The following is a 235,254-nucleotide window of genomic DNA, read 5'->3' as shown; positions in this document are numbered from 1 at the left end:
CATCAGCAAATGTGTTTTGAATTTACTGTGAGAGTTTGTGTGTGTGTGAGTGTTTGAGTGTGTGAAGGTCACCACTAAAACATCCTCAAACATTATTTCATTAAGCATTGATTCATTTGTTATTATGATTACTCAAAGCATAATAATCATTCATTTGATTAAAACACATTTATAATAAGCAAAGTGATAATAATGATTCTTTTAACAACTTAAAATAAAGGAAAGGAAGTTTAAGACTTGTTATGTTATGACTAGCTTTTCCATGGGAACACATCTTCTGGCACTGCAGGTGTTCAGATGTTATGGTTTCTCCCAGACTCGCTGGCGTTCAGGTCTTAATCTGTGGGTGAAAGTTCTCAGCGACCCAGCTTTGACCCAGCCGGGCAAAGTATAACCTTTGCACAGAAAACCCATATTTCCTCACGTTACAGAAACAATGATCCGACATGAAACACAGAACAGAAGGGGTTTAAATACACGAGGAGCGGGAGCTAGGGTGATTGGAAAACAATAGGCAGGTGGGAGCAATTAACAGAGACACAGACTAAAACATAAGGGAAGACAGGACAGGGTGTTACAGTACCCCCCCCCCCCATCCCCCCTCAAAGGGCGCATCCCAGACGCCCACAGGAACAAGGAGCAGGGCGGAAAGAGGGGGACCCGGAGGGAGGGCCCAGAGGAACCGAGGGACCGATGGAGAGGCGGCAGGGACCAGCAGAGTCCGGGGGCCTGCGCCTGGGACAGAGGAGGAGGCGACGGGCCCATGGAGGCCGGCGCCTGCGGCAGATGAGGAGGCGACGGGCCCTTGGAGGCCAGCGCCTGTGGCAGAGGGTCTCTGCAGAAGCGGCCGGGGACATAGTCTCTGCAGGCTGGGCCGGGGACATAGTCTCTTGGACGGACTGGACCGGAGCGACCTTCAGAACCACCATTGGAACCGGAGACGGTGGAGACGTCGGACCAGAGGGAGCGTCGACCTCTAGAGTGGATAAGGCGACTTCAGACGAGACAACTTCAGACGAGGCGACTTCAGACGAGACGTCTTCAGACGAGACGTCTTCAGATGAGACGACTTCAGACGAGACGTCTTCAGACACGTTGACTTCAGACGAGACGTCTTCAGATGAGACGACTTCAGACACGTCGACTTCAGAAGAGACGTCTTCAGAGGCGACTTCAGACGAGACGTCTTCAGAGGCGACTTCAGACGGGACAACTTCAGAGACGTCTTCAGAGGAGACGTCTTCAGAGGAGACGACTTCAGAGGAGACGTCTTCAGAGGAGACGGCTTCAGAGGAGACGACTTCAGAGGAGACGACTTCAGACACGTCGACTTCAGACACGACGACTTCAGACACGTCGACTTCAGACTCGTTGACTTCAGACACGTCGACTTCAGACACGTCGACTTCAGAGGAGACGACTTCAGACACGTCGACTTCAGAGGAGACGACTTCAGACACGTCGACTTCAGAGGAGACGACTTCAGACGAGACAACTTCAGACGTGTCGACTTCAGACGAGACAACTTCAGACAGGTCGACTTCAGACGAGACAACTTCAGAACACGAGGAGGTGTCGACTTCAGAACACGAGGAGGCGTTGACTTCAGAACAGGAAGGGGCATCGACTTCAGAACAGGAAGGGGCATCCACTTCAGAACAGGAAGGGGCGTCGACTTCAGAACCGGAAGGCGTGTCGACCACAGGACAGGACTGGGCGTCGACCACCATCGACTTCTGGTCTGGGGGCGTCAGCTTCTGATCCGGGGGAGTCGACTCCTGGTCCTTCGATTTCTGGACCGTCGACCTCTGGACCGCCGGCCTCTGGACCTGAACCGGAACCATCTGCTTCTGGTCTGGGGACGTCTTCTCATGGCCCTGGGGAGTTGGCCTCTGGTCCGGGGGCGTCGGCTTCTGATCCGGGGGCGTCGACTTCTGGTCCTTTGATTTCTGGACCGTCGACCTCTGGACCACCGGCCTCTGGACCGGGACCAGAACCGTCTGCTTCTGCTCCGGGGCGTCTGCTTCTGGTCCGGGGGCGTTGGCTTCTGGTCCGTCGACCTCTGGACCGCCGGCCTCAGGACCGGAACCGGAACCGTCGGCTTCTGGTCTGGGGGAGTCAGTTTCTGGTCGTTCGACTTCTGGATTGCCGACTTTTGGACCGGATCCGGTACCGTCTGCTTCCGGGCCGGTCCCCTCTGCTTCTGGGCAGGTGCCGTCTGCTTCTGGGCCGGTTCCGTCAGCTTCAGGGCCCGATCCGTTGGCTTCTGGGCCCGATCCGTCAGCTTCTGGGCAGGTGCCGTCTGCTTCTGGGCTGGTTGGGGTGCGACCTCCGGGACCACCGCTGGAACTGGCTGGGAGAGAACTGGTGGTGCCGGAAACGAAGAAAGCAGGGAGGACAACCCGTCCATCTGAAGCTCCCGGAGGCTGAGGGCCCGATGGAGCTGGGCCAGCTCAGCCCGGAGACTGGCGAGCTCCGATGGGTGTGACGAGGATGACAGAGTGTCCAGGCGGGATTCCTGGGAGTAGACAAGCTGGCGGAACCGGTCAAGCTCCGCTGGGAGACTGACAAGCTTGGTCAGCTGGGCTGCGGGCACTGCTCCTCCGCCTGGAGAGGACGGAACTGCTGGTCTGACCAGGGGCGTGTCCGAACTGGCGCACCGAGCATGGCCAGCAGCGGGCTCGCAGTTCCGTCATGAAGAGCAGGGCTGCGGTGGATTCCGACGTCTTTCCCCACGCCGTGGACCGACTCCGGGGGAGCAGATCGCCAGCCTCGTGTCCTCATAGCTGGAGCGATCCAGGAGCTTCTCCCGGTCCAAACTCCCCTACGGTTCCGGGAGGACAGGGAGGAACGCAGCGGCTGAAGGTCGGCGATGGCGTCTTCGGCGAGGCGAAGCAGGAGGGGGGGAGGCCGGCCGGTGATCAGATGAAAGGAACCGGAGCAGGCACTCCCAAGGCAGAATCTCCCGGCTGGATTTATCAACGGATTCGGGTCGGATCACTCTGTCATGCGCGTCGGCTGGGTGAAGTGGAGAAGAGATGAGGATCCAGGCCGGGGAGGAAGCAGGCAGACAGGTAGGATTCTTTACACACAGATTTATTAGGATGCACACTGGACAATGAAACAATGATCCGACATGAAACACAGAACAGAAGGGGTTTAAATACACGAAGAGCGGGAGCTAGGGTGATTGGGAAACAAGAGGCAGGTGGGAGCAATTAACGGAGACACAGACTAAAACATAAGGGAAGACAGGACAGGGTGTGACAGCAGCCAGTGAAGCTGGAGGAGAAGCGGGGTGATGTGGGTGTGTTTGGCGGACTTGGTCAGAAGCTGAGCACAGGCATTCTGAACTACCTGTAGACGGTTCAGGGAGGTTCTGCTCAGACACGTGAAAAGAGAGTTACAGTAGTCTAAGCGTGAGGAGATGAAGGTGTGGAGAACAGTCTCAAGTTCAGAGTGGGACAGAATGGGACTCAGCTTTGCAATGTTCCTGAGATGGAAGAAGAAAGAGCGAACAAGAGAACTGACATGAGAATCCAGGGTGAGAGCTGGGTCAAAGGTCATGCCAAGATTCCTGACAGAAGGTTTGGTGTGAGAAGCAAGCTGATCAAGAGAGTCTCTTACTTTGGGAACCAGCTTGTCTGGGGCACAGATGAGGATCTCGGTCTTATCTTCATTCAGCTGTAGAAAGCTCCCAGCCATCCAGGTTTTGATAGAGTCTAAGCAGGTGTGTAACAGCTGCAGCTTAGACATCTCATGGGGCTTAAAGGAGATGTACAGTTGGATGTCATCTGCATAAAGATGGTAAGAGATTCCTTTGAAGGTGCTCAGGATGTGCTGAAAAGGAAGCAGATAGAGGAGGAAGAGTAGAGGCCCCAGCACAGAACGTTGTGGGACACCATGGGTAAGAGAGGTGGTGGAGGACCTAAACTTGGAGACGGCCATAGAAAAGGAGCGCTTAGAGAGATAAGAGGAGAACGACTCCAGAGCAGATTCTGATATGCCTACCCAGCCTCTTAAGTAGCAGGTGATGGTCAACAGTGTCAAAGGCTGCAGTCAGGTCCAGCAGGACCAGAACAGAACAGTCCCCTGCATCACTGTGAGTCAATAGGTCATTAGAGACCCTAAGAAGAGCTGTTTCAGCAGAATGAGCGCTACGAAAACCTGACTGGAAGCTATCATAGATGTTATGTTCATCAAGAGCAGCTATGAGTTGTTTAGCCACAACCTTTTCCAAGATCTTGGAGATGAATAGAAGTTTAGAGATGGGTCTGAAGCTGCTATGGAGAGAGGCGTCAAGACTCAGTTTTTTAAGAAGTGGGTGGATTACAGCGTTCTTAAAGTAAGCAGGGACCTGACCAGAAACCAGAGAAGCATTAATTATAGAGAGCACGCTGGGACCGATGGACTGAAAATCACTTTTAAACAAAGATAAGGGTAAGATGCCGAGGGGGCATGCAGAGGTCTTCATAGAGTTAACTAGTATGGTTAACTCAGGCAAAGAAACAGGAGCAAAGCTATCTAGGATGATGGGCCTGGTTGGAGTCGGGAGAGGCAGCGATAAGGCTGAAGGAGAGATGCTAGATCTAACCTTATTGACTTTGTCCACAAAGAAAGACAGAAAGTTCTCACTGTCTGTAACAGAGTGGATGGAGGCTGTAGGAGTGGCAGGAGAGACAATGATGCTGATGGTGTTAAACAGCACCTTGGGGTTCCCTTTGCTCTGGGACACCAGGTTGGAAAAATAGGAAACCCTCGCGTCTCTGACTGCAGAGTTAAAGGATGTCAGAAGATCCTTTAGGTGCAGCAGATGGATGTGGAGATGGCTTTTCTTCCACAAACGCTCAATTTTTCTGCATTTGTGCTTCAGGCTGCGAAGGCTGTCATTAAACCAGGGAGTAGGGCTCACTGCAGGAACTGATCTGGTTCTGACAGGACAGATGTTGTCCAGAATGGAGAGGCAGTGCTCGTTAAACTGAGAAGTTAAGGAATCTCGGTCGTTATCAGAAGAACAGGGTGGATCAAAAGCAGCAGAAAAATTACAAGCTGTGCTCTCACTAAGAAAACGAGAACTAACCATACGGTGAGCAGGAGGTGGGGACGCAAAAACTGACAAGTTAAAGAAAATAGAAAGGTGATCTGAAATATAAACGTCCTCAGGACAAACACTGTCAGCATTTAGACCCAGGGTAAAAACAATGTCCAGAGTGTGCCCCCTGGTGTGTGTGGGACCAGAAACATGCTGGGTAAAGCTGAAGGAGTCCATAAGGCTGGATAAATTCATGGCAAAGTAATCAGAGGGATCATCAATGTGGATGTTAAAGTCACCAACAATCACTGAATGTCCAAGCTCCTCACCCTATCTCTAAGACTAAGCCCGGCCACCCCACGGAGGAAACTCATTTCGGCTGCTTGTATTCGCGATCTTGTTCTTTCGGTCATTACCCAAAGCTCATGACCATAGGAGACGACTGGGACCTAGATCGACCATTAAATCAAAAGCCTGGCTTTCTGGCTCAGCTCCCTCTTCACCACGACAGATCGGTTCAGCGTCCGCATCACTGCAGACGCTGAACCAATCCGCCTGTCGATCTCCCGATCCCTCCTACCCTCACTCGTGAACAAAACCTCGAGATACTTAAACTCCTCCACTTGAGGTAGGACCTCTCTCCCGACTCGGAGTTGGCAAGCCACCCTTTCCCGGTCGAGAACCATGGTCTCAGATTTGGAGGTGTTATCCTCATCCCAGCCTCTTCACACTCGGCCGCTAACCTACCCAGCAAGAGCTGAAGGTCAGAGCTGGATGAAGCTAGGAGGACCACATCATCCGCAAAAAGCAGAGATGAGATTCTCCAGCCAAAAAACTCTACACACTCCACACTATGGCTGCGCCCAGAAATTCTGTCCATAAAGGTTAATGAACAGAACTGGTGACAAAGGACAGCCCTGGTGGAGTCCAACCCTCAACGGGAACAGGCCCAACTTACTACCGGCTATGCGGACCAAACTCACGCTCCTATGGTAAAGGGACTGAATGGCCCTTAACAAAAGGCCACCCACCTCATACTCCTGGAGCGTCCCCCACAGGGTGCCCCTGGGGACAAGGCCATAAGCCTTCTCCAAATCCACAAAACACATGTGGATTGGTTGGGCAAACTCCCATGCCCCCTCCATCACCCTTGCAAGAGTATAGAGCTGGTCCACAGCTCCACGGCCAGGACGAAAACCACATTGCTCCTCCTCAATCTGAGATTCAACTATCGATCGGACCCGCCTCTCCAGTACCTTGGAGTAGACCTTTCCAGGGAGGTTGAGGAGTGTGATCCCCCTATAGTTGGAACACACCCTCAGGTCACCCTTCTTAACTCATTCACTGCCATCCGTTTCCTGATGGCTAACGGCCTTCGCTGCCAGTGTTTCTCACCATTTTTACTGTTTCTTTAAGAGTCACAGAACGTTGCGCGCTAGGATGACATCAATGCCAAAACAACCAAAACAAAGAGGAGACTCACCTCTTACATCAGGAAGAATCCGTGTGTTTCGAGCGTTATCCGTTCTTTCATAATCTGTTGTCGAATAGTGATCGGCAGACGCTTTTCCGGTTAACGCCTCACTTTTTTTTACAGGAACGGCCCAAAACGATCTCCTAACACATGGATGGTCTGCTTCCTGATCACGTGACATGTGGCGTATACGGATGAAGATCGGCTTCAGGGCCGAGATGTATGTTCGCTCAGTGCAGGGGCTCGTTCTGGTGCTCAAGCAGTAAAAAAAATGCAAATGACGCTTTTAGTCGTCATTGGCAGTGAACGGTTGGATTTGAAATGATGACATTAGTTGTCAATGGCAGTGAATGAGTTAAAGATGGGGACCACCACCCCGGTCTGCCACTCCACAGGAACTGCCTCCGATGACCATGCAATGTTGCAGAGACGTGTCAACCACGACAGCCCTACCACATCCATAGCCTTGAGATACCCAGGACGAATCTCATCCACCCACGGGGCTCCGCTGCTGTGTAGTTGTTTTGACTACCTCACTAACTTCTGCCCCAGAGATTGGACAGTCCATCCCCAGGTCTCCCGGCTCTGGCTCCTCCTCGGAATGCGCATAGGTGAGATTGAGGAGCTCCTCAAATTATTCCTTCCACCGCCCGACTATAGCCCCAGTTGACGTCAGCAGTTCCCCATCCCCACTGTAAACAGTGTGAGCGAGTTGCTGCCTCCCTCTCCTGAGGCGCCGGACAGTTTGCCAGAACCTCTTTGGCGCTGCTCGATAGTCTTCCTTCATGGCCTCACCAAACTCCTCCCACGCTCAAGATTTTGCCTCGGCAACTGCCACTGCTGCACCCCGCTTGGCTATCCGGTACCCGTCTGCTGCCTCCAGAGACCCACAGACCACCCATGCCTTGTAGGCCTCCATCTTCAGCCTGACGGCTCCCCGAACCTCTGGTGTCCACCAGCGGGTACGGGGGTTGCCACCACGACTGGCACTGGCCACCTTGCGACCACAGCTAGCAACAGCCCCCTCAACAATCGCAGAGTGGAGCAAGGCCCACTCGGAGTCGATGTCCCCCACTGCTCTCGGGACGCAGTCAAAGCTCTGCCGGTGGTGAGAGTTGAAGATCGTCTTGACAGGTTCTTCTGCCAGGCATTCCCAGCAGACCCTCACTATGTGTTTGGGTCTGCCAGGTCTACGCGGCATCTTCCCCTGCCATCTGATCCAACTCACCACCAGGTGGTGATCAGTTGACAGCTCCGCTCCTCTCTTCACTCGGGTATCCAAAACATACAGCTGCAGGTCAGATGATACGACTACAAAGTCTATCATCGACCTGCGACCTAGGCTGCCCTGGTACCAAGTGTACCGATGAGCATCCTTATGTTCAAACATGGTGTTCGTTATGGCCAAACTGCGACTTGCACAGAAGTCCAATAACAAAACACTACTCGAATTCAGATCAGGCAGGTCGTTCCTCCCAGTCACACCCCTCCAGGTCATGCTGTCATTGCCCACGTGACCGTTGAAGTCCCCCAGCAGGACAATGGAGTCCCCTGATGGAGCACTATCTAGCACTCCTCCCAGGGACTCAAAAAAGGGTGGGTAATCTGAACTGATATTTGGCGCATAAGCACAAACAACAGTTAGGACCCATTCCCCGAACCGAAGGCGCAGGGAAGCTACCCTCTCGTCCCCCGGGGTAAACCCCAACACACAGGCAGAGAGTCTTGGGGCTAACAAAATGCCAACCCCAGCCTTCCGCCTCTCACCCGGAGCAACTCCAGGAAAGGAGAGTGTCCAACCCCTCTTAAGGACTTGGGTTCCAGAGCCAATGCTATGTGTCAAGGTGAGTCCAACTATATCTAGCCGGTACCGCTCAACCTCTGCCACCAGCTCCTGCTCCTTCCCCGCCAGCGAGGTGACGTTTCATGTCCCAATAACCAGTTTCCTTGTCTGGGGATCGGACCGCCAAGGCTCCCGCCTCGGTCTGCCACCCGATCCACACTGCACCGGACCCTTCATGTTCCTCCTGCGGTTGGTGGGTCCACAGTTGGAAGAGCCCATGTATCCGGTTTGGGCTGGGCCCGGCCGGGCCCCATGGGCGAAAGGCCGGCCACCAGGCGCGCGCTCACAGGCCCCAATCCCAGGCCTGGCTCCAGGGTGGGACCCCGGTATCCCTCCGGGCTGGGTACTCCAACTCTTTGTTTTTACGTCCATGAAAGATCTTCTGAACCGTTCTTTGTCTCACCCTTCACCTAAGACCCATTTGTCATGGGAGACCCTACTAGGGGCACAAAGTGCCCCAGACAACATAGCTCCTAGGATCATTAGGGCACTCAAACTCCACCACCACGAGAAAGTGATGGTTCAAGGAGGAGTCTACTGGATTATCTTAAGAATAACTCAAATTAATTTATGCTGCGCCTTTTCCGTTACGCTTATCCATACATTCATCTCTTTTTGCTTTTCTCTCTTATTTTCTATTATGTCTTTGTGATTAATCCATCGCCCTGTATTCCTCAAATCAGGTCAAGAAATGTGTGAAATTGTTTCACTGGAAGTTTTTACGGCACAAATTATTGATAAACAAAATCTCAAACCTGAAACCAGCTGAGATGAGAGCCTGATGCTCAGTTACCCAGCGTCAAATCTAAAAACACAAACCAGTTTTCAGATTGTCGCTCAGGGAGAGATACTTCAGAAAAGACAATCAACATTTATTTCTATTTTACAAATGCAGCTGCTGTTTTCTTCTGCTTTTAACATGTCCGTATCTCTTAAATGTGACCCCTACAAACACAGTTTTACCAGAGTTTACATGAGCAGTACAACATCTAAAAAGTCTTTCTGGTTGCTTGAGTTTTTTGTTTCAATACTGTTTTGTGCTTTGACATCAAAAGAGCAGTTAGAAGAGGTATGACAGATATGTGCACCAACCAGACCACGGTTGCACGATCATCGTGATCATCCCTCAACATGTCCCATTCGCTGCAGTCTGTTTGATCAGGTGTCACAACATTCCTTCATTAATGTTTGACATAAATCCTACAAAGATTTCAGGATGTTTTGGGACTTAGGCTGATTTTGCACTGACATTTACCACAATGCTATTCATCCATCCATCCCCCACAAATCTGAGGTCATAGAACTAATTTAGAAGAGAAACCCAGACATCCTGCAGTGATGGGATATCACGATGTTCCCAGACCAGACAAGACATTGGGTCCTTCCAGTAAGTTCTGGGTCTTCTCCAAGTTTTCCTGCCTGGTGAAATGTGCCCAAAAACACCTCCACACCACAAAGAATCCTTGCCAGAAATCCTAACAACCTCAGTTGACTCCTTTAGACGAGGAGGAGCAAAAGCTCTCCTCTGACCTTGGTCAAGATTAACAGATACTAAAGCTCCTGGTTTTAACTTGAAATTAAATAAAATCGACAACTCACAAATAATTCATCAGAAGTAGATTCCTTTGACAAAATCTTTATTGGTTCTGTATGATCACGCAGGGTTTTAAACATCGTTCAGTAAATACTCTAAAACTTGCTTTTAGCACATGGAACATCACCTAATTACATGTTTTAATATCACTAAAATCACCTAAAACAAAGGATATATTTGGTCTTGATACCAATATTCCCTAAGGTGTGTAAGTCAGCAGCAGTCATGCCAATCCATCAAAGCTAAGACCCCTTATCCATTTGTAGTTACAGGCCAATCAGTAGCCTGCTAACAAGTTCTGAAGTTGCAGTGAAATTCATCCCTAGACAAATAGTCCCCCATTTGAACATCATTTCATTTCACAATTCTGAAATTTGGTTTTAGATCTAAAACTACAAAGATCAACAACTGCTTCCTCATTGAAAATGTTAAATGCCTATTAGGTAAAGGTGGTGTGGTCAGTGCTGTGTTTCTTGGTCTGAAGAAAGCTTAACCACCTGTAATAATAAAAAAATTGTTGACCAAACTAAAGGAATTAAATTTCTCATTGAGTGCCTCAAAAGTGATTCAATTATATTTATCTGACCAATCTCTGTAAATCTGAATCCTCTCACCTTTCCTTCATTCTTGAGGTGTCTCACTTGGATCTATTAGCGACGGTGGCACAGAAGTTAAGTGCTCGCCCCGTAATCGGAAGGTTGCAGGTTTGAGCCCCGCTCAGTCTGTCGCTGTCGTTGTGTCCTTGGGCAAGACACTTAACCCACATTGCCTGCTGGTGGTGGTCGGAGGGACTGGTGGCGCCAGTGCTCGGCAGCCTCACCTCTGTCAGTGCAGCTGACGGCTACATTGTAGTTCATCCCCACCAGTGTGTGAATGTGTGAATGACTGATTGTGTTGTAAAGCACCTTGGGGGGTTCCAAGACTCTAGAAGGCGCTATATAAAATACAGGCCATTTACCATTTATCCTAAGACCAATGTTTTTTTTTAACAAATTTCCATTACAAAGTAACAACACCAAAATTCAAATGTATGCAGATTTCTAAGTACAGTCAAGTCAAAGTCAAAGTCAAAGTCAGTTTAATTGTCACTTCTGCCACATGTACAGGACATACAGAGAAATGAAATTACGTTACTCTCAAACTCTCGCTAGATAGAAAATAAACATTTAGTATAAAAACAGTAACCAAGTTCAGAGAGACTGTGGGGGAAAACAGAGGAGAGTTGGGAGAGCTGGGAGGGAGTTTAGTCCTAGTGCTTAAAATGCAATGTAACTAAAATAGTTACTGTGTTTTTCTCAAGATCCAAAGGACCCAGTGGCCTGATGTCTATGTGTCAGGGGAGATAATTCAGGTTGTCGCTGAATAATTATACCTAGGAATCTTATAGGATTATAAATTAACCTTTAAATCCAAGGTGAACAGGGTCTGTACTTGAGATAAATTCAGCATTTTGAACTTCTGTTTCATAAGGTCACACTTATCCATGAAAGCAAGTAAAATATAAATGGATGCTATGGTCATGTCACATATTTTCTAATGTTTGACAACTTGGTCACAGACAAATTCAACTGCACTAAAACCTGTATAGTCTGTATAAACAGACAAATAAAAAATAGACAAGAAACATCACAGTTTCCCTGCAAAATACTACTAAAGCACAACTTAAGTTGGGAGAGCATCACAAATATTGTAAATTGATATCTGTTATACAAAACCATTCATAGTATGTCCTCTCTACCAGTTAGCCTGCTTGTAAACATTGGCACTGATTCATCATTCGTCTACACATTCAACTACGGTCACAAGCGTTCGGTAGTTTGAATGATATTGCGGATTCAAGCATCCGAAATGTGTTTTCTCTGCAGAGTGGCTGACTCTTCCTTAGAGAAAGGGTGAGAAGCTTGGTCATCTGGGAGGGGATTGGACTAAACCGGCTGCTCCTCCACATCGAGAGGAGCCAGTTGTGGTCGTTCAGGCACCTAGTAGGATGCCTCCTGGAGGGACTATGTCTCTCGGCTGGCCTGGGAATGCCTTGACACCCCCAAAGGAGCTGGCACAAGAGGCTGGAGAGAGGGAAATCTGGACCTCTCTGCTTAGGCTGCTGCTGCTCCCGCTACCATGGATAAGCAGATAAAAGTGGATGGATGAATTGCAGATGAAAGTGGATCGATGGATCAGAATCAGAATCAACTTTATTGTCAATGTACCAGTGTCCTGGGGCATAGAATTTTGTCTCCACAGCTCAACCTGACCAAGGTTGAACACACAACATGTAGAACCAAACAGGTTACAGGCAGACCACAAGAGCAGTCATACAAAGCAGATGGATGGATGGTTGGATAGATGGCTGGATGAAATTCATAAGTGATGATAATTCTAAAGCTCTTAACTGCTGATCTCATGTTTGACGCACACACAATCTTCCTAATCTTGATTGTCCAATATTTGATTGAATTGTTTTAAATATTAAAAATCCTTTCAGAGACCAGATTATGGTTACAACAAATGTATGTCATGCTTTGTACAGCAAACCACTTTTTTCTATACATCACGATGTTTTAGCTATAGTGTTGCTCAGATTACAGCTTTTCTCAACAACAAAAACTCAACCAGTGACTCGGTCAATAGTTTAAACTTGTTCCTTGTGAAACCAAATTTTGTTTTAAGCTTAATCTATTTGAACAAAGTCGGTGATTTAAATAAATATAAATAGATAAATTGGCAACCGAGCCAAATCTGATGAGATAAAACGTGTACGTTTTGAAGTTGCTTGGATAATTCTTGTGACCAATTTAAAAGCCATATTTTAGCTCTACCACTAGATGTCAGTATATTCCCAAATATCTTTTTGCTTTTCTTTGAAGAAGGCAGATATTTTGCTTAATATTTTAGTGTTCTTGCATGCTTTACGAAGTTATTTCTTTAAAATGTGTTTATTTTGTTACTTTTTTATTCATTTTCTGGTCAATCATCAGAATAGACCATCACAGTCAGTGTAGGCAAATTTCCAATGTGTGTTTAAAATAAATAAAGTGGATCACTGAAGGTCAGAAGAATACATTTCAGGCATATATTAATCCAGAGCAGGATAACAAATTCTGAAGGTCACATATAGACAGGGAAAAAACCCCGAAAAGACCTGAGATATGTCATCAAACAGCTGATCATCTGCATACGTTTTCAGCCTATAGCTCCAATCTTTTATTTTTCTAAAAGTAGTATTTTTAAATAATAAAATTATAAAATACAATTGTACCTTTTTGTCAAGGTGAAGTAGCAACATGTCTGCAGGATGTCTCAGCTTTAAATGTGTGGGTCACTGAAAAACTTTTTTAATGATTATTTCTGATTTTAATTGGTCAATCTGACCTTTTCATGCAGGCTTAAAATGAAAATAATTTTCTACACATATCTCCTGCATTAGCTTCTGAAAAAAAATAGATGGTGAAACACTAGGATTTGAAAATCCTGACAGATCTACGTCACACTTAACATTCACAGACTCACCTATCTTGACTTAGAACAGGGAAGGCTGTTGTTGGTTTAGCATCAAGGAAACAGCAGAGAACGTCTTGACTAGTAGAAGCTACTGTTAGCATTAGCAACTCCACCACACAGCAGAACCTCTTCAGGCTTGTGTTTGGTGGAGATAAAACATCAATGTTGCAAGGCAAACAGAGTCAGTGGTAGAGGTGCGTTACTATTATCCAATCAGAGGTGAGATGTCCAAATATCAGGACATAAGACTCCAAATCCTGCCGTCTTCAGCTCAGCTCTGATGTGGCTCAAGCTCCTGGAACAGGTGCATCTGACCCCTTTTCCCTGAGTTCGACTTACAATGCATTTATTCTTACTAGAGACTACTTCAAGCTCTTAGCTCATCAATCTGGTCAGAAATAAATTTCATGTCTCGAACTGATGGCATGATGGAATGAGTATGAAATTAAAATAAAACAAAAACAAACACCAAACAAACAATGCAAAAGCCCTTTTAGAAAGGCCTGAATATATACTGTACATCACCATTTAATTCTTTATTCAATAAAGAAAAAATATATAATGATAAATTGAATCAGGGACAAACTCAAAACTTTCAAGTTGTACAAATAAACAAGTGAACTAAATGAATACATTTTTATAATGTTATTAATCCAGTATCTGTTTTTATCTTGTCAAACAAGGTGGAGTGCACCTTGTTCTTTGCAAAATGTGTCAGGGACATTAAATATTATAAGTAAATAAAGAGCCTAAGGTCGAGTCATAATTTGTCAAACTATAACAAACAAGACATCACATGTCTAAAGCTTAACACGGTATTCAAATGGTCACATTTATAACAACAACAACAACAACAACAACAACAACAACAACAATAATAATAATAATAATAATAATAATAATAATAATAACAACAACATGCAGTAAAATTTAAAAGTACACAAATGGAAATAATTACTATAGTATTTTCTCATCACTATTAAAACTTCAATAATTTGTTGTGTGTGAGATCCATCGAGATCCCATTAAGCCCGAGCGGAAATGTGGTTTTCCTAACAGGAAGCTGTCAGCAGCGTTGTTGTTGCTAGTGGGGACTGTTGTGTTGTGAAAATGGCGACGCCTCGTCGCTCCTCTCAGCAGCAGCAGAGTTCCCTTCTCTCCTCCCCTCCCCGCGGTCCCTCTCTCCCCGACACCCCGCCTGGCTCTCCGCCGGGGCCAGCCGAAGATGCTGCCTTGCTTCCCCATGGAGCAGTGATGGACAACCGCGCAGACGGTGAGGCAGCGCCGACCTCTCCCAGCACCACCTCCCCGGTACCCCAGGCCCTCTCATCCAGCAGCAGCGGCGGTGGTACTAGCAGCAGCGCTAGCTCCCCGACCACCACCGAGGGGAGCGAGGCTAGTCCTGGCTCTACGCCCGATTCCAGTAGTGGTGACCCGGGTAGCAGCGGCGGCGCTAACGGGACCTTTAGGGAGCTGTTTGAAGCTTGTCGGAACGGGGATGTTTCCAGAGTGAAAAAGCTGGTGGATGCGGTGAATGTGAACGCCAAAGACATGGCTGGACGCAAATCAACTCCGCTTCATTTTGCTGCAGGTAAACGCAAGAAAAGTGGCATTTTTAACACATCTGGCATTTTTCCAGACTGTTTTGATGAGGCGCAGAGTTCTCAGACAGAAGATCAGCACAGGTTGCAACAGATTAGTTAAGTCTGAAAAGTGCTTCGATAAAGTATAGCAGATTTTAAAATGACAACTAGGACTAAACCTTTCTGGTATTCATTGGCTTTTTGTCTTTATTTTCAAAGCTTCATTATTGAAATCTGACATGTTTATTTTGTATGTCAGAATCGATTCCTAAAAATGTTTGCGTTTTAAGTCCTACAAAAGCGAATCAGCCATTGGTTTGCTCTGATAGATTTGCAGCAGGTAAGAGTTATGTAAACAGATGAAATGTTATGTTAACATGAGACCAACACCTGATCATATTATGTCCACCAGGTGGGCATATCCTATCTAGTCAGTGTAGAAAAACATAAGCCAGTGATTCATTTATCAGGCTGATTGAGACAAAGCAACAATAAAAGTTGTTTTTGTGCAACAAGCTAAGCATGATAACATGATTATTAATCATGGTTCCAGGTTTTGGTCGGAGAGATGTGGTGGACCACCTGCTTCAGATGGGCGCTAATGTGCACGTGCGAGATGACGGTGGGCTGATTCCTCTCCACAATGCCTGCTCCTTTGGTCATTCCGAGGTGAGATGCCAAACCGCTCTGATTATTCAGCAACTTCCGTCTCTCCGTTCGTTCGTTCGTTCTTTCATTTTCATCCGCTTATCCGGAGTCGGGTCGCGGGGGCAGTAGCCTAAGGCGAGAGGCCCAGACTTCCCTCTCCCCAGCCACTTGGGCCAGCTCCTCCAGGGGAATCCCAAGGCGTTCCCTGGCCAGGTGAGAGACATAGTCCCTCCACCGTGTCCTGGGTCTACCTTTAGGTCTCCTCCTGGTTGGACGTGCTCGGAAAACTTTACCAGGGAGGCGTCCAGGAGGCATCCTGACCAGATGCCCGAGCCACATCAACTGGCTCCACTTGATGTGGAGGAGCAGCGGGTCTACTCCAAGCCCCTCCCGAATGACCGTGCTTCTCACCCTATCTCTAAGGGAGAGCCCAGCCACTCTTCAGAGAAAACTCATTTCGGCCGCTTGTATCCGTGATCTCGTTCTTTCGGTCACTACCTCATGACCATAGGTGAGGGTAGGAATGTAGATCTACCGGTAAATCGAGAGCTTTGCCTTCTGACTCAGCTCTCTCTTCACCACGACAGACCGGTACAACGCCTGCATCACTGCAGATGCAGCACCAATCCGCCTATCGATCTCACGCTCCATCTTTCCCTCACTCGTGAACAAGACCCCAAGATACTTAAACTCCTCCACTTGGGGCAGGACCTCATCCCTGACCCGGAGAAGGCATTCCAGGCTTTTGTCCTCTTGGCTCCTGGCCACAGAAATCAAACTGACATACACTTTCTTATCTTTTAAAGGGTTTCAGAACTTTATTGGAGAGCACCAGCTCTTACAGTCATTTACAGGAATTACCAGCTGCAGACTAAATAGGATGCTCAGATGCTGCAGGACATAGCAATTGATTAATCTCCATGTTTATGTTTTTATGGTTGGGTATGGTAACAGAATTTGATAATAATTGCAGGTGAAGGGTTAAAAAATGTCTCCCTTTTCAGCGTTATAGCTTATCAGTGTTGGGCAAGTTACTTCAAAACTGTAATGCATTATTACTTGTTACCCTCATTTTAAAGTAATTCATTACATTACAATATTACTGATTTTAAAATGTAAGGCATTACACTACTTTTGCATTACTTTAAGTTACTTTCACCAAAACAACTTCAATATGAATCTGGTAATGTGACTCTCAGTTAGCTCATGACATATATGTGGAAGGTGATGTGGTGTCTGAGCTAGGACTGCTGCTAAAAACAGTCAGATATAATAACAGTGCTTTAACATTATTGTTTATTAAATAAAAGCAACAACAATCTGTACTCTCACCATGCTGCCATCTTATATTAACTGAGCAGGGAGTGAGGTGGTAGGGGCTCCAAGCCTATATTTGCCTTGGTCCCCAAATGCCTTGATACAGCCCTGGATGTGGGACTGACTTCTGGGATGATCTGATTCTATCACATGTATAAATATTAAATGCTTATATATTATTGCTTTTCACTGGTAAAAATGTGTATTGGGGATAAATCTACCTACTTTTTTCTTTTTTTCTTGATTTTATTTGAATAATTTCCTGCCCTTTCTCTCTCTAACCTTCCTGCATGCTGCATGTTTTCTCCGTCTTCCAGAAAAACTGTTTCCTAGACTTCCTACTTTCTAACGATCAGCCAGAGGGATCTTCACATGCGCGGCGCTCCAGCAGTAATGAGTTGAAATCACCGGGGCACAGATTATGAACTCAGCTGAGGCAAAGCACGTCAGAAAAGCACAAAATACCAGAGAATATGCGCTGATATGAACGATCGCAAGTGAATTATTTTGTTTTAGTGGAGCGATTTTGTGAACGTTACAACGGCCGCATGCAGGACGCAGCTGGAGTAGTTGAGCCATTACCGCGGCGTCCTCTCTGCCCGCAAAGCTGAGTCCATAAATGACGTAATATATGCAGATACTGGATCTTTCATCGGGTTTCCCGCAATTTGAATTTTTAAGGAACACATCTTGATTCTGGGTTTAAAAATGCATTGTAATTCCCGCGTTACTGACAATTGTACCGAGTAAATATTACCATTTTCTTTCCCTGCAATGCCTTACATTACCACATTACAGCAAAAAGCAATGCATTACAGTAATTAATTACTTTTGTACCGCATTACTCCCAACACTGTAGCTTATATTAAGGGCTTTGGAGACTCTGCTAGGTTAGGATTTGCAGTTAAAATGAAGTCACATCTTCTAGTTGGAGACAAAAACAATCCAATCGTTTTGTATACTTTTTTTTCTAAACTTCTCAAAAGTTTTTTTTTGTGTTTCTGAAATGCAAAGTGTTTGTATTTTGCTGAACATTACTATCATCAGTGAGAAGCTTTACTTAAATTCAGTTATGATTCAGTACGCGTGTGCCAAACTCCATTTAGCTGAGTTTTGTCAGTATGTAAAGGATGAAAAGGAATGATTCATTTCTTATTTAGATGTTTTAAATCAAAGGACTCATGTAAATATCTGAACATTTTTAATATAATCTGAAGAGCTATGATTTGTACAGCTTAAAATAACAGCAATAACAAAAACTTAAACATAAATAAAGGTTATTTCGAAATTCAAGCAAGTTGTCGGATCTGAACATAGAGATCGTTTGTGAAAAAGAGGCTAAACATCTGCAGCTCATACTCTTATTTTAGAGTTTTTAGATATTTATATTTAGAGCCACCATCAAAGTAATTTATTGAGGATTTTCAACTTTTTCTTTGCTTCAACATCAACAAACTTCATAGTGAAGTTGGCTCTAAGCTCATCGATAGACTCTGCCTCTCATCTGACGACACCAGACTGCAGCTGGGAGGAAGAGCGTCTGGGCTTGTGACGGCGCAGCCTGCCCCAGTGCATTCTGGGATTTGCTCTGCAAACCCACAGACTGCTTAAAGTACATACAGAGAAAGATCTTGCAGGCATGATAAAACAGTTAGGGCTTGGAGGGACAGACATGGTTTCTATTGTGTTTTATTTATTTTTTTTCACTTTAACTCTTCAGATTATAATTTTCTAATTTTGACTAAATGCACTTTTGCATAATCTGAAGTAAACTATTGTCAGAATTCAAAATGAGGTAATAAATAAATAGTTTATAATACTTGATGATAAAATAATAAAAAAAAAATCAATGTCATGATTTCAAAATGCGACAATCAAAATGGTTTCATATGATCCTTGTGTTTGATGCTGAGAGCATTGATTCTAAAAGTTGTTTAGCTAATCTCTCTAATTACTAAAGAAATAATGTTAAAAAAAATCCCTAAAATCAGCCGGAATAAAAATATCCAAAAGAGGCCAAATAAGAGGACATTCTTACTGTAATCCTCATGTATGCCATTAAAGCCGCAATGGCAAATCTGCAAAACAAGTCAGCTTAAAACATTGTTTTCAGTCCGGATAGTGTTAGAGATGCTCCGTCACCTGACCTCCACTCTCTCTCCTCTCATGTGAACATGACTGTTTCCAACCTAATGGACACGGCCTTAAAGATGGATGCTCAGGTTAGAGATGGACGCTCAGGTTAGAGATGGACGCTCAGGTTAAAGATGGACGCTCAGGTTAAAGATGGATGCTCAGGTTAAAGATGGATGCTCAGGTTAGAGATGGATGCTCTGGTTAAAGATGGACGCTCAGGTTAAAGATGGACGCTCAGGTTAAAGATGGACGCTCAGGTTAGAGATGGACGCTCAGGTTAAAGATGGACGCTCAGGTTAAAGATGGATGCTCAGGTTAAAGATGGATGCTCAGGTTAGAGATGGACGCTCAGGTTAAAGATGGACGCTCAGGTTAAAGATGGATGCTCAGGTTAAAGATGGATGCTCTGGTTAAAGATGGACGCTCAGGTTAAAGATGGACGCTCAGGTTAAAGATGGACGCTCAGGTTAAAGATGGACGCTCATGTTAGAGATGGACGCTCATGTTAGAGATGGACGCTCAGGTTAAAGATGGACGCTCAGGTTAAAGATGGACGCTCAGGTTAAAGATGGACGCTCAGGTTAAAGATGGACGCTCAGGTTAAAGATGGATGCTCAGGTTAAAGATGGACGCTCTGGTTAAAGATGGACGCTCAGGTTAAAGATGGACGCTCAGGTTAAAGATGGACGCTCAGGTTAGAGATGGACGCTCAGGTTAAAGATGGACGCTCAAGTTAAAGATGGATGCTCAGGTTAAAGATGGATGCTCAGGTTAGAGATGGACGCTCAGGTTAAAGATGGACGCTCAGGTTAAAGATGGATGCTCAGGTTAAAGATGGATGCTCTGGTTAAAGATGGACGCTCAGGTTAAAGATGGACGCTCAGGTTAAAGATGGACGCTCAGGTTAAAGATGGACGCTCAGGTTAGAGATGGACGCTCAGGTTAAAGATGGACGCTCAGGTTAAAGATGGACGCTCAGGTTAAAGATGGACGCTCAGGTTAAAGATGGACGCTCAGGTTAAAGATGGACGCTCAGGTTAAAGATGGATGCTCAGGTTAAAGATGGACTCTCAGGTTAACAGCACAGAGTGAAATCCTGTTTTTTCCACCTCAGGCGCATTTCCAAACTCAAGCTTATTCTGAGTAAACGCCCTCTAGAATCCATGGTCTACACCTTTATTACATCCCGGCTCGGCGATTCTAACTCCTGCCTTTATGGCATTAGCAAAGCAGCGCTGTCCACACTCCAGCTGGTTCAGAATGCAGCAGCAAGGTTCTTGACTGGAACTAACAGAAGGCATCACATTACACCAATTCTCCGATCCCTTTGCTGGTTGCCGGTCCAGTTTAGGATTCGTTTTAAAATTCTTCTTTTCGTTTTTAAGTCTCTGAATGGTCAAGCCCCTTCTCACCTGAGTGTGCTGCTCCACCGCTACCACCGTCCTCGTGCCCTGAGGTCTGAGGATCAGCTCCTCCTCACGGTTCCTAAGGCACACTTGAAGTCCAGCGGTGAAAGGGCCTTCTCTGTATGCAGACCAAAATCTCTCCACGTTAGGCTGCCGCCTTCAATCCCAGCTTTTAAATCCAGACTGAAAACACACTTTTTCTCCTTGGCTTGGAGCTTTTAAATCTGGTTTTAATATCATGTCTATAGGCTTACCTCCATCCCATTGATTGCTTATTTTTACTTCTGTATATTTTAAGGTTTTTAATTGTCTGTTTTTTTTAGTCATTTCTTCTTTTAAACCTGACTTTATTATTAAGCCTGAAGAGTTTTTCTCCTTTTCATTATATTGCCTACATTTGTGTATTTTATGATTTAATTGCCAGCTTAGTTTTAGTTCTTCTTTTTAACTGCACTTTCAAATGTTATAATTTAGCTGATTGTTTTTAATTGTACAGCACTTTGGTCAGCTGCATGGCTGTGTTGAAAGCGCGTAACAAATGATGGTATGGTATTTTTTCATGCTTCTTAACATTCTAACATAGTTTAGATATCCATATGAAGTGGTTCTCTTGCATTTGTCTAAAAACCTCCGCCAATAACACGGCTCGTATCGAAAACAATGATTGAACAATCCGGTTGTAGGTCTCACCGAACCACCACACTTCCAAATTTCCTAGGGTTCTCCACTCATTACACACTTGCGTATTTAGCAACAGAACACCATTGGTGTGAGAGGTTCTCTGCTCCAAAATATCAGAGAAGAAACAGCTGCTACCACTTTGACTTTAGGACAAACTAGCAGAGTTCCAGAAAAACCCACCGAACAAGACGTTTGAACCTAGAAAACATTCTTCGATTCTTAAGACTGAATTTAACTGGAAAACTCAGTCCAGAAGATTCCTTGACAAGTACAATTTTATCATCAGTTATCACAAGATCTAGTTGTTCTGTCAGAATAAAGGCAGGAAAAACTGCTGCCACCCAAGCCACGATGGTGGCACAGGAGTTAAATGCTCGCCTCGCAATCAGAAGGTTGCAGGTTCGAGCCCCGCTCAGTCTGTCGCTGTCGTTGTGTCCTTGGGCAAGACACTTAACCCACGTTGCCTGCTGGTGGTGGTCAGAGGGACCGGTGGCGCCAGTGCTCGGCAGCCTCGCCTCTGTCAGTGCGCCCCAGGGCAGCTGTGGCTACATTGTAGCTCATCCCCACCAGTGTGTGAATGTGTGTGTGAATGGGTGAATGACTGATTGTGTTGTAAAGCGCCTTGGGGGGTTCCAGGACTCTAGAAGGCGCTTTATCAAATACAGGTCATTTACCCAAGGGTTGGAGTTTGAATTGCAACCACGCAGATGACATACACACTAAATGTTTGCATCTAAATTCTCAATAAAAATATGATTCACTGCTTTAAAATGTTTATTAACACAATGTATCATCATAGTTCTGTGCAATGATATTTTCTTCCGTCCCCACCCTTAAAACAACATTAAACATATGCATTTCCATACAAATCATTCCAAGAGTGCTTTAGGCGCTTATTTTTGAGCTCTGTAGGCTTTAATGGAACTGCTGTGTTTGCTGTTCCAGGTGGTGTCCTTGCTCCTCTGCCAGGGCGCTGACCCTAATGCTCGAGACAACTGGAACTACACACCGCTACATGAGGCCGCTATCAAGGGCAAGATTGACGTCTGTATAGGTGAGTGCACAGAAATAGCTCCCTGCAGTAGTGCAAAACAGATGGCTGTGTTTGTGTTATGGCCTCATACTGTCACCTAAACTGTGCTGAAATTGCTGATTACATAGTGATTGTACATATGTTTTATAAAAAAAAAAAAAACAAAGATGTATTTCCTTTTACCTTTTGCACAGTAAAACAGTAGCAGCCGTTTGAGGAGAGCACACTCGTTGGCAAGTTAGCGCTCTGGTTTAGTGTCATCCCTTTGGGCACAGTTAAAGCCTTTGGCTCCACCCTTATGTCAATACGTTGTCTCATTTCCATTGTTGTGGCTATTTTTTTAGATGTTGGTATTTGCATCTTGTGTCTAATCACATATAGATTTTTGAAGCCGTAATGAGCCAGGTAAAGGGTGGGGGAGCCTTTATGCCCCATAAACAAAGCAGCAAATATCCTGTAAGCTGCTGCGATCACCCAAAAAAGGCCATTGATTTCTAAGTCTTACAGGGATTTCACTTTAGGATTACAGAGAGGAGGCTCAGAAGCTGCTCTCGGGTGTCCGGTCCTTCATCCTGCACTGGCTTCAGCTTTTGTTTGGACACATCTGACATCCCATCAGCCTGTTTGTCAGTTTGCAGCAGCGTGAAAGTGGCTGACCAGAGCAGGCCGACTGACAGCAGAACATTTCCTGAACAAAAATAGTCTTTAAGTAGGCAGGTGGAGGATTACACAGATGGGAAAAAAGCTTTGCAGCTATTGATTCATTCTTTTCTTTTCTAATTTACCTGCCAGCTTTGCTAAAGGTAAATTCCTGCTTCGGTAAAACTGGGATGCAGCTTTGATCAGCCAGTGCAGATTTATTGTTGTGACTTTTTATTTTCCGAGCTACAGTTCTGTGAAGATGACAGGGCTAAACCTGGCTGTGTTTGTGAACGATAGATGGTGTAACTCTGGGCATTTATCTGTCAAAGAGAGGCTATGCTGTAGGGACATTGAGCTGCTAACGGTTAGCATGAGACCGTACTATCTACCGCGAGAGTTTACACATGTTATTGTGATAGCTGTGTATGTCCCGCCCTCTGCTAGCACTGAAGCAGCTTGTGAGGTCCTGCACACTGTAACCAGCAGACTCCAAACACAGCACCCTCAGGCCCTCTTCCTGATCTCTGGGGACTTTAATCACATTTCCCTGTCCTCCACTCTCCCCACTTTCACCCAGTATGTTACCTGCCACACCAGAGACAATAAAACATTGGACTTATTGTATGCCAACACCAAGGAGGCATACAGCTCATCACCTCTCCCTCCCCTGGGGGGCTCAGATCATAATCTGGTTCATCTCCAGCCTGTGTATAAACCTCTAGTACGCAGAGAACCAGTAGTGAAACGCACAGTAAGGAGGTGGTCGGCAGGGACTGAAGGGGCCCTGAGGGACTGTTTCCGTTCGACTGTGTGGGACAACCTCTGCAGCCCCCTGGAGGATGACCTCAACAGCATCACAGACTGCATTACGGATTACATGAACTTCTGCGTGGACAACACCGTACCCATCAAAAAGATACGGTGTTTTTCTAACAACAAGCCATGGATAAATCCTGAAATTAAGGCTCTCCTCAAGGAGAAGAAGAGAGTCTTTAGATCGGGGGACAAACAGGAGCTGAGAGTTGTTCAGAAGAAGCTGAAATGGAAGATAAGGCAAGGAAAGGAAAACTACAGGAGGAAGATGGAAGAGCAGCTACAACAGGACAACATCAGAGGGGTTTGGAACAGCCTGAAGACAATCTCAGGACAAAAACCAAACCCCCAGGCTGTGGGAGACTTGGGGTGGGTGAATGACCTAAATAAATATTTTAATAGGTTTGATCAACCACCAACCCCTCCCACAGCATCGTCCCCCCTGCTGCAATCTCCTTTGTCTTCAGGGACTGCCTGTCCTTCACCTCAGGAATTCACACCTCTCAGCTTCACACCTCCCAGCTCCCAGTCGTTACTCCCACCCCCGGCTTCTGTGGATTCCACTATACACACCCCTCCCCCAAAACCCACTCTCTCCATCTCAGCATTTCAAGTGAGGAACGAGCTTCGCAAGATCAAGGTGCATAAGGCTGCAGGCCCAGATGGCGTCAGCTCCAGGCTCCTGAGGTGCTGCGCAGATGAACTGTGTGGCATACTAGGTTACCTGTTCAACCTGAGCCTATCGCTTGGGAAAGTACCACAGTTGTGGAAGACATCCTGTGTGGTACCGGTACCAAAGACCTCCCATCCCAAGGACCTCAGCAGCTACAGGCCGGTAGCCCTCACATCGCATCTGATGAAGACACTCGAGAGGTTGGTTCTTAACCATCTGCGTCCCCTGGTGAGGTCTTCATTAGATCCACTACAGTTTGCTTACCAGCCTGGCATTGGGGTGGAGGACGCCATCATCTACCTTCTGCACCGAGCTCTGACTCACCTGGAGAAGCCTGGAAGCACTGTGAGGATCATGTTTTTTGATTTCTCCAGTGCTTTCAACACCATCCAACCACGACTTCTGAAAGATAAGTTGGAGCTATCGGGAGTGGACCACCACATGTCTCAGTGGATACTGGACTACCTCACAGAACGACCACAGTATGTGAGGTCACAGGGCTGTGTCTCTGACACGCTGGTCTGCAGTACGGGGGCCCCACAGGGAACTGTGCTGGCACCGTTCCTCTTCACCCTCTACACTGCAGACTTCTCCATCAGCTCCCCACGCTGCCACCTACAGAAGTTCTCTGACGACTCTGCCATAGTTGGCCTCATCACAGATGAGGATGACTCAGAGTACAGACAGGGAACTCTGGACTTTGTGGACTGGTGTCAGCAGAACCACCTGCTGATCAACGCCGGGAAAACCAAGGAGTTGGTGGTGGATTTCAGGAGACGCAGACCCACCCCAGTGACACCGGTGAACATTCAGGGAGTGGGCATTGAGATAGTGGACTCTTATAGGTACCTGGGTGTTCACCTGAATAATAAACTGGACTGGAGCCACAACACGGATGCTCTTTACAGGAAGGGTCAGAGCAGACTCTACCTGCTGAGGCGGCTGAGGTCATTTGGGGTACAGGGAGCGCTTTTAAAGAGCTTCTATGACTCTGTGGTAGCATCTGTCATTTTTTACAGTGTGGTATGTTGGAGCAGCAGTTTATTGGCAGCTGAGAGGAAGAGGTTGGATAAACTCATCAGGAAGGCCAGCTCTGTTCTAGGATGCACCCTAGACCCATTGCAGGTGGTGGGAGACAGAAGGTCTCTGGCCAAAATAACATCTTTGATGGACAGAGTCTCTCACCCCATGCATGTAAATGTTGCTGAACTGCAGAGCTCCTTTAGTGACAGACTGCTGCATCCTAGATGCATGAAGGAGCGTTTCCGAAGGTCCTTCCTCCCTGCAGCTGTTAGACTGTACAATCAGAACTGCTCCCAAAAAAAACAGTTGTCGGCATCAGTGCTGTAATAACTTCTACAATTATAACTTACACATTACTTTTTCTCTGCTTATACATACAATAATTTATTGAAGGTTACATGTCTACTTTTTAATGAACGGGTAAAAATAAACAATCTGCACTCTTTTAATCATCTTAAACTTTTAAAACTATTTTAACATCTTCAGTATCCTGTTATGCTTACACATTATGTGTACGCTTATATAAACAACTGTATTGTACTCTGCTCTGGTAACTATTGTCCATGATGTAAATATGTAATAATTGTGCTTCTGTTTTGTGTCCTGCATTGTTTGTATATGTGTGATGTTGCTGCTGACACAACCAAATTTCCCCTTGTGGGACTATTAAAGGATTATTCTATTCTATTCTATTCTATTCTATTCTAAACGTGAAGGACGAAAGACTTGTTGGAATATTAAAAGGGAAAACAACAGCATGGCGCTCCTGCTGGACACTCTGTTCTTGCATCTCTGTGTCGCTGCAGACAGTAAAACTAATATTAACTAATGTCACCTTGCTGGAAATGTAGAAAACTACAACAGAGTTTGCTTTCTGTCCTTTTGCCTCCTGATGAACATGGTAGCAGAACCCTAAAGGATTCTGGAGGCCGCCTAGCAACAAAAGGATCCTGTTATCACAGCTCTTAGTCAGCCATTGATTTATCAATAGTTACAAATTAGACCGAAGTTTAGTCAAAAGGGCTTTAATTTGTTGTTGACTTTGACTTTACTCATCATTGTTGTTGATTTTTTTGTCCCCATTAAAGCTTATAAAGAAAACACATGCATGCAAAAATCTGGCTTTTATTTTTACATTTGCTCATCGAAGCCAAAACTCTTCAGCTTGCAATTTTTATCAGCCACCAAGGCTTGTTTACAACAAGGTATCAGGCTTGTTTACTTTAGCTCATCGATTTAGGACTTCTGGCAGTTCATTTTGTTGAAACAGGAAATACCTCCTTCCCTTTGTGTAAGAGTTGCTGCAGAGAGCTACCACTTCTCCAGAGTCTGCTTAATCTTCCGAACGGTCTTCTGCAGTTAGCAGATTTACCTCTTTAACGACCCTCCTGTATAAGCAGGTTCTTTTAAAAGTTTCCACTGACTGAGAGACCTGACATGACCTTTAGTGATCCCAAAAGAGATCTGAGAAAAGACTTTATAAAAACTACACATACATTTGATTGAAAGGCAAACAGATGATTTCAAGTGACAGTGTGTAGTTTTTAGCCGTCAATCTCTGGAAATATCCAGCGAAATGTTCAAAATGAATTAAATGACGTCCAGTTGTTAAAAATGTTGGCGCAAAGTGAATTTCTCACAAAATTCGTGCGCCGTCTGCTCCTCCTGTGTTCACATCAGGCAAGAATTTTCAACAAGCACTTCTGCCCCGCCTACTGTTTTCCAACCCCCCCCCCCCCCCCGTGCCCTTGCTGTATGTGTGTGTGTATGTGTACATACGTGCGTTTGTAACCAGTTTGCCCCGCTTGTTGATACCATAAACTGCACTGATCCTGTTGCTGTGTATTTGTTAGTATTCACATTTATTAAATCCATCTTTTGCTGTAAAAACAGCATTTACAATTATGGAAACGGTATGTTTCTCCGCAGGAGTGTGTGTGTGTTAGGGTTGTCACGGTAACCGGTGTAGCAGTAAACCCCGGTAAAAAAGTTGACAATAATAATAACCGTCTTGTTTTAAAAAAAAACTATATTATCTCGGTGGGTTTACCGTGGCTGCGGTGTAGGCGCGGTGACCCTTTCCAGCCACCGTATCATCTGCTGAAGTTCAATCAATCAATCAATCAAAGCTTTATTTATAAAGCGCCTTCCGCAACCCTGTCAGGAAGCCCAAAGCGCTGAACATGGTACAGTTGTAAGTAATTATACTGAATAAATCAACAATAAAAGAAATTCAAATTACAAAATACAAATTACAAAATACAAAATGGAAATTACAAGATAGATGAAACATTCCGGTAAAATACAAATGTGTGAGACACAATTGGATTGAGTGGATGGATTGAGTGTACCAATGAAAACTGTGGAATGGATTCAACATAATAGAGGGCCATAATCAAACATGTTCTGGAAACGCCAAGCGGAGGAGGTGTGTTTTTAGGTGACTCTTAAAGACTGGCAGAGAAGGGGACAGCCTAACTGAGGGTGGCAACTGGTTCCAGAGTAACGGTGCTAGGACTGAGAAAGCCCGGTCCCCACGGGTACGACACCTAGACCGAGGGACAGCGAGCAGGCCTTGGTCAGAGGAGCGCAGAGCGCGTGATGGGGAATGTCTGTTTAGGAGTGTGGCCAGATAGGGGGGAGCACCACCCTGGAAGAAATGATAAACAAAGACGAGTATTTTGAATTGTGAGCGATAGGAAATCGGAAGCCAGTGCAGGGAGGCCAGAACCGGACTGATGTGGTCCCGTTTCCTGGTCCCAGTCAGGAACCTGGCAGCGCTGTTCTGCACAACCTGTAGGCGACGCAGTGTTGACTGACACAACCCTGCATAGAGAGAGTTGCAGTAGTCAAGCCGAGAAATTACAAAGGCATGCAGTACCCGCTCCAGGTGGGCTCTCGACAGCATATGCTTGATTTTAGCAAGGCGTCTCAGGTGAAAGAAACTGGACCGGATCACAGAATTGATGTGAGCATCAAATTTAAGTCCTACATCAAGTTTCACCCCCAAACTGGTAACAACTGGTTTTGAGTACGGAGAAAGAGGGCCAAGATCAGCATAACGATCCACATTCCTGCTGTTGGGGTGAAAAACAATGAGCTCTGTCTTTCCCTCATTCAGATGTAGATAGTTGGACATTAGCCAAGACTTCACCTTATTAACACAGGAGACAAAGGACTGAATAGAGTGACCTTTCTCCTGACACAATGGAGAGTAAATCTGGCAATCGTCAGCATACAGATGGAATGATAGGCCATGTTTACGAAAGATTGACCCCAGAGGTAGCAGATAAATGGCAAACAAAAGTGGACCAAGGATCGACCCCTGCGGGACCCCCCACCGGAGCCCCTCCCAAGAAGAAAAAACATCACCCAGTTTAACACAGAATGTCCCGTCGTGGAGATATGATCTAAACCAATCCAGAGCTGACCCTTTGATCCCAACCCATCGTTCCAAGAGATCAAGTAGAATCGCGTGGTCAACTGTGTCGAAGGCTGCTGTCAGGTCTAATAACAGAAGCAGCACAGATGTTCCGTGATCTAGTGATAGATAGATGTCATTTAGGACCCTCAGTAGAGCAGACTCTGTGCTATGGCCAGACCTGAACCCTGATTGGAAAACCTCAAACAGATCAGAGTCGGCTAAATGTGAGACCAGCTGCTGATAAACGACTTTCTAAAGCAGTTTTGATGTAAAGGGCAGGGTAGAGATAGGCCTGTAATTTTCTATCACAGAGACATCAGCACCAGGTTTCTTCAGGGTCGGCCGAATAACTGCTGCTTTCAAAGCAGCTGGGACCACACCTGTGCTGAGGCTCCCATTGATAATCTGACCAAGTGAAGGGCCAAGGCACGGAAAGACAGCCTTCCAGAGACGAGGCGGCAGAACGTCAAGTGGAGAGCCAGATGGCTTCTGCCTCGCAACAAGCTTATTCAACTCAGAGTATGAAACAGTATTGAGGGAGCTCAGGGTGGGTGGTGATGGATGAACTGGAACAGGGTCAACAGAGTTACCAGAAATAGCTGCTCTAATGCCTGATACTTTATCAACAAAGAATTTGTGAAAAGCTTCAGAGTTTCCAGCAGCTGTAGGAGACATGGTGCTAGGCTCCTGATACACCAGAACTGAGTTTAGCGTTTTGAAGAGAATCTTAGGATTATTGGAGTTTGTCTCAATGATGTCTGCAAAATAGGCCATTCTGGCAGCCCTCACTGCATCCTGATAAGCAACCAGAGATGCTCTGAACAACTCACGCGAGACCTGTAGGCCATCCTTTTTCCACTTTCTCTCAGAGGATCTACACGCCCGCCTACAAGCCCGTGTGACATCAGAGAGCCAAGGCTCCCTCCTAGGCCGAGACTTGCAAAGTTTGAGAGGGGCAACCACGTCCAGGACCTGATTACAAAGTACATCAAAGTGATGTGAATAGTGATCAACGTTAGATGGATCTGGGTTAAAGGTCTCTAACCTTACGGACATACAGTCCACAAACTTTGAAATAGTTTCTGCATCCAGGGCTCTGAACCTAGTAGCTGGAGCTTCACACACAGGGACAGGACATGGCAACGTAACATCACAGAGTATTGGAGAGTGGTCAGAGAACACAGGAGGCAAAGTCACAAGGTTCATGATGGGTAGACCATAAGAGATAACCAGGTCCAGGGTGTGACCCCTGGCATGAGTTGGGGATGATACCCATTGAGTTAGATTGAATGACTCTAGCAAATTAAAAAAACCTTTAGCAAGCACATTATCAGGACAGCAGATATGGATGTTAAAATCACCAAAAATAGGACATAATCATATTTTAGGATGCAGTCTGCCACAAGATCACAGAAATCATTAAGGAAGTTAGAGTCAGTCTTTGGAGGCCGATAAATCAGCACAACGAGCAGGCGGGGGGAGATGCACAGTTCAAATAAGCACAGTTCAAAGGAAGAAAATGACATGGTGGGTGTAAGCTGTTTACAAGGAAAGCTGGATTTAAAAACAACAACCAGCCCTCCACCTCTGCCCCGTGATCTGGGGATATTAAAACACGAGCAGCCAGGTGGTATGAGTTCGAGTAGGGAACTTGTGTCGCCAAACGGGATCCAGGACTCACAGATGCAGAGAAAACCCAGGTCATGTTGAATAAAAAAGTCACGAAGAATAAAAGTTTTGTTCAGCACAGACCTGGCATTGACCAAACCAAACTGGGTCTGCAGCGGGGCTGCAGCATAGAGATCGCGCATGGGCCCAGTCTCCTCTAACTCTGTGCCCGTAACCGAGCGCAGATTCTCCCAGCAAACCCCAGTCTGGCGTGATCTTCGAGCCGATCGGCCGTGGCGCGGTGCCGATACACCATCAGAGCCGGCCGAGTTCCCTGGGCAGGGCGCCGAGTAATCCAGGAGACATCTCGGAACCATCGGGTCAGAAGCTGGGCCGGATCGGGCCAGCCGCTTGTTCAGGGATCCAGGCCGACGTCTCACGCGCCGGTAAAAACCGATAAAATGCAAGGCATCAGTGCGTAAAGAGGACGAGCAGCTCGCAGCGTGACCGTGCGCAAGCGCCATCTCTCCAAGCTGCCGGTGTTCTGACATGCGCGCTTTGATGTTTACAACCAAAACTTTCTTGAAGCTAAAGCTGAAATAATGGCCAAAGGAGGAGACGGCAGCACTCAGGAGGACATTTTTTATCCCTCAAAGAAGACAAAGTCGGAAGTACGGGCATCTTTTGGATATTTGAAGAATGCCGTAGGACAGTTGATAAGAGGACGGCTATCCTGTTTGCAGCACGTGCAGAAAAAGTGTCTGTGAAAGGCAGCAACGCTTCAAATCTCATGACACATCTGCGTGACCATCACCCACAACTCTACAGTCAACGCAAGGCAAGCTAACGTTAGCGTTTTAGCTAAAATGCGTGATCCAAGGATTTGGGTTGAGGGAGAATGCACGAGTCGCTATACAAAGCAGCCGCAGCGCCGCTACCTGCATATAAACCGTGTCGGGTATACCCCCATGTTGAAATGACGCTATGCATTACGGGGCTCCCAGGGGCAGGTAAGAGTTGGTCTCTCTCCGAGAATGATTATGAATTTAACAATGATTACTGCCTGATGACATTTTCCCACATCTGCAAAGCTCACTGGAAGGACACAAACCGAGGACAATATTTTCCTGATATAGTGTTTATTACTCAAGTAAGGGTAAAAAGGTATCTGATTAGAAGGCGACTTGAGTACTGAGTATCATCTGATCTAATATTTTTAAAATGATGACATCAAACAGACAAAAAATAAGAAGTTATGGGCAAATATTGGTATTTTAAAGACTAAAGGGAAAAAATGTAAACAAATACACAACATAATTACAAAATAACACATTTTAGGCAAAATTTAGACAAACTGAGGACAATATTTCCTGACATACAGGGTTTATTTAATCGTGTGAAAATGTAGCACGTTTAAAAAAATACCGCGATAATACCGAAAACCGTGGTAATTTTGGTCACAATAACCGTGAGCATCTTAACGTTTCTCCAATCTGAAAGTGTCGCTTTTACAAGAGGAGAACTTTTTCTCTTTTTTTAAATCTCATTAGTCTCCGACTATGAAAGCCTAATCTGAGACCAGAATAGAAAAGCAATCTGAATATTTGAGTTGATTATGTTTGTCAGCTACCTTCTGCCTTGTCACACATCACAGACAGCCATAAGACTGCAAATCTGACATTGTCCTGAAAAGTAATCCTGCACAAAAAACGAGGGGATTTGGGTTGTTTGGCGAAGGCTTTAGCAGCTATTACGGGAATCACTGGAGACAAACCCAAGCCAGAATCAGATGTAGACAGTTGTGAGTGAAACTGAGGAAACAGGGTGAGGACTTTTGTTATTCCTGAACCTTGTCTGATGTTTTCAGTTCCTTTGTGCGTTCTAAAGTAATGCACCAGGATGGGCTTTAACCTCTCACAGCTGGTGTCTGTTGCGGGAGCTGGGCGGAGGGGGAATGGTGCAGAGCTAAATCATATTTTTGTTGTGAGGTGACGGAGGTCTGCGTCAGCCCTTGGGCAGAAGTAATTTATGCACACTAGCATGTGTGCATATTATATCTGCCCGGTTGTCTCCATTCCTCCTCTGGTGGGTTTAAGCAGCGAAACATGAAGTGCAAGTGAGTCAAAGGGCATGAGCCGTGGGAGCCGCTTGACAGTCACTATGGAGGAGAGGAGGGCAGTGAGAGAGCTGACATCGGTGGCCTCAAAAGAGCTAATTTACAACAAAACTGAGTGCAGGGAGAGTTTGTTATTCAGCTCATACCTGTTAGCAAGAAACAGAACTCTCCTCTCCTCTCCTCTCCTCTCCTCTCCTCTCCTCTCCTCTCCTCTCGCTTCTCTATTTCACATGATCAAATCCAGCTGTTTTTGCTTTTCCTCCCCTCTTTTTTTGTCCTCTATCCTCTTTGTCCTCATCTCCTCCCTTCCTCCCTCTCTCTCCTTTCCTCTTCTCTCTCAACTTCCTCTCCGCTGCATCGCTCAGTCAGTCGGAGAGGCGAGATTCTCTCCACTCGCGCTGCCTCACTGCTGTTTACCGCTGCCGATGCCTCGATTTACGGAAGCTGCCAGCCTCTTCCTCCTGCACTCGTCTTTTCACTCATCTTCTTAGCTCGGTCCGAGGCTCCCCCTCCCTCCTCCATGGAAGAGTGATGGCTTTTGTGGCTTGTCACGTTGCCGTTTAATCAGTTCCACAATTTTTTTTTCTTGTGGCAGTGTGCTCCTCTGTAGGCTCTCTGCTTTCTGTTTTGGCATGTCTGTTTACATCAGTGGCATGGCTCGCAGGGCAGGGGCATCTGGGAGCAGCACTAGCAACAGAGGAGGAGCAGCTGGAGGAGGAGGAGGAGAAGAGAAGCATGAAGCAGGACATGCAGAAACGCTGCCTGGAGGTCCTGCAGACTCAGCCAGTGGAGGAAGAGGACCGGTGGAAGATGAAGAAGGGGAAAAAGGAGGAAGTTCAGGCAGAGCGGTTTATGGGAGAGGAGGAGGTGGAGGAGCAGGAGGGAGAGGACTGGGAGGAGGTGTGTGTCGAGGAGTTTGCATGTCAGTTCAGGAACTCAGCTACTGTCTGTGTCTACCCTGTTGTACAGTGTTACTGCAGCACGGAGCTGACCCCAACATCCGCAACACCGACGGCAAGTCTGCCCTGGACCTGGCTGAACCATCCGCTAAGGCCGTGCTCACAGGTCAGACACACACACACACACACACACACACACACACACACACACACACACACACACACACACACACACACACACACACACTCACACTCACACTCACACTCACACTCACACTCACACACTCACACTCACACTCACACTCTCTCTCTCTCTCTCTCTCTCTCTCTGCTGTCTCACTCTGCTTGTCCTTTTAGTTTCTACACACTTCCATTGTTGACATTTTCCCCACAACTTTCAATCTGTTTCCTATTTTCCTCCACAGCTGCAGGCTGTATCACCTTTTCCTGTTTGATCTATCACACACTCATTCTGCAAGACTGCACTTCTTTCATTCTCAGAGTGCACCCATGCACACACTGGACACTGCATTTCTGTTATTTGTCACTTCTCATGGTTATTAGGTGTGTGTTGTCACTCTTTCTGGCTGAGGCTGCACTCACTGATCTGTTAGTTAATGAAGCTGAAGCTTTAGTTTGGTGGAATATGGAAATTATAACAGCTTCTGTCTGTCTGTAGAAAAAAGATTTGCTTATATTCAGAACCAAGGTGTAACTTAGTTGTATGATAATGAAAGTAACTCAATAAATGATTATTAAATGATCATTACATTGAATGAAAGCAGGTGACCAAGGTTTTTTCTGAGACTAAAACACACGTCAAAAATGTAGCTGAGAGCATTGCTCTGAGGATGAGGGAAGATGATTGACACCCATCACACTCTGAGCCGATGTAGCTACAAGCTAACTGAACTAAAAAACAGCTAATGGAGGTTGTCATGTGCTTTAAGCAAAAAAATCCAACAGCTGAGTGACTTGGCTACCCTCTGCCTCCTTGGCTGCATCACGTTTAACTAGGGATGCACCGAAAGAAGAATTCTTGGCCGAATGAAACACTGAAAAAAAGTATTTCATCAATAATCAGAACCATAGCATTTATGGCTACGATGTGTACTAACCTCACTAAAATCTGCTGACAGTAAAATTAACACTTTAAACACCAAAGTCGCAATGTAGCGTTTAACGAGCCACTGCTGCAAATATAATCCCTCATGAAGTTATTACTTTACACCTGAAGATAGTGGAGATGTGTAACTTCAAGCTGACCAACACCACTGGGTGTGTTTCTTTTTAAATTTTCTGAGTTTACTGAGTTTGAAAACTGCTCCCGACTGAGGAGAGGAGACCAGCGGAGCACACAGAGGGTGAATATTATTATATATCAGGGAGGAGAAACTCACTGACTGACAGGTCTGTTCATTGTTGAAAAAGCTCTTTGGTAATGGCTGACTCTGATTCTAAAGAGTAATATTCACCCTCTGTCCCTGATGAAGATATTCACTCATCCAATGAGAAAGAAAGTGACACTGCAGCTGCAGCAACAGAGGGTCTGTGTGCTTCATGAGAGTAAACACCTTTCACACACATGAGCCAAAGCTTATTTCACTGTGTTCAGGACATGGTGGGTGTAGAAAGGATGGTGAAAACACCACTAATAGTGACAAACGTAGCAGGAATGTGAAAGGAGAAGAAAAAAAAGTCGGGCAGACGAGGTAGAAACTGGAAGTAAACAGCGGTTCTCATAATTGATGTGCATATTCCAGCGATTGTAATAAAACAGTATTATTAAAAGGGGGAAAACTTTTGTACTTTTGAAATCAGAACAAATGTACTGATTTTGTTAGGCAAAGAACAAGTTGCCACATGATGGTGGAGCGAGATGAGGCGAAAACGAAGTTCACCCGACGGCCTGTTTCTGTGATTTTGGTGTTTCAGCCAAGCCCCCACAATGCGGCTCTAAAATTGAGGCAAACCCGGAAATGAAAAAAATTGCAGTTCCACCCTCATCCGCTGGGGGCTGGGGTCAGAAGCGAACAAATCCTCATTGACTCCCATGTTAAAAATACCAATTTCACAGCAGAAATAAACATGTTTACAGCCTGGTTCCAATACATGTTTTTGGTTTAAATTATCTAGTTTACACTCATGACAACTCTGAGGGGGGTGAATTTTTTTCTCACTCTTCTGTTTAACTGTATTAAAAGCCTAAAATTCTGTATAATTAATGAGCATCCGACCCACGTGACCACAGAGCTAGCTCAGTGGAAAGGCCTCAGTAGAGCCTTGGCCTGGCTTGGAAACTGCTCCAGGATTTTGAGTCTCTGTGTTTGTGTATTCTTGTTTGGATATTATTTGTGCAATTGTTGGACAAAATTACTTGCTGTGGCATTAATTGCACTAATAGAGCGTCCAAGGAGTCTCCACTTCATTTTTTTCGGTAAGTAAAATTGTATTATGTATTTTAGGTCACTGCCGAGCTGAGCTTAGATTTTAACATGTACTGTTTAACCATGAAATTTAAATGTAATAGGGTAAAACCAGTGCATTTAACATAATGCTGCACTTCAGAAAATGGGTTGAAATATAACATGTTGGTGGAGCTGGGTTCCCACTTTCGGCTTGTGGAGCTCTCGGGAGACCGATGTTTTCCACCCGGCTCTCCCCTCCCATCTCTGTCTGATCGCGGCTCCTGTTTGCTGCGCGGGCTGACGGCTTGTGGAGCTCTGGGATGGAAACCTTTCCACCCGGTTCTCCCCAGCGGCAGCTCTGCGCATCTCAGATCGCAGCGGTGCTTGTCTGCTATGGGGCTGCCGGCTTGTGGAGGTCTTGGAGACCTCTGTGTTCCACCCAGTTTTACCCAGCGGTCAGCCCGGCGTATCTCTGACTCAGAAGCTCTGGTGCTGTGCACAGTTTACTCTGGTTGTAGCTAGGTTGCTACCTCCATTAGCTTAGCTCCCACCTCCGCGTTAGCTTTGGGTTAGCCAGGGTTAGCTTCAGGTTAGCTTGTAGCTAGTTCGACCGGGTGTCGTCAGTTGATCCCAGCCTTACAGCCCCACCCTCAGCTCCTCCTCTCTTCCCTTTTGTGGAATTGTCTGGACTTGACGGAACCTGTGACACGGTCAAAATGGCGGTGGTAGCCACCTCCCATTTGGCCTCAAAAACGTGATATTGGAGCCTATGGAAAGGAGATGTCCAGTATATTTATGTCGATGGTTTCAGCCGAAAACCAAAAATACACTTTTGGGTCATTTTTGGCAGAAAAATGTATGCAGCCGAATTTTTGGTCCATCCCTACGTTTAACGTGAGGCCGAGGCTCAGGCTTTCCCTGAAGCAAGCAACCAGGCAAACTGCTAGCACTAGCACTGATGGCTCATCTGTTACCTGTCAATCAACTGGACACGCCCATAAGTCTTCCACGTTTTAATTCCATCTAAACAGATGAGTTACAAAAAAAATCCAACCCCTTCACAGTTGTTATAACAGTAAACTTCACTCATTAAACCTAAAATAGTGTTATCACCCAGGCTGTAAATATGTTTATTTCTGCTGTGAAGTTTGCTTTTCTTAACATGGTAGTCAGTGGAATATGCTCCTTTCTGGAGCTGTCCCCTAGCCGATGAGAGGGGAACTGCAATTTTTGTCACTTCCACATTGACTTGATATTTGAAATCCGTAGTTTTCCCCTTGGGGGGATGCAAACCAGAGCCAGGAAACAACCCACTGGTTCAAGGCCCTTTATACTTATATTTTTATTCCTGAATAAGCACTGTTGTTCACAAGAAGATTTAGTCTGCGAGCAAATTTTGCATGAAAGCTGTGAATTTAGTGTTGCAAACAGATTTATTTATTTTTTTAAATAAAAGTTTATTTTCTTGCTTTATTAAGTAAGTTATTGTTGTGTAATCAATTTTAGGTGTTTGCTTTTAAAGTACAGAGTATTCACACAGATGGGCCCTCTGAATCACCATTAAATCACACTGAGGAGCCTGATTCCCACCATGTAGGGTTAGATTCTTCCCAAAAAATAAAAGCCACTAGAGAGCTCAAGTGACCAGCAGGAGTTGCTCAAACATCCCAGTAAAACTCAAAGCTCATTACTTGATCATTCATTGTAATGACCTCTTAAATGCAGTAGGGATGATTATCTTCTCCCAGCCCATAAAGTCGCCATTAAGCAGCCAGAACAGTTCTGTTTGTCTCTGCATATTCACAGATTATCTCGAAAAGCTTAGATAAATGGGTCTGCTGCTCCATAAGAGCTCTGATTGGTCAGCTTCGACACCCTGGTCAGAAATGTGCAGTTAGCTTCAGCTCTCTAAAATCTAAATCCCACGAGGTTCGAAGACCGGCTTATTAATGATTTGAATCAGGCTTGTTTTTGATTGTCGTTGTGCACGAGTAAAGATAATTCAAAATTGAGTTCATTGTGTCTCTGTGAGTTTTGACACTGACTCTATTGGTTTTTTGTTGTGAGGTCATTTTTGTTTTTACACTGAATTACATCAATGGTCCCTTTCGCTCTGCCTCTGTGGTTAATGGGTAGAGGTACTTCAGTGAAGAGCTGGGCAGCCTCAAAGACAATCATTCATCACGGCCATTCTGTGAAGAATGATTGTCTTTCATGGCTTGAATCAAAATGAACATCAACACGTATTTCATGCAGTAGTTTATCTATTTAATCGACAATGAGAGCTGATTCATAGTTTGAAAATAGAAATTTAGGTTTAGAGTCATCAATAACTATAAATGCTATTATTGATTTTGAAGTCCTTTTGAAGAAAACGACCATAAATATGCTTGGTATGGAAGTTAAGACTGTGCAGACAACAATTACTAAAAAGCATATAGTGTTAATTTTTTAATGAATTGCTGTTCATGTGTTATTATTTTAATTTTTTAGAACTTTTACTTTGATTGTAAAGTGTCTGGAGGCCGTTTGAGAGAAGGGTTTTTAAAAATAAATGTCTAACTTATTAACAAGCCTCCTCCTTGTATTTGCATAGGTTAAAATATGGTAAAAACAAACAAAACACCCTTACATTTAATTCCTTTTTTTTAGTCATCAAACTGCTTATCATTATTGTCATAAGCGTCTAATGAAGATTGTGTTTTGGGCTGTTAACCACGGCTCTAATTAACAAGGTAGTGCTTATAGATGCTTACTTAAAAAGCGATCCAGGAACTATCTTTGGTGTCAGTTTTTACTGTTTGTTATCTAAAAGTACAACCTGTTTATTTCTCATGGGATCAATATGTAATTCAAAGTTCATTTTTTAAGTTTACATAATAAAGACAATTCTAACCAGTTTTATCACAAAATAAACATACAACTTTACTAGCACCAACAATTCACTCTAAATGTGGACAAATTAAATGATCATACATAAAAAGACATGTATTTTGTCATAACCCTCAATTTTCTTTATGCTCACTTTTTCTGCATTAAAACCAGTCGTGTAGTTTCGATGCCCACTTTCTTTTAAGAACAGAATCTGAAAATTGTGACCAAGAAATAATCTTTGCTTCAAATATCAGACAGTTGAGTCATGCTTCAGGCTGAAAGTCCCCCCAAACAGGTACTTCTTTCAGATCCACGTAGACCTTTATCACCTGGTTTTGTTGTCAAACAGCATAATTGGAAGGTAAAGGTGTGTATACAGCTGCTGCCTCACTTCATTCAGACAGTCCTTTAGGTTTCAGACTTTCTATATATTTTTCAATGACAAGCACTAATTACCTAAACGATCATCCTGCCACACGTTGTGCCATTCTGGAGAAACTCTATAATTGTAATTACTGTAGGAAGTGATGCGTTTCATCCACCACTCTTAGAGAATTTTTTCGTTATAGGATAATGAGTGAGGATTGCTCAAAGGTTATAGAAGGTTTTAGCTTGGCCATTAAAATAAAAAAAAATATTTATGAGACTGCATCCGATTGTTCTTAGGACCCATCTAGTGTTTTACGATGAACCTTTTCATGTGTCGTCTAGAGGCTTTACACTGTTCTCATCTTGCTGCAACAAGCCAGCACAGCTCTCAGCTTCACTGTTGGGGTGATGAAAGCTTATATTGAGCCATAAATTAGCTATACAGCTGTGCCAAATCCAACAAGCTGCACTCAGAAATGATAAACTCTGTTCCCTGTTAAATTGACACGTGGAATAGAGTTACTGAGAGAAAGGGGGGGGGGGGAAAGAAAAGCGACAACCACTGCCGTTCGTGCAGCTGGTTTCCAGTATTTTGGGAAACCCACCAGGCATTTTGTTTTCCCAATCAGGATGAAGATAGAAGCTGTGCTGACTTTGTTCAGGCTCCCTTGAAACTCTTTCCTTACACAACCAGGGACTTGTTCAGCTTGCCGCTTCAGTCTGCAACGAGCATCAAGCACAACTACTACTCATGTCACACCAGAGGAGTAGACTCCCAAACAAAGCTCCAGTTCTCAAGTCAAGTATTTGATGACAAGAAATACCTCAGAGATGTGCTTCGTAGCATAGTTTGCTGAAGCACTGCGCTACGTCGTTGATTTGGTGTGCTAGGTTTTTATGGTACACCAAATGTCATCAGTGATGCAATTCTTGCAGTAATATTTATGCAGAAAAACAAAGAGTAGACTTTAGTATTGCAATTCAGCAAGAAGTGGGTAATGTTTTCCCTTTTTCTTTGTGTGTACTTGTGTATATTTGCCTGTCTGTTAGCTAAATATCCCATAAAGCACTGGACATATTTAAATGACACACTGCAGCATTTCTTAAATGATGAATTTTTTCTCATATGGGCTGGTGAACATTGTTTTGGTTAGAAGTTTTACCTAATGGACCTAATTTGGTTGAGTACTGATAAAAAATGTCAGCAGAAAATAATTTAGCATTTTTTTCTATTAAAAATTGTTGGGTAACAGCAACTCAACTCTTCTGCAACCTCTGTTCACTCTCCCTTCATGAATGAGAAATGTATTGTTGATTTTACTCCAAAAGTTACACAAGCCCAAACGTGTTCTGCCATGTTGTGAAGTTAGTTAGCTTCTATTAGCCGAGATGTGCTCTGCTCTCTCCTGGTTGCACAGTCAGTGCAGCCTTCTAGTGGTCTCAAGCCATGTTGGGCAAGGCCATGAAAACAAATGTTCCCTGTAGCATAGAAGAGACTGGGGTTTTCTTACGTATAATCATCTCTTTTGCTGGCTAATGCAGGCAATGGTGTTTGAAGGCAATTTCAATGTTTAGCATGCAAATCCAGCTCAGAATGACTGATTTCAAAAAGAGCTAATATTACACAGTTTCTCAGGTCAGGTCTACAACTCAATCAGTTTTACAGATATTGAGCTACAATTTGGTGAGTCAGTTGCCAAACAGTCATCTCTATTAATTACATTATTGATTTTGCTTTTCTGCCATTTAAATGTAGAACATAGGATTAATTGATGTTGCCTGTAACTAATACAGTGGTGTGAACAACTATTTGCCCCCTTCCTGATTTCTTATTCTTTTGCATGTTTGTCACACAAAATGTTTCTGATCATCAAACACATTTAACCATTAGTCAAAGATAACACAAGTAAACACAAAATGCAGTTTTGAAATGATGGATTTTATTATTTAGGGAGAGAACAAAATCCAAACCTACATTGCCCTGTGTGAAAAAGTAATTGCCCCCCTTGTTAAAAAATAACCCAACTGTGGTGTTTCACACCTGAGTTCAATTTCTGTAGCCACCCACAAGCCTGATTACTGCCACACCTGTTTCAATCAAGAAATCACTTAAATATGAGCTGCCTGACACAGAGAAGTAGACCAAAAGCACCTCAAAAGCTAGACATCATGCCAAGATCCAAAGAAATTCAAGAACAAATGAGAACAAAAGTAATTGAGATCTATCAGTCTGGTAAAGTTATAAAGCCATTTCTAAAGCTTTGGGACTCCAGCGAACCACAGTGAGAGCCATTATCCACAAATGGCAACAACATGGAACAGTGGTGAACCTTCCCAGGAGTGGGCGGCCGACCAAAATTACCCCAAGAGCGCAGAGACAACTCATCCGAGAGGTCACAAAAGACCCCAGGACAACTTCTAAAGAACTGCAGGCCTCACTTGTCTCAATTAAGGTCAGTGTTCATGACTCCACCATAAGAAAGAGACTGGGCAAAAATGGCCTGCATGGCAGATTTCCAAGACGCAAACCACTGTTAAGCAAAAAGAACATTAGGGTTCGTCTCAGTTTTGCTAAGAAACATCTCAGTGATTGCCAAGACTTTTGGGAAAAAACCTTGTGGACTGATGAGACAAAAGTTGAACTTTTTGGAAGGCAAACATCCCGTTACATCTGGCGTAGAAGTAACACAGCATTTCAGACTAAGAACATCATACCAACAGTAAAATATGGTGGTGGTGGTGTGATGGTCTGGGGTTGTTTTGCTGCTTCAGGAACTGGAAGGCTTGCTGTGATAAATGGAACCATGAATTCTACTGTCTACCAAAACATCCTGAAGGAGAGTGTCCGGCCATCTGTTCGTCAACTAAAGCTGAAGCGATCTTGGGTGCTGCAGCAGGACAATGACCCAAAACACACCAGCAAATCCACCTCTGAATGGCTGAAGAACAACAAAATGAAGACTTTGGAGTGGCCTAGTCAAAGTCCTGACCTGAATCCTATTGAGATGCTATGGCATGACCTTAAAAAGGCGGTTCATGCTAGAAAACCCTCAAATAAAGCTGAATTACAACAATTCTGCAAAGATGAGTGGGCTAAAATTCCTCCAGAGCGCTGTAAAAGACTCGTAGCAAGTTATTGCAAACACTTGATTGCAGTTATTGCTGCTAAGGGAGGCCCAACCAGTTATTAGGTTCAGGGGGCAATTACTTTTTCACACAGGGTAATGTAGGTTTGGATTTTGTTCTCTCCCTAAATAATAAAAACCATCATTTCAAAACTGCATTTTGTGTTTACTTGTGTTATCTTTGACTAATGGTTAAATGTGTTTGATCAGAAACATTTTGTGTGACAAACATGCAAAAGAATAAGAAATCAGGAAGGGGGCAAATAGTTTTTCACACCACTGTATTATGATTCTAATTACAACAACTGACTTTGGTCATGTTTGTTAGTCTAAAGCTTTGAATTTTTTTTTTCATCTCATCAAAACCTAATCTATGTTTAATCTCAGTTACTTTAGATCTCTTTAACACTCTGGCAGACGTGACATTTCCAGCTCAATTAACTTGGGTATCGCCGCACTACTTATAGCCAGTTGTAAAACCTCATAATGTTATTTCAGAAATACAACAGCCTTAAGCCAGGATGCTGTGTTTATTCATTACTCTCCACATGCCAGAATTGCAGTGTGTTTTATTATCATCATAGGAAGACAGAAAATGAGCCTATAATGAATTCAGAGAACATTCTGATGTGGCTTTTTGTAGAGCTTGCTAAAAAGAGTGATGCCACTGTTGTAGCTCATCTCGCATTGAATAAAGTAGGAATCAAACAAAGCAGCCTCATTTTTTTTAACTTTATTAAACTTCCTCTCACCATTCCAGAAGGAACCATGGATGGTGTAAAATAGGACAGATGTTGTACTGGCTGGGTTATTTTGGTAGTTAGTTGATGCAGTTTTGCACAGGCCATGGTAATTTGGCAAAAAAAACAACCAGTTAATGTTTTTTAAGTCCTTTTTAATCGTTGAAATATGTTCTCTTCAGAAAGACTTCAGGTTTGTGATTGAGAAAAATCAAATCTGACAACTTGACATCCAACTTGAAATGGAGAAATTTGACTGTTTTATACATTAAGTAAGAAGTCTGTGTTGGAGCCAACTTTACCTTCAACAGCTTGTGCACCAACAGTCTGAAACATCTCATTAGAGGACCTTGGACAAGTAATTGGATAAAAATGAAAAACATTAATGATGTGAGGAGTCTTAGTGAGCCAGTGTTTGAATCAGAGGGATCTGTCTTTACATCCATCTTCTCTGTTGGGGACGATTGATCTTTTTTCTGGACCAAACGCAGTGATTAAGACACTTTCATTATGCTGCTTCTTACCTTGAAGACTTGTTCTTGGACCTCACTATCTCTCCCTTTATGCTTTATAATTTTCACTTAATTTTAGGGCCAGAACATACTTGCTTTTAATTACATGTACGTGTGTTTATCATGGCTGCCTCACATAATTAGCATTTGTTTCAAGCGTCGTTTCTGTGCATCCTCTGAAATTAATGCAACGCGTTCACAAGCTGCAGAATGCGAGTAACCATTTGGGGGAGTTGACAAAATGAGCGAGACATTCTTACTTTTGTCATGCCGTCTCTGGCTTAGCTGTCACAGCTGTATTTTTTCTGTCGCAATCTCAGAATTAACCAGCTCCAGATCACTTCTATTGTTGCCATGTTTGTTTTAGTTGTTCCCCATAAATATGGCATCTTATCCAATTTGTGTTCTGTACTGTGGTCCCTAGCAGTATCCTTCAGTTCTACGTGCAGTGCAGCAGCACCAAGTGTTGAACAAGATGCAGCCTTCTGTGTCAAAGCTAAAAAGCAAGTATATTCCTAGCCTTACCGTTTAATGAGCGTCTATGTAGTCATGTGCGTCACCCATAGGGTCCTCTGTCTCCCTCTTTAGAAGTTTACCTTTTTGGTTGTGCTATTTATTTTCTATTCAACATTTGACATTTCTCACTTTGTTTTCACCTCTTTAAAGTTTTAGACAGGATCACATGGTTCAGATAATAATTTTGGATATTTTTCTCAGTTTAAACCAATGCAGTTCATTGAGGTCCTTGAGGACCACCGTCCATTATGTTTTATTTGTTTTTCTTCTCCAGCACACCTGATTTAAATAGTGGGTGATTAACGGGGTTCAGCAGAGCTTGGTGACCTACTGAATAGAGCCCTGCACTGAAGCCCCAGGCCCTCGGGTCGGCCCGGCCCGTGGGCCCTTGGGCTGAGCTTCGGACCAACGACTGTGTAATTACCTCGGACACGGGCCTTTATTTTTAATCAAATTAATAAAAAAAAAAAAAAACCTGAAACACTTGAATGCAGCAGCACCTGCCTGCTTCTCACGCCCCGTTAGCTTAGTTAAGGTCTGTGTGGTTTATAAATGCGCCTATATAAACAAATTCTCAAACTGCTGATTGAAACATGTGCCCCTATTCTAATATGCCATTTTATATCCACTTTGATATGTCAGAAACCATTCGTTTATTCTCATGAAAACGGCAGCATTCTATTTTTCTGTGAATAAATTCGCTCTGCAGTAAAAAAAATACAGCATTCATTGCTGTTTTTTTTCCTAACTGGAGAGCGCATTTTCAGAGCGGCAGATTAAATTTACAAATGCTAATTGGGGGCGTTTATTTAATCTGCCGCTCTGAAAATGCGCTCTGCAGTTTGAAAATTAGAATGCTGCTTTTTTTCCTAATTGCACAAGAGCACATTTTCAAAGCAGATTAAATTTACAAACTCATCCAATTAATATAGTGTTCGTAAATTTCATCTGCCGCTCGAAAAATGCGCTCTGTTAGAAAAAAAAGCTGCATTGATGCTGTTTTTCTTTTCATTCTTTTTTTTTTTTTTTTTTTTACTGCAGAACGCTTCTCACAGATAATTAGAATGCTGAGCATTCTATCACGCTAAAACATTATGAAAGGTTAAAAAAAAGGTCGGGCTCGGGTCGGGCCAGAGAATCCTGAAAACCTTCTTGGACCGGGTCGGGCTGGGGCTCCACCTCCTCGGGACGGGCTGGACACGGGCTCAGAGTTTAGGCCCGTGCAGGGCTCTATTACTGAATAAGTAATTTTACCACTGAATCAGATATTTAGGAGGAGAGCTTCTTCTCAAACAGGGGTCTCAGACTCCGGCCCTCTAATATGATTTAGTCGTTTACCTGCTGCAACAGGTTTGATTCAATGGTTGAATCAACATTTGAAACCACTGCTCTAAAATCTGCTGGATTTGCAGCCCTCAAAGACGAGGGTGGGACACAAAACAGAAGCAAAGCTTATTCTCATAAATATCACCATCAAAACAAATACAAAAGCTGTTTTTCAGCTAAATTTCAACCAAGTGGTTTTCAAAGCAGCAATTTATGCTATAAGCTACTGGGACAGCAGTAGCTCAGGTGGAGTGGATTGTCCAGTAATCGGAAGGTTGCATGTTTGATCCCGGCTCTGACCACAGAAAGCTGCTGTTGTGCCTTTGGGTAAGACACTTAACCCACCTTACCAACTGGTGGTGGTAGGAGGGACCGGTGGCGCCAGAGTTCGACAGACATCGCCTCTGTCATTGCGCCGCAGGCCAGCTGTGGCTACATCATACCTCATCCCCACCAGCATGTGAATGTGTGTGTGAATGGGTGAATGACTGATTGTGTTGTGAAGCGCCTTGAGGGGTTGTAGAACCCTAAAAATGCAATATACAAATAGGCTATTTGCAAGAGTTTTGCTCCTAATACATTTTGTCTCCCCTCTTTTTATTTTCAAAGTCCACTGAGCTGCAAGAGACTTTCAAGTTTCTTATGACCTACACTGCATCGGCTTTTAGACCATGATCTGAATGTAAATATGGACCTATTCTCAATGTCTGAATTGTGTCATAAGTCCTGAACAGTCTACAGCCTGTGCCATGGGTGTCAGTGATCCACATTTTACACTCATTTTTGGAATGTATGGTCACAAGACCTCATTAACATAAGGTTCTATCTCTTTCTGTAAAAATGAGTAGAAATCATGACTGGATCCAAACTACACTGCTCACTAGAATTAATGGAACACTTTTTATTTGGCCTGGCATGAAATCAATTAAACCTGTCTGATAATTAAGCAGCTGAGGGCATTGTTAATCACTTTCAGCTGCACTGGCGTTCATGGACTTCACGACAGGTGCACTAAAGTGGCAACAATTACAAAACCCTCAAAACAGGACTGGTTTAACATGTAGAGGTCATTTCAAGTTTCTCCGTCTTGATCTTTTTCGGCTGGTTTTCCACTCGTGCTAGTTTTGGCTCTCTACTGGCAGTATGAGGCGATTCCTTAACCCTACAGAAGTTGCACAGGTTGTCCAACTTCTCCAGGATGGCACATCCACACGTGCTGCAGCAAGAAGGTTTAATGTGTCTCCCAGCACAATCTCCAGAACATGGAGGAGATTTCAGGAGACTGGCGGTTATTCTCAGAGAGCTGGACTGGGTCGTAGAAGGCCCACAACCCATCAGCAGGACCGATACCTGCTCCTTTGTGCAAGGCAGAAAAGTCTGAGCACTGCTCGTGTCCTACAGAATGACGTCCGGAGGGCCACTGATGTGAATGTCACTACCCAAACAATCAGGAACAGACTTCATGAAGATGGCCTGAGGGCCCGACGTCCTGTAGTGGGCCCTGTGCTCACTGCCCAGCACCGTAGAGCTCGACTGGCATTTGCTCAAGAACACCAGAATTGGCAAGTCCGCCACTGGCACCCTGTACTTTTTACAGACGAGAGCAGGTTCACCCTGAGCACCTGTGATAAACGTGAGAGTCTGGAGAAGGCAAGGAGAATGTTATGCTGCCTGCAACGTCGTTCAACATGACAGGTTTGGTGGTGGGTCAGTGATGGTCTGGGGAGGCATATCCATGGAGGGACGCATAGACCTCTGCTGCCTAGGAAATGGTGCTCTGACTGCCATAAGGTATCAAGATGAAATCCTTGAACCCGTTTTCAGACCCTACACTGATGCAGTAGGTCCTGGTTTTCTCCTAATGCAAGACAATGCCCGGCCTCATGTGGCAAGAGTATGCAGGCAGTACCTGGAGGATGAAGGATTTGAAACAATTGAATGGCCTTCACGATCCCCTGACTTAAACCCAATAGAACATCTGTGGGACATTATGTTTCGGTCCATTAGGCGGCGCCAGGTTGCTCCTCAGACTGTACAAGAGCTCAGGGATGCCCTCACTCAGATTTGGGAAGAAATGCCACAAGACACCATCCGTTGTCTCATTAGGAGCATGCCCCGACATTGTCAAGCATGTACACAAGCTTGTGGGGGCCACACAAGATACTGAAAAGATATTTGAGTTGCAGAAATTAAGTTTTTGAAATGATGGACTAGCCTGCCACATCTTCATTTCACTCCGATTTTAGGGTGTCTACACAGTTGAGCCCTCTGTAGGCTGATAACTTTTATTTCCATTAAAATACTTGGCATCCTTTTGTTCCTAAGACATTGCCCTGTCGTTATTTGTATAGATATCCAACTTTATATTGAGATCTGATGTATCTAATGTGTTTCTTTAAAGTGTTCCTTTAATTTTTGTGAGCAGTGTACCTTATGAATAAGTGCCAAAATGGAAGTGGAAAATTAGTATAAACAAGAGTTAGGCTGACTAAAATTATGCATGTTTTTCAGTATGTTTGTTTTTATGGGAGTGGATGCTTTCAAAAGAGTGATCAGTGAGGAGTGATAGCAGACATGAGTACTGGTTTTGACCAGTTAAAGGAAAGTACCTCTAAAAGTTTGTTTTTCTTCCCATGCTGGCAGAGCTCTAAAACCTGTGCTGAATATAGCCAAAAAGGACTTAATATACTTTAGTGTCCTGAAACTCAGTGCAAGTTCCTGCATCTTCACCAAGAGCCGCTATTTGTGACAGTCATCACACCTTAAACCCACTCATACTCTCCTCGGCCACAGACATAACAAAAAAATAAAAAACATGGTGGCAAGATTGATTTTCTCTGTGAGCACCTTATATTCTACTGGACTGGTGAGATGAGGACTGCAAATAATTCACATCTCATTTCTCACCGTCTTTATTTTGCTAACAAGGGTTCATTTCATAGATATTTTTTAATCATCTGGTATCATTTTGCACAGTTCATTAGATGAACACTATTTTAGAGCTGTAAACATTTTCAGAACTCTGAGAAATCTTTCTTGAAATATATTCAAAAGAATAAAAAATAAATGTTGGGAATGAATTAAGAGTAGAGTCGAGAAACTCAAGCAGAGAGAGTGAGTGGCAGTCCATTAGCTGATGTTAATTACCTCTGATTGGTATTCAAAGACTGGCTGCTTCTTGGCCTCAGTACGATCAATTCTCCAATCTGGACCAAAGTCAACACCAACATACATCTGTGTGCGAACCCACAATTCCTCTTTCCTTGGTCTGCTAAGGTCTGGTTTTCTGCATTGCTTCCCAGACTATGCCATTCCTAATGACACAAACCGTAACAACAGTTTCATGAAGAAAAATGTTGCCTCATTTACAAAAATAATAATGTAAAGCTTTTGGTTATTATCTCACCAAATATCAAGTTACACCTTCGATTACCTCTTCTGTTCCCCCGATTCAGTCTACGATGCATTATGTAACAGTCTGAGGTTTTATCAGCCAATACTGATAAATAATTAGATTGCTGATTGACCTGAAATAATTTTTTTATTAGTTTAGCTAGATATTTCTGTAAATGCATGGTTAAATGATTAAACGGTATTATTTGCTTTTCATTTTGTTGTCAGTTTTCATAATGCAGATTCTCTTGAGTACAGTAGAACTGAAGTGTTCATTGACTGAAAATACTGCCGGCAGTATAACAACAAAGAGAGACGCTGTCTTTGCTACTAAAGCTGCTCATTCAAGTGAGAAGAATCTCGGCGGCTGTCTCACTTGTCACATCAGAGCCGACTTGTCTCAAGATGTATGCTCTAAATTGGTATCGACAAAGCAGGACTTCAGCTTTTTACTCCAGAAATTGATTTGATCTGAGGGAATCGTCTTCAAACCAGACTTTCTCTTTTTGCTCTCTTTGTTGCAAACCTGTAGACTGACAATACAGGCGTTGCTTGGCGTGGGTCAGGAAGTTTGAGGCAACTTCAGTGTGACACTTTACTGAACTGCTACCTAAAGTCTTATGAATGTCCAGGATTCCCTTGGCTATAATGGGGGGTGTGATGTACAGCTGTGGGCTTTGTGGCACTTTCTGAATATAGAAATCTGATTATATTTTAGAGGTGAGGAATGGAATGGCATTGGTAACCACATGAATAAATAAATAGATGCTCATTATTGTTGTGCATAAAAAAGTCAATACAATATACAATGCTGAACTATATTTACCATTATTGAATACACTGCCTGGCTCAAAAAAAGTTTCTCCCCCCCCAAAAAAAAACGCAGTGGCGTTGTTTCCATAAGCTTCTGCGATGTCACAAGATTTATTTCCATCCAGTGTTGCATTAATGTGTCATCAAGATCTTGCACTGATGACGGTAGAGTCATCGATGTGCTGGAGAAGGCACAACGCCTTCTCCAGCACATCCCAAAGATTCTCGTCTGGTCTCTGTGGTGGCCAATCATGTGTGAAAATGATATCTCATGCTCGCCGAACCACTCTTTCACTATTTGAGCCTGATGGATCCTGGCATTGTCATCTTAGAATATGCTCGAACTATCAGGTAGGTTTGGGCGGTATTACCGTATACAGCCGGTGTTAAAAAATTGCAATGTGTCAGTTCCAGTACCATCATGAAAGAAAAAAAAAACAGCGCATGCGCGAGACGAGGATTAATAAAATAAAAAAAATAACATTAAAAATATATAGGACATTTAATGTATAAAACGAACGTGTGGTTGAATTTTCAGGTTTACTTAAATAGTTTAAAATGTTTTGGGGTGAGCCATAGCTGAAATAACAGCCTTCTGTCCGGAGTCTGTTATTAAAAGACACACCAACACACTTTTTCAGCTGTCGGTCCACAAAGTGTTAAAGCTGGAAAAGGTAATCATGCTGGTTTTTCAGGTGACAAGTCTTTTTATAAGCTGCTTTAAAAAAAAAAAGTTCTTAATATGATGTGGGTTATGCTGCCAAAGTTTTAGTAACAGTGTTTGTTATTCATTTTCTGAACAGTGAAGGTCCAAATGAACAGTTTAGTAATTCCACTTGAAGCTTAAACTTACATTTTTAAATTAGTCTTGGTAATACTGTACACTTTGGTAAAATGTGGAGGAAGCTAGACGGCATTAACATTTGGACCACCCAAGCCTACCATCAGGGAAGAACAATACATTGATGGAATAACCTCGTCATTCAGGTATTCAGGTAGTCAGCTGACCTCATTCTTGGAGCACATCATGTTGCTGAACCAGGACCTGACCAACTGCAGCGACCCCAGATCATAACACTGCCCCCACAGGCTTGTACAAAAGGCACTAGGCATGATGGGCACATCACTTGATTTGCCTCTCTTTTTACCCTGATGCACCCACCACTCTGGAATAGGGTTCATCTGGACTCATTGGACCAGGTTTTAATAATGTGTTGGACAGTTCTGAACCCAATTGTTGTTTTTATTATCTTAGATGTTTTCTCTGCTTCATGCATGGCAATGAACAGACCCTTTTCAAACAGACTAACATCTTTCATTTGTTATTTCACTTGATCAGGACGAAACCAGGTTAAATTTGTTTGTACTTGATCTGAAGCAGTTTTTACCAGAAGAAGGGTTGTACACTAAACAATATCTTTGAGCAGATATTTTTTTCATAAAGAACAAACCTACTATTTTCAACATATCTGCTAGTTCTTATTTATAAAATGGATCTTTGGATTTTTGTTCCCAGTATTAACAGTGATTTATTTTGTTTTTCCCCTGAATACTCTTGTTAACTGTTTCAGCTAAGTTCTATTAAAGTAAGCCAAATAGCTGCATCAAACATGGAAGTAAAATTTAACAAGTACAGAGTAAAAAAATAAAAAAATTCTCCAAACAAAATGATTTTTTTTAAATTCTGCCCATTATCCTGTCACATTTGTGTATTTTTTCCCCAGTAAAACAAGTTACAGATGGCGGTATTGGTCTTCTCTGATGACAACATTAAATCTAAAAAAGGGCTGCCAGGAAATGCTGATATGTGAGGGATGGGAAAAATGAGTACTGAGTATAAAATGGCTTTCAGTCATTTTTGTGTGGTATCTCTGTCATTTTGTCACAGCCGGAACTGTTCCTAATCTAATTTTTTCTGCAGCAGGTTTTTATCCCTTAGAATCAATTAAAGCTTGTGTCATCCTTTTACGCTGCTCCTTAGATGAGCAGTGCTCAATAGAAGCTTGTGCTGTCACTGAGTGACTCGAGCTAACAATACAAAAAAAAAAGTGTAATAGAAGCTGTGTTCTTGTCCCTGGATTTAGTTTCGCCCCTGCTGTGCTGAGATGTGAAGACATGCACCCAGATAATCCATCATCACTGCAAATAATGTGAAAAGGAAAAATTTGCTCTGAGAAGACATTTGGCGTGGGCTGGCGGATTTAACATGGCAGAAAATTAGCCTTCACACGCAGGAGCTGGCGAAAAATGATCAGATGTTTTTTAAAATTGAATAAGGGTGTCTGAGAGAAAGAGATTGTGTTGATAAAGAGGGGAAACAAGCAAAAAAAAAAAGATGAAGATACTAGCTGGCTTGGGTGACGGAAGAAAGATGAATCGTTAAGACTTACAGTGAATGCAAAGGGGACTGAAGAGTGTGGAGCAGCATGAATGGTAACAGCCTAATCATGCAGACAAAGAGCCGCTGTAGCTGGTCTGACGGATCGGCCCTGCAAATGCACACATTAACAAAGTCGGTCTCACACCTTATGTGCACCTGTGTGTGTGTGTGTGTGTGTGGGGGGGGATTTCTGTGGCTGCAAAGCCAAGTGTAGCTCTTAGAGCCTTATCTGAGACATACTCATTGATTACCACAATGACTGTTGTTCGATTGTTCCCCTGTGATGAATGGGCCGCATCCCTATTTCCTTAGACCCTCCATCTCTTTCTCTCTCTCTCACACACACACACACACACACACACACACACACACACACACACACACACACACACACACACACACACACACACACACACACACACACACACACTTTTCATTTTGCTATCTTCAAACTTGTAAGTAAAAAGAAAGAAGCAAACAAAAAATATTAGATTCTTTTTTTATTTTCGATATTGTATGTGATGCTCTTCCAGGGTTCACTCACCCCATTTGGGCTCTTTTCCTGCAGCTGAAATTGCCTCGTTTTCCACTCAGACTGAATGACAGTAGGCCACTATGCAAAAGCAGACTGACAGAATCTGGTTAATGAACTCAAGCTCCTCCAACCCAATGTTTGGAGGACTCTGATACTCAAAGGAAACCAAAACTAACAATTTAAACAAGTTTGCATTAGCAACATGTGACTGAATACTAAGAATAGCTCTTTGACATGATTCGTCCTCATATAGGAACCTGCAGAGAAATCCTCATTTTAAATGGGATATTGAAAAGTCTCTTGTTTGGTAAAAACATAACAAATTGAAATGACAACTTACTGTATCTGGGTCAACAATGAAGAAGCTGACTGATGGCTGAGTCAATAAAACAAAAGTTTTTTTTTTTTTAATTGCCTTGCTCAGTGTAGCCACACTAAGATCTAATTTTATACATAAACAACAAACTCTGCCACTTGTGTTGTCCTTGAGATGTCATGGAAAAGTCATCTTTATTCGTATTTGTTTAGCCAGAAGAGAGTAAAATTAGACCTCTTATGTTCTGCTTTTTAGGGCATTTAAAGCTACAATCCAGAGTTTTCCCCCTTTCAGGAATTATGTATGATTTTTCTTAGAAATCCGTAAGTTATCCTGTACTGGGATATAGTGTGAGCAATATGTCATTTTATTTTTGCTAAGCCCATCCTATAGAGCCCTATGCACTTTGAGTTGAACGCTGTTCAGCATTAGCCAATGGCGTTAGAGAACCGCTTACATACTGGCATCAACCACAGAGCTTGTGCGAGCATTGGAGGACATACCTAGACAGGTGCAGACTTGGCTGCTTTTCTCGTGGACTAGTAAGTCTTTAGTGGATTAGAAAAACAGCTTGTCTTGTGAATAATAATTGTAAAACAAGGTTTTTTTTTTTGTTCTGTTGGACAGCTAGAAGTGCTCGTTCATTTACGAGACAATCAAAATCACTTTGTCATTGAACCAGCATCCCGGTACAATGGAATTTAGTTTCAGTACAACCTTTCCAAGAGTAGACATACAGCACTTAAAGCATGTTAACAGGAACAGGCTGACTGTGGACATGCAGCTATGGCTCTCCCTTACGTATGCTGTGGAATCCCAGCTGCCTTAGACAACTGCCCCAGGAAAAGCAAAAAATATTAAAAACTCTATCAATTTTACATATATGCAACTGAAACTTGGCGTGATAGCGACTGAAACACAGTCAGGCATTACACATTGTACTGTATTGTTCAACCTGAATGGATCTACAACTATTTTGACTTGTTGAGTTAACTCAATTCAAGATGACTGCAGCATATCTTAGATAACACAAAATCAGACAGAACCTTTACAGATATGGTGTAGCACTAGCTCAGAGTCATCTACAACAAGGACTCTGAACAGATAAAGCAATCTTCTTTTTTCTTCTTCTTGTGCTTTTTACTGACAGTCAACAAACTTAAAATGCTAACCGCTAGCATTACAGCTAACAGCCGTAAAGCAGGTAAAGAGCACCTAGGACACATACCAGCTCCACAAAACTGTGGTTTCTGGTTAGCAGAGAGCTGCACGGTGGTGTCAACTATGAAACTCATTGTTTCCCCTACATGGACTCAGGCATGAAGCTGCGCTACACCTTGAAACTCCAGCGCCTTGGCTCTGGAACCAGTTTTCTTGAGAGGGGTTGGACTTTCTACCACTCTGGAGTTGCTCCCACTGAGAGGCGCCGAGCAGGGGTGGGCATACTAGTTGCCCCCCATCTTGGTGCCTGCATGTTGGGGTTTACCCCAGTGAATGAGAGGGTAGCCTCCCTCCACCTACATGTGGGGGGACGGGTTCTGACTGTGGTCTGTGCTTATGCACCAAACTACAGTTCAGACTACCCACCCTTTTTGGAGACTTTGGAGGGGGTGCTGGAAAGCGCTCCTTCCGGTGACTCCCTCGTTCTGCGGGGGGACTCTAACGCTCACGTGGGCAACGACAGTGAGACCTGGGGAGGTGTGGTTGGGAGGAACGCCCCCCTGATCTGAATTCGAGTGGTGTTTTGTTATTGGACTTATGTGCCAGTCATGGATTGTCAATAATGAACACCATGTTCAGACATAAAGGTGTTCATATGTGCTCTTGGCACCAGGATACCTTAGGCCGCAGCTCGATGATCGGCTTCGTTGTTGTTTCATCTGACCTGCGGCCGCATGTCTTGGACACTCGGGTGAAGAGAGCGGCGGAGCTGCCAACTGACCACTACCTGGTGGTGAGTTGGCTCAGATGGTGGGGGAGGATGCCCGTCAGACCAGGCAGGCCCAAACGTATTGCGAGGGTCTGCTGGGAACGTCTGGTAGAGTCTCCTGTCAGAAGGAGCTTCAATTCCCACCTCCGACAGAACTTCCAAAATGTTCGGGGGGAGGTGGGGGACATTGAGTCTGAGTGGACCCTGTTCCTTGCCTCCATTGTTGAGGCGGCTGACCGGAGCTGTGGTTGCAGGATCGTCAGTGCCTGTCGTGGTGGCAACCCCCGAACCCGCTGGTGGACACCGGCGGTTTGGGATGCTGTTAAGCTGAAGAAAGAGTCCTATCAGGTCTTTTTGGCCTGTGGGACTCCAGAGGCAGCTGACTGGTACCGGCAGTCCAAGCGGAACGCGGCTCGGGTGGTTGCCAAGGCAAAAACCTGGGCATGGGAGGAGTTTGGTGAGACCATGGAGCAAGACTTTCGTATGGCTTCGAGGAGATTCTGGTCCACCATCCGACACCTCAGGGGGAGAAAGCAGTGCGCTACCAACACTATCTATAGTGGGGACGGTGTGCTGCTGACCTCTACTCCGGATGTTGTGGATCGGTGGGCAGAATAGTTTCAAGACCTCCTCAATCCCACCGACACGTCTTCCAGTAAAGAAGCAGAGTCTAGGGACTTTGGGTTGGCCTCTCAAATCTCTGGTGCTGAGGTCACTGAGGTGGTTAAAAAGCTCCTCTGTGGCAAGACTCCAGGGTTGGATGAGATCCTCCCGGAGTTCTTTAAGGCTCTGGATGTTGTGGGGCTGTGTTCACTGACGTGGCTCTGCAATATCGCGTGGACATCGGGGCCAGTCCCACTGGACTGGCAGACCCAGGTGGTGGTCCCTTATTTAAAAAGGGGGACCGCAGGGTGTGTTCCAACTACAGGAGGATCACACTCCTGAGCCTTCCTGGTAAGGTCTATTCAGGGTTTCTGGAGAGGAGGCTCCGTCGGATTGTTTAACCTCAGATTCAGGAGGAGCAATGTGGTTTTCGTCCTGGCCGTGGAACACTGGGCCAGCTCTATACCCTTAGGGGGATCCTGGAGGGTGCGTGGGAATTTGCCCAACCAATCTACATGTGTTTTGTGGATTTGGAGAAGGCATTTGACCGCGTCCCTCGGGGGGCCCTGTGGGGGGTACTCCGGGAGTATGGGGTACCAGGCCCTCTGATACGGGCTATTAGGTCCCTGTATGACCGGTGTCAGAGCTTGGTCTGCATTGCCGGTTGTAAGTCGGGCTCATTCCCAGTGACAGTTGGACTCTGCCAAGGCTGCCCTTTATTACCGATTCTGTTCATAACCTTTATGGACAGGATTTCTAGGCGCAGCCAAGGTGTGGAGGGCATCCGTTTTGGTGGCCTGAGGATCAGGTCTTTGCTTTTTGCAGATGATGTGGTCCTGTTGGCTTCATCAGAACGCGATCTTCAGCTTTTGCTGGAGCGGTTCGCAGCTGAGTGTGAAGCAGCTGGGATAAGAATCAGGTCCTCTAAATCTGAGACCATGGTCTTGATTCGGAAAAGGGTAGAATGCCTTCTCCGGGTCAGGGATGAGGTCCTTTCCCAAGGTGGAGGAGTTTAAGTATCTCGGGGTCTTGTTCACGAGTGAGGGAAAACTGGAGCGTGAGATCGATAGGAGGATTGGTGCTGCATCTGCAGTGATGCGGGCGTTGTACCGGTCTGTCGTGGTGAAGAGAGAGCTGAGTCAGAAGGTGAAGCTCTCGATTTACCGGTCGATCTACGTTCCTACCCTCACCTATGTTCATGAGCTTTGGGTTGTGACCGAAAGAACGAGATTGCTGATACAAGCGTCTGAAATGAGTTTTCTCCGAAGAGTGGCTGGGCTCTCCCTTTGAGATAGGGTGAGAAGCTCGGTCATTCGGGAGGGGCTCAGAGTAGACCCGCTGCTCGTCCACATTGAGAGGAGCCAGTTGAGGTGGCTCGGGCATCTGGTCAGGATGCCTCCCTGGTGAGGTTTTCCGGGCACGTCCAACCGGGAGGAGACCTAAAGGTAGACCCAGGACACGGTGGAGGGACTATGTCTCTCACCTGGCCAGGGAACACCTTGTGATTCCCCTGTAGGAGCTGGCCCAAGTGGCTGGGGAGAGGGAAGTCTGGGCCTCTCTTCTTAGGCTACTGCCCCCGCGCCCCGACTCTGGATAAATGGATGAAAATGAACGAATGAACGAATGAACGAACGAATGAACGGACGGACGGACGGACGGGCGGGTGGGTGGGTGGTACTAACCTTTAGTCGACACAAGGAAGACGGAGCTAGTTATCGGGTTGATGACAGCATTTTACCAAAACTTGAAAAATTAACAATCCAGTCAAGAAAATGTCTGCAGAATCTTTAAAGCTAAGAAACAAAATCAGATTCACTTCTGTTAGAATGACCATAAAAATGTGTTTTGAAGGTGATTTGGTGGAAGTACCATTATAAATGTAATCCCCTGGTTTATATTGGCTCCCAACATTTACATCAAATGAGAGGGCGGTGGAGTGGGAGGCCAAACACATTATTAATCCTGTGCAGCTCTTATTGGTGCACTTTGTGAAGCAATTAATCACACAGTGTAAGGGGTGAGTGTTTGTGAAATACGCCACACAAACCAGCCATGTGCTCAAACAACAGTCCTTTATAAATTTCACTTTAACACGCCCCTGATGGGTTTCATTGTACACGGATCGACTTACAACCTCAGCACTTTTGACCTCGCTGTGCCTATAAGTGGATCTGACAAGTCCTGACTCAAAGCCGGTTGTTTTGTAAAATGTAGATAAACTGCTTTTAGAATATTTGATTTAAACACACACCAACACACGCAAGAAGACAGCTGGGCACTGCTGCGACTCATCATTAGTCAGCATCTTCTGTTCCACCTCTGCCACTTAGTAGACACAATATACTGAATCCTGGTCGCACACTAAATATGTATATGACTTACTGTTCGACTTCAACTCACCCTCACCTTTGTATATAACTGGAGACACACACACACACACACACACACACACACACACACACACACACACACACACACACACACACACACACACACACACACACACACTCATAATCATGCTTTGTCTAATGCAATAGGCAAAGTATGATGTGCTTAGAGACAGCACAATGAACATGCTGTGTCTAATGCAATAGTTTTATTTAATAACTTTCATTAGATAATTTAAATAAATGTCTTACCTATGCATAATCTAAAAACTGATTGGTTTATATTTTACACCAAAGTAAAATCACTTGATACTGTATTTTTATCATTTTTTTAGTAAACACCATTACCTGAGCTTCTTTATCAAAGTTGAAAAGATGTTGATTTTTCCTATAAAATGTACTAAATGCAAGCTATAGGAAGTGCTCCTTTTATGGTATCAATCACAAAAAGAGCAGCAACGCTTTAAATTTCTTTTCGACTCTGCATATTAGTTCTCTGCATGTATAACACATTTTGCTATTTCACAACATAACACATCTCAATCCCAGATGACTACGGAAAACCGTACATCCAGTGGTGGCTGCTGAAATAATTTTTTGGTGGGGCACATTTTTGCACGTCGGTTTTCAGATGCGCTCTAACTGCACCACTATCACCACTAGGATGTTCCAAAATACTATTCTTTTTCCTCACATTATTTTAAAAGAATAAATGAAAGCAAAAACACAATGTGTTTTCAGTTACAGATTAAATCTATAATACCTTTCCGATTCCAGGCTTGATCTGTGCCGGGCAGCTCAAAGAGGAGGCAGGAGAAACCCAACAAAGCACCGGTGTTAGCACAGCCAGCTAACCAGGCATCTTCTGTCTGGGAAAAAAATGGACAGTGGAGAGCTTTATGTTGAACGTCCTAATCTGAGCTGAGGCTCCCGTCTTCTGCACATGCTTCAAGCACAACGTTCCACGCCCTAAGGTTCTCCTGTGTTTTTTATTGGAGGGGGATCCAGCGCACATTAGCCATTTATAGTGTAAGTTTATGGTACAGATTTTTGCCCCCCAAAGAAATAGGAAATCCATCCCATGACTTTTCGGTCAAGGTAAAAGAGTGAGAGAACATTTTAAAACTACACTTGAATGCAGATTTATACACAACATTGATAGACTCTATATTGTTTAGCTTAATTTTCAAGGTGTTTTATAAATATTTTGTGATTCCTATCTTCTTCTGAACATCTTTAAGTTCACTCTGTGTTGGTTATCTAAGTCCATTATTTACTTCTTTTCTGAACACAGAGTAATAGAGATTTGTTATTTACTTTTTTTGCAGCTCAGGTAGCGTGTCCGCCCTGGGACTGGGAGATCAGAGTTAAAATTCTGGTTGATTCATACCAAAGACTTTATAAAAATGGGACCCAATGCCTCCCTGCTTGACACTCAGCTTTAAGGGGTTGGATTGGGGGTTAAACCACCAAATAGTTCCCGAGCATGGCCGTGTCTGCAGCTCACCGCTTCCCACAGGGATGGGTCAAATCACGGGGGCAATTTTCACCACACTAGTGTGTGTGACATCTATGGGACTTTAATCTTTAACTTTGCTGACAAGATTTGGCTACATCTGTTGTTCTTCCTCTTCCTGTGAGACAGGTGGGGTGGTGCCCCTGTGGACGACCAGGCTGGTCAGGCTGGTGGCCATAACAGCGGGCCGCCACTGCTCACATTTTCCAACAATTTCCTCCACTGTATTAGTTTGGGGCAGTTTTGGATTTCTTCATGTGTCTATCAATGCAAACAATTTAAAATACACTTTTAACTTTTGCTACTGAAATTTTAACGACTAAATGCTGTTCTTTTTTAAGTAGAGCTTACTACTTTAATCTGGTGTTGAAATATATATATATATATGCAGTTATGTAAATTATTACTTTTGTGATACGTCTCTCTGAACATTGGATAAAGGACTGTCGCCTCATGCTTTTGCTTAAAGAGGTGGTAATGCCCCCCTCAGAGTCTTACTCCACCCACGTATCAATTTTAAAAACTGCAACATTAGTAGGCGTTGCCTGGAGGACCGAGAGGGCGGAGCCGCGGCAGTGACGAAGACGATGGCTAACTAGACAATGCTAGCTCCCTTCACTCTGAGCAGTTATTGGAAGTGGAGGACGTTTCTCCCCCTCCTTACCCAGACACCCGAGAAGAAAGGGACCAAGTCTATTCGGAGGAGACAAGCGGACCTGAGCCTTATTGTTTTGAGCTTGTGAGTTGCCTGAAACTACCGGAACCGACCCAACAGAACCAGCTCTGAATGGTAAGTAGCCGTTAGCCATAGCATTGGATTAGCTGCAGGGTTTGGCTCCACGGCCCTAGAGAGATAGTATTCAACATGTTGAGGTTTATCTGCTTCCACACACCTGGTTTTAATCAGCAACAAATAGCTGAGCTGCTTAACAGCTAATCTAACCTGTTAAAGCAGGAAAACCACTGAAATGTGCTGGATAGCAGCTCTCCAGGAGCCCTGGGCTCAAGTTACAATCTGCTGCATAGAAAGTTATGAAAATACCCCAAGAGAAAATTATTCTGTAATGTGTTCAGCCCACTAAAGCTGCCCTGATTTCATTATTTATTTACTGATACTAGCTGCTCTTGGTCGTAGGTGATCTTCTGGTGTCTGCAGGTGGTCTCCTGCTGGTGTCGTCAGGATCAGGAGCTTCCAGAAGAATGTGCCTTTCAATGACTCTTCCCCCCTTATTTGTTATATTAATTAAATAAATCTCAATTTATATATTTCCTGTTTTTGTTCATGTCCATAAATACTTAAACATGCTTGAAATTAAAACGAGCTTTTAACAGTGAGGTGCTAGTTTAATTCATCACAATAGAGCTAGTTAAACATGCAACAATGTGATAATTCAATTAATGTAATTTATAAATATCCATTAAAATATCAAAACTGGAATCAAAATGAGACATTTGGCAGCACAAAAAAACGTGTCAAACACATTATTATAATAATTGTAGGCAGACAGGAGACAAAGCTGATGGAGGTTCTCAGTCATCGAAGGATGGCTGAAGGCTTTCCAGGAACAGGAGATGTGGTGTTGTCTCTTCTCTCTCTATTCTGCCAGATGAGCTGATAGGTTACAGGTGTGTGAGGACATCCTCATGCTGTCACAACCAGATGACAGGAGTTATCAGGTGATCAGCCAGGCTAATGATGAGATGCAGAAAGAAAACAAATCATGCAGAAAGAAAGCAAATCCAGGACAGTGTACAATAATACTATGTGGTGTTGCTCACCTTATGTGCTCTTATAGAGTATTAACGTGTGCCTGCCTCATGGTGTAGAGCCCATATTTTGATGAGTGTCCTGCAATAATGCAGGTTATTAGTTAATTTACTTTAGATAGCAAAAACAAAATATTTAATGTAAAAGTTATTTACCAGGTGAATCAGCTCACACGTCACCACCAAGTGTCACGGGCAGAATCAGTAGCCTCCATGATGTCATGATGTAATCACATACTTATTTAATTGGTAATATCTTAAAAATTTTGAAATGTTTTATTATTATTTTTTTTTTACCTTGAACAGTTCACTGAGCATGCACTGTCACTGAGGTGGAAGCTGGAATCAACAGCAGACACCTCACATCTTGGTTTTTTCAGGGGTGTGGACGCTGCTCTGGGACTTTCTGGAAGATTAATTTCTGTCATGGTCCCTGTGTCACAAGACACACTGCGGCTGTGAGCTCTATTCTGGCTGGCTATGTAAAAAACAAAGCAGCAGCACATTTATAAATGTTTAAAAGAGCATAAAATCACGTGTAACAATAATCTGTAAAACATATTAAAACTAGAAGGTAATAATAAAATGTTTACATAGAAGATTATTAAAAATAATTCACCTTTGCTACGCCGGTAAGGCTTCACGTCAGCCTGGACAAGTGCATTCTGACAGCCAATGTCTTGGGTAGATTTAGCCTGAAAAAACAAATAGAAGCACTTTGTTGTTGGAGTTTATAAAGTCAGATAATATACAAAAGAAACATATAGGCGCTTTATAACATTCCTAGTGTGTGATCGTTATTCTAACGTAAAAGTCAGTCACATATGATGTGGAGAGCCTGAAATGCGACCTCCTGAACAGAATTCCTCACGGAACCGGGTCACAAGCTGGATCTCACGCTGTAATGCTGTCTGTCAACTAGTGCTGCGTTAGTTAGTCACTGTTGCAGAATTACCGACTGACACAAAAGCAACCCGAATTTTCTCCAAACCATGTGGGCCGTTTTGTCGGCCAGGGCTTCGAGATATGTTCCGATTCACCGCTGATTCTAACCTTACATCCCGGTCCACATTTTGTGAACTTGACAAATCAGCCCGAAGGCAGCGCAGGCTGATATTAGTTAAATGGAGTGAACCACGTCTCTCAAACTTTGCATTTAGGTAGGGAATTGTCTTTAGAAGATGTTAAAACTTTTATTTAGCTTACTCACCTCAGACTGTAGCCCGTCATGGTGGGGGAGCAGAGTCGGTGGGCTGCATCTAAATCGCGGAAGAGCCACGGTGGACACAGCCTCCCTCTTCAAACGGAGACGTGCAGAATCGCGGGTAAAATGCTGGTTGCAAACTACAGCACCAGGCGGGAGCTGAATGTTTTCCAGACACCGATTGCGCGCAACCACTGGCGCCTAATTTCAAAGTCCAGCGGAAAGGAGTGCAACCCCACAGAGCCACCGCAACCACACTACACTACACCTTCTCACCTTACTAACACGATATGGAGCACTAAACCTGAACTACTTTCCTAATAACACTAACAGCCAAACACTAACTAAACTACAATATCCAACAGCCAAACTAACACTAAATAAGTATGCATAACACTAAAAGTTATGCTAAAGACTAGGATATGCTAATGCTATATGCTAATGCTGAACTACGGCTAACCTCCCTACACTCGCTTGCAAATCCAACTCCCAACTTGCCACAAGGCGTGGCCGAGACTCTCGTTGCTTTTATAAATTTGACACAGCTGCTACGTAGTACTCTACTGGTTTACATAGTATCTTACTCTTTAGCCATTGGCTAAAATTTATTCAAAATGACTCAAATTCTATGTTTTAAGCTGAAGGTGGCGCTATACTGTGGTATTTAGGCAGAATTTTAAATTTTTAAAGAAAATGCACCAAAATGCTAAAATGATGAATACACACATTTAAAACACTATTAGACACTCTTTTATACAGTTCATCAGCAAAAAAAAGTTAATTTAGACACTACTTGCTCTTTAAGAACGACTGTGAACACCATAGTTGGAATGAAAACTTGCAGTGGTTTCGTTTTAGTTCCCATAAAACTTCCCAGGTAAAAATAATAGATTTCCCTAACTCACAGGTTGAGCAGAGACAGACATGGATGTGTCAGCCACCTCTGTTCCACTTGGGGGGCTTTTACTTTATATGAACTTAGTTTTCACATGGCAATCCCATCAAAATAAAACTACAATATCACATACACTGGATTTCCTTATGTTTTTCTCTTTATGTTTCACCCTCTTAGCGGGTGTTGTGCATCATTAACAATAATGATGACGCTTTGGAATATTGACCTAATGCACCTGCTGTGAAACTGATTTCCAGGGTTATAATGGACAACTGAATTGGCCATTGTTGACATATGGTCCTAGTTTACTTGACCTTGTTTAACATTTGTCTCGTTTTTCTTTCTGATTCTGGGTTTTCCTCTAGCTCGGCCTGTTTCTACCCCTCTGTCTGCCCTTCTCTGTTCAGTCCAAGCTTCTGTAATTCCAATTATACTGTGTCAAATCCATGCATGTCACTTTCCAGATCCCTAATCATCCCTTCTCTCTTTCATCTACAAATCCTTTGTTCCTTTCTCCTCCTCCCTTTTCCTTTCCTGTATCCTCTTTTCTTTGGGGCTCGCCCGACTCCACCCCCTCATCTGCTCCATGTAGTCCCAGCTCATCCTCTTCATCATCTTCCCATTTAATCGTGTCATAGTCTGTTCATTCTTCTTCTCTAGCAGCTCTGTTGTGCCAGGTCCATGGTTTTAACAGTTTTAGTTTTATGTTACAACTTACAAAGTTGTTCTTGTTTTCATCAGATCACTGAATGCATCACTGAATGCAGTCTTTAAAGAGATAATGTGTCATTTTTACCATTAACCTCTGGAATTATCCATCTAAATGTTGTTGAAAAGGAATAAATGATACCCAGTTGTTGACTATTATTGGCAGCGTTGTTACATATAACCACAAAAATAGGGTCTAAAATGCATGGGAGTGGATCTAAGTTTCTGGGCGACACCATATTAGATGCTATGTTTCCTTCTACGGGAACCTGCAAGGACTAAATTCACTTACTGAACTTTTGCTGTTCAAAAAAAATGTTCTTTTAAACATTTACCTCTTCACTCATTGCCAGTGATGAAAGGGAGTCGGATGTGTTTGTCATTTTGCTGGAGGCTGTACTCCCAGGGCTTTGTAACCCTAATGGCCATCCTTTGGTAAGGTCTTACTCGAACACACAAATATGGCTTGCTTACACTGATTTAGATATGTACTGTCCCCTATCCCCAGGATAAACACACACTGTCACTTTAAAACTATGACTATTTTGTTAAAAAAACACATTCAGATAAGACAGTTGAGAGCTAGTAATCCAGAGCTAAAACCAGGGTATCCGCTGGTCCTTAAAAAGTCTTTAAAAGTCTTACATTTGCTTTTCCAAATTTAAGGCCTTAAAAATCCTTAAAAATGACAAATAATCCTTGAATACCATTTCCAAAGGTCTTAAGTTACCAAAGACCCAATAAACAAGATTATTTTATTTCTATAAAATTTTCGTGAATTTCTAGTTTGTGTTCAGCATTTTTTGTGCATGATATTGGCATAAGCGGAACCGTACACATTCAGTTTGTTGTGAAAGGGGGCTATTTTTAGATGAGCACATTAGCTGGTTAAGCTAGTGGGAGCTTATGTTTATGTATTTAGCAGACGCTTTTGTCCAAAGCGACTTACAAGTGATAATCGACATGTGGCCCTTGAGGCTAACAATAGCAATAACAACAACAACTTGACATCAGTCATGGAGAGGAGGGAACAAGGAGTGGACAGTAGAGAGGGGGAAGAGGTGCAGGCAGGGTGCTAGTTAAGAAGATGCTCTCTGAAGTGCAGGGTCTTCAGGAGTTTCTTGAAAATTGAATAGGAAGCCCCTGTTCTGGTAGTGCTTGGAAGGTCATTACCCTTATGTGGAAAGATGCATGAGAAGAGTCTGGATTGTCCTGAGCGTGATGTAGGCACTGCTAGCCGACGATCTTGTGATGACCGGAGCGGCTGGGCCGAGACTTAAGCCTTTGCAAGAGGATTCAGGTAGAGGGGAGCCGTACCATCTTGGACTTTGTATGCTAGTGTTAGCAATTTGAATTTGATGCGTGCTGCTAGCGGTAGCCAGTGGAACTCAATGAACAGAGGGGTGATGTGTGCTCTTTTTGGCTGATTGAAGACCAGACGTGCCGCTGCGTTCTGGACCATTTGAAGGGGTCTCACAGTACAGCCTGGAAGACCAGTTAGAAGGGCATTGCAGTAATTGAGGCGGGAGATGATAGTAGATTGCACCAGGAGCTGGGTGGCATTTTGTGTTAGGTATGGTCTGATCTTTCGTATATTATACAGCGCAAATTAGCATGAACGAGCAACAGAGGCAACATGATCTTTAAAGGTCAGGTGTTCATCAATCACAACACCCAGATTTCAAACTGCCTTTGAAGGAGCCAGAGATAGGAAGTCATTTTGGAATGAGATATTGTGCTGTATGGATGGTTTTGCTGGGATGACAAGTAGTTCAGTTTTAGAGAGGTTGAGTTGGAGATGGTGGGATTTCATCCATTTTGATATGTCAGAGAGACAGTTTGATATTCGTGCAGAGACGGTGTGGTCGTCCGGTGGAAATGACAGATAGAGCTGGGTGTCGTCTGCATAGCAGTGGTAGGAGAAGCCATGTGATCGAATGATCTCACCCAGTGAGGTGATGTATATGGCAAAGAGAAGAAGTCCTAGTACAGAGCCCTGGGGGACTCCTGTGGCAAGATGGTGCACGGTAGAGGATTGTCCAAGCCAAGATACACTGAATGATCGTCCTGTGGGGTACGATTCAAACCAGGCATGTGCTTTCTCTGTGATGGCCATGCTAGAGAGTAAGGACAAAAGCTTGCCATGGTTGACAGTGTCAAATGCAGCCGATAAGTCGAGCAGGATAAGCACAGAGGATTTGGCAGTCGCTCTAGCTTCTTTTAAGGATTCCGTCACTGCTAACAGAGCAGTTCAGTGGAGTGGCCCTTTTTGAACCCAGATTGGTATGGGTCAAGCAGACAGTTTTGTGAGAGGTATTCTGTGATCTGCTTGAAAGCCACCATTTCAATGATTTTGGACAGAAAAGGGACAGGCTTGCGCCATGGGGAAGTGCAAGTTTAATGGTAACTGGATGGCTAATCCCACGGTCGCTACGTGGTTAGCACCAGTTCCAGGAAATAGCTGGAAATTATAGCTTAAATTTAATTCTAAAAAATTGCTTAAATTTGGTCAAAGTAGCCTTAAAAAGGTCTTAAAAAGTCTTAAATTTGGCTCCTTTGAACCTGCAGATACCCTGAAACGCTGTCGTAAGCTGACAGTTCAGTTTGGTATTTTTATTTTATTTTATTTTTTACAAATGTCTCAAGCAGAGTTGCCAGTTTGACACCAGTGAAGAAATAAAACAAGATCTGTTTTCTTAAATGTGAGGTTTTTGGCCTGTATTGTTGTGAATTATTTTCTTTTGATGCAGCTTTCCAAAAAGTGTTTTTTGTGTTGTGTCAAGAGCCTTTTGGGACTGAAAATATAAAACCCTGAGCATGGTTTGTACTGTGTCGTTGCACTTGGCTCTCTTCTGAACTATACACCCAATGGGTGTGGCAGAGGCATCTCATAAAACAAACATATCAATTTTGACCTTTTGAGCTTCAGTGTGAAACCATAGAGCAGGGGTAGTCAATTCCAGTCCTGGTGGGCCAGTGTCCAGCACGTTTTAGTGGTTTCTATGTTCCAACACACTTGATTCAGTGGTTGAATCATTTGTGCAGCAGCTCTACAGACGCCTGTTAATCACCTGCTGACTGGAATCCGGTGTGCTGAAACAGGGTTATAACAAATATGTGCTGGATACTTGCCTTCCACGCCCGGAATTGACTACCACTGCTCTATGGTTTCACACTGAAGCTCAAAAGGTCAAAATTGATATGTTTGTTTTATGTTTTACACTTGAATGCAAGCTTCTTGTCCCACGGAATTGCCATATTTGAAAATATTTAAAAAGTCAGGCCACTAACAAGCTAAACAGTTTGAAGTCCAATTTTAAAGTATACAACTTAAGTGAGTTTTATTTTTTAATTCACTCAAATTTGTTAAAAAATTCAAACAAGTTGAGGAATCTTGCGAATAAAGTTAAAATAAACAATAGTTGTTTGATTTATAGCAAATTTATAAAGTATGTGTAATGTGATAAATCTCTTATTGATATTAGTTACAATCCATGTCACCTTAATATTTCAGTTCTCAAATATCTAATTCATCTAATTAATTTAATAATTTCTATTTGTTTATTTCTGATTTTCAAGTCATAAATGCTTTTTAAAACAGTATTTTTGATTGAAGTGCTGAACAATGCCCCATTGTTATCTTTGTTACATTTTTACCAAAAATTGATACTGTCTGATTAAATTTGTTTTATGTCCATTGTCACCTCTTTTACAACAAATATTGAGAAACAATGAATACTTGCGTTTTATTGTTTTAGATTATTTTTTAACTATTATTAATATTTTATCAGTTGATCAAAGCAAAAAAATAACAGATTATTTGGGAAATACATACTTCATTTGGTGATTTGGTGGTGAACACCAGCAGTTTTACTGCCAACCGGCATTTTCCTTAGCAGACAAAGTAATGCAAAGGACCCCCCCCCCCCCCCCCCACACACACACACACACACATGTCTGTGTCCCAGGCAGGAGGGATGCATATGGGTAGATGTGTTTGTTATGCCTGTAGCCGTGGGGAGGCAGGACCGAGCGATGGAGAGGGAGCTGGGGAGACTGAGATAGGGGGAGGGGATTGTTTATTTATGTGGCATTTTCCTTATTTAATGCTAACTGCACCCCCTGAATCCCGAGACGAAAAACAAAGGTAAACGGATACAGAGGGACGGGGGAGAGGGGGAGAGGAAGAGATGGATGACTAAGACCAGCGGGCGATGGAGCGCAGCATGAGCGACGGCCGAGACGCCTGAGACCAGCGCTTTAAAGGAGGAAGGGATGGATGGACCCACGGACACATAGAGGGAGAGCACGTGTCAGTCCGCCGCTCGTCGCCCAGACAATGAACGCGCTGTGGTCGCTGCCGGCAACACATCGTCACGGCAACCGTAGTCAGTGGGGTGCGCGCTGAGTGAGAATGGGAGAGAAAGAGAAGGAGGGAGCGCTTAGATAGAAAGAAATATGGTGTACTCCCTCAGTAGATAGTGTGTGTGTGTCTTTCCATGGCTGTTTGGTCTGTATGATCATGTGTGTGTCTGTGTGGTTGATGTGTGTTAGTGGCCCGCTGTCTGACACCATGATCTTCTGTAACCATCTAGGTGAATACAAGAAGGATGAGCTGCTGGAGGCAGCAAGGTGAGTACCAGACTCAGGATGCTCTTTGTTTTCATTTGGTTTCTGTCTTTTCTGCTTTTCATGTCTTGTTATCCTTCCTCCTACTTTTTCTCCTCCAATCCATCTGGTCCCCCCCCCCCCCCCCCTTTTTTTTTTTTAATTATTTTACTTTTTGTGTTTTTGCCTTTTGGCCCCCCTCCCTCTACAGCTCCTTTTGTTCAATTGGGCCTTTATTTATCTCCATCCACTCCTTTTGAATTTATTTAAAAAAAAAATCCAACTTAATTTTTTATTTGTTTGAATTAATTGTCCTCCCCTCCCCCCTGGTATAAACACACACACAGCTCCCACACAAGTTACGCGTTTCAGATTTCAGAAAGCCTGGTCCTTTTGGGCTAGTGACACTTGTGCATTTATTATTATTATTTTTTTTTTTTTTTGCATGCTGCTGATGTGGGCTGTGTGTTTGTGTTTTTTCGGCTTTTGCATGTGGAAAGTGGAACAGCTCTCTTTTTGGAATTGTGTGTGGGTGGCTGAGCGCTTGATGCCTCAACAGACCCCCTCTTTTCCCTCATCCAGCATCACACACACATACACACAACCACACACATAGACATAGAAGGAAGCAGATGGTTTAGCATAGATTCACCCTAGTGTATTACCGGGTCAGAGGGTTGTTTATACGTAGTCCATTAAGCCCGTGGGGCTGACTCACAGCTGAGCTTGTGACTGACTTTTCACCTCAGTCGTTTTGGGGAAATAATTATTTATTTCTAACTCCAGTGAAATGGATAATTGATAGAGCTGTCACTCTGTTTTATTTAAAGTCCATTTAGGATTTGTAAAGGCAGATATTGGAGTGTAGGAAGTGCAGCAAGGATGGATTGAGAGGATTGTAGTGACTCTGAGCTCTGGACATGTGTCCATGCCTGTGACGGCTAATGGCTGAAATCGAAAACACACAAGGATGCCTGCAAGAGATGAGGCAAATTTCACCCTTAAAAACAGACTCTTAATAGATCCAGAAAATGGTGTTCAGTTGTACTTGAAGCATTTTGATCCAAAAAGTGTGTTTAAAAAGACCCATTTTATCAGTGTGTAATAATAAAAAGGCTTTTTTTCTGCCGTTTTGAAAAGTGCTCTTGTGGAAAAGTTATAAATAATAACCTAATGTTCGTCCTGAATAGCCTATGTTCAAAGAAATAGCTTTTATGTCCTTAAGGATTCACAAGCTCAAGTCGCTGTCATTCTGAAAACAATTTAGATCTTTAAATATTCATAAATGTTCATGTAAATGTTTTACCTTTAAACTGCTGTCAGGTTAACCTGGACTTATACTGTGTGGCATTTTCACTCGTAGTGTCCAGCTCCAGAGCAAAGCCCACAAGTTCTGGTCTCACACTAATGCTTGAATGCAACCTGACGGCTCAAGTACAAAAACCTGAAAAACCAGAGACTGTTGTGTAGTTATTGATGTCTGTTGTCCTTCAGGTTTGCTGTAGTTGTAGAAGGACACACAAGGGTTTACGGGGATAAAATAAAAATAAATGATGTGTGTGGACACAGAAATGGCTGGACAGCCATGTTGGTGCATGCGTTGAGTTGTTCAGGTACGCTGGGGTCGTGGTTTGTTCAGTAGTGCCCTATCCTCATGCAAAATATCAAACATGTTTGATATCACACAACCGCACTATTGCTGATTGGAAACTGGTTGGGAGGTGTTAATTGCTTCTCGTTACCCCCAGTATACTTCACAATGAGAAACTCACCCCGATCTTCAAGGTTCTCACACCAAACATCTCAGTAACAATAATTTAGACCAATTTATACACTGCTGGAATCCCTCTTAAGTTTCTTTAACTCTTACAATGTTTTCAAACCATTTTACTGAAAAGATTGATTATCTACAAACATTATTTTTATTTAATCTGAGCATTACTGCAGCACCTTTTCTCTAATGATTAATAAAGTTGTGGCAGAAAATAAAGATGGTGAGATTGCCAAAAAAAACTGGTGACAAAGGAAAAGGAGAGGTGCTAAACAGGTCCTTTCAAAGTACAGTAAAGAAAAATAGTCTGGATGTAGACCAAAATGATGACTGATCATATTTTCTAAAGGCTAATGAGCACTTAAAATTCCCCTGTGTATCTTTTACTTCCTCAAATCATTAACACGCATCTAAAGAGATTTGATGGGCTCTAATTAGATGAAATTCAGAGGTACAAAAATGAAGAGCTGGAAGATCGTGGAAGGGTGTCTGGATTTGCCAACATTACCCAGAGATTTATTATAAAGCGTTTACTTTATATCTTTGTCGGACATCACTTAAAGCTGCAATGGCAAATCTGCAAAACAAGCTAGCTTTGTCAGCTTTCATCCCTAGGCCATGTCCCCCTCATATGGAAATGCAAGTTGCCAGAGGAAACAACATATCGTTAAACACCAGCCACCGTTTTCTAGATCCAAATATCTTTTGTTGTCCTTGACTCTTTCCGGGACTCTGGTAGTTTGTCCTAAAGTTGAAGTGGTAGCAGCTGACTATTTCTCTTTCTCTGATATTACTGAGCGGAAAACCTCTTACACCAGTGGTGCTCTGTCACAGATCACACAAGTGTGAATTGAGTGGAGGACCAAGGTAAATGTGGAAGTGTGGTGGTTCGGTAAGAAAGACAACTGGATGGTCCAATAGTTGGTTAGATCGGTCGCTGCCTTGGCAACACTTCCTGGTGTCGGTCCAATGCCAGAACAGGGAGCCTAAACCAGGAAGAACAGATCAACACCAAAAATCTTAATCCCAACCTTTCTGTAGGTGAACTTCGAAGAAAGCAAATGACACACGCACACACACGCACACACACACACACACACGCACACGCACACACACACACACACACACACACCCCTCCAATTCATCTCTGTGTGTTTGTTATTGATGGAAATTTCTCGGGCTCTTTCCCTTCATTCTCAGGCTTCTTATCCCATCTCCCCCCCCCCCCCCCAGTTACTTGACTAATCCACCATAGCAGTGGTTAAATTCTGGATTATGTCTTATGTGTGTTGGTGTGTGTACATTTTCAGGGGTGGAAACGAGGAGAAGCTAATGGCCTTGCTTACGCCACTCAACGTCAACTGCCATGCGAGCGATGGCCGCAAGGTAGGAGCAAAGTGCATGCACAAAAAGACATAAACACAGTAACAAGCTCATTGCTGGTGTTCTCTCTGTGATTTTCACCTTTAGAGAGTTGTTAGGGTCGCAAAACCAACCAACTAGCGGATTTATTTTCTTTCATTCTTGTCAGCCAGAGAGGTGAAACAAACGCCGGTACTGACAGCTGTGGGCTTCAGCAGTTTCAAATAATCTGAGCACTCACCAGCAGGCACCAGTGTCCTTTCTCAGCTGTCAGTCATTGAAATGAATAGATGGGAGACACAGAGCCTTTGCTGAATAAATTAGCACTTGTGCTGAACAATAATGGTGCATCTCAACACAAAATCCTGGCAGAAACATGGCCAAATGCATGACGAATGTGTTTTCAGTGCTTGTTCTTTTCTGCAGTGATTGTCTTTGGTTTTTTTAATTTGAGTCACCCAAAGGCTGTATGTGTGTGCGTGTGTGCATGCATGTATATGTTTTGTCAGTAAAGTATCTTATGAACCACTGGATGGATTTCAGTCCAGCCTTCAGAAAACAACTTTTGTAGTCAAAGCAACTCAGGATTTCCACCTTAGCTAATCAATTCAGCCAATAAACCAGCGAAGATCTGGTGCTACATTAGCTGAGAGTCATTCCTAACACATGTTTTAAAAGCTGCACATTACACACTGTTGCAATAACTGAATAGATGGACTTTAATCAAATTTTTATAACATACTATCCATCCGTCCGTCCGTCCATCCATCCATCCATCCATGTTCTGTTTAGTTTCTTTGATTTATTCAGGGAACACACACTTCAAAAATAATCCAGACAGAGTCAAGAATGTAGTTTATAAAAATTATTTTAATTCTCTTTTCTAAACTAAATGATTGTACATGACAAAGTTAGAATGAAATGATGATAATGCAGATAACAGATGATGAATGAAGTGATGGAGTGGAAGCAAGATGTTTTAGCAAAACCTCTCTTAAGTATCTGAGAGAGCTTGTGGTGTGTGGGTTATAAAATCAATTTGGCTGTATGGTTTGATAAGCTAAATTTATTTATAAAACCATTCGACGCAATCGTGCAGATTCTACACACCCTTTGTGTGATGGTTGCCCATCGGCGGTCCGTACGAAAGCGGCCCGAGTGGTGAGGTTCACCGGACGTCGAGACCACAGGAACCCAAAGAGGCGCAGTTCCTTTTGAATTCAGATTTCTAGTCCAGCCATGAGGTGTAACCAGGGTCTTCAGGTTAGAATGTCTGTTTGATGTGTTGAGCGGCTCTTAAAAGAGCCGTTGTGTCTGCTATCACTCACAAGCGTTGCAGAGAGGCTTTGACCTTGGAGTCAAAAGAATGGATGGTCTCAAAGTGCTTGTTCACCCAATTGGCTTTATCGAGTGAACGGTGAAGACCGGCTAGACCAGGAAGTGTTCTAGCTTTTATTAACTTTTGTTTATAAACTTAGACAAATCAGAATTTGATACTTTTAAGAGGGCGTTAACAAAGACCTCGGAAATTGCGCCTTCCCTCAGATACTCAGAGATGTAAAGTCTCAGTGTGATGTGGAAATGTTTTTTATGTGAAGTGAATGTTAAAACCTTAATATTAATCTTATGATGTATGAGTATAGAGCTCCGGGAGTTGACGTCACTTCTCCCGGCATGCAACAGTTCAAATCGAATGGCGCAGTCTTGGCAGGCAGAAGCCCGCAGCTAGGCTATTTGTTATTGCCAGAAAACTCAATCAAACGGGAAATATGGTAGATTCCTGTTGTGCCCCAGGATGCCAGAACAGACGTGGACGTGATTAGAGAAGAGCCTTCTACAGGATTCCCCAAGATCCGGAACGCCGCAAACGTTGGATCATCGCAATGAAACGCGCTAGCCTCCAGGCTAAAATGAAGCTGTGGGATCCCGAGAGTAAAGGTTTTAGCTTATGCAGCGACCACTTCATATCAGGTACCTAAACCAATGTTTCCTCAACTGTGTATGGTATTTATTTTAAATGCTTTTATTACGATTCTTAGTGGGCTTCCTAAATTTATTTAGGCTTGGCATTTTCTGTCTTATTACTCATAGCAACAGGTAAACATCAAGTAAAACGTTGCCTCGTGAGTTCTGCGTGCTGCCGTTTACGTGTCTTATGATCACAGCAATTAACTGGCTAAGCTGTATTTAATTTTTAAGCAATGGTTGATCAATTGTCAGATCACACATAAAAAGCACATGACGTTTCACACAGACATAACCTTGCAACGGGCTGTTGCTAATGGTAACAAAAATCTCCACTTACCCTCCCGGTCACAACAGTGCTGTCCTTTGCAGGAAGAATCCAGATCTGGATACCGACAACAAACCCTGATTGTATCCCTCCAGGCTTTTATATGCACTTAGCGATGCTCCGGAGTAGGACGCGGTAAAATTAACAAGGAAATTATGAATGTCAGGTAGGGCTGCAACAACGAATCGATAAATTCGATGAAAATCGATTACTAAAAGCGTTGGCAACGAATTGCGTCATCGATTCGTTGTGTCGCACAACTCTTCCAAAAGCGCCCCCCCTTCCCGCCCGCCGTTGCGCGCAGACCAGAGCAAGTCAGATCAGCGCGAGGGAGAGCCGCAGATCAGCGCGAGGGAGAGCCGCAGATCAGCGCGAGGGAGAGCCGCAGATCAGCGCAAGGGAGAGCCGGCAGATCAGCGCAAGGGAGAGCCGGCAGATCAGCGCGAGGGAGAGCCGCAGGTCAGCGCGAGGGAGAGCCGGCAGATCAGCGCAAGGGAGAGCCGGCAGATCAGCGTGAGGGAGAGCCGGTACCGGCAGATCAGCGCGAGGGAGAGCCTGCAGACTTGCGCTGCTGCGAACCGGTTCCGCATTGTTGCACAGCGATCCAGGCAGCTGCTTCCAGCGCACGGTCCATTCTCAAAGTGGCGCAACCAAAAAACTATAATTAGCACACGATTGTTCATGTCCGCACATGTTCTCTATTTTCTGTTTTATTTGTGCCTGAAGCTCGCTACTGCGGATCTCATCACCTGTGCTGTGGTGATGTCACCTCACGCAGCATAGAAAACGCGCTCTGCGCTTTTCGGTCAGGAGATCCCTTTGACCTGCTCAAAAGTAACTGATGAGGTGAAAAGGTAAGAATCCAGGCAACAGATTTTCTGGAGAATTAAGAGGAGATGCAGGAAGATGAGAGACAGACAGGACAGGAAAATAGTTCAATAAAAACAAGAAAACAAAACAAAGTGTTGAAAAGTAAAATGTAGGTAGAGTTATCTCCACTACACATTTTTACCAGTAAAAAACAATAAGTTATACACATGTCATATTTATACATCTGATACAATTCAGATCACCTTCAAAACTCAGTCACACACCCAGGGCCGTTTCAAGACATTTTGGGGGCCAAGGCAAAATGCCCCCCCCCCAAATAACTGGGCTCCCCAGAAGCCTCTGTGTAATTCATGCCCTCTCCAGTAGTGTTAGTTATATGGTGTTTATAAAAGCCCCTCAGACATTACTGACATGTTCTAATATTATCAGATGAAAAACTAAATTATCAGACATGCTGTCTCATCTGCTTCTTTTTTAAACTTGCAAAAAGTAACAAAACCATTTGAAAGCCACTATTTGTGGATTCTCTGAAAGTTTCCATGGAGTGTGTGACAACTTATTTTTTCATTGATCCTATCGTCTAATCTCACAGCTGAAACAAGCATCCTTAATCATCTGTGCACAGGAAGCGTACCGATGCTGTAGTAAAACAAAAGGTATAATAATTTATTATTAATAAAACCTTGTTGCAGCACTAAAGCAGAAAAATTAGATTTTGCATTAAATATGCAAAATATTTACATATGAATTGTTTTAGAGCCCTTTAATTGGCAGAATCTGATATTAATTTAGTTCTTACAAAAAATGGGTCCCAACATGGTTTGTGTGGCGTTGCCATAGTGTGACGTCATAGGCACAGATCCCCTGTCCTCTTGTTTGGAAATGGAAATATGGTCACCCTACATTAAACAAACTGTCCACCCGGGCTTTTGCACTGCACAGAGACGCTTCGCTGCCTACGACTGAACGTCAGTTGAGAGTCAGTCTCATGCAGACTGACCAATGAAGAGAGGGCCTCAAGTTAAGACCCTCTCCTCATTGGTCAGTCCACACGAGGTGGGTCAAAGGTTACTCTGGGCGGGTTACGTGTTGTCAGGCATTCAAGTATTGAGTATATTTACTGCATATTACAGTAAAATATTCTGTATGTGACCACATTATGGTGATCCTTGGGTCGTGATGATGGAGCCCTTGAATATTGTTGCCCAGGGTACAACAAAGTGTTAATCTGGCCCTGGTTCCGCCGTCACATTCCCGCAGAAACTGGTTGATCACACCGGGGCCAGACTACTAGCATGTGGTTTTACAACCACAATGTCCTCAGAAGCAAAAACGCTTTTAAAAGGGAGGGAGGAGTCCTAACTGTTGCTGCAGGCGTGTTGTGTGAGAGTGCAGTTATATACTGGTTAATATATTTTTGGGTTCAGTTGCTTTCATGTGGCCTAATGTGAGTCTATTTGGGATCATTGGAATGATCAGCAGCATTTCTTGATGTGACTTTATGGCAGTTGCCCAGGGCATCATCGCAAGGAGGATGGCATTCATTTACTTTTGTTTTATTTGGTATTTTTTCAGTCATTTTTGGAAATAGTGATCAATTTTGATTAATTCACAGCCTATGTTTAATTACATTTAAAATAAATGTCAACAGATGAGATCAAACAAAACAGATGAGAATTGCCCTTAAGCTGTTTAACTTGGACCAAGCATTTTAGGTCACAGATAGATGTAGCTTAGGGTCTCTGTCTGTACACCTTATAAGACAATTTAGGTGATGGCATGTTGTTTTTCTGCTATTGAACTGTTTTCTAATAATGTTGTGTTAAATAAAGTGAAGGGAGAGAAATAACGTTTCCCTAGCTGTTTTTAAAAATTTCCCCATGTAATCCGATTAATCGTGTCGAGACCCCATCCGATTAATCGATTATCCAAATAATCGTTTGTTGCAGCCCTAATGTCAGGGTATCTCAAATCCGGTAAGAGGTCTGCTCCGACAGCTTCTGGCGTTTTAAAAAAGTTTCCCAGGGGCATGGGAAGGGTCGGAGATGATTAGTCTATTTAATTTCTGACTATATAAAACGATTTCTTCAGTTTTAAAGTGTGAAGTAAACTCCGACGGCGTAAAATCCAAGCCGATCCCGTTCATTTTGTTTACCTTTGTTGCCTGCCAACATGGCGTCTACTCTCTGAGAGTCACGTGACGTCCGGAGCGCTATACTGATAGATTAACTTGTTAACTCAACAAATACTAATCTGGTGTAGTTTAAGATCTAACATGGATCATTGCAGGAAAAATATTCATTTTAACACATCATTGATTAATGCACACATTATTCAAACATTTTGGGATTTAACAAGAGATGATTATATGATACTTATGGAGTTATCATGTTTTAAAAATGTCCTTTATGATTCAAGGTAGATGAACTTTCTTCAGAGTGAGAGTGCAGAAAAGTCTATCTTCCGAATGACTTTTGTTCCAGCCAAGATAGGGTAGTTAGTTTTATTATGTCTCCTTTATCCAGTGACAAGGCCTTGTGCAGTGCTTCTTGTTTGGAGACCAGACAGATTGGATGTTTTTGTCTGCAAATTAAAAGTTAATTTCTGGTCATTTGTAATGTAAATACTGGCCTTTGGGTACATTACAAACGTGCCCAAAAACCTCACCAGGGAGGTGTCCAGGAGGCATCCTAACCAGATTTTCGAGCCACCTCAACTGGCTCCTCTTGATTTGGAGGAGTAGCGGGTCTACTTCAAGCCCCTCCCAGATGGCCGAGCTTCTCACCCTATCTCTAAGGGAGAGCCCAGCCTCCCTGCAGAGGAAACCCGTTTGTATCTGTGATCTCATTCTTTCGGTCACTACCCAAAGCTTGTGACCATATGCGAGGAAAGGAACATAAATTGACCAATCTGCCTGTCAATCCCGCTACATATTTTCCTCACTCGTGAACAATTCAGTTTTCAATTCAGTTTATTTATATAGCGTCAAAATCACGACAAGAGTCGTCTGAAGGCACTTCACAAAGTAAACATTCCAATACAGGTTTCCTATATAAGGAACCCAGCAAATTGCATCAAGTCACTGACTAGTGTCAGTGTCTTTACAGCAATCCTCATACTAAGCAAGCACTTAGCGACAGTGGAGAGGAAAACTCCCTTTTAACAGGAAGAAACCTCCAGAGAATCCTGGCTCAGTATAAGCAGCCATCCTCCACGACTCACTGGGGATCGAGAAGACAGAGCAGACACACACGCACACCAGCACCAACCAACCATCCAACCAACCACACACACACACACACACACACACACACACACACACACACACACACACACACACCATATTTACCAAGTAGTATTTCTATAGCTACCTTGTGATTTCTTAGTAAATATTATATTTAGCAAAATATAAACTTTATTGTCTTTATCTGAGTGAATCTATAATCACTTCAGCAGGTGAACTAGTAGTAGCACATTCCATGTCAAAGAGAGTAAAAGCAGCAGTGTACCAGCCGATGGCCCCCTCCATGTGGCCACCACAGCTCAGAAGAACACCACTGAGGCTACTTCTGAGGAGAAAAACACTTGGAGAGAAAATAAAGTTAATGGCTGAAATAAAGTTAACAGCTAAAGACAAGACCTTGAGATACATAAACTCCTCCACTTGGGGCAGGACCTCAGATTTGGAGGAGCTGATTCTCATCCCAGCTGCTTCACACTGAGCTGTGAACACTTCAGCGATAGTTGGAGGTCAAGGTCTGCCATAATTGTAATTTTTACTTATAAATCTGCAACGGATTAAGTTTTTGAATCGAGCTAATTCAAGATGGCCTTCTTTGTCTGATGCAATCTATGTCTTCTACAGCTCATTTATTTGCTGATAATTTGACAGCTAGTTAGCTAAAATTTGATTTCTACTAGCTGAGTGTCAATTCCCCAAACATACATTGAGTTTTAACAATTGTTGCTAGGCCTAACAAGACTATGTCCAGTTGCACATATCTTTCTTCTCAGGATTCTCAATTAAGAAAAATCAATTGAATTTGTATTTCTTAAAGGAATAGTATGTCGTGTATTATTAATTGTTAATATTTTAGAATTTCATCATTGATTTTTTTATTATTATTTTGCAGAGCGAATAGCCATTCTATAAAACCATAACATATTTTCTATCTCCAAAAAGCTCTTGTACCACTGTAGCAAAATCAGACAGAAGTAGAACAAAAAAAGTGAGTTGTGAGGTTAAAAGTAAAGATGCAATTACCCACATAGACCTCTTTACTATGATAGAAGAACAGAACTCAAGGAAGTCAAATCAACAAGAAGAGTTAATCTGGCAGATGAGACAGTCTGTCTCAGAATTGATCCTGATGAGCTTTGAAGCCATGTGCAGGAAGGAGTAAAATCACATTGCATGCTTGCACTCTGAGAGACCCATGCTGGAGAAATACAAGGGAAGGACTGCAGGGCTTGAAGTAATGCTGGGTATTTTAAATGAAATGGCAGGTACGGTGCAAAGTGCACAGGCCTGCAGAGAAAAACTGGGTATTATCGTCCTGTGACTCCAGCATCCCCACGCACATCTGTAGAGAGCTCTGAGCCTTAGGTTTGGCTCTGCTGCTCTGCAACAGCATGTCTGGTTTAAGACTGATTAGTCCATTGGATGAAGGAGTGAAAGGAAAACCAGATGTCCTTCTAGTTCAGTGGCTTGTTTTTGAAGCTCTAGTCTCTGAAGTCTTACACTTCTCTGCTTTCCCAACTTAACTGAAAGATAAATCAATGGAAGTTGGTTCTAATTATTATTATATTATATTAATATAATTATTATAATTGTAAGTCATTCTCGGGTTGCCCACATCACAGCTGAGCTTCAGATGGCAGGTTTTGGAGTCTTATTTCCTGATATGTGGACATCTCGCCTCAGACTGGGTAACAACAATGCAACTCTACTGCTGACATACAACGTGGATGTTTTATCTCCACAAATAGCACAAGCCTGGGGGACCTTCTGCTGTGTGGTGGAGTTGCTAATGCTAATGGTTAGCTTCTCCCAGTTGGGAGTCAAGGTGGGTGAGTTCTATCCACCCATCCATCCATTTTCATCCGCTTATCCGGAGTCGGGTCGCGGGGGCAGTACAGACTTCCCTCTCCCCAGCCACTTAGGCCAGCTCCTCCGGGGAAATCCCAAGGGGTTCCCTGGCCAGGTGAGAGACATAGTCCCTCCACCGTCTCCTGGGTCTACCTTTAGGTCTCCTCCCGGGTGGACGTGCCCGGAAAACCTCACCAGGCATCCAGAAGGCATCCTGACCAGATGCCCGAGCCACCTCAACTGGCTCCTCTCGATGTGGAGGAGCAGCGGGTCTACTCCGAGCCCCTCCCAAATGACCAAGCTTCTCACCCTATCTCTAAGGGAGAGCCCAGCCACTCTTCGGAGAAAACTCATTTTGGCCGCTTGTATCCGTGATCTCGTTCTTTCATGACCATAGGCGAGGGTAGGAATGTAGATCAACCGGTAAATCGAGAGCTTCACCTTCTGACTCAGCTCTCTCTTCACCACGACACCACGCTCCAGTTTTCCCTCACTCATGAACAAGACCCCGAGATACTTAAACTCCTCCACTTGGGGCAGGACCTCATCCCTGACCCGGAGAAGGAATTCTACCCTTTTCCGAATCAAGACCATGGTCTCAGATTTAGAGGAGCTGATTCTCATCCCAGCTGCTTCACACTCGGCTGCGAACCGCTCCAGCAAAAGCAGAAAATCACGTTCTGATGAAGCCAACAGGACCACATCATCTGCAAAAAAGCAGAGACCTGATCCTCAGGCCACCAAAACGGATGCCCTCAACACCTTGGCTGCTCCTAGAAATCCTGTCCATAAAGGTTATGAACAGAATCGGTGAAAAAGGGCAGCCTTGGCGGAGTTCAACTCTCACTGGGAACGAGTGGGTGAGTTCATGAACGTTAAGTGACAGTGTGACGTAGATCTGTCAGGCTTTTCAAATCCCAGAGTTTCACAGTCATCAGAAGCTAATGCAGGAAACTATTGTGTAAAAGGCTATTTTCCTGTTCAGCCTACACGAAAGGCTGACTATTTATAATCAAAAATAATCTTTAAAAAATGACTTTTCAGAGTCAAACACATTTAATGAACTCTAAAACACGGTTCTCTGTAATTTATTGGTTGCTGTGACAACTGTAGGGACAATCTGCAAGATTTTCACCCTTTTACTTCATATAAATGCTAGAAAAGGTTCAAGGAGAATTTTTTTTTTACTTTTTTTTAATAACTGGTACTTGATTGTTGTGCATGGTGCTCAGCTGCTCCTTCTCATTTTGATTCCATTTCCGTGTGACAGGAAGGATCATCTGTTATCCATGCAGGTGGTCTGTCGGGAATGTGTCACCTCCAAGGAAAAGCCATTCAATTTCCATTTCTTTAGTGCAATGCGAGGCACACAACAGATCATTTCAAAACGCTGAGATTTAATGGACCACGGGTAGATTAATGCAGCACTTTCCCAAACGTAAACATCGTGCACCGACTGAAACTCAAATGACCTCCTCAGCACAACCATCATTTACGTTGCTAGTTAATTGCACCGACCGAGATCAGTCATGAAGAGAGCAAGTAATGCGCTCCCTTGATGGTTTGCGCTCATTATGCTTTAGGAAGTTACAACATGTATATAAAGAGAAATATTTCTGTGACTGCTGCTTGTTTATTTGAAGGAAAAAAATCTTCATTTTAACATTTATTCTGATCACAGCCTTTTAGAAATACGCTGCTTTCTATAGTATGGGTGACAACAGAAAGTGTCTGTGTCAAGCTTGAGTCACCTTCTTGATGCTTGAGCTTTCTTGATGGTGCGTTTGTGGTTCAACAAACAATTGATACACAGTTTCCAATGCGTCAAAAGCTTGAAGTGTTTCATTCTAGCTGCATATCAATTTGAAATAAGATAATCTGTTCAAAAGATTAAAAAAAACTATTTATTATATAAAGTGCTGCACAAACTCTTCTCCTTTGTGAGTTTTTTCTGCATTAATTATCTGCAGCATATAGCTGGATATTTTTCTTTGTGCCTGAATAAAATAAATCGGAGAAAAGTTTGATTAATGGAGTTTCAGCTTCTTTTGAGTTACGGTGTATAAATATCGTTATTTTACTTTCTCCCATCCACCTCCTCTTTGTTCTACACATTTCAATGCTTTGTATAATGACGTGTCAAACACAAAATAATAAATTACACATTTTAAAATGTGTTGTTGAGTAAAAGGCAAACCAGAAAATAATGACCTAAACCGCAACAGTTTGGAGATTGGGTTTAGACTGATGAGCGAGTCATATCGCCGCCCTCCTAGGTTTGTACAATTCATTGAAATTTCACAGCAGTCCAATCAAAACACTATTTTAAACACCTTTTTTACATGGATTTTGTGTTTATTTTCATTATTTGCCACTGTAGGAATCACAAGCAGCAGCAACATTTATCAAGTCCAGAAGGATTATTTTTTCACACATATTTACACCAAAATAACCACATGCTGCTAAATTTGCTGTTACTAATTAACATTTGTATTAACTGCTGAGAACTTTAGACAATCAGAGCTATTCTTTTTCCCATGTCCTGTCTGGTTGTGAAGCAAACAGAATTAATGTCTGAATGCTGGTGACAAGCCTCATCAACATTGTTTTGCTGAACAATCACACGATAATAAATCACAGTGCATTAAGTGCCAACCACAGCCTTAAGACATGTGTTGAACGTGCCCAAGTCCATACTTATGAGAACACCATGTGAGCACCTGTGTGCGCTCACGGACTTGTATATGTAAGGTTTCTCTATAGGAGCGTCCAATAGAGAGTGTGAGGGGCCACAGATCTGCCCACAAAGATGTGTAGGAGATGGAAGGAGCTCCAAGTCTCAGAGATCCAGGAGCTGCCCCAGAGCGCAGGGACCCCAGGGAGACTGCGACCAGAAAAGCCCCTGCCCCCCTCAAGAGGCGCAGAGCTATTTTAAGATGGTACACAAAAGGTCTCAGTTGCCCTTCTGCCAAAGCAGAACCTTAAAAACGCTCCAACCTCGAATGTTTGTTTTACATATGTTTAGCTCTCAATCATTTCCTTGGTTATGTTGGCAGAAAGATTAGGGAGTTCCTGATGGACCTGAACCCTGGATCAGGAATGTGCTGCTGCTCCTGGTGACGTTTACACTCGTAAATAACTGTAATGCAACATCAATGGCAGTGTTAGAGATTTGTGAGATTGGGGCTTTTTTAAGATGGCGTCAATACACTTTAATTTTGATTGCACTCTGACTGTTAGCTCATTAATCATAATTTAGGAATCTTCATCAGAGAAAATAACTTTTTTTGTAGTTATTGTAACTTATTTACAGAAAGACACATCTAAATGTACAAAATACAATTTTTAATTATCTGCCTCACTTGATGTGCAGCCTCATCTCATTGAAATGTTATACACTGAGTCTTATTTGTGCTTGTGGCCCCTTTTATCATCAAGTTTGTATGAAACTGTGAGAAAGTTGAATTAGGACATTCTCCAAACATTTCGAGACTGATTCATTCACAGTGAGGACATTAATGTTCATCATAAACACAAAAGAGCTTTGCAGAATCCTGATTATTGATTTCAGTTGCACCAACCTCCCACACTTTCTATCTCTCGCTCTCACTCTCCTTGTGTTACCTTTGCATCATCTCCTTGTCCTCAGTTACATTCACTCACAACGAAACAAACATAGATTCAGAGTATCAGCACTGTCTACTGAAGCTTGTGCACGTTTTTAAAAGCTGTGCCTTTGCAAAGCCACAAGGACAGAAATGGAAAGAATAAAACAAAGACTGAGCAAGAAAAACTCCAAGAGCAGTTCCCACTCAAGTAGGAATGACTAATTATTTGTTTAACTGGCAAGTTTTATGTGTACCTGCTCAAGCACACCTTATTCTAATAAATGGGTCATTATCAAGCCTCTGCAGAGCCTGATAACAAGCTGTTAATGTATTTGAGTCCAGTGTGTTGGAACAAATAGTCATCTAGAATTAACAAGGTCCAATAGTCCTCTGGACCAGGGTTAGAAAAGAGTCTAATCATGTTCCTTTAGTCTCTAAAGTCTACAAAACATTCATTTAAATGTGTGGTTGGCTGAAAAACCATTTAAAATGTTATTTCTAATTATAATCAGTCACTGAGTTTTTCATGCAGGCTGAACATGAAAATAGCCTCTTACACCTATCTGCTGCCATCACTTCTGATAGAAAATAGACAGAATCTCTAGGACTGGAAAATCCTCACATATCTACGTCACACTGTGAATTATCATCCGTAGACTCACCGATGTTGACTCATCAGAAGCTGTTATTTAATGTCCGTGAATTAGAAGACTGTGGCTTGTTTAGGCTAACCATTAGCGTTAGCAAATTCACCTCATGGCAGAAGCTGCTCCAGACTTGTGTTATTTGTGGAGATAAGGCATCCATGTTGCAAGTCAGTGGTGGAGTCGCGCTCCTGTTATCCAATATGGAGCAATATGTCCAGATTTTAGGCAATGAGACTGAAAAACCTGCCGTCTGAAGCTCAGCTGTGATGTCACAGACTTGGCCCACTGAGACGGGATTTCTGCCTGCAAGACATTCATTCCTTCTAGAGACCACTGCAAATAGATTGAGTAAATGAGTTATACACACAAACCATCAAATAGACTAGTCAGTACATTTACACACAGCTAAAATTTGCGTCTTTACTTTAGGAGTTTTAACCAACAAAATGGGAATTATAAGGAGAGTTAAGGTCAGGTGTAAAAAAAATAAATAAATCAATGCACTGAAATATTTTGATTTTTAATTTTATGATATTGAATTGATATTCGAGGCATTGTATACATTTTTGTGAGCATTTTTTTTATTTGGTATTTGTGGTGCAATTCTAACTCAAAATGCTAGGTGGCAGCAGTTCTTACTGACGGAACTACGAGATCTTGTGATAACATTGGATGTTTCTTGGATGTGTCTGGCCTGGGATAATACTGCAAAATATTAGTGGTGCACCGATATGAAATTTTTGGGCCGATACAGATATCCTATATTAAGATCACTGTTATGGCCGATAACTGATATTTGCCGATACAATGATATCAATGCTTCCAAAAGCAGCAGATTTTGTATAGAATGAAAATTATTAAAGCTGAGTTTACGTTATTATGTACACACAACACACACATTTACGCTTCTGAGGTGATTTCATTCACTGTCACATGAGTAAACAAAAATACAAAATATTGTATTGTCTCCTCTGTACTGTGATATATGTTCTTTTCAGTACACAGCCCTAGTCAGTTGTATGTTGGTGAAGCAAAAAATGAGCTCACAGAAAATAAATAAATAAATTATGTGTATATATATAAAATGCCGCTGCTAGGTTTTTAACAAACACAAGTCGACGTAGCCATATTACACCAGTCCTGAAACGTCTTCACTGGCTCCCCATCACATTTTGTGTGCGTTTTAAGATATTGATGTTTGTTTTTAAAGCCCTACATGACCTAGCTCCTCCTTATCAGTCCGACCTCCCGACTCCCTCTGTACCTACTCGTATGTTGAGGTCAGCTGACCGTCTAATGCTTTGCATTCCCTGGATGGCCTACAAATCACGAGGTGAACGTGCGTTTGTCCATGCTGCCCCCATGCTCTGGAACTCACTGCCCATTACAGTTATCATGGCATCCTCTCTACCTGTTTTTAAATCTCGTTTAAAAACCAACTTTTATGACTTGGCTTTTAGACAGTGATTTATGTTATCGTATTATGAATTTATAGCTTTTATTGTTGTGTTTTGTCTTCTTATTGTTTTTACTTTTGTTTTAATTGAGCCTGCCTGTTCAGAACTTTGTCAGCTCTCACGCTGTGACTTAAATTATGCTATAGAAATAAAGTGGGTATAATATATATATATATATATATATATATATATATATATATATATATATATATATATATATATATAACTGGAGTGAATAAGCAATTTGTTTTAGATCTCTCAAACACGACTGCACATGCAGAGTAGGTTTCCATTTAAAAGAGTAATGGCTTGAGGCTTTTCACGCATGCTAACATCCCCCTCCTTAAATCCTAAAATAATTTAATGTAAGAACTGTTACAAAATACAAAAAGCAAGAAATGTGTTTGGAAAGGAAATGAGTTTATGTTTTATTTCAACTGAAAATATATCTTTCCTAGTAGGCCCTATATAAAAATATCTTTCCATTGAAAACGGATAAGAGAGGAAATGACAAAATCACAGATTTGGCTTAGAACAAAATCTTTTTCATAAGGATTTTTTTATTTTGAGTTTTGCACAAATTTCTTGACCTCCAAATCTATGATTTCCTGATTTGTTATGTAACGCAGAAAGTGTTTTAAGGGCAGAAAACATGTGCTGGGTGTCGTCAGGTTTCTGATTTTATTCCTGGCTTCAATGGCATAACAAAGAAATACAAACAAAGGCGTGTTTTACAAATATTATCTTGCAGGTTTTAATTACTTCAACTCATCCTTAATATAAATGGTGATAAATTCTGATATTGGCTGTTTGTAATCCTAACGTAGTATGCTTTTGCCTTTGTGATGTATTCCTGTCACAGTTTAATATCTTAGCTTCTTAATCTGATTGCACCCTTGTAAAATTCAACCTTCCTTGTGTGTGTGTGTGTGTTTGTGTGTGTGTGTGTGTGTGTGTGCGTGTGTGTGTGTGTGTGTGTGCGTGCGCGCGCGCGTGCGCGTGTGTGTGTGTGTGTGTGTGTGTGTGTGTGTGTGTGGCACCACAAGCACTCAGATGATTGAGGAGCCCTCAGAGTGGGTTATTATTAACAGTTGGGTAGAGAGTGTTATCTAGCTGCCTCTATACATTCCTACCCCCTTACACACAATCGCCCATAAGTCTTTGTTGTTGTTTCTTTATGGAAATCATCTTTGCTGACCATCCACCCGCAGTTTACATACTTATTTTTGTTGTGTTTACACTGTTTTCTACAAGTTAGCAGGAATTCAGCCATTATAATCTAAGGGATTACCCGGTATTCTGTTTGGTTTTAGCTTCAGTACACTTCCGTCTGCTGTGTGTTTGTGTGTAATCCTGTGGACGTGTTACCACAGTCATCACTGACTGACGTCGATGTTGACACAAACATCAAAGCAACGAGCATCTAAAGACAAAAATCTCAGAAGAAAAGACTTCCTCTGAAGCCTTGATTAAATTTTGATTACAAGCTTGTCCTGCTGAGAGTGTCATGCTGACTGACTGTGTGTCGTCTGTCTGATGGCATGCAACAGCAGAAATTAAACTTAAACTAAATACTGCAATCCATAGTTAGATTAATATTTTTCTAAGTAGTTTGCTCGGCCTTTGGTGCCCTGTTAGCTTTTCACCAAACTGATGCTTCTCGTAGCTCTAACAGCTAATGCAAGTTTTGATAAGATGTCTAAAGTCACAACTGTTCTTAAGTTCTTTTTTCTAAGACAAAGTTTAATCTAAGTTTATGACATACTAGTACATTTCTGAGTCTTTGAAGGACCTGGGTCTGACCCAGAAACCAGCTTCCCTGGCCTGCTAGGGATTTTTAAAAGTCCCCATCTTCTTCTGGAGTTCATTGCGGACCTCCCTGACCTGGTTTTGTTGCTGATCTGGGCTCTTGGATACCACAAGTATTTTCAAAACTCCACCACGGGGCTCTGGAGGATAGGAGGCATGCTGAACTCCCATCACATCACTGGGATTGTAATCTTCTAGTTTGAAGTGCGCATTTAAAAGGACCGTGTTTTCAGCTGCACAAAACGCACCAGCAACGGAAGATGGTGCCGTTCATTCTCGTATTTGGAAACCTGTGGGTTCGATGTTCGGACCCGCCTGAGTTAGTACAGCCTCCACAAACACAATTGTTTACAATTTTAAAGAAAAATGAATGCAATGCAAAAGTAGTGAACACTGACTCGTAGGTTTGGGTACCTTTGACATTTGAATTGGTACGGTACCAACTCCTGCACCTACGAATCGATACTGGTACTTAACGGTATCAATTTTCAATACTTTTGAGTGTTTAATTATTATTTAAATTGCTTTTTTAATCAAATATATATTATTTCCCCAATATATAGCCACATTTGATAAATATCATGATAAATAACATACAACTGTTTGCATTTTATCATTGTAGTGTTGTACAATGTTTACAGCTCGTCCAGGGTGACTGATGACGATACGCTCTTGCGCCAGCGCAGTACCAAAACAAGGCACGGCTTCAGATGACCTGAATCGATACTCATCCGGTACTATGGAATTCAGTTGGTGCCTTTAAAAATACCAAATTCAGCACCCATCCCTACTGACTCGATAACACAACCTATCTACCCCAAAACTACCTACTCGACACACTGAGCTTCAGGCAGGACTAGCTTATAACTTCCTGTTGTTACATCAGAGGTTAAGATTTAAAACAAAAAGCATTTTTAGAAGCTTTTCTCCCTTAGGGTGAGAAGCACGGTCATCCAGGCTCTGAGTAGATCTGCTGCTCCTTCACATCAAGAGGAGCCAGTTGAGGTGGCTTAGGCATCTGGTTAGGATGCCTCCTGGACGCCTCCCTGGCGACGTTTTCTGTGCACGTCCAACCTGAAGATCCAGGACATGTTGGGGGGATTATGTTTCTTGTCTGGTCTGGAAATGCCTTGAGATTCCTCAGAGAAGCTGGCCCAAGTGGCTGGGGAGAGGGAAGTCTGGGCCTCTTTGCTTAGGCAACTGCCTCCGCAACAGAGAGAAAGGATGGATTAACTGGATTTGAATTGGCTTTGAACATTCTTATTAAAAGTAAACCCTTTTTGAGGTGTTCCATAGATAAGACATCATTAGCCATGACACATGATCTCTGCCTTTCTGAGTTACTGAGCATTTCCACATGATGTTTTTTTTGTAATAATGCTGCTGACTGATGAAGGAGCTATACTGATAATACACATATTATATCACACACTGTACTTGATGAAACCAAACTACTTCCCTGAAGACTCAAATTTGCCAAACAACACAGTGGAAGAGACAGCTGTTTTTCTTTCATGGGCTCCATCAGATAAGTAGGAATAATAATATAATATACATTAATGATCTTTATTTTCTATCTAGTTTTTTATTACTGGTCTTGGTTATAAACAGGACTCAATAACAGATTACTGAAAGCATCCAGCTGCCATGCCAGTTTCAGATGAGAAACTAGGAGTAGAGTTTTGAGTATTTGCCTTAAGTTACTGCTTATATTGAACTCAAACTTTCCTCAGAGTCGCAAGCTTCCTGTAAAAGTCAGCATTTCTAGCTGGGAGGCAGAGCTGATGAGATAGACAGGTGATGGCTTAGATATCAGCGTGTGCGCTTGTGTGAGTCTGACTGCACGAGTGTGCACGGAGAGCATAAGATGAGAGTTCGAGCTGTGGGTTATTTATCTTCCATGATGCTAGCAGGGCAGAGCTGTCAGCAGCTTTTTAGTGTGTGTGTGTGTGTGTGTGTGTGTGTGTGTGTGTGTGTGTGTGTGTGTGTGTGTTTGTGTGTATGTGTCAGTCAGAGGAATAGTGGACAGTTTTGCTAATATGTTTATTGATCCAGTCATCTGACACGACTCATCTTGTTGGAGCTTCTAGCATCTCCGGTGCAGCCATGACCAGAGTACTTAAGCAGCAAGAAAATTTATATAAGGGAGGATTACATTATTGTTAAAATTTTTACTTCATAGCGCATATTTTCACTTAAATTTCAGTGTTTTCTTCCTAGAAAGTATCGTAGTAATAAAGAAAGTATAGAAACAAACAAACAAAAAACGGGTTTGGAAAGTGCATGGCAGAATTGTGTCAGAGCTGCATGAACACTCTAAAACGCCACTAAATAAAATGGTCCAAATCCACCCACCCTACCTCAGCAGATCATTTCTCATTGCTATGGCAACTGCTGACAGCTAGCAGTCACTGTTGTCATGGGAACAGCTTGACAGGCTCCTAAAGAGGAGTGGGACAGAGAGAGAGAGAGAGAGGGAGAGAGATGGATGGATGTTTGGAACAGTTGTGGAAAAATGGAAAACAAAGAGAGAATGAAAACAGCATTAGTCCCCCCTTGTGTTTGTTTTTCAATTTTAAAAAAATATTTGCTTTTTTTATAGCTGATTTAGTTTTTATGCAAAATGGCTAAAACAAAAATCTAAATCATTTAAGAGTACAGGTAGATGCTTTTTAGTTTCCATCCATGATTAAGATGTGTTTCTACAAAGTGGGTGTCTGTGATTTAAAACAGACGAGTTCTGAAAAATTACTTGAAAATGACTAAAAACTGCCTTCTGCATCTGTCGTTTTCTTTTTCTCTACCTTTAGTCTTCCGCCCTTCCTCCCCTCCCCAGAAAAGCTTTTACATGATTAAAATTTAACAGGCAGAGTCCTTTGCTGAAACTATCTGACTGTTTTCACTTTAGGGTGAATTTGTCTAGCAGGGTGTCAAAGTGCTTTTTGCAAAGAGCAGCTTGCTATTGAAGGTTGGAGACACCTCTAGGTTGGTCTATTGTTGGGCTAACAATTCACCCAGCTTCAGCAGATACCCCTAGACCTCCCTGTTCCCAGCTACCTTCTGCCGACACGACATGCCCAAAACACCATTCCAGGAAAGCATCCAGGTGGCATTCCTGACAGGATGCCTGAACCACCTCAGCTGGCTCCTCTCAAAGCGGAGAAGCAGCAGCTCTACGGCTGAGCCCGGCCAGTCTCCAGAGGAATTTTATTTTGGCCGCTTGTATTTGCGATCTTGTTCTTTCGGTCATTATCCATAGCTCATGACCATAGGTGAGGGTTGGGACATAAATAAGCTGGTAAATTGAGAGCCTTGCCTTCTGGCTCAGCTCCTTCTTCACCATGACAGACTGGTTCAGCGTCCACATCACTGCAGGCGCTGCCCCAATCCGCCTGTTGATCTCTCGCTCCCTTCTTCCCTCTCTCATTAACAAGACCCCAAGACCCATGCTTCAGCATACCTGATTTAAATATTTGTATTGCCTCTTCAGGAGGACATCAAGTGCTGCAGATGCCTATTAGTCACTAGTTAATTTCAGTCAGGTGTGTGGCAGCAGGCAAACACTGATGTTTGGAAAAGCGACATGAAAAACATGCAGGACAGCTCATCCCGAGGGACTCAAAGGTGTTCTCAGTCCTAGTTTTGCCCTGAGGTCTCCTCCAGGCAGATCAGGTGAATCACCATCTTAATGTGGTAGATTGGAGTCCCCCTAGGATCCCAGAAGCTATGTTGTTTGGAGCCCTTTGGCCCCTGGTAGGCCTCCTATGCCAAATTAGCTTTAGCTTAAGGACTCAACTCAGAAACCCTTACAAGAACTGCAAGATTCAGGGACCAGGAAACCTCTTCCAGACTAGGGTCTCACTCTTAAACAATGCCTGGAGTAGAGGCTTGTCGACCAGCCCCTGGTGGCATGTTTGGCACAACTCCAACAAGCTACGGGGCACCACGTAACCTCAATAATCTGCAAATATTAACATAAATATTACAGGCAAACTTCCCAAATAATTTATTTCTCTGTTTTTGCATTAAATAGTCCTCACGGCTCTGTTCAACAGCCTTTTTGAGCCAGAACTTATAGCTGGAACCAGAACATGCTCTTGGGACATTTGCTCAATTGAAGCAGCTGTTTCAACTCATGCATTAAATTATTTTACTGAAGTAGCATCACTTGAATTGTCTGTAGTTTCAGCCTGCAGCTAACTGACATAAAAACCATGCAGACGCAGCCAGTACCTCAAAGTGAGTCAAACTAAATGTTCCGCATCTAAAATATGTGGATTTGAAATGCATCCGTCACATGTGGAAGACGGAACTATTTTGGGGAATGTGTGTTTAAGGCAGTTGTGCTAACAGTTTTATCTGACTCTCTGGAAGTGTTGGCACTGGCAGAATTTGTACCCTTACGTAAACACAAGACACACATACAACTGTGTTTTTACACAGCTGCTGTTTAGGTGTTTCTCCAAAAAAAATATTATTTATATTATGTTTCTCCACCTGCATATCAAATAATACCCATCACCTTTAACAAAGGATACAGCATGTTCTTTTGTATATTCAAGACTATAGAGAAAATAACCAACATAAGTTTTAACAGGAGCTTTGAACCAGCAGTGTTTTTGTATTTCTGTGTCTCCAGGCTCGCTCTCATGCTCACATGGACCCGCTCCTTCACACAGGGATGACAGATTGTAGGGGCGGGGCTTAAATTACCTGATCTGACCCTGGCAATGGCATGATGGTGATGCAACAGTACATTCGTGTGTGTGTTTGGCCCAGCTGATTGCTCGCTCGCCGCTCGATTAATATCTTATGGTTTATTTTTAATCTTAGCAATTTGGGAAAAGCAAGTACACAGGCAGAGGCACCCTCAGACCCAATCAGTGTTTGATATGTGGAGGATGACTAACTACATACCGTGTCCCGTTGTCACATCTTCTAAATACATGTATCCCATCTGTCCCCACAGCGCTGCCTGCTGTTGCAGACTCTAAGAGGAACTCCTGAGTTCAGGGAGGAGAGTGTTAATATCAGCCCAGTAACCAGACTGGGGACATGTGCATCATGTTCAGCTGAATCGTAAAAATCACTTTCTTTCAATTAGTTTCAAACTATGAAATCTTGTTAATACATTGCATCATAAAAATCATGTCAGGCAATAAAACATTTACTCTTCCCTATTTTTCATTTTATTTTTTTATTTTTTTCTAGTTAGGTTCATTGCATGCTTCAGTGGGTGTAGTCTGCTGTGGTTAAGGTCAAAAGGTTAAAATGCTATGTAGTGTGTGTGTGTGTGTGTGTGTGTGTGTGTGTGTGTGTGTGTGTGTGTGTGTGTGTGTGTGTGTGTGTGTGTGTGTGTATGTGTGAGTGTAAAGCAGATGCAGATTATCTTGCAGACAAGATTACAAAAGTCCAACATAAAATGCTAATATATGTCTATTTAGTTACATAAACGATAAGTCTACTAAATGCCAACACAATCACAGCTGTATTATGTAATGTGCTTTGCTGACAGTCTTCACAGGAAAACAAGGAAAAAATCAGTTTAGTGTCTTGCAAATACATTTTAAAATTAACAACTTGATTTATTTGTCTTTTGCAGCAGTGAATAAACCATCATTCAGCTGAAATAGACTAGTTCATCCATTCAATCAGTTAATTCTAGGGATGCACCGATTCCTCTTTTTTCCAAACCGATACGATACCGATACTTGGATCTGGGTACTCGTCGATGCCGATTACCGATACCGATACTTCCACCACACAAAAAAATGCAATGATTTGGAATGCAGATTTTATTTTCTTCTCTGCTTTCAACAGGAAAAGACTGTGAGGAAGATAAAAAGTAAAATAAATGAATGGAAATCATCACAAAACTAAAATATTAGGTGAACAGAAATGACAAGTTACAGTGAAGCCATTTTCGAGCAACTGCATTGGTATCGGTTCCTGGTATCGGTTAACTTTTACCGATACTGATATTGGTATTGGTATCGATACCGATACCAGTATCGGTATCGGTGCATCCCTAGTTAATTCTGCTTATATTTTAAGCAAACACGTAGCATCCTGATCATCCTGTGATGAATTACTGATCAGGAAAATGAAGATTCAGCAATTAAAAAAGAGTGTTTTGTTTGTTTGATTCTCTCCTACATTTTTATTCATTTTTTTAAGGATCCTGTTTATCTTAAGTTTTGTTTAAATGTGCTTTTAAGTTGTGCATATGTATTTTGTTTCAGTTTCTACATCCTATTTAAAACAGGACACGGATTGATTATGTAAAGTGTAGATTATCCAAACATCACATTTTAAGAAACTGCTGTCGCTTGGGAAAATTAAAGTATTGATTGTGATTAAATAAATTTAGCAATAATCACTTTGTTGAATAAATTGTTCTAGGGATTGTTCGGAGACTAAATTAAATTTAAGTATAAATTAGATGAATTTCACTTTGGAAAACAATAGAAAATAATATATCAGACCCAAAAAATCAAAAAGGAAATTGGAAGCCCTGATTTCTGTAGAGTAGCTGTTGGTGAACATTTATGAACATCATCTACGGATTCTGCTCACTAATGCCAAAGATCAGACATGAAATCTAGACAAACCATTGCAGTAGCAAAAGATTCAGCTCTGCAGGTGGCCTAGCCACACTCAAATGTAGCTTCAGAAGGTCTACCATTGGGCTGAACAGTTTTGTGACTAGCCAATGACAGTTCTCTAATGGTAGAGCTGTGACAGCGAAAAACAACAAAGATGGTGTTGGCTCAGGAAACAACTTTGGCATCAACTTTGGACGATTTAGACATGTGATGTGTCTGCTCTTCAAAGTTAAAGATGTTATCTGGAGTTTTCCTCTTTTCAGGAATTATTTTTGATATTTCAGAAATCCATAAAAGTATTTGTCTTGTCATGTACTGACATAATGTAGGCAACACATCTTTTTTTTTTGCCAACCCCATCTGCTGTCCCATCGAGCTCAGTGGAATGTGAACTGAGCACCAGTCAATGCTAACAAATACGCTTACGTACAGATGTCAATCACAGAGCGTGCTCGAGCGTTTAAGCATGTACCTTGGTTGATGTAGAGTTGGCGACCTTTCTCGTGGACAAGTAAGTCTTTAAAATATAAATATATGACAACACAACAAAACGTGAGCATAATAATTGTAAAATAATGTTTTTTAGCTTTGTTTTGTTAGCTAGAGGAGCTCGTTCGGGAGTGAGAGGCGTTGCTTTCTGCCACAAATACGAAAATAAAACGATGTCCTGTCGTGAAATGCTTGTCAGCCACTACATGGTGCCATCAGATAATAAGAATAATCAGCAACTTGTGTGTGTGTGTGTGTGTGTGTGTGTGTGTGTGTGTGTGTGTGTGTGTGTGTGTGTGTGTGTGCGTGCGTGCGTGCGTGCGTGCGTGTGTGTGTGTGTGTGCGTGCACGCATCTGCATCTGATTGGCCAACTCTGATGAGTGCTGTAGACTGGTAGCAGTACAGTGGGCTGGCTGCTGAACTGATTGTCATTGTCTGTTGCTCTGATTGATGGTAGCACTGACCGACTGCATGCAGAGACACTGAAAGACAACAGTAGGTGACTGAGCTGTTTCAATGGTTCATGGAAAGACTATATCTTTTCATATATGAGATGACTTGTCAGGTTCATCAAAGATCTGAATATATATAATTTTTATAAATGGGGCAGCAGTAGCTCAACAAGTTGAGCGGGTTGTCCAGTAATCGGAAGGTTGCAGGTTCGATCCCGGCTCCGGACAGAGAATTCTGCTGTTGTGTCCTTGGGCAAGACACTTAACCCACCTTGCCTGCTGATGGTGGTCGGAGGGACCGGTGGCGCCTGCGCTCAGCAGCCTCGCCTCTGTCAGTGCGCCCCAGGGCAGCTGTGGCTACATTGTAGCTCATCACCATCAGTGTGTGAATGAGTGTGTGAATGGATGAATGATACACTGTAGTGTAAAGCTCTTTGGAGTCCTTACTCTGAGAGGCGCTATACAAGTGCAGGTCATTTATCATTTATCATACAGAATTTGGAATCTGTTGTTGTATTTGTTTCTATCTACTTTGCAGCCATGTTTCCTTTTTTTATACTTCAGACCTTATAATTTAATTTATAAATCAGGTATTATCCAAAAAGTTAAGCTTTTACACACATGTACTATCAAGAGGGACCGTGTAGTCAGAAGAGGGAACACATGAATCTATCTGAATCGTCTTCCTAAAGTGAGTAGCGGTAAAGTGTTGACAGGTTTGGAGCCTAAACACCACATCTTTATGTCTAAACCGAAACATAGGACATTGTAGGATTTCTCTTGACGTCTGAGATCTGCTCCAGCTTTGAGGATGAGTCCAATCCCAACGTGTTCATTAGTTCTGCTTTTCATCCACTCATGAAATAGACTTGCTGTGGCTGTAGATTGAACTGGGATGGAGAAGTGTTTTCCTCCTCCTAGAGGCTCTTTGACAATACATTAACATTTCCTACACACACTTTTTGTGTACAAGATTAAAGACAACAATGTCCTGGTTTGTCCTCTCGTTTGTGTCTTTTTTGTCACTTCCTTTCTGTTTCTGTGTCTCTTTGTGTCCAGTCCACTCCGCTCCACCTGGCAGCAGGATACAACAGGGTCAGGATTGTTCAGCTGTTACTGCAGCATGGAGCTGATGTCCACGCCAAGGACAAGGGGTACGTACAACCGAAAACAGTTCAATTAATTAAAGGAGGATGGAGGAGCAGTTTGTTCAGGGACTGCACCTTGTAAACATGCCAGTTGTATCAAATGCCACTGACGTCACTACAAGGTGCGTTTATTAAAGATGAGTCACGGTTGAGTGTCCTGTTAGTCATCATCTCTCCTTTTAGTAGATGTGTGCATAATGAAACCTGCATCAGCACCTTCTCCTGGCTCTACACAGCTTTCCTTCTTTGCTTCAGGTTTGCCTTCAGCAGTGTGAAAACTCCAGAATCGCAGTGGTTTTAGTAATGCTTTTCTGCTCCACTTATCCCAAAAACACCTTTGTGGCTTTGAAATAGTTCAACAATATTCAATAAGTTAGGCTTGCATCTGTAATTATTGTGGGCAAAATGTGAACAGGAGTTTTTAAGGAAGCATCCAAACAATCAGGAGTTTTTCTCCAAGTTCTTGCATGAGCTGCAGCGCCCCTCTTTTCTCTCAGAATGGCCAAAAAGCCTTTTGTTTCTTCACAAAGTACTCAGGGTGTCATGGCAGGCATCTCAGTGTGGTTTTTATGAGTGACTAGGTGTTGGAAATTGATTTGAGAGGAGTTAGTCAGTGGTTTTACATGCAGAAATACCAAAATATTTATTTAGTCCAGCTGACTTTTGAAAAGCTCAAAGATAACCAGATTCTGTGGTTAGGAAACCGAACTTCTCTGCATATTAACGACATTCCAGCTTAGTCGAGCTGTAACCGATCTGGGCAATCCCCCTTCCAAAAGTGACAAAACCGCGGACGTGGTCTTCTGATAATATCGGCGCCACAACACTCTGTTTGCATCTGATGTGTAACACTATTAAACTGTGCAGTATGTACCATTGGTCTCTAATTCGCAGAGTAGTAAAGTGCATCAGAGCTTTGGTGGTGTCACATCCTTTGCCGTTTATCTGCGGGCAGTAGAGGACGATGTCGCCCTACTTCCATCGCAAATAAACACAGACAGAGCATAAACAGTGCGTGCCTATTGATGTGCAGCCGCATTGTTTTTGTCCATTTCTTCAGCCATGTTCATATCCTGCTTTTACTCTGTCTGCTTCACTCCTGCTTATGTTTCTGTACTATTTGTGGGACACTGGGCCAACTGTAAGAATGCCAGCATAAGCGAGTGCCTGTCACCACCTACCATGCATGTCCTTCAATAATTTGGTTTTCTAACAGACATGTAAACTAGCATAAAGGCTCTCATTCTGGTTAAAACATTAACTCAGATATTGCCAAAGCTTGATTTGGATGTGCATGTAAACGCACTAAGTGACCAAACATTAAACCATAAGAGACAAAACTAGGACACTTAAGCCGGGTGTACACTATGTGACTTTTTCACTTTTTTGAGCCGATTTTCCACTCGTGTGAGAATCACAAGATCGGGGCGAGTTTTGTGCTGAGCATCGTGTAGTGTATAGGGGGTTACGAGAGGCCATTAACACCACGTGACCAGCTACCGATCAGCAATCGTAAGCTCACACGGACTTCTGGAGTGTTTGATATTTTGCTCGTTCCTTGTGAGGGTATCGCACTGTTGAAGCGGCACAGCGAACCCAAAAAGTACCTGAACCGTTCATGGCGCATGCGTAATCATGCGTCAACACCGCTCACCTGCTATTTCCCTAATAACACGTGTTGTTCATTTTTATTTCTACACGTCTTTTACACACAATGACAAGGATTGTCAAGAAAGCGTGTTTGTCGTGTTCATGTCAAATTAAACTGATCACAAAACACAGATTTACTTTCTTTATTTTGTTTTCCTCATCCAAATCCCATAAATCCCTGTATGTCCTCCTGCAACACTTCCAAAGGACAACAGGTAAAACAACACAAAAAAAGTCTGATGTGTTGTGTAAAAACTGCTGTTTTTAACATATTTTTAGGTCTGACGTGTTGCTGCTACCAGACATACAGTGTGAGCAGTCAGGTCGTATCCGAAAACTGGGTCGTACAGTGTGAGCACATGACTCGTGAGATCTGCTCTGCGAGGAAGTCGTACAGTTTGAGCTGAAGCTGAATGCTACGAGTGAAAAAGCCGCGCAGTGTCCGCCCAGCTTTAGTGACTTAACTGCATTTGAGACAGCCACGTATAAAAATGTTTGTAATTACTTATTTGCTGTGGTTCCAGCCGACACATTGCATGTCTACTCATACTTTTTGTAAGGTCAGTGTCCAGTTAGAGACTCCAGATTGTTTCCTGAAACAGACAGAATGTATGTTAGAGTAGTAATGAAGTCAGGTAGTTTTTAATTGAGCATTATTTAAGGCTAATATTTCTTTGTGTTTTTTTTCCAGCGGTCTTGTTCCTCTACATAATGCCTGCTCTTATGGGCACTATGAAGTCACTGAGCTGCTGCTAAAGGTATAAACACAGTTTTTTTAACTATTCTGTATAAAATCACTAAAGTTATATGTTTGCAAATAAATAAATATTATCAAAGAAATGGTTCCGTATAATGGCAATGTGGACATTCTTACTTCATTCTGTTTGTATTTTATCCTTTGCTGTTTCCTCCCACCCCACCCCTTTGTACAGCACGGTGCTTGTGTGAACGCCATGGATCTGTGGCAGTTCACCCCTCTGCACGAAGCGGCGTCTAAAAATCGTGTGGAGGTTTGCTCTCTGCTGCTGAGCCATGGTGCTGACCCGACCCTGCTCAACTGCCACAGCAAAAGCTCTGTGGACATGGCACCAACTCCTGAGCTCAAGGAGAGACTCACATGTGAGTAAGCTTTTTTTATGCTTCCTGTCTTGGAAGCCAGGTTTTATTTATCTATTGGTCCTGAATAACATTTATTCAGTTTCAGGAGAAGTTTTTCTCTGCTTCCACTTATTGTCTGTAACAGTACACAACCGTTTTTATAGTGGTTTTACTTACCGGTATATTTGTTTGTTGAGCCACATAACTAAGACCTGTGACTCATTCAAGCTTTTAAAGGCTCCTAAACTAAATAAATGATGGACAACTTATCAACAATAAATGGATCATTAAGTATCAACTGTGGACCCACCATCCGCAGGAGGAACATGAAGGGTCCGGTGCAGTGTGGATCGGGTGGCACACCGAGGCGAGAGCCTTGGCGGTCCGATCCCCCGACAAGGAAACTGGTTTTTGGGACATGGAACATCACCTCGCTAGCGGGGAAGGAGAAGGAGCTTGTGGCAGAGGTTGAGCGGTACCGGCTAGATATAGTTGGACTCACCTCGACACATAGCATTGGCTCTGGAACCCAAGTCCTTGAGAGGGGTTGGACACTCTCCTTTGCTGGAGTTGCTCCGGGTGAGAGGCGAAAGGCTGGGATTGGCATTTTGTTAGCCCCAAGACTCTCTGCCTGTGTGTTGGGGTTTACCCCGGGGGACGAGAGGGTAGCTTCCCCGCGCCTTTGAGTTGGGGAACGGGTCCTGACTGTTGTTTGTGCTTATGGGCCAAATATCAGTTCAGAGTACCCACCCTTTTTGGAGTCCCTGGGATGAGTGCTAGATAATGCTTCATCAGGGGACTCCATTATCCTGCTGGGGGACTTCATTGCTCACGTGGGCAGTGACAGCATGACCTGGAGGAGTGTGATTGGGAGGAACGGCCCACTTGACCTGAACTCGAGTGGTGTTTCATTATTGGACTGCTGTGCAAGCCGCAGTTTGGCCATAGCGAACACCATGTTCGAACACAAGGATGCCCATTGGTACACTTGGTACCAGGGCAGCCTAGGTCGCAGGTTGATGATAGACTTTGTAGTCGTATCATCTGACCTGCAGCCATATGTTTTGGACACCCGAGTGAAGAGAGGAGCGGAGCTGTCAACTGATCACCACCTGGTGGTGAGTTGGATCAGATGGCAGGGGAAGATGCCGCGTAGACCTGGCAGACCCAAACGCATAGTGAGGGTCTGCTGGGAACGCCTGGCAGAAGAACCTGTCAAGACGGTCTTCAACTCCCACCACCGGCAGAGCTTTGACTGCGTCCCGAGAGCAGTGGGGGACATTGACTCCGAGTGGGCCTTGTTCCACTCTGCGATTGTTGAGATTTCTGTTGCTAGCTGTGGTCGCAAGGTGGCCGGTGCCAGTCGTGGTGGTAACCCCCGTACCCGCTGGTGGACACCAGAGGTTTGGTGAGCTGTCAGGCTGACGCAGGAGGCCTCCAGGGCGTGGCTGGTCTGTGGGTCTCCGGAGGCAGCAGACAGGTACTGGTTAGCCAAGCGGGGTGCAGCAGTGGCAGCTGCCGAGGCAAAATCTCGGACGTGGGCGGAGTTTGGTGGGGCTATGGAGAAAGACTATCGATCGGCTCCAAAGAGGTTCTGGCAAACTGTCCGGTGCCTCAGGAGAGGAAGGCAGCAACTCACTCACACTGTTTACAGTGGGGATGGGGAGCTGCTGACGTCAACTGGGGCTATAGTCGGATGGTGGAAAGAATACTTTGAGGAGCTTCTCAATCCCGCCTACGCGCATTCCGAGGAGGAACCAGAGCCGGGAGACCTGGGGATGGACTGTCCAATCTCGGGGGCAGAAGTTGCTGAGGTAGTTAAACAACTCCACAGCGGCGGAGCCCCGGGGGCGGATGAGATTCATCCTGGGTATCTCAAAGCTATGGATGTTGTAGGGCTGTCGTGGTTGACACGTCTCTGCAACATTGCGTGGTCATCGGGGGCAGTTCCTGTGGAGTGGCAGACCGGGGTGGTGGTCCCCATCTTTAAGAAGGGTGACCTGAGGGTAGGGCTGCAACAACGAATCGATAAATTCGATGAAAATCGATTACTAAAAGCGTTGGCAACGAATTGCGTCATCGATTCGTTGTGTCGCACAACTCTTCCAAAAGCGCCCCCCCCCCCCCCCTTCCCGCCCGCCGTTGCGCGCAGACCAGAGCAAGTCAGATCAGCGCGAGGGAGAGCCGCAGATCAGCGCGAGGGAGAGCCGGCAGATCAGCGCGAGGGAGAGCCGCAGATCAGCGCGAGGGAGAGCCGGCAGATCAGCGCGAGGGAGAGCCGCAGATCAGCGTGAGGGACAGCCAGTACCGGCAGATCAGCGCGAGGGAGAGCCGGCAGACTTGCGCTGCTGCGAACCGGTTCCGCATTGTCGCGCAGCGATCCAGGCAGCTGCTTCCAGCGCACGGTCCATTCTCAAAGTGGCGCAACCAAAAAACTATAATTAGCACACGATCGTTCATGTCCGCACATGTTCTCTATTTTCTGTCTTATTTGTGCCTGAAGCTCGCTACTGCGGAGCTCATCACCTGTGCTGTGGTGATTTCACCTCACGCAGCATCGAAAACGTGCTCTGCGCTTTTCGGTCAGGAGATCCCTTTGATCTGCTCAAAAGTAACTGATGAGGTGAAAAAGTAAGAATCCAGGCAACAGATTTTCTGGAGAATTAAGAGGAGATGCAGGAAGATGAGAGACAGACAGGACAGGAAAATAGTTAAATAAAAACAAGAAAACAAAACAAAGTGTTGAAAAGTCAAATGTAGGTAGATTTATCTCCACGACACGTTTTTACCAGTAAAAAACAATAAGTTATACACATGTCATATTTATACATCTGATACAATTCAGATCACCTTCAAAACTCAGTCACACACCCAGGGCCGTTTCAAGACATTTTGGGGGCCAAGGCAAAATGCCCCCCCCCCCCCCCAATAACTGGGCTCCCCAGAAGCCTCTGTGTAATTCATGCCCTCTCCAGGAGTGTTAGTTATACAGTGTTTATAAAAGCCCCTCAGACATTACTGACATGTTCTAATATTATCAGATGAAAAACTAAATTATCAGACATGCTGTCTCATCTGCTTCTTTTCTAAACTTGCAAAAAGTAACAAAACCATTTGAAAGCCACTATTTGTGGATTCTCTGAAAGTTTCCATGGAGTGTGTGACAACTTATTTTTTCATTGATCCTATCGTCTAATCTCACAGCTGAAACAAGCATCCTTAATAATCTGTGCACAGGAAGCTTACCGATGCTGTAGTAAAACAAAAGGTATAATAATTTATTATTAATAAAACCTTGTTGCAGCACTAAAGCAGAAAAATTAGATTTTGCATTAAATATGCAAAATATTTACATATGAATAGTTTTAGAGCCCTTTAATTGGCAGAATCTGATATTAATTTAGTTCTTACAAAAAATGGGTCCCAACATGGTTTGTGTGGCATTGCCATAGTGTGACGTCATAGGCACAGATCCCCTGTCCTCTTGTTTGGAAATGGAAATATGGTCACCCTATATTAAACAAACTGTCCACCCGGGCTTTTGCGCTGCACTGAGACGCTTCGCTGCCTACGACTGAATGTCAGTTGAGAGTCAGTCTCATGCAGACTGACCAATGAAGAGAGGGCCTCAAGTTAAGACCCTCTCCTCATTGGTCAGTCCACACGAGGTGGGTCAAAGGTTACTCTGGGCGGGTTACGTGTTGTCAGGCATTCAAGTATTGAGTATATTTACTGCATATTACAGTAAAATATTCTGTATGTGACCACATTATGGTGATCCTTGGGTCGTGATGATGGAGCCCTTGAATATTGTTGCCCAGGGTACAACAAAGTGTTAATCTGGCCCTGGTTCCGCCGTCACATTCCCGCAGAAACTGGTTGATCACACCTGGGCCAGGCTACTAGCATGTGGTTTTACAACCACAATGTCCTCAGAAGCAAAAACGCTTTTAAAAGGGAGGGAGGAGTCCTAACTGTTGCTGCAGGCGTGTTGTGTGAGAGTGCAGTTATATACTGGTTAATATATTTTTGGGTTCAGTTGCTTTCATGTGGCCTAATGTGAGTCTATTTGGGATCATTGGAATGATCAGCAGCATTTCTTGATGTGACTTTATGGCAGTTTCCCAGGGCATCATCGCAAGGAGGATGGCATTCATTTACTTTTGTTTTATTTGGTATTTTTTCAGTCAGTTTTGGAAATAGTGATCAATTTTGATTAATTCACAGCCTATGTTTAATTACATTTAAAATAAATGTTAACAGATGAGATCAAACAAAACAGATGAGAATTGCCCTTAAGCTGTTTAACTTGGACCAAGCATTTTAGGTCACAGATAGATGTAGCTTAGGGTCTCTGTCTATACACTTTATAAGACAATTTAGGTGATGGCATGTTGTTTTTCTGCTATTGAACTGTTTTCTAATAATGTTGTGTTAAATAAAGTGAAGGAAGGAGAGAAATAACGTTTCCCTAGCAGTTTTTAAAAATTTCCCCATGTAATCCGATTAATCGATTAATCGTGTCGAGACCCCATCCGATTAATCGATTATCCAAATAATCGTTTGTTGCAGCCCTACCTGAGGGTGTGTTCCAACTATAGGGGGACCACACTCCTCAGCCTCCCTGGAAAGGTCTACTCCAAGGTACTGGAGAGGAGGGTCCGATCGATAGTTGAATCTCAGATTGAGGAGGAGCAATGTTGTTTTTGTCCTGGCCGTGGAACTGTGGACCAGCTCTATACCCTTGCAAGGGTGATGGAGGGGGCATGGGAGTTTGCCCAACCAATCCACATGTGTTTTGTGGATTTGGAGAAGGCTTATGACCGTGTCCCCAGGGGCACCGTGTGGGGGACGCTCCAGGAGTATGGGGTGGGTGGCTTTCTGTTAAGGGCCATTCAGTCCCTTTACCAGAGGAGCGTGAGTTTGGTCCGCATAGCCAGTAGTAAGTCTGACCTGTTCCCGGTGAGGGTTGGACACCGCCAGGGCTGCCCTTTGTCACTGGTTCTGTTCATTACCTTTATGGACAGAATTTCTAGGCACAGCCTTGGTGTGAAGTGTGTCGAGTTTGGTGACAGGAGAATCTCGTCTCTGCTTTTTCCGGTCATCCTAGCTTCATCCAGCTCTGACCTTCAGCTCTCTCTGGGTAGGTTCAAGGCTGAGTGTGAAGCGGCTGGGATGAGGATCAGCACCTCCAAATCTGAGACCATAGTTCTCGACCGGAAAAGGGTGGCTTGCCAACTCCGGGTCAGGGGAGAGGTCCTACCTCAAGTGGAGGAGTTTAAGTATCTCGGGGTCTTGTTCACGAGTGAGGGTAGGAGGGATCGGGAGACCGACAGGCGGATTGGTTCAGCATCTGCTGTGATGCGGACGCTGAGCCAATCTGTCGTGGTGAAGAGGGAACTGAGCCAGAAAGCCAGGCTCTCGATTTACCGGTCGATCTATGTCCCAATCCTCATCTATGGTCATGAGCTTTGGGTAATGACCGAAAGAACGAGATCGCGGATACAAGCGGCCGAAATGAGTTTCCTCCGTAGAGTGGCCAGGCTCAGCCTTAGAGATAGGGTGAGGAGCTTGGACATTCGGGAGGGACTCGGAGTAGAACCGCTTGGGCATCTGGTCAGGATGCCTCCTGGACGCCTCCCTGGGGAGGTGTTTCGGGCATGCCCTGCCGGCAGAAGGCTCCCGGGTTGACCCAGGACACGTTGGAGAGGTTCCATGTCCAATCGGGTCTAGGAACTCCTTGGGGTCCTGCCGGAGGAGCTGGTGGAGGTGGCTGGGGAGAAGACGATCTGGAGCTCCCTAGTTGGGATGCTGCCCCCGCGACCCGGACCCGGATAAGTGGGGGAAGACGATGACGACGACAAAGTATTATTTTTACCAACGGCCTTCCAAAATATCAAAAAACATTTATTTTTCTTTATTTGAATCCATAAAAACAACCAAAAATAACTGTTCGACTCCCAACAAAGTGACTCTCAAAGAGAGAGCCTGTCAGATATTTGATGTTTTCTTTGTTTGTCTTCGAGCTGAAGTCTACTTTTGATTTAAAAATAAATAAATAAATAAATAGATAGATAAATGTGGCACCTTCCTACCGGGTGGGTGGGCTATATTATATATCTACCAGATACAAAATCACACCCAAGGATTACACCAGGTAAATTGAGAGCGTCTGCCAGAGATCAAAGGAATCAGCCATTAACCACTGCACCGGGGTTTATTGAAAATTCTAATTAAAACATCATTTAAAAAAACCAGGTTAGGACAGTCACTATAAAGGTTGTCAGAACTGGGCCGGAGAGTCTGCAGCCTTATCTGGACGCTGCGGGGCAGATTCCTCCTCCTTGGGGACGCTTGTCTGCCGCGTTGCCGGTTTCCTCTTCCCTCGATCGCTCGCCTCCTCCTTCAAGATGCGCGTCTGCCGCACCGCCGTTTCCCTCGATCGGCCGCTTCCTCCTGCAGATCAGTCACTGGCTCGGCCGCGTCACCGCGCCACGCTGTCGTCCTCCTCTGTCGCGGGTCCACCTGTCAGTGAATTTCACGGCAGTCACTGCTCGATCACAAACCGCGGGTCACACCTTGTCACAGGGCCGCTACTCACACGCCAGGGCAGAGGAATACCCTGCCCACATCTCCATGAAGCCTCGTCACAGACGATCGGTGTCCTTTCACCCGGCGATTCTCTGCTTGCTGCCACCGTCTCCACAAAAAAACTGACGCTCCTAATCTGCCACCGGTGCAGATAATTGCTCCGGTCCGGATGTCATCTGTCCAAGCTCATCAAAATAAAATCACACACCCTCCCAGTTTCCTGGGTTCCCCAAAATACAAGCATTCCATGCACTAAACTAAATAAAAAAGAATACACACTAAAAACACACCACACTAGAAGGAAAACCACAATAAAACAGACTTTGCCCATATGACATCCCCCCACTTCTTGACGTCGTCAGTCCCTGTGACGTGAACAGTTCAATCCCCATACCTGTCTGGTGGCTTGCCAAATTTAGGCCGAGCAGAGCGCCGCACTGCTTCCTGTGGTCCATCTTGGGGAGCCCCGTGCGGAGCTAGGGGAAAAAACCCATAGAACACTGGTTCCGGCCACTTTAGAGTCTCTAAAAGCCTTTGACTGCCTGCTTCAGGCTCCGCTACCGGTGGTAAAATGTCTACAGGGGGTGCTGTACACGGCTTCAATGCATTCCTGTGCACCGTCTGCTGGCGACCACCTTTTTCAGGTTGCACCCGATAAACCACCCCCGTCTCTCCCACCTTGTCCAAAATCACAAAAGGATCATTTCCCCACCATGTACACAGTTTCCCTCTGCCCTGCCTGTTTCTCTCCCGCACCCACACTCGTTCTCCTGGCAGCAGGGGCATGGCCTTGGCCTTCTTATCATAATGCTGTTTCGACTGAGAAGCTGCCTCGCTCATCTTTTGCCCCGCTATATTATAAGCGGTGGAAAGTCTCCGCTGGTGCTCATTTACCCACCCACTCAGCTCGTTACGTACCTCTTGGGGGCCAACCCCCAGTTCTAGATCTACCGGGAGTCTCAAATGCCTGCCAAACATGAGAAAAGAGGGCGCATAACCGGTGGAGCTGTGTGTTGTGTTGTTATATGCATGTACCAGCTCAGAAATGTATTCCGGCCAGCGGTTCTGCTTGGCTGTCTCCAATGAGCGAAGCATGCCTAGCAATGTCTGGTTGAACCGCTCTGTACCACCATTCCCTGCTGGATGGTATGGCGTTGTACGACTCTTAGTTACACCATAGGTGTCACAGAGCTGCTTCATTAAGGCAGACTCAAAGTTAGGGCCTTGATCCGAATGGAAACGGGCTGGGCAGCCAAAAGGTTGAATTACATGCGTCCACAGAGCCCTCACTGTGGTCTGCGCCGTCTGATCTCTAGTAGGGATGGCCCAAGCAAACCGGGTGAACAGATCTGTAGCAACAAGTATGTTTTGGAAAACATCAGTAGGCCGACCAAGCGATAAGAAGTCTAACCCTATCACTTCTAAGGGGTAGGACACCACCACAGGGTTCAAAGGAGCCCTCAATTCTACCTTCTCTCTCTGTAAACTACAGGCGACACAACCCTGATGGTAACGACGTACCTCCCCCTCTTGGTCTGGCCAGTAGAACTTTTGTCTGACCCGGGCCAGGGTCCAGTCCACACCAGCATGGGCAGCTGCCTCGTGGATTCTCATCCAAACCTCTCTATGTCGAGAGCTGGGACATACAATCTGGTAGTGCTCCTCATTGGTGCGGGGCTCGATCACCCTCCGGCACAGTAAATTGCCCTTATTCACAAGCCTCTTCTGTTGTTGTAGCAACTTCTGGGCCGTGCGGGACATAGCTTGTCGTTCTGCTCTCGAGGGTCTCGTTTGTCGGTCCACGTACTCTTTAACCAGCCGGATATCCGGGTCATTGGCTTGAGCCAGCTCCCATTCACCATCAGCCCAATCTTCACTTCCCCCATCAGGGGCGAGCTCCACGGCTGCTGAAAATGCAGCCTCCGCATCGGAGGGTTCATCATCCGAGGTGGGCACTGGGAACCTGGACAAGGCATCAGCATTCGTGTTGCTTTTCCCGGGACGATACTTGATGCTGTAGTTAAAAGAGGCAAGCTGAGCAACCCAGCGCTGTTCCGTTGCCCCCAGGCAGGCTGTCTGCAGATGGGCAACAGGATTATTGTCAGTATATACCAAGAACGTTGCACCAGTCAAATAATCCTTAAACTTCTCGGTTACTGCCCACTTGAGTGCCAAAAGCTCCAATTTGAAGGAGCTATAGTTCGCGTCATTACGCTCAGCTGGGTGCAAGCTACGGCTAGCATAGGCTATGACACGTTCCTGCCCCGTTTGTACTTGAGCCAGCACTGCTCCCAGCCCCTGGTTACTTGCATCTGTGTACAAAATGAATGGCAACGAATAATCAGCGTATGCCAGGACTGGGGCCTGGATAAGCGCTGTCTTCAGTGCGTCAAAGGCCACTTGGTGCTCAGGGGACCATCGTACTGCCCGGGTCTCCGTCCCCTTGTTAATAGGGGCGCCAGCGAGCAGTGCATTCAGCGGCCGGGCAATTTTTGCAAATCCCGCTACAAAGCGTCTGTAGTAGCCGGCCAGTCCCAAAAAGGCCCGCACTTGTCGCACAGTAGAGGGGGGCGGCCAATCCCCTCACCGCCGAGATCTTATCTGGGTCAGGTCTTACCCCTCTTTGATCTACCACGTGGCCCAAAAATTTCACCTCACGTTGCAGTAGTTTACACTTGTCCAGCCGTAGCTTCAATCCGTGCTGCCACAGCCTTTGGAGTACCCCGTCCAGATGCTGTAGGTGAGAGGAGAAATCGGGTGAGTAAATAATGATGTCATCCAAGTACACCAACAGTGACTCTGCCATCTGACCACTTAAACACTGCTGCATAAGTCGCTGGAAAGTGGCGGGGGCATTACACAATCCGAACGGCATGCGTTCAAATTCAGACAACCCAAGTGGAGTGGTAAAAGCAGTCTTCTCCCTGTCCTGAGGATCCATTTCGACCTGCCAGTACCCACTGGCCAGGTCAAGGGTAGAAAACCACTCTGCTCGGTTCAGACTGGTCAGAGTCTCCTCTATCCTAGGCAAAGGAAAGGCATCTTTATGAGTTACTGTGTTCAATTTCCTATAATCGACACAGAATCTCCAACTGTTGTCCTTTTTCTTCACCAGGACTATGGGTGCAGCCCAGGGGCTACAGCTCTCTGTAATCACTCCTCTCTCCAGCATATCTGACAACAGGGATTTCACCTCTCTGTACATGAGGGGAGGGAGAGGTCGATATCTCTCCCTAATAGGTGCTGCCCCACCAGTGTGGATTTGGTGTTTTACGGCCTCTGTCCGCCCAAAGTCTTCATCATGCTTCGCAAAAACTTTTTCCCACTTCTGCAGCGAGGCACACAGCTCCTCCTGTTGAGCTTCAGACAAATCTGGCCGGTTAGTTAGATCTCTCACCTTTTGTGGAAGCTCACTTTGTTCTGTAGGCACTGCTGCATCCACCAACGCCACTTCAACCGCTCCGTCCTCCTCCAGGGACAGGCTCAGATCACGAGGTCCATGAACATCCGTCTCATCCATGTGGTACAGCTTCCCCAGCTTCTCGTACCGGCCAATAGACAGGCTGTAAGGGTGGGGGTTGCAAACACGCACCGGAATTCTGCCATTTCTTACAATGGCCAGTGTCCTGGCCACGCCCACCTTACTGGTCTCTGATGTCGGGTCTAACAGGGCACAGTAGTCTGCTCCTCGTGGGCCCCTCCGCGCCCGGCCCCAAACCAGCATCTCACTTCTCGGTGGGACCCTTATAGGGCCCCGATGGGCCAGCCGCACAAATCCAAGCAGCTCATCCTCGGCCACAGTAGCTTCAATACGCCTGCAGGTTGCAAAGGCATCCTTCCAGGCCTTCTGATGCTTTATCGGTGATGGGCATGGGGCAGCCGCTGCAGAACTCTTAAACAGGGCCTTCCAGCAAGCAGTCACAATGTTCATGCCTATAATGAGCGGGTGTGTACAATGTTCATCCTTAACAATAATAACGCCCCGCCCAGGTATGCTAATGCCCTCCACTTCAAAGTCCAACACTGCATAGCCAGTATAGGGGATCTCTAATCCATTGGCTGCTCTCAGTTGGAAGAATACAGGGGTCTTCTCAGGTTTAATTCCAGTAAAATATTTTTCTAAGAGACTCTGTTGCATTAAAGTTACTTGGGAACCCGTATCCAGCAACCCCTGGAGCTGGACTCCCTCAATGGTCACCCCTATGGTAGGACTTTGTCCAACAAACGTCTCAGTGGCCCCTTTTCCCTCTGGTGGTGAATCAGCCACCCCTGCCCCTCGGACCTCAGCAGCAGGGATGGTTAGTTTAAAGGAGGCGGTGAAGCATTTGGCTCCCTTCAGAACCTGGCTATGTGGCCTGGACGTCTACATCTGTGGCAGATTGGTTGACCTTGTGCATCCCGGTCGTTGGCATATGACGTGGACCGCCGCCTCTCCCTCTCAAACCTTGAGGGTTGTGGAGCAACTGCAGCGGGTTGGAGAAGTGATTTAACCTCCCTCACCAATTCCTGGGTAAGCTCTCCCATCTGCGCCTTCACGTCCTCCATAATCTCCCTCTTTAGGGCCTCCTTCCAGCCAGGTCCCTGTGATGATTTGGGGGAAGCACATTGGTTACTCACAGCTGAACATGTCGCCTCAGTCGGCGTGTTTCCGTACTCTGCATCAAGTAATAGTGCCTCCTGACGGATAGCAGCAAAATCCCCCTCAGGGTTACGGCGAGCATAAACCTTTAAGGCCTGGGCCAGGGGACCCTCCTGTAACCCCAACAACAGCTGGTCCCGTAAGGCTACATCTGAGGGGGAGTCGTCGGGATCATGTCGCCGCAACCTACAATGTAGCTCGCGCAACCTCAAAATAAAAGAAGATACAGTCTCACTTGGCTTCTGGGTGCAACCGAAAAACTGAGACCTTAACACCGCGGTTGGAGTGCGGTCTCCATACAAGGAATCTAAATAGTTAAGGATTTTACGGACTTGATCTTTTTCCTTCTCTTCCAAAACACTGACCTGACGTTTGGCTTCCCCAGCCAGCGCCCCCAATACAATATCAACCTTCCTGGGTTCTGCCAACTCCTGTGTCCCTAGCAACCCGGTTATCTGTTCCTTCCAGTCACAGTATTTTAAGTCCTCCCCATGTCCTTTAAATTTTGGAAGCCAAGGGGCCCCTGGGTAAACAGGCATCATCATGGCTAATTTATTTGGCTCCAACAGCCGCTCCCAAAGCCTGGATCCTGCCAACAACGCCAAATGTGGCACCTTCCTACTGGGTGGGTGGGCTATATTATATATCTACCAGATACAAAATCCCACCCAAGGATTACACCAGGTAAATTGAGAGCGTCTGCCAGAGATCAAAGGAATCAGCCATTAACCACCGCACCGGGGTTTATTGAAAATTCTAATTAAAACATCATTTAAAAAAAACAGGTTAGGACAGTCACTATAAAGGTTGTCAGAACTGGGCCGGAGAGTCTGCAGCCTTATCTGGACGCTGCGGGGCAGATTCCTCCTCCTTGGGGACGCTTGTCTGCCGCGCTGCCGGTTTCCTCTTCCCTCGATCGCTCGCCTCCTCCTTCAAGACGTGCGTCTGCCGCACCGCCGTTTCCCTCGATCGGCCGCTTCCTCCTGCAGATCAGTCACTGGCTCGGCCGCGTCACCGCGCCACGCTGTCGTCCTCCTCTGTCGCGGGTCCACCTGTCAGTGAATTTAACGGCAGTCACTGCTCGATCACAAACCGCGGGTCACACCTTGTCACAGGGCCACTACTCACACGCCAGGGCAGAGGAATACCCTGCCCACATCTCCATGAAGCCTCGTCACAGACGATCGGTGTCCTTTCACCCGGCGATTCTCTGCTTGCTGCCACCGTCTCCACAAAAAAACAGACGCTCCTAATCTGCCACTGGTGCAGATAATTGCTCCGGTCCGGATGTCATCTGTCCAAGCTCATCAAAATAAAATCACACACCCTCCCAGTTTCCTGGGTTCCCCAAAATAAAAGCATTCCATGCACTAAACTAAATAAAAAAGAATACACACTAAAAACACACCACACTAGAAGGAAAACCACAATAAAACAGACTTTGCCCGTATGACATCAACACTTTTACAAAGTATGTTTGTGTTTTCTGTGAATTCAAGCTGGTCATGAAGTTTTATAATCATTCATGCTCATGGACAAAAAGATTAATATTAAGCTTGTTTTCTGAGAACAGAACCTTTTGAACCTGAAATAAAAAAATGATGCAGGGTAGCTTCCTGACTTGAGGATAGCTCCTCATCTTCTGACTGAAGTTTGATCCCGAGAGTTTGATCAGAGTGGATAAGAGCCGTTTTAGAGGCTGGATGTGAGGCTGTTGTAACCGAAAACTGTTTGGTACAAAGAGGAAACAGCAGCGGGAGCTTCTTTTTGTTCATTTATTTTCTGTTTTGCAATGTTTTTTTGGGGTTATTTTTATTTATTATTATTATTTTTTTTTGCACCTCAGTTCCTTGAAGACGTGACTTCTTTTTAGAGCATTTAGCATTTGTCAGATTATAAATGCATGAATGTTGTTGCTCATTGTTGGGATGTCTTAAATGAAGTCCTTTTATGCTGCTTTAAATGTTTTTGAAACTAAATAAGAGCACAATACAGTGAGGAACATAAGAATTTGAACGCCTTGCAATTTTGCAAGTTCTCCCACTTAGAAATCATGGAGGGGTCTGAAATTCACATTGTAGGTGCATTCCCACTGTGAGAGAAAAAATGGAAGAAAAAAAATCAGGAAATCACATTGTATGATTTGTAAAGAATTTATTTGTTTTGCACTGCTGCACATAAGCATTTGAGCACCTGGCAATCAGCAAGAATTCTGGCTTGCAAAGACCTGTTACTCTGCCTTTAAGAAGTCCACCTCTACTCCACTTAGTAATCTTAATTAGTAGCACCAGTCTGAGCTCTTTAAAGACACCTATCCACCCCACAGTCAGTCAGACTCCAACTACTACCATGGGCAAGACCAAGGAGCTGTCAAAAGAAACCAGAGACAAAGTCGTGGACCTCCACAAGACTGGAAAGGGCTATGGGGAAATTGCTAAGCAGCTTAGTGAAAATAGATCAACTGTTGGAGCAATTGTCAGAAAATGGAAGAGGCTAAAGATGACTGTCAGTCTCCCTCGGACTGGGGCTCCATGCAAGATCTCATCTCGTGGGGTATTACTGATGATAAGAAAGGTGAGGAATCAGCCCGGAACTACACGGGAGGAGTTGGTCAATGACTTGAAGAGAGCTGGGACCACAGTTTCAAAGGTCACTGTTGGTAGAACACTATGCCGTCATGGTTTCAAATCACGCATTGCACGAAAGGTTCCCCTGCTCAAGTCTTCACATATCCAGGCCCGTCTGCAGTTTGCTAATGACCATTTGGATGATCCAGAGGAGGCAAGGGAGAAAGTTATGTGGTCAGATGAAACCAAAGAAGAACGTTTTGGTCTAGACTTCACTCGCCGTGTTTGGAGGAAAAAGGAGTTGTTGCATCCAAAGAGCACCTTCCCTACTGTGAAGCATGGGGGTGGAAACATCATGCTTTGGGGGTGCTTTTCTGTGAAAGGGACAGGACGACTGCAATGTATTAAGGAGAGGATGAATGGGGCCATGTATTGTGACATTTTGAGCAACAACCTCCTTCCCTCAGTCAGAGCATTGAAGATGGGTCGTGGCTGGGTCTGCCAACATGACAATGACCCGAAGTGCACATCCAGGATAACCAAGGAGTGGCTCCGTAAGAAGCATATCAAGGTTCTGGAGTGGTCTTGCCAGTCTCCAGACCTAAATCCAATCGAAAATCTTTGGAGGGAGCTGAAGCACCAGCCCCAGAACCTGACAGATCTAGAGAAGAAGGAGTGGGCCAAAATCCCTGTTGCAGTATGTGCAAACCTGGTCAAGAACTACAGGAAACGTTTGATCTCTGTAATTGCAAACAAAGGCTTCTGTACAAAATATTAATACTGATTTTCTCAGGTGTTCAAATGCTTATGTGCAGCAGTGCAAAACAAATAAATTCTTTACAAATCATACGATGTGATTTCCTGATTTTTTTTTATTTTTTTTTTATTTTTTTATATACATTCTGCCTCTCACAGTGGGAATGCACCTACAATGTGAATTTCAGACCCCTCCATGATTTCTAAGTGGGAGAACTTGCAAAGTCGCAAGGTGTTCAAATACTTATGTTCCTCACTGTATGTTGTTTGTTATTTCCGCTCCCTGTGGGCATAATCACTTGTTTCTGCTCCAACTCCCATGTGTTTACACTATTGCATCATGGGTTATTAGCTCTATGGTCCAAAACAACTGTTGGAGTCTTTCTGTTGTTTAGTACTGCTGCAGGAGGATTCGAAAATTACCGGTGAAACTTGAAAAATAAGAATATTCTGCAAAAGTCAGTGATCCAGCTTTTCTTTACTTTTCCTTTTTCAACTTTATTTTCATTCATTGACATTAAAATAAAAATACAAAACTAAATTGCTAAAAGCCTAAATGAAAAAGGGGACATAAAGAAGAAAAACTTATGTTATCTGCCCCTTTTAACTAAAATAACATTAATACAAATGAAACAATCATATGATTCTTAAAAAATTTGAACAATATAGTCTCTGGACTGGTTGGCCGACACAATTTCAACCCATGAATTGAAAAAAAGAGAGAAAACAAGTTACACAGAAAGAAGCACAAAATTACATACCTATATACATACATATACACACACATGCACACACACACCTGCGCCCCCCCCCCCTTTTTTATAATTTTATTTTTTTCTTTCACCCCCAACCCCTCCCCACGCATTTATGTAACAGATCTATATAAGTTAATCATTTCTTTTTTTAATCTCTTTTTTGAAAGTCAATATTGTTTTTGCATTCTTGATTTCAGTATTTAATTTATTCCACATTTTAACTCCATATATGGACACACAATGTTCCTTTATGAGTATCCTATGTCTAGGTATAGTAAATAATTCATGTCCTTTTAGATCATATTTGCTATGTCTTTTTGTAAATCTTTTGATTAAACCTGCAGGTGCGTACCCTTTGTTTGCATTATACATACATTTTAAAATATTGTAGTCCACCAGATCATAGAATGTTAGTGTTTTTAATTTTATAAATAATGGATTGGACGGATCTCTGTAGTTGCTCCTTGTGATTATTCTTATTGCTTTTCTCTGTAAGATGTAAATGGAATTTGTGTATGTTTTATATGTTGTTCCCCAGATTTCAATGCAGTAGTTCAGGTACGGTATGATCAGTGAGTTATATAACAACTATAGGGAATTATTATCAAGCAACCCTTTTGCTCTATGTAACAGTGCAATTGTTTTAGATATTTTAGTTTTGACACTGTTTATATGCAGTTTTCCAGACATTTTTTCATCAATGATGACTCCCAGATACTTGACTTCTTTAACTCTTTTAATATTAATCTCATCTATATTTAATAAAATTTCATAATTTGAATATGTATTACTAAATATCCTAAAACATGTTTTATCACTGTTTAATGATAGTTTGTTCCCATCAAACCATAGTTTATTTTTTTCATCTGTGTATCACTTCTATCATCTTCTCAACCTGTGTGTGTGTGTGTGTGTGTGTGTGTGTGTGTGCGTGCGTGCGTGCGTGCGTGCGTGTTTTTAGATGAGTTTAAAGGCCACTCGCTGCTCCAGGCAGCACGAGAAGCTGACATGACCAAAGCTAAGAAGACTCTGGCTCTGGAGATCATCAACTTCAAACACCCTCACACACATGAAACGGCTCTGGTAAGATAAAACACCTTTGCTCCACACCTTCCTGCAGTGGCACAGGAGTTGTCATCTGATGTTTGCCCCTTGTGTGTGTGCCTGTGCTTGTGCGTGTTAGCACTGTGCTGTAGCATCGCCTCACCCCAAAAGGAAACAAGTCACTGAGCTGCTGTTAAGAAAAGGTGCCAACGTCAACGAGAAGAATAAGGAGTGAGTTGTTTTAACCACACTTTCTTCACAAACACCTGAAGATAATTTTAGATTTTTATCTGGTTTATTTTGGGGTTGGAAATTATGAGTCACCCTGCTGACGTGAAAGTAAAGTTGAATCTCAAGGACAGTCTGCTGGTTCAACGTAAAAAAAAAAACCACTTTCTGTTTTTTTTTCTTTTTTACTGAATTTGATTTGCTATAGCAACGTCCGAGCTGTTAAAAGATTATTCAGCCATCAACGACAAATTTTAGATTTGAGATGTTCACTAGTTTGTGTGTTCATATTCAGAGCTTCTCGTTAATAAACTGAGATGGAGGATGATCATTTCAACGAATGACGATCAAGATCTCAGCCCTACTGTGACCCAGTGATTGTGATTGGTTGATTTTCCACTATAGAAGTTCTGGGAAATTTCTGGGATGGTGAAAGGGAAGGTATGGTGGCTTGGTGCTCTCAGCCGCTGTGTCTCCACACAAAATCGGCGCTTTTAGGACTTTGCTAATATGTCAGTATATTGCGACTGTTTCTGCAATGAGTGACGTCACTGATGAGCACCACAGTTGAGATGTTTAATTGTGTGACGTGGGTCAGTCTCATTCCGTACTGACTTACAACCAGTCAGCATGAGTTAACCACTAGTCCTGCCCAGTGACTTTACATGGCCATTTCCAAATAAATACCCCAGTTCAGGTACTAAGTTGGTCCCTGAAATAAAAGTTGTCCTTTCAGCCTGGTGAAATGGAGACACACCTGTACTATAAAGGTGCACTAAATTAACCTCGAAGTTCCGATAGTGGAAACGGGTCTAAAAAACCCTTTAAACGTGCAATAATATATTTGTCAGCATTATTTAATTAATGTGTTGATGTGATAATAACATGTTACCTTTATCTGCAGTAATTATTAGAGATTTAGAAAATAACAGCTTCAGATGTTCTTTTTAAGCAGATGAAAACAGAAAAACACTGATAGTAGTGGTTTGGGACAAAATATGTTATTTTAACATCTAGCTGACTCTTCAAATCAAGGGGGTCGGTTTTTTAGCTCTAGAATCAGAATCAGAATCAACTTTATTGTCAGGGCCCCAGCATCCTGAAGCATAGAAATGTGTCTCCGCAGTACAGCCTGACCAAGATTACACACACACAACATGTAGAACACAACAGATACAGGCAGACCACAAGAGCTGCCATTCAAGGTGCTCATGCTGGCGTTTTATGTGACTAAATATGTGGTGATGTTATATAAAAAACACAAACAAGTGATTACTACATTGATTAATGTGTGTTTTTACAAGTAAAAATTTGGTTGAAATTTAAAGTAAAAGGCAGAAAATTGAAATAAGTGGAATTCTGTTGAGTTTCTTTTCTTCTCCTGTCTCCAGTTTCATGACTCCTCTCCATGTGGCAGCAGAGCGAGCTCATAATGACATCATGGAGGTGCTTCAGAAACACGGGGCAAAGGTAATTCTAATCATTTATTCATATTTAGCTTTGTTTATTATTTCTAGGTTTGCTATTTTTCACAGGCACTCTTGTTACGTGTGTGTGTGTGTGTGTGTGTGCGTGTGTGTGTGTGTGTGTGTGTGTGTGTGTGTGTGTGTGTGCGTGCGTGTGTGTGCGTGTGTGAATGATTGGGCGTGTGGTGAAGTGCCTGGGGGGTTGTAGAACCCTAAGAAGGTGCTATACAAATGCAGGGCCTTTTACTTCTCTTTCTAGTGGTGCTTTTTTTCTTTCTGTAAGTCTTTAATTAGCTGATTAATCCATCCATCCAAATAACTTTTGTCACACAGATCAACAGAAAATACCCCTCTGCTGTCATCACAATCAGTTTGTATTAAATATAAATACATAACATTTCCGATTAGTTTAAATTAGATAAATTGTCTGTCATTACATTCTAAATAAACATTTGTTTATAAATTGTTGATGTATTTAAAAATTTAAAAGAAACATTTTTTATTACACACATACTTCAAGAAGAGTAATAGTCAAGTCTAATAAAATACTCCCAAACCATTAAATGCCCACCACCGTGCTTCATAGATGTCATTGATTCCTTCTTAACATTCAGTTTCACCTTGGCATTTTAAATATATTTTTCTGTGGTGTAATCGTTTCACAAAACATTCTCCCAACACTTCCTTTTATTCGTTTCTAATGTCATTCATTTTTACAGTGTAAACTGTTTAGGGAAAAATAAGGTGTTTAGGTCAGACTTAAGTCACTTTTTTGTAGCTTTTTAGGGATGTTAGGCGAGATTGGTTGCTTTCTTACAGAACATAAAGATCATATAAAATCCAAATCATAAATAGAGTAGAATAGAATAGAATGTATTAATCCCACAGTAGGAAAATTCACTTGCTACAGCAGCAAAAACACTTAAAGAAAAGGAAGAAGAAAGATAATAACAAGATTACAGGTAAACACACAAAGGTAATAAGCTGTTATTGTAACCTTCAACCACTAAAAACAACAAATAAAAAGAAAACTTGAGTTTCCAGAACTATGCAGCATAAGGGACTCAAACATACTAATGCTCAACTGGTATTGCACAATATTGCACTGATGTTATTGTGTACCAGGATAATGCCAGTACCAGTTTACCTGAGTAATTATACACTTACTGCAGAGGGGATAGATGCCCTATGGTAGCATTCTGTTTTACGTGTCGGATGTCTGTCTGCCACTGAAGGAGCTGTCCATGGTCTCCACAGTGGAATGCAATGGGTGGGAGGTTTTTCCAAGATGGAGGTCATCTTCACCACCATCCTCCTTTCACACGTCTCCTCAACTGAGTTCAGTTGGCAGCCCAGAACCGAGCTAGCTTTTTTGACTAGGTCGTTCAGTCTCTTTCTGTCTCAGTTAGAGCTGACTGCACCGCAACAGACCACAGCAGAGTGAATAACAAAGCCAATGAAACAATTTAAATACAAGCAAGTACAAAAACAAATGCCTTTTTATCATAATTGTATTTCTTTACATTGTCTTCAAGATTCTGACACCTTTAAGAGTTTTAAAAGCAGATGTGTGTATCTAATGGTAAATGCCCTGTATTTGTATAGCTCCTACTTGGGTTCTACAACCCCCCAAGGCGCTACACAACACAATCATTCACCGATTCACACACACATTAATATGCTCTAATGCATAAAATTGAATCATAACTCTGAGATGTTTGCAGGTGAACGCCCTCGACACGTTGGGTCAAACTGCGTTGCATCGTGCGGCGCTGGCGGGCCACCTGCAGACCTGCAGGCAGTTGCTAGGATATGGGGCAGATGCCTCGCTGGTGTCGCTGCAGGGCTTCACTGCAGCTCAGATGGGAAACGAAGCTGTACAACAAATCCTCAACGGTAGGCGACACTCTGTGTGGGCGGTAGGCCGGATGTGCAGGTCTGTGGGTGTGCAGGCTTTTGGTTCCTGTGTATTAGCTGAGAGTATTCTGGGATTAGCAGGACATGTTTTTGCAGCAGGGTGGAGGTGCTGGTGGGTGCATTGATGTTTGAAGGAGAAGATACTTAACATTACAGTTCAATTTTTGCAAATATTTGTGAATGTAACCAGTGAAATGTAAGGATGTGTTCTCTCATTTTAGTCAATAGAATGAATTTCAGGTTAGTTTCCATTGAGGAAAGCAGCTACACACAAATTCAGACAAGATTAAAAAAGGACAACAACCCCCTATTCAGGCTGAGTTTCAAACATCAGGGGAATATATGTATTTCTGTAGAAGTCTAGAATGTTTTCAAACAAGCTCAGTGCAGGATGCTTCTGCCATGAGGTAAACACCAGTCGTTGTCCCTCTGAGGACACTTTTCCAGGAAATAGTTTCACCTTCATTTTGTTTTTCATTTCCAAATGTGTCCAAAGCCTTCACCGCGATCTTGTGTGTTTGCTGCTCTGTAGAGAGCGTCCCAGTGAGAAACTCAGATGTGGACTACAGGCTGCTGGAAGCTGCCAAAGCCGGAGACCTGGATACTGTGAAGGTGGTTCATTTGCATTTTGTCACATTTTGTTCCTGCCACTTGGGTTGGAGAGACTCTTTTTAGTCATTGAAATGCACTTCATGGTTCAGACTCTGAAACTGTTTTAAAATGTTCTCTTTGCTTTTAGATGATGGTAAAAGGTTAAAGAGGTGGAAAACTTCTGTTAGAGTATTCGCTATCAGATTTGGTGCATTTAATGACACTGATAGTTTACCACAGATCTTTATTAATACGTTAATTAGGGGTCTGAATAATGTGAGATTTTCTTTACAGACGAGTGAAACCTGATGGCAACCTGATGAGAATAGAGACTTTTATTGTCTAACAATATGTATTAGCAGGTCTTGAATCTGTAGAAACAGGGACTGTAGAACTAAAAGCCATCCATACTTTAGCTGTGTGGTACTTTTTCTTTTGGTTTCTGAAAAGTGCTGACCTTCTTCAGCTGCTGTCATGGAGTCCTGATCAAAGTGCTGTGTTAAATGTCACTCGGATGCCGTTTGTGCTTTTGCCCTTTTTGATTTTAGTCAAAATCCCACTTTTGTTGAAATTCTCTGTGGTATGTTCTTCTGTCTTTATCACTAACAAACACCAGAACTGGGCAGCATTCACTTTCACTGAAGACAAAAGAAAAAAATCGGCATTGCATTTTATTGTTTTAGCCAAACTTCCTGAAGCACCGGGATAAACAGAGGCTGAAGGCTCTAAGGCCGAGCCTCTGTTCATACTGGAAAGTCTGGATTCTTATCTCATCTTTATTTTAAATCCATTTTGAAATGAGTCTGGGATTAAACTAGATGTGTAATTCTGGACGTGCTTCTGGCTGTTTGTGCTGTTCTTAACACCTGTCATGTGGTTGAGTCAGAAAAGAATCAGAAACTTGTGATTTTATTTAAGCATTTCAAGGAAAGGAGGGATACCCTGTGAATATACATCATTTAAATCTAAACAATCTTGCTTTAAAAATATTTGAAGGTGTGGAAAATAAATCAGGATTTCAGCTGTGTCAGTAGCCAATCAGATTTTCTGCCCTTAATGGACATGGTTGTATCCAGACTGACCAGTTGAAGCGGTCTTTTGATGTATCTTGTTGTTCCTAATCTTTAGTCTGTTCTGTATCTCTAGTCATTGTGCACTGCTCAGAATGTAAACTGCAGAGACCTGGAGGGACGACACTCCACTCCTCTTCACTTTGCTGCTGGCTATAACAGAGTGGCTGTCGTGGAGTACCTGCTACACCACGGGGCCGATGTGCACGCTAAAGATAAAGGGTGAGCGTTGGGCATTTGCTCTATAGATCTTGTAATCAAAAATCTGTTTCAATAAACGGTTTTGTGCCCTTTTACCCTTGCAGCGGTCTGGTTCCCCTCCATAACGCCTGCTCGTACGGTCATTACGAAGTGGCCGAACTTCTGGTCCGACACGGAGCCTCGGTCAACGTGGCCGACTTGTGGAAGTTCACGCCACTTCACGAAGCAGCTGCAAAGGGAAAATACGAGATCTGCAAGCTACTGCTAAAGGTTTGACTTTGCTAACACTCACCTTCAGATGATTTAATGCAGATGTTATACTGGATGTTTGAAACAGCTGTAGGCAGAGTTTTAGATCACATGCAGTCCAGGATTTACACACTAAATCAGCCCTGCTTTGAAGTAGAGCGGGACATGACCTTCACACTGACTGAAATACTGCTCAACCCTGTTAATTGATTAGGCAATCAGATAATCAGAATAAAATATTAATAATGTTTTTGCTGCTGGAGGAATCAAAGAAGTCATTAAAGCCATCAGAAAGAATGTAAACAACATTTATCACCATTATTTAGATGAAACAATAGATAAATGACATCAGGTTGAGTGTAATCTTGTTTATAATTAATGTGTTTTAACTTCAGGAGAAATTAAGTCAGTTTACCAGTTTTTGTGACCTTACATAATGTCTGGTTATCCTGCAAACTGCAGCATTTGAATATTTAATGTACATGGAACCGTGTTTTGCTGTTTTCTTTTTGGTTACAGTTGAGTAAACACTTTTTAACAAAAACAGAGATTTAGTCAACTGTTATATTTACTGATTACTGTTACTAATACAGTTAATGAATCTGAGGCAGCACACGTTCTGTTAATGTTTGTTACTGTCTCTAAATGGATGAGACTATATTCTAAGTAATTAGATCTTACAGTCTTTCAAACTGATGATGCTATTTGAAGCTCCTGATTGGCCACTTTGTTCATGATGGCGTTTGAGCTAGATTTATTGAAATAGGTAGCAAAAGTGAACATTTTATAATGTTGTGTTTATTTATTCTTTTTCATGGGAGAAGTGATTGTCACTAGTTTTAAGAGTTCCTGATACAACCGTAGACAAATGTTTTGGGACTGCAGTAGCTCAGGAGATGGAGCACATTGTCCAGAAATCGGAGGGTTGTGGGATTGATTCTGGCTCTCGGCAGAATGCTGCTGTTGTGTCCTTGGGCAAGAAGCATAACCCGCCTTGCCTGCTGGTGGTGTTTGGAGGGACAGGTCTGTGCTCGGCAGCCTCACCGCTGTCAGTGCGCCCCGGGGCTAGCGTATGAATTTGTGTGTGAAAGGGTAAATGCTACACTGTAGACTTTAGTCCTCTGACTCTGAAAGGTGCCATGTGAGGGTCCTTCGTTTAGAGAATGACACAAATAAATCTTTGTCACAAAGTTTGCTGTACTTTTTTCATCATGGCCATTTGCATCAACTCTTTTAATGAGGGAGAACTGCCTGGTGTCAAGGACAGCAAAGAAGCCAATTGTCTCCAAGAAAACCACTGGAGGCTGATTGATATGCTACAAAGGTTCTAGTTATGGCATTTTTGAGGACTACAGAAATTCCATGTTTGTTAATCCTCATTTGGTTATTTATGACACATGGAAAAAGTGATTTTCTGGAGAAGAAAAGGATTTACATTCAAGTCAATGCTGTATCATGTTGACGGTAACATCTCCTGAGACCACTGCTGTGTGTGGTTGTTTCTCAGCGGAGTGGAAACACTCAGTTTAGCCTCAGAAACAAACATGAACTCCTCCCAATCATCCTAAAGCAGTTTGATGATGACTTTACCAGTATGATAAAAAAGTCAAAACTAAGTGTTTCTGGGACCAAAACATTAACATTTAGGGTCCAAGTCCAATAAACTCCCCAGGTCTTATTTCCATCGGGAAGCTGTGATATATCACCATGTGACAGATAACAAACCTAATCCCACAAAGTCTGACAAATCCCATTCATTGATGATGAAGAAGGAGCTTCCACCAGTCAGGATTTGGACCAGAGGTTGGCTGATGGCATGTGAGAGAGGTCTTGGCAAAGGAGGACCAACACTGCTCATATTGACTCTTTACATAAACCTGCTACAACTGAAGCTTAGAAATACTTGTAAATATTCACCGAAGCAGCAAACTTGGTTAAAATCAAGAGAAGCACCCTCTGCCTCAGCATCATTAATCGTTTTCATTAAAAGTAAAGCATCTCAAACATCGTGGGAGTTTCTCTGAACTGGTAGTCTTTCTGTTCTGTGTGCTTTTTTAAAAATTATTTACTTTTCCTCCTTGTTCTCCTCAGAGTACCTGAGTGTGTTTTGTTTACTGAACTGGAGACCGGTTATTGTCATTATTCGTGTTTTTGTTACGTACTCTTCAGCAAACAAAATGATTCTCCTCAGGATCAGTGTGTAAAAACCTTGTTTAGAGAAATTTTGGAGTGAAAACTAAATCAGTTCTGGAGTTCAGAGATGGAGCGGTCCCCTCAGGCAGAGCTTTCATCACCATGATGTTTGGTTCAGCTCCTGCGCTAACAGGTCAGCAGGCGAGAGTTTGAAACATAGATGCTGATCGATCGTATTTAGGGTGGCGAATGTTTTTGTTTGTTTAGTGTTTTTATAATAGTTTTGAAATCCCTCTGAGGTCAAATCTTGGTCAGATTTGAAGTCCAGAGGTGAATATTGGGTGTAAAGGGCATCTTCCACTCCACTGAAATAATTAAAACAAATATTGTGCTGCTAGATTTTATATGTTAATGTGAAACGGCCCTGGGATGTGACTGCTCTCTCATGTGTGTTCAAACCAAAGTACAGTTGTAGGTTTTAGTTATAATCATTAGTGTTTTAATCTTTAAATGATCTGAAATGACCCTGTGTTATCTTTACAATACAATTTGTCCCATTTAGCTCAAATTGTATGACACAGAGCAACCTACGGTTAAGAATAAACATCTGACTGTTGTGTTATGGTGTGAGAAATGGTTTACCAGCAGAGTTTTGTTTAATTCAGTCTTGAAAACAGTCAGCTTTGGATAATTGTTCAGCTTCCAGCATTGTTGACGAGTGCAAATCTAAAAGGATTCGTCTTTAATTAAATGGAAATGTTCCCGGTTATTTCTAGTTGCGTCTTCCATGATAGAGAAAGGATAATGAATTGCTAGAACAATATAATTACAACAGAAGGAACACAAAACAATAAGATTGTGAAGCAGGGTAGAAAAGCCCTGCTGGGTTTAGCATTCAAACCACCAGCGAATACCCAGAGGGAGTCATCCCAGAACATCCAGTTTTAATAGGAACATTCCAGGGCTTACCCCGGAATGACACATTAAACTGTAACCTAGGAGACAGCTGAGTTTGGCATGTGTTTCATCTTTTCTGCTTCACTGATTGTCTTGTTCTCACCACTTTGCCCTCACACCACTCATCACTTGTCATCACAAAAATCTGGTCCAACCAGAAGCACTCTGGGGTTCCTACTGCTGCTATTTTTGACACTTTCCTAATGCTTTGTTGTATTGTTTCTGTCTTTAGACCCGGTTAGTCCCTGACACAGAGTGGATCCATTAGATCAGTTTGTCTTAATTTCATACAAATGTGAATATTATTGTTGCTACTTCCTTTAAATGAGAAAAACCCACAATGTTCCCAATAAATATCTTGAAACTTACAAAAGTAATAACGAATCAATTTCACTGATAATCTGTGAATGAAAGTCAGACTTTGCTTTTGATTTGTGGCTCAACAGAACAATTAAAATAAACTAATGAAAGTGGTTTAAACTAAGCGAACAGTTTGTTGCTTTATTTCTTTCCAACAGTCAGGTAATTTCTGTAATTCTCAGTCTGCACCTGTCCACATATATGTTCTCTTACTGCTCGTGAACTGTCTCATGTTTGAAAGGTGTCTTCTCCAGATTCATCAGCTTCTTCAATGACTCAAGACTCATACTACTTCAAAATAGTCTAGTCTTTGTTCTAGCCATTCCTGGAGGGTTAGGTAATTATTCTGGAGAGCTCATGACCTGTAAATGAAACCCGGTTTTATGACACCGGGCACTTCTTTTCACTCCAGAATACCTTCATAGTCTTAAGATTCCATTGACAGGATTAACAGATTCAAAAGATCCAGCGCCGTGAACTACTACTACTACTACTAAACTTTATTTATTTAGTGCCTTCACATGGCTCAAGGACCAAACAAAGCGCTGCACAGCAGAAATTACATAAAAAATAAAAACATATAAAACCATTTGAAAAACAACAAAAACATGTAGATAAAATCTGGGTGGAGCAGCAAAAAGAGGAGAGAGAGGGAGGGGTTCTGAGAGGGTTTGGTAAAACTAACCATCACAGATTTCACGTCAGTTCTGGAACCAACACCACGGGGAAAGGAGAACGGCCGTCTCCTTGACCCTCATGCAAGCTGTTCTGTCACGCCGACGAGAATGGCTAAAGAACAAACGAACCGTAAACCAGCTAATGCAAGACTCTCCCAGAGTCATTGAATTCTGAAGTTAATTTAAATACGGAAGCGTGCATCTGCCAAACGCTTCGTACAGCCGTGTACCCGGCTACCACTCTGGACCAGAGCATCGGACACTCGCGTCTTTCTGCCAGCCCCGAGTGTCATCTTGGATGAACCCATCCTCCGATCTCCGGATCCACAAGAGGGTCAGCCTGATTGGGTGAGGTAGAACACGACAGATGACGTTTGATGCTATTTTCTCTCAAAATAACTCAGTTATCCGCAAAACATCATTTTCACCAGAACGCCTTCCATTCCCTCTGAAACAAACCTTCTGAGAACTTCATTCACTCATTCAAAACTCATCATTGTCAATTTTAGCTCCATCCAACACAGGTTTGCTTTTAAACAAGTTTAATATCAAAACTTTTAAGGATTGTCATCAAAATTGCCATTTATGAATTGTCATTTTATAATTGTCGTTTCAAATCTTTCAGTTTAAAATTGTTAGTAAATAAATTTCTTCATTTTTAAACTTGCCTCATTATTGAAACGAAACACAGAAAAGGGTGGCATTTCCAGTTTATCGAATTAAAAGAATCTTACTGAATCTTCTGTTTAATAAATAAAACTTTGCTATTAATTTAAGCATCTTAAATTAATTTTCACACCATTACATAAATATTTCAACTTTGTTCTCGGCTCTCTGGATACTATCTTTATTTTCTGTATCTCAAATTTGTTATCAGTTTTCTTCTTGCTGACACGTCCGGTGAGGTTGTCTCCAGTCCTCTGAGCCTCAGAATAATATGTCTAAGATTGTCTTGTAGCCTTACTTTTACACATACTGGTCAATATTTGTCTCTCTTTTCCTGAGACAACTCTCTTCTTCTGTGGTCCATGTTCAGTGTGGTACACACCCTGATACCAAAGAGCACTGTGACTACTAGTGCTTCCACACTAGCACCGGCTCCACTCTACCTAGATATGGTAGGAAGTGTTCGCATCTGGATAGCCTGTTTTTTTTCCCTATGCACAACCAGTCGTTTTCCTAAGGCGGTCTGCTTCCGGCTGAACTGGCCCAACACGCCCACTGCCAACTGATTGGCTGGCTCACATTCACACTTACCATTAGAGGGAGGCGAATGAGTGAAGCATTATCATTCTGGATTCTGAGGAGTAAACATCTCCTCTGATTGAAGCTGTCTCTCTGTCTGAGGAGTAAACACACAGACCACAGCCAGGCTTGAGCTGCCCTGTGGGAGGACAGACACAGCAGTCTGGAATCAATATCTGAGTCAGAGTCTCCAAAAGCAACACTGCTCACGGCTGCCTTTGTTTAATTTAAGGGAGACACCACAGACTTTTTCTTGAACCTTGGTTACCACATTTCTGAGAAGTGTGTTTGAACACAGCCTCCCAGTGCGGGACCCGGACCCGAAACTACCAAGCCTGGACCGGATCTGGAGCTGGAAGCGGCATACCATTCACCTTTTAAATAGAATAGAACACATCTTGGGTTATTTAATTTTTTTTTCTTTTTTGGTCACAATATTTTCAAAAATTTCTAAGAGTCCCATCATTTTGGTCCAAAAATTCTTACTTTTTTTCAGTTTCTTGTTATTTCCATGACCAGTGTGTGTTTTTGTTTGCAGAAGCGTACCACCAGTTTTATTAACAATTATGCCCTTGGCTCCTCTTTTCAGCACGGAGCTGACCCAACCAAGAAGAACCGAGATGGGAACACGCCTTTGGATTTGGTGAAGGACGGAGACACGGACATCCAGGATTTACTGAGAGGAGACGCTGCACTTTTAGATGCTGCTAAGAAAGGCTGCCTGGCAAGGGTTCAGAAGCTGTGCAGCCCAGAAAACATCAACTGTCGGGACACGCAGGGACGCAACTCAACCCCGCTGCACCTCGCAGGTAGCAAAGAAAATGCACTTTCCGTTTGATCATTAATGATGTTAAGTCCCAGAGGTCCTCAACAACAGGAGAGATTTCAAACATGTTTCTGTTTCTAGACATCATAAATGCTTAAATAAATCCATTATCTTACATATTTGTTAAATGTGATGTATAAAAACCAGCTCATTTATCATAAATGAAGAAATTCTTCAGAAGAAAAAAAATACTTTGGATTTTCTGCCTGAGGGAAAGTGAGCTTTTGGTTATCTCTCTCCTACAGAATCGCTCTAGACCAACACCATGTCTGACTGTTGGGATGATAGGTTTCTGAAATACATAGTTAGATTTGCACTGAATGGAACAAGACACAAACCTTTCATAGGCTTCCACTTTTGTCTCGTCTGTCCACAGACTATTTTTTCAGAACTCTCAAGATTTGTTAAGATGTTGTTTTATTAAATGTGGAGAGACGGTCGTATTGTTTTGGTGCAGCAGAGGTTTTGACTTTGGAACTCTGTTGTGGTGCAGTTTTTGCCCAACCATCTCTTTCTTATTGTTAAATCTTGATCTTGACCCTAACCAAGAAAGGCCTGCAGGGTTTTAGCTGTTCTGAGTTTTTTTGAATTTCATTGAAACATGAATTGACAAGCTGCTTTTTGAGATATTTTAGTCTAGTTCAGAATAGAAGTGATTTCTTCATCAGACCTGGGTGTGACTAGTCAAACTGAACTCTGCTTTCCTAATATTCTGGACAATTAATGGTTAAACAAGGAGGCCTTTTCACATGCATCTTGTAAGAGATTATGCATTCTGGATATTTTTTGTTTGTTTTGTTTTCATTATGAAATTTTCATTTGAAAACTCTTTTTACATTTAGTCTGGTTATCGCTGTCTAATTTTGGAATTTGTCAATGTGAAACATTTAAATATCATACCAACCATACCAAATTTATTTATAAAGCACATTTAAAAATGGCATGCAGCCGACCAAAGTGCTGTTCAGATAAAAAAGCAAAACACAACAATTCAATTAAGTTCAATTCAATTTTATTTATGTAGCGCCAAATCACGACAAGAGTCGTCTCAAGGCACTTCACATAATAAACATTCCAATTCAGGTCAGTTCATTAAGCCAATCAGAAAAAATGTTTCCTATATAAGGAACCCAGCAAATTGCATCAAGTCACTGACTAGTGTCAGTGACTATACAGCAATCCTCATACTAAGCAAGCATGTGGAGAGGAAAACTCCCTTTTAACAGGAAGAAACCTCCAGAGGATCCTGGCTCAGTATAAGCAGCCATCCTCCACGACTCACCTGGGATCGTGAAGACAGAGCAGACACACACACACACACACACAGCAATGTGTCTATGGTTATATTGTGATTTCTTAGTAAATATTCTATTTGGCGAGAAATAAACTTTATTGTATTTATCCTAGTGGATCTATAATTAAACGGATAAACTAGCAGTTGCACATCCAATGTCAAGGAAAGCAAAAAGTTATTATCAGGAGAGGGAGAATGTTTTAGTGGTTAGCAGCAGTGTGCCAGACGATGGCCCCCTCCATGAGGCCACCACAGCTCAGCAGAACATCACCGTAGCTTCTTCTGGGGAGAAAAACACTTAGAGAAAAAGTAAAGTTAACTGCTGAAATTGCAGAAAATAATACAGTTAAAGAGCAGACTGTAGAAGAAAGTAGTAGAGTGTGAAAAGTGGTCAGTTTATCCTCCAGCAGTCTAAGCCTATAGCAGCATAACTACAGAGATAACTCAGGATAACCAAGCCTTTTTAGATGGAGGCATGTTGGAGGCAGGGCAAGGGAGAGCTGTCTTTACCGACTGTACACTCCACCTCCCTCTACTCCCCCACTTGTCCAGATCTAGGCTAACATCAGATTTTAACCATAGGCCCTATCAAATAAAAATGTTTTAAGCCTAGTCTTAAAAGTAGACAAGGTGTCTGCCTCACTGACTAAGGCTGGGAGCTGGTTCCACAGGAGAGGAGCCTGATAACTAAAAGATCTGCCCCATCCTAATTTTAGATATTCTGGGAACCACCAGTAGACCTGCGGTCTGAGAGCGAAGTGCTCGGTTAGGAACGTATGGAACAATCAGATTACTGATGTATGATGGAGCTTGATTATTAAGAGCTTTATATGTGAGAAGAAGGATCTTAAAATCTATTCTGAATTTAACAGGTAGCCAATGTAGGGAAGCTAAGACAGGAGAGATATGATCTCTCTTTTTAATTCTCATCAGAACTCTAGCTGCAGCATTTTGGACAAGCTGAAGACTTTTAACTACATTCTGCTAACTTCCTGAGAGTAATGAATTACTGGTAATGAATTACAGTAATCCAGTCTTGATGTAATAAATGCATGAACTAGTTTTTCAGCATCACTCCTGGAAAGGATGCTTCTAACTTTAGCAATATTCCGAAGGTGGAAAAAGGAAATCCTACAAACCTGTTTAACCTGGGATTTGAATGACATGTCCTGGTCAAAGATAACACCAAGGTTCCTTACTTTGTTCTCGGAGATTATTTTAATGCCATTCAGGTCAGGTGTTTGACTAAGCAATTTCCTTTTTCAGGTCCAAAGATGAGAACTTCCGTCTTGGCTTGATTTAAAAGCAAAAAGTTAAGAGTCATCCAATTTTTTATGTCCTCAAGACAAGCCTGTAATCTACCCAACCGATTAGGTTCATCAGGGTTAATGGGTAAATATAACTGAGTATCGTCAGCATAACAGTGGAAGTTTATCCCATGCTGTCCAATGATTTTACCAATTGGGAGCATATATATATAGTAAAAAGAATTGGTCCAAGCACTGAACCCTGTGGTACTCCACAAGTAACCCTGGAGTATGAAGACGATTTGTCATGTACATTTACAAAATGAAATCTGTCAGACAGGTAGGATTTAAACCAGCCTAACGCTGTTCCTTTGATCCCTACAACATGTTCGAGTCTTTCTACAAGAGAATTGTGATCAACTGTGTCAAAGGCAGCACTGAGATCTAACAAGACTAGAACAGACACAAGATTCTTATCTGAGGCCATGAGAATATCATTTGTAACTCTCACTAATGCAGTTTCAGTGCTGTGATACTCTCTAAAACCAGACTGAAATTCCTCAAACAGAGCGTTAGTGTTTAAATGCTCACATACTTGGATGGCCACTATTTTCTCCAGGACTTTGGATAAAAATGGAAGGTTAGATATTGGTCTATAATTCATTGGGTCATCTGGATCCAGAGAAGGCTTCTTAAGTGAAGGTTTGATTACAGCAACCTTAAAACCTTGTGGTACATACCCATTTACTAAGGATAGAATGATTATATATAGAATGGGGGCAGTAACCAAAGGAAATGCATCTTTAAATAATTTGGTTGGGATTGGATCTAAAGTGCAAGTTGAAGGTTTAGATGAAGCTAATATTTTTGATAACTCTGAAAGCTCAACTGGATCAAAACGGTTCAAACACAGATGAGGTTCTAAACATAAAAACAAAAACACAAACCAATAATAAAAGTACACAACAAAGCAGTAAAATCACAGTCAATAAAAAGAATACATAATAAAAATAATTAATAAAAGTCAAGGGTTTAAAAATGCCTGGTCGTAAAAGTGGGCCTTAAGCAGTGACTTGAAACGGGGGAGGGATGGTGCCAGCCTCACTGAGAGAGGGAGAGTAGTCCAGAGGGATGGATCAGCATAGACAAAAGCACAGTGTTTAATTGGAAACCTGAAAAAATCTGTAAGGGAACAAATAGTTTTCACTGTATGTTTTAAAGTATTAATCATTCTCTTGTAACAAAGAAAGCATTATTTTATCTGTCAAGTTTCATCCTTTAAATTCAGTAGAAACTAAAATAGTTTTGTTGTTTCAACCTGAAGCTTTTCTTTTATTTTTTATTTCCCTGACAGTTTAAAAGTGGAGCTGCTTTGGGCCTTTTGCCTGCTGCAGACTTTTCACTTATAAATAAATAATTATTGCAATTTATTTATAAATGTGTCCTAATTTACCAACTGTCTCTAATTTACATAACTGTTGTTCTCGCAGACCAGAGCAGTTGACCCAGAATATCTTTGGAGTCTCACACAAGCTTTGTGGAGTTTCACAGTCCTGAGAGTAGAGATAATGTTTGTACCCTCAAGGATACACAAGCTCGATATTATGCATGTATTCAGGATCTGTAATCATCGTGACATCGGCTGCACAGATAAGAGATGATCAGTTTTACCGCTGCACCTCACAGGATCGCACAGATACAAACAAATGCCTAACGAGATCCACGCATTTACATGAAAACACTTGTTTCTGTGTAGAAAAGCCACTGGGGGACTTAAACCAAGCTTTTAATAAGACTAGATTAGTTTCCTTACCTATTAAAATGGTGTCGCTATAAGGAGTTAGTTTTTTTAATTTTGTTTAATCAAAAATCTTGAGAAGTTCTATTAGTGATATTGATCAATATAATAGTGATGAGTCACACATTTTGCATTAAATTATTATTTTAGGGATGTTCGCTATCCGCAATTTAACTGATATCAGATTAATCGATTAAGCCTAAATATTTAATCTCCAATGTAGATGATATGCACCCCCCCACCCCCAACCAATAAGAAATACAAAAACTAAATAATTGTTGGTAACTAACATCCCATATCTACTATCATGCATGCTTAAACACTATCTGCAAAATATGACAAGTGCTGAAGAGCTTGGTGTATAATATGTGCATGGTATGAAAAGGTTGTCATTAAAAGAGTAAAATCCAGTACAGACATTTCCAAAATTACATCAATACTAATATCGACCCATATTATCGGGCATACCCCTTTTTGTGTATGCAATGGGCATTAAAAGTCAGAATTAAAAATGGCATGGCAGCCGACCAAAGTGCTGTTCAGATAAAAAGCAAAATACAACACAAAAACAAAAACACAAATCAATAAAAATACACAACAAACCAGTAAAATCACAGTCAATAAAAAGAATACATAATAAAAATAATTAATAAAAGTCGAGGGTTTAAAAATGCCTGATCGTAAAAGTGGGCCTTAAGCAGTGACTTGAAATGGGGGAGGGATGGTGCCAGCCTCACTGAGAGAGGGAGAGCAGTCCAGAGGGATGGATCAGCATAGACAAAAGCACAATGTTTAATTGGAAACCTGAAGAAAACTGTAAGGGAACTAGGGTTGTTAGGGTTGTTTAGGAAAACCTATAATGAGATGGATCTGCGGGTTGATTTTAATTACTGTTTAGTTTCATAGTGATGGAAAAACTCCTCTGAACATATTTCTAATTGTATGACTAGATGAAGGTTTTTTGTTTGAGTTGGGGTTTTTTTGAATATTTTTGCGGCTTGACAGTTTTGAAGTTAACAAACCACTGAAAGGCACTTTACAGGTCTTTTTTACACTCAGTAGACATGACCACTTAAACACACACCTTTTGCCTTGATGCATCTTGTAGAAGATGATACGTTCTGTCATGGTGCAGCTCATTCAGACTCTTTCCCCCCCTTCTTCATCTGTATCTCCTTTGTGCTCGTCTTCCTCATGGATCCCAACTTTGGTGCTATTACCAGCTGGCTATAACAACTTGGAAGTGGTGGAGTATCTGTTGGAACACGAAGCCGACGTGAATGCTCAGGACAAAGGAGGGTTGATTCCATTGCACAATGCTGCTTCATATGGGGTAAGACATTTTGTAATGTACTTATGGGTACAGTTTATATCCAGTGAAGATAGATCAGCCTACTTATTATTTTATCCTGTTTTAGAGAAGAATTATCATTATTTTTTATTCCAAGCTTTTCCAAAAATATGTGCTTTCTCGTGTTTTTGCCTTTCTCAGAATGGCACGGTCTTCAAAGGCAGTCAGCATGTCGCTACTGAAAGAGTCATGAAACACATGTTTGCATGAAAGCTTAATAAGTTCTGCATTGTGGAAACACAAGGGTATCCCCTGCTGTTTCTGAAAAACACAAAGCCTTGTGTTCCCTTTTTTACACTAAATAAATCAGAAGACAATGCATGAAAAACAAATCATGACCTTTTTTTATCTGCTTAATTAAAGTCCCGTAGTCATCATCACACACTGATGAAATTACATCTCTACATTTGACCCGTCCCCATGGGGATCAGTGAGCTGCAACTGTTGCTGCGCTTGGCAACAATTTGGTGGTTCAACCCCCCAATCTAACCCATTAAAGCTGAGTGTCAAGCAGGGAGGCATTGGGTGCTATTGTTAAAGTCTTTGGTATGACCTGACCAGGATTTGAATGATCAAGTCACAGGGCGGACACTCTACCACTAGGCCACTGAGCTTAGCTAAGATTCACATAGTCCCATAAATTTGACTTCTTTCTAATCTCCATGCAGCACGTGGACATAGCCGCCCTCCTGATCAAGTACAACACGTGCGTCAACGCCACTGACAAATGGGCTTTTACTCCCCTCCATGAAGCAGCGCAGAAAGGGCGAACTCAGCTCTGTGCACTGTTGTTGGCCCATGGAGCCGATCCCACCATGAAAAACCAGGAGGGACAGGCGCCGCTGGACTTGGCAACGGTAATGAGAGGCCGTCATTAAGGCCTCTATATTTCCTCTTATATTTGTGAGGCACAGCTTGGTAGAAATGTGTGGGTGAGCTTAGCTAGCTGTTTGGGGAGATGGTGGAACTCCTTCATCACTAATGAGCCTTCCTGATGTGCTTCTTTACACAGTTTTCATTTTATTTAAATGAGGGCCGGGCGATTAAACGATAGCAATATACGTTTCATAATACCTTTTACTCGATAGACATATCGACGAGTCGATAGGACTTCGATATAAAGAAAAGAGCTACACAACTCAGTAGCAACAAGACATACGCACTGCTAACTGCTAATGTTAGAGTAGCTTTAGCCTGCCGCATGTAACAGGTTACATGGCTGGTAGAAATAGAAAAAAACAAGCGCCGCCAATGGAAAAAAGAGACTGAGAACACAGCGAATTGCGACAATAAGGTTCTGAACAGTTCAGTCAGATGGACAGAGATGGAGAGAGTTTGAGGAGGTTTACTTTAAGCAAAATGCTGGTTACATTTATTTAACTTAACACAACGTGCTGACTTCTCCATAACCAGAAGTGAAAGTCAAGACCAAGCACAAAGATCTGAGCAGACTAATCTATTCAATCCATGCACAATAGATTGCCACAGCAATTACAGAAGAAATATAGCCTGGCAAGCGACCAGGAGCAATCAATGGAGCGTTGCCAGACCCCACGACTACAGATGATATGGTCATAAGTAAAGTTACATCAATATGAATATTTTAACCTATATTTATATCTTTAGGTTACTGTCGTAACCCCGGTTCTCTGAGTAACATGAATGAGATGTCTCACTATGGGATATGCCCCTCCGCGGATTCCTCAGAAGCACTTATCTCAATACGCCAATCCTGATTGGCCAGTGACCGTGACGTACGCGTCCCCCTGCTACTATAAGTAGCAAGCGTCCCAACGTACGCACTATTCAAGATAAACACCTCTTCTCGCTTCGCCCAGCAAGAAGGGTTGTCTGGTGAGACATCTCACTCATGTTACTCAGAGAACCGGGGTTACGACAGTAACCTAAAGTTCTCTTTCTTAACATTCGTTTCGATGTCTCACTATGGGATATGGAGACTCCCGTATTGCCAGACAGCTTATCCAGTGATCACCAACCTACAGGGATACGTCTTGGCCCGCCAAAGACCCCACACTCAGAATCGTGTGAGTCATTGCAGGGACCGAAACATCAAGCTTATAGAAGCGTGCAAATGCAAGTGGAGAAGCCCAACTTGCTGCAGCACAAATCTCCTGGATTGACAGCCCCCGAAAAAGGGCCCAAGAAGCAGACAGGCCCCTAGTAGAATGGGCCCTGAGCCCAACAGGAGCCTGAATGCCCTGACAGGAGTAAGCCATAGAAATATCCTCCACAATCCAGTGGGAAAGCCTCTGCTTTGTGACGGGTTTCCCCTTACGAGGCCCACCCCATGACACAAAAAGCTGGTCCCCCCTGCAAAGGTTCTCCGTCCGATTCACATACTCCTTGAGCGCGCGAATCGGACACAGCTTGTGCCACCGCTCCTCCTCAGGAGAGGAGAAGGGTGGCGGGTAGAAAGCTGTGAGGATAATAGGAGAAAAGGAGCCCACTACCTTAGGCACAAAGGCAGGGTTGGGCTTCAGGGACACCTTCATGTCACCGGGTGCAAACTGGGTGCAGGATGGGTGCACAGAGAGAGCCTGTAAGTCACTAACTCGCTTTGCAGATACCAAAGCCAGGAGTAGCACCACCTTAAGAGACAGGATCTTAAGGTCCAGGCCGTCCATAGGTTCAAATGGAGGCCCGGAGAGGGCCGACAGCACCAAGGACAGATCCCATGAGGGCACCAGGGGTCGAGACACAGGGAGAAGCCTGCGCGCGCCCCTCATGAAGCTACACACCAGGGGGTGTTGACCTGCCAGTTTTTTCCCAAAACCCAAGTGTCGGGCGGAAATGGCTGCTAGGTACACTTTAATGGTGGAGAAAGCCTTCTTCCCATCCAACAAGTCTTGCAGGAAAGACAGAATGACATTCACCGGGCATTGGAAGGGTGAGACCTCCCTGCCCTGACACCAGGCTTCAAACACCCTCCATTTACAGTCATATAGGGACCTAGTGGAGGGGGCCCTAGCATTCTGAATGGTTCGAATGACTGCCTGGGGCAGCTCTGCTGACACTAGCCCGCACCCCTCAGGGGCCAGGCCCACAGGGCCAGCCGTTCTGGATGAGGGTGGAAGATCGAGCCTCCCGCTTGGGACATCAGGTCCCTGCGAAGCGGAAGTTTCCAAGGTTGGCCCTCCAGGAGCTGGAAAATGTCCGCCACCCAATGCATGGCTGGCCAGTATGGGGCCACCAGAATGAGAGTGTGGAGCTGGGTTCATACCCTCAGCAAGGTGGGTGGTATCAGGGCCACTGGGGGAAAAGCGTAAAGCAGTCCCCGTGGCCAGTCGTGCGCCAGCGCGTCCACGCCGAGTGGAGCGTCTCGGTCGCGCAGAGGACAGTGAGCATTCTCCTTGGAGGCAAAAAGATCCACTACGGCTGTGCCGAACCGGATCCAAATCTGTTCCAACACTGCTGGATGCAGGCTCCAATCCCCGTACAGGGGTGTCCCTCTGGACAACAGATACGCCCCCCAATTCAGAAGACCTGGGACATGGGTGGCTCTGATTGAGAGGAGATGCCTGCTGCACCATAGGATCAGTCTGCGTGCCAGCGTGTGTAACCGCATGGAGCGCAGCCCCCCCTGGTGGTTTATATAAGCCACAGTCATGGTGTTGTCTGTTCTCACTAGGACATGATGGCCGGAGAGAAAAGGCAGGAAGCGCCTCAGGGCTAGAAAGACCGCGAGGAGTTCCAGATAATTTATGTGTGTCCCCCAGAGCTCTCTGCTCCACACACCCCTGACAGAGCAACCCTCCAGGAGCCCCCCCCCCCCCCCCCCCCAACCTGACAGGCTCGCATCTGTCGTGACCACTTTCCTCACGAGAACCAACCCCAAAGTCACCCCCTGTGCCAAGAGGGAGGGGTGACGCCAACAGCGGAGCGCCGCGACGCACGCTGCAGAGACCGTCACCCTGCACGCTCTGTGGCGCACTGGAGAGAGACCCAGAGAAGCCACCCAGCGTTGAGAATCTCTCATGTGTAGACGGCCGAGTGGTACCACTGAAATAGCCGACGCCATGAGACCCAAAAGCCTGAGGCATAACGCAAACCGCACCGCACTGTGTAGGCGGAAGCGCGCCAGGCAGAACGAGAGCGCGTTCACTCGCGGTGCCGAGAGACGGGCCGTGAACGCCCCTGAGTCCAGATTCAGACCTAGAAAGGTTATTTTCTGGGAGGGGAGTAAAGCGCTTTTCTGGCAGTTTATTCTGAAACCCAGACCACACAAGTGAGGGATCACAACCAGCGTGTTTGACGCTGTCTCCTCTCTGGACCGTGCCAGCAGGAGCCAGTCGTCTAAATACGTGGCCAGCCGAATGCCCCTCCCTCTCAGAGGGGCGATCGCCGCCTCCGTACACCTGACAAACACCCTCGGGCTCAGCGAGAGGCCGAATGGGAGCACGGTGTATTCGTAACACACTCCCTGAAAGGCAAACCTCAGAAATTTCCTGTGTGGAGGGTACACGGGAACATGAAAGTATGCGTCCCTCAGGTCGATTGAGGTGAACCAGTTGCTCTGGTGAATCAGACGCAAAAGGGATGAGAGTGTGAGCATTTTGAATCTGTACTTTCTGAGGCATCGGTTCAGGGCCCTCAGATCCAGGATCGGGCGAATCCCGGTCCCTCCCCGCTTCGGGACCAGGAAGTACCTGGAGTAGAAACCGCTCTGAGACCGATCGGGAGGCACAATGCATATCGCTCCCTTCTCCAGCAGGGAGGAGATTTCTCCCTGAAGGATGTGAGCTGACGACCCCTGGGCGTGGGAGAACACTACGCCGGAGAATCGAGGAGGAACAGAAGCGAATTGGAGCCTGTAACCCCTCGAAATAGTTCTCAGCACCCAACGTGAAGCAGAAACCGCTGTCCATTCCTCCATGTGAGTGGAGAGCGGTGACACAGCCGTGACACACGGAGCAGCAGCTCCCTCCAGAGGTTGTGGGGCAGCGGTGCTCGTGGCAGCCACTGCGCATGCGCGGGGGCTTTGTGCTTTGACGGCCCAGGCTTACGGGGACGACCCGTGGCTGGCGGGAAAGTCCGCCAGGGGTCGCCCCGCCTGGAACCGCTCATGGGTGACATTTTATTGATTTTTGCTGCGCCCTTGACATCTTGTCTGGATGCGACAGCGAACCTTTTAATGCTCCTTGAGCGTGACATGTTTGTGAAAAACAATGTGAGTGCTTGTGACGTGTGTTTTGAGCCGGCACCGCCGGCTGCACGTCCTGGCCCCACCCTGGACCGCTCGGGAACTCTGCCGGAGGGGTTCCGTGAGGGGGGGAGGAGAAAGCACTATGGCAACATCGAACAGGAGGAGCTGGCGAACGGGGAACCACCAGCTGCAGCGTCGGGAGGGAAGAACTCCGACAGGCTGCCCACTTCTTCCTCCTCACCTGCTGACCGCCGTGTCTGGTGGATTGTCCCGGCGTCGGAGCAGCTTGGTTGCCGGATCCATGAGGCCAAACTGGTCGAGGCTCTGAGCCCAAAGGAGCTGGTTGGACAGCTTGAGGCTTCGGGTGCTTTGGGATCCGGAACTGAGGCTGGGCTCGGGCAGCTGCCTGAGGCAGGTTCGGCCGAGCCGGCAGCGCCGGTGAGGGTTTACGGGGAAGGCAGAGATGAAGGGCTTCATCCTCTTTCTTTTTGGCCGCACACCGTTGCTGCATTGATGCCAGGGCAGAGCCAAAAATGCCTTCAGGCACGATTGGCATGTCCAAAATGTCCTCCTTCTCTCTCTCAGAGAGGTTGGTGAGGTTCAGACATCGTGCACGTTCTTGAAGCACCATCATGCCCATAGCTTTAGCCGTAGCATGGACTGCGCAGCGCTGCTCACGCAGGCAGATGTCGGTCAGTACAGTGATTTCCTCCCACACCTCCGGGTCCGGCTTCGTATTCATGTCCTCACAGAGCTCGGCTTGGTACGCCGAGAGCATGGAGGAGACATTCAAAGCTCGGACCGAGATGGCGGCAGCCTTGTACGCCCTCTCGTTCAGCGCCGACTGGAAGCGGTCCGCCTTCGCAGGGAGAGCGGGAGGCCCGGAGGAAGTCGCCGAGAACCGTGGGTGTAGGTGGGCTGCAACCAGCGGTTCCATCGGCGGCATGCGAAGCATGCCAGCTTTCTCCATCCCTTCGAAGTCCAGCGAGGAGGCTCCTTGGACAGGAGACCTGGAGCTGAACGGGTGTTTGTCCCAGGAGGACCTCACTTCTTGGAGTAGCTCCGGGAAGGCGGGAAGGAGGGGCTTTGCCGCCCTCGTGGCCTGAGGCAGCTTCTTTCCCTCGTAGCGGGATCTGACAGCCTCAGTGACCACGGTGGGCCAAGGGATGTTGAGCCTGGTCGCAGCGCGTCGGCAGACTGACTGCATGTCCAGTTGGGCGGCCGGAAAAGCCGCTCCATCCCTGGGAGAGGACGGAAAGCTAGGCATGGAGGCCTGAGCGATGGGGAGAAAGACGTCGTCCTCCTCGTCCTCCTCTGAAATGAGGAGTTCCGAGGTGTCCTCGTCGTCTCCGTAGTCCAACTCCAACACGTCCTCGGCGGGGTGGCTCAGACCGGCCAGTTCGAGCTGTGAGCCCCAGCTGAGTTCGGCACACGGTTCCGGCTCCGGGAGGACATGTTCGCTGGCGTCCCCAGGCGGTGGCCCAGGGGCCGGCAGGCAAGGGTCCTTCCCCGACAGGCTAGCTTGGCGCGCTAGCCGCCGGCGAAGGCTCTTCAGGGTGAAGCAAGCGCAGCTCTCACATGACCCGAGGACTTCCAATGCCAGCTGGGCATGTTCCAGCCCGAGGCAGCTCGAGCAGACCCTGTGCGGGTCTTTGCTTGAGATTTTGTTCCCACAGGTACAGAGGCGAGCTCCTGCGCCGTCGACTCCTCTGGTGGGAGGAGCGGCTTCCATGTTGGCTAACTGGTGTGTTAAGCTTGGTTTATGCTTGACGCATTCACTTCCCGCGCGGTGACGCGGCTCGCGGCTGGAACGCGCTTCACAACTCGCAGCGTTTATGGTTTGTGCGGCTCGTCTCTGCGGTGAGCCAATATTCTCCCAAACTGTAGGGGGCAGCATGGAGCTCTACGGCAAGCATCCAACACTACACCATAGTAGAAGTAGAAATTACTGTTTACAACATGACATTTCAGCATTTTTAACAGCGTTCTCGTCTTTTCCGACAGTGCGAGCTATTTCTCTCCAAGAACTATTAACAACATGTTGATCACGGTGATCTTTGAGAGCTGAATCATACAAATGTCTGTATTTACGAACCTCTGCCGTGCCGGTCCGCCATGTTTTTCCGCGTCCGACCGTCCGCGTGGTTAGAAATTTTCCGAGGTGCGCGTTGCGGAAATCTTGGGCCGTGCGGAGACGCGGTGGAGGGGCGTGGTTGTTAAAATGACGCAAAATGACGCAACTTCTCCGCGCGGAGCCGTGCGGACCTCGCGGACGCGTCAAGCATAAACCAACCTTTGGCATAGAACGAACAGATGCACTGGAGTGTGAAGCTGCTCGTTATGCCCCGAGCCTATGGTGAAGGTCAGGACAGAAGGACGGTAAGTTAACGTTCGGCAACGGAGAGAATATTAGAAGGCTCCGTCTGTGAACAGTTGAGCTAACTTACCTCAGAGATAAGCGACCACCGAAGCGAGAAGAGGTGATTGAATAGTGCGTACGTTGGGACGCTTGCTACTTATAGTAGCAGGGGGACGCGTACGTCACGGTCACTGGCCAATCAGGATTGGCATATTGAGATAAGTGCTTCTGAGGAATCCACGGAGGGGCGTATCCCATAGAGAGACATCGAAACGAATGTTAAGAAAGAGAACTGATATTAGTACTGCTGTTATGGATGATAACTGATATTAAATAATATTATATATATTTCCCTACACTTTCAAATCTGTGTAAGAAAGACCAGATCACCTCCTACTCTGCATCACCATTATACGCCAAAACAAAAACCACATGGCCTACCCACTCCCCCTCCTGAATCCGATATGCAAACGGCAACAAGATGTGAACAAACATTGGTTGTGTGTGTGTGTGTTTAAAGTTATGGTGATACTGTTATACCATATGTTCGTTGTCAATTCTTGACAAAGCTCCTCGGATGACAAGCTAAATGTTTTCAAGAAACCCTTTATTTGAACCTCTTTGGATTACAAAAATACCTTGTTCATCACATTATTCTGCAAATGTTGCCAACTTTTGTTGAACTAATCATTTTTGTCCTAAACAGCAAAGCTGCTGGGAGTGGGATGTGTCCAAGATGGGAGGTGGAGTGAGCTGTGATGCATTAGAAGCACATTGGAAGAGCTAAACTCCTACTAACTAGATGTAGACGGCTGAGACTTTTGTTAAAAGTTGAACTTGATGGTTGTTATTAAGAGTCAACTAATCATTGCTCCAAGAACAGTGTCCAATACATATATGTCTCTTCAGATTTAGTCAATTTATCTTTATTCTTTGCAGGCCGATGACATCAGAGCATTGTTGATTGACGCCATGCCACCCGACGCCCTGCCGAGCTGTTTAAAGCCACAGGCCACTGTGGTAAGTTTCTAAATGCTCTGCTAATATAAACTTTCTGCTGATGAAAGAGGATCCTTTTTAAATATGAAAAAGTGTCAGCCAAGAATCAAGCAAAGCAGGCGGTTCATCCTGAAGCGTGTGAAGAAGCAGCTCTGAAAGGAGCAGAGGGGCCAGCTTAAGTAGAAGAAAGATCTCAAGTTTTGGTTTTTGAGCTTAAACTCTAAAGACGGTTCAATTGTGAGTTTACTTTCACAATCTGAAAGCTGTTGAGCTAAAAACTAATCAGACATGTGAAGTCTGCAGACAAGTGAGAGATGAATGCAGCCGAGCTGTCGGCTCATTTATTAGTCCTGCAATCAGTCAAATCAGCAGCTCAGAGGGAGACGAAAGCAGCAGAAACTTCAGCTGAAGTGTAAAATTAGTTTGAGTGTTTGTTCTGTGAGAATTTGTGCATTTTTTCCTATCATTTAAAATTACAATGAAATGATCAAATTTTCTCACACAAACACAGGTGAGTACAGGTGCAGCAGGGGGTGTGGTCATTTCGCCTTCTCCGTCTCCATCCTGCTTATCAGCAGCCAGCAGCATAGACAACCTGACAGCGCCACTTAGTGACATCACAGTGGGCGGGGCCTCTGGTACTGCAGATGGAGCATCTGGGTCCGACAGGAAGGAGGGCGAAAGTATGAAACACACAAAACGTCTGGCTCTAAAAATAAACTCTGTTTTTAGTTTGAATGAGTGACTCTGACATGTTTTTTTGTTTTGTTTTGTTTTTTCTGCAGCGCTGCTCGATATGACCATCAACCAGTTCCTGAAGAGTCTGGGACTGGAGCACCTGAGAGATATTTTCCAACGAGAGCAGGTACACAAACACACAGGAGCCTCAGGAGAGCCAGCTTACTTACATTATTCATGTTGGTTTTTTTTTTTTGTCACCAGTCCACCACTATGGTCCTACACAAGTCACCATTAATAGTGAGTCTGAGACCAGTTTTCCCATCAAGGATGGCCAAAATATATCTGTGGTTCTGAAACAAGCTGAAAACATTCTGCAAATTTAATGTGGCACAATAAACATCGTAATTAGTCCACTACATTTATTATTTACAATGGCTTGTTTTTTTACTGGAACACATCTGCTAACCTCATGGCATCCCCATCTTCCTCAGCTGTAACCTGGGTCTAGTGCCAATTAAAATTTTTAGTTTGCTAAGAAAGACAGAAGAGGAGGATGAAGACAGACATCTCTAACTAACTAAAAGAAGGGAAAATGAACAGAAAGATAGACTATAGAATTGAACAGAGTCCATCTTGACAAATATTTCTCACAAGTGCATCCTTCATCATCTCAACAAGTGGCAGGATTACAAACAAAAGCTAGTGGGTTCACAGTATGATACGTTACAATACTATACGTAATACAATGAGTTATAGTACCATACTATACGTAATACAATGAGTTATAGTACAATATTGTACGTAATACAATGAGTTATAGTACAATATTGTATGTAATACAATGAGTTATAGTACAATATTGTACTTAATACAGTGAGTTATAGTACAATATTGTACTTAATACAGTGAGTTGTAGTACAATATTGTACGTAATACAATGAGTTATAGTACCATACTATACGTAATACGATGAGTTATACACTATACGTAATACAATGAGTTATAGTACAATATTGTACGTAATACAATGAGTTATAGTACAATACTGTACGTAATACAATGAGTTATAGTACCATACTATACGTAATACAATTAGTTATATTACAATATTGTACGTAAAACAATGAGTTATAGTACATTATTGTACGTAATACAATGAGTTATAGTACAATATTGCACGTAATACAATGAGTTATAGTACAATATTGTACGTAATACAATGAGTTATATTACAATATTGTACGTAATACGATGAGTTATAGTACAATACTGTACGTAATACAATGATTTATAGTACCATAATATACGTAATACAATGAGTTATAGTACCATACTATACGTAATACGATGAGTTATAGTACAATACTGTACGTAATACGATGAGTTATAGTACCATACTATACGTAATACAACGAGTTATAGTACCATACTGTACGTAATACAATCAGTTATAGTACAATACTGTTCATAATACGATGAGTTATAGTACAATACTGCACGTAATACAATCAGTTATAGTACAATACTGCACATAATACAATAAGTTATAGCACAATACTGCACGTAATACGATTAGTTATAGTACATTACTATACATAATACGATGAGTTATAGTACAATACTGTTCGTAATACGATGAGTTATAGTACAATACTGTTCGTAATACGATGAGTTATAGTACCATACTATACGTAATGCGATGAGTTATAGCACAATACTGTTCTTAATACAATGAGTTATAGTACAATACTATACGTAATATGATGAATTATAGCACAATACTGTTCATAATACAATGAGTTATAGTACAATACTATACGTAATACGATGAGTTATAGCACAATACTGTTCATAATACGATGAGTTATTGTACCATACTATACGTAATACGATGAGTTATAGTACAATACTGTACATAATACGATGAGTTATAGTACAATACTGTACGTAATACGATGAGTTATAGTACCATACTATACGTAATACAACGAGTTATAGTACCATACTGTACGTAATACAATCAGTTATAGTACAATACTGTTCATAATATGATGAGTTATAATACAATACTGCACGTAAGACAATCAGTTATAGCACAATACTGCACATAATACAATGAGTTATAGTACAATACTGTTCGTAATACGATGAGTTGTAGTACAATACTATATGTAATACGATGAGTTATAGCACAATACTGTTCGTAATACAATGAGTTATAGTACAATACTGTTCATAATATGATGAGTTATAGCACAATACTGTTCATAATACAATGAGTTATAGTACAATACTATACGTAATATGATGAATTATAGCACAGTACTGTTCATAATACGATGAGTTATAGTACAATACTGTTCATAATATGATGAGTTATAGTACAATATTGTATGTAATACGATGAGTTATAGTACCATACTATACGTAATACAATGAGTTATAGTACAATATTGTACGTAATACAATGAGTTATAGTACAATATTGTATGTAATACAATGAGTTATAGTACAATATTGTACTTAATACAGTGAGTTATAGTACAATATTGTACTTAATACAGTGAGTTGTAGTACAATATTGTACGTAATACAATGAGTTATAGTACCATACTATACGTAATACGATGAGTTATACACTATACGTAATACAATGAGTTATAGTACAATATTGTACGTAATACAATGAGTTATAGTACAATACTGTACGTAATACAATGAGTTATAGTACCATACTATACGTAATACAATTAGTTATATTACAATATTGTACGTAAAACAATGAGTTATAGTACATTATTGTACGTAATACAATGAGTTATAGTACAATATTGTACGTAATACAATGAGTTATAGTACAATATTGTACGTAATACAATGAGTTATATTACAATATTGTACGTAATACGATGAGTTATAGTACAATACTGTACGTAATACAATGATTTATAGTACCATAATATACGTAATACAATGAGTTATAGTACCATACTATACGTAATACGATGAGTTATAGTACAATACTGTACGTAATACGATGAGTTATAGTACCATACTATACGTAATACAACGAGTTATAGTACCATACTGTACGTAATACAATCAGTTATAGTACAATACTGTTCATAATACGATGAGTTATAGTACAATACTGCACGTAATACAATCAGTTATAGTACAATACTGCACATAATACAATAAGTTATAGCACAATACTGCACGTAATACGATTAGTTATAGTACATTACTATACATAATACGATGAGTTATAGTACAATACTGTTCGTAATACGATGAGTTATAGTACAATACTGTTCGTAATACGATGAGTTATAGTACCATACTATACGTAATGCGATGAGTTATAGCACAATACTGTTCTTAATACAATGAGTTATAGTACAATACTATACGTAATATGATGAATTATAGCACAATACTGTTCATAATACAATGAGTTATAGTACAATACTATACGTAATACGATGAGTTATAGCACAATACTGTTCATAATACGATGAGTTATTGTACCATACTATACGTAATACGATGAGTTATAGTACAATACTGTACATAATACGATGAGTTATAGTACAATACTGTACGTAATACGATGAGTTATAGTACCATACTATACGTAATACAACGAGTTATAGTACCATACTGTACGTAATACAATCAGTTATAGTACAATACTGTTCATAATATGATGAGTTATAATACAATACTGCACGTAAGACAATCAGTTATAGCACAATACTGCACATAATACAATGAGTTATAGTACAATACTGTTCGTAATACGATGAGTTATAGTACAATACTGTTCATAATATGATGAGTTATAGCACAATACTGTTCATAATACAATGAGTTATAGTACAATACTATACGTAATATGATGAATTATAGCACAGTACTGTTCATAATACGATGAGTTATAGCACAATACTGTTCATAATATGATGAGTTATAGTACAATATTGTATGTAATACGATGAGTTATAGTACCATACTATACGTAATATGATGAATTATAGCACAGTACTGTTCATAATACGATGAGTTATAGCACAATACTGTTCATAATATGATGAGTTATAGTACAATATTGTATGTAATACGATGAGTTATAGTACCATACTATACGTAATACAATGAGTTATAGTACAATACTGTTCGTAATACGATGAGTTATAGTACAATACTATACGTAATACGATGAGTTATAGCACAATACTGTTCGTAATACAATGAGTTATAGTACAATACTATACGTATTATGATGAATTATAGCACAATACTGTTCATAATACGAGGAGTTATAGTACAATACTATACGTAATATGATGAATTATAGCACAATACTGTTCATAATACGAGGAGTTATAGTACAGTACTATACGTAATATGATGAATTATAGCACAATACTGTTCATAATACGAGGAGTTATAGTACAGTATTGTATGTAATACGATGAGTTATAGTACCATACTATACGCAATACAATGAGTTATAGTACAATACTGTACGTAATACGATGAGTCATAGCACAATACTGTTCATTATACGATGAGATATAGTACAATACTATACGTAATATGATGAATTATAGCACAATACTGTTCATAATACGAGGAGTTATAGTACAATATTGTATGTAATACAATGAGTTATAGTACAATACTGTTCGTAATACGATGAGTTATAGTACAATACTATACGTAATACGATGAGTTATAGCACAATACTGTTCGTAATACAATGAGTTATAGTACAATACTATACGTAATATGATGAATTATAGCACAATACTGTTCATAATACGAGGAGTTATAGTACAATATTGTATGTAATACGATGAGTTATAGCACAATACTGTTCATAATACGAGGAGTTATAGTACAATATTGTACGTAATACGATGAGTTATAGCACAATACTGTTCATTATATGATGAGATATAGTACAATACTATACACAACACAATGACTTATAGTACAATACTGTATGTAATGAAATGAGTAATAGTACAATACTGTATGTAATACGATGAGTTGAAGTACAATATTATACGTAATACAATGACTTATAGTACAATACTGTATGTAAAGAAATGAGTTATATTACAATACTGTACATTATAAAATGAGTTATAGTGAAGTGTCTTGCCCAAGGACACAATGACTGACATGAATGGAGCTTGGGTTTGAACAGGCAACCCTCTTGCTACAGGGCAAATTCCTAACCAGGGCCACCACAATGGCAATGTCATACATTATGATACACTGCTATACTAAATGCTGCGATATTTTAAAAATATTAAAATTGCAGTACTTTACAGTTGCATATGTTACAATACAATACCTTACAGTACCTTATGATGTGTTCCAATATAAGATAAGAACAGCTTTATTTATCCCGAGGGAAATTCTTGTGTCATGTACATGCTCATAGCAGTCGGAGAGACAAAGACAAAAATATCATGAATTGCAATCTAATACAATGCAGTACTACTTTATTGCCCCAATAGGAAAGCTGTCAAAGTTCTGTTTCACAGTTTGTTACCCAAGTTGAAATACACACAAGACAGTACCATTGAGTTATCACACAGCTCAACCACTCTAACTTACCTCACACTACACCCGATGTGTTCCTTTACACACCAAAACCACATTAAGCAGAGTGTTTGTCCAGACTGCTGGTGGACTTGGAGAAGTCTATTCCAGTTTTTTTAAGTGTTTCACTGCCAAACATTCCTCTGATGTTGGTTTTAAACAGCTTATCTAAAACCTTGAGGCTGCACAGTTAAAAAACTGAAATCAGAAACTTTTAATGCAAGTGCTGGTGGTTTGATGAACATCTCAGTAAATTTTCAACAACATATTCAGGCAGTGAGGATTTATTACTGTTATCAGCGATCAGTGCAATGCAGGGAAAATTTATCTGTGCCTGCTGAGCGAATCTCATCTCCGATCTCCCCGAACTAACTCAGGGAGCAGAAAGGACTTTTCACCATAATCCATTTGCATATCAGCGCTGTGATTACTGCCACCCGTTCGGTGACCTTTTCTTCCTGCCTCTTCCTGTTTTCATGAATATTTGTCAGACCTATTTTCATCTGCGATGCGACATTGATTATTCAACCTGTGGCTATTAAAGGCTGGCAGTTGTGATGAACATCCAGAGGATGAACTGCTGTTGTCATTGTGAAACAGTGTTTTTATTTGAGGCCTGTAAATAAAATAACTCTGGAACGTCTGCAGACGTGTCCTGAATGCAGTCAGTTGTCCCTTATATTCTTTCTATTTTTAGTATTGTTTTTATTTTTGTCTCTGGGCAGATTTCTCTGGATGTTCTTGCTGACATGGGTCACGAGGAGCTGAAGGAGATTGGTATAAATGCTTATGGTCACAGGCACAAACTCATTAAGGGCATCGAGAGACTCCTGGGAGGCCAGCAGGGTCAGGACCTACACACACTCACACACACACACACACACACACACACACACACACACACACGTTTGTCTTTCTACCTTGTGGGGACTCGTCACTGACTTCCTTTCATTTCGGGGGCTGCTTTATTCCTAACCATAACCATTGCTGGTCTATTCCTAACCCTAACCTTTACTAAGGTTATTCACACCATACCTCTAAAACCAAGGATTATGTTATTGTTTATTTTTTGCACACACACACACTAAACTAATGCCAGCTCTTTGGTCCATCTGTGAATATTAACGCATTTTCTTATAAACACAATTTAAAGGCTAGGCATGACATGTTTGCATGTTTTGTACAGCCTAGAAATCTTAACAATTTCATGGACGGCTTGCCAGGCTACGTTTTATAAGTAAACAACAAAATCTCTCTCCCTTTGTCTTCCAAATTAGAGCCTGAATAATCTGCTTTAACTCCCCGACTCACTTTGTAAACGTGTGTTTTGCAGGTGGAAACCCGTATCTGACATTCCACTGCTCCAGCCAGGGCACCGTGCTGATCGACCTGGCTCCCGACGACAAGGAGTTCCAGTCCGTGGAGGAGGAAGTAAGACTCCAAACTTTTATTTGAACTGATGTTTTAAGTCACCACAGGGCTGATTAATCAGGTTTAGGGAGCATGTGCATCATTGCGGCGCAGTGTCGCCACAGTTCAGCTACACTATGAACTAGATGGCCTGTTTAACCACCTCACTGACTACAACGTTCTCGTAAAACAAAAAGGCGGCAATGGACGGAGACGGCGTCATCGAGCTGCAGCTAATGAGAGCTGGCAGATGTTAACAGGAATTTTACAGGTACTTTAAACCCTAGTCTTCAGCCGGGGACTTGAGAGATTAACGGCACGTTGCGAGGTGTTTTTTTTATTTATTTCATTTTATTTTTTTACGGAGATGACAGCAGTCAGTCAGCCCCCCCACCACCACCACCTCCCACCCTCATCACAGCATCATTCTCCCAACAAACAGCTTCATTATTCTTTAAATCTCCACAGTGCCACTCTGATTTTCCTGCTGATGCGTCACCTTTTCAGCTAGGTTGTTCTAAATTTCCCACAGGCGTCGTGCAGGTATCTGATTAAACGAGTTAGCGCTCCAGTTCCTCGCCGGATGTATGGATTTTTGGAGCAGATAGCTGGAGTCATTTCCCGTGTGCTCTTTGTGTTGTTTTGATTGTGCCGTGCTTGTTGATGTCATCTTACAGCTGCAGAGCACGATCAGAGAGCACCGCGATGGAGGCAACGCAGGTGGAGTCTTCAGCCGCTACAACATCATTAAGGTGCAGAAAACACACACATAGACACACGACTTAGCTCTGTTTTAACGTTTCTGCAACAATTTCCCCTGCTAATCCAGCCGACTCTTTTCCTCCCGTGAGTGCAGATTCAGAAGGTGGTGAATAAGAAGCTGAGAGAGCGATATGCTCACCGTCAGAAGGAGATCGCTGATGAGAATCACAACCATCATAACGAGCGAATGCTCTTTCATGGTGAGTTACGTATGTGTGCAAAAGTACAGTCGGACCTGATCATTACTGCTGCTTTCTATGTTGCTCTGGGTTCCCTTATTACTAATAAATGTAGTTTAGTTGTACTTTGCCCAAAATAATATTCAAACTTTAAAATGAAAAGCTTCTTTCCCCCTTAAAGGCCTTCAAATGTGATTCCAGACTAAAGCTAAAACAAAGCTGCTCTAAGTGACGCAATCTTTATCCATCCTGCTTCTGGATTTCTTGTCACTTCTCTCTCTTCGGACAGAATTAAAACAATATTCCAAGGTGAGCTCTGCTCAGAGCCTAACGTTAAACTTCACTGAGTCTCATTTATCATCTATCCCCCTTTTCCGGCACCAAGCTTTGCTCCAGACATCACTTTCTGGGCTGCAGCTGAGTCCTTTGAAACACTGCCGAGCTGAAATAATCTGGTTTCTATGAAGCTTGAAATGCTGCGTATGGCTCCAGTGATCACAGGATCTACAGGAGCCCGCAAACATTTCCGACAAAAAGAAACTCCAAACACTTAAGGAGCAGTAAGACCTTTTTTTTTATTATTATTACCGAGGCATTTAATCTCTCTCTAGGTTCTCCGTTCATCAACGCGATCATCCATAAGGGCTTCGATGAGCGCCACGCCTACATTGGCGGCATGTTCGGAGCGGGGATCTATTTTGCAGAGAACTCCTCCAAAAGCAACCAGTATGTTTACGGGATCGGTGGGGGTACGGGATGTCCGACCCATAAGGACCGCTCCTGCTACGTTTGTCACAGGTAGGAAAACACACACACACACACACACACCTCTGTCGTATGGAAAGACATTTAGAAGCATAATCTTGTTGGTACACATCTGCAGACAGATGCTGTTCTGCCGGGTGACTTTGGGAAAGTCATTTCTTCAGTTCAGCGCCATGAAAATGGCCCACGCCCCCCCTGGTCACCATTCAGTTATAGGACGACCCAGCGTCAACGGGCTGGCGTACGCAGAGTATGTCATCTACAGAGGCGAGCAGGTGAGGGAGTAAAGACATCTTACAGTAAGGAAGGCAGCTCCGCTGATGTCCCTGGCTTTATCTGTTTGTGTTCTCCCCCCTCAGGCCTACCCAGAATATTTAATCACCTACCAGATCGTGAAGCCAGAGAGTCCGGCCGCGCCTGCTGCTGCTGCTGAGCAGAAATCTTAAATCGCTGCTGGCTCTGAAAATAACCACCTTGGACTAAAATCTCATTTCTAAACAGACTAGAATTTAAAAAAAATTTTTAATATTTTTTAGTTTCAATTTGGGGAAAGAATCATTCCTGTCCTTTTTAAATGAAGCCATTATGACAGAAGACTGGCAGCAGTCAAACAAACCTTTTTACAGCATCTGTGTTCCATCGCTCTGATTTTAATGGCTTGTTTACTTACCATATACTCGTTTACTTTTTTTATTTTTTATTTTTTTGCATCGTCCATAACAACACTGCCCCACGGGGACCACTTTGAGACTGTCGTACTGAGACATCACAAATCCATCATTCACGGTTACATTTCCTCCCGGCGAGGCTGATGTAAACAAGATGGGAATAAGAGACCATCCAGTAGGTGTAAATGTATAGACTACTGTGGGTAAATGTGACCCAAGAGCCTTTAAACGGAAGACTAAAAGGACAAATGGAGACCATGATTCCTTATTATGAATAACGACTGCAGACTTTCCTCTACAGTCCATAAAGGGACCAACTTTCTTCTGCAGCGACCAATCAGGATGAATCTGCTCATTTTATGCTGCTGAAACAAACAAAAACAGCTCATACAGGTGTAAGAATTAGGATGTTTGTGTTTTAAATCACATCCAAACCTTCCTGTTTCACATTTAAAAGCACGAGAACAAAAATCAAACACTAATATTTTGACGCACAATCACATCGCACTTAGAAAATCACTCTAACCTCCCTGATAGGAGGGCTTTTTTAAATGATTGTACTTTTAAAACTATCAGGCTGCATTTTGCTTAGCTAACCCTGACAGCTGGGTTTTAATCCACTCAGATTTGTGCTTAACTCCTTAACAGGAGCAGGTGTGAAGAGGCCAGAAAGACACCAAAACTGAATATAAAGTCACTTTTTCTGTTGGCTGCTGTGCTTTTCTTTAGGTTTTGGGAGGCGTTAACACATTTAGGTGGAGAAACTCAATGTGTAGGGTTAAAAACGGATCATCTAAAGCCTGATTTGTCTTTTGACGTCATTGTTTTTGTAGACTTTTAGATCAGCAGTTTCATTTCCTCCTCCCCGGTGCCTCTCCTCCTCTCCTTCATTCACACTCACCTGTGAGGGATTTTCTGTATGATGTACCTGAAAGCTGAGCTGGATGTTGGTGTGTTTGTTTACATGAACCTGCTGCCTTGTTGTCCCTTTCCTCTGATACCCTCTAGTGGTTCAGCAGGAAAACTGCTCCCTGGTGCTGCCGAGTGAAAGGGAACATTTTCATGTTTTAAAGCTATTCCAGTTTTATTTTTCTGCCTTTTTTCCCTGAATTACTTTTTTGTTTTTTATGAGGGGACTTGTATATAAATGTAAATAGTGAAACCAGGTCGCTGTTTTTCAGCGAGACGTTCAGGTCACGGGCCGTGGAAGTCTACAGTATTTATTTGTACGAGAAACCTGTAGGATGAAGAGGAGAGTCATGATGTCTGCTCTAAATATGAGTTAAATGAATGGAGCCATTATTTGCCACACAGGAAGTTCTCATTATATTCTCCAGTTCTTTCTTTTTTTAACAACATTTGTAGTAATAGTTAGGCTTTTTGATCGTCATGGGACCACTCTGTCTCTTCAAGCTCAAATTAAACCACTGTGAAGGTTTTTGGGCTTTTGTTTTTTACTTTTTGGGGTGAAGATGGGTGTAATGTTGCCTTAAAAGCATTCAGAAAGCAGTCTTTAATTTGAAACAATGATTTCCAGCACAGATTTTCTTTTTTTATATATATAATTTAAGATTGAAAGTTCTCACATCAGCATTTTTCCTCCTTTTCACCCTCCACTTGCTTTGAAGACACAAATGATTTGGACATTTCAGCCAATCTTAAATTGCTTTTGAGAACAGGATGAACGATTATAGCAGAAATAAGAGAAACTATTGGACTGTCATACCCAGAAATAAAATAAATAAGTGAAATTTAGTAGTTGTTGTTCCACAACACTAACAGTTGGCCCTACGGGAAGCTCTTTTACTGTTAGACTGAACTCAGATCAGCTTAAATCTGATTTTTATTTTTTTATTTATTTTTTTTTTTACATATATGAGTTCTGACAGATCGTGTGCAATTAAAAGCAGCAGTGATGAATGATTATTATCTGGGAACTTTTGAAATTCAATTGTGGAACAAAGTAATAAAACTCAACTCCATATGAAGCATTTAACGGAGAACTTTGTTTTTTTTCACGTCTCCTTGGAAACTTAAAAAAAATTTTGTTTGTTTTTTTTTTTTTTTTTAAAATTTACTGGTGGATTTGTCTTAAGGACCAGTTTTGTTTTAAGTAAATTGTGTGTGTGTGTGTGTGTGTGTGTGTGTGTGTGTGTGTGTGTGTGTGTGTGTGTGTGTGTGTGTGTGTGTGTGTGTGTGTGTGAGCTGCCTACTGCTGAAAGCAACCGGACAAATTAACACATTTCTGCTGTTGTACAGAGCTAACATGGAACAGAAACTCCTGTACAGAAGAAAATCATTAATAAAAACAATCTAAACTCACCTTGTTTTTGTTTTTACTGACCAGAAAAGTTGTTAAATGAAACTAAACATGTTGATAATGTTCATTTCATGGTTATGGTTAAAATGGAAACCATTAAAAACAAATAAATCAAGGTTCATATTTTCCACATTGAAATCCTGTCAATCAAAGTCAATTTAATGTTAATTCAAAGTTTTAAAATAAAATTCTGTGGAACTTTCTAGGCCCAGTGTGTGCTTTATATGATTATTGCATCAGTTTTACATGAAATTACAAAAAACGTTTACAAATATGTTTTTATGATGATTTACTGTGAGTAAAACAGTCGAAAGGAGCCCACTATTTTGCAAAAGTTCTACCAATTCAATTTTTGAGTGTACAGCACATCACTTTTCCCACATTTTGTCATGTCATATCCTTATTCCTGAGATAGATTAAATTTATTTTTTCCCCAAATGCAACACACCATTTTGGCATTCATACAACCATTCATTTTTCTCTGTTAATCCGGAGTCGGGTCACGGGGGCAGCAGCCTAAGCATGGAGGCCCAGACTTCCCTCTCCCCAGCTGCTTGGGCCACCTCCTCTGGGGAATCCTAAGGCATTCCCTGGCCAGCCAAGAGATATTGGTTCCTGATGACGTATCTCCTAGGCAACCGTGGCATGACCATGACATCAAGGCAGGGTTCCTTGGCATAGAGAAACACCCACAGTCTCATCTGCATGCCCTGGGTCTTGGATGTGTCCAGAAAACCTCATGAGGGAGGCAGAAGGTATCCTAACCAGATGCTCGGCCACCTCAACTGGCTCCATATTAACAATGTGAAAGGAATGCCCCCCCACCCCCATATTTTGGTTAAAGGAAAAAAAAACTAATCACATGTACCTATGTATTCACAACACAGCACATTCAGTCACACTCAAGTAGAAATATTTCTGCTGCTCTGAAGGTCCCAGATGAGCGCAGTGGCCTCCATCATCTGAGGCATCCCTAAAGTGAAACTCCAGCACCCTTTCAAGCAATTGTAGGAATTTCCCCTAACATCCAAAAAACACTATTAAAGGTGTAGTTCACTCGTTTAATCAATGCATTTACACAGTGGCGGCTGGCCAGTAGAGGGCGATAGGGCGCCGCCCTCCCAGTTTCCCCTGTGTTTTTAATTTTTATTTTAAAAAATAAATAAAATTAACAATAATCACATATTCTAAGTTAATTGTGTGTTTTGTAACAAAAATAAATCATATATATATATCTATATTGGTCTCTGCCGACGAACTGGTCTTGCAGTACACAAAGAAATGCACAAAACTCATCTGCTTCAATACTTGGACTCAATTAAACATACAAAATCTGCTTTCTACTCTGGATTGGTTTCCTCCAATGAAGGTAACTCTAGGACTCTGTTCTCAATAATGCGCAATATTTTTCATCCCCCGGACTCTACCCCCCCCCCCCCCCCCCCCACCTGTATTCTGCTGACTCATGTAACTCTTTATTAACCTTCTTTATTCAGAAAATTGCTTCCATACACCAGCAATTAATTCCAAGTTCTTCCCCTCCCCCTGAGATTTTTTCACCCGGCCAGTCATTTTGTTTCTTTCTTCTTCCCACCTCATCTGAAATATCTGATCTTATCTGTAAATCCAAGCCCACCACCTGCTCTCTCGACCCCCTCCCTACAGTTTTGGTTAAAACATGTCTCACCTCCCTTCTCCCTCTCATAACCGCCATAATCCTCTCCTCCCTCTCTACCGGTATTGTTCCCTCACTTTTCAAAACTGCATCTATTACTCCAATATTAAAGAAACCCGGCACCGATCCCAATAATTTCAATAATTTTCGTCCCATTTCAAATCTTCCCTTTCTTTCAAAAATCCTTGAAAAAATAATCTCTGCTCAACTCTATGCTCATCTCACGCTCAATAGCCTCTATGAGCCCTTCCAGTCTGGCTTTCGTCCTGGCCACAGTACAGAAACTGCACTCATAAAAATCACTAATGACCTCCTCACTGCTGCCGATACTGGACTGCTCTCCATTCTCATCCTCCTCGACTTGAGTTCAGCCTTCGATACCATCTCTCACACCATCCTCCTCCATAGATTGTCTTCCCTTGGCATTTCTCATACCCCGCTTGATTGGTTCCGTTCATATCTCTCTGGCCGTACTCAGTTTATTCAACTAAAATCATTCACTTCCCTTCCCTTCCCTGTCACTACTGGCGTCCCCCAAGGCTCTGTTCTCGGTCCACTCCTTTTCATCACTTACCTTCTTCCCCTGGGAAATATTTTCCGTAAATTTGACATCCATTTTCATTGGTACGCGGATGACACCCAGCTCTATGTATCCTCCAAACCCTCCTCTTCACTTCCTCCTTCCTCCCTCACCAATTGCTTATCTGAAATCAAAGCCTGGTTCACATCAAACTTTCTCAAACTCAACAGTGATAAAACAGAAATGTTACTTGTCGGCACTAAATCTTTACTATCCAAAATCCACAGCTTTACACTTCCCGTCGACAACTCCTTAGTTTCCCCCTCCCCTCAGGTCAAGAGTCTGGGTGTCATCCTCGACTCCTCACTATCCTTCCAGTCCCACATAAACAATATTACCCGGTCTGCCTACTTCCATCTACATAACATTAACCGCCTACACCCCTCCCTCACTACTCACTCGGTCGCCATTCTTGTCCACAGCCTCATCACTTCCCGTATTGACTACTGCAACACTCTTCTCTTCGGTCTTCCTCACAAATCCCTCCATAAACTCCAACTTCTCCAGAACTCGGCAGCCCGCATCATTTCCAGAACTCCCTCCTTCCACCACATCACCCCTGTTCTTCAGCAGCTCCACTGGCTCCCTGTCACTTCCAGAATTCAATTCAAAATTCGTCTATATACATTCAAAGCCATCCATAACCTAGCTCCACCGTACCTCTCAGACCTCCTTCATCCTTCAACCTCCACCCGTTCCCTCAGGTCCTCCTCCTCCATCCACCTCTCAGTCCCACCTTTCCATCTGGTCACTGTGGGGAGCAGGGCCTTCAGCCGCTCTGCTCCCCAGCTCTGGAACTCACTTCCTCCTGACCTCCGTAACATTGATTCCCTCACTCTCTTTAAAACCAGACTCAAAACTCACCTGTTCCGTCTAGCATTCCAATAATTAATCTCGTTGCTCCAATCCGTCTGTTTGTTTTATGCTGTTTTATCTTTTATTGTTGTGTATTTTATCTCTGTAAAGTGTCCTTGAGTGTTCAGAAAGGCGCTGTTGAAATAAAATGTATTATTATTATTATTATATTGGTCTCTGCCGATCTCTGCCGGTCTCTGCCGAGCGGTGGAGGCTGTGAGCTGTTTTTCAATTGCCCAAACAAGACGGGACCAGTTGTCCAATTGCTGACAAGAAAATCAAAGGGTAGGAATGGGAATTTATCCAATCAGCGTCGACGTTGTTTCAGAACGTTTCAGAAGCATGATGGGCGATAGAGCTACCGCCAAGGCTTTCGTTGGTGTTCGATAGAACTCGGAGAGTCTCGACTCCAGCACGTTTTTGGTCGTGACTCGTGACGGTCATGACGCAGACGTAGACATGGACGCCAGTGCGCCTACAACATGGATACCGGATCTCAGCAGCCACTGAATTCAGTTCGGTCTCTTCTCCAGTATCCGTTCGAGAGGAGAACTATGGTGGAAAAACTTAATGTCAAAGAGCTTGGACCAGATCAGCCCGACGTAAAGATAAGCCAGCAGGACAAGGAGAAGGGTAAACTGTACACACGACGCTTCTCCCAAAATTGGTACACCAGGAAGCAGTGGCTAGCTGGATGCAATCACGCTAATGCGTTATTTTGCTTTCTGTGTTTGTTATTCAAAACGGCTGGGATCCACAGAAGGTGGATGTGGAACTTGTGTCTCATTGGGGACTCATTCATTCTCTGACTGAGGAATGCAGCGCATCAGTGCAGCAGCCAACAAAGAAACGGAGGACGTTTGGACAGGGAGAACAGCAGCTGGGTGCAGAGGTGAGCTGTACATTACATTTCTGTAAACAAGACAATCAGAATCAGAAATCCTTGGTTGTCCCACAAACCGGGACATTTGTTTAATAACATGTACATTGTTTAATGTGCAATAACTGTAAAAACTAATTTCAACACACATACCTATTATACATATTTAATCACGTAAAAGTGTATTTCATGTAAATTTGTACATACATCAATCTGATTCCATTTTACTTGTTACACTTCTGCTGCAGCAAACAAATTTCCCAGCTTTTGGGACAATAAAACATTTCTGATTCTCAATTAGATGTTTTTACCTCAAATGTAAAAACATCTGATTGAGAATCAGAAATGTTTTATTGTCCCAAAAACTGGGAAATATGACATTTGTAAGAGGATACTGATGACATTATTTCCTATGAAAGTGTTTCCTATGTACTTATCTGTTGTTTTTTTATTTATCTACTTTAAAGAGGATTAAGACTTTCCTTGAGGAACACCATGACACAAGATGGGCTGAATGCTCTTGCCATGCTCTCCATGGAAAAAAAGCTTGTCACAAACATTCCTGACTTCAATAAAAAGCTAATCGAGAGCTTTGCCACTCAGAAGGACAGAAGGGCAAAATTTCTGTACAAATGAGGTATCACACACACACACAAATGCATCCACTTGATCTTTGTATAAAGTTGACCTTGGCACAACACTCCAGAAATATTTAACAGTGTAAATTTCTGGCATTTTGTCTAAGTAGTGTTTACTACCATTACTGTAACAGTGACCTGCTCATAATTTTTCGTGTTCACTCAAATGTTGAAATTAAACAAAATGTTTTTGTTACTTGCCTCTTGCATTGCCTATTTACCATTTATGGTCATGTTATTTTATGTGCAATTTAATGCAGTATTTTTCAACCTTGGTCTGCAAGGCAGTGTGCCAATAGTCAGACACACCTGGATTAATCAGTTTGTCCAATGATGTAAGACAGGAAATAAAAGAGCTGTGCTTAATTCAGGAAATAGTGAAGTTGTGCAGAAAGCACAAGTTTGTTTAAAAATAAAAAATAGCACAGCCCCACCAAAAATATTTTTCACCAGCCGCCACTGCATTTACAGTCTACTAGGAATGAATGCCTTGCAAGCCTTTCTCTGGGAAAAAAGCTCAGATGTGCCTGTTTCATAAGACATAAGACAAAGGACAACAGACAAACCAAGACACAGGACTGGCAGGGTTTAAATACACTAGGAGCAGGTGAGGCAGGTGCAACTAATTAAACACTAACACCTTGGGGAGTCGAGACAACCAGGGCTAGGGAGCAGCACGTGACACCTGTGTGAGCTCCGATTGCTGGCTGTAGCTCTGCCACGACTGTTTACTAAGCTCTTCAGGTAAATAGATTCCACCTTGCACTCAAAGCACCATAGGTGCTGCATCTTATCAGCTGGTGGATGTTTTTTTTTTTTTTTTTTTTTTTGGGGTGAATCAGCTTTGTAAATGTCACCAGTGGGTTAAATTATTTTTCTTTTCTTTTTTTTTTTTTTTGTTGTTTTTATTTTTTTTACCATGTCTTGTCTGGCTGTGAAGCAAACAAAATTAATGTCTGAATGCTGGTGACAAGCCTTACAGATTTACTTTCAGGTGGAGCATCAAAGCTTCTGCTTTTAATGTCAAGCCTGGTACTTAAAACTTTATTGTTATTGTTTTTTGAATGTTTGTAATTTCGACCAAACATGGAGAATACTTATGAGAGCACCATGAGAGCACCTGTGTGTACACACACTTGTATATGTACGGTTTCTCTATGAGCGCCCAATAGAGAGTGTGAGGGGTCACAGATCTGCCCCCCAAAGATGTGCAGGAGAAGGAGGGTGCTCCAAGTCTCAGAGATTCAGGAGCTGCCCCAGAGCGCAGGGACCCCACTGGGTTAAATTCAGCATTTCCCTTTGTTGGCTTTTATCTATTCTGGGATGTTTGGTCCGTTAAAGGTGTGGAACATTGAAAAAACATGTTTTGATTATAAGCAGTTTTCCATGCTGACTGAACATGTAAATATGATCTGTTGTAGGCTTGCTGTGTTGTGTCCACCACTAGGGGGGAGCCTAGGATAGGAGTTCAGTCTGTAAGAGAAGGAAAGGTGGAGGGGATGAGATGGAAATGGTTTCCTGATGCTGAAGCTAGTTCTAATAAAGCAACTCTTGCCTACTGGTGTTTCATCCACGTTTGACCATAACAACTGACGAAGATTACGTATGTGTATCAGAGCATTGCAATTAAAATACACTCGTTAAAAATCCTGCAATGTGATTTCCTGATTTTTATTTAAAAGGCTGTCTAACGGTGGGAATGCACCTACAATGTTCATTTCAGACCCCTCCATGATTTCTAAGGGGGATAACTTGCTAAATTGTTTGAAAACTTTTGTTCCTCACTGTACAACTCAATACAAATATGACACAATACAACAAACTATGTTTTATTGTGTTTGACTAGAAGCTGGCTTTTAAGTAAAAACCTGCTAGTTTAATACTTTTAACTGGGAGTTGTTTAACCACTATATCCTACTAAAACAAGCACTGACTTTTACTTACATGAGAAACCAACTAAACAAAAGTAAATTCTGAAGAAATATGAAGAAATATTCTGAGGAAATAAATGAATTTATTTGATTTTAACAAATGGCTGCAACATAACAAAGAGTGGAAAATTGAACTGAACACTTTCCGTATCCACTGTATGTATAAGCGTTAAAAAAAGTACACACACAGATTACTTAAGAATAATGTTTATTCAACGGTAAATCTTCAGTAATAAATAAATGTACAGATCATTCAGTAGACAATAAAAGTGTGTGTGTGTGTGTGTGTGTGTGTGTGTGTGTGTGTGTGTGTGTGGGGGGGGGGGGGGGGTCATTTGTGGACGTTATATTGCCACGTTGGGTGAACAGAGAGACAGAACCGGGTGAGACAGACTAACACAGAGAGGCAGATAAACAGGTGGGTACAACACACACTCAAGCACACACACATACATGTGTACAAAGTATTGCATTTTTCACCGATTGGGTCTCGTTTCTCTGAACACTTCAACAAACTCAAGTCAGTCGGCCATCACCACGATGTGCAAATCAACCATGAACTACAAATACAGTATTGCATCACTTCAAAGTGCTACAGAGATTGGTGCCGACAGTTCTTGAGAACAGAGTTTAGTTGAGACCTCGAGCGTGTGTGTGTGTGTGTGTTGTTCCTGTACGTCAGGACTGTTGTATGCTTGTTTTTTGCGTTTTGTTGGTCCAGCACAGTGCACAGCTTAGCCTGAATTAACACTAGTAATGTTTCAGATAGTGATGTCATGAATGGTGACGAGCAGAAAATCGGCTGCTTTTCCTGTGCTTTTGTTTTTGCACCGATTCTGGTTCTCGGGGCCGATTTCTGATTTGAGTTATGATTGTGTCAGATTCAGAGGTATCTAAGGACTATAATTAACAAAATACAATATTTTATGATTAAATAGAAAATAAATTAAAACTTCTGCATGGAAGATCTGAACTGTGAAATGACTTTTTGTTTTTAACCTATTTTATTGTTGCTTGGTATTTACAGACCAGGATGGGATGTTTTTAACTTTTAGAGCACAGATTACGCTGATCTATCTGATATCTGGTCGATTCTCTACTCTTTCACAGTAGATTTATATTGTTCCTAAAAGAGTGTGTCAGGGAAATTATATATTAAAATTTTTTTTAAAAAATTAAGATTTTCTTGTCTTTAAAAATCCATCCGATCTGTTTTTAGGGGTCTGACCAACATTCAGAAATCCTGCAGATATGGACGCAAGAGAAATGAACAAAACACCACTTTATCTGGAATGCCAAAGTCAAGAGGATACCTTTATGAACAAGGCACAAACATCTTAAAGGACCATCCAACGACGATGTACATTTTTTCCATAGCTAAACATTTTTCAAGGCACCAAAGAGGAGCCAAATGTGGAGTTTAATTCAGAAAACAAACAAATGGAAATTCACATCTTAAAAGTTAGTTTTTGGAAAATGATCAACAGTTTAGGAAATTTATAGTGGATAAAGGATAGAAAAAAAATACACCAGCATGGTCCTTTAAGTCTTCCAGCACTCGTAAGTTTGACCCAAAAAGAGAATCTTTGCCAAAAAACGTCTTAAATCTTCGGCATGCATCTTATTAATAATAATATACAGATGTATATTGTTTTTAAATTACCACTTAATTCCCCAAATTTTCAGCCCTTTCATCTAAAAATGAAGAAAAAGAAAATACATTTTCTGGGCTTCCCACATCCGGTCAGGGTTTTCCCGGTCCATTTACAAGGACCCCTGCCTTTTTTTGGCATCATATTTTATTTATTTCAGACTAAGAGCTGAGAAGAGGGTGCAGGCGGGCTTCAGATGAGAGGATGAAGAGGAGGGAGGAAGTATAAAAGAATGAAAAGGAGATGAGAGGGGAGGAGGGTGAGGCGAGGGGGGAGGAAGAGGACGTCTGAAGGACAGGAAGCTCCGGTCGGATCCCCAACAGAACACCTGTCACTGAAGAGGCTCCTGCTTTCTGTCACCAACTCCCCTCCTCTCTTTTTTTTTCATCCGTTCCTTTTGTCGGGCAGCAGGAGGGACACCCAAAGAGGAAAGAGCGGGTGCTTGAAATTCCTCCTTCCTTCCTGTGTCCATCTCCTCTCCTAAAGACCTCGTCTCCATAGCAACAAGCTATCTTCATACTGAGCTTATTCAGTCAGTAGTTGTGGGTGTGTGTGCTGCTCAGGCCTCTCTGTGCTAGACCGTTTGTGTAAGCGTGTGTGTACATCGGAAGAAGGTGAACCAGTCCAACACTCTGAGTGAACTTTGTCACAAAAACAAGAGTGGAAATCTAATTTTTGGTCATCTGGAGTAACGTCTTGTGAAGATGAGCAGACCGTTGGCTGGTTTGTAAAGTTCAGAGAAAAAGAAACAACAAAAAAAGGTTTTTTCACTGTGTTTTGAATCAGGCACCGTGACGCTCCTCAACTCCCTGCCGTGGAAGCTTGTGGTCAGTGAGACTGGATTCTCCTCTGGTCAATGGACGCCCAGTCTGTGCTCACTTAGTGTCAGGGGAAGGGCCGTGCATCAGCAGCCGGGCGAGGTCGTGAGGGGGCTGTGATGTAGGTAGACCGGGTTCACCACAGAGACTGGGAAGTTGAAAATGAACGGAGAGTTGGGCGGGGCTGTCACTGAGGCGGTGGCTGTCGTGGACTTGGGTCCGAGCAGCGGGCTTGCCGTGGCCGCCGCCTCAGCTGCGCAGGAGGTGGCGAGGACCTGCGACTCAAACTGCAGCAGCTGTCCCATGAAACTGAAGTTGGGGGAGATGATGCTGCGGCGCCGACGCACAAACTCGAATGCTTCGTCCAAACGTACTCGCTTCCTCTTCATCAGGTAGGCCAGGCAGATGGTGGCCGAGCGGGAGATGCCTGCTTGACAGTGGACCAGCACTCGTCCACTGGAGTCCCGTATTGAATCTGTGAAAATAGAGAAGTCAGAGGTCAGATGTTTTCTCTATCACTAACAACAGATGATAGGATCTGTGAATATTCCTGACAGTCCATTTTTGGTTCTTTTTTCAAACACAGGTGTTTGAAAAAAGAACCAAAAATGGAATTAGAAACTAGACACAGTAAGAACATACCAAAGATGTTTCCTGGCATGTTAAAGTTCTCTCACTGTGCCTCTCTCCAGCCACAGGTGGCTTTAAACATTTACCAGAAGCATCACATGGCAACAAACTCCAAGCTGTGTTCACAGGCGAGTTCCAAAACATTTCCAAGGACTTTTAAAGGATATTGTGAAGTTTTTTCTTAAGTAAAAATAGTTCATTGGTCATTAAAAACCATTTTGATGGAGTTGTTTGCATAAAAGCCCTCTCACAATAAGTGATTTGAGCAGTTTTATTCCTGACATTTTCAGTACCTTCCAAAATGAGCCGTTTCAGTGCTCTGTCACTGCAAAAATGTGGTTCGCTCGTTTAATTAATACATTTGAAAGCAGCTTGTTTTATAAGAAAATAATTGCTAATAATAATAATGGATTAGATTTATATTGCATTTTTCAAGGCACTCGAAACACTTTCCATTATTCATGCATTTACACATTCACACACTTATTATTATTATTATTATTAATAATAATTGCTGAAGACAAACATTGACAGAAAACTTATGGGCGTTATCTTTTCCACATCTGGAGTGTTTATAGAGACAGTAGTGACCTGGATGATGGCACATAATGAGTCCTTTAACCTTCTCGCTTGAGTTATTGGGAATTTTGATAATGTTCAACAAATGTGCAAGACAACATCTCTCTCAAAAGGTACGTTTCTGACAGAGATGCAAACATGTTGAATGAACTGGAAGCTGTACGACACTCACACTGGAGCATGCTCACTGTTTTATGGTAAGTTTAGACTTTTAATTATCTGAATATACCTGACTCTGATATTCTATTCTTCATTTGAGGCATCTGAAGGGGTCACTGAGAATTTTATTCAAAAGTGACGTGAAATGCTTCCTATAGTCTATTTTATTTATTATATTATTAACTAATTATTCTCATGACTGAGTAGATTAGCTGGGGTTTAAAGTTAGCTTGTTAGCATTCTGTTGGCAGGCCTATATTAATGTTGCATTATGAATTAGGACTCAAATAATGGGTATATAATTTATTGCTGTTTAGCTTACAATTGAACAATAATGCAAACTAATCAGTGCTCATTTGGCTCTATGGCAACTCTGGTTTTAGGGATAGTCAGGGTTATTTGTTTGTATTTTTTATTATGAAGCTGCTTCTACTCTAAAGGGACAGTGTGTCTCTGCCATGAACCAACGTATTCATCTGATTTGAATACCTTTCTTATCAAATATCCACAAAAACAGCCGACATGTCTGACTGCTGGTATTTCATAGAAATAGTAAACATTCTGATAATAGCTTCATCAATTTTGTATCCCCAAATAATTTTTCTATTACAAACTAATGCAATTATAAATGCACATTTTTCCACTTGAACAAACTGTCCCCGTTTGTCTAGATCTGTTCACACCCCGCGAGTGTCTTTAACACACCAGATGTACGGCGGCGCCTCCTCTCAAACCTCCATTTCCTCTCCCACACGCCTCTGTGCCTCCCTGCAGCTTCCAACCCACAGCTAACCTCAAAGTGAGAAAGCAGCAAGTCACATTTACAGTAACTAGAGCACACAAGTGCAAATGTGGTGTCATTTGCATCTTTTTCACACTTCCTCTTCTGACTTATTTAGGGTTTTGCTACTTTAAGAATGCATGCTGTTGCTTATCATCAGGGCTTAGGTAAGAAATAGATTTACAGAAAATCTTAACCTCACAGTAAATATGTGATGGCTCCAGACCAGAAGATTCCAACTTGATACGCCTCGAAATTTAATCAAAATTATTTTAGGAGCAAGAATAACACACAGTCTAAGAATAGTGAAAGGTGTTTATGTAAACATTACTCCAAAAATATTCCTCCCATCCATCATTTGTTAGTGAATCACTTCCTTTTGTTGGTGCCGTCTTAATCCGGATCATTATGTTGAACACACACTCTCACACAGACAGACTTCAGGTGTCTCCACAGCGGCGTCTGTTCACCCAGTAACAGCGGATGAGTCAGACTCTGGTCCCACAGTAGCTAAGTATGACGCATACCAGCACCTACACCTACACACACACACACACACACACACACACACACACACACACACACACACACACACACGGCCTCACAGCGGATATGCAAAGCAAAAGCACACTCCACTTCCTAATACACCCATGTTGCACTGAACTCATCATCATGCAGACTAATGTCTTTTTATGTGCTCGTGAATTTGTGGCAGGATCAGCAGATGCTCTTTAGGGGAAGTACTCCAGTAATGAGGTCTTTTACCAGAACAAAAATGTAAACAAACTGATCCCCCGAAGAGGAGAATCCAAGAAGGAACCCCCCCACACAAAACACGTCATGTAAATGACTGACCTATGAACTCAATGGCCTCCAGAAACCAGCAGCTAATGTCTTCTTTGTGGTTGTCCTCTACTGGGATACACTTGTACTGGTACGCTCCCTCAAAGTGGTTGGGGCAGTCGGCCGACACATTCAACAAGGCGGAGATTCCGATGGCGTCTAAAACCTCCTTCTTTGAGGCGTGAAGGGCGCTGCCGAGGTAGAGGAATGGGAGGATCTCGACGGGGCCGCCCTAGACAAAAAAGATGTCAAAATTCATTTTTACACATCTGTTTTTATCTACTCAGAAAGGAGCATGCACTGAGCCAGAAGACTGGATCTCACATCGCTGAAGCTTTTCTGCCTCAAACCAAACCATTCATATGATAAACCTGCACGTCTTCACTCCTTAAGTAGAGCATGCTGCATGGCAGGATTTCCTCAACCCAGCAACACGTGTTAGCAGCTGCTAACAAAAAGGGCCGCTGTGCAGTAAACAAGCATGCAGCAGCAACTCTGAGGGATGAATATTTATGAAACATCTTAGGAAGTATCTGCAAGAACATAAAAAACACCCAGAATTTTCTCCGGTTTGGGTTGAAACATTCTTCCCTGACTCTGTTTTCACTGAGAACAAATTAAAACAAAAAGCTTTTATTTTAAGTGATTTTAGCTTGATTATAAATAGCAGCTAAAACACTAGCATGATCATTTTTTATCTCCAGAATCATAATAAATAAATTTAATGTCGTTTATGGTTCTTTGACGTGAATCAGAATCAGCTGGTATCGGGCCTCCAAAACCAGAATCTGTAGTTTGAACTCCAAACATTAAAACTACGACAGGAAGAATTGTTCTTTTAATGATTGTGAGAGGTCAGCTGGCCAGAGGAGGTTTATACTAGCAGGGTGACTTATTGACAGAAAGCTGTGTCTGTTTATGTCACTGCTGCTGCTGACGAACTTAGTACGGACATGGAGTCAGGAAATGATCGATTCTACAAAGAGGTGTGGAGCGATGAGGGCGGGGGAGTCGGCCCATCACGCTCACGCTGCCACAGGAAGCTGAAGCGTCTCTTTAAATGAGAATGCACTTGACAAAGACAAAGAAGCAGTTTTCTTGGAGAACACACACACACACAGAGCCAGGGTTGTCTTTGCTTCTGCCCTCGTGAATTCCAGGGGAATTAAGCCCGAATCACATGTGACTGTGAGCGTTGCATAAAACCCACAGGCTCTAACAACAGATCACTGTCTGACTGAACAAGGCCAGCCAGGTCACAGGAAGTGATCGAGCGCTGAACATTCACTCAAACAGCAGAAGAGAGCTGGTGATGATGAACAGTTGAAATTAATGAAACATGGAAATTTTATATTTAAATCTTCATAAAGTCAGATTTTATCAGCTGATTCGAGGAGCAGCTGGCAACTTTATACATTTGAGTCACACACATTAGAAATATTATTTTTGTGGACTGTTAATAGAAGTTAAATTCCAGTAATTCTAATAATGGTGTAAAGGTTATAAATGGCATCGGTTTTGTTTTGTAAGCTAGGTCGGTTTTTACCTGATCGTTGTGCGGCGTTCCACACGATGAGCAGGAGGAGTCCATGCTGGACTGGCTGCTGAGGGACGGGATGGATTTGGTCTTTATGCAAAATTCTGGATACTCAGTGAAAAATCGGTCGTAACCTCCTGTAAGCAAAACAAACAAAAACATCCACAAATATCAGACAGCGTGTTGCAAGAAGAATAAAGATGTATGGGTAGTTAGAATACATCGTGACTGAAATTTTAAGTAGAAAAATTAAGCCTTTGGTTATAATCTGCTGCAGGATTTTCTCTATTTGCACCAATTCTGGTTTGGAGGGCTGATACCAACTCTGATTTTAACTTATTATTTCAAAGAGCTATAATTAGCTATAATTAGTAAGATTATTTTTTTATCTAGTTACCATAGAACATGAATTAAAATGTTTTGGGGTTTAGGGATAAGGAACAATGTTGGATTTTTTTTTATTGCATCTTGATAGTGAGTTAACACACCCAAACAATAAATCTTATTGAATGTTGGACGAACTGGTCATGACCGGTTCTGATGATCAGCCAACTTTTAGGCAAATCTCTAATTTGTCATAAACAAACCTCCTCTTCCTGTTTGATTCAAAACCCCTTTTTTAAAAGTTCCCCTGCAGCCTCACCACTTCCACCAAAACCACAATAACATCGCTGCATCGAGCCAAACACACTATTGTGCTTTAGGGTTTCTGCATCAAAAGGGTGGAGGGATGCACCACTGCTCTGAGCAACATCTTCGGTTTCCAGATCCCTCGCTGCCTAAATACAAACCAGGGGTGTTTTATCTTTTTTTGTCTTTCTCTAGTTTCAACCTTCCCATCGGTGATTTACCAGATTCCTTATGAAATAATCCTGGCTGTTTCTGTATGTCCGTTTGCTTTGATGTGGCTTCTACGCATCAGCATTACCTCATTCACTCAGCTCCCAGTCATTGGTCTGTGTGAGTGTGTAGCTGTGAGTGAGAGTGTGTATATAAGAGGCATGCACCACTATGTATGTATGTATATATATATGTGTGTGTGTGTGTGTGTGTGTGTGTGTGTGTGTGTGTGTGTGAGTGTGTGTGTGTGTGTGTGTGTGTGTGTGTGTGTGTGTGTGTGTGTGTGTGTGTGTGTGTGTGTGTGTGTGTGTGTGTGTGTGTGTGTGTGTGAAATCCCTAGGACGTCTTTATTCTTCTTTAAGATTTTGTTTACTTGATGAAAAATGATCATCAGCTATTTTATTATTGCATCAATTTAATAAATATATTGCAATTTACTAAAATGTTCTAATTCTAAACAAAATGATATTCTTACTCCATTTCTGACTAATTGAAGCATTATTCTAAACGATCCTTTTGCCTATAATTATACCCTAACCTTTCATTCCTTCCATACAATGATATATAATTCTTTGAGTAATTGGATGAAAGGGCTGAGCTGGGATGACCAGCTGAAACCAGATGTTTACCTTTGAGCAGGTATGTGCGTGTTCCCTGGGAGTCCCTGTACAGCGTGTTGAGCACCACATTCACGGTGCTGTCCTCCTTCACGGTGTCCGTGTCCGGTGTCCGCTCGTCGTACAGCACCACGGCGGAGTACATCCCAGAGCGCAGGCGGAGGCGGACCTCCTCGTCCCCGGCTAGGACCTGGTCCAGGCTGAGCGCGGAGCCCTTGGCCCGCCTCCGGACGATGGTGTTGCAGCGGGCGTTGACGGCGCCACGGATGTGGCCCGCGCTGAAGGCGAGGAAGGAGCGGCAGTCCAGCAGCAGGCACTTATTAGCTCCGTCCTCCTTCAGGAGCCGCTTCAGCATCGTGCAGTCCATCTCACGCAGCTCTTCCATCGCTCCTCGCTCCAGCTCTGAGTGTGTGTGTGAGTGTGTGTGTTTGTTGAGGTTAATCTCGGATCCTGGATTCCCCTCCGCGCCTCACTTCTTTATCCGCGCATCCCTGCTCCTTGCGTTAGGTCCTCTATCCTCCCTGTCGATCTCCTCTCTGTACGTCTTTCCTCAGTACTCTTTTTTTTCTGTGTGTTTTTTATGAATGGGTGCATCGCGTCACGGCGGAGGTGACGTCAACCAGCATCGACCTATCACAGAGGGCCCAGCTCCACCGAGCCCTCTCCTCCTCTACCGTTCATTCATACACAAAAAAGATAGATATCAATGAAAGTGGAGGCGATTCAACAAAACCACTTCAGAGAAACTGAGAGGAGCCGCTTGAAAAGTGAAGTTTAATTGTTTCTGATCCAGCTTTTGTTTGTGGGGGAACTTGATCAGCCTTTAATCGTCTTAAAAACTTTCATGGGAAATGTAAACCCTGTTGTCTCTGAAGAAAACAGTTCAAACATTGAATATCACCCTGATTTTAAAACACTTTGTTCTTTAAGCTTTTTGAATATATTAACGAGCATTTCACAGTTGTTATTATTTTTTTCTTCATTTTTGTTCTAATAATAATACGTTTTATTTGAAGAGCCTTTCTAAAAACTCAAGGTCACTAGGAAGCACAATCATTCACACAAGCAGGACAACGATAAATGAGTAGTCACCTTGACAAAACTAATTAGGCTATCTTGAGGTGAGTTTTGAAATGGTGACGAGTGCATGGAGCTGTCCAGAATAACATCAAGGCTCTCTGACCTAGGCATATGACAGCAGTGTTTTCTATTGCTGTTGAGAATTGTGTGGCCTTCCCTAGTGTTGATGTTGTGCCCATGAAAAGCACTTGGGTTTCGTCAGATTTCAGGAAGTTGGAGGAAAACAGGATTTAATCTCTGTAAGGCCTTCAGTGAATGAAGATGGTGGAATGATTGTGGATGGTGTGGTTGAAATATGTAACTGAGTATCATCAGCGTAACAGTGAACATTTATGTTGAAATTATGAAAAACTGAACCCAAAGGGAAAAGATAAATAATGAATAGTAGAGGGCTGAGAACGGATCCTTGAGGAACCCCAGATATTACACAAGTAGTAGTGGAGTTAAATGCTTTCAGCTAAAGTAATTGAGTTCAATTTGTAAGATGTGACTTGAACCTGTTAAATGGAATGTGAGAGATACCTAAAATATTTCTGTCATTGACTGTTTTGTGTCTGAACCATAGACATATGATAATCCTGGACAAGCCCCTCCCATTTCCCTCTAAAAACGGTAACAAGGCCAAATGGGCAGTTCCCACCACCGTGTCAGACATCTTGTCATGCCTATACAATCCAAAAATGTAAAAAGAGGTGGAGCTGAGAGTGATGCTTTGAGGGTGGGAGCAAATGACTGACACTCAAAGCTCTTAACCAGTGTAGCTACTAGCTAATTGAGCTAACCCCTGAAGCTAATATGGAGCTAGGAGCTAATATTCTTTTGTGCGCTCGTACAGTGTTTTTGTCCTTAATCCATTTTTTGTTCTTTTCTTATACAGTTTAGTAAAAGTTATTTGTTTACCTTACATGTTTCAGCTAGTAGCTGTGGCCTCAGGGATCACCGATATTTTTGTTGTACTGTGTTTATGACTCGTGTACTTTCCTTGTCCATTATGTGGGTTTCCCTTGTGCAGTTGTCTGTTACGGCTGATTTCTATATTGTACTCTCTGCTTCTTGTGTGGCGACTCTTGTGTGTCTTCGACTTGTTTCCTTCTCGCACCCTTCGATGTTCTATTGTTGGTGTGTTGAGTTGGCGTCCGGTTTCCCCTATGTATGTTTTATTGCAGAGTTTGCATGGGATTTTGTATATGACATTTTTATCTGTTGATATCTTGTCCTTTGGGCGTACTAATCTTTTTCTGACCGTCATGTTTGGTTTTGTTGGTGTGCTGCTGTAACAAATGAATTTCCCCACTGTGGGCTCAATAAATTCTATTCTATTCTATTCTATTCTATTCTATTCTATTCTATTCTATTCTTAATGGTGAAAATGTATTATTATTATTATTTTTTTACTTTCTTTTTTATAAATTCAATCAAGCAATTTGAAATAAATCCTGTCCATGTGATGACCAAAGCCCAACGAAAAATATTAAAAGATCTTCACCAACCCTGGAGAACTTTTCTTCAAATAAATAAAAACAACAGCAAATTTAGCTTCTCAGAACTAAATAAAGAAGAAAGGATAGAAGACCTTGCTGAATGTCAGTCTTCAAAGATAATTTCTGCTCAGTCATTCATATTTAGATAATACAAAGTGTAGGCTGAAAGGAAAGTAATCTAATTTATAGCCATTCTACATAATTTAGGCTCAATTTCATAAAACTCTCAACTTTTATAAAATGTGGATTCACTCAAACAGTTCATGATGTCTTACTTCAGAGCTGAAAACTCTATAGGTCAGCCTGGTTTATGTGTTGTTATAGACTGCAGGTGGGAAGTGCTTACGTCCGTCCTCGCGCAGACGTTGGTGTGTGTGCGTGCATATAGGACTGAGTGTGCCTCGGTGTGTGTGCGCGTGGGTGTGTAATCCTACAAGCGGATGCAATTTGCATCTCCTATCTCACAGGCCTTAGAGCGTGCTCAGGTATTTGCATGTTGATCTCATTTCCATGGTTACGGGAGGAAAGAGAGCAGCACGGCTGCAGATGACAGGAAAAAAATTCAGACAAAAACAGACTGAAAGCAAAAACAGGCCAACACTCAAGCTGCAGGAGACAGACGGGAAAGGAAATGGGTGGGTTGGTATGAGGAAATGTGTGTTGTGGGTATGCAGTACATGAGGAATTCAGATCTTTGCCTCTGAGGCTTTGAAATGTTAAACATCTGATTCAGTATATTTTTTAAGATTTAACTCACATGACAGTAAATTTGACTCAAGAAAGACAAACTCAGAAGAAGATGGATGTTCAAATGACAAATTCTTGCTGTCTATTGCAAGAATTGCCTGCTGGTGGTGGTCGGAGGGACCGGTGGCGCCAGTGCTCAGCAGCCTCACTTCTGTCAGTGCGCCCCAGGGCAGCTGTAGCTACATCGTAGCTCATCCCCACCAGCGTGTGAATGTGTGTGTGAACACGTGAATGACTGATTGTGTTGTAAAGCACCTAGGAGGGTTCCAGGACTCAAGAAGGCGCTATATCAAATACAGGCCATTTTTTCTGTTAAATGTGGTAAAAACAAAAACGATTCAAGTTTGATCAAATAAAAGGCACTTTTACAATGCAATGAGTTGTTTCTAAGTTATGTTTGTAAAACTTGAAAAAAAAAACATTGAATATGTCTCTGCACAGGTGGGTAAATACATTTGGATCATAACACAGGGCTAGACAGGAAATTTCAGCATAATATTCAAAAGACAATGCTATTGCAGCAATGCTATTTCATATAGATTATGTCAATACAAGTGACCAAACTTAGGCTTATTTACTCCCTGCATCGTTTGAGAAGTGCAGCGGTGCTAATTATTTTCATGGCTTTAATCCTGGCATTGGAGAGGAACAACATCATATATGACACGAAACAGCAATACCAAATATGATTTCCTTGTTTTGGGTTTAACTTACCTGGTTACTCCACATACGCATTTCTTGAGCATTTTTTTATGTCAGAAGGACTTAGTTGTTTGTCCTTTTATCAAAACTTATTTTGAGCCTGAGAGGGTCAATGGAAGATGGCATAAATTTGAGGGATTTTGTGTTCTTGCGAGTCCAGTGAGGAGCACAGGGAGTAAGCTGTTCAATAGCCAAAACTCTTCCAGTGTTCACTGGACTGCAGCAAAAGTCGCGAGTAAACAGTTCTGCTGCTGTTCCACTCTGCTGATGCTTCTAGTGGGAAGTAGGGCCACAGTAACTGTGCCCAGTCTTAAGATTGTCAGGAGTGAGTCAAAAGTCTGGATGATTATCGTGCCATGGGAACCAAGCTCTGGAAAAAACAAAGCAAATAAAACATCTGTTAGGGGCAAAGACTTTTCCTACAAAAATCTATGAACAAATGCAGAGGGCAAACAAGAATAATATGGTTATACCTAGGGAAGATGTTTTAATTTGTTTTCATCACCCGAAATTAAATACATGAATGAATGAATAAATATATATATATATATATATATATATATATATATATATATATATATATATATATATATATATATATATATATGTGTGTGTGTGTGTGTGTGTGTGTGTGTGTGTGTGTGTGTGTTTAATATCAATATTATTGTTTTTATACTATTAATTTACATATTTTATCCCTCTTTCTTGAAATAAATGTAAAACATTAATAGCTTTAATAAGATATTTAATCTGCTGTAGAAGGGTTTAGAAAAATTGTTTATTTACTAAATTAACTTGGGACCAGGAGGATCGGTTATGGTAATTTGATGGATCTTTCAACTTTCATAATTAAATAAAAGCAGCAGTAAAAAGATCTTTATTCTGTCATATCTTAGCAAGGTCAGACTGACTTCGTTACTTATTGGAATTAATCCTCCAAACCCCCAGATCTCTAAAGGAGAAACGGACAACACTTCACCAAATTAAAGCCCTTGTTTTGAAAGATACACTTACTAACATGTTTTGTGTAGAGCATCCTATCCTTTCAAATGCTTTCCGATCAGATTCTGCGCAGTATATATGGAAAACCTGTGAATTTAAACTCAAATAACAGAAGATGGACGAGGGTGTAGGCAGCATGCGGCGTGAAGAGGGGATGTTAAAGGAGGAGGCAGAGGGATGATAGATGAGTGAGCCCTGAAGAAACAAAGGAGTGATTTCTTCAGCTGAACTCCTCTACACCATGCTGCGCTACTATAAACCCAAAACAATCTCTCCAGCAGACGGGATGCTGGTGCTGCCGTAGCAACAAGGGAGAGGTGTGTGAGAGCGGAGACAGCACGGAGGTGGGGGAGATGGGTTGTGAGGGGCCGGAAACAAGCTCTACGCTGATGTCATCCTCCCCATCCCCCTCCTCCTGCTGCTCTCTCATGTCCATCCATTCATCCCTTCACATCACATCCCTCGTCTGCATGCCGTCATCCGTCAATACAAGTGAGCAAGAAGCAGAGGAGGGGAAAACCTCTTCTGTCCTTTTATTTACTCGACGTTCATCCACATTACAACACAGCTGCATGTGCAACAAAAAGCCAAATGGTGATTTTTAATTATTTATTACGTAAAACGATTTGCTAAAAAACACGCACCAACAAATGCAAGCAAATGCTGAATATGTGCCAGCAGCCTGCATCAGTGTGTGTCACACACCAAGATATCTGGAACTATTTGACCACAAGGAGACGACAGCGATAAACAATTTACAGCTGTGCCCCAGCAGAGCACATCATCCATCACACACTGACGTCTTGTGTCCTTGAGCAAGACACGGAACACAAATTACTCCTGATGGCCAGAAAAGCAGCTTCAATCAATGTCCACTAAGACAGTTCCAGAAATAAAAAAAACCTGAACCAATGTAGCTACTAGCTAACAAACTGATGACACTCTTATCTGGGAAAATATAGGAGAAAAATACCTTAATCGAGCAACCACTTAGCTTTGCTTGACAGGTAAATGGTAAATGGCCTGTATTTGATATAGCGCCTTCTAGAGTCCTGGAACCCCCCAAGGCGCTTTACAACACAATCAGTCATTCACCCATTCACACACACATTCACACACTGGTGGGGATGAGCTACAATGTAGCCACAGCTGCCCTGGGGCGCACTGACAGAGGCGAGGCTGCCGAGCACTGGCGCCACCAGTCCCTCCGACCACCACCAGCAGGCAACGTGGGTTAAGTGTCTTGTCCAAGGACACAACGACAGTGACAGACTGAGCGGGTCTCGAACCTGCGACCTTCCGATTGCGGGGCGAGCACTTAACTCCTGTGCCACCATCGCCCCGGGTAAAGGTGGACATGTGATTTAAAGTGTGTAAATATGATCATGAAACTCAATTATTTATACATATCTGAAAATAAACAAGTTAGTGCATTCATTTAATAAAAGGTCATGGTCACCTTCTCCTTTGAGGAGCTGAAAAGGGCAAATCTAAGCATAAAGAGCAGAGTTGTGGTCAAAATGTGGTGGCTGGCTCCAAAACGTGATGTAGATGTATGTGCAATGAAGTTTTTTTTCTGAATTTGTCATTAAAATCTTCTATTCGAAAGATATTTTGCAAATTCACAGACAAAAAAGGCCCTAGAGATAAAATATTTGGCACAAATATCGATTGTGATCAGTTAGTGCTGAAAAAGTATGACAAGATAGCTTCTCAGCTATGACCATATAAACCTCAGCTCAAAATGTGCTCATTTGACCAACTTATAATCACTGTTTTGTTTTTCAAGGTTGTTTGGATGTAGCAGCCATATTGGAATAAACATTTGAGCAGTTAAAGATGTACATTCATTAATAAATGTCCGAGTGTCATTTAAATCATCTGAAGAGTTCCTTCTTTCCCCGATTTCCCTTGTTCTTCTTTTTCTCTCTCCCTTTCCTTACATTTTTAACCTTCCCACTGTCTTCGTGGGTGACCCCGCAAAGAAAGTTGACCACTGAGCAGGATGGATGGTTTATCCCTTGAGGTCCACGTGGCAGGGGTGAGGAGTGAACACCTCCCTCCTCACCCCTGCCACATGGACCTCAAGGGATAAACCATCCATCCTGCTCAGTGGTCAACTTTCTTTGCGGGGTCACTCACGAAGACAGTGGGAGGGTTAAATCACAATATTTTTACTTGTTTTCTTGTTTTAAACACAATTTTGAATAACAAAAAAAAAATTTGTTTTATTTCTTAAATTTTTGTAAAGCGCCTAGTGATTTCTATCGCTATATTGTTGTGTAAAGATTGTTTTCTGTCTTCCTTCACACACACACACACACACACACACACACACACACACACACACACACACACACACACACACACACACACACACACACACACACACACACACACACACACACACACCAGCCGATAACCAGAAACATGTCATCTGTTTGACCAAGAAATGATTTTCTAACACGCACAAATTTAAAGGATTGGTAAAGGTATAAAAATGCTATAGTTTTATTACAATAAAGTGTTATCTGTAGTCACTGGACTACACATAGACAGATATTTTTGTCAAAGTGTTAAATTTTCCATTACAAATCAGCATGTTTACTTTTTAACCACAGTTGAACAAATACAAGTCCCTGTGATGAACTCTCATGAATCAGTAACAGAGCAAAGAGGTGCTGGATGGTTTTTCTAATGAAAATCCAGCAAGTCAAGGTGTTCGAAACAGCAGAACTCTACGTAAAACACATACTTGCATCACTATGTTTACTGCATGTGTACACACACACACTAAATCTGTCCCTCCGTCTAATCCTATAATCCATCAGTTAAGCTCTGACTGACTGCTGCTATGTTTTCATGAATGAGTTTGTGTTGCTTTTCATGTGTTTGTTTACCTCAGAGTGTGTGTGTGTGTGTGTGTGTGTGTGTGTGTGTGTGTGTGTGTGTGTGTGTGTGTGTGTGAGTGAGTGAGAGAGAGAGAGAGTGAAAAAAAGGAAACAGGAATGTGTGAGAACATTCGGGGGACAGTGGTATTGCCAGCATACACAAGATGAAAACACAAACATTTTTTTTAAAAACAGGTTGGAAAGAGAGCAGCAGAGCGAGGCGGGATGAGTTAAGCAGCGGAAGTGGGCGAGAAGTGGAGAGGTGGGGGCTGTTTCCCTGGATCTAATCTATATTTTCCCTTAGAGACGTGTTTATCCTTCTACAGCACAGAGACGAGTTTCTATCTGGGTCTGTCTGAAAAACATGCTTGAATAAATAGTCGTTCGCCAAAATGAATGACACAGAGAAGATACTTGCTAGTGGCTCTCAGAGGATCGGAAAAAAGGATGATTAAAATACAAACACTCGATTATATGGGTGTCACTTTGATACTTGTGCATGTTTGCAAAATATTTTTTTGCACCACTGAATGGATTCTGATTAACCTTTCAGAAACCATTGACAGCATCTACACCTAATAACCTTTTGGTATCCACCCCATTAAACCTGGCAGGTTTACAGCTAACCGGCAAATTTAGAGGTCTTGAGCTAAATGTTGGTGTGCTAAAAGCTGACAGCTGTCCTTCACAAACACTGCAGGCCCTACACACCATACAAGGGTTTTGCTTAAAACTAAGGCATTGTAGCACATTTCTGCAATATTAAACTAAATATTATTAAACCTTTAATCTGAGGCCTCAGGCACCACCTCGTTTTTAGAAAAAAACTCCATCTACACGTAGCCGCATAAGTGCATTGTTAAGCACATTCACAGGCATGCCAGACCTGTAGGAGGCAGTCGTTCCCCCTGAGTCCTATCCATTTCGTCTTCCTGCTCAACTTCAACAAAACATGAAACATGGCGCCTAGCTCGTTTGTGTGGACCAATAAGAGGGAAGAATTGCTCTAAATGTAGTTTTATCACAAGTTTAACTACTAGTTAAATGTAGTTTTAAAACGCGAGCACAGCTCTGAGGGCATCCATGTTGTAGTGTAAAGACAGGTCACACATGGGCTGCTAGCATTTTTGTCACAGACAGTGACGTGAAACCTAAAACTCCGGTTATTTGTGTCCACACAGAAATGATTAAAACGAAAAAATAGTAATAATTAAACTCCCCGCAAATCTTCACTTTGGCCGGAGTTTTTAAAAGATTAGTTTTTGTTGCATAAATCTGCATCACTGGTCTAAATTCCCAATCAAAATTCATACCAAGACTACAACTGGACTTATCTGAGGGGGTTGTTTGCACTCAATTTTATTTAGGGGTACCAGAGTTCACGGAGCTGAATACAAATGCATGCCACATTTCATCCATCCATCCATCCATCCATCCATTGTCTGAACCCGCTTGTCCATGTAGGGTCACAGGGAGGGCTGGTGCCTATCTCCAGCGGTCAATGGGCAATCAGGCGGGCCACAACCTGGACATAGAGCCAGTCCATCGCAGGGCAACACAGAGATCAATCACACACACACACTCACACCTTAGGTCAATGTAGACAGACCAATCAACCTAACAGTCATGTTTTTGGACTGTGGGAGGAAGCTGGAGTACCTGGAGAGAACCCACGCATGCACAGGGAGAACATGCAAACTCCATGCAGAAAGATCCCAGGCCGGGAAGCAAACCCAGGACCTTATTGCTGCAAGGGAACAGCTTTAACCACTGCGCAGCCCGCGTGCTACACGTTTCGGATTAATTTGTTTGCATTTTTGAAAACTGTGTTTCACTTTCATTTCAATTGACAATGATGTGCTACTTGGTGTTGCTCTATCCCAGAATATTTTAATAAGACACGTTTAAGGTTGTAGTTGTAAAGTGTCCAAATATGGAAAAATACAAGGGCTGTGAATTCCTTGCAATGCAACTTAAGTTGTGATCAGCAAAAAACACACCTATAGGGCAACAGATGTCACTAATTACTATTAATGATGCCATCTAGGTCACAATATGAGTCTCTGGATCTCTATTTAATTCTCTGTTAATATTTTTAATCCTGATGACCTCAACAGGTCCCCAACAAAGCCAATGTGTGTTTGTTAGGTGTTCAAACACAACTTTATTTAAATTTATAAATACATAAACAATTTACCTCAGCCAAAATTCATTTAAAAATGTATGCGGAAATATAAAAAAAATTATTGATTTTTTTTATTAGCCCTTATGTATAAAATCAATGTTTTATGAATGGCATACATCCACCAGAAAATGTTTGATATGGCACATAATGTACAGCTGAAATAGAAGCACAAATTTGGTACCCTTTGGATGTAGGTACAGTTGTAAACATCAAGTTGTCTCTCCTCGTCACCCACAGCATTTGACATCTCACGTGTGAGAAGGTTGACCTGTAGAAACAAAGAAAGTAGGTTGGCAGCATTTCTATGTATAAAATTTTATCTATTTTCTAAGTAAATGTGTCCCATGTAACAGCTGTACACACAGAGAAGGATTTCATTCACCATACAATGGAACTCACCAAGCCCTCGGCTAGCTTTCTTTTCCTTCAGTTCTTGTACTGTTGGGGCGGGGCCACCAGACAACAGCTCAAGCCTTCGTGGATCATCAGGTGCAAGAGCCTGCGTTTCTGCCATCCCCTCAGCACAGAACCCAGGACTGTCCATCCGGGCATCACCTTCCAATGACAAATGGAATACATAGTTCAAACTTTATATGACAATGCCAACAGATAAATGCTTTTTTAAAATATAAGTAGCAGTCATCTAATATACTAACCGAGTAGAACAACAGAGCCCTTTGAAGTCAACTTGCTGATGATATTGCTAATATCCCTCTTCCAAAAGTCTTCTATGTTTGACAGACAAAATTTGGTTTGGATTTTGCAGAAGGTGTTTCGGATAATTATCCCTATGTTCATAAACTTGTGGAGCAGAGCGATTTTGTTGAAGTTGTTCCCAGACAGGAGGATGTTTACACCCAACATAAAGTCCCCAGCAAGCATTCCATACTTGAAATGTCGCTGTGAAGTCCATTTCCAAACTGTGTGACCATGAGGACATATCTATAAGAGAGAATCTGTTTAGAAAGAGTATAGAAAATCTGACTATAGAAATAACTGTCAGCTGTTAATGATGACATGTCAGAAAAAACTCACCCATTCTGCAACGATTGCAGAGCACCTTGATTTTACAGACACCTCAAATGGCCTAATAGCATTACAGGGTGCCTTTGTGATGGAATCCTTCATTGTGCATTTTTCCATTGGTAGAATAAGGAAGTCCAGCAGCTGCTTTATAAGGTCATGATAGACTATGGACGCGGGCTGGCAGATTACATCTTCTTCTCTGAAGACTGTTGTTGCATCTGGTGGAGTGGCAAATTTCTGGCTTTCACATTCATTGTCTTCTGGGTCATCATGCACAGTCTGATTAAGGCCAATCACCGGGCAATCCTCTAAGGACATTCCATTTGGTGTGTAACACCAGACCTGTAAATATAAAGAAAATATATTAACACATCACCTGGAGAACAACACATTGTTTCAATCACTCAAACTGGCAGCTTTTCACACATTCCAATGGTTCAGCATGTGATGAACCTGAACAATACTGAGCTTTTACTATTCAATAGGATGTTGGTGACATCTCCATGTGTTTGGGACACAGCCTGGAATGTGAAACTAAAGCCTGATTCATGCTTTTCCGTCAGCTTCGCAAGGGACAGACGTCCACTGGAGTGTTGCAAAGCAATTCCCCACCAGGACAGCAGAGGGCGTAGCGCTGTTCTGTGGTATCCTGCCATGTATCTGGTCCAAGATAGTGTTTATATTGTGTTTTTTGTATATAAGAGACTTTTTAACACGGACAAATTTGTCTCTCATCCTCTTCCACCTCTTCATGCGCTCGCCACCTCTAAACCCACGTTTCCTGTCATTTCCGTCCACAAATAAAACGCTTGCTGCTTGCAGGAAGGCATTTTTGGAAAAAAAAATTTATGTTTACCTATATAACATTCATATGAAACTGTTCTAGTACAACAATGTACCTTCCATTAATAAATTATGAAATAACAATAATACAAATACCTAACGCAAATGCCACAATCCAGGTCTTCTGCTTCTTCTTCAGCTGGGATTTCGTCCTCTGAAATAGCTAGTTCATCGTTCTCATCTGACGATGAAGTGAATGTATCTCTGTATCAGGAGTCCAAGAAGCATCCAATGTGTCATCCCAGTCAATTCTAATGAAAGACATAGACCAAACAACAGAACTGATTTTTTACTATTGTATACCATCAAGACAAACATATTTTTCCCATCAACAACATGCCACAGGACATTGCTCCAAACAAAAAGAACATGTGCACATAACCACAAGCCTCCATGGCATTAAAACGTACACAGAATTTTTTAGATTGTTGTAGGTATCCTCATCTATGTCGACTGTATGTAATAGCTGAGGCCCTAGGAAAAATATTCTTTTGGTCATAATTTAATCATAAAATAGGTAGTGATCTACAAAGTAACTACCCCGGACTATATACACTGATTTTACCTTTCATTCTCTTGAGGAATAGTTTCTCCGTCACAGCTGGCCATTTGTTGAACCCCCTCGACAGAGAAATCAGCTTCTCTGTAATTCACACACACACACACACACACACACACACACACACACACACACACACACACACACACACACACACACACACACACACACACACACACACACACACACACACACACACACACACACACACACACAAATGAATGCACAGCTAACACATGATAATTGGTATGCCCTTTTCTATTCAACGTTTGCTGGGAACTTACCGATCCGACAGTGAATCCTGAATTGTTGATACATCTGGAGGCTTTGGTCTTGACCACTGAGTGTGAGTCAGCAGAGAGGAGGTGATGTTATCATAGCTGTAACAAATATAGAATTTTAAACATATTAGTTCTTTGTTTATACAAAATCCAAATATAACAAATATTTCATATGGATGTCCACAAATATTTTTTAAAGTATATTCCTCTGAAGGTCATCCAGCTCTACATTTGAAACTACCTCTAATAAATGTATGCTATACTAAATATGACATTCCCTTACGTGTTTTACTTTATTGTTTGATTCATGCATCAGGACATTGTCTTTGATGTCTCCGCTCAAAGATGTGTTCAGATTCAGATGCAGTAGCCCCCTGTCCGCATGTAAAAAAAAAAAAAGAAACTAAACGGTGCTCTGCGGATCGATGAGCCGACTGTTTCCACGACACTCTCTTAGTATTCAGGATACAGACGGCGGAACGGTCGGAAGGATTCTGTGTCAGCAAAGTGCATCTCTTTGGGTAGATAGGCATAAAATCCTAGACTGCTCCGTCTATGCAGCCAGGTACACATACTTTCCGAAACATGAAATGAGGATCGCGGCGACGCATCAACAATAAAACAAGTAGAAGCATTTCCTCTATTTACAGCTCTCTCGACGTTTGTTTATTTTTTCACATGCAGACAGGGCGCTGCCATGTTGGAATCATGTGAGCAGAGAACGTGCTTTGTTTGGCCACTAGAATATTTCAGAAGCTGATGTGCGCAAACAAATAAAAAACAGGTTTTATTTTCATACAGTTCTTCTAGCAGTAATCTCAAATGCATTCCTCCAAATAGCATGCCGAACTTTAGCTTACCTGTCGAGCAGAAAACAGGCAACCGCAGCGTCTGTGGACAGCCCAACCGTCTCCTTCAGCGAACGCCAACGTTGAAAGGAGTCTCCTAAAAACACTCTGGTCTTATTTCTCACTTCAGAGGCCTTTCTCTTCTTTTCGTAGACTTCGAAGACACCTTTTCTCTTGTGACTCTCAGCCATTTTCAAAAGAACCCGTTGAGAAAAAGAGTGTGCATGCGCAAGGAGAAAACTGACCCAGGGGCGAGCACGTACGACGGACTCATGCTCACCAGAATGATTGACAGTTATGCGGACCAATGGTTGACGTGATCCACCCGGAAGTAAAAGATCGATTGCTATACCTTTAATGCGCATGCGCAAACATCCATCAACAAAGCTCACCAGCTATTTCGCCATTAACACACGTCCATTTTATTTCTACATTTTTTTCCCACACTCAATGACAAGGATTGTCAAGAAAGCATGTTTGTTGTATTTGTCAAATTACATTGATCACAAAACATTGATTTACTTTCTTTCTTTCATTTTCCTCATCCAACCCCTACACATTCCTGTGTGTCCTCCTACAGCACTCCCGAAGGACAACAGACATCAGAAACAACACAAAAAAAGTCCGGCACGTTGTGGAAAAACTGCTTTTTTAAGCATATTTTTAGGTCCAACATGTAGCTACCAGATGTACATTGTGAGCAGTCAGGTCGCATCCAAGAACTGGGCCGTACAGTGTGAGCACATGACTTGTGAGATTTGCTTTGTGGAGAAGTCGTGCAGTTTGAGCTGAAGCTGAACGCTACGAGTGAAAAACTCGCACAGTGTCCGCCCAGCTTAAGGTAGCTTTCCGGAGTTCTCCCTTTTCTGAAATAATGTATGATTTTTCAGAAATCCATAAAAGTGATTGTATCATCATGTACTGTGATATAATGTAATCAATATATCTTTTAAAATTTTTTTTGCTAAGTATGCCCCCTCCCCCACAGAGCTCCATGCAATAGGAAACTGAGCACCGACCAGAACTAACCAATAGCGTTAGACTACTGCTTACATGCTTCAAATTTAAGGAATACCTTGGCTGATGCAGAGTTGGTAAACTTTTCGAGGGCAAGTAAGTCTTTAAAATATGAATATATGAAAACACAACATGACATGAGAATAATACGTGTAAAACAACGCGTTTTAGCTCTGTTTATCGACTACAGAAGAACATTCATAAACAAGAAATGCAAAGTCGCCAGCTTAAATAAACGATTCCAGAGACTATTTGTGCGGTATATAGTGGGCCAATCATAGTGGTTTCTGCTTTGTGAACCAGTCACAGTGCTTTATCTGCTTTGTGGGCCAATCAGGGGCCTGTATTCGTCTGGTGGGTGGGATAATGCAAAGGGGTGGACCAAGATGGCGACAGCTCATTTGAAAAGGCTTTTACATCAATTTTGGACTATTTGGACTTGGACTTTATTAGAATCAAGAGCAGATAGATGTATTAAAGTTCCTTTTTTTAGAAAAAAAAGGATGTATTTTTGCCTTCTTCGACAGCGGACTTCCTCGTTCACCGACATCCGTTGCGGTGAGTATGTCATGTGGTTCATTGTCTATTAGCATGTGGAGATTGTTTGAAAGACAACAGTAGAACCCGCCCTACGACAGAGAACCATCAATGGAGTATTGGCAGACTAAATAATGTATTTATTTAGGTTGGCTTGCCAGGCTAATATTTAGCAGCATGGTGTGGCACTTCTGAGACATGCCTGAAAAGTTCTGCGCATCGGCGTGAGTCAAACAATGGACTATAATGGTTTCAGTTTGATGCAGAGAAGTGCCACTGGCTTAACGCCCTACAGATGCTCCCAGTGTGAATTTTGGGTTAGTGACTTGGTTTTAGTTCTCAAAGTGCTGCCGCCAGAGTGGCCGGTCCAAGCTGCAGTTTACCCCATTGCATCCAGATTGCCAATGAATCGTGCATGTGAGAAGGCGCCACTGATTGATTCAACCCATGCCAATCAGAGACTAATAGGTTGGAGAGTGACGTAACTTCAGCCAGCCAATCAGTCCATAGGTGACTGTCAGCTGAGCCTGAAACAGAACGCAGAGAAGCAGGGCCGGAAAAAAAATGGTTCCACACGAACAATGCATGGACAGCACTAATAAGCAATTAATCTACCAGGACCAGATTGAGCTGACCCGAGTGTAAATGTTCTTTAACTGGCTTGGTTGGAGCCGAGCTGGGCCAGACCAAGCCCTGACTGGCCCCCAAGTTCTGACAAAAAAGCCCCGTCTCCAGTCCTGCCTTCAGGGTGGGAGATTTAGTTTGTTACTAATAGATACTTGATTTGTGAGTCCTGCAACTGCCTTGTTGTTTTAACTCTGCCCTAGAGAGCAGATATTACTTAGAGTTGTGCTGCCTCAATAATCAACTTTCATGCAGAACATCTCCCAGCTTGTTTCTGAGCCATGTTTGTCCGTGGCTGTTTGTGGAGCCTGTGTGAGTTAATAAGTAATTTATCTGAAAGGTCACCAAGCACTTATCCTGATTTCAATGCAGTTTTGTTAACACCCACAAACACACAGGATCAGTGCAGCAAGCTTCTTCTTGCCGGTTTTTACGTTAAAACCAACTGCTCCAAATGAAGCTGTTTCCCATCACCAGTTATTTACCCCTAGAAAACATGATATTTTAACATTTTTTACTTTTAACTGGGTATAAAAACAAACCCTAATTCCAATAAGGAGAGCTTTTCCTTTAGCTCTTTCCTTTTCTATCACTCACACATCAAACACTCTCCAACATTCAAATCTCTTTGCTTGTTTTGAATATCCAAAATAGTTCAGGATGAAACTGTGAGATCATATTCAAATGTTTGTTACCAATGCCTTGGTAGCTCAGATGCTTTGTAAGAGTAAGCATTCCTGTCATGGATGTGCAGCAGTAGCTCAGGTGGTAGAGCGGGTTGACTCATGATCGGAGGGTCATGGGTTAGATTCCAGCTCCCACCAGGGGTATCCTGCTGTTGTGTCCTTGGGCAAGACACTTCACCCAACTTGCCTGTGTTAGTGGTGGTCAGAGGGGTCGACGGTGCCAAATGGCAGCCTCGCCTCTGTCAGACCTCCCCAGGGCGGCTTTGGCTACAAGTAGCTTACCATCACTAGCAGTGTGTGAATGTGACACACACACACACACACACACACACACACACACACACACACACACACACACACACACACACACACACACACACACACACACACACACACACACACACACACACATTATTTTTGTTAATGAAAATAACAAAGATGATCATAACCAGAAGGAGGCAAGTTTACTTTTAGCACTTTGATGTTTTAAATACTGCAGTGCTACTAGCTGGATAATATCACGCTGTTGGCAAGGAGTTTACAGATAATCAGGACCCTAAAGGCAAGTTTAAGCAGTCGTCTCATTGGGCCAACACTGGTCTTACAAATCTTCTTGAAGGAAGCACTTAGTAGGTTAACATGGGAACTAAGTTATGAGTTAAGCAACAACAATTTTCTAAATGGCTGTAAAAACTCAGTACAAGTTGTCAGAAAAACAGGACAAGGAACTGGGGTAGCTGGTGGCTAAATCAGCAGACAAACTAAATGGAAAACAAGAGATAAATAACAGGAGGAGCTGAGAAGAAGTAAACTAAATGGTGTTCTTTTAAAGTGTGGGAGGTGATTATAGAAGAGGAACAAGTGACCTGATTGTTAATGGGAGATAGGTGTGCAGAGTTAAGGACTAGAGCAGAGGGTAAAAATGACTTAAACTAAACTGAACAAATCTTCACAGTTTTTTAATGAAAACAAAGTCACATAACAACTTTGACAAGATGGTAGTTAATCATTCTATTTTCATCAAATCCATATTTTTGGCCAATATAACAATACAGAGTTGGATTTACCAAACACAAGACAATGAAACAGGACAGCAAAGTAAAAAAATCGAATTTTCAACCTCGTAACTGGATTTTTTTCCTTCATTTTCTTTGAGTTTTTAATTCTTTGGCCATTTGTTTTCAGCATATTTGCTCTGAACATCTCAGCATATTTATTAACTGACTAACAAAAAAATGAAAGCTGAGGAGGATTAGCTGTAGGTCAAATGGTGCACAACTGCATGTGTATGTGTGTGTGTTTGGTGACATGTGGCAGTGTAAGCAGAACAGACATGAGGATTGAAGACAGGAAGCAAACTGCCCAGAATGCATCCTTCATCTTAAGACACACTGAGGCTTTAAGGGATAGTAATCCTTTTTTGTTTTTCTAAATATTATCATTAACGCATTTTGTTGCAGACAGTCAAACGCACACACACACACACACGCAGACACACACACACACACACACACACACACACACACACACACACACACACACACACACACACACACACACACACACACACACACACACACACAACCTGTCAGAGGTGCATCCGACCTGACACATGCTGACGTCATGGGTCTGTCTTGTTTTTTGTTTGAGGGACTGTGACAGAGCCAGAAAATGCTGTTACTAAGGCAACAAGCAGGGCAAATGTAACATGGGGATGACAGAAGAACAAAGACATGTTAGTACACACACATACAGTTTGCAATAGAATGAAGGGGCAGCCTCCCTTTCCATAAGGCTCTATTAAACTGCACAAAAACAAGTTTGACTTTTTCCTTCATCCCATGTTGCTGCTGAGGATTTCTGGTTCAGTATTTGTTTATGCACAGCTCCCTCAAAGTCCCCCCATCACATTTCAGATGCATTGTGGTCCTGACTGGAACTGGGACACTGCAGCAAACCCATTCTTTTCTTTTTTAGCTTTCTGAGGTTTGTCGTTGTGCTTGGGATGCCTGACCCAGTTTTAAACAGGCTTTAGCAGACAGACAGATGGCCTTACATTTGACTCTACAATACTGTGGTCAACAGAGGAATGTTGCACATCATCCATCCACAACTGGTAGTTTTATTTGTTCAGAGGTAATGTGTGTGTAATGTGTTCTCAGAGAAGCATTTTTCTCCTTCTATTTGATATGTTAGTAAAGCACACTGATAAAAACCTGTGTAGTCTAGGATGTGGCTCTTGGGTTTTCATGCAAATAATCTACTTTGCAAATACTCTAATCATTTCCGAGCCTGACCTTTGGGTGAACTTTCAGTACTAGCTGTTGGGTGAATGGTACCTGACCAAAAGTATGCTTCTGAATGAGAGTAAACAAAGGCAACTGGACTTCTGTTGTTGCTTGAACGTGTTTCATCTCTCATAGAAATAGCTTCATTAGCTCTGATCATGGGTTGGGTGTGTGTGTGTGTGTGTGTGTGTGTGTGTGTGTGTGTGTGTGTGTGTGTGTGTGTGTGTGTGTGTGTGTGTGTGTGTGTGTGTGTGTGTGTGTGTGTGTCCATACAGTGACTAGTGTTCTTTTTCTGAATTTATGTTTACATCTTTTCTTTCTTTCTTTCTTTCTTTCTTTCTTTCTTTCTTTCTTTCTTTCTTTCTTTCTTTCTTTCTTTCTTGATTTATTTATTTGTTTTGTGGAACAGTTAGTTTATTCTCAATAACAGTAGTTTCTTGACTCACATCACCTAAAGAATAATAAAAATGCATACAATTTATTATTATTATTATTTATAACAACAACAACAACAATAATAATAATAATATTTTATGAATGAGTCAAATTTAAACCCTGACAATGAGCAGAGAACCTTTTAAATGTAATAAAGGCTGGTCAGGTGTACACAGAGACTAAGCCTGACATGAGCTGCTGGGCCGTTTTTGTTCATTGCTACAGAAATCAACCGGATGGAAAGTCCAAACTGAAGAGGAGGGAAAGACAGGAAATGAAGAGAAGAATGAGAGGATGACAGGAAGTGTTGTGTCCTTGTTAATGTGACACTGTCACATTTAAGTGATTACACTTCCTTTGAGTGAGTGTGTCTGTTTGTGTTTGCATATGAGTGTAGTTAGTCAACAGCCCCATTACTTGACAGCTAACATGACTAGAGTTACTCAACGCTGTGGCTGAAACACCTCCCCCTCATTTCCCTGCAAGGCCACTGAAACACACTCCAGCTCTGGGCTTCATGTGTCTCTATCATAATTAGCCACCAAGCAGCCCATCTGAATTAGGATCGCTGTTGTAAATCGCTTTATGTCAACTTCCTGCTCCAAATCTCACTCTGAAGTTAAAGTCCAAATTGGGTTTATTATTACCAAACACAAACTCGTGGAGGTGCCTGAAGCGGAAGAAGAGATTATTTTGTTCATTCATACTCTTTTTCTTCTTCTGTGATTGTAGTTTTTGCCTCCTCACAATGTGAGAGGACACGATGAGTCTTCGCACAAACCAAAAGTCAATTTTTGCTGATCTCATGAATACGTTTTTAGATATGAACTTCACTGTTTCACTTCAGGATGAAAACAAGCGGACCCTTTATCACACCTTTTAGAACAAATATAAGCCATGAACTTTGGGTAGTGACCGAAAAAAATGATATTGAGGACAGTGGCCGAAATGAGTTATCTCCCTAGGGTGGCTGGGCTCTCTCATAAGCCGGGCTGTACGACTTTTTCACTTTTTGGAGCAGATTTTCCCCTTGTGAGAGAATCTTTTTATTAATACACATTTTTTTGCACACAATGACAAGGATTGTCAAGAAAGTGTGTTTATGCAAAATTAAACAGATGAAATATTGATTTAATTTCTTTCTTTTGTCTTCCTCATCCAAAGGTCATAACCCCGTGTGTCTTCCTACAGCACTCCCGAAGGAAAACAGACATCAATAACAACACAGTAAAAGTCTGGCATGTTGTGTAAAAACTGCCATTTTTTAGCATATTTTTAGGTCCGGTGTGTTGCTACCTGACATACAGTGTGAGCAGTCAGGTCACGTTCAAGAAATGGGTCGTATAGTGTGAGCACATGACTCATGAGATTTGCTGTGTGAGGAAGTCATACAGTTTGAGCTGAAGCTGAATGCTATGAATGAAAAAGTTGCACAGTGTCTACCCGTCTTTAGAGATAGGGCTCTGCCCTCTGGGAGGGGCTCGGAGTAGACCCGTTGCTTCTCCACATTGAGAGAAGTCAGTTGAGATGGCTCGGGCATCTGGTTAGGATGCCTCCAGACCTCACGATCGCCACCGTTTCAGGCATCTAGATGGCCTCAGCAATGGGCCCTCCAGCTCCGATCATTCTGGGTTTCTCTGGGAAAAGCCCAGCTGTTCCTCATTTAATTAATCTCATCTCCCTGTTAAAAGAGGTGCACCTGGGGACAGACTGGGGAGAAGCTTGGAGAAGTGGTGACATGGAGGTGTCCTCGCTCCTCTCTTCTCCTCGTGTGACCTTATTAAATTAGAGGCTCTGGTGGACTCTGGTTTTGTGTAAGACAACTTAGAATTAGTTTTGTGTTGGTTTGGGAGATGTAATGTCCTAATATCTTCCCAGCGAGAGACTCTGGTGAAAAGGCTCTCCACCTTAAATGTAGAGTTTCGGCTGTGGTTACTTCTCCTCGTTTTAAGTTCAGTTTTTCCCACTTCTTTAGAACTGGCGTTTGGACTTCCTCGGGTAATCTTTAATCGTTGTTATTATTATTCTTATTTCTGTAATGTTACCACCTTTTATTCTTTTTTATCTCTCTCCCTCAAACGGGAGCGAGAGACTGGGAGAGCCTTTAATAAAATCTCCCACACAGTAATGCATTGACTTGGTTTATGTTCATAGCTTAAAACTAATTTCATTACTCCCTCACCCTTATCACTCCTAGCGAGCTGTGGGACATAATAGTCGTACAGTGTGAGCACATGACTCAGGAGATTTGCTCTGAGAGGAAGTCGTACAGTTTGAGCTGAAGCTGAGCGCTACAAGTGAAAAAGTTGCAGTGTCCGCCCGTCTTTAGAGATAGGGCTCTGTCATCCAGGAGGGGCTTGGAGTAGACTCGGTGCTCCTCTACATCGAGAGGAGCCAGTTGAGGTCGCTCGGGCATAGGATGCCTCCTGGACGCCTCTCTGGTGAGGTTTTCCGGGCACGTCCTACTGGGAGAAGACCTAAAGGAAGACCTAGGGCACGCTGGAGGGACAACGTCTCTCTGCTGGCCAGGGAACACCTTGGGATTCCCTCAGAAGAGCTGACCCAAGTGGCTGTAGAGAGAGACGTCTTGGCCTCCCTGCTTAGGCTGCTGCTCCTGCGACCCGACCCTTGATCAGCGGCAGAAAATAGATGGATGGATAAACACACTTTAAGGACAATAAAGTTTTGTTGCTTTTCATTTTTTCTTCTTAAAAACATTTTAGTACTCTATCATATATAGAGAGAGGTATTTTAAAACAAAATCCCAGCTAGTTTACTCCAAAACAACACAAACCCGACTTGGACTTCAAACATGTTGCTGATGAAAGTTTAAACCCATGAAATGTTCAAAATACCAAGAGGTTGGAGTGGTGAGCTGAACGCTCACGAATCTGATGCATGTGCTTTATTTTTACTTTAGTAAATCAATGATTCACCACACGTTTGCCTTGAAACCACACTAGAGAGAGCACATGCCATCTTCACCTACACCTTGAATCATCACTTGAGGAGGATGAAAACCTCACAGTCAGACTCAGGTCCATGTTGTGGGAACACACAAAATGTTCAAAGCAGAAAAGTATATTAAAGAAACTAATTAAAAAAATAATTACATGGTTTAAAGATCTCAGATCACCTCCATTACCAATCTATTATGTAACTGATCCCACAATGGCACAGTCTCATTGACAAAGTGAGTGTATAGAAAGTCAAACAGACCCCACACATCCATGCCACGGACTATTCGTCCTCATTCCTTCAGGCAGAAGATTTAACAGTCTCAAAGCTTGAATAGCAGAGGAGCATAAACAGCAAAGACTCCTTCTTGACTGACTGTAATTTTGAACATTAGTGCAACAAGTTTTCTTTTATAGAGAAACCTAAATAAAACATTTTGTGACTAAAGCCCATTTTACACGGCAAAGTAATCATGCCGATGTTTGCCCAGTCCCCCAACACCTTCAGACAATCTTAAGGCTGTGCACAATGATTTGAGTAATGGGTCTAAAAATAATCTTATCAGATAATCCTACCTTGTGTGGTGTGTTACGAGTGTTCTGGTCTGCTCAAAATGATGTCTGGACTGCTCCGACTATTAATATTGGTTTTAAAACTTGTTGGAATGTCTTGATCTGATTTTTGGACAACAAACACGCTGCCTGTTGAATGTGCTGTGTAGCCAATCAGAAAGGGAGGTGATGCATGCAGCACGCTCCTCCTTTGCCATGTTTATTTGCTTCAAGGGCCTTGTTCGAGATGAGCCCTTTCTGCGCAGATAAGATCACCAGTGATTGGCGCGCAGTGCTTGCCGGTTAGATTTGTGTCTGACTTGATGCCGACTTGCCCTGACGTCATGCCTACGTAGGCAACAATAACCTCGTGAGATCAAGGTGGCCACAGATTTTGGAGCAAGGTGCTGCAGTTGCTCTCCACCGGCTGCAAAACCCAGGGGATGACGGGAAACGGCTGGCTCTCACCTGATCTAAGATCTGATTGGTTCACATTCTAATCCAAACATCCGGTGGTAGAATGCGAAATGTTAGTTGGTCACATGTATTCTGTAAAGCATGTTACGTTGATAATGACACTATATAGGCCATAAAGAGAAATGTGATTTGTGTTCTTTTCTCACATTTCCTTTAAGCACACTAAAACTACAGCTGATACCCTTTGCTTATTATATTAGTCATATCTCCATACAATATATGATATCCACAAGCACAGGAGGATATGTTTCGGTTGCTAACAAGCACCAGAATTAAAATAAACAATTAAACAAGTATGAACGCTAATGTGATATCTTCATCCATCGTCATCCGTGAGCTACACATGTAGAGAATTCTGTCCGACTTAAAGCCAGCTTTCAGCCACTCCCCCTGCTGCGTCCATCTGATCTCGTCTGTTTTCCAGGCGAGGCGCTGCTCAACTCGAACAAGGCCAAAGCCATGTTTGATCTCACACGATTTCCTATCTGAGCGGGAGTGTTCGTGATTAAAACTGATGTGCAGTGGTTAGTTTTTGCTGTGTGGTTGGACATCCCTCTCCCTGGGCTGCCACCTTACCGTGGTAGAGGGGTTTGAGTGTCTCAATGATCCTAGGAGCTAAGCTGTCTGGGGCTTTCTGCCTCTGGTAGGGTCACCCATTGCAAACAGGTCCTAGGTGAGGGATCAGACAAGGAGCAGCCCGAAGACCTCTTATGATGAATTATATAAATGGAAACCGTGTTCCCTCGCCCAGACATGGGTCACCAGGGCACCTCTCTGGAGCCAGGCCTGGAAGTGGGGCACGTAGGCGAGTGCCTGGTGGCCAGGCTTTCACCCAAGGAGCCTGGCCGGGCACAACCTGAAGAGGAAACGTGGGTCCCCCTTCCCATGGACTCACCACTCGTGGGAGGGGCCAAAGGGGTCGGGTGCAGTGTGTGACGAGTGGTAGTCAAGGGCGGGGACCTTGGTGGTCTGATCCTTGGCTAGAGAAGCTGGCTCTTGGCACATGGAATGTCACCTCTCTGGTGGGGAAGGAGCCTAAGTTGGTGTGTGAAGTTGAGAGGTTCCGACTATATATAGTCGGACTCACCTCAACGCATGGCTCTGGCTCTGGAACCAGTTTCCTTGAGAGGGGTTGGACTTTCTACCACTCTGGAGTTGCTCCCACTGAGAGGTGTCGAGCAGGGGTGGGCATACTAGTTGCCCCCCATCGTGGTGCCTGTACGTTGGGGTTTACCCCAGTGAATGAGAGGGTAGTCTCCCTCCTCCTACGTGTAGGAGGACTGGTTCTGATTGTGGTCCGTGCTTATGCACCAAACTATAGTTCAGACTACCCACCCTTTTTGGAGACCTTGGAGGGGGTGCTGGAAAGCGCTCCTTCCGGTGACTCCCTCGTTCTGCTGGGGGACTTTAACACTCACGTGGGCAACAAAATCAATTTCCCTCTGGAATTAAAAAAGTATTTTTGAATTTGAATTGAATTTGAATTGAATTGACAGTGAGACCTGGAGAGGTGTGGTTGGGAGGAACGCCCCCCCGATCTGAATTTGAGTGGTGTTTTTTTATTGGACTTGTGTGCCAGTCATGGATTGTCCATAATGAACACCATGTTCAGACATAAAGGTGTCCATGTGTGCTCTTGGCACCAGGATACCTTAGGCCGCAGCTCAATGACTGACTTTGTTGTTGTGTCTTCTGACCTGCGGCCGCATGTCTTGGACACTCGGGTGAAGAGAGGGGCGGAGCTGTCAACTGACCACTACCTGGTGGTGAGTTGGCTCAGATGGTGGGGGAGGATGCCGGTCAGACCAGGCAGGCCCAAACATATCACGAGGGTCTGCTGGGAACGTCTGGCAGAGTCTCCTGTCAGAAGGAGCTTCAATTCCCACCTCCGACAGAACTTCCAAAAGGTTTCGGGGGAGGCGGGGGACTTTGAGTCTGAATGGACCCTGTTCCGTGCCTCCATCATTGAGGCGGCCGACCGAAGCTGTGGTTGCATGATCGTTGGTGCCTGTCATGGTGGCAAACCCCGAACCCGCTAGTGGACACTGGCAGTTAGGGATGCTGTCAACCTGAAGAAAGAGTCCTACCAGGTCTTTTTGGCCTGTTGGACTCCACAGGCAGCTGACGGGTACCGGCGGTCCAAGCGGAATGCGGCTGGGGTGGTCGCCAAGGCAAATACCTGGGCATGGGAGGAGTTCGGTGAGACCATGGAGCAAGACTTCCATACGGCTTTGAGGAGATTCTGGTCCACTATCCGGTTTCGGGGGGGGGGGGGGGGTGGTACCAACACTATCTATAGTGGGGATGGTGTGCTGCTGACCTCTAGTCAGGACGTTGTGGATCAGTGGGCAAAATACTTCGAAGACCTCCTCAATCCCACCGACATGTCTCCCAGTGAGGAAGCAGATTCTGGGGACTTTGGGTTGGCCTCTCAAATCTCTGGTGCTGAGGTCACTGAGGTGGTTAAAAAGCTCCTCTGTGGCAAGGCTCCAGGGGTGGATGAGATCCGCCCGGAGTTCCTTGAGGCTCTGGATGTTGTGGGGCTGTGTTGGCTGACGCGGCTCTGCAATATCGCGTGGACATCGGGGGCAGTCCCACTGGACTGGCCGACTGGGGTGGTGGTCCCCTTATTTAAAAAGGTGGACCGCAGGGTGTGTTCCAACTACAGGAGGATCACACTCCTGAGCCTTCCTGGTAAGGTCTATTCAGGGGTTCTGGAGAGGAGGCTCCGTCGGATTGTTGAACCTCAGATTCAGGAGGAGCAATGTGGTTTTCGTCCGGGCCGTGGAACACTGAACCAGCTCTATACCCTTAGGGGGATCCTGGAGGGTGCGTGGTTATTTTCCCAACCAGTCTACATGTGTTTTGTGGATTTTGAGAAGGCGTTTGACCGCGTCCCTCGGGGGGTCCTGTGGGGGGTACTCCGGGAGTATGGGGTACCAGGCCCTCTGATACGGGCTATTAGGTCCCTGTATGACCGGTGTCTGAGCTTGGTCCGCATTGCCGGCAGTAAGTCGGGCTCATTCCCAGTGAGAGTTGGACTCTGCCAAGGCTGCCCTTTGTCACCGATTCTATTCATAACCTTTATGGACAGGATTTCTAGGCACAGCCAAGGTGTGGAGGGCATCCGTTTTGGTGGCCTGAGGATCAGGTCTCTGCTTTTTGCAGATGATGTGGTCCTGTTGGCTTCATCAGAACGTGATCTTCAGCTTTCGTTGGAGCGGTTCGCAGCCGAGTGTGAAGCAGCTGGCATAAGAATCAGGTCCTTTAAATCTGAGACCATGGTCTTGATTTGGAAAAGGGTGTAATGCCTTCTCCGGGTCAGGGATGAGGTCCTTTCCCAAGTGGAGAAGTTTAAGTATCTCGGGGTCTTGTTCACGAGTGAGGGAAAACTGGAGCGTGAGATCGATAGGCGGACTGGTGCTGCATGTGCAGTGATGCGGGCGTTGTACTGGTCTGTCGTGGTGAAGAGAGAGCTGAGTCAGAAGGCGAAGCTCTCGATTCACTGACCGATCTACATTTCTACCCTCACCTATGGTCATGAGCTTTGGGTAGGGGCCGAAAGAACGAGATCACGTTTACAAGCGGCTGAAATTAGTTTTCTCCAAAGAGTGGCTGGGCTCTCCCTTAGAGATAGGGTGAGACGCTAGGTCATTCGGGAGGGGCTCGGAGTAGACCCGCTGCTCCTCCACATCGAGAGGAGCCAGTTGAGGTGGCTTGGGCATCTGGTCAGGATGCCTCCTGGACGCCTTCCTGGTGAGGTTTTCCGGGCACGTCCAACCGGGAGGAGACCTAAAGGTAGACCCAGGACACGGTGGAGGGACTATGTCTCTCACCTGGCCAGGGAACGCCTTGGGATTACCCCAGAGGAGCTGGCCCAAGTGGCTGCGGAGAGGGAAGTCTGGGCCTCTCGCCTTTGGCTACTGCCCCCGCAACCCGACTCTGGATAAGCGAATGAAAATGGATGGATGGATGGACGGACGGACGGACGGACGGACACCACACACATTAGGGCCAAAAATGGTAAATCCATGATATTTTATCGCTACGTCGTCTCTTATGCTCATAAAAGGTCTGCTTATAAAAATGTGCAGACAATTAAGAAAGCTTGCACAACTCTAATTTAGCTGCAATTACATAGCCTCAGCTATGTTTGAAACATTTTGCAAAGGTGCATTTCTTACCGACTGTCGAGTTATTTTTCTACTCGTGCAGATCCTCGACTTGAAGGCGATAGATACGTCCACACAGGCTCTCACATTTGGAATTTGCTCAAAGACCAGGCTGTTATTGTCATTATCTTCCATTTATTTTCAGTTTGTCAGGAATGATTTCATTGGAATACTGGTGGTATCAATGCAGGTAACACTCCCAGAGACAGTAAACACATATAAATGCAAAATAAACCACATAAAATACAAAGGCTTGGTGCTTACTGATTACCTGGCTTCCTACAGCTGAAGAGCCGGCCTGTGCATCACCTTTTATGGTCCTTGTAACACAAACACCTAAAGTTCCGCCATGTTTTCTTCTGGTAGTTGTAGTTTTTTTCCCCATATTTATTTACTTATTGTTCTCCTTTACCTCAGTTTTAACACAACACCAACTGATAGATAGCAGCGACTCTGCTGAGGGGACACAAAGATCCCAACAGGACTAAGGCTAACTCCTAATGAAAATTTAGAATTACATTAACCTGATGGGCTTTTGAAGAAGGAAACCGGAGTACATGGAGAAAACTCACTCACACATGAGAACATGCTAACTGCACACAGAAAGACTACAAATGGGAGCAATTTACCGGATTCTCAGCACATCCCTTTGCCTTGAGCCTAATGTGACATGATATTTAGCTTTTTTTTTTTAGGTGAAATGGATTATCCACTTGACTTTGTCATGGATACTAATTGTCTGTTATAGCTGGGAGCCATTCTGCTCTTGCCCTGTGACTGACGACACTGACCGTACACCTGCTCCTATCATCAGGATCAGCTTATGGCTGGTATTTGAGAGTTGTGCCATGGAGTCAGGGTGATTTTTCCTTTCGAGGACAGACTTTCATAGACTTAGCACAATTTGCAAAAGATAAGACTATCATTTACAATGACATTTACAATATTTACTTACCAGTAAATCAAATCAGGACAAAATGGTTTATTCTCTAAACTCCTGGATCCATCCAGACCACAAAGGTACAAAAAAGATTTCCAGCTGATCACACTCCTACTCAGAGCATCTATACAGGTCTAAAAATAGTGTTCATTCTTTTTTTATGCTCTTGTTTTTCTCCACAGAAATACGATGTTTGCTGTAACTCACTGGTTTCTTCACTAACGGTGCAAAGACCAACACCTTCGCCTACTCTCATGGTGTCACACACCAGGACAAAAACTCACCATGCATAAATGTGAACAAAAGAGCTGTTGAGGAGAATTGTTTTTTGGGACTTGACATATGTGTCTATTTGTTTACAATCTTCACAGAAAGTAGTCTGCTTGCAGCAGTCTCAAGCTGCACAGTAAAAAAGAATGATATTACATAATAAAAAGTGAGATACGCATTCAGCCACATTTGTTTAAATAAGCTGTGATGCTAAAAATAAAAAGTAGAATAGTTATGCTTGTTTAATTTGTGTTTTAGTAGCCATTTTCTACCTCATGTATTTATCCACTCCTAAATATATTGTGCCACAAATGTGAAATATCTGCAGCTTTTTGACAGAGCAGTTAACAATCAAAGTGTTTGTTGTCTTTAGGCTGCTATCAGTTTAATATTCAGCATGTGTGTTTTCACTGTGAGCAGATTCACAGAGAAATTCTTTTTTATTTGTTATGTTTGAAATAACATCAGTCACTCTGAGTTTCACAGGCAGACTGAACAATTAAATAGTCCTCTACATGTTCTGCATTAACAGCTGACAAAAAATGGGGAAACATCGGGTCAGAGAAAGCCACACAAACCTGTCAATCTGTAAAATGAACATTCATGGACTCACCCATCTTGATTGTCGATTTGATTTTTGCTGCCATGAGAGAGCAGAGCACATCTTGGCATGTAGAAGCTAACTGTTAGCATTAGCAATAACATGCCAATGCAAAACGAGATTTCTGGATGGATATCAGGAAATATTAAGGCATAACACTCCAAATCATGTCATTTTCTGCTCCTCTTTCCTCCAGCTAAATTGCACTTCCTGAAACAGGACATGTTTTTTTTTTTTCAACAGAGAAACAAGGCATTCATTTATTGGAGAGACAGCAGCAAATGTATTGGGGGTGGGACTCACATTTACTCTCTGCCGATGATGGTGAGCTCTTATGTAGCCACAACTGCCCTGGGGCGGTCTGACAAATTAAAATATCTTAACAACCTGCACTTGTAAAGCACCTTATCATCAGCATGATGCGCTATTTCACAAACAGAAACCTGAAATAAACAAAATCTAAAAGGGTAAGAGATATGAATTCTATTTTAAAAACCAGGATTTGTTCACAAATCTAATCCTGTATAATTATTTACATGCATCTTCTGTTTACTTGTATTCTGTTTGGTAAATATATTTGAGATCATATTCTGCAGTAAAGAGATGCCTAGAAAGGCATCTTGACCCTTTAATGTGATGCGAATAAAGAGAGTAAAGCTATAAAAAAACAAACAAAACAGGCCTGTTATTGTAGTCTCTGTGTGTGTTTGGCTTCCGGCTCTCCTAACAGCTGACAGTAAACATGCTCTTCACAGCACTGCAACACCAAACAGCCAGCACAGATTGGGTGTTCTGTTTGATGAGCCTCTAAACACTTTATTAGAAAATTTGGTTGCAAGTTAGTTTGGTGCCTCTGAAACTGTTTTATAAGGTTAACTTCATGACAGAGAAACAGAAAAGGGAAGTATGATCAGTCACTCAGAGTTTAACATGCAGGCTAAATGTGAAAACAGTCTTCTACCTTCTATTTCTTGTATTAGCCGTGAACTGAAAGCAGGCGGGAAAACATTCTGATGTCAAGTTAGCATTCATGGCCTCACCCAGCTTGACTCACAACGAGGAAGGCTGATTTAGGCCTAGTCCACACGTAGCCGGGGTTTTTTGAAAACGAATATCCGCCCCTCCAAAAATTTGCATCCACACCACCGCGTTTTAAAAACAAACTCTATCCACACGTACCCGGATAAATACGTTGTTAAGGACATGCCAGACCTGTAGGCGGCAGTACCTCCCCCGTTCTGAACCTCGTCCTTCATCTGTGGTCTTCCGCAAGGAGCAGTAATTCCGCTTGCAAAAACAAACAAGCAGAAAGCGCTTGGACAATTGATGGATCGGGTAGTGACAGAGCGCAGCTCCGAGGGCTTCCATGATGCCGGCTAGTGTAAACACAGGTCGCACACGTGATGTCAGCATTTTTTGTCGCGGAAAGTGACGTTGCGGACCTTGAAACTCCAGTTTTGTCCGTCCACACGCAGACACCCAAAACGGAGAAAACGCAGATCTTCACTTTGGCCGGAGTTTTTAAAAAGATCCGTTTTCGTGTGAAAAAATTCCGTTTTCGTGTGGATGACATCTACGTTTTGGCAGATCCCTGGCTACGTGTGGACAGGGCCTTAGCATCCAGGAAACAGCAGAGCTCGTCTCAGCTAGATGCTAACTTTTAGCATTAGCAACCCAACGACTTGGCAGAACTCCTTCTGGCTTGTGCTATTGGTGGCGATAAAGGCTGTGTCTCAAATCAGTGTCTGCATCCTTCGAAGGACCCAGCCTACTCGGCCGACGTGGGCTGGGTCCTCCGTCGGCAGGGTAGACCGGATGTTAACGGCTGTGAATTTGGACAGGCCTAGCCTTCATGAATTCCCCGCCTCTCCCTCGGCGAACGTTCCGTCTCCAAGCAACCGTGGAACCACTGAGCAGAAGGGAGAAGGAACTTTAAACGATGGAGCTCGAAGTTTTATTTAGCTTTTTAGTCATTTCCTTGACTGTTGGAGAGCTGATTCAGAGAAAATACTTTCGACAAGCTGAGCCTGAGCAAAGATGTGATAATAGTTTTTAATACTTTCTAAGGGTCTTAATTTGACCAAAACCGATTTATCACCTTTTAAGACTTTAAGACCCAGCGGGATACCCTCTAGTAAACAATTCTCATTTGTAAACCAAAATAAAATTCAAGAGTTTAATGCAGAACTGATTTTATTTAGATATTTCTTTTATATGTACATGTTTAATCTTTATTAACCATTTTTTTCTAGCAAAGTAAAAAGCTGTCAAAGATCTCCCTTCTCTCCGGTGCCCTCTGCTGCTCTGCCTCCCTCTGCAGCCTCATGTCCTCCCTGATCAGCTCCAGAAGCTGATCATCGCTGTCACCTTCCCCTGGATGCCCATTTTCTCCAGAATAGTCTTAACAAACATGTAAGAAAAGAAACAGGAAGAGAAAAGAGGACAACGGGTTATTCCTTTCATGTTTTCGCAGAAAAAAATAAACTCAAACGAGTTTTTAAATATGAGATGTTATTGTACCTCCATGCCACAGCCGCCGAATACTTTGCTCCAGTGATCAGGTGGTCCATCTCCGCCCTAAGCTAAATAAATTCCCTGGTTTTCTCTTTTGTCCCTAAAATACAAACGTCTATTAAAATCAGGGGGAAAACGTAGCGGGAGAAGTACAACACCGAGCGGCCGAACATACGAGCCGAGACCGCAATACAAGCACTTTTACTGTTACATTTCTAACTAAAATAACGTTCATGTATCACAAAAAGTCCTTAACCTAACAGTTTTCAAGTTTATACTGACATTTATATGCGCAATCCTCTCCGACAGCTCCCGCTTCACTGTCCGCCATTGTTTTTAAGTTTTTCTGCCGGCCGGCCCGCAAGGCATCTTGGGAAATGCTACCTATTGAAGGATACACCCGACCCATCCTTCATTCAGGCGAAAAGAAGGCCGGATTAGTCGACCGCATTTGAAGGAGTCTTCGAATTGGGACAGGCCTAGTCGCGGCGCTGTGACGTAACCGGCCGACGAATCCGGCCGACGTAGGATGCAGACCCTGAATTGAGACACAGCCAAAATATCAACATTTCAAAGCAAATGGAATCAGTGGTAGAGTCACTTATGTTAGCCAATCAGAGGTGAGATGTCAGAATATCAGGAAATAAAACTCCAAATCCTGCCGTCTGAAGCTCTACTCAGCTGTGTCTCACTTCTAGCTCCTAAAACAGGAGTGCCAGAACTTTTATTCCACAGACATCGAATCACAAGGCATTCATTTAAACTAGAGACAACTGTACATGTATTAAAAAAAACTTGTGAACTTTGTCTTTAAATAAACAGAAACTCACTCATCTGTGGTTGTGTCAGACAGGTTTTGAGAGTTGAAACAAAAAGATTGCTAGAGACCATCTGACAATGTGTGGTTCTCATCCTAAAGGAACATGAGGATCACTAAATAAATCCTTATGTTCATTGCACTTTAAAGGCTTACAGTCAAACCTATAAAAATGTTTAAAAGTAATTCTTGTCAGAAATATGGTTATTTAACTTACAAGTTGAAAAAGTGAACTTTTTATTCAGAGTGAGGTATCCAGCAGTCTGAGATAAGAGAGGAAAGGGCTTTGCGTCTGGTAAGACCTTGGCAGTTTATTTATGTCTGCGATGAAGAGCAATAAGTGAGCAAAAGGTTCATTTGTGCATCTGATTCCTCCAGCTGACGTAACCTTGACTTTGCAGCTCTGGATAGATGAAAGGTTACTGTCTCAATTTGTTTGTGAAAACTGACCCTTTTTATTCATTACACAACAAAGTCTTAAAACTGTGGGGGGAAAAAATCAACAAAAAAGCCTCTACTAAAATGATCTAAAGAGGTACCAGACCATCAGCATTTTTCCAAACACAAAGGTTGATTTATGTTGTTTATATTTTAAGCAGCACTTCGTCTCTTCCTCCTCACAAGTAGACGTCATTACAAGCAGAGCCATTACCCTGGCAGCTAGAACCAGGTCCAGTGCTGTTTTGTGATGTTGAAATTAACAACAGTCCACAGTAAACTAGGGGAGGATGAGATGAATTGATGTGAGAGGCAGAGCTTGAATTAGGGTAGCTGCCATTGTTTAAAATGTCAGATGCCAGTGAAGGATGAAGAGGTGAGTGTGAAAATGAATGTTTTTATTCAGCTGTACTCCCAGCCACTTATTCAACACTACTGTTTCCTCTCCATCCCTCCCACTCTCCCTCTGAAATCAGAACATCAACATTACAGAACAAGACTTGTGTTGAATGTTGAAATTACAATGAGAGTCACAAGAGGATGACGGCTAGTCCTGAAATAGTCTTCATGCGTAGTTATGAGAAGAGTTATTTCAGTGTCAGAGGCAGTCGGCTCTGGAAGCATTTAAGTGGCATAAAAGTAGCGACTGCAGTTGATTAATGGGAAAAACTAATTATATAGCTTTATTTTTAGTGGGGGGTTTTATGCAAAGTGTACAAAATCAGGATTTTCAAATCCTAGACTTTCACCATCTTTTAAACAAAAAATTCAGATGATACAAAGTCTAATGCCTTTATTAATAACAGTGTCATGAGTTATTTTAGCCTCAAAGGTTGTTTCATTTAGCCTCTAAGGTTATTGGATCAAAGTGGTACCCAAAGTTTAGCTTAGGACCTCATTTCCAGGTTGTGCAGGTCTTGATCAAAATAATTATCAAAGCATAAGCTCACCTCGGTACATTATAGCACTTTTTATAATTTAATTGGGGTAATGTTTTAGCTGTTGAACACTTTAGAGCACGGGTATTTAATTCTGGGCCTGGAGGGCAGGTATCCAGCATGTTTTTGTTTAAACTCTGTTTCAACACACATGATTTCAATCAGCAGGTGATTAACAGGCTTCTGCAGAGCCTGATGAGCTGCTGAACAGGTGATTCAACTGTGTTGGAGCAGAGAAACCACTAAAACATGCTGGATACTGGCCCTGCAGGCCCACAGTTGAATGCCCCTGCACTATTATAATCATTTAAATTTAACATTTTAACCTTTGTTTTTAAAAACATTTTTTGGTAACACTACAGTAGGTGTTCCTTTATTAACATTACTTAGTGCATTATTAAGCACCAATAAACAAAGGATCCCTTTATTAACGTTCCCTATATTCTTAACTAGTAAGTATCTTTAAGGTTAGGACAAAGGACAGAAGGGAAAGGGGGTTCTGGGGGTTACCTAATTTAAATCTTAAACAGTTGTTAGTTTATTCAATAGTTTATTATTGTTAAAGTTAAAGTCCCGTTAGTCATCATCACACACTGGTGAAATTCACCTCCGCATTTGAACCACCCTCGTGGGTAGCGGTGAGCTGCAGTAGTGGCTGTGCGTGTGACCCGACCAGTCTGCCAGGGTGGACACTCATACCACTAGGCCACTGAGACAGTTAATTGCTAAAATGCACACTAACATTTATAAAGGGACCCTTAGTGTTACTGTTTTTTTTTTGTTATTAACCTTTTTTCCCTCTCTCTTTTATTTATTTATTTATTTATTTTATTTTCATTTTTGTACATTCGGTGGCTCTTCGGTTTCACAGGCAGAAGGTTCAAATCTCAGCTGCAGCCTTTCAGAGTGTATTTAGCATGTTCAGCTCCTCATGCATACTCGGGTTTTCTCCGGGCACTTTGGTTTCCTCCCACATACCAATAACACATATGTCAGATCAAATAGAAACTCTAAATATTTACTTCGTCTGAGTGTGTGACTGGTCTGTGTGTGTCCCCGTTATAGTCTGGCAACCTGCAGGGTCCCCCGCTCTCGACCAATGATTGCTGAAGCTCCAGTTAGCTGTGATCCTGCTGAGGAATTAGTTTAGATAAGTGAATGAATGAATATTCAATCTTTTTCTTTTCTCCTATTAATTTTAAACTTGCTTTTTAAAATTGTTATGGTTAACAGCAAAAGATCGAAGACAAAATGTGCAGGAAGTAAAAATAAACGAAACTGCTCAGTTCTGATTGTTCATATTTATACTTGTGTGTAACAAAGGCAATATAGGGAATGAAGACCCTCTTTATTACACTTACATGTAAACACGTAAAGCTCAAGTAGTTACAAAAGATGCTTTTGTAACATTCTGAGGGGTTTTCACACATTTGAGTGGCTGGGGCAACAATTTGCAAAATTCATCCATGTTAATCCAGTTTTTAGTATGATACCTTATTTATGGCACTCTTCTGGGAGGTTTGCATTAGTCTTCACGTTGACTTTGTAGTCGTGCACTACAGGCTTCCTTCCATCTCAGGGCTTCGAAATCTGGTTTCTGAACTGCCAATGTAACTTTTTGTGTTCTATTCAACATGTTGCAGGAAAGTAATTGATGCTTTATGAGGCACATACTTTGTTACAGCACAACCAGCTACTCGCTGACCTCTTCTCAGTGCCTACCCCTATGGCACCACTTGTTGCAGTGAATGATAGTGCACTTGTATTGTGGGAGTTATCCAGAGGGCTCCCCTGTGAGTTGGAACAGCAGCTAAGGGCTCGGCTTCTGAGACAAGATAAATGAGACAATTAACTCGTGCTTGATGGCACCTCGGTGACTAATGGCTTCCTCTTCCTGCCTGTCTGAGAGCAGACAAACACAGCAGTAAGCAACAAATAATGTTTATGTCTATTTCTTCCTGTTCAAATTTGATTTTCAGAAAGACAATTCTGCACATCTCAGTGATTTGCCCGAGTGAGAAAACTTAAATATTTAGAGTTTTGGTGTTCAGCATATATCTTCTTTGGATTTTCTCTCATGTTTTCTTGCAGAAACAGCCTCTTCAGCAAGAAAACAACAGCTACAAAGATTTGTTATCCTAAATGTAACTGATTGTACCAAGATTCCTAAACATTTCTGATTTATTCACTGTGGTTTTAGGTTTTGGTAAAAATACACCGGTGCATCATTACAAGGTACTAGAAATTCCTCCTTCCCACCTTCCTCAGGATCCACTGATTTCCCTCTTTCCTAGCCACTTTCTCGCTTTCTTAACATTTTTTAAATCACAATTGTCTATTTTTTGCTCATTTTCAATATATTTTTAACCATTTTCTAAATTCTTTTTTATATTTTTACATTTTTTGTTTTTGTGAAGCGCCTCATGATTTTTATCTTGAGAGGCGCTGTAGAAATGATATTTTCTTTCTTTCTTTCTTCTTCTAGAATCGGCCCACATCACAGCTGAGTTCCAGGCAGCAGGTTTTGGAGTCCTATTTCCTGATATTTGGACATCTTGCCTGGGACTGGACATTGTAAACAGAACTCTACCACTCACTATGCTTGCTTTGCAACATGGATGTTTTATCTCCACAAATAACACAAGCCTGAAGGAGTTCTGCTGTGTGGTAGAGATGCTAATGCTAACAGTTAGCTTCTACTAGTCAAGACATTCTCTGCTGTTTCCTGGACGCTAAACCAACAACAGACTTCCCCATTGTGAGTCAAGGTGGGTGAGTCCATCAATGTGAAGTGACAGTGGGACGTAGATCTGTCAGGATTTTCAAATCCTAAACTTTCACTGTCTATTTTCTATCAGAAGTTAATGCAGGAGATATGTGTAGGAGACTATTTTGATGTTGAGCCTGCATGAAAAACTCAGAATGGTTGATTATGATTAGAAATATTAATTAAAAAATGGGGTTTCAGTCTCTCGCACCTTCAATCAATGAAAGCATCGCAGCATTTTACAATCCTTCAGGGTATTTTGGGCTGATTTTAAAAACCTTTTGCCCTTCTGAAACGTTAAACTGTGACACAAAAGCAAAAACAAACCTGAATTATAGGAGAACAGAAATCAGTAACTTGTAAAAAAAAAAACTGAAAGTCTGAGACCTAAACAAGTACATTATGTCCTTTTCTTTAGTTTCTGAAGCTAAAGGATTGATGCTGTTTGCCGAGTCCTCTAACATCCTGTTATATTCATTATTACAGCTCATCAGTCCACTGTTAGTGGACACACAGAACAGTGATGTGCTAATTAGGTTTGCTCATTAAAAACTGACCTGAGGCTTTGTTCTGCCATCTGGATACAAGGATCTCCCTCCTGTGACTGACATGATTTCCATTTTCTCACCATTCTGGATGGAAAAACACCTTATTCAGTTTACCTCTTTTACGATGTGATACATGGCAGTTCAGCCTTTGTGGAATCAGTTATTTTAGTTTTAACTCAACAGGATTTGGCCCTCATTCATAATTATGCTGGAACACACAAGAGAAAAAAGTCGATGCATTAGGAATTCTTCATCTTTGACCTAAATGAGCAACATTTTTCTATGGGACAAAGCGCTGCATTTTATGCTTGATACATTCAGTTTTTTTGGTTTGTTTTTACCGTGTCCTGTCCAGCTGTGAAGTAAACAGAATTGATGTCTGAATAATGAAGACAAGCCTTGGAGTTCTATTCTCACAAGTGGAGCGTTATAGCTTCTGCTATAATGTCACTTCTGATACCAAAACTTTATTAGAAATATTTTCGGTCACAGAGAAAGAAGTGTAAGAGAAAAGGGAAGAGAAAAGGAAGAGGTGAGGGAGGGGAGTTCAAAAAAATAAACAATAAATGATGAACAAGAATCTGCTTCTAGACCTGCAAAAAAAAAAAAAGAGAGAGAGAAGGGGGGGGGGGATGACACAAAAATACAACAAGACCAAAATATCACTGAGTCAACAACATGAGAATATTTAAATGTAACATTTTTTGCTGAGAAACACATGGTAATAATTCATAGTGCATTTAGTGCCAACCACAGCCACCACACAGGTGGTGTGTAGAAAATGCCCAAGTCCATCTTTGTGAGAGCACCATGTGAACACCTGTGTGCGTACTCGTGCTTGTGTATGTAAGGTGTTTCTATAGGAGCGTCCAATAGTGAGTTTGAGGGGCCACAGACCTGTCCCCAAAGTCGTTTGGAAGATGGAAGAGTTTCAAGCCCTAGAGATCAAGGGTTCTGCCTGGAAGCGCAGGAACCCCAGAGAGACAGCTGCCAGAGAAGCCCCAACCCCCACTCCCTAGAGGCACAGAGGTTTTCCCCGGGGGCTGCAACCAGCAGCCGTCAAACCCCGGGGAGATAACAATGGCAAGCCCCCAGGCCCGCACACAGCTGCCCACCACCAAGCTGGCCAAGCTCAGAACACAGCAGCCTGGAACCCAAGTGCGACCAACCCCGCTGGGGACCTGACAGAGCCCAGGGATCCAGACCCCAACAGGCAGCCACTGGGAGGGACCAGACAGATTCCAAAGTAAAACATTCAGCACCTGACACGGGACTCGCGGATGTGCAGGCAGGCCGATGCACCACCCACCAGCATAAAACGTGGCAGGGGGAGGGTAGGCAAAGATGTTGTAGCACCACAAGATGTCCCATGAGAGGGGAAGAGTCCAAGACCCTACCTGACATATACATTCACATACAAACACAGTTGCACACTCCATCCCTCATGCTCGCACATACACATACAACCTAAAGACTTACAAGAATGTACGGCATACACCCACTCACACCCCGCATATGTAACCTAGGCAATGCTGGAGCTGCAGAGCTCAGGCGCCACACAGGGATTCACAACGACACAGGTGGAGAGCGAGGGTGCAAAACCAGAGGGACAGAGACACCAGAGAGAAGTTTGTCTGCAACCTCTTTTATTAACTAAATAAAAGCCCCCGTCTAAAAATATACAACTAAAAAGTTTGAGTCCATTAAAGCAATTTAAAACATGTTCTTCAAAAAGACCCCAAAAGATAGTTGGGCTCCTCCCAGATCCACAATGACACGCGGAGGGAATTTCCAGGATGGGAAAGGCGGCGTCCCGGCTTCAGCGTCCGACTCCAGTAGTCTCTGGTCTCGCTCTCAGCAAGCACTCGTCTCAGGCGTGATCTCCCGAGGGCTCTCGCCGCTCCTCACTGACAAGGACAGAACCCTGGGGCAGAACCTTTGTCTGTGAAGCAGTGCAATTTCTTTCTCGTAGGATCGGCCCATACGGTGCGTCACCCAGCATACAACAGAGGAAGCTGTTTACTCACGGATGCAGGCAGAGGTCCAACCTCATGTAAACGTACTCACTCAAAGGTGTTGCTCCCACTCGTTGTCGCTGCATGCCAGGGATGAACCGGTCCTCCTGCGATCCAACGCATTCTGTGCTACGTCCTCTTATATTAGTCCAGTCCTGCTGCCTTCTTGTCTTTTTGGTCTCTTTTTCCTCTCTCCTCCTGCAGTTCTGCAGCTTCTTCCCTTTATCAGCCTGCTAACTATGTGCACCTGGTGTGCTCTCCCGGTCACACCCACCTCTTCAGGTGACTGTCATGTCAACAGTGGCAAAACAATCTAAATTAAACAGGCACATAAAACCAACAACACACGACTAAATCATGCAATTACACAAAACTGTTAAGAAATTCCAACAATTAATAAAATAATTTAAAGCATCAGAAAACACACATTCCACTGTGTGACACATACACACCCTACTCACTCTGGTCCCAGTACTGCTGCACAGAGGGCACAACTATTCCCAGACATCAGAGCTAGCCCCATTCTGCTGGGGTAATGATGAGCAGGTAGCCTCGCCCAATGCAGTGCAGAGACACACCCCTTCAGACCCCAACCAGATGACCAGCTCCCACTCTTAGCCTCCAGTCCCGGGCAGCTAACCGAGACCAGAGGTGTGATAAGACCCCTAGCCTTGCCTGCTCCAATGTGGTGTTGATGTGTATTGTTAAAGTGCATTCTGTGGTTGGGGTGGACAGCACAGGCATCATCTGGCCTACACCAGCTAACACCATCACACGACCCCGCTTACCCCCATAACCCTCAGTATCTAGGTGCATCTTAAAATTGGCTTGGGGCACCAGCACTTGGGTGAGGCTGAGATCCCCTCCACCAGGTGCCGTTGAGTGTGTTCACTTCCAAGGCGCTAAGTGTGCATTTGCATGGAATGTCGTTGGTGCAAATGTGCTAATTAAAATTGGGTGCAAACAGCCACAGGACTGCAGAAATGGGAACCATACCCGCCCCTCCTGACTTACCCACACCCCAAGGCTCTATGTGCATGTTTGTATGGTGATGTGAAGGAGAAGGAGGAGGAAAATGTCTGAGGATGAAGAGAAATGGCTGGGGGGCAAAAATTTCCAGCGAGCCAGCTCCCCCACTGACCCCAATAGGCACCCAAATTTTGATCCCAAAATCCACCTGGAGCATGGACACCCCAGTCTATCTAGCCAGGGCCCAAAGCAGCTGCATTGCAGAGACCCCACGAATTCCAAGGCCTCCTTCCCAGCCCCACCTCAGCAGAGGATCTACTCCCATCCCCACATTTGATGAACTTCCAGACTGCTTAAGAAATAGACACCCAGGTAAATTTGGGTCCTCCCCTTTCCCCGAGGAGTGTTCTTGTCAGTACAGGACGAACCAAGGTCCACCCAAGGACCTTGAGCCAAGACCAGCCACCGCCACATGCCCCCGCCCTCTTGCCAGCAGCTTACAAGCAAGGACCCAATACCCAGGCCAGCTCAAATCCCCATCTGAGGACGAACGTCCCCACACCCCCCACCAGGGGTATTCTGCTGTTGTGTCCTTGGGCAAGACACTTCACCCAACTTGCCTGTGTTGGTGGTGGTCAGAGGGGCCGATGGCACCAAATGGCAGCCTCGCCTCTGTCAGACCGCCCCAGGGCAGCTGTGGCTACAAAGTAGCTTACCATCACTAGCAGTGTGTGAATGTGAGAGTGCACGAAAGCGTCTTTGAGTGTCCTAAAAAGTGCATTATTATTATTATTATTATTATTATTATTATTGTTAATATTACATATAACCAGGACACGTCTAGTGGGTTATGTTGCAACCATCTTGACATATATTGGAGCCTGTTGGCTAAGAAATAATGATAAAAGATGGATAGATTCAGCCCTCCTCTATCTTTGGTCTTTTGAAGTGTTTTAAGCTAATTTGTGGAGGTTTATCCTTCCAAAGGAATTTAGTGATGGAGGAGTCCAGAGATCTAAAACAGTCAGACGGTAGCTTGCTTGTCATAATTGAAAATAAGTAATTGATTTTTGGTAAAATCAACATTTTAATTGTGGCGACCCTCTCCATGAGCGATATTGATGCATTTTTGAATTTAGTTGAACATTTTATCCATAAAGTCGTTGTTGGATACTTTACGGTTTCTAATTTTATGAATTAAGCTTAATAAGTGACAAGTTGGACAGGGGTGCTTTGGCCTGAATCAGCACCACATACAATCTAACAGTTTATTAATGAAAAGCAGAACAGAAAGCTGACAAAAAGAGAATATGAGGTTAATGAAAAAGCTGAAACAAGTGAAACTGAGTTTTGTGTCCTTGAGTCTCAGAAGAGTCACTGTGACTCACTTTTTGCCTGTCACAAACAGTTGTGAATGGTAGCATCAGCTTACGGACAAGAGCAGAAAGAGCAGTGAGTCATACCAGTTTGCACACAAGAACCTTTCCTTTTTGCCAGATCCTGTGTGATGTATGTCTGGGAGCGTGTGCACGAGGGAAACTGAGAAACAACGCAGCAGTGCATTCAAGATGTGCATGACTGCTGCATGACCTAAGGATGGAGCTATGTGTGTGTGCATGTTTATGTGTGTGTTTGTGTGTCTGTGTGTGTGTGGGGGGGGGGGGGGGTAGTTTTGTTTACAGATCTCTGCAGAATGAGAGAAATACACAAGCATTATTTCCAAAGAAAAACTAGAAAGAGCTTCAGAAAGCTGAAAATGTAAGATAGTCTTGATCCCTGGAAGGAAAATCAGACATGAGTCAGAACTTCAGTTGTTAAAAATTAAATCTTTTGACCAATAAAATGAAAAGTTACACCAGTTACACAGTGAATATGACTACTTTTTTGCCTGAAACACACACACACACACACACACACACACACACGCACGCACGCACGCACGCACACACACACACACACACACACACACACACACACACACACACACACACACACACACACACACACAATATTTAAAAAAAATTCATTTATTGATATTATTACTTTTTTTCATCAGAGATAACAAAAATCACCTATTGGGCATTTCTTTCAAACAAATAATTCAAACCCTACCATACAAATGACTAAACATCAGTTTTACTTGGAAACTCAAACACAAAATAAAAAAAAAATACATCAAACAGAAGAAAAAGACAAAAATGAGGCATCCATGTGATTTATTATAATTAACTCATTCATTTACATGGAACTAAACATAATCAGATATCCTATTTTTAATAGTAACAGTCTCAAAATAAGTCATTTTCTGGTTTATCTAGGTTAGTTAAAATTCAGACACGTTTAGCATCGCTTACACGTGATTCAGATGCCAAAAGAACACTTTTAAAAATAAACCCGGATAGAGTGAGTGTGTGTGTGTGTGTTAATGTGAGACTTGCATACTAAGAGGAAGCGAGTCAGTGACGGCATGACGAATTGTTGCTAAGCAGTGGTGGTTGCTAAGGGTTGGGGGTGTGTATGATGGGAGACAGGTTTGCAGTTGTGATGGAATCTGAGGGTTTACCCGTGTTTGCACGTGAGCACATTATATGTGCTCATCTGGATGGATAGGGCTGAATACAGATGCTGCTGCTGTGTGTGTGTGTGTGTGTGTGTGTGTGTGTGTGTGTGTGTGTGTGTGTGTGTGTGTGTGTGTGTGTGTGTGTGTGTGTGTGTGTGTGTGTGTGTGTGTGTGTGTGTGTGTGTGTGTGTGTGTGTGTGTGTGTGTGTGTGTGCCTTTAAATATTCATCCTAGACTGAATGCTAGGCTAAAAGTAAAGCTTTCAATTATTTATGAAACACGCATCATGTGTCTTGATCCCCAACAGGGAAATTGACAAGATGAGACAACAGTGGACATGGAGGTCCAGCGATGGAGATTCCAAACGCCAGTCGTGTGGCTTTAGGAGGTTTTGCATGTTTCCTGGCAGCATGAAAATAAAAACACCACCCAAAGATTGCGTTTTATTTTTTGTTTATTTGCTGCAGAGAGGAAGAAAACAACAAGAAAATGTTAGAGAGCGTGAGCCTCTGCCAACGCAGAACAAGTCCACAAGCCTGCATAGCTACAGCCTCCACGATGTTTCTGTTTCTGTTCCTTTCCAGGTTTGGAACAGCAAGGCAACACCTCTCAGCGGCCAAGTTTCAAAAGAACACCAAGTTCTTTAAACTCCAACATTGTTAGCAAATCCTGAAAGTCAAACATTTAGTTCAACTGAGCTTTATTTGTCAGTGTTTGACCATGTGGTGCAGTTAAATGACATCAATCAGTTTTAAGTCTCCTCTCCTCTCCAGTCAGTTTACGATGGTTAATGATGTCACAGCCAACAGTTCTCACTGGGTATTCCTGCAGCTGCTAAACTATCCAATCACATTCGCCAACGCAAGTTAACCCCCGTCACTTTATGAATGAGGATTTTCCTGATGTTGGGGGTGGAGCCAAATGACTGAATGGGGAAGAATGAAGGGAGGAGAGTAGTGAGGGAACTGAGAGAGGATGCTGAAGATGGGGGTGGGGAAGAAGGAGAAGACAAAGCATTGTAGGGTGAGGGTGGGGGGTGATGAAGGAGGCAGATGAGTCACATCCCTGACCTAAATCCCTACGGTCTACTTTTTTACTCCATTTATGTTCTTCCGCAGTATTTGGAAGGAAAATGCTCGAGAAGATATTCAGCGAACAGTCTAATATTTTAGCCACAACAGAGGCAATTAGTCATTTTTAAAAGTAAAACCATGAATTAGTTTCTGAATACATGCAATTTAAAGTAGGTGGTTAAAAATAAAGAGTAAATTAGGAAAAGCTGCACTTCTTTAAATAAAAAGTTATTTACAAAACTGCTATGATTTTTATTACATTTTTCTATTAGTTTGAGGCATTGGCAGTTCATCGTAATCAGAACAAATAAAAACTAAATGCATCTAAGTGTGTGTGTGTGTGTGTGTGTGTGTGTGTGTGTGTGTGTGTGTGTGTGTGTGTGTGTGTGTGTGTGTGTGTGTGTGAAGGGTGAGTCATTTCTTGGAACAGCATTTTGCGCAGCTTGTGAACACCCACCAGAGCAATATTGTTGTCTTTAAATGATCTGCTGCAAATTCATTGTACTTTTATTATGGCGGGATTCAATACTTTAGTTAAGTTAGTTAAAATTTCTGACTCATGTTAACTGTTAGGTAAGTTAATTTATGCCATAATGTATTTTTTTGTAATTTAATTTAAAGGTGTGGTTGACTGAAAATCATTACTTCTGATTGTAAGTCACTCAGTCTCTCAGTCACACAACATGAAAATAATCTCCTACACCTATCTCCTGCATTAGCTTCTGATAGAAAATAGATGGTGAATCTCTAGGATTTGAAAATCCTCACAGATCTATGTCACACCATAGTTTATTTTTAACCACCTACTTTCACTTTCATGGCCTTGGCTTGCCCACAGGAAGGCTTTTTTTATTTTTATTTTTTGCAGTGAGGCGAGAGAGCGGAGAGTGTCTTAATGAAAGTGTTTTTGCAACATGGCTGAAAGCATTTTGTTAGCCAGGTGTGTGCATATCATTAATAACTATAAAAATAATAATACAAATAATTTTTGCATCTCGCAACAGGAGCATCATATTTTTTTAATGGCTCATAGCACATTGATTTAACAGAGAACACTGCAAATGTATTGGATAAATTTGTAAACCACACATTTAATATCACTATTCAAATTAAAGATTTGTTGTATGCAGGGTCTACATTAAAATGTACTTTTGGCAATAGCTGCAAGTGGAGCTAGCTCAGATGCTAATAAATTGCTTTTGCTGCTGGGAGTCAAAGCCTCCAGTTTCTAAGTTTAAAACAGACACACTTCAGAATCAGAATCATCTTTGATTGCCAAAGTGAGAGTTTCACATTAATGGGAATTTGCTTTGGTGAAATGGTGCCAACAAAGTGAAGCAAGTGAAAAATAGTATGCATCAACAAATGACGCATAAAGTGACTTTTGCAGAGATTTGGTTGTAGTGATTATTTAGTGTTCAGAAGTCCTTGAGCAGAGAAGAAGAAGCTGTTTTATGGCACGAGGTTCTGGTCTGAATGGACGTGAACCTCCTGCCTGAGGGGAGTGGTTTAAACAGTCTTGGACCAGGAAGAGAATTTCAGTTTCAGAATTATCAGTTGTACTGCACTGATTTTGTGAAACCTACTGTTGCAAAAACCGGCGTACTATTGAAAACAGACCACATAGGATTACTATTGACATTTCTAACCAAGCTGTTGTCTATATATTTTAATTTACTATATGTTATTATATTAATATTTTAAATGTCATGCCATACCTGTTATAATCTGCTCCTCCTCCCTCTGACTTGTCTTGTCTCCACTCGTTTAGTGTTAACCGGGCTCTCCTGCTCCATGCTATCCTACCCACCTGTTTCCTGATTACCCTCGTGTATTTAAACCCTCTAATTGTGCTTCTCTATTTCAGATCCTCGTCTTGTCTTCCTGTTGTGTCATCACACCTACCCATAGGGAGCCTAAGTCACAATAGTGTTTTTAGCCCCATTGGCTTGCATTCATTTTTTCAGTCTTTCGGGGACCCATGATGCAGAAGTAGACTTAGGCTCTCCACGTTCCTATTAAACCGTTCTGGCCAGTCTGCCTCCTGTTCCAGCTCACCTGTATTTGTGTTCTATTGCAACAACTCTACATCATGACAATGTCATATGTCTGATTTTGTGAAAAAGCATCAAAATGTGTTTTTTAGTTGGGTAAGCACATTCCACAGTAAAAATAAATGCACTGGGGGTGAATGGAGACCCATCCAAGATGGCTGCGGGCCACTACGGCAGCTCCAATAGGGAGTGCCAGTCCAGGGAACGTATGTATCTGTGATCATACCTACAGACATGTTGTGTTCTGTCCTGGGCCTGCTTGGGTGTGTGTGTGTGTGTGTGTGTGTGTGTGTGTGTGTGTGTGTGTGTGTGCGTGTGTGCGTGTGCGCGTGCGCGTGCGTGTGCGTGCATGCCTTGTAGCTATGATGAGTGCAGTCACTGGGACACTGACGCTGGGATGTGGTTGCAACACCGCACACACACGCACACACACGCACATTCCCATGAGCAGTGTTCTATTTAGCAGGTGACTGGGGAGCAATCTGCTCCTCTCTTAGCGGGTTTTTGATGTGTGTGTGTTTGTGTGTGTGTGTGTGTGTGTGTGCGTGTGTGTGTGTGTGTGTGTGTGTGTGTGCGTGCATGTGTGTGTTAGAGTTGTGGTGTTTGTGGGTGGGGCTGGGGGGGGGGGGGTATTAGTTGGACAGAACTGTGCTTACAACAGTCATAATTAGTCAAGCAAAGGCTTTTAGCCACAGCTTGCAATGTGTGTGTTTTCCAGAACTCTACACAGAATATTGAATGAAGGAAAGTTATAAAGTAACATAAATCTGCAACCAATGATCCAAATGTGGTAACCTATCCCTCTCTTTTATAAATGTGGTTACATGCTAATAAAAAATCTTTAAATACATTCTAACTCAAATATGCCTGTTTGGTGCTGATTCAGGTTTTCTCCAGTGCTTAATGCATCCTGTCTTCCTGAAACATGAGCTCTGATTAAAGGCAAACAGGAAGTATTAGAGAGTCAGGGAGTGGTTCGTCAGATGGTTTGAGTGTGTGAGGAAGAACATTATCAGTGTTTGCGCTGCTATCGGTTTAATGGTTTAATGTCCTATTAGGACCATCCTGAAGCCGCAAGATATGCCTCGTACTGCGTAGGCCGGTAATACTTAGACACAGGGTGTTTGAGCAGTCCTGGATAAGACGGACATCCAATATGATGAATGGAAGGAAATGAAGAAGACAAGTTTGATCTGGTTCCTCAAATAATCCAGTCCACTAGAGTCAGGTAGCAGTATAACATTAACTTAGAGAGGAAATTTATGTCAAACAAAATTATTAAAAAAAAAAATCTAAACTAATTGCGAAAAATAATTAACATGTTGTTTGATGTGGGTTTAAAAGGGAGGAGAAAGTAGGACTAATTAAGGTAACAAAACATCCATCCATCCATTTTCTGTGCCTGTTTATCCATGAGTCGCGGAGGGCTGGTGCCTATCTCCAATAGCCTCCGGGCAAACAGGCGGGGTACAACCTGGACAGGTTGCCAGTCCATTGGAGGGCAACACAACGACGATCAGGACAAACAACCAAGCGCACACACACTCAAACCTAAGGACAATTTTAGAGAAATCAATCGACCTGACAATCATGTTTTTGGGCTGTGGGAGGAAGCTGGAGTACCTGGAGAGAACCCATGCATGCACAAGGAGAACATGCAAATTCCTTGCCAAGGCCAGGATTTGAACCCAGGACCTCCTTATTGCAAGGAAACAGCTCTAACCATTGTGCCACTGTGCGTTCAAAACAATTCAAACAATATTAACAATGTTTAATCTCCCAGAAAAATTGGAGGCAAAACATTGTTAAATGTTCATACAATCAAAAAATAAGTCAAAGTTTTACCAGATCAGCTACCAAACTTGGAAGGACTTTGGTATTATGCACAGGGAATCCACAATCAACATTTTTGTTTACTGATAACCAAAAATCCCTTTCTTAGTCAACGAGCTTAGTCAATCAATCAACCAACCAATCAACCAATCAGTAAACCTAACTTCATTTACCAACCCAGCCTTTGCCACCCAACTGACCAACAAGCCAAGCCAACCCAACCTAAAAAAAAAAAAAAAAAAACCTAACCCAGTTAACAAACCCAATCTGTCATTCCAACCTAATGTAATAAAATCCAACTCTATCCAACTAGCCAGAATTCAAACAGCCACATTCTGGTGATGATGATTTACAATGTAGCCACAGCTGTCCTGGGGCGCAGTATTGGAAGCAAAATTGCCAAACATTGATGCCACCGGTCCCTTCGACCACCAGCAGCATGCAGGCGGATTAAGTGTCTTGCCCAAGGACACAACAGCAGCGATCTCTGGTGGGAGCTAGGTTGAACCTACAACCTTCCCATTACTGGACAACCCGCTCTATCTCTTGAGCTATTGCTGCCCCAGGGATGTTGTTTGATGTTTCCCAGATGCTAAACCAACAACAGCCTTCCCCATTGTGAGTCAAAATGGGAGAGTCCGTGAATGTTAAGTGGCAGTGTGACGTAGATCTGTCAGACTCTTCAAATTCTAGAGTTTCACCATATATTGTCTATCAGAAGCAAATACAGAAGATAGGTGTCGGAGACTACTTTCATGTTCAGTCTGCATGAAACACTCAGAGTGACTGATTAGAATCAGAAAAAACATTTTTAAAAGGATTTTCAGTGTTCTGCACTTTTAAATGTTGAATAAGGAACATGAACACCAAAGCGACATCTAGTGTGGAGGTTGTTGTTGCAACAATAGAACAATGGTTAATACTTGAGATATTTTATTTGGGCCCATCTGTTGTAGGCTTCACCTAAACTTACTCTGGTTTTAGATCTGTTATGGTCGCTCCTCTCCTGAGAAGGATAACATCATCTGGACTCAGAAGCAGTTGCTTGACTTGCAGTCCACCATTTTCCACAGTGACAGCCTCATTGTGCCGAGCGGACTGTTTGGCAACCCACAACAATACTTTCTATTTGCTCATAGAAACATAGACTTAGTTTCGTGCCCGTCAAAATAAATATTTGAATTTTTTTCATTGAAAAAGCTTTTAAAGGAAATACTGTACAATCAATCTGCACGCATCTAAAAGCCCTGTGGAGGTATTAATTTTTAAAAACTATAGCTTTTTAAAAAAAACATTCCATGTTGTTTATAGAGAAGAAGAGATCTTTTGTTCTCAGTTTAAAGAGAAGCCTGTTCCACAATCCACTGCAGTAGCTGAGATTTCCATCTCTGATTGGTTTCCGACTCATTTTTCCAGGGTTGGAGTGTGGGTGTTTGGCTTATGGGACCATAAGCAGACACTTTAAACTGCTTCTCACTGAAAAGGCTCAGATGTGCCATTTAAACACAACACAACACCTAAAATATGTTTTTACGCCATCATTTTAAAAAAAAGCATTTATAGGTGGGTTTGTTATATAACAGAACTGTAATGAAGGAATCAGATGGCACGACACCTAGCTTGGAAACCATCCCAGAACCCTGACAGATGGAGACGCAGAGATGGAAGCAAAAGAAAGGTGGAACAAATTGGCTGGAGAAGAAAACCTTGGTGGAGATAAAATAAAAGAGCACGAAGATACTCTTAGACTGAGAGATCTGCCTGAAACCTGAAGGAAATCAGTTTGAACACCAGTTATGGATTAAATTAACCCAAAACGATAAGTTAAGATCAGTTTTATACCTGTGACTCCTTCCTCAAGAATCTCTAAATTTTAGAAGCAAAAAAGAAAAGAAAATTTTTATTAAATACTTACTAGAGTAAAAAGAGGTCAAATGAAATTCAGTTATAATCATGTCAATAGTGATGTCATGTAATGTCAAGCATCATCTAAACCAGACTCTAAATCAGAAGCTCAACGTCTACACCGTAGATCCTAACCGTTGTTCATTTGACATTTTCTATGTTTAATGAATGGGTTTTCTGGGTTTTGAGCACATTGCTTCAAGGAAACTCTCCTCTGACTCATCTCATAGCCCCATCTTTATCTGCACGATGCACACAGAAGCACAGAGGGAATCCCCACTGGTAAAAATAGCCTGTTACCATGGCAGCAGCACCTGTCTGCTCGTTCAGAATTGTCTTTTCTCAGCTCAGTGATCAGCAGCCTTTACAAAACATACACATAACATCCAACACAGAATAAATGTTTACTAAAAAATGCCTTTATTATAAAGATGATGTTGTGATAATGAGGTTATTAATAAGTAATGTCTTAGGTGAACAGGGATTTGACATAAAAGGTGTGTGTGTGATTGTTACAGCCTACAAATAAATGCGTTTTATTGATGGTTTATCCCTTGAGGTCCACGTTGCAGGGGTGAGATGGTGCTCACTCCTCACCCCTGCCACATGGATCCAAGGGATAAACCATCAACCCTGCTCAATGGTCAACTTTCCTCGTGGGGTCACACCCATTAGGACAGTGGGAGAGTAAAGGAACCCAGTGAGGAGTAGCAAGACTCACGCAATGTTTTCACTAAAGAAGACAAAGTTTTTCCCCTTTCATTGTTTTAGAATTATTTCTCTTATATTTGCAAGATCAGATATATAAGTCTTTGTGGGTTTAGACTCACGTTTTGATAGATCTTGTGGAGTGAGATGAGGATTTCTTCAGCTGGCGGTCCAGTGAAGGCAAGTTCTTCATTTGAAAGAAATTCAAGGGCGGAGTGGAGTAATCTGCACAGGTGCGCAGGAAATTGCAATCAGGACGATGGCTGAGTGAAAGTGGTGGGAGGAAGAGTGAGGTGAGGTGACAATCACAGGTTGTTACAACTTTATATTTACTTTGAAATGATACAAGGACAAATTTTTCTCCAAGAAAGAAGAAGGATGACATGAAACAAGTCATGTGTTTGGATGGTTTATTACTATATTATATGACATTTGTGAGAATTTAGGGCTAGGGACAATATAAACTTTGCTTTATCCTTTTTCTTTTGAACATATTTTGTCCATACCTTTGATAAATCTAAAATAAAAATTTAATTGTTTTAATTGTTTGCTGGACTCCAATGTATTATTCATTCACGTTGCAAATAAATTATTAGCAAGTGCTAAATATTTTGTTTATTAAATCAGGTATTATAATTTTCCAGATACTGTGTGGCTACAGGAAATAAAATACAAAACAAGGACTTTTTATGCAATGATTTTTTTATGCATTTCTTATTGGAAGAACATTTTTGAAAGGACTTTACAAAAACCTATAGAGCTCCGGACCCCACGCGACTCTCTGTTAGTAGACGCCATATTGGCAGGAAAAAAGCTAAACAAACACGGATCTTAACCATGAACATGAACGGGATCGGCTTGGATTTTACTTCGGCTGAGTTTACTTCACACTTTAAAACCGAAGAAATCATTTTATATAGTCAGAAATTAAATAGACTAAACATCTCCGACCCTTACCGTGCCCCTGGGATACTTTTTAAAAATGCCAGAAGCTGTCGGAGCGGACTTCTTACCGGACCTGGCCGGGGAACCCCTTGGGATTCCCCCGGAGGAGCTGGCTCAGGCGGCTGGGGAGAGGGAAGTCTGGGACTCTCGACGCTACTGCCCCCGCAACCCGACTCCAGAGCGGATGAAAATGGATGGATGGATGGATGGATGGATGGACAAATAACAGATTTACATGTAAGTAGTTTAAATAGAGTGCTGTGCTGTTTGAATGTATAAACTGAACGTCAAGAGAAATCACTAGTTTGATTATTTTTCCGTGAATAAAATAAAAATGTCAGGCAGGAGAGTCTCAGGATCTGTCTGAGATCTGTCTCGGTGAGACAGATAATAGCAATCCAAAGTGCTTTTTTGTGTGATCTGACAATTGATCAACCATTGCTTAAAAATGAAATACAGCTTAGCCAGTTAATTGCTGTGATCATAAAACATGTAAACGGCAGCACGCAGAACTCACGAGGCAATGTTTTACGTGATGTTTACTTGTTGCTATGAGTAATAAGACAGAAAAAGCCACGCCAAAATAAGTTTAGGAAGCCCACTAAGAATCATAATAAAAGCATTTAAAATAAATACCATACACAGTAGAGGAAACGTTGGTTTAAGTACCTGATATGAAGTGGTCGCTGCATAAGCTAAAACCTTTACTCTCGGGATCCCACAGTTTCATTTTAGCTCGGTCACTAGCGTGTTTCATTGCAATGATCCAACGTTTGTGGCATTCCAGATCTTGGGGAATCCTGTAGATGGCTCATTAATTATGTCGTCCGTGTATGTTCTGCATCCTGGGGCACAACAGGAATCTACCATATTTCCTGTTTGATTGAGTTTTATGACAATAACAAACAGTCCAGCTGCCGGCTTCTACCTGCCAATATGGCGCAGTTTCGATTTGAACTGTTGCATGCCGGAAGAAGTGACGTCAACTCCCGGAGCTCTATAGTTTGGATGTGTAGGGTAAATATTGTTGCTTTTAAGCTTAATACATTACCTTTACTTATGACCAATAAGCTGGGATATTCTATATAAATATAGAGGATCACTCTGATTGGTCTTTGAATGTTTAATCAGAAGAATTAGGATTCTTTGCCTTTTCAGTGATCTAACACTTCATATCAATTCAGACAGAGTCAGGTTTATAAAAAGTAAGACATTTATTTTCTAAACAAGTAAAAACATGACAACTAGGACACTTTATGTGATGAATGAATCTAGGTGGATGGAGTGTGAGTGTCATGTGCCGGGGTGAATGCTCCTCTCATTTTTGTTCCATCTTTGAGCTGCTGTGTTTCAGGAGAGGGAGGCTCCAGCTGCAGCTCAACAACAACCAGCGGGTCCAGCTATAAGAGGGGGAGGAGAATACAACTTGACGCCGGATGATTAACTACAGCTTGGTAGTTCCAGTCCTTTGTGTCTCCAGGTTAACTCTAGTGATTTTGGGATTTTAGAACTCTTGTGGATATACTTGTGCTTACCTGTTCTCAGGACTTTGGATCATTTGTGGACCTTACCTTGACTCCTCAGGATCTCCTTGGACTTCTGAAGCTTCTGGAGTTTCTCTGGTTTTCCTGTGGCTCCTCTGATTGACTACTTGGGCATTTCCACGATCCCGCTGGATTACTCACCTGTGCCCCATAAATCTCCTGGACGCAGCATTCACCATTCTCCTCTCCTCCCTGCCGGCCTGCTCTCCTCGCGCTCCCTCTCCTGGACACCCCCCTTCCTGGATTCACCCCGGCACTCCACCTACCCTCCCAACTCTTCAGCTCCCAGCTCCCCGTAACCCCCAAATTCCACTACCTCCGCTCCGCTCCGACACGAACGCCGGAGCAAAATCGGTCCCGTTGTAGTCAATCAGAGCAATTCCACTACTGCGGCCGTGCTCCGGCCGTGCTCCGGCAGTGCGGTGCCGTGCGCTGCCCTCTGTTCCGGCGTCCGGCAAAAATAGAATCGATCCTATTTTCGCCGGACGCCAGAGCACCTCCGCAGTCAATGGACAGAAATCACAACTGCCCAACAGGAAAAGGAGCAAGCACAACTTCCGTTTTTCACAATAAATCGATAAACAAAAGGCGTTTTTTGTTTCATATGCACAGGTTTAACAACTTTTAACAACTATCAATGGCGGCTGAAGTTTAAATGCACAAAAGTAAGCCATAAATACAGTTTCCACAATCAAAGTAGTCACACTTTGTTGATCCAAGCACTGCTGATCTCTCAACACAAATGATGGGCAGATTAAACAGTTCATTTCTATGCTTCTCCCACACAACGGGTGTTTGGATCTAACTTCCGCGTTTATTGCTCGGACTGTATCGCAAGATCTCGAAAATCCCGCGCATGCCTGTTTGCCCCCCTCAGGTCTCCGCACCGGAGCGGAGCCGTTGTAGAGCGGGTACTAGTGTCGCGTGCCCGTCCCATTTACCGGTTCCTTTAAAACCCAGTTCCGTTAGAACTTATGAGACGGTGCATCCATCAGGGTTCGGGGGTGTATCGACGAGTATAATCGTACTAGATCCGGGTTTGGACTACCTAATTAGAATCTTGTCTTTTATTTTAAAGGTGAAATGACTTGCACGAATAGCCAGCCCCAGAGTACTACACTTCTTTTAAACTCGTTACCTTTTGGTTAAGATACTAGAGAGAAGTCTGGAGGCAAGCCAAGCCTCTCAGCAATTGTTTGGATTACCCGGAATTAATTGCGCCTCTAACAGCTTATGTGGGAGGTTGGTAACTATAAAATGATTTATGCTAGTTGATCAGGCTATCATAAGTTTATCAATTTATTTATTAATCCAACCTTCCAGCTGATTAGAGACTTTTTCAACCTGCAATCAGAGCCAAAATAACCTTGAATATTTTGCTTTTATCGCCCTCAAGACAACTCGTTACTCGCAAGGAGGGGGAAGTTAAAACTTCCCTTATCTTAAGGTTTCTTTATATTATTCTGTTATAAACTGTAAAGTAAGTCCTGATAATTCAGAGACCGATCTTCGACATGCTTACCTCTGTGCAATTTATGGCCAGGGCCCCAAACGTGAAGCTTTAGAGAAAACCTGAAAGAATCAGGATTATGTTTCTTTTTCAAAAAAGGTTTATTACAAAATCAAAATACAAAAATGGGTAAAGTGAAAAACAACTACTATCCCCCACGGAGGAATTAGTTCAAAATGATTAAATAAGAGTTAGTTTACACTAGCTCTCGTCTTCTCAGAATCTCCCCAAGAACGAAGCCCCGCTCGATCTGAGCTGCATCCTTTTATATTACTTCTGAGACTGCTCTAAACAATGTAAGAGTCACAAGTCATTCTCTCCTGACAGTTTAGGTCAAGGGGTCATTTACCAGATACACTTTTTTAGCTCTACATAAGACATTTAGTATCATTTCACTACATGCAGTATTCACATGAGGGCACAAAAGTTACATTCTGCACTCCTGGAATGAGAGCACAGATCATAAATCTTCATGTTGGTAGCAAATTGTAGATCTTCCTCCAGCATTCCTGAGAGCTCCTGGGTCCAGCTGGACTTCTCCTCACTCCATGCCATTCCTTCTTTTCCCGCCAGAGGTGGAGTTAGGGGCGGGCCCAGGGGTGTGTCCATGGGTGGATTCAGAGAAGACAGCTTGTCTTTTGACCCTTTGCCTAGTTCTGTCCTCACCAGCAAGTCCTGAACTCTTGTCCTCTTGACCCTTGTGTGACCCTTGTCTCTGACCACTGTTTCTAAGCCTTGACTGGTTGCTCGGACTTGCAACACTAGTACAAATTGAGTTCGGAAGCGAGCGGCTGCGGAAGGCAGGGGCGGACCGGAGCGGAGCGCAGGTTGTGGAATTTGGGGGTAAGTCTTAACTCTGCACCTAACTAGTTCTGACTTACCTCCCTGTACTCACCTGCTCCTCTTCTCTCCCCTCCTCAGAAGCTGCGGTTCCGTTGCAATCCACTGGGCCTTATCCAGTGCGTCCTCAGTTCCCAATTATTTTAATAAAGATACTTTATTTTTACCTGTTTGGTGCACGAGTGGTGATTCTGCATGCCTTGGGTTAAACTCGTCCCCAAAACCATGTCAGTGAGGTGTGATGTGTGAATATGATATCAGAACCTCTCGTATCTGAAACAGAGTTCTGGGTGTGAAAAGAATTTGGTCTGCATTAAACTAATCAAGTTGGTTTTTATCAAAACCACATCAGACGCAATTTGTCATGACTACGTACCTGTTCCTGGAGACCCCGTTTGGATCTGAGATGCAAAGGAGTCGGTGACCCCAAATGCACGTGGCTCGTAGGAAAACCTTGATGTGACCAAGTCAGTCCTAGGATGTCTCCCGAGTCACAACAGATGAAACCGTTTGCGTCTAGAACAGCTGTTTCTGAATAGCTGAAGGAACCGTTTTGCTGTGTCAGCTGTAGCTTGTAGCAGGTTTTACAGCTTGTCAAGAGAGGCGGTAGTTAGAGTTTTCCCCCGGTGGCCAGTCCGGAGTTCTGCTCAAATCTAACTGAATGCTGAATCACTCAGCAAGTTATCCTATTTTAATATTCTCATATTATGATTTACTTGGCCAATTGGGACGTGCCATGTTAAAAGGTGTTAACAAACAAACCTCAGAACATCACGCCTTGGATACAGGATGCTCTAAGTTGTGGGCAAGAACATATCTATGTGCATGAAATTAACTTTAACTTTAACTTATCTCTAATGAACATTATGTATGAGTGTAGATAGTGATCCACTTGTTAAACCAAACATTACTGATCATAACATCAACATGTTTCATTGTAATATTAAATTCATGTCAACTTAATTGAATTAGGCACAGATTATTCAAACGTTAATATTAGTATTCATGTAACATTTGTCCATTCAACCATATTATTATTTAATGATTATTTAACTTATGAGTTGTAAAAGTTCTTCTTTTGTCCTGTGAAACAAGCGGACAGATAAGGCCGCAGCTTGGCAGAGAGGAACCTTGAGGAAGGAACATGATGTTGACAGTCAGAGTGTAAACACACAGTGGCGAATCTTTCCTGCAGCTTGGAAGATTAAGAGATGCAGAGAGGCAGATTCATGTCTGTAGATGACCGGTCACTGAAAAGGTCAAACTGTAGATGAAAACGGACCATTCCTGGACGCTACAGATGGAAACTGTCTTCATAATGCAAAATTTCTATCCTTCAAATTAGATATGATGGCAGTTGAGATGCTGCCTTTTCTATTCTATCAAAAATAGACAAATAGCAGGAAAACCATCCAATAAAAATGCAAAAAAAAAAAAAAAAAAGAGTGAATTCATGCAGCGACAGCAGTCAGCTCAGTATTGTGGTTGAGTTGCTTGTGCTGGGTGAGGCTGTTTCTGCAGCACTGCTGCCAGAAGCCAAATGCTGACAAAAAATGGAGAAGATGATACCATCGGCATTAATACTGCTTCAAATCAAAATCCAATTATTAACTTTTAGCACTGATTATTATCTGAGTATTGATTTCTTTCACTGCCCTTATCCAGACACAAAGGCACACAGACGATCCTGCTTTTATAAGAGACAATAGCAGGTGACTAGTTTCCATGGCATTAGGTAAATAGATTCATGAGATATGAATGAGAGTAAAGGGGTGAATGGGGGGAGGTGAATGAACCAGTGAATGATCCAGGAAATGTTTTGTTTATTCAGAAAGCTTTTGTATCTCCATTTACATCTATTCATCTATACGTCTGCCTCTGATTTTAATGGTTCCTTTATACACAAGCATGCTGCAGCCAACAACAGAACATGCTTGGCCTTCGCTGTAGCTGGGATTAAAGGGACATTTTCAGCTGAATAACATTTTCTTTTTTAACACCTTTTCTGTTTATAACAGAGGTAAGCAATCGTGATCCTGCAGTGACACTATCCAGCATGTTTTAGATTTTATCCTGTTACAACGCACCTGATTTTAATCAGTAGGCAATTACTCCATTACCAGGATTGCCTTCTTCTAGTTAATAACATTTTATCAACTTGAAACCCATACTTCCCACCTGTTGCTGTTGTAGCTGACGTTGCATTATTGATCATTTTTGATGGAACATGGAATCTTTTCACTTAAATATTTAAATGCTGATGTGACCAATGCTGAGAAGCCTTTTGGAAACAGGCACCTTTTAACATTTAAGAAGCACCAGGCCTAAAATTAAACCTAAATTCAATTAAAGAGAAAAAAGGTTAGAGCACATGTGTCAGACACAAGGCCCGCGGGCCAGATGTCACGAGAGATTCAAGTGTCTTAAAATAAGTCTATGCGGCTTCAAAGCGCAAATTGACTATAAACTACATTTCCCATAGTGCATGGTGATTGTGTTCCCAGTGCAGTGACTTGCCACTAGGTCACAGTGTATCCACTTCCGTGTTTACTTAATGCAACAAGTGAAAATAACTGTCCACACGCCATCCCAACATGTCCAGGAAGAGAAAGATTGATGAAGAAGGAAGGTGCTTCAACAAAGATGGAACACGTCGATGCTTCAAGGAGAAAAACCTGTATGTCTTTACAGTCATTAGCGTTCATGCTACTAGCATCCGCGTCTGCAGCGTTACCCCCTCTGCCTCGGACAAACTAAAAACACTCCTCTTACTCAGCGCCGTGTTTATTCAGCAGTTAGCCGACTTTGAAGCCCAGAAATTGATTTTAACAGCTCAGTAATGTTTGCTGCTGACATAGAAAGTGCACCGACCAACTTCCAGCCTGAGATGATTTAACTCCAGTTTAGCGACACGCTGAAGTCACTATGACTCTTTGGCTGCTGTGGCTTTTATCCCCCTCCCCGACACAACTGTGTGGTCCAGATGCTCTCCATGTCCAGCAGCACAAACCTGTGTGAGCAACTGTTTCTCACTGATGAACTCCTTCCTCAGCTGAGAGCCCAACCCCACAGATGCAGGTCTGGCTGGAACAGGTGAGCATCACAGGAAATCAGAGGAGAATACTGGGATTGAATTATTTTGGTTTTATTAACCTTTTCTGCTCCAAAGCATGAAAGTTAATAGGTGAGGAATTGCATTTTCATTTAAGAGAATTACTATTTTTTATTTATGTTGTTGGCCTGTGAAAAAATATTTCACCTACTTTAAAACTGGAAAGATTACAGATAGAAGAATAGAATAGAAATAAAATTTTAAAAATCCCTTAATTGTCCCTCAGTGGGGAAAGCTTGGTGTCACACCAGCAATAACATTCATTACAGGAGCAACAAAGGAGAGTAAAAAATAAAGAATAAACAAGAAAACATAAAATAGAAACACTTAAAAGATTCAAAAGAAAACAATAAGAAGAAATGCTGAATATATGCAGATTTTAAGGAATTAAATATTTAAACAAAATTGAGACATAAGTAACGAATACCACTGGTGTGTGCTTTATTTAAAATCGACTTGCTCGTGTGTAATTTGGTTATTCCACATTCAGTGTTACTGCAAAAATATATTTGTTTCCAAATGAAAAGTTTCTACCGTTCATATCTGTAGATGAAGGAAAATGTGCACACTTACTGTCACTTTAAAAAATATATTGAGTTTGGCCCACGACTTCGTCCCAGTTTTTCATTTTGGCCCAGAGTGAATTAGAGATCAACACCCCTGGGTTAGAGGCACTGTTTGACTGAACTCACTAAACTAATGGGGCTTAAGCCTGATTTATACTTCTCCATCAGCTCCGAAAGGGAGAGACACGCACGCACGGACGTAGACATTTTGCCCTCATACTTCTCGGTATCCTGGGGAGTGTTGCAAAGCAATTCCGTGCCAGGACAACAGAGGGCATAGCGCTGTTCTGTGGTATCCTGTCATGTATCCGGTCCAAGATAGTGTGTTTTTATTAGGTTTTTTTGTATAAAAGAGACTTTTTAACATGGACATATTTGTCTCTCATTCTCCTCCACCTCTTCATGCGCTCACCACCTCTAAACCCACGTTTCCTGTCATTTCCGTCCACAAATAAAATGCTTGCCGCACATCTTTTCACCCCTCCAGTCACGGGGGAATTAAACGTTCATATTTTTAGAGTTTTTTTGCGAGGTTTTCTTCAAGCTTCTCCATGTCTGTTGCTAGTCATCCTCGGCTCTCTATGTTTTTGATGGGGCAATGGCGGCGGTGTAGACGACAGCAGTGCCCTGACCAATCACAAGCTTGCGTTCTCTGTCTTGGCGGATGGATGTTTTGAGAACTCGACTCCGTCCGTCCTTGAGAGGGCTCTCCAGCAGGCTCGCAAGGACGGATAATGGTGTTGCGTGCGTCCGTCCCGATGCAGGCGGAGAAGTATAATTTAGGTTTTACACATTAACATCGGAACAGTCGGGGTTTGGTCGGACTGGATGGCGTGAGTTCGGTCTCGAATGGGCGGTGTAGTGATCACATATAAAGTCGAGGGACTTCTCAGGAATGTGGAAATCCCTGAGCCTTTGGACGGCTCTTAATACGTACGAGAAAGTCTGCGGTGTCCTCCACAAGGTAAACAAAGGCAGGCATGAGCTGTGTTGTTTTTGGATACTCTGAACCACATTATTTTATTAATAACACACACATAAAGAGCTATTCTCTTCTCCCATTCCCACACTGATCGACCGCTCTGGAACGGCAGCTCCGTGCTACAGACAGAAGTTTACTCAACAGCCTCCAGCATGAAAATAAATTGAGCATGCGAGAGGTGGTAGGCATAATTTTAGCCGGCCAATTAGTCCGTAGTGTCGCCTCAGTCCCAGTCTGACCACTGGGGAGAAGGTCTGAAAAAAAGAGTCGCCTCTGAACCAAAAATGCAAACCTGACCTGTGTGTGAAACCAAATTCCGGTCTTTGCTGGACCTGTTACTTCCATGAATGGACCTTATGTAAACCATGGAAAATGGATGGATGAATAACTTATTCAAAAGTTGAAATGGTTTTACACTTGAAGAGACAAATGTACATCATGGTGAGCTGTGTAAAAATAGTTTTTTTATTCATTCATTTTCTGTAACCGCTTCAGTCTGTACAGGGTCACATGGAGCTGGTGCCAATTTCCAGCAGTCGATTGAGAGAAAGGTAGTGGAATTGCTGGAAGGGGTACCAGTCAATCACAGGGCCACATGGGTTGGATGAAACAGACAACCATTCACACACTGATTAACCTAACATGCATGCCTTTGGTCTGTGCACACACAAGGATAACATGCAAACTCCATGCAGAAAGGCTACAGAAAGGTGATGAACCTGCAACCTTCCTGCTGTGCCACCAGACAGCCAATAAGTAAACAAAAACTCAGTTTTTCTTATACGTTCTGTTGAAAAAGCACATTGAGCCTCTGAAAACACTCCCAGTTATTGCCTTATGTACCTTTTATCCATTAGCAGCTGCACTAATGGTCTCCCACAAAACTACTGCTGTTCCTGCTTCCTGCACACTCTCATTTGCCACTCCGTATCTCTCTGGTAGACTGGAAAATCTCCAGCAAGTCTGACTCACTCCCAGTATTTGTTGGAGGATGCCTTTGCCCCTACCTGACCCCCCCCCCTACACACACACACACACACACACACATTCAGGATGTAAGCTGTGCTGCATAACTTAGTTCCACGTGACCAAGAGTTCGGTTTTTCCATCTGATTGTGAATATTAATGATTCTTAGCAGACATAAGCAGTCCACCTTGCAAATGTTAGATTTATCTATGTGTTTGACAGTTTTTGCATCTTTAACATCACAACTTTCTAAGATCTTTTTCTGATAACACCATGTCCAATTGAAGCTGCCAGAAATCAGTGTACCGCTGCATTTCCTAGAAGGGCTGAAACTTTCCACTGCACAAAATCACCAGCACCATCTGCCCCACCAGAGACCAGAGCCTCCCCCTACCTCTCCTGCTCTCTTACTTCCGGGGGAACGAATCCATCTGAGAGACAGATCAATGCCTCCTATTGGGTCATTGCGTAAGGTTGTTTGATGAGGTCATAATGATCAAAGATTGCTTTACTGGGAGAAAGGTTGAACGGCCCATTTCCCCTCTGAACAGGAAGCCAGGCAGGGGAATGATGTTTGTTTAAACCTGGGATTCTACAAGAGGTCAATCACTAAACTCAGTCAATTCAAAAAACGAAAAGAGCAAAATGCAAAACAGATTTTTGCTCAAGCATGAGTGCAGATTGTCAGTAAAAGTGTTTGAAAATTCAGAAATTAAAAAAATAATGCCCCCCCCCTCCCTTTCCCCCAAAATAAAATTCTGCACAGCACCAGTGTTCCAGTTGTACTTTATTTATATTAGTGTCTAGTTTTTCTTGATCATGTTTAATTTGCCATCTTAGATTCAGAGCAATTGGTGTGAGGGGTTGTGCCGTGGTCTGCCTGAGTGTTCGTGGCAACCGGGTCTGAGGGTTTAAGATTTTGGCATCTGCCTGATGGATCCCGGTGGCTGCCTGGTGGGGTCTGGGTCCCTGGGCTCTGCTGGGTCCCCGGCGGGGGTGGTCGCCCCTGGGTCCCGGGCTCGGCCGGCTAGGGGGTGGGAGGCTGCGGGCGGGCCTGTGGGCTTGCCGCTGATATCTCCCGGGACTCTGCCGGCTGCTGGTTGTGGCCCCCCGGGGCGATCCTCTGTGCCTCTCCAGGGGGCGGGGGCCTTTCTGGTTGCAGTCTCCTTGGGGTTCCTGTGTTCTGGGGCAGCCCCTGGATCTCTGGGACTTGGAGCTCCCCCCGTCTCCTGCGCATCTTTGGGGGGCGGATCTGTGGTCCCTCACACTCTCTGTTGGATGCTCCTATAGAGAAACTTTACATAAACAAGCGCGTGTACACACACAGGTGCTCACATGGTGCTCTCAAAAGTATGGGCTTGGGAACGTTAAACACAGGTCTTAAGACTATGGTGGGCACTTAATGCATTGTGATTTATTATCGTGATTCTTCAGTTAAGCAATGTTGATTATATATTTCTTCATCAAGTTGACGCAGTGATAGCTAGATCTTGTTGTATTGTTGCTGTGTACCTTTTTTGTCCTTTTGCTTTTTTTTGTCTTTTGCTGCAGGTCTAGAAGCAGACTCTTGTTCATTGTTTATTTTTGTGGAAACCCCCCCCCCCCATCTCCCCACCTTTTCTTTTCCTTTCTCTTTCACCTCTGTCTCCGTGTCTGGTCAGAATTACAATGCATTCAACAACAATAACAATAAAGTTTTAAGTATCAGGCGTGACATTAAAAGCAGACGCTTTGATGCTCCACCTGAGAGTAAATCTGTAAGGCTTGTCACCAGCATTCAGACATCAATTCTGCTTGCTTCACAGCCAGACAGGACACTGTAAAAAAAAAAAAAAGGTTCAGAGGTATTTGATTTCACAGTCAATGGTAAATGACCTGCATTTATATAGAGTCCTTTGACCTCAGTCCTTCACTCATTCACACACACATTCAAACACTGGAGGTGACTAACAATAGATAATTCTGCCTTAAAGGTCAAAGGGCAGAGGCAAAGCTGCTGAACTGCTGGTGTTTAAAGGTTTCTTTAAAGTGACAGTGTAGATTTTAACCATTAATCTCTGGAAATATCCATTGAAATGTTGTTGAAAATTAATGAAACGATGCCCAGTTGGCAGATTCATAACGTGTAACCATAAAAAAATCAGGTCTAAAACACAGGAGTGGGTCTAAGGGTGTGTCAGAATCCAGGGGCAGGATGCTTGTAAGGTCAAATTTTGAGGTCGATGTCACAGGGCAGCGACGAGTACTGTCCGAATTCTAAGAATACTCATTCTCGCGTCCTCAAAATGCGTCCTCGCTCCGCCCACATTCTGAGGATGGGTCTGTTGTATCCTCACAGAACAAGGCTATCCCAGCATGCTTTGCACGCCGACTGTGGATTTTTAACAGGAAAAAAAAAATGGAAAGAGCTATGAAGTTTTGTTGCGTCCCTGACAGGAGATGTTAAAATGTGAAGGAGGGGGTAACAAGAATTGCGACAGTGGATTTAAAATGGTTTTAATTGTAGTAAAAGGTTCTAAAAATGAGCATACAGATGGCAAACATTATAAAGAATGCAAAATTAACAAAAACTCTCAAAAAGGTTAACATAACACAAATAACCAACCATAAAAACACCTGGTTAAAACTTATATTAAAAGCTTTACCGAACAGAAGGTGTTTTTAAAATCCCGAAGTTGATAAAAGTCTGAAACAATCTACTGACTTAAAACACCTGGTAAACACTTATATTAAAAGTTTTACCAAACAGAAGGTGTTTAAAACCGGAGTCAATAAAATTGCAACAAACCAAGTTAACCTTAACAAACAAAGACCCATTGGGACCACTCAGAGTTAAAACTATTTAAGATAAGACTCTTCAACTCATCAAAACGAAGCGGGTTTAAAACAAAAACGAGGCCTGGAGGACAGCAGAACCCCTGCACTGCTGCCTCCCAGACTGCTGCAGGCACAACCTTTTTATCCAGATGTTGTAATCAGCAGGTTTCAGCTCAGCTGTGCTCCTCAGCATCCTGGAAGAGAGGAGGAGGAGGAGGGGTGGTGTCAGGCTGATCACTGGGGCTGGGTGATCCTGGCTCCTGAATCGCACTGGCCAGGCTGGTAGCCGTAACAAGTTTCAAACGTAGGTTTGTTTAAAAACTAGCCATAGAAAACTAAAACGCTTAAAGCGCTTCTGTTTATAGACATTTTTCATTTGTATATTTGTCTCTTAAATTACATTTTTGGCAGAAACCATCATCACACCTCACACTGTGAGCAGGCTGAACTGAGCCATTGTGTGTGTGTGTGTGTGTGTGTGTCGAATTAAACTTGTCGTTTGTTTTAGGGAGAAGAGAGCAATGAAGTGTTTTTATAAAGCTTGGAGGTAAAGACTGAAGCTGTCCACACATGAGTACAGCAGTTCTTCTGTGTTCTGCTGTGAAAACTAGTTTCACATTCAGACAGTTGATGTTTTAATGAACAATTAAAATAGTGTTTGTGTTTCTTTAGCAAATTAAGCTTATCATTTGTTTTAAGGGCAACAGAGCAAAGAAGCGTTTTTATTAAGCTTAGAGGTGAAGAGGGAAGCTGTCTACACACGACCACAGAAGTTCATCCTGTGTTCTGCTGTGAAAACTAGTTTTACATTCAGGGGTTTACACAGTTGACACATTATAATGAAGTTCAAATAGTTTGTGTGAAGAATATAATTTTTATCTCATGTGGATAAATGTAAAAATGTGTTTATTGCTTTTTTGTCACCTGTGGTCTCTGATTTCTCTGTTTAGGACTGCAGGTGTCCAGGGTCAGGAGAGGCTTTACCTGGTGGTCCTCCTGGGAGAGAGGCCTTATACTGTCATCATGTTAATGTTATTTACTTGTTTGATATTTGAACACATTTATTAAAACAAATACTAACTGATAACTCATTTGATCTTCCCTTTTATTACCAGTTTTATTAATTACAGATATTTTTGAACAGGTTACATGAACAGAAAATGAAAAGATGGTAAGGAGACAAGATTATTTATAATACATTGCAATGACACACTGGCTTGACTGACGGACTGAGACATTCTGCTGTAAAGTCTCATTATGAAATAAATCAGCCATGGGGAAAAACACTATAATGAAATAAAAGCTGTCTTTGTTAAAAAGACATTATGTAATAAAAACTGAATGAATTAAATAAAATGGCTCAATATTAATTTGGATTATTATGAAAAAATGACATTTGAAAAAACCCCATTATATTAATAAAGACATTTTCAAAGAAGAATGAAAAATATTTCATAATATTGAGCTTGGATGTTACATAACATTCTGTTATTTCATCATTTCTTTACATGATTGTCTAGTACTTAGCAAGGTTGTTTTCATTGCTGCTTGGCAATGGGGCTCTCATGCATTAAAAATGTGAGTCATGTTTATTTACATGAAGGTGCGTTTACTCTAAGTAATTTATAATTTTCAAGATAATGATTCTGAAGTGAATGCAGTGAATAAACCTGGCATGCATGTTCTGGAGTACCTGGATAAAGCACATGTATGAGGAGAACATAACACCAAGCAGAACAGCTGCCTGCCCACAGGATTTGCACCTGTGATCTTCTTTTTGCAAGGCAACAGTGCTACCAGCTACTCCACCAAGCAGCCCAAGTTTAAGTCAGTCACACTAGTTTTTGATCACCAGCTGCACCCCTATTATCTGCCTATAAGTTCTTTATTTTTAATACACCAAAATAAATAGTTGAAAGAATAAAAGCTCTATATTGCAAAATGTAAAAAGATAACTGTCCAAACGCTGAATATGTATATTTATATTTAATCCTAGCATGAACCTATTGGAAATAGCTGAAAATGTTTGAACTTTGCATCACATTTTAAAGGCACACTTGGCAGTTTTGCTTGCTTTTAGCACTCCCCAGTGTCCATTAATAATATCTGTGGTCAAAGCAAAAGGGAAACTTATCTCCTTGCTGTGCGTTCGTCATTTTAACACTTTAATCTAACAGCTGAAATGTCTCCACAGCCTTCTTTAGTGTCTAAAGGAGCGATTCATCACTAAATGAAACAAATCAGCTGTGTTTGTGATCTAAAACATGCAGGAAACGTGCTGGAAGTAGACCACTCTAATTCCCTCTGGGATTAATAAAGTATTATTGAATTGATTTGAACTGAATTGAATTGAAATATGTCAGCTATTTTTTTTCTAAGTGTGACAGGTGCCGGCCTGGCATTCTGAAGTTGCAAATACGGTATTCTGGCCACAGAGGATGGTAGGGGTCTGAGTGAAATTTCATTAAAGGGTCATTTTAGCACATACTGCCTCAAGGAAATTATTTAAAATTTTGGAAAAGTTGCATAATATCCCTTTAAAGGTTTAGAAAATGCTGGAATATCCAATGATGCGTTCTAAACCTAAGCTATAGCAGAGTTAAAATATTGTGAGGCAATAAACTGACACATTCAGTTTATACATGTATGAATCATCACTGATTCTTGATTGTGAGAGACTGTAATGCACAGCAGAGTTTGCCAGAAAAACATTCTCTGTTTCTGTCACATAGCGCCCTCTGGTGGAGGTAGTACAAACACAGGAATACCTGAAATACATTTGACCATGGCTTCATTTGCTTTACGTAAAAACAATCTTAATGTCTAAATAAGTCCTAATAAATAATTCAAATTAAACATGATATAATCTCTGGAAGTGTCCATCAAAAACAATCAACAATTGTTTTTGATTGTTCTTCCTCATAGGCAATTTCTGCTTTACATTTATGATCACTCGAAATAATTCTCGAGAAGTGTTATGTCACCAAAATATTAATTTGTACTTATTTGTTTTAAAATGATCAAGCAGCAGTAAAGTTGTCTGACAGTCT

At 42.8% G+C, this 235,254-nt stretch overlaps 2 protein-coding genes across 4 annotated transcripts; one reads left to right on the top strand and one right to left on the bottom strand.

The window, feature by feature from the left end:
• The first annotated feature begins 14,396 nt into the window (after positions 1 to 14,396).
• On the top strand, positions 14,397 to 151,191 carry tnksa (tankyrase, TRF1-interacting ankyrin-related ADP-ribose polymerase a). Of its 3 annotated transcripts, XM_015976763.3 has the most exons (29): positions 14,397 to 15,032; positions 15,578 to 15,693; positions 22,158 to 22,266; positions 33,514 to 33,609; positions 68,356 to 68,392; positions 71,450 to 71,525; positions 95,842 to 95,936; positions 98,272 to 98,338; positions 98,513 to 98,699; positions 114,948 to 115,069; positions 115,170 to 115,261; positions 116,650 to 116,728; positions 118,449 to 118,620; positions 119,174 to 119,253; positions 120,379 to 120,524; positions 120,608 to 120,773; positions 126,714 to 126,933; positions 132,513 to 132,622; positions 133,309 to 133,497; positions 141,103 to 141,183; positions 141,674 to 141,845; positions 141,948 to 142,027; positions 148,188 to 148,308; positions 148,796 to 148,893; positions 149,550 to 149,624; positions 149,729 to 149,834; positions 150,425 to 150,611; positions 150,697 to 150,853; positions 150,938 to 151,191. In XM_015976763.3, the coding sequence occupies exons 1-29, from the start codon at positions 14,552 to 14,554 to the stop codon at positions 151,022 to 151,024; spliced, it is 3,804 nt and encodes a 1,267-aa protein (XP_015832249.3). In that variant the 5' UTR covers positions 14,397 to 14,551; the 3' UTR covers positions 151,025 to 151,191. The 3 variants fall into 3 exon arrangements, with proteins under 3 accessions (XP_015832249.3, XP_015832262.3, XP_015832257.3); XM_015976776.3 differs by lacking the exons at positions 14,397 to 15,032; positions 15,578 to 15,693; positions 22,158 to 22,266; positions 33,514 to 33,609 and adding an exon at positions 67,895 to 68,148; XM_015976771.3 differs by lacking the exons at positions 14,397 to 15,032; positions 15,578 to 15,693; positions 22,158 to 22,266; positions 33,514 to 33,609 and adding an exon at positions 67,895 to 68,157.
• Positions 151,192 to 160,316: 9,125 nt separating this feature from the next.
• On the bottom strand, positions 160,317 to 169,169 carry dusp4 (dual specificity phosphatase 4). The gene is made up of 4 exons (XM_015976754.3): positions 168,594 to 169,169; positions 167,134 to 167,261; positions 165,600 to 165,819; positions 160,317 to 163,070 (listed from the first exon to the last, which is right to left on the bottom strand). Exons 1-4 carry the CDS (start codon positions 168,964 to 168,966, stop codon positions 162,682 to 162,684), a joined length of 1,110 nt encoding a protein of 369 aa, XP_015832240.1. The 5' UTR covers positions 168,967 to 169,169; the 3' UTR covers positions 160,317 to 162,681.
• Positions 169,170 to 235,254: the final 66,085 nt, after the last annotated feature.

This window comes from Nothobranchius furzeri, chromosome 6 (genome assembly GCF_043380555.1).
Source record: "Nothobranchius furzeri strain GRZ-AD chromosome 6, NfurGRZ-RIMD1, whole genome shotgun sequence".
Lineage (NCBI taxonomy): Eukaryota > Metazoa > Chordata > Actinopteri > Cyprinodontiformes > Nothobranchiidae > Nothobranchius > Nothobranchius furzeri.
This window is presented reverse-complemented; position numbering and strand designations above follow the sequence as displayed.

Bases quoted from the DNA above. Each gene is read 5' to 3' on its own strand.
- tnksa (XM_015976763.3), top strand. From the start codon at position 14,552: ATGGCGACGCCTCGTCGCTCCTCTCAGCAGCAGCAGAGTTCCCTTCTC. The intron at 116,729-118,448 runs GTAATTCTAATC...AGATGTTTGCAG, and splicing joins TTCAGAAACACGGGGCAAAG to GTGAACGCCCTCGACACGTT. The intron at 148,309-148,795 runs GTCAGGACCTAC...TGTGTTTTGCAG, and splicing joins ACTCCTGGGAGGCCAGCAGG to GTGGAAACCCGTATCTGACA.
- dusp4 (XM_015976754.3), bottom strand. From the start codon at position 168,966: ATGGAAGAGCTGCGTGAGATGGACTGCACGATGCTGAAGCGGCTCCTG. The intron at 167,262-168,593 runs GTAAACATCTGG...TTTTGCTTACAG, and splicing joins ACGCACATACCTGCTCAAAG to GAGGTTACGACCGATTTTTC. The intron at 163,071-165,599 runs GTCAGTCATTTA...CTATTTTCACAG, and splicing joins GGAGGCCATTGAGTTCATAG to ATTCAATACGGGACTCCAGT.